The sequence below is a fragment of the Nasonia vitripennis genome, chromosome 1 (assembly GCF_009193385.2).
Source record: "Nasonia vitripennis strain AsymCx chromosome 1, Nvit_psr_1.1, whole genome shotgun sequence".
Classification (NCBI taxonomy): Eukaryota; Metazoa; Arthropoda; class Insecta; order Hymenoptera; family Pteromalidae; genus Nasonia; species Nasonia vitripennis.
This window is the reverse complement of record NC_045757.1, coordinates 12,357,270-12,642,057: the sequence shown is the minus strand read 5'-3', so window position 1 is coordinate 12,642,057 and position 284,788 is coordinate 12,357,270. Positions and strand designations below refer to the sequence as shown.

General features: G+C 43.7%; 15 protein-coding genes across 40 annotated transcripts in view; 7 read left to right on the top strand and 8 right to left on the bottom strand.

Moving 5' to 3' along the window:
* The window catches only part of LOC100114225 (40S ribosomal protein S3), a 2,211-nt gene extending 219 nt beyond the window's left edge, over window positions 1-1,992 (top strand). Inside the window, exons 1-4 of the mRNA XM_001599601.6 lie at window positions 1-24; window positions 784-1,103; window positions 1,474-1,661; window positions 1,750-1,992. The exon at window positions 1-24 is cut by the window's left edge and continues 219 nt beyond it. Coding sequence (XP_001599651.1) covers window positions 1-24; window positions 784-1,103; window positions 1,474-1,661; window positions 1,750-1,937 — 720 coding nt within the window. The 3' untranslated portion in view covers window positions 1,938-1,992. The remainder of the gene's footprint in view (window positions 25-783; window positions 1,104-1,473; window positions 1,662-1,749) is intronic.
* Window positions 1,993-2,262: 270 nt separating this feature from the next.
* LOC100114880 (cathepsin O) lies at window positions 2,263-5,076 on the top strand. The gene is made up of 6 exons (XM_016986410.3): window positions 2,263-2,668; window positions 3,037-3,405; window positions 3,479-3,627; window positions 3,716-3,769; window positions 4,237-4,505; window positions 4,582-5,076. Exons 1-6 carry the CDS (start codon window positions 2,483-2,485, stop codon window positions 4,620-4,622), a joined length of 1,068 nt encoding a protein of 355 aa, XP_016841899.1. The 5' UTR covers window positions 2,263-2,482; the 3' UTR covers window positions 4,623-5,076.
* On the bottom strand, window positions 4,545-11,276 carry LOC100114839 (tryptophan 2,3-dioxygenase). Its single transcript, XM_001599685.6, has 7 exons — window positions 10,193-11,276; window positions 9,127-9,287; window positions 8,864-9,054; window positions 5,970-6,329; window positions 5,622-5,871; window positions 5,444-5,537; window positions 4,545-5,366 (listed from the first exon to the last, which is right to left on the bottom strand). Exons 1-7 carry the CDS (start codon window positions 10,216-10,218, stop codon window positions 5,114-5,116), a joined length of 1,335 nt encoding a protein of 444 aa, XP_001599735.2. The 5' UTR covers window positions 10,219-11,276; the 3' UTR covers window positions 4,545-5,113.
* Window positions 11,277-14,352: 3,076 nt separating this feature from the next.
* On the top strand, window positions 14,353-21,577 carry LOC100114798 (serine/threonine-protein kinase prp4). Of its 6 annotated transcripts, none has more exons than XR_004345334.1 (15): window positions 14,569-14,772; window positions 15,081-15,251; window positions 15,323-15,575; window positions 15,661-16,133; window positions 16,225-16,494; window positions 16,602-16,824; window positions 16,957-17,265; window positions 17,382-17,473; window positions 17,556-17,702; window positions 17,790-17,943; window positions 18,025-18,277; window positions 18,465-18,703; window positions 18,866-19,066; window positions 20,673-20,749; window positions 21,133-21,577. XR_004345334.1 is itself a non-coding variant. In XM_008208804.4 (14 exons), the coding sequence occupies exons 1-13, from the start codon at window positions 14,557-14,559 to the stop codon at window positions 19,064-19,066; spliced, it is 2,790 nt and encodes a 929-aa protein (XP_008207026.2). In that variant the 5' UTR covers window positions 14,353-14,556; the 3' UTR covers window positions 20,673-20,692. The 6 variants fall into 6 exon arrangements, 3 of the variants coding, with proteins under 3 accessions (XP_008207026.2, XP_032458183.1, XP_032458184.1); XR_004345335.1 differs by having other exon boundaries at window positions 20,673-20,789; XM_008208804.4 differs by lacking the exons at window positions 14,569-14,772; window positions 21,133-21,577 and adding an exon at window positions 14,353-14,561 and having other exon boundaries at window positions 20,673-20,692.
* Window positions 21,578-21,663: 86 nt separating this feature from the next.
* On the bottom strand, window positions 21,664-25,319 carry LOC100114763 (inositol monophosphatase 1). Its single transcript, XM_001599376.6, has 6 exons — window positions 25,053-25,319; window positions 23,375-23,508; window positions 22,624-22,883; window positions 22,419-22,524; window positions 22,148-22,299; window positions 21,664-22,056 (listed from the first exon to the last, which is right to left on the bottom strand). The coding sequence occupies exons 1-6, from the start codon at window positions 25,110-25,112 to the stop codon at window positions 21,950-21,952; spliced, it is 819 nt and encodes a 272-aa protein (XP_001599426.1). The 5' UTR covers window positions 25,113-25,319; the 3' UTR covers window positions 21,664-21,949.
* Window positions 25,320-27,735: 2,416 nt separating this feature from the next.
* On the bottom strand, window positions 27,736-41,624 carry LOC100114726 (acetyl-coenzyme A synthetase). The gene is made up of 11 exons (XM_001599602.5): window positions 41,041-41,624; window positions 39,238-39,453; window positions 33,959-34,154; window positions 33,649-33,874; window positions 33,377-33,542; window positions 33,121-33,313; window positions 32,888-33,043; window positions 32,633-32,800; window positions 32,297-32,486; window positions 29,124-29,369; window positions 27,736-29,050 (listed from the first exon to the last, which is right to left on the bottom strand). Exons 1-11 carry the CDS (start codon window positions 41,127-41,129, stop codon window positions 28,851-28,853), a joined length of 2,046 nt encoding a protein of 681 aa, XP_001599652.1. The 5' UTR covers window positions 41,130-41,624; the 3' UTR covers window positions 27,736-28,850.
* On the top strand, window positions 29,495-32,884 carry LOC103316202 (enolase-like). Of its 3 annotated transcripts, none has more exons than XM_008208780.4 (8): window positions 29,497-29,840; window positions 30,039-30,240; window positions 30,540-30,670; window positions 31,041-31,286; window positions 31,564-31,923; window positions 32,043-32,241; window positions 32,311-32,523; window positions 32,616-32,884. In XM_008208780.4, exons 1-6 carry the CDS (start codon window positions 29,645-29,647, stop codon window positions 32,231-32,233), a joined length of 1,326 nt encoding a protein of 441 aa, XP_008207002.1. In that variant the 5' UTR covers window positions 29,497-29,644; the 3' UTR covers window positions 32,234-32,241; window positions 32,311-32,523; window positions 32,616-32,884. The 3 variants fall into 3 exon arrangements, with proteins under 3 accessions (XP_032458185.1, XP_008207002.1, XP_008207010.1); XM_008208788.4 differs by having other exon boundaries at window positions 29,539-29,840; window positions 32,314-32,523; window positions 32,616-32,878; XM_032602294.1 differs by having other exon boundaries at window positions 29,495-29,840; window positions 32,043-32,523.
* Window positions 41,625-43,703: 2,079 nt separating the features above from the next.
* Window positions 43,704-93,677, bottom strand: LOC100114687 (SCY1-like protein 2). Of its 4 annotated transcripts, none has more exons than XM_032602290.1 (16): window positions 93,154-93,639; window positions 64,365-64,679; window positions 60,724-60,858; window positions 58,913-59,297; window positions 58,443-58,538; window positions 58,207-58,352; window positions 57,343-57,473; window positions 56,225-56,339; window positions 55,548-55,847; window positions 55,027-55,267; window positions 54,744-54,912; window positions 54,478-54,659; window positions 54,306-54,365; window positions 53,834-54,084; window positions 53,311-53,570; window positions 49,180-50,025 (listed from the first exon to the last, which is right to left on the bottom strand). In XM_032602290.1, exons 2-15 carry the CDS (start codon window positions 64,548-64,550, stop codon window positions 53,325-53,327), a joined length of 2,643 nt encoding a protein of 880 aa, XP_032458181.1. In that variant the 5' UTR covers window positions 64,551-64,679; window positions 93,154-93,639; the 3' UTR covers window positions 49,180-50,025; window positions 53,311-53,324. The 4 variants fall into 4 exon arrangements, with proteins under 4 accessions (XP_016841900.1, XP_032458181.1, XP_032458182.1 ...); XM_032602291.1 differs by having other exon boundaries at window positions 53,424-53,570; XM_016986411.1 differs by lacking the exon at window positions 93,154-93,639 and having other exon boundaries at window positions 43,704-50,025; window positions 64,365-64,550.
* A 23,653-nt stretch (window positions 93,678-117,330) lies between these two features.
* Window positions 117,331-121,224, top strand: LOC100114651 (DDB1- and CUL4-associated factor 11). 2 transcript variants are annotated; one of them, XM_008208716.4, is made up of 10 exons: window positions 117,331-117,562; window positions 118,101-118,188; window positions 118,486-118,732; window positions 118,816-118,962; window positions 119,038-119,216; window positions 119,274-119,366; window positions 119,430-119,682; window positions 119,765-119,920; window positions 119,990-120,096; window positions 120,178-121,224. In XM_008208716.4, exons 1-10 carry the CDS (start codon window positions 117,447-117,449, stop codon window positions 120,337-120,339), a joined length of 1,548 nt encoding a protein of 515 aa, XP_008206938.1. In that variant the 5' UTR covers window positions 117,331-117,446; the 3' UTR covers window positions 120,340-121,224. The 2 variants fall into 2 exon arrangements, with proteins under 2 accessions (XP_008206938.1, XP_032457364.1); XM_032601473.1 differs by lacking the exon at window positions 117,331-117,562 and adding an exon at window positions 117,741-117,998.
* A 3,980-nt stretch (window positions 121,225-125,204) lies between these two features.
* On the top strand, window positions 125,205-131,075 carry LOC100114612. The gene is made up of 8 exons (XM_001599519.5): window positions 125,205-125,502; window positions 126,057-126,193; window positions 128,645-128,842; window positions 129,245-129,355; window positions 129,775-129,991; window positions 130,127-130,367; window positions 130,449-130,645; window positions 130,723-131,075. Exons 2-8 carry the CDS (start codon window positions 126,077-126,079, stop codon window positions 130,854-130,856), a joined length of 1,215 nt encoding a protein of 404 aa, XP_001599569.1. The 5' UTR covers window positions 125,205-125,502; window positions 126,057-126,076; the 3' UTR covers window positions 130,857-131,075.
* LOC100114577 (putative E3 ubiquitin-protein ligase UBR7) lies at window positions 131,063-133,844 on the bottom strand. The gene is made up of 6 exons (XM_001599492.6): window positions 133,342-133,844; window positions 132,538-132,726; window positions 132,320-132,469; window positions 132,124-132,235; window positions 131,869-132,044; window positions 131,063-131,793 (listed from the first exon to the last, which is right to left on the bottom strand). The coding sequence occupies exons 1-6, from the start codon at window positions 133,495-133,497 to the stop codon at window positions 131,482-131,484; spliced, it is 1,095 nt and encodes a 364-aa protein (XP_001599542.2). The 5' UTR covers window positions 133,498-133,844; the 3' UTR covers window positions 131,063-131,481.
* Window positions 133,845-134,434: 590 nt separating this feature from the next.
* Window positions 134,435-203,723, bottom strand: LOC100114504 (triple functional domain protein). Of its 8 annotated transcripts, XR_004345177.1 has the most exons (38): window positions 200,399-201,193; window positions 192,877-193,195; window positions 192,126-192,239; window positions 190,846-191,125; window positions 190,444-190,773; window positions 189,997-190,367; window positions 188,538-188,633; window positions 186,919-187,094; window positions 186,080-186,419; window positions 185,365-185,568; window positions 184,705-184,989; window positions 183,797-184,147; window positions 183,103-183,270; window positions 182,360-182,603; window positions 182,047-182,285; window positions 180,937-181,238; window positions 180,623-180,869; window positions 180,347-180,538; window positions 179,911-180,174; window positions 179,256-179,612; window positions 166,681-167,041; window positions 149,572-149,644; window positions 145,879-146,386; window positions 144,909-144,992; window positions 144,203-144,609; window positions 143,896-144,055; window positions 143,320-143,547; window positions 142,917-143,105; window positions 142,402-142,688; window positions 139,501-139,768; window positions 137,464-138,400; window positions 136,715-137,074; window positions 136,399-136,600; window positions 136,044-136,335; window positions 135,658-135,894; window positions 135,245-135,580; window positions 134,910-135,102; window positions 134,643-134,829 (listed from the first exon to the last, which is right to left on the bottom strand). XR_004345177.1 is itself a non-coding variant. In XM_032601454.1 (37 exons), the coding sequence occupies exons 2-37, from the start codon at window positions 193,165-193,167 to the stop codon at window positions 134,722-134,724; spliced, it is 9,144 nt and encodes a 3,047-aa protein (XP_032457345.1). In that variant the 5' UTR covers window positions 193,168-193,195; window positions 203,518-203,723; the 3' UTR covers window positions 134,435-134,721. The 8 variants fall into 8 exon arrangements, 7 of the variants coding, with proteins under 7 accessions (XP_032457345.1, XP_031784276.1, XP_031784273.1 ...); XM_032601454.1 differs by lacking the exons at window positions 137,464-138,400; window positions 200,399-201,193 and adding an exon at window positions 203,518-203,723 and having other exon boundaries at window positions 134,435-134,829; XM_031928416.2 differs by lacking the exons at window positions 137,464-138,400; window positions 188,538-188,633 and adding an exon at window positions 189,405-189,497 and having other exon boundaries at window positions 134,435-134,829; window positions 200,399-201,171.
* LOC100114427 (probable serine/threonine-protein kinase DDB_G0281745) lies at window positions 203,714-239,350 on the top strand. The gene is made up of 5 exons (XM_008208683.4): window positions 203,714-205,472; window positions 228,481-228,602; window positions 233,193-233,739; window positions 234,039-234,584; window positions 234,668-239,350. Exons 1-5 carry the CDS (start codon window positions 204,558-204,560, stop codon window positions 235,190-235,192), a joined length of 2,655 nt encoding a protein of 884 aa, XP_008206905.1. The 5' UTR covers window positions 203,714-204,557; the 3' UTR covers window positions 235,193-239,350.
* Window positions 239,351-239,460: 110 nt separating this feature from the next.
* On the bottom strand, window positions 239,461-264,799 carry LOC100114392. The gene is made up of 12 exons (XM_001599377.6): window positions 264,125-264,799; window positions 247,099-247,345; window positions 246,598-246,797; window positions 245,853-246,056; window positions 244,436-244,663; window positions 243,541-243,806; window positions 243,266-243,460; window positions 242,876-243,179; window positions 242,642-242,790; window positions 241,558-242,155; window positions 241,213-241,473; window positions 239,461-241,137 (listed from the first exon to the last, which is right to left on the bottom strand). The coding sequence occupies exons 1-12, from the start codon at window positions 264,186-264,188 to the stop codon at window positions 240,740-240,742; spliced, it is 3,114 nt and encodes a 1,037-aa protein (XP_001599427.2). The 5' UTR covers window positions 264,189-264,799; the 3' UTR covers window positions 239,461-240,739.
* A 5,042-nt stretch (window positions 264,800-269,841) lies between these two features.
* Window positions 269,842-283,361, bottom strand: LOC100114180 (cystinosin homolog). Of its 8 annotated transcripts, XR_004345171.1 has the most exons (11): window positions 282,894-283,361; window positions 282,035-282,335; window positions 277,448-277,503; window positions 277,275-277,365; window positions 276,262-276,444; window positions 274,125-274,365; window positions 273,927-274,046; window positions 273,551-273,839; window positions 273,313-273,415; window positions 271,065-271,419; window positions 269,848-270,432 (listed from the first exon to the last, which is right to left on the bottom strand). XR_004345171.1 is itself a non-coding variant. In XM_032601450.1 (10 exons), exons 3-10 carry the CDS (start codon window positions 277,488-277,490, stop codon window positions 270,093-270,095), a joined length of 1,410 nt encoding a protein of 469 aa, XP_032457341.1. In that variant the 5' UTR covers window positions 277,491-277,503; window positions 282,035-282,335; window positions 282,894-283,361; the 3' UTR covers window positions 269,842-270,092. The 8 variants fall into 8 exon arrangements, 4 of the variants coding, with proteins under 4 accessions (XP_032457341.1, XP_003424835.1, XP_032457337.1 ...); XM_032601450.1 differs by lacking the exon at window positions 271,065-271,419 and having other exon boundaries at window positions 269,842-270,432; XR_004345173.1 differs by lacking the exons at window positions 282,035-282,335; window positions 282,894-283,361 and adding an exon at window positions 281,888-282,008.
* Between the last annotated feature and the right edge of the window lie 1,427 nt (window positions 283,362-284,788).

Genomic DNA, 284,788 nt, shown 5'->3' with positions numbered 1-284,788 from the left:
ACGACGATCTCGAAGAAGCGGAAGGTTTGTGCAAAAATAGCAAGATTTACGACGAATTTGCAAAAAAATATGTCGAGCGACGGAGGCAGTAAAACATTGTTGACGATATTTTTGCAAGACGAGACCGACTCCTGTGAGAATAATCGTTGGATTCCGCGGATTCGTTGGCTGATGACGTAGAGACGGTTTCATGCCGCCTTACGGCTTTTACTGTTTTTCAAGACTGTTATTTGAGTTTCTGTTGTTTTAAAGCATCAAAGTGGCTAGTTTTTAAGTGCACTGCGTTTCATTGTTCATTGCAAGTTGTGGGAGTGTCAGTGCAACTGTGTTTTTAAAGTGGAGTTGTTATAACCTTACTTTTTCAAGAACGGCCAGCTGATGTTTTTCTTCGATTCACAACATTTAAAATAAATTCCAAATGCTTATTCTACTGTTGGGATAATTTGCTAATAGTTTTTACGTAAAGATTTTAAATTTGCATCAAATGTGTTGATGAATAACGAAAAGACCTGTGTATTCAAGTTTGTTGTTGACTCCATAAACTATTTCAATTAAAAAAGTTTATTTGACTAACAGCCGCGATAGCCTCCGTTGCTTAACTTTTTTTTTACAACTTTGGCAAAGATTAACGTATCTATCCTGGCGTTAGTGCATTTTTTTTTTAATATAGTCATTTTTTAGTAGTCAAACCAAATTCTAAGTTCAAATATACTTGCATTACATATTTCTATCTTAGCAGCTTTGATTAATATTTTTATAATTAATTGCATAACTTATTTACAGTTCGTTGGAGACGGAGTCTTCAAGGCTGAGCTCAACGAGTTCCTGACTCGTGAACTGGCCGAAGATGGCTACTCTGGTGTGGAGGTTCGTGTCACACCACAAAGAACAGAAATCATCCTTATGGCCACTCACACCCAGAGTGTCCTGGGGGAGAAGGGAAGGAGAATCAGGGAGTTGACCTCTGTTGTACAGAAACGTTTCAACTTCAAAGATCACAGTGTGGAGTTGTATGCTGAGAAAGTAGCCACCCGAGGACTCTGTGCCATCGCTCAGGCTGAGTCCCTCAGATACAAATTAATTGGAGGACTTGCTGTCCGTAGGTGAGTGTCTTCACGTATTCTATGTTACTTATGCTTAAAGTTTCAAATAGGAGTAATTATAATTATAAATTAATATGAAAGTTGATTATTTTAAAGAAACGTGTGTTTTTTAATTTGTAAATACATTTTTATGTAGATTTGATTATTTTGTAATATACGAAGGGAAAAAGGTGTAAACAAATTTTACATTATTTTTTGTTAGTAAAATAAGAGTCTTGAACCCTTTTAAGCTTTTCATTTGATATACATTGACTGTATCTATTGGAACTATTTAATAATATGAACTACTTAAGCTGTGTGTTGGAAAATTAAATTTTAGTTGATTTTACTATGCAAAACAATTTTTTAATTATTTATTTACTTTTTCTAGGGCATGCTATGGTGTATTGAGGTTCATCATGGAATCTGGAGCTAAGGGTTGTGAGGTCGTTGTCAGTGGCAAGCTCCGTGGTCAGAGAGCAAAGTCCATGAAGTTCGTCGATGGACTCATGATCCACTCTGGTGAACCCACCAATGACTACGTAAACACTGCTACCCGTCACGTTCTCCTTAGGCAAGGTAACGTGTCACAAAGCATTAAATACTTAAAAAAAATAAATTTTACATTTCAAGTTTTATATATTAATATTAATTTGTTTCCTTATAGGAGTGTTGGGTATCAAGGTCAAGATTATGTTGCCATGGGATCCCAATGGCAAGAATGGACCCAAGAAGCCTCTTCCTGACAACGTCATTGTTCAGGAACCCAAAGAAGAGACTTTGTACTCTGCCCCAGCATCCGAAGCTAAGGTTGTTAAGGACTTACCAGCACCACCACCGGTCAATGTGGCATAAGCGTTTAATGAACCATTAAATTTTCAATAAAACTTCAAAAAAAATCTAAAAAATACTCTTGTGTTTCTTTTGTGCACACAATAGTCCTTAGATGTATCGTATTCACAGAACAACAAAAAGTCCATTTATTATTAAGTAAAAGTCTTGAAAAATATTACTTCAGATTTGACTGATTGTTAATTATTTGAATCAAATTTATATAATGTTACATAGTTGCTTTCTTAAAAGCAAAATAATGCTCTCATAAGCATGCATAAAAATTATTAAAAAATCTGTCACAAGGGGCCCTGCACTTTTTTAACACGTCCCTGCATTTAGCCAGTTTATCTAATCACGTGTGTGTGAGGTGTGCGTTTTTTTCTGCATTGGATTCCCATTTCCCGTGCAGACTGTGTTTCTTTTCCTTCTACACGTTATAGGCCTGCAACAGCAGAATACTACTGTACCTATGCATGTTATATGCACTATAAGTGACTGTCAGCATCAAGTGCGCGACGTTAGCTGAATCAGTCGGCGCCAATGTAAGATGCGATCGGATCGCCATAATGGAGTGGAAGACGATTGCGCTGACAATTTTTCTAATAAGTTTGTGTTTTGTGGCGATTCCTATAAAAGTAGAACCGGACACGAGCCTCGAAGATGCGAAATTATTCGAGGCGTATGTGCAAGATTACAAGAAGCCGTATAAAAATGATCCCGACGAGTACGAGAGGAGATTCGGGAGATTTCAAGTGAGATATTTACAATGCTTTTAAGGTTAGCGGGTGAACTACAATCGACGGCAGGTAGTTTTGTTTTGGATTGCCGCGCGGATAGCTGAGTAGTGAGTTGTCAACAAACACGAACTATAAATAGATAATAGAATAACATTTTTTACTAATTAAGTATAATTAAAGTGAAAAAATAAATAAATTAACTTCTGTAATACGAGTCTTTTCTGTTAGTTAAATAATTTTTGAAATTGAAATAATTTCATGCGTCAATATGTGTGTTTGTTGTTTACTCAAAGTTTTATAGATAATATTTGATAAGACACAAATACAAGTAAAAGCAATCTAATGCAAATTCTTTATACTTATGATTGAATGTGTATTTTTAGCAATCTCTTCGCAAAATTGAAAGTCTAAACAGGCTGAGAAGTTCAGCAGATAGTGCTCGCTATGGCTTGACAGATTACTCAGATATGACAGAGCAGGAGTTTCTTGCACTGAATCTTCGCCCAGACCTTTCCAATCGTAGTGAAAAACATCATCAGTGCCATTATCATCACAACCATTCAGATAATAAGCGATATGAAAGAGCAGTAACAGTATTGCCTGACAAATTTGACTGGAGGACAAAGGGAGCTGTGACAGCAGTGAAGAGTCAAGGATCCTGTGGAGCCTGTTGGGCCTTTAGTGCTGTTGAAACAGCAGAGTCAATGTTTGCCATATCCAATAAAACTTTACGGGCATTTAGTGTGCAAGAGGTATTATACAAGCCTTAAAATCTTCATTGTGATAATCTATGCATACAAGTCAATAATATTTTTATATTTGCAGATGATTGATTGTGCGGGAAATAGTAATTTTGGTTGTGAAGGTGGAGATATTTGTAGTTTATTAGATTGGCTACTAGTTTCAAAAACCGAAATCTTGCCAGAGATAAACTATCCTCTGACCAGAACCACTGATGCTTGCAAATTACAAAAGTAAATCAAACAAAATTGAAACTTTCTCTTGATTTTTACAAAAAATCTTGTTGCGTTACAAATTCAATAACTAATATTTCCTTGCCAGGACAGCTACCAAGATACAAGAGGGCATTCGTATATCAGACTTCACTTGTGATAAGTAAGTAATTGACCAAAAGATGAATTGCAGTAATTTTATTTATTTAAAGTTTTCAAATTCGATTGATGAAACTTCTTGCAACATGGTGCGTGGAAAGCATTGTAAATGCTAATGTTCGCTGCAGATGGTTTGTTATATAATGTCTACGTGGTTGTTATTTAATGCTAGTATAGCTGCTGGCCTTCAAACTGGAGGACATTTTGCATTTACTCTAGAATAAATTAAATGATTTCCAACAAGTTTTTGTAAAATATATTTTACAAAAACTTGCTAATCAAACATTTTGATTATTTATTTTTAATGAAAGATCGTCATATCAAACTCACGAGTTAACAAAATAAAATTGAATGTGCAAGACATTAATAAAGAAGAACACATAATGGTGTTTTGCTATTCTTATTAAAATACATTCACGAATGTTTGTATAAATAAAAAATATGCAGACAAATTAACGCTATTGGTTTTAGTTATGTCGGTGCCGAAGATAAGCTGTTAAAAGTACTTGCAACAAAAGGACCAGTAGCAGCAGCAGTGAACGCACTTTCGTGGCAGAATTATCTCGGTGGCGTAATTCAATTCCATTGCGACGGATCGTTCAAGAGTTTAAATCATGCTGTGCAAATCGTAGGATACGACAAAACGGCCACTACTCCTTATTACATTGTTAGAAATTCCTGGGGTCCATCGTTTGGAGACAAAGGCTACTTATATATAGCGATTGGCAGTAATCTGTGTGGTCCGTACCTACTTTATGGTATACTTTATAAAAATTAAATACTGTTTTCACTATAGCTTTATTTTTCCGTTTGCAGGTATAGCAAATCAAGTATCTTCGGTCGACGTAGTTTATTGATGGGACCGAAAAACCGGACTTGGTAACAATGCAAATTTATGATTGAACAAAGAAATTCTAAATTGTGATTGCATAATTTATACTTAAACTTATTGTTTTTAAAGTTTTACGAGTTAGTCTATACAGCAATATGATTGTTTTGATTGAGGAAAGAACTACTGAACAAAAATTTATTTGACTTGAGTTTTTATATTTATAGTTTATAAAATTTTGTTAGCTTATAGTTCTGAAGTCAAGTAATTTTCGTAAAAAACAAACGAACGAACAAATCAAAAGTACTCTTACTGGAGTATAAACGGGATAGTATTTTCACGTTTTTATAAAGGGAAACAAAGTTTCGCATTAACTTGTTACACACTGCGTTATTATAAAGCAATAACTTTTCCATGTTATGTATATATTTTTACAAACGTAGGCAGAAAAGTGGTCTACAATAAATCATAAAAAATATTAATTCGAGCGTGTGAAATTTATGTATAATTCAGATCCCATTAATCGCTAGAATTATTTTTTCCATTATGATGACTTTTGCCATTTTCACATCTGCCACCGTTTTGACAATTATCTTTGTCATTCTTCTTTTCCGCTGAAGAGGAAGTGTCGTCTTCTTCATCCTCGAGACCCCAGTAACCCCAAGCCATAGACAGCTTTGTCTTCATGCCTTTGGTGAGCGGAGGAATCAGTTGACGAGGTATCAAGAAGGTTGATAGATTGAACAGGTCCACGAAGACTTTGTAACGGTCGCTAAATCGAAAGTAATTTTATTATTATTTTTTTTTCTTTCTCGTTATGTTTCAACGCCTTTTAATTTTGCAACTTACCTTAAAGTAGTCTTCAGGTATTGGTAACCAGAAGAGCCGCCAGTACCAAGCTGTTGAGAACCAATCATTCTCTGGACCATCAGTACGTGATTATCTGCATAGGAGTAAAGAATGATAAAAAACGAAAATTCAGCTTATCAGAAAGGGATGAAAAATAAAATCAAATTCGCATCCTTACACCTCCATTTGGTGATAAGCGAGTCGATGTCCATAAGTGCAGTGAGAATCTGATGTGGCTGACTGAATCGCGGTTCATCGCGGTACAGCGTTATCATTACAGCGCCTTGTAAAGCCGCATGTGAAAAACGCCGCTCGCCCCTTGAGACCAGGGCACTGTGCATACTCTCCTTAAAAATCGAGTCGAAGACGGCCTCGCGAGCCGCTACGTTACTTAGGAGGTGCTTGCGGAACTCTTCCTTTTTCTGAGTCTACGGATATCGACAAAATATGTTCCACAATTTTAAATTTAATTACTAAATTTATTGTGTTTTCTTTCAGCAATCGATCACCGCACATGTACACATACCTTAGCCTGATCGCGTTGCTCCTCGAGCATCTTCTCAACGGCCCGTTTGTACTTTCCCCAGAAATCGAAATCTTCTTTTGCCAATCCTGGTGTCCTTGCCAACCACTTCTGGACCAGATGACTGAGACTGGGCTCCTCTTCGCTGCGTTTGATCGCCTCAATGGCCTGAGGGTCGCGACCGAAGACGCGCGTGTAGCTCTGGCTGTACTTGACACGGTGTTCCTGTTTCACGCCTAGTTTGTTCTCCAGGAGCCGGAACTGCAGGGACTGGAAGCCCGAGGCTGGGCAGAGGTAGTCGCGGAACGCCATGAAGTCAAGGGGCGTCATCGTTTCCAATATCGAGACTTGGTCCACCAGGAGCTGGATGAATCAAAATTTTTCATGATTGAGGTAACTCGACATGGTTTTTTATCGGTATGCAATTTCTAATCATCTGGTACTATAATCAATGAAAATATTTTTCCTTTTGATAGTACATTTAACAGTAAAATAAAAAGAAAAAAGTATGAATATTAGTAATTAGGTCATCAATCGTCTTCAAGTGTATTCCACTTAAGATTTATCTGGTTCTATGCGCAACTTTATCACATTACATCGCATTATAAAATTTTTACTTTATTTTCGACTCAGGGCCTCATATGCTAATAAATACAAGTAAACCCAAGTGTCAGCTTGCGGTGACGTGTACTATATCGAACCTGTCGAGCGGTGCATTTGTATTTCTATGGTTGCTCTCAGCAAGTCCCGCTGCGCACCTGCACCGAATGCAATCCCTCATTGAATCGTGTTTTCATCTACTCGCGGTATCTGGGCTATAGACCGACCCTATTCTCCATAGGGGGATGTCGTCGCTAAAAACACTGTTTTTCTATTACATACATAATCTCATACTCTCCTGGCGATAAATAAATCGGTGCAAAGACTCGAGTAAACACATTTTTTTTACAGTTAAATTTCAGCTCATATTGAGATAAATCAAGCTCGATGGGGAAAAAACTTCAGCAGCGATAAATTAATATTCATTTTGCGCGCTAAAAGTCGCGTATTTCATAAGTCGCCTTATCGAGAAACGCTCTCACGTGATGTACGACGTGAAATCCTGATTCTGCAAATTATGAAAGAGTTTTTCGTCTCAACTTCTATAATGTGTGACACGTGTACCGATAGCTGCGCGTTCAAATAACAAAACAGCATATAATAATATGATAATCATACACGTGCGTATGAAATATCTAGAACGAAGCTTTAAGTATAGTATCTACGGTAGGCACATATATATGTGTTCAAATCAGTTAGGGCGCAGGTGTTGACAGGTGCGATCTTCCCGCGTAAAACTGCCCGTGGAAAGCGATCGAGACCGCAGAGTTACAGCTGATTAAATAACACGGGCCAGATCGAATATATGTTACATCTAATGTTTAACCTCGTTTATTATATCTACACAAACGTATTGTCGGTTTACGCGATCGACCTTGCGCACGCACATAACGATACCGATGTCAGCCTTCGCTCGCAAAAATTCGACGTTTCTTCAAGTTGATTAATCGCTGCGGCCACCACATGTACTTCCAGTTATTTATACGCTGCAACAAATTGCGTAAATCGCGCAAGGACTGCAATATACTCTGTACGTCTAATTCGAGCTGCCGGTGTCGCGTGTCGCGCGCGATCGGTAGCGCGCAGTATCGGTTTACTACTCTATACACCGTTTCTTCCCACAATCCCCGTGGGCCGATCACCGGCGCCGGTTCCGATACTCGCGCTCTCTCTCGAGCATGTATATGTATACTTTATTGCCGTACTCGAGATGGATAGGTAATATATATATATGAGGCAATTTTTTCAAATCCGTCAGTTTTGGGGGTTGAAAATTGACAAATTTTTAAAATAGCAGCGCACTTTTTTCAAGCCGATTTTCATCGAATTTTTCAGACAGTCAATGTTTTGTTTTCTCGACTGCTTGATATCATCGGAGTTTGGCATTTTTGGAGCCCCAAAAACTGCAAAAAATTTCCTCGTACAGCTACGCCTGAGTTCAAAGGCGAGTGCAATGTACACGTAAGCCTTGACTGCTTTTTTTTGCTTTACAATAGAATTGAATGGACTAATGTTTACAGTTTCAGAGGGTGGTTCCAAGTGTTCGAGTTTTTGGAGGGATCAGGTGACCGGCGATTGACGTATTGGGTTGTCTGCAGAGCGGAATATACAGAAGCTGGCGATTTTAGTGTTTGTTGACTTTATCTTGGGCGATATTCTAACGATCTCTCCTTATATATTCTAAAGAGGCAATTCAAATATTTGTATAACTATATATTGAATATATCACATGCCATGACGCTTTTATCGTTATATTATAAGTTTGATAAGATAAAACATTCGAAATTTTCCTCTAATTTTCGTGTACAGTATAATTACGCAAACGCGCCACACACCCCTTATTCTTGACACATTGCATAGCCGACATACTTATAATCAATGAATAACGCAAAAATTACCCTATAAGCTGCATCGCGTGCATCCGACAGCAGTGTGGATTAACCGGGGGAACGATAAGAAAAACAAAGCTACTGCACTAAAATGTACAAGATGAAGAAAAGGCTAGCGCGAGTAGTGTATATGGATACTCGGTCTCGGAAATTCAATTAGCAACCCCCAGCTAAGGTGTAATTGGCTTGTCGCCAGGGGTTGTTCACCTGCTACATATGCGCCGACGATTTTGCACTGATATATGCATATATATACAGTATCGCGTTTCACGCAGGAGTTGTATTATAGGCACGCTTATGCGTTTGTTCTAAAGTGCGCTAATTAGGATTTTACCGCAACAAGATATCCATGCGTTTATTTGTTGTTGCTCTCATACCGGGGGCTGTAGGTATATTTCTATAGCTTACTTTGAGGATGAGGACGATGCGGTTCAGCCGTTTGAGGATCTCGAGGGTCCTGGACTCGTCGATTGCCTCGGAGCTGTGCGAGTTTTTGTTGCTGTGGATCGCATTCTTCTCGTGGTGCTTCTCGTCGTTGCTGAACAACGCCCGCACCGAGTCCAGCTCGTAAATGATCTGCTTGAACCAGAGCTCGTAGGCTTGGGAGGAGGACAAAATTCGTTAAACTTATATTTGAAAAATATGCCATCTCTCGACGTATAACGTTATACCTTGATGCGTGACGATGAAGAGATGCTCATCGTGAACCTCCTTGTCGCACTCGCTGCTGAGCAGCCTTTGAGCGGAGAGGATTTTGTCGAGGCGCAAGTACTCGCCGTAGAGAAGACCAGGACCTTCCGTCAGACACGTGCCGACTTGGCTCGCGTCGTCTCTGTTCGAAAAATAAACTTTTTGAACCACATGCAAAGTAGATTCATCTCTTATGTATTTTCTGAACTAAGTATGCTTTGACGATAAATATGATGATGTATACGTTTAGTGGTGGGCTTTTTTAGAGAGCCTGCGATAACGGCGTATATTGAGATAAAAGAATACAGCTGACAAGGTCGTGGATAATAAATGTACGATTTTAGCTTCAATGTCTTCAACTATGTAGTTCGATCTACGATGCGCTCGCCGACGCACAACAGAACTTGTTGACAATTTTGACAATTTCAACGCGTAGCTGCTGGTTAAACTCGAGCTTTTGCGAAATAGCCGAGAGACTATATACAATCTCGTGAAAATAATGAGCATACGAGAGGAAAGAAAAACATCTTCCGGGTCATCTCAAACATGCGATATGACAAAAGTTAATTGCGCAAATGAGCTCCCAACTCCTGCAGAGATAAAGGAGCTATGTGCGCGAGTTTTAACAACAGTTTTATCGGAGAGAGGCTCGCGCGTTTGCTTTTGACTTTACTTTGCTTGCATCGAACGAAGCTTATCGAAGAGCTTTTAAGCGAATGTTACGTATTTTTACTTATGAATTTGCTGACTGAGCATTTCATGTTTTTGCGAGCGATTAATTCGTCGTATGCATAAGAGACGTTAGTGAGATTGGATTCTGTGAAGAAGTAAAAAATAGTCGATGAATCTACTGATAGTTTAGATTTAAAAAATGTTTATTTAAGGTTTCTGAATCCAGGACAGCTTGTTACAGAACAACCAGAATAATCAGCTTTAAGAAAAAAAGTCAAACGAGTAATTTCAAATGACACAGTCTGTCGTTTTACCATCTAGAAACTCTTTCAGTTTTTTATTGCTAAAATATACAAAACTGTATCAAAGACTTACGTTCCATTTCCTACTGGACATGCCATGTTGTACGAGTATTTGTGCGAAAACTACCCCGCGTGTTTTTTCTCTCAGCTTTCACGAAAATCGTCTTCACTATGCCGTTAAATACGAATAAGTCTTCCAAGCTGCAGCTGATTTTTCACTACTACCAATTGTCGGTCATCGATATTGTCAATTAAAAACGATTCGTAAACTACTGCGCGCGGAAAAATCAAAAAGTCTAGGCGATTCGCTTATAGTAACTTTGTCGAGCTCCTTGTGTCTCTGCGGCGAGTCGGCTTTCAAAGTGAGAAAATTACGCACAGACCGCGAGGCGGTCGGCGGCTGACTGAACTTTTAAAATCGAACGCGCTGCCCTTTTAATGTGTACAACGTCGCCAGTCTCGTATCGTCGCATGTGTGTGTGTCCTCGATAGAGAAACTGTTGTCTCGTCGAAAACCACGATAAATTGCACTAATCTTCGGATCAGTGGATATCCGGTGTGTATATACGTACTTATGTGATCCAAGAATTATCGAAAAAAAAAAATTGTCCCCGAGTGCGCTGATGTGAAAAAGATTGTTAGTTTTAATTAAGTAAATCGATAGTATTGCATCATTACTTTGATCCATTCATTATATTATGAACCTTGAATTTCTACTCATTCAAAGTTAAGTTAAGCTAATGATAAAAATTATAAAAATTGTATGGTTTATTTTTATTTCTCTCATGTGATCACGAAGTCACAGTAAAAAAACTTTTGACTTTACTTTTATCAGACTTGCGCAACGAAGATAAGTTAAAAATACTTTCTCTAAAATGACTGAAGTTTTAAAAATTTGCTTTTATAGAACACGATGAAATAGTGCGTCTATATTTTGCATACGATGATTATCGAAATAATAATATAAATTAGATTTGTTACAAATTCGCCTTGATCGTAATCACGCGTGCACACGTGATGCCAAGTTATTCACGAAAAAAAAATTAGAATAAAGCTCAATTATAACCAATAATAATAATATTTTTACCATCTTCACATGAAAAATTTCATTTTTAATAAGTATATGTATATAGTACAAAATAAATTCGTAAACTTTAGTTAACCGAATAATGAATAAAATTTTTACACTGTTTATTTACTTTTTCGGGTCTGAAATCTAAACCATGCACATATTAAAACAATCAACACGTTACGCAACTTGTTGAAAAAACAAATTATGTATGTACGATTATATCGTCTCTTCGTAAATTCTACTCGTGCGAAAATATTGTTTTTTGCATGTTTTATGCATAGTTGCATACTATTTTCAACTTTCGAACATACGTTTTCTTGTTTTTGGAAATATTTTTGGGATTTTTTAAAGGAATGGACCGCATATTTATAATTACGATTAAATTAAACTGAAGTAATTTGATCCACATGTTCTTCATTTACTGTTCGTTTACATTTGTGTCGTGTATAATAAATAAATAAATAAATAAATATATATATATATATATATAGGGTGGGCCATTTTAATCAAACCAGTCTAATAACTCCTAAATTACGCCATGAACAGAAAAATTGTTCAGATGAAAGTTGTCCAGAATCAAGGGGGACATCTTTTTGTGCAATTAGTTTTGACCTTGAACTCAAATTTCAAGGTCAGTTGAAGGTCAAATTTTTAAAAAAATAGGAATCCCTATTTTTGATAGCAGATTCGGAAAGAACAGGAAATTTTACGTCCGAAAGTCAACATCCTCTAAAAGCTCTGGCAGTCGATCTCTGAGCAATGCCAAATAGCTATTCTGGTTAACATTTTGACCGAAAAAATATGGCCCAATCAGGTAACCATTAATGATCCCACACCACACCATTAAACTCCATCGGTTTTGATGGTCAATAGCCCTGTACCAGTGGGGATTTACAGGTGACCAGTAGTGACTATTGTGCCTATTTAATTGACCGTCACTGCGAAATATAGCCTCGTCAGAAAACATAACAAATCTGAAAAAATCTGGATCATTTTGTAAAACTCCTAAAGCCCACTGGCAAAAGTTAATACGCATTAGAAAATGGCGTGGCCTCAGCTCATGAACTAATCTTATGTGGTAATCGTGATAGTGGAGATTATTGAGAATTCTCAATGCTGTTCTTCGTGGATTTCTCTTTCAATTTGTCGACCTACTAATTTGTGGATTGAGATGAACAGCTGCTAAGGCGGCTATAACATTAGGATCATTTTCGTTGTATTCGTGGTGTCTGCGTTGACGACGAAGATGTCCATCACGAGCTCTTCGAAGTAATCTGAGTAATGTGTCGTGAGTAGGACGCCTTCTGAGAGGAAAGCGTTCAGCTTAGAGTCGCACCGCGGCTCTGGCATTGTTTTGGGTTTCGTCTAAGATCATTATCATATCAACAATTTCATTGGATTGATAATCGTCCATGTTGAAAATTTTGTTTATAATAAGAAAAACTATTTTATTTACATTCACTCTTTATTGAAATTGAAACTAAACCAAAATAAGAAAGTGACAACAAAAAAGGAGGAATTTTCAAACTGTATAATTTTTAAATCAAATTTGTAACATCTTATTTTCTTACGTTAAGACATTGTGATTTAAATTGAAGACAGCGTGAGAACAATCGTTACAATTCATATTAGATTAATGAAATTCAACTTAAAAAAAACATCTAAACTGGAAATGATGCACTTTGGCAAATACAATTATTAAAAATTTTTTTTAATATTACAAAAGCAAAATGCTGTTTAATATTTTATCTTAAATAATGTATTTTTTAACATCCTACCTTTATTGTTTAACCATTTTTTACGCTTTTGAAACGTTAAACTTTTACTTGACTCTGCTTCGACCGTGAGTGAATTGACAACATTGATTTTTAACGTTCCATTTCCCACACCCATTAAGAACTCAGATATGTAAAATTATCATGTTTACTTCAAAATTTACTTTTGACCACTAAAAATTTGTTAACGAATGTTAAACAAGCATCCTAGTGAGAGGCAAGGGGACTCACGTTAAAAAAGCACCCCAAAGGGAACATAATCCTAATACGTCCACGTCGTTGTTCCTGGGTAGCGCTGAAATTAGGGAATTATTTTGTTTTCAAGGTAAATATTTTCATGGTCATTGTCACATTGGGTTTGAATATTCATCATAAAAGTACATTAACTACGATTATTCTATCAGGAAATGCGATTAAATAGCAATTACAGTATTTCTTAACATTTGACTTTGAAATGACCTTGTGAAGGTCATGAAAAAAATTTTGAAATACCGTTTCGGACGTAAATAAAATTTCCTGTCAAAAATAGGGGTTCCTATTTAAAAAAAAAATTGACCTTCAAATGACCTTGAAATTTGAGTTCAAGGTCAAAACTAATTGCACAAAAAGATGTCCCCCTTGATTCTGGACAACTTTCATCTGAACAATTTTTCTGTTCATGGCTTAATCTAGGAGTTAATAGAGACTGGTTTGTTTAAAACGGCCCACCCTGTATATATATATATATATATATATATATATATATATATATATATATATATATATATATATATATAGGCTGGGAACCAAGACTGAGCTTGCATTATGTCAACATTCCTATTATATAATTATTAATTAAGAATGACAGATTAAAAAGACCGCGAAATTTAAATCAAATCTATAAAGCATAAAAAAATTCATTATTATGAATATTGTAATCCACTTTATAGATAGGTATTGCAATGTTTGCATAAATAATCATTTTTTAACACAGCGAAACATTTTTTTCGAAAATATACTAGTAAATTTCATGTATTCCTTAAAATAGAGGATGTCGTGGGATATTCGAATCATATTAACTCTTCACTTTGGATTCATATTTTACTTACACATGTGGCAAAGCTCGCAAGCTGAGGCTGAGCCGGCTGAGGCCTGAGGCCTGCGAGGAGTTGAGGACGGATGTCGTCTTAGATATATTATATATATAGATATACTAATACACGGGTACTCGATCACTGTACATCAGCTTCTAAATTAATCCGGCAGGATCGTGACGGTATCACGTACCGCTGCCGTACCTATACCTTATCTCTCATCAACGGCCAATAAGAGCGGCGGATTATTGTCTTTACCTCCCACTCTTGACACCTACTTCTAGCAGTGCCGTTGGCGGCGCTACGTCACTAGTCTACATCGCGTACCTTGCGAGCGAACGAAGCCGTTAGTCTATAATCTATATAGTGTTGTACGAGCTCGATGCTCGCGCGTCTCACACACGCTTATCGTATATTCGTGTAGCCGATACTCGTATCGTACGCGTACTCTATAGTTATACCGTCGTGTGTTGCGTGGGTGATCCGAATAAGTTTTCCGCCAGAGTTTACCAAAAACATGGGGTAAGTCGCCATTTATTAACTTGGAGGAATAATAAGAAGTATCGGACGCGAATGCCTAGGTGCTCCGAATGCTTTGCAACCTTTGCTATGCTCTCTACCCGAGGTTCTCCCGCTTTTCCGCCGTCCTGACTTAAGTATTCGCATGCAGCCGGATGCCCTCATCGCCAGTGCTAAAGATGCGGGTCTGCGCCGAGGAGGAAGCTCTTTTTTTGTGTGTGAAAATGCTTCTCGTGCTTTAGTTTAGAAAAAAAAAAACTGATCGATCTCTGCGTGTGTGGTTTCTGGGTCCGATAATTTGTTTGTTTACCGTGGCGATCTTCACTCGACTGCAGCTGCAGCCGCTGCATCTCGCACGGAGCTTTGAATGCAATTGGAACTTTCGTCTAATTCGAGAGTGAGAACTGAGAAGAGTCACGTCGTTCAAGCTCGTTTGTTTATCAGTGTCCCGTCGAGTTCGAGCAAGTCAACGTATAAGGATTTTCGAGAAATGAGTGAGCTGAAGAGGTACGTTTTTTGCAGGAGCTCCGATTTGGAGTGTGACGACAAGAAGGATCCGGGCGAGATCTCTGACTCCGATGTGCCCATGGAGCAGCGGAGCAGCAGCAAAAAGAAGAAGAGGAAACACAAGCATCACAAGCACAAGAAGGACAAGCTTGCGGATAAACTGGATGGCAAGTCTGATAAGGACAGGTATGGCTCATTTTGCTTATGCTGTATTAGGTTATTGTTTGAGTGTGTTACTGAATATGTGCCTATTTCAGGAAGAAGCATAAGAAGCACAAAAAGTCCAAGAAAAGTAAGAGCGAAGAGAACGGTAATGGAGCTGTCATCGACAAGATTGTTACTCAGATTGTCCATGAAAAGGAGATTAATGGCAAACTCAACAATTCGGTATTGGAAATCGGAGAGACTGAAGAGAGCGAGGAGGAGAAAATGGTTGATTTGGACTCTGATGAAGTCGACTGTACCATTATCGAGGACGACATTGATTTAGAAGAGTTAATGAAACAGAAGGTACATATTGTGTTGCTCTACTTTTTCATTCTTGAGTAATTTAATTTCTAAGAGTTTGATTTTATAAGTAACATGTGTTTTTAAGGAACGTCTTCAAGCATGTTTAGTGCAATATTTATCCGATGACTCTGAAAAGGATGAAAGAAATGCAGGCAAGAACAAACAAGGATTGCCAGATGTTATTGTTGTTGAAGACAGTGGAGATGAGGATCAGCCTCTGAAGAAACGACGTATAAGCGCTTTGGAAAGCAGAGATCACAGAAAAGTGCTTAAAAGTGATAGACGTGTTGTTGTAGATATGAGCAGAGGTGAGAGAAGAAGTCGGGATGAGCCAGACAGACGAAGGGATTTGGAAAGAAAACGTGATGAAAAAACAAGGACTAGTAGAGATGAGCTGAAGAGAGATGATAGGTTATCTAGTCGTAATGATCGGAAAGTTTATGAAAAAACTAAAGAAGACATGAGAAAAGAGGAACTTCTTAGGAAAAAATTGGAAGACGATCGGCGTAAAGAAGCTTTAAAAAAAGAAGAATCACGAAGAAGAGAACACGAGAAAAGGTATGTTGTTATATCGTACATAAATTCGATTTGGACATTTAGCACTGACTTAACCATTTATGACGAAATCATTAAATTTTTTTTAATACAGTAAAGAGGAAGAAAGGAAACGCGACGCGGAGAGAAGCAGCGCAAGTGCTGTGCGATCAAGTCACGACTCAAAGTCAAAGGACTTGCGACCGTCGAGGCGTGACAGTAGCCGAGACCGGCATCTTAACCACGATCCTCGAAGTCGCGATCGCAGAGACAGTAGGGACCGACATCGAGAAAGGAGCCGAGACCGCCTGGATACACGTAGAAATCACGACAGAAGAGACAGATCCAGAAGCGGAAGACGGTCTAGAAGTTTAGGAAGGAGCAGGTTAGTTAATTATGGAAATATTTAATGTTAATGTTGCAAAACATGTTATCCATCTAACTTTTGATTTCAAATTTTTCACGTGTCAATGTAAATAATTTTGAGTTTAGAAGGTCGAGGTCACGCAACCGTAGGGATCGTGATAGGCATGGCCGGGAAACTGACCGAGAACGGAAAACCGGGGATAAATTCAAGGACTCGTTGTCTGAAGGACTAAAGATAGACAACTTGGAGAGCTCCAGTGAAAGCGAGATCGATATTGACATTAAGGAAGATGAGGACGAAGAAGCAATCATCGAACGTCGTCGAAAACAAAGAGAGGAGCTCCTAAAGGTAAATATTAATTTTTCATAACACGTACATCGAAAACGTAAAGCAAAAGGCCTTTTTATAACGTACAGACTATTCTTTGATATATTCCTTGATTGTGTTTCTGTAATTGATTGAGTTTTTTCCCATTTATAGAGGCTAGGAGCTCCAAATGAAGACTCAAACTTTTCGTCAGACGTAAACGCCACAAGATCCCCGCCATCCGAGAGGCAGGAGTACTTGTCTAACAAGATGCACTCGAACAGCAATAACAACAACGAGTCGAATTCGGAGAGTCATACGCCACCGCTGCCTGAAAGAAGGAGAAGATCTAAGGGTGACGAGAAAAGCGGTACCGACAAGCAGGACGATAAGAATAACGACAAGAAAGAAGACAAGGCGAATTCAAAAAAATCCAACGAGTGGGACATGTTTGCAGAGGTCGATACTGTTGGCGATTTTAACGTAAGTTTTCACTGATATAATAAATAAGATTTATGAGGAAAATTCTAACAGGTTGAATAATTTGTTGACTCTCAAAAATATGAAATTATTTATTTATATATTTTTTATTTTTTTAGAGCCCCACAGTAGATGGAGTCAAGCGTCAAGGCGGGCCCGACAACAACCCTAGTTTAACCGATAACTGGGATGACGCTGAAGGCTATTACAGGTAAGGATGTTTTTTTGATCATTAATAATTTATAAAATGGTGCTAGCTATTATGTTTATTATAATGATATTTTCGATTGCAGAGTTCGTGTTGGTGAGACTCTAGATTCAAGATACCTTGTTTACGGGTATACAGGACAAGGTGTCTTTAGCAACGTTGTGCGGGCTAGGGACACTGTTCGCGGTAACATGGATGTAGCTGTTAAAATTATTAGGAACAATGAAATAATGTAAGTTTTTTGTTTCATATTATAACTATTTAATTAATTTCTTTTTTTTTAACCAATAACTAAATCAAACTAAATCTTGTATTACAGGCACAGAACAGGTCTTAAAGAATTAGAAATTTTGAGAAAACTAAATGACGCAGATGCCGACGATCGTTTTCATTGTTTACGATTATATAGGCATTTCTTTCACAAAAATCACTTGTGTATGGTTTTCGAATCTTTGTCAATGAATTTGAGAGAAGTAAGTATCTTATGGAAAATAAAAAAATATTTTATGTATAAGTGCTAAAAACAATTATTGATTAAAAATTTTATTTTAAAGGTGTTGAAGAAATATGGAAAAGATGTTGGCTTGCATGTAAAAGCTGTTAGGTCGTACACGCAACAGCTTTTCTTAGCTCTCAAGCTTCTTAAGAGAGCAAACATCCTGCATGCAGATATCAAACCTGACAACATTCTAGTCAGTGAGTCTAAATTGGTACTAAAATTGTGCGATTTTGGCTCTGCATCTTTCGCTCATGAAAATGAGATTACGCCCTATCTCGTCTCCAGATTTTATCGAGCGCCTGAAATAAGTAAGTATTAGATTTCATAATTTTCTCAAATGTCTTATATCTCAATGTTTGTTAGAGAATCGATAGTAATGTTAATATTGATGACATGACTGATCATGACAACACATTCACGAGTAAATTTTAATAATTTTAATTGGAACTTTTTATGATTAATTAAGAACCTCTACTAATCATCTTTATTTTTTAGTTCTTGGTATACCTTATGATTTTGGAATCGACATGTGGTCTGTCGGCTGTACTATTTATGAACTTTACACTGGTAAAATCATGTTTTCGGGAAAAACTAATAACCAAATGTTAAAGTTTTTCATGGATTTAAAAGGCAAGATGCCGAATAAACTTATTAGGAAGGGCCAATTCAAAGATCGACATTTTGATACCAATTGTAATTTCCTGTACCACGAAGTTGATAGAGTTACTGAAAGGGTAAGTGTTTCTAAATTTACGTAAGTCAGTAACAACTATAGCGATAATAACATTCAATTTTCAATATCCAATTAGGACCATACAGGATCATCAAAACACTCCTAATGCTATTTGTTTATTAATTTGATAAATTTTCTAATATTGATAAATTTCTTTATCCAGGAAAAAGTGGTCCAAATGTCGACGCTCCCTGCAACTCGCGACCTGGGTGCTGAATTAGGAGGCCATGGTTTGCCTGCAGAGCAGGCTCGCAAAGTTGCCCAGCTTAAGGACCTTCTTGAGCGCACGCTCATGCTGGATGCCGGAAAGAGGATAACTGTCAATCACGCGCTGGCCCACCCTTTTATACAAGAAAAGATCTAGGTAACCCATCGCGTGGCCAAAATCTGAGAACGTCCTCGTCCGTTCTTGTCAACTCAGAGACAGACAGAATTTATGAGAAAAAGAGATAGAAAAAGAAATGCATCATCGAGTTTGTACATTTTTATCGACGTTGCCACTTTCACGTTAGATACGAAATCTGCTTTCGTTTTTCTTTGATAAAGAAGGGACTTTGAGAATATATACTGCCACTTTTGACAGCTTATTTAAGGAGACAAACACGCGCTATGAAATTGCGAGGGCGTTTATGTTTATTGTTATTGATTTTTTTTCGTGGTACTTGACTGTAAGTCACGCTATTTTCTATTTGTACATATAGTTTCAGTGACGTATAAAGTAGATTTCTTGATACTGTAAAATTATTGTTGAAGTTTTATGTAAGTATTTGCATTTAGATTAATAGTCCGGATTATATTCTATTTGGATTAAACTGCATTTTCAATATTTTTGGTTGATGTCAGATGTGCTTATATTTATGTTGTTACCAAATACCAACTTATGCAATGCTAAATTTAGCTGTTTTGCATAGTCATGTATTACTACAATATTTACTTATGCAAACTTGCATGCTATACATTACAAATTATTCATCAATCAGATTTCGCCCTCGTAACTTCAAAACTGTCTTAGTAAGATCTGACAGTGGTATACTATTATTTTTTTTGCTCCATATTGTTGAAGAATGTCTTTTGAGACCATATTCCTAAACTTTATAAAACGTTTCTTATAAAATTGTACAATATATTTACGAATTAAACGACGTATAGAATTAATAAACGTTGTAGATTTCTACAAACGTTGTAATCAAAACAACGTAAAAGTATCGACAACGCGATCGAGACAACTTGTAAGATATTTTACGATAAATAACTTTTATGTTGCTTGAATTCGCGATTCACTCAAAACACGAATTAAATTGACGGCAAGGTTTTTAAGTTTGCAAAATATAAAATTGAGCGACACAGGTTTTTGATGTACTAAATGAATGAGATTGTATAGCGATTAGAAGTGCAAAATGAACGATAGAATATAAAGTCATATGCTTATTATTATTATTATAATTAGAAACAAAATGGGAAATACAATGAACATATTAAGTGAAGAATGAATCGCTCTGTTACTTCATGTTAATTTTAAGAAATAAAAAAGTGTTTGGATTGAATACGTCGGCCTCAAAAGTTTATCTATGACTCTGTATACTTCACGACTTTTGACGCCGATGACACGGAGCAGATTTATTTCTTTTTTTTTACACACGCCTTTTGACTTGCGCGTATTTTTTTCAATGTTTTTTTTTTCAATTTCAATTATGTGGTAATTTTCTCAATATCGTCACTTTTTTGTGTTGAATTTTAAGAACTCATACATACGCAAACGAATGTCACTATAGAAGAGATTGTCTCTATTAATTTATTTTTATGTAATAAAGTTAAGGTTATTGACGCACAATGGTTGACTGTTTTCTTAAAAATTTATAGTAATCTTTATGCTATAAATTAAGACATTTTTTATTTATAATATATATTGCTTTGGATTCATTACTTATAATTAGTTATGATTGGATTGTACGAAGCTGCTTATGTTTCAGATCGGTCTTCACGAATTGAATCATTGGTTAAACGCAACTGGACCTATACATGGGCCTTTAGCTGCTCCCGTTGCAAGGTATTCATGGGAACTGCCTTTTGGGAGATATTTATTACTCGTAATTACTCAATAATTGGCAAATTTTGATATTTGATAAATAATTCATAATTTGAGCATTATTGTTGACATTCGATATTTAACAAATATATACATACATATCGGTCGTTTCAACTAAATTATAAAAAATACTTTTAAAATTTGAACTATCGTTTTTACTTTTCTTGCATGATAAATTTCGTGAAAGCCCATGAATTTCCTTTTTAAATTTACCGTTTATCATTAGAAAAAGCAGTAAAGTAAATAAACATACGAATGTCTGTTAAATATTAAAAAAGAAAACTCATAATTGGTAGTAACTGAATAACTTTCTAATTAGCAATTTGGTAATGTTTCACTTGTAGCCCTCCCTGAGCGGAGGGGGAACAATGGAAGAAAGAGAGAGATTCAGATGAGGTGAGATGGAATGAGAGTAATAAACTGCATTGGACACTACTTGCCTGAAAAAGACAACTGCTCCTCTTGGTTAATAATTTGCTCTTATCGTCGAGTATAAAAAGTATTAGTAAGTATATGATGGAGACAAGGTAAGGTGTGACTAACTAGATCAATGAGTTGTAGGCTTCAATGATTTTTACTTTTACTTAACGAACCTATTTGTGAGTTTTCAGATACTCTGAACGAACAATGGGACAAGTATTTTAATCAGAGTTATGCTATAACATCCTCATGAATAATAAAATTTCAATCGAATAGAAATCACATGTCCTTTGTAAGTTTTTAATTGGAAGATGTAGTTTTTCTACAGTTATAGATAAAAGGTAATAAAATGTGTTATTGTATAAATAAGTTTGACTACATTTTCTTAATCCAAGCCATACTTTCAATCCTATCAGTCCAAAAGTATGACCAACCAAATAAAGTATAAGCATACATTTTTTTTTCAAATTAAATTTATTTACTTACATTAAATTTTCAGACAAAAAAATAAATTCATTTCACTGAAATAGTATCGACATTGAAGTTATGTTTTTGTTCATGCTGAGGGCAACGTTAGGTTCGATATATATATAAGTTTCTCTTTTGCTTCTCTGCGACTAACATCCATCAATTTTTCACAATAAAATCTCATCCAGCTCCGCGGATGAAATATTCTTATGGAATGCTTAAAGTTTCCCTCTTTAGATATTGTACTCTTTGCACCTATACGTAAATTCGAATCTAATCCCTCTCGGGATAATACTGTACAAGGGTTCCTGATACTTTTTGAGCGAGTTCGGGTGAGGAAGCGCAGAGCGCCCTTCGGCTTAGGGGATCAAAGTCACCACCTAAAAATTCATTTCATTTGATATTAATTTCATTTGTTTCATGTCAATTTGAAGAAACATTTATAATATGGATAATTTATGACAAATGTACCTGCTGGATCGATGCAGGTACCGCCAGCTTCTCTGACAATGAGATCACCGGCAGCGATGTCCCACACGTGAATACCGAACTCGTACATGACGTCTGCTGCGCCCATTGCCACCATGCACATGTTCAGCGCACATGAGCCTAACGCTCGCGTTCTATTAAAAAAAGAAATCGAAGATAGGAAATTATACTGTGTCATAAAGGGTCTAGCTGACGTAAGGTATAAGAGATAATTTTTTCATTTGAGATAGAGTTTAGCTTAAGAACAATTTACCCGTGCACTAGAGGTGTCATTGTTTTGAGATTTTCCATGACGATTCTCATCTTCTCCGGGTCTCTGCTTGTGCCCAGCTCCATCATTACCAAAGCTTTGTTCAGTTCTGCAATCATTCATAGACACGCATGTTTATCTTAGTTAAACTATGTAACCAAACAATACGTTTCTCTTCAAAACTTTATTGCTAATTACAACTGTATACCTGTCTCTCCGGAAACGTGGATTAATGCTCCATTAAGAAAGGCTCCTTGGCCTCTCCTCGCCGAGAAGAACTGCTCGATCACGGGGTTGTATACGATGCCAATTTCCGCGACTTTGTTGACGTAAAGTGCTATGGAGATGCAAGTGTGGGGCATCGAGTGCACGAAATTCATGGTACCATCCACGGGGTCGATGATCCACGTAGGAGCATCCGTCAGCTCGACTTTGTGACCTTGTGCCGTGGTCTCCTCGCCGATGAATCTTCAAACAGAAACATTCTACTGTCAGTTTTTTCACTTGATAAAGTGATTTTTTCGGGATGTAAATTCTCATATAAAAGGAGTACACTCCATTGAAGTAAAGCAGAAGACCATCAACGAAGTAAAACAACACCGTTTATTCATCGAATTGGAATTTTCCGTAAGACTCGACGCGCTGACGGTCTTGTACATGCAAGCTTTCATTTGACTTATTAAACTAATTTACGGGTAATGACTTCCAGTCAAATAATCGGCTCTTTATTCCTTGCGTTCGCGCTGTCAGTTGAATTTTGGTGATACTACTACTCAATCAGAGGCTTTGTGCGCTGAACTGTACAATCAAAAGGATTCATGACGAGATACTCTTCTGGAATATTAGCTTAGGCGCTACTCATTCGTTAAATAATTTACACCTAATTTTGTTTCATAGGACTATATGGCTTTAAAAAAATACTCCAAGCTGTTACGCTTTAAATTTAAATGCAGTCGTACTTGTGATCCGGAAATTTGGCGGAAATTCCATCCATGAGCAGCTTCTCCACCATTTGGTCTGTTTCTGTGACGAGGTCAACATCGCAAGATTTTACTTGGATGTTTTTTTGCCTCGAAATATTTTCTCTGATCAGCTGAAAATTACGGAAAGGCACATTTTTCATTTTTCGATCAATCATTAAATTGTCGCAAAATTGTTCCAACTAAAATGAATATCAGTTTTCAATAATTATGATTCAACTTTAACACAACGAAAGCACAATCTCAATCAAATCAATTCAAGTTAAAATTCAACTCTCATTAAAGTAATTGCGGTTTCTAGTCTCTCCGCGAATTCAAACTTAAAATCAATAAAAGCTCAGCCGATATAAAACTCATTTTCTCAACGACCCACTCTCCTTTGTTCTCTGTCATTCTCATCAACCGTCGAATCAAAAAATTCCAATTCGAACCACACAGACCCCTCAAAACTCAGCCAATAGACATTCCACGCATACGCACACGTGCGCCTGTACCGCTACAGGCGCACATATACAAACGCCCAAAGAGACACGCGTACACGAGGCTGCAAAATCGATAGCCCGCGCTAATAATCCGGCCGCGCGCTGCACTGTCTACTTTTTCTTTCTGCCAGAGCCGTCGTCGAGGCCACGTTACATAAATATATCAGCCTCATTTGCGCTTCTCAAAGCCGTGATATACGAGCACGCGGATGATGTCTGTATACGATTGTGCGGGGGTGGACGCGATTATTATATTGACGCAGAGACGATCGATGGGGTGTCGTTGGCGACGACAGTTGCTTCGCGAGTATTTACGTTGTGCAGTTGTGGAGTGCGGAGATATAGGTGCGTTTATTATGACAAGAGAGATAGCGATTAATTTGTTGAGGGACTTTGCAAAGTCTGGATGAATTTATGAGGGTGTCTTCGAGGTATACAGGTGGAATTATCGCTGAACGACTGTCGACGAGTGAATCGGTGTTTTGTTACAGGGAAAACAGATACTTCGCGGGTGAAGGTTATATACTTTTGTTTGCGGTCGCGAAAATAGGAACGACGTGTAAATACCATTAGAACAAGCGCTATAAACGAGTAAAGTTTATGACTAGGAACTAAAGTTATCTACAGCCTCGATTATTTCCTGCATCTTTTATAGTCATGAAATGAATAATTCACGCAGCGTATATAACTAATATTTGTTTCGACGCGCGTTAACATTTTTTCCATTAGAAATTCAAACTGAAACTCGCGACTTTGGGTTTCCGTCAAAGCACATCAGCGAGGCGGAAGCGCGTGGTACGAGCCGAAATTTCAAAGCACCTGTCTTTTTTTAGAAATTGGCCTTCGGCGCTGTAGTTTGCAAAGCTTCGTCGATTACTCGGATATTTCCCTCGAAATATCTAAACGCACGAAGATGGATCGAATTCGCGGGAGAACGCTTTGCGAAATGTGAGGATTCGATTGTTATCAATGTTTCCAATATACGCAATCGTAAATATACTTGTATCGTGATACTTTGGTTTTAGTTTGATAAAATGAATGTCTCCCCATTCGAGACTCGTCGATTTTCGCTAAATTCAAAATTCTATTTCTATTAAAAACAAAAGGAAAAAAAATTCAAACACCCACTTCACGCTCACCGGACCTGCCAAAAATTAACCAAAAAAGGAACTCACGCTGCCGCCTTGCTTGACGAGTTCGAGCACCACCTCGTAGAACTGGTCGAGCTCCGACATCCTGGCTCGAGAGACGGAAAAAAAACACAAGCTTCTCTGCGAGAGCAACTGCACTAGCACGTGTGCGACGTCTTCGTCAACTGCGGGCGCCTCGCCAAAACGAGCAACGGCTAAAGGGGAGGGAAGAGTAGGAGAGCCCGATAACGATAAGCTATATACTTACGCGCATACGCGATGAGCGACGGGTACACTTCGACTAAACCGCGCCAGAGAAGAGCCGACTATAGGTATAACATTGCGAGGAGAGAGGGAAGGAGAGAGAGTATAATATGAGAGCGCATATGGCGCGCGCGCAGTCAGCTGACCGACTACCCCCTTCTCTTTTTCTTTTGAATGATTATTTTACGCGCGCTTTGTTATAATTAATAGTGCAGGTTTTCATTGTAATTCTTTGAGACCGATGTAAGAGGATTTATGTCTGGCGTGATTACAAGAATGACTGAGACTTGCGGATTTGGTTATTGTTTTTATTAGAGTAAAACGGTATTTTAAATTATCATTTTATTTATCTAATGTTTCGCATTTGAAGCCAATGAAAACGAAATATTGGGAAGGTTGCAAAAATGACAAACACGGATTATATTTTAACATAACGATAAATGTATGTTTCAACGTATATATATTTATATATATATAATAGATATAATTTTTTGTATTTTTTCTTTAAATATATATATCACACCTAGAGTTAGTTTGTTCCACGTAGAATGATATGTATGCAACGTAGCCTCGAGGCTGTTGAGGCTTCGTGGGATAGGAGTTTTTTTTTCTTCCAACGCAGTTATAGCTTTATTTATCCTGCTATATGGTAGAACACACGCGTTTCTCTACACTTGAACACGGCACATAGTTCTTTTTTTTTGTTTGTTTTTTTCTTTCTTTTAAATTTACGCTCGAAACCGCGTCACCGCAGAAAACTGCAGGGGGCGACGCGATTCCCTCACAATATTTTAGGTATATTAGTTATGCATTTTACAGGTTTTGGTGCGTTCGTACGTTAATGTGCGCCTGCGCTTTATACTTTGTAGTTTATATGTAGTTTCCTTACAATTTAGGGTACATTGGTTTATGCATCACACCGAAGCGAATTTCTTTAAATATATTAAATTTAGTTTCAAAACACTTAATGCAGTTACGTGATTCGGCGAGAAACAGTGTTGTTTGTCCAAATAAAACTGCTTTAAGCATTTTTAAAGCACATTTAATACAATTATCGGCGGACTTCAGTTGTATAAGGTATATTCCCTGTTAGTTTACACCTTTTTTTGGTTTCAAAGTGGATCGAAAAAGCAGTACATTTTATATTTACGATCACGCATGACACTTTCATTGTATTATAGGCTCTTCCCTTCGGTTTTTCTTAAACAGAGATAGAATGAGCAGTCCTTAATTACATTCTTTTGTTATTATTTTTTATAATAATCTGACACTTTTTGAATAAATAAAAACATTTTATACTTTCAACGACCTATACAACTTACACAGACAAATTTCAAATACGATCCCAACAATATTATTTCAAATTCATATACCTGTAGCGAAACTCTGTTTTTGAAAAAATATGATTGTTTTCGCGGCTATACTTTCATAAATCGTGTACATGTTTATCGTCGTTCGCTCGCACAGAATATATATATATATATATATATATATATATATATATATATATATATATATATATATATATATATATATATATCAACAGGAAAGTTCAGATCTCGACTTGTCTCTTGCCTAAGTAAATGTGTATGCGTACACAGTGGTACGTTAGCAAATAGTGCATCAAGATGCACTACGTGTGTATATTGAGAATATAAGTGAGAAACCTAACCAGTAGGTTGTTCTCATGCGCAGTTTCGTTTTTTGTAGCTTGTCTCTGGTAAATTCTGATATGTTAGATCCAGCCGCGAAGTGAGTGAAAGCAAAGGTATAAACAGTAGAATGCGAAACAAGACCCAACTCGACAAAATCAAGTAAAAAAAGTATATAATATGACATTTGCACAAAAATGTTATTATAAATAAAATTGAACGAATTGTCGCTCACTCGCGGCCACAAAGTCGCACAATGCATATAATAATAAAATCGCGAGTTTCGTTGTACCCGTCGATCTCAAAAAACATACATACTTTTGTATAATATATCTTCATAATGTATAATCTATACTTTCAAGTTCGACGCTTCTCGAACATTGTCTTTATGTATATCATATATTATGCTTAAGTATCTCGACTATACGTATTATAGTGCGGCCATTGTGTGCGCTGAGGTGTGTGTGTATATATATATATATATATATATATATATATATATATATATATATATATATATATATATATATATATATATATATATATATATATATATGTAGCCGTGCAGCGGTTCCATAACAATAATAACAGTGCTGTGGACTTATGCCTCTTTTTCCCTCCTCCATTTCTGCCTTGATTTCCTCCTGTGTTTCGCGACGTCGCTCTGCTTTATCGAATTTCCATGAGAAGACGTTGCGCAACGCGACAAATTTGTATTCCATTCCGCAAGAGCGATACACAGGTATATACTGCCCTCGGCAAAAGTTTCCGGTCAATGTACACACATCTACTTACTCTTTCGTTCGATATCGATAGAAAAATTTTTTTCTCGACAAAGCAGCGCGTCGCCGTGAGCTTTAACAATGTGTGCTTTTTTCAAAACGTCCGCAGCACCACGGAAGACCCCTATAATAAAGAAGGAACTGACGACTCTTTTGTGGGCAAACCCTCTTTTGTATCTAGCGGAGATGAACTAACGATTAAAACAGGAAACTAATATGGTCTAGCGACAAGCGAGAAAAAAAAAAGAAGAAAAAAAAAACGAGGACACCGAATCGAGCAGCGAGATTATCCGCGCGGATATGACAAATCGTATTTCTTGAGATCACGAGCTTTGCATTTTTTCAAGGCAACACACTGCGCATAAATTCCCTCGAGAAATGCAATGAAAGAATAATTACACGCTTCGGAGAGCAAAACCTACCGTCGCTACTCAATTCCGAGCTTTCCCCAGTTTCTCTAAAATAATCATTACACGGCTACTCTAAAATCGTCGGCTCTGCACGTACAACGTATACTTCTTTTCTTTGTACTCCCTATAATATACGTCGCGCTGTCTCTCTCTCTCTCTCTCTCTCTCTCTCTCACTCACTCACTCACTCGCGCGCATGCAAGCGAAAATGTGTGCACTTTAATATCTAGCTAGATTTCTCGCGCTGTAGAAAACGTCGACGCTATTTTCCACTCGCGCAGCAACAATAATTTTACTTTCGTCGACTCGTCTCGATCGCTATCTCTCTCTCTCTCTCTCTCTCTCTCTCTCTCTCTCTCTCTCTCTCTCTCTCTCTCTCTCTCTCTCTGTGTATTCTCTGGGCTCCTTTGCTTCCTCGAACTTGGGAATTGATTCGATGGCAACGAAATTCTGCTTTCGTTTTCTCTTTAAATCGCTTTTTCCATTCTGGTCTCAGCGACAATCTGGCAAGGAATTGCTTTGAATTTTTTCATAAATAAATTTAGCGCCTATTGTAGTCATTTCTAATCGCTCCACTCGAAAACGCGTACGACACTTCCTCACTCCGCGTCGTTTTTAAAAAAATACATTACAGCTATACGAGGAAACCGGATCGTGACAACAATACATGTCCGAAGGTCGACAGAAACCGTCGTGGCGATCGATTATCTGTGGAGTGTTGTGCAGGATGTCTCCTTAGACTTGTTGCGGCCTCAGAGAGAAGAGAAGGTCGACGACACCTTCGTCAGCCAGCGTCGAGACGTCGCCGACGTTCTTGTCGCCGATCGCGATCTTTCGCAACACCCGTCGCATTATCTTGCCGGACCGAGTTTTCGGCAGACCTGGAGCGTGCTGGATCACGTCCGGCTGGGCGAACGGACCGATTCTTTCGCGAACTGTTGGAAAACGAAAGTCAATGAGGTTTTTTTTTATCGAAAATATATAAATATATTACGATAATAGACATACCCTTTTTCTTGAGCTCATCCTGGAGTTTCTTATCGAAGGGCTTGCCCTCGTTGGGTGTAACAAAGCAGTAGAGACACTGGCCCTTGACCGGGTGAGGTTTACTGACGACGGCGGCTTCGGCGACGGAAGAGTGTTCCGCCAGCACACTCTCGACCTCGGCGGTGGACATGAGGTGACCGGACACGTTCAACATGTCGTCGATACGGCCGGTGACCCAGAGATAGCCGTCTTTATCCCTTCGAGCGCCTGTCAACGAATTATATGCATTTTTATTATGTTTATCTTTTTAATTTTACCATGCTGCTTCTCATCTAGAGCAAACAGATATAAACTAGAACGAACAAGAAGTCGATTGGGATTTTTTTACAACAATTAACGTAAAACAACTCCCGAATCCGTCTACATCGCCAACTTCAGAGCAACAAACACTCCCTAACCAAAAGCTCAACCTCCGGTCAATCCATTAAAAATTAACTGTCCAAATATACGAAAACCGCAGAAATCCTCCTCTCCCCTTCGCAATGCCAATCCGCAAGGTCAAAGCCAGGCAGATATTCGACTCGCTGGGTCAGCCGACGGTCGAGGTCGACTTAATAACGGATATTGGTTTGCTGCGCAGCTCCGTGCCGTGCAGTTCGCTTTTTCCCGGTGACAACGAGGCTAAAGAAATTCGGGACGACGACGAGGCGGCTTACAATGGTCGATCGGTTCTTAAAGGTGTGCAATTTTTGTATGGACTTTTTAATATACTTATAGATACTCCTATATAAATTTTCATGACCTTTCGCGATACAATCTATATACTCTATAAATCATACTGGACAGCTTAGAGCTTTATTGTTTGTTGCAAAATTGGCTTTTAAAACGAAACGAGGAATCGCGATATATTAATACCAAGCTCACATACTCTCGCAGTCGTGGAAAGCATCAACAACGTCATAGCTCCGGAAATTCTGAAGTCTAAGCTCGAGGTGAACCAGCAGCGCGAGATCGATCTCCTGATGCAGAGCCTCGATGGAACGCCGGACAAGTCTAAGCTCGGCGCGAACGCGATGCTCGGCGTCTCGGTTGCCTGCTGCAAGGCCGCAGCCGCTAAAAGAGGCTTGCCACTTTACAGGTAGTCGTTTGGCTGTATACTGCAGTATTGTACCTTATGAATTTATGATTCTCTGTGCCGAGGGACGAGGATCGATCGATTACAGGGTGCAGCGGAGCTTTCCCGACGCGCCGTCTATTATTCTTCTCGCTTGCATCTGATAAAATTGTTCTCACTGAATAATGATTCATTCATCGCGCACTTCTTCTGCGAATGCGCAAACAACGAGCGTCTATATCATAGCTACTAATCTCGATCGCGAAGTAACAAAAGAACGCGCGTAGATCGATTAATCCAACGCCACGTCGGCCTTGATGCAGGTACATAGCGATCCTCAGCGACAGCGGAGCGAACGTTCGCCGACTGCCCGTTCCAGTTTTCAGCCTCATGAGCGGAGGACGCGCAGCGGGAAACGGCCTCGTCTATCAGGAATTTCTCATTCTGCCAACTGGTACGGGAAAAAAGTTGCCGAGCTTCTTTGAATCGCGAACTTCTTCGTCTATATACTCGCTGTCCGTCGCTGCCGGCTTCTCCGTATAAAGTTTAATTGGACTGGGCTTTATTTATTTTTTTTTAAGATGAAATTTATGCGCGAGGCCAGCGAGAGAGAGAGAGAGAGAGAGAGAGAGAGAGAGAGAAATTTTATCTTTGACGTATGACTAGTGCGCGGGAGAAAAATTAATTAGACGTGGGCGTGATTATATTCGCTCGAGTGATATACACCCGGCTCGGAAAATAAAAAATGTTTATTTTCACGCGAGTAATAACTTTTTTATAGTGACAGTTTTATGGGATAAATTTAAATTTCTCAAACGAAACAGGCGCGGAAACGTTCGCCGAAGCGATGCGAATGGGCACGGAAATCTACCGCGACCTCGAGCGCAAGCTCGCCGAGCTGCAAGAACTTAAGCCGCCCCTAACAGTAGCAGACGACGGCGCCTTCGCACCGGGGCTCGAGGACGACAACGAGGCTCTGACGACCCTCGACGAGGCCATCAAGAGCGCCGGCTATGATGGAAAGGTCAAGATCGCCCTGGACGTCGATGCCAGTGCTTTCTTTCGCGAGGGTTTGTGTCCCGAGTGTTTTTTTGCAAATATTCGCGTGGGCGGCTTTCCGGCATACAGATATATGACGCTATCGCGATAAGTGAGGCGTTTAGTGCGGCAATGCTCGATGCTTAACAAAGTGGAACGTGTATAATGCAGCTGTCGAAGGGGAAAATCGATAACATATAAAATACGAGCTTTTTGCTGCGGACTGAGGACTCGAGCGTTTGTCGAATCTTGACACACTTGATTGTGTTTTTTCGCTGAAATGTATACTCCGATGATCGATCGTTGCAGGCATGTACGATCTCGAGTTCAAAACCGACGAATCTGACCCGGAAAACTACCTAGAGCCGGAAGCTCTGAGAGAACAGTACACCGATCTTTTCACCGAATTTCCTGCTATCGTCTCGGTGGAAGATCCCTTTGATCAAGATGATTGGGACAGCTGGTCGGCTCTGGTCAGTCAAGCGCCGACTGTGCAGGTAGTCGCCTCGTTGCTGACGGCAACGAATCCCGAGCGCATCGAGGAAGCCAAGGAGAAACAAGCGGCAAATTGTCTGTCGATCAAATTGGGACAGATTGGGACGGTCACCGAAGCGATCGAGTGTGTCAAGGCGGCCAGAGCCGCCGGTTGGAGCTATCTTGTCAGCGCAGGTGATTATATCGAGATACATCGACGAACGATTGAGAATATCATTAGGAGAGAACCATTTGGCAAAACAAAAACCAAACGAACACAGCATAGTATCGCTCGCTGCAATACGGCTTTCCAGGTCACGGTGAAACCGAAGACACTTTTATCGCGGATTTTGCGGTCGGCGTTTCGGCGGGTCAATTCAAAGCCGGGGCGCCCTGTCGTGGCGAGCGGCTCGCCAAGTACAATCAGATTCTGAGAATCGAGGAGGAACTCGGCCAGGAAGCCAGATACGCCGGAGAGAAGTTCCGGGAGCCGATCGATGATTGAAGAGCTAGGTATAACCCGATCCGCCTCTCTATTTCGTTCGCGAATACGAAACACTGAACTCACCGTCGCCCGTGCAGTAGAATCCGTGAAACCTGTCGAAGTACGTGCTCTGGAATCGCTCGTGGTTGCCGTAGAGCGTGCGCATCATGCCGGGCCAGGGCCTGCGGAACACGAGATATCCCTCGCCTTCGCCCTCGATCACGTGGCCGTCCTCGTCCAGCAGCTCGGGTTGTACGCCGAAGAACGGAAAGCTCTGCGAAACAACACCGGAGAGGCTATAATTACCTGTGGTAAGGTCGCTTGCGTGCATCATTGGGCTATTGAAATAGCAGCGTCTCGACGCACACGGCTGTTTCTACTTGTGAGCAATTTTGAATTTTAGATGAAAAGCTAACTCACGGCTGAGCCAGGCTTCATGGGCGTCGCGCCGGGCAGCGGTGTGATGACGTGACCGCCGGTCTCGGTCTGCCAGAACGTGTCGGCTATGCTGCACTTACCGTGACCCACGAGGTTGTAGAACCAGAGCCAAGCTTCCGAGTTGATCGGCTCGCCCACCGAGCCGAGAACCTAGAGGAGAGGAGAAAAAAAATTGTGCAATGGCAAAATTTTACGAGACAAAAAAAAAGTAAAACACAACTTGCGAAATGAGTATACCTTGAGCGTGCTCAGATCGTGCTTCTTCACGTGGTCGTCGCCGAATTTCATGAGTGACCGAATTGCGGTTGGCGCCGTGTAGAACTGATTGACTTTGTACTTGTCGACGACAGACCAGTACCTGTCGTTCGTCGGATAGAACGGTGTGCCCTCGAACTGAAATCGATACGATCGATTGCTCTTCGAACCCCGACTCTCGAGGAGCTTTTTTATATAAATTCTACAAGACTCACCAAGACGGACGTGGCTCCATTGGCGAGGGGTCCGTAAACGACGTAGGTGTGCCCGGTGATCCAGCCGATGTCAGCAGTGCACCAGTACACGTCCCCGGGATGATAGTCGAAGACGTATTTGAAAGTCGTCGCGGCGTATATCAAGTAGCCGGCCGTCGTGTGCTGGACACCCTTGGGCTTTCCCGTTGAGCCGCTGCAAACCGATTAGATTTGAGTCTTATACGCCCGCGCTTATGCGCCGATCGATGCAACATACCTCGTGTACAGAATAAAGAGCGGATCTTCGGCGTTCATCCAGACGGGATAGCAACTCGCCTCGGCGTCCTCCATCTCGTCGTGCCACCAAGCGTCCCTGTCGTCGTCCCAGGGCACCTGCTGCGAGTCGCCGTTCGAATTTCCGTTCGTCGCGCCATTCGCGTGAGCTGCAGCATATCGAATATTCGTTACACGAATGCTCCTGTTATAACGATCGAAGAAGCTCTCCCGGCCAATTTGAATAGCAAAGGAAAATTATTCACGAATACGTACGGGTTTCGTTCTTGCCCTGGGGAGCGCTGAGCCGCCTGAGATGCGACACGACGATGCAGCTCTCGACCTGGTGTCCGTGCTTCTTAACCTTGTCGAGGGCGTCGTCGCAGATGGTCTTGAGCAGCAGAAGCTTCTCCCCGCGCCAGACCCCGTCAGCCGTGACCAGGACCTTGGCCTTCGAGTCCAGCATGCGCTCGGCCAGCGAGTCCGCCGAGTAACCTGCGAACTGAACGTTTTCGATGTTTCATGCCAATGTAAAACATCTTTGATGCGGAAAATTTCGTAAAATATATAAGTATGCGACACTCACCACGACGCTGTGAACTGCGCCGATCCTCGTGCAGGCGAGCATCGCTATGGGCAGCTCGAGGATCATGGGCATGTAGATGGCCACGCGGTCGCCCTTCTGCACGCCTTTCGACTTGAGCACGTTGGCGAAACGACAGGTCTCCTCCAGGAGCTTCCGGTAAGTGAGACGAGAGTAGTCGTCCGGGTCATTGCCCTCCCTATGTAACACACATAGACGATTTTGTTTGTTTTTATTCAGGCTTCGATTTGTACCGTTCACGCGTGTGTACTGAAATTTCAGCAAAGTCAAGCTCGATACTATTCTCGCACGTGTCGATCGCAGGCGCGTGTCTACTTGATAATATCATGTGCATAAAACTACAATAATGTAGGGGTACTATTGAAATCGCGTAATTGCATACGGACATTGTTGTCTTGGCGTTTGAATATGCGATTTACATCGCAGAGTATATGCACTCGATATTTTCAAGGATTGAACGTGGAGGAGGAGAGTGTTTTATTTCACTATCAGGATATTACATCATTTTGGTCGATTGTATGTATAGAACTGAGATAAGCGGACGTCTCCACGTGTTCGCATATCCAACGCTCCTGGAATCCCCTGACGCGATTAGCTTAAGTGAACTCCCTGTCTCCCAGTTGCCAAATTTTCTGTTAAACGAAACTCTACCTTTTACATAACTCCGAGCTAATATAGTCGCTAACAAAAGTATAAAGGGGGAACAAACAAAAACTGGTTTTAAAATTCTAGATGCTCGCGCAAGTTTTAAAAGCCGACAAGGCGTAAGTGTCAAAAGTCAAAGTTGTTCCGCGTGCGGCCAATTTTCATAATGTTTGTTCGCGCGCGACGGGATATATCCACGTGTGTGAGAAGGACAAGCGTATTTCGCGCGAGTATATTATGCATTCGACATTCCCTACTGCTTTTCTCGCGCCCAGCCAGACGCGAAATTTGCGTTAGGAGTGTATTTTTTCTCTGGAAAAAAAATCGGCGTCTGCTATAACTGATGCGCTGCGTTGAATATTCCTTACGCAAGTATTATGAGCGGCAGCTTTGTTGTATAAGAGGAAAACCTACGGGATGACGTTAGAATAATATCAATATACCAGTGTGCGTACAGAAGAAAGTTCGCGTATATATTTGTGTTTATAAATGGGACAGGGATCGTGCGAATATCCACAACTAATACACGTCGCGCATCTTTGGTGTACGAATGTATAAACAATTTTATGCAAAGTCACAGATACGAGCGAGTCGGCTAATTTCTCTCCGATAAGTCCAGCGGCTATCTGCGGATGTACGAAAAAAGAATCATCATCGCGCGACGGTGAACTTGAGACGTTCGGCGATACACAATCGGAGAAGAGACGTCGCGTGAGAATTACATGTGCGAGACACGATCGACCGGAGTCAATACCGCGTGAGCGGAAAAATCGATGCATTATCTTCACCCACCGAAGAGATAGATTCTTTTATTCCGGCGCGTGTATAATACTCATCATACTATCGTCGTCGTGGTACGATGTCCGCATTACGTAATAATTGTTGACGAGTGGCCGCGTGTTGCGGTGCGATAAACTCTCGAGAGTATATAGCAGACGACTTTTTCCGAGCGAACTTGAACTTCATCAGATAATATAGAGTAGCGGACGATGATTTTTCCAGCATGTAAATATGTTGAATGGGTACAAGAAGATAATATGTTATGTGTGCGCGGACGTCAATAGCTTTGGCGTATGCGAGTTATACAATGTTTTCATTTCGTTCGAGTAGACGGGAGCTGGTAAATAAAACATTCGTTGACGTAGTGTGTATAAGGTTTGTATTTGTATAGTGAATTGGAAATATCAGCGCTCGCGCGTTTGTGGAAAAATTCGCGTTCGATCAATCGAGCTTTTTTGCGTAAATATTTTTGTATGTGCACATAACTATTCGACTTCGCCGGGAGATTACAGCGAGCAGTTTGCACGAGTAGATCAAGCTGTACAGGTGCGCAGAAAATAGTTCAGGAGTTGTTAAGAGTCCTTCGAAACTACGAAATAACAATTCGGAGCAAGCAGGTTTGAAGTTTGGAAGATTGTCGCAAGCTCGAAAATCGCTGCAGTTTTGGCTTTCTTGCAAAAGTTCATGTGCAGCCCGAATGAGAAAAATTAATGTGTGATGTAAGCACGCAGAGAATAAAAGTTATCTGGAAAAAATTTCTCTGAATAAAATTATTGAACATTACGACATTGGCATTTCAAACTAAGTGTTAGCATTATGAATGTACAAACACTCGATCAGCTGACGCCTGCCATCAGTATATCTCCGAGAGATAACACTGCACACGCACCGACGTATCATTCTCTCTCCCCATGCCATATTGGCAAGCGTGGTTCAATACGACGACGGCGGCGAGCCTTGAAAAGTCGCCGCCTTTATATTATATCCTCGACCTTTATTCGAGACTCGTTCGTAAAAGGGATTCGCGTCGCGGAATAAACAGACAAGGAGGTTATTAAGGATTTTGTTCTCCGCGAATTTCAGAGCAAGTCGCGATGAAACTGTGAGCGCGCGGTCATTTGCGATTTAAAACGATAAAAAAAACAGTATACAGCTTACAGCTATGCGCGACATTATAATACCTGCGAGGCATATATTCTGTTGTTGTATAGGTATAGTTATATGGGCAACGCGTTATCGTGCGCGCGGGGAAGCGAAGCCAGTGCCGACGAGGCTTGTATTTTTAGCCGCGCTCGTATAGTGCCTCCGCCTTTTTAATTAAGCGCGGAAGTCAACTATATACTATTCCGCAAATGGATTTCGTTGTGCTTTTTATTGTGACACCTCATTAGCCTACTTTGTATACGTATTCCGAAGCAATATACCAGCGGGTTAAAAGGCTTCTTCTTATCTCGGCACTATCGAGTGGACAATAATCGTTTAACCGTATACACGGCTCCTTATCGATTAGTACACTAAAATTATATTTACGCGCAAACATTCCGCATCGTGAAAACGCACGAGATAAGCCTTTAAAAATGATTCACGAGCTGACGCGACCATAGAACAGCGCAGCAGCTAAGTAACACGCTAAGCATCACGATTATAATTACAGATAAAAATAGATCATCATCATCCGTGCGCAATATTTTCCTATAAACGCGTATAACGTACACGATCCGCGTATCAGCAGAAATTCAAAAAGACCGCCAGACGTGTATACAGACGCACGTGCGCGCATGTAAGTATACGTATATAGAGTTTTCCTCGTCGGGCTAATCGCGACGGTTTCGCAGAAGTGGGGGAGTATGGCGAGTCCGTTATATACTCCGAGCTGTGCGCTGAGGAAATCCCACGTGCGATCCGCTTGCGGCGCGTCGCACGAAATATCGCGCCACGAGGTGCCGGCCAATCGTGAAGCAGTATATATATATACGCACGCCAAGCGTCATAATACAAAAATTCGCGTTATTATATATTATGCTCGTAATTTTTGTTCATGCGAGCTTTGGTTTCTGTTTTGACTGGAGGTTTGTCGCCCGCGTCGTTTCGCGTTGCAAAACGCGGTAGCTTTGATGGATGTAGACATTGCGGAGTAATTGATTTGCGGGTAGATAGAAGAAGATGCAGTATACAGAAGGGATGATTGGGGTTGCGTGCGAGAGGGACGATGACCGTTAGAAGCATGTGCTAATTGCTTTTACTCGCATCGCGGTACTGTAAATCCACACGCAACAACTGTCTGCTATTATACGTGTAGGCGTTAATTAAGCGCACGAGAGCGACTCGTGCATTGTTTTCTTTCGAATCGGCGCAGTACATTGCAGCGGGTTGATTTAATCATCGATGAATCGAGGTCGACTAGGATTGTGGCTATAAACTTATTCTTTTGACTTTGCCTGAAAAAATTCAACAAACTTGAAATTCAAAAGAAATTACGTCAGTCCGAAGACAATAGGCATTTAAAACTCTATAACGGACTATACGATGATAACTCTTTAAATATGACGTCGAGAGTGATGGCCCCCGCGAAGCCCCCAAAAAGTCTTCCATTCGCGGGAGGTCCGAGAGAATAAGCAATACCGCGATGTATGTGTATATAACGCCCACAAACCGTAGAATCGGCCACACGTGCATGTATGAATGACTTGCGTCTACGCGCTTCTCTGACATTTGCATCGGCAATGAACGTGGGTCAGTGGCACTCGACGAAAATAATTACGCGTGTGTGAATCGGTTGGTTTTGTTGCTGCTGACAATTTTGGAATTTTGTTGTTGTTGTTATAATAACTAACTAACAGCTTGAAGCGTTCTTAGTTGACGTTATAAAATTCGCGTTCCTATAAATTCTAGTACCAGGCGTCCATAAATGCTTCACAACGAAGCTCATCACTCTTTTGAGAGAGGATAATACATCATGCAATTTATGCTTTAAAATTTGAAGTTGTCGGCATACTGCTCCGCTGATAATAATCGATCCCTAAAATCCACTGTATTATTTTAAAAAATTTTAAATCAACCATATAGTTGCGTGCAGGCCGCGAATGCGATGTTGATAAGCTACATTTTTCGCCGTCTACGATTTCCAGTACCCGCAACAACGTTGTACATACGCAGTACATAGTTTATCGAATATCATTATAATATATCGTATACATTTCGATGTATTTATGTCAAGGTACGCGTCTCCGCGCTTGATTATCAATATCCACTCGACGGTCTTCCCTACTTCAGGAAACTCCAGGCAGCATCTGATTAGCCTACATCGCGGAGTCAAAAACAATACAACCCAACTATATCGGCAACTGATAAATTCGAAGAAAATCTCTGTACAAGCGTCAAACGACTACCATACCAGACAAATCGTCCCTGAACCGCGTCGCCTATAATTACGTTTGGCTTATACCTGCGCCGCGTACGTCCGAATTGCGGTATTTACCAAATTGGACACGTGCTCCGCGCACTATTTCTTTGCAGCGTCACGCTTTTCGAGCATCGATAGCGTCGCGTCGATATTTTGCATCGACGCATCAGCTGACCTTTTCGATGAAGCAGGTTTATTTTTTCACCGAACGAGCTAGCAGACGAGTCTAGGCGCCCGCTCAGAGGAAAACGCGACTGGGTCAGCTGATTTCGAGTAGAGTAAAGCGGCGTTTGTGAAAGACGATTTCGTTTGTTGTCGTCGACGATGGCAATCGTTGTATTGAGTTGTTTGTCGGATACATTTTTTGAAATTAATCATTCACTTGAAAATTACGATCAGAATTGTAGAGTGTACAACTGAAAAAATCAATTACCAGTAAAAGGCCACTTGATCGCCCTTTCCGTTCTTGACGTTCTTGTCGAGCAGATTGAAGCTCAAATTCGTAGAGGCTCCTTCCATCCACTTGATGTAGATGTCACCCGCATTCAGGTCAAAATTGTAAGAGAAGAATTTGTCCTCAGTCGTGTGCGTCTCCCAGTAGAATTCCTTGGCTATTTCGCCCCAAAATTGTGCCGGATGCTTTATCGACCTGCGAACAAAACATTCGATATAGCCCGCAATTCAATTCCCTTTCTTTTATTATGGACCAACAAGTACACTCGTTTAGCATAACACTCTAAAGAAGAAATAAAGCGCGTCTTTACACTCGTCTGTATCATAATAGAATACGCAATAATCTCGTTAACTAAAACTTTTTTCTCTTCCACCGGAAACTTCGCAGAAAAGCGCGAGTATTTGCGTTACACTCGACTATACAGCATCGTTGAACTTTTATGTAAAAATACACTTCGCGCTCGTTAAGCGTTAAATAGAAGCAATAATGCAGTGCAGCGTCGAAGATAAGTATAAATACAAGTTGGGAAAAACGTCGAAGAGATCGATATCAGCTTTGAAAGGACGTTTTCGCGCGCTAATTAATAATTGATTCGAGCGCGCACGAGCGTTTGCATGATTTATAGCCGTTAATATTAACCGCGACATTAGCGCTGCGCGAACCGATGGAATGATTGCCTCGTACACAATCAAATGGACGATTAGAAGATCAGCGCTAAATCTCGACATTTTCCCAACGTCATCCCCCTTATATAAGTACATGAAAAAACTCCAGCCCGCCTTAACGAGTAAAGAAATAAGAAAAGAAACCGTCATCGCGATTCATTCAGCGCCCGCGCGAGTGTATAAATAACTCCGCGCTTGGGACCTTAGGCGCGTGGGCAGGTGCCGCACACACAAGGGTGGCGCATATCTATATAGAGGGTCGCGGCCGATCGATCGGGCGCACGCTGCCGACGACTTTCTATTTTCATCTATATGTATGCAACCGAGAGAATCGGCTGTGCATTCGTTGCGAGTACGTAACTACACACACGAATCATAACGCGTGTAGGAGAATTTGCTCGGAGTTTGAATTTTATTTTTTTCGATAGTCACGCCGTCCGATGTTTATTCGAAGCGGCTGCATTTGCTATTGTAAAATTTTTCGGTGAAAACGCGCGCGTCGCGGGGCACGGCTATATAGTATATTGTTCGCCGCGTTGCGTCACGGCAGACTTCCTTTCTCACGGCACGTATTAGCGTATTTTCTCTTGGCATGAACCGCGTGCGGTCATATAAACAAATCAGGCTCTGCTTTGGAAATTCATCGGTTCTCACTACTGCTATAGATGTAGCGAGAGACGCGGTGTTGTCTTTTGCGCTTGTGCCGAGTATTATATGAGAAGTATATACGTACGGCAATTTCGCGCGATTCAGATAAGATAGAATTGTCAAAGTAGGTAACATCGGTAATTTTTTCTTTAGCTCGCCACGATTAAAGTTAATCGCGTTCTGTGCAGCAATGAACGAATGTGTGTCTTATATTCGTATCCAGGACACGCGGGTTCGTTTTACAATAAGAACGGTGTCCTTATACGTACATACACAAGCAGATATGATCGCGAAGGGCTGAAATTAATATTTCAACGCGTCGCATGCTACACAGGGCACACAACCCCGAAAAAAAAATCAGCCCTCGAAATGGAGCCAACCCCTCGCGGCGACTCGAGAAGAGAGAATCTCTAAAAACTCGCTCGCCATCATCAGCCATAGAGAGAGCGCGAAAGAAAATAATCGTTACCTCTCGTGCATTCGCTTGTACTGCTCCATGCTCTTGCAGTGAGCCGCCCTGGCGAGCTCAGGATTCGGCTGGTATATCCTGTCGGCCATGATGAGACTCTCCCTCGTCTATATCGCGTCTCGGATTCCTTGCCAACTGTCCGTCTTCTGCAGCTCGGGCTCGCGCACGCACCTTCCCTCCCGAGTCGAAAGTAGAAAATGACCGAGCCGACGATACTCGCCACCCAGGAAGCCGACTGGCGCGAGTCTGCTTGTTAAATTACGTCAGGAGCGAGAAGAGACGTGAACGAGTTAGCGCGGCTCTCTCTCTCTCTCTCTCTCTCTCTCTCTCTGCGAAAATCGAAAGCGCGGGGTGGAAAACTGCGTCAGTGCGAGCGAGCGAGCGCGAGAGAGTAAAGAGCGCAAGCCAGTGGCGGGGAGCGAGTGCGCGCGCGCCGCTCTCGGAGACTATAGTCGCGTATATACCGCGTAAATATAAGGTGTGTGTGCGCGTATGTACAGTGGGCTCTGCTGGATGTATGCGTGTGGAATGGAGTTTGCGCGCGGCGAGCGATGCGGGTCGGCCGATAAACCGACTGCGACTGAGAGCCGTGACGGCGCGGACTCGTGCACGCCGGCGCGCCAGATTGGGCTACTATCGGGGTGGGGGATGATGACTGCGTGCGGCTGATGTGTTATACACATGCACGATTGTGTGTAATACCGGTGGTTGGTCAAAGAGGTCTACGCACGCATGGGGTGGTTATTTTTTTCAAATTTTTCAGATTAAACTTTGGCACTGCAACGAGTTGATGAACATTCATTTTTTACAAATACTTTTATTCCTACTGGGAGATATATATTTTTTCCGCAAGAATGAAATATACCGCCTCACATATATAAGCCTGTACAATTTTTCACGGAGAATAAGCGGCGGCTATGATCCGATAAAACTCAGCCATTCGTTCAAGAGTGATCAATTTCAATGTTTTGATAAATATACCCGGACTGGGAATATACGTCGTGTATAGAGCCGCGATGGCGTAGGATATGAAGAATTAAATCCAGAGATTGGGAAACTCATCGATCTCCCAGAGCTGTATAGGGATGATGCTTTGAATCTAAAGCGCCTTCATTCGTATACACATAGTTGTCGCAACGATGAGTAGCCCCCTTTTTGTGTACAAGAAACGAAAAACTTTGAGATTTTCGTTACTTTGTGCTAATATTAAATCGATGAGCTTCGTTATACTCTGCATGTATTCCACGTTTGGCCTTGTGCCATACATGCGCGTCATTCGGTGCTCTCGCGCCTTTTGATAAAATAATCATTTTTGGGATAGAAGAGATGAGTTGGAGCTTCCACGGATAGCTGCATATTTGAACTTCTGGGTAGCTCATTCATTCATGCTTCTGAAAGTTCTAATGCGAGAAATATCTGTACCAGGCGTCTGCAAGGTGAAACCTGACGACAAGTATAACTCACGTTGCGAAAGATACTTTTTTTTATACCGATGTATATTTGAAAGCATGACGCATAATCAAAGTCCAGAAGCGCAAAGAATTCCTCGTAATCGAGCGAATGCATCTAGAAATGACAACGAGGTGTACGAAAACATAGTATAATAAGTGGGCTGAAGTGCCCGCGGAAGACGGGGACACTAGAAAAAGAAACCGATCGATATGCGTCCGTGACATCTGAACTGTAGACGTGCGCGCACCTTGAAGGACCGAAATTCTTCCTATCCGCGACGACTCCGCGGACAACAATGCAAATTATAGTCATCTACGTATTTACATTTAGAGTCAAGATTGCTCGTTCTAAAAACGTCTCTTTCAATAAAAAAAAGAGCCATTAGAATGGATAAAAAATTTATTGATTTTTATGCTCTTTATTGATCGATTCAGTATTGAATGCTGTTGTTTCAAGTTCGAGCTTCATTAGTATAGGTAAAAAGAAACAATGGATTATAAGATAAGTTTAGATGGACTTTAGTTTCAAGTGCGGCTCGTAAACGACGAATAAGAATAATAGCTTTATCACCGATGATCGATGCAACGATTAGCCTCTACAACAGGTAGTATGCATTCGAATTATGCATATGAGGAGGTCGAACAGCACTGGGTGTCGTATTGTTCAAGGATCACGATCGATTTGTGAAAGTGAAGGGATCTACTGTACTCGCTGATTGCACATGTAGGGCATTGTTGTTAACCGCATGATCAGAATTCGATAATCGTTTGTGCGATCGTGAATAGATACTCAAGGTTCGCTTGTATAAGTTATATACATGACGAGTGCGTGATTATTTAACTAGGAAAATACAGTCTGCCTTTTCGAACTTTCCATTAAATTAGTAAAACAAGATGAAAACGATTAAAAATATATACCCATAACTTGATCATATCGTTCAATAATACAATCTCACATTTCGATTATAGAAATTTCAAATCTTCCCGCTAAATTCTTAGTCTAGCAACTTGCGTCCTCTTTTGGCAAAAACCACCAGCAAAAAATATCTGGCGCCAAACTTGAAGCTACCTGTTTTACCTATACGCGGTATGCATCGTAAAACATTAAATTAAGGGGGTAAATAATAATGCTTGAATTGGTACACAAAAATTGAAACAAAAATGTTAAATGAACTTTACAACAAACACCTCGGGAGGAAGAACGAAGACTAATTGGTGCAGAACACATTTATTAGATATCGTACATTCATTGCATTATTTATCCTAAATATGTGTACAATATAGTCAAGTGACTTTTTTTTTTATTTTGGGGACATAATATTTATGCAATCTCTGTTAAAGTCATTCACATGTCGTGCCTTTGCTTTTTATAATGTCGGAATTGCACAGCAGAATAAAATTTATAATTAATCCCTCTTTATATAGCATTTCCGTGCCGCAATTAACTTTTCTTTTAGGCGTTTCATTTGCATTTTACAAAATATATCCGTATATATGCTATACGTCTGGGGAGTCGTCTGCTTATATTCCGTTTATCTTATATCCCGCGTTATAAGGCAATGCGAAACGTAAAATTAGGTCGTTTATTTTATTCTCTTCGCCATCTCCCAATTATACGCTTTCTCACAAACCTTGGGTCGTAGATTTTTTTTTGCTCTCAGTATACTTTGTTCACATAAGATCGACGGGAAAAATCCTCAGTAGAACATTTTACATTATAGTAACATTTACTTCAAAATAATCGTTTCTCTCTCTCTTTCATGTTTCTTACAGTTAGATATGCGGTATTTGATTTTATATTCCAAAATTCGCTGCTCGTTTACCTTATATACGTAGTATAGCAATGAGTCAAGCAAACACAGGATACCGAAGTGCCGATGTTTCGGTATATTGCAGAGGTGTAAATGTTTCTTCGGACAATTTATTTACTCTGGAAGTGGTAAACGATTAGCAAACCTTATTCTGTTCGTCGCAGTACTCTGACAAAGTTTCTCAGCGTCAATAGAAAGAGAATCGAATGGAATTCCTATTGAAATCCACTTGTCCACCTTTTTCAAACGGGAAACTTTGTCATTGTGGATTAATACGCTTGATTTAACGATTGTCAATGTTTCGTTTCATCAGCTTCATTCGTCATATTACATTTTTTCACTTGCCTGGATCAGTTACACACTTTTTAAGGCTCTTTAAACGCATCTAGAAATGGAAAAAAATTCTTCTGTGCGCAAATGTTATCTTATCTTCGCCCTTTGTTTATTATTACACATCTTGCTCTGCATAATCTTTTTTCAATTTACTTTTAATTAATTTTAATTTTCTTCTCTTTTGTTTCATTATACATATATAATATATTTTACGTAATACAAAAAGTGTCGAGAGTCGAAGTTGATATATCTCTAATAATTGTTTCTTTTTTTGTTTCATCTAATTTAAGACTTTCGTCGGCGTTCGTAAACGCGTCTTCAGCTATGTATACAATTTAATGATAATTTTTTATTTCTTCTGCTTATTTTTTTCCCCTATACAATGTTAAAGGTTTATAATTATACACGTTACATACAGTACAATGTTTAATTCAAATCATAAACAGAATTGTGAGAAACGGACTTTCAAGTAGGTTTGGTCCTATTTGCTTACACTGTAATGGCTATAAAGTTTTTATAAAAAAAATCTATAGTACACCATTGTTTGCATACAAACTAATCGCAGCAAATTGAAAATTATAAAATTAGACTGCTGCATTATATTTCTTGCACTCAATACTTTGGAGATCTATTAGGCTCTGATTGACTAATGTTTTGAAAAAATTTAAGGAAATAATTTTTTAAACACTTCTCCTACACTGATTGTACTTAGATTTCCGTGCATAAAAGACTGATTGTCGGTTTCTACATGGCTTTAGATCTACATTTTTACAACAATTATCAAATAACGACCAGACCTACTAGCTTTGCTTTGTTTAGAATCTGCATAAACTATACACGTGTATAATGCAGGAAAGACTTTGCATCTTAATGTTAATCACGCTATTCTACAATCGCACATTCATATATTTAAGTCTTTGAAATTTCAGCCTAAAGTTTGTATTCGACTAATTATATTAAAAGTATAATAAAAAATTCTATTACTTTCTTAAAATCGGAGAAGACGACCCTAATTTCTTAGGACATTTGAAATTTTTTTATTTACGAAGACCACAGAGTTGTTAAAAGATTTTATTAGTTTTTTGTTTAGTTCGAAAACTATGAAGCAATCAATAATTCAAAGGACTGTCTTCCTTTTGTAAAAGAGCATGATTCTTTGAGGAAAGTCAAAGCGCGCGTTAAAGCTTTCAAAGAAGTTTTGAAATTGTCACTCATATACAAGAATGAATCACTCACATGCAACGGATAAGTCATAATATAAAAAATTGAGAATTATTAAAAAATTTAATGGAGTACCACTTAATTTAAATAATGCTCTTCCAATTTTACTTGTTTGTTCTTGGACGAAATTGCATTTGCCGCGAACAAAATATACCCATTATATTTTATCCTTATTTCAGTGTGCAGCTTTTTTCATATTCGGAAAGCTTTCCAAATTTTAATAGCGTAGAGACAAATTTTTCCGAACAATCTCATCGATTGTCAATTGCTTAGACAGTGAATCTTAATCATTACTTATTTTCTTAATCATTTCATTTCAGACAAAACAGTAATTTTTCTGGCGCTCTTGGAATGACGCGCACAGACGTTTTTCTTTGATTTGCAATCGTATCATCGACAAATGGTTTGTTAACTTATTAGTGCTATGAAAAAATAGAAGTTACTTTTTGCAATGGATGAATATAAAATATTATGAAAATCCTATTTGCATGAAATTGGACAATAAAAACTCTTATCTCTGTTTGCTATTGATGAAGGGTAGCTACTGTAAAAGTGTTTAACGAGAGAGAATAATGAATACTAAAATGATCGTCTTTTGATTGCTTGAACGTTCCAAGGGCGTCAGTCATTCTTAACATTAAGGACACTTAACTTTTTAGTCGCCTTTTTTTAAAACCAATAGTCACATCAATCAATCTACTGTTTCATAATCTTTCGTATATCCGTAATAATTGCAGATTATTACCTTATTAATGATAGCAATGAAAAGTAATGATACTAATAAAATTCTTAACGTTAATGATTGTATACGTTAATCACATTAATTATTAATGATTGTGTTCTTACACCTCGACTCTTCTCTATATATACGTATTTTAACGCATTGTAGTAGCGATTGTCCCATTTTATATATTTTGTCATATTTATTTAGAGTACACAGGTGAAACGAGATTTTTTGAATGAGTTTCGTGTAAGCAAGTCAAAGAAAAAAATGACAAATGTCGTTTTCTCGTTCATAATACTGACAACATTATAGCTGTTTATTGCTTTAATTGTAACACTCGAAATTTAATACTGAAAACCTCACGCGATTTGGCAGTAAAACTATAAATCATTTTTAACAAAATTAAAATGAAGAAAATGAGTTTTGAATGAATTTTCTTCGCTTTCTCTCTTTAAATTGTATCGTCACAATGCAAAATCTCGTTCCACATTTGGATCACTCATGCACACACGTACACACTTATATAATTACAATAAAGAATATGACTAATGCTTATTTTTTAATCGAAGAAGTTCGCGTATATCATGTGAGCTTGGGACTATGACGATTTAAATTTACTGTACACGTAACTTGTTTCTAAAGGTTTAGCCACTGTCTTCACTTTTAAATTTGCACTATACTTCCTCGTTTATATGTATAATATAATATATGCTTTTTCGTTCTTTGTAACTTGCGATCGAGAAAAATATCTTCACTTCATAAATTCTGAGATTGCCTTTATTATTTCGTTCGGAGCTATACAACGAAAAATAGATTGCTATCTGTTCACAATCTTTGCCAACAATTTATATCGTCTTGTTTTTTGAGACACTTTATTTTTACAGTTCACGATATAGATGTACGAACAATCAATTTAGCAGTGAATTTTAAAGTTGTTTTAAAATTTGTGACGAGTTTATAACGCTTATAAATGATTTGCTCATGATTGAACTTGTAGTAGATGATACGTTGAAATATTTTTAAATATTCTACGCCTGCGTAGAGTATTAAATAATCTCACGACTTCCAAACGTGTGTTGCAACAACGGGGTATATATAAGTAACATCTGTTGAAAATAGCGCTGCTTTAAGCTTCAAATGTATCTCAATTTTGCCAATAAAAAATCATGACCGAAGCCAAATTAATCCATATATTTTTATCACTGTAGGAGAAACAATATTTAGCAAATATTTGTTCACCTTGTCATGGTACTTCGGCATAAGTGCGCGCTGCATATACCCGATATAGCTATACACTGTGTAAATATCTAGTAGATAAATAAATATCTCTATATTGTGTTGCAGGTACAAAAGATGTTTATCTTAAATCAGTATCGTGTGTTTATTTAGACAAAAAACTGTCATTCTCTCGTCGCTTTGCCTCGATTCTTGTGGAAATCGTCCTGGAATATTTTTTGTTTTCAAATGTGATACTGATGGTCTTTGCACTTTATTACTTGCTCGATATCGTCTTTAAAAATGTATAGTTATTGATTGTTTTATAGTTCGCCGCAAGATTATCATCGCTTATCCGACGCTTAGTTGCGGAGACTCAATTTTCGCTTCATTGACCGCATCCGCCTCTTCTTGGGCTGCCTATCGTGTTGCTTGTATAGGACACACAGTACCTTAGGACGGGGCGAAGGAAACAAGATTATCATCGAAGTTCATCGTCTTAGCTTTTTTTTATCACAGAAAGAGAAAGTATACAGAAGTTTAGAGACTTGTGTTTTTCTTTTCTATACGAGCGCGTAATGCTACTCTCGTTTTCAGGGAGGCAAACATCTCTGAAGGTATTTCCAGTTTTTTATATATTCGTTTTTGATATATTCTTCTGCGATATGTTTCGATTTCCCAAAAGAAAAACGATTAAAATCGTTTAGAGATCGATTCAGGCTTCTTTACAAAATATATATTTGATGCTGAATATAATATGTTTCGAAGAGCGAGACGCTTGCCTACTTCAGGGGTTCGTTGTTTCGTGTCAGAGCGCGATAACTTTTCCAGGAAACCCCCGAAAGCTCATAATTTTCCATTGGATTGCACAGCGTAATATACAGCAGATTCATAAGGAAAGAACAGACAAAGATTGACTTTCGCATATTAGCATGCTCTCTCTTGCACACACACGCTTGCTCTCTTTCCCTCGTCACGCAACATATCATATTGACACGCCCACGCCGCACTTATCATATATAAAAGCTACCCTTAAAAATTAATGATTGTTGAATGCAGTGATTAGAATTGAGCAATTGACGGGAGAAATATATATAGCCACTCCTTTGCACTAGATACAACATCCTCTTCCTTCTTTTTCTTTTTTTTTTTTGTAACGTTTCACCTGCACGTTCACGTCAGCCAGACACACAGCACGACGCGTCCTCGTTTACACTTAAGTTTTCACTAATAAAATTACAGTTAGAATTAGAATCTAGAATAGTTGTCTCTAAGTTGACAAGGTGTACAATTTAACGATTGCCACGCAATAATTTTTTTTCCTTCTCTTCATCATTTGCTTTTGAATTTCCTCTGCTACTGCTGCTGCTTATACTTCATCTTCTTTTTTTGGTTTTTGATTCGCTTGGTATAATATGAGAGTTCAAGGGCTGTTCGAGCGATGACTTGTATGTCGCTCGACTGCGATCGATTGTCTTGACAAAACTTATTACAAACAATACAAAAAATTAAGAGCTCACTCTTGATTAGGCTTTCGTAATCCATTTTTCACGCGTTCGCGCCGAACTCCTATACATAATATATAATCTCTCCTGCACGTTGTATTACGTTATATTCGCGCCTCCCACCTATCTACCAACCCACACACATACAGACACAAATTATCGTCAAATAAAAATTCTTATCCAAGTATTACGTATGTATAATATAACGGATAATTAATTAATCATACGCATTTTCAAAGAGTTGTAAAAAAAGTACTCGACAATATAACGCTATACCGATTAATGTGCGATAACAAATGCTTAATTATTACAAAAGGTTTTCTTATTTAAAAAACACACCTACGATTACTCATTATACAGAACAGTATTACATAGTAGATATGAAAAGTTTCAAAGACCAAGTATATACTTAATAAGCCAACCTTCATTTACAATAACACACGCGGCGTACCAACTAAAAATTAAATAACGATGTACAATACAATATCTCCCCTTGCTTCCAACAAACTCATAACGTTCGGCGCTCGCAATCATCCCGGCCGCCAGCGGCGAGTCCTCATCGCTCGGCGCGATGTGTCTATCGTGGTGGGTTATTGTTATACCTCGATCACGAGCCGTTTTAGACCCAATTTCCTGGCCGTGATCCTTCTCACAGGATGACCGAGGAGGACTCGTGCTCGATCTGTATCTCCACGGGCTTATGACCGTCCAGAGAACAGTTGGTACTGCAACAGAAATTGAAAGGGATGGGGGTGACAGAGGCGCGGGTATTAGTCAAGTCGCGAGGCTCTGTTTTTTATTATTTTTTAGCTTACTTTTCTTACTTATTTCAATCGTCAAGTATACTTTATTATTTAGCAGTTCGATTCAATGATGTCAATTTGCATATGCGCGCTTCGCAATTGCCAGTAGGATTCTCATTTACAGAGACACATAGATTGCTTTTTTCTCTCTAAGAAAATAAAAGAAAGCTGATATGAATTTGCGAGTTTAATAAACTGCGAATCGTGAAAAAAAAAATTAACGAATGAATTGTAGCTAACAGCGTTTATGAGCTCTTGCATAAGAACGCACCTAGATTCAAAAATTCATTACACCGTCCTGCCTCACGCAACGCAGCCGTTGTGCTGCTCAAAGACTCTATGAATTTTCATTTCGCTTATTCGGAAATTCTCTGCAACTAATAAGATTTTATGCGAAAAAGAGCGCAGAGAGAGGGAACACGCGCTCGCGAAATTAACTTTACAACTTTTTCCTGCTAAATTGAATGAAACAGCCGGAACGGCGCGCGTTTATTTTCCGCTCTTCACTTTTTTTATGTTAAACAAGGCCGCGAGGTGATTCAATTTTTCTCGATAAAAATATACCCGTTCGGTATACGCGGAAACGTTCAGACGACTCGCGAACTTTAACTTGGCTCGTCCGTCTCGATAAATATGTGTAACTATATTGACGAAGTTCGAAGGGAAGTTTGATATTTATGCATAAAATTATCATCCGTGCGCGCGCAACTTGCGCTCACTTCGTTTGGATATAACGCTCTTGATTTATGCGACGAGTTCGGTTCGCCGTTTAGCATATTTATACATTTTTTTTTTAAATACATACCGCGGGTGAAAAAGAAAGACTGTGAACGATGGGAAAGAAACAAAGAAAAAAACGACAAAAGAACGTATAGGCACCTCTCAAAAAGGAAGCGAGCGAGAACAAAGAGTTCATTTGATATTTAAAATTGCGAAGCGCGCACACACACGTGCAGGTTATATATAATTATTCTTTTAGCGGTATATACACCCTTTGACGTCGAAGAGCAGAGCTTGTATGTCATAATCAAGGCAGAGATCAGCGGGCGACAATGCACTTCGAAAAATGCAACGTTCCAACCACGTGCAATAACGAGGGAAATATATACATGTATCATATGTATACAGAGACAGATATAGAATATATATATATATATATATATATATATATATATAAAGAGAGAGACACAAGGATAGATAGGCAGAGAGTATAGATAGAGCAAATTTTATATTAGGCAGAGAGACAAAGAGGCAGAGGAGCTCGCGACTTAAATATAGGTATATATACAGTGTGCAAGGAGAGCGTAAACGAGGAGAGCATAACGCAAGGTGTACGTGTTACTAAACTTGATATATATATCTATACAAATCAACGGTGTTTTGTTCCGCTGAGGAGTTTCAAAAAAAGCATCTGTATAATGGTTTTGCTTTAGTTCATTTACTTTTTGCAAGCGTGTTTCTCGGGAGTCAGTTCTACTGTTTTTTTCTTCGCCACGAGTATGTACAGCGGAGAAAAATAATAATAATAGGGGAGGGAGAAAAAAGTTCACTCAGATTTTAATGAGTAGTTTTACGACTAGAGCTCTATACGCTCTTTTTTCTACTTTTAATGGGGTAGTGGACATTTTCTTTTTTCTCCTCTTTCTTTAATAGTGGAAAAATGCGGCGACCGCTTTATTGGTTTCTGTTGTCTATTCGTTTGTATTCAACGTTTTGCACTTTCATATCTCTTATTGTAAAATTCGTAAAGTAAAAAACGAAGTAAATAAAAGTACATACGCGTGTCGACACTTTTTCGACAGAAAATAAAAAACAAACACTGACTCAAAAATATGAATGAATTGTAAAACTTTTAACACATAATTCATGAAATTGTACTATATCAAAAATGCTTTAATTGAGTATCAATAATTAAGCGGTAATGAACAACTTATACTTAAAAAATTTCAAGCTGCATTTTGTAAAAAAATCTCAAATGATAAACTCAACAGCTGGGAAAAATCTTACGCAAATAATATTCAAACACGATATGTTCACAAACCACAAAAATTTAACTCATCGAACTCAGGACAGAACAAAACAGAGCACAAGAGGCATTAGAACAATATATCTTTGCAAATAACTAGCGAAAAGTCTGTACCGAAAATTCAACTGATTCGTGTATTCTTTACTGATAACAATGCCCTGGAAAAGAAGGTATTGCGCAAATTTTCAATTGTTCCTGGTGCGATAGAGGTCAACCCAATCCTCCCATTAATAGGGGGTTTGCTCGCTTAATCAATTTTAGTAAACAAAGGCAAATAATTAGTTCCGAAAAATTCGAGCGCGTGTTTTCATTCATAATTTTGTTTGAAAACAAAATACACTGCAGCTTTGGCTCACGTTTAGAATAATCATCTGATTTCATTGTAACGTATTAAAGGTATATATATCTTCGTATCCATTAAATTGAATCAAATATTGAATACGACTCCGGTATCTCGTAATTTTGCACTGAAAATTTGGTCGCATACTTCTTTTGTTAACTCCACGGCACAAAAACTGCGAATTTATGCAGCCTCACTCGATAATCCAAGCGGGAGTAACAGCGAGTAGCCCAGGTTTTTCTCGTGATGTATCGGCCAAACGTTCGAAAATGACATGATTCTACAACTGATCCACATTTCCAAGGGTAAGAACAGTATGGATATCGTATACTTGCGTGACTATTAACTCTTATGGTTTTCCATTAATGCGTAACAAACTATGCAATTGTAGGTCATGCAATGTGTTTACAATCATACATGACCAACATTTTTGCGATAATGCTGGACACGTAGATCCTTTTCAGGATTAATCGTGCAGCACAATTGCAGCGAAACTCTTTATCAACGAGTTTTTTATAGCGCTGGTTTTTATTCGTGTTATTTATGCTTCTTATATCGACTTAATATTACCAGAACAAAGCTGCCTCATGCAATGAACTCGCAACGATTACTGCAGCTAAATGAATAATCAACAAATCCTACAGAACGGCTGACAGCCCTCACGAGAAAGCCCTGGGGTATCATGTGAGTAAATCATCTCTGGCGCTTGGGACTAGAGAACGAGGCAGCGCATGACTCTCGACAATACAAACGTGTATAAAATCTATACGTGAATGATATGTTTGAATTGAAACTTTGGTAATCTTGCGTTCGTTTGGCAGAGGAACATTGAGATCCTTACACTGTAACCATGGGTCAGTGGGAAGGTTGTCCCGATGGCTGCAGGAGTGATGGAGAGAGTGTTGGTGGTGGTGGTCCATTCAGGTTGAGGCAGATGGGGGGTAGTTGTCTTACCATGCCGGAGCCAAATTGCTGGAGTAGTCCGGCGCCCTGCTGGGACGAGGTCGAGGAGACCGAGGGCCTGCGCGAACCGCGTATGCTGGTCATGCTCGAGGACAGAAGGTACGGGACGCTGCTGCTCGTTATCGGCATACCGCCACCCTGTTAGAACAGAAATCACCATACTTTTCCTACTCCCTTCATCCCAACATTACAGCTTACGACTTGATGCTTGAAAAATGATACTTCAATAATTTTTGTTCATTACAAGCGATGGCGAAAATGATTTAACCAATCGGTCAATCAGCCATACTGCCAACATTCTGTTTTACTTCTGTTCTACTATATTTTTCACGGGAAGCAGCATCGGCAATCATCAATCGACCGCCCTAACGCGTCTCAAGATAAAAACAATGCTATCGTACCGTGGGAGGTGAGAGATTGATATTGGATCCACGTCGCTCCTGGGGTCCGGTACTCGAGTGCCTACGTATGGGCAAACCGCTCCCGGGCGTGCCACCAGGCGAGCTCGCACACGACGGGGCGATTCTAATCTTTGGCGTCATTAGGGTGTTGTCGGAGAGCCGACGGTTCGTGAACGTGTTGGCCACGCGCAGGAAGTTGTTGTCGGCATTCGCCGACGACGTCGAGCCGAACCACCAAGTGCCCAGCATGCCTGCAACGAGAGAGAATATTCGGGATTAGTTACACGGCGTTAACGATAAGCACGCGATAGTGATGATCGAAAGTGGGAGGTGATGTTATCGTGGATCTTTTGAGGATGGGCGATTTGCTTTATTTTGCAAAAGGGTTTCAAGGTGGAGAAATAAAAGGACTTTGTTAACAAAGCGTTATTCATAAATAACTTTCAAAGAACTTTTAAAAAATGAAGCTCACAAGCCATGGAATTTTTCCTTGACGTCATGTTCTCCGCAGAGGCCGTCATGGACATGGAACCTTGAGCAACAAAAGAACGATTACATAATACAACTTGCTTGAATTTTTTTGTTATTAAAAGGTTGTTTCCGCAAAATAATTAGCAGAAATATTGCTTGAAATTAAAACGCACCAATTGAATTTTTCCGGGCCATATCCTCGGCGGAAGACGTCTTTCTTTGATCGATACGCAGGTTCGGAATATTGAAGGGCGGTACGTGCATGTTGTCGGTGCTGTATTGATGACGTAACGGACGGTGTCTTTCGGGGCTCGGCAGCGAGAGATTGTCGAGTTTTAGCTTGTTCCTCTGGTTTCTGTAATTTTTAAAATGCGCACCAATTCACCAAATTACAGTGAGTTTAAATTTACCGAGCGAGAAATTTATCAAGCTCGCTTACCTTTCTATGTGGTTCAGCATTTCTTGCAGAACCTCCAGCAGATTTGTAAAGTGCTCGAGAGTCAAGCCGGGATTAACAGTCTGCGGAAGAAGCGACGGCATTACGCGCGTCGCCATTATGTTGACCGACAATCCATATTTCTTGTCACTCAGCATTAACCTATATATGCCTGCAAAGCCAAGCAATTTCACATTGTATCGAGGACGCGTTTTACTTTCTGTAGAGTTTCTTTCTTTAAACGAACGTTCTTACACGTAAATTAATTAAGGGAAGAGCCACTTACTCACAACCCTGACGATAATTTCGGGCTCCTGCAGCTTTACCTCGTAGAGCAGCGGCAACACCTCATCGATGATCTGCTGCTTTTCCAGTCTGTCAAGAATACAGGAGAGCGCATTCATGAGAATGCGCTGATCCGTCGTGCTCTTCTCAAAGGCGAGCTTCAGCTTTGGAAGAACCGTCCTGCGTATCGCCATGTCATCCAAGTAATCCGTTACGTTCGCTACCGCCACAAATGCAGCCGTCTGGAGGATATCAATATTTGCGTTTTCATCAGTATACGCAGTATAAATAAAAGATAATTTATTCATATAACAGTAATAGCTCGAAAAATTATACACTTTTATTAAAAAATGGAAAATCGAGTCAAAAGCTTTGTCGAAGAAGTAATCTCTTATAAGAGGTCAGCAGCGGAAGTAGTAGGTAATATCGCGGTACCGTAAGACGCTCAACCACTTCAAGCTTCTGACGCATTAAAGAAGAGATTATAGAACTAAATTGAAATTTTTCTAAAATATATCTCACCTGAATCTGAATGGTGTTGCTCTCGAAAGAGTTGTACAGCATGGGCAGCACTTCCCTCTGCACGTCTTCGAGCGGCGTCTTCTCCAGGATAATGTGGAGATTCTCGAGCAGCACAACTGAGCCTTGGATTGACCTCGGCGCCGAGAACAACGGCCTAAAGTTCGGAAGGATTATGTTCTCGTACTCCTCGATTGTACTGTGCTGAATTATGTGAAGCATCGGCTGCAGCACCGCTGCAAACACCTCTTGGGAGCGAGCCTCGTGTTGCAAGTATGGCCAGATGTGCTGGTACCAGAGTTTCTGAAAAGTAAAAATTTTATTTTGAATTGATTTCTGTATTCACGTAACTGTTTTTTATGATGTACGAAAGTAATTTGTCGGACATCAAAGGGTTTGAAATTCTTACTCAGAAATTCCTTGAGAAATTCGAAATTCGTTATTTATATTACAATCGGCTGGTATTTAATCGTTCATCTCAACAATCAAAGAAACGATTATTAATTAACGCGAACTCCTACGTATGCAAGCTCTTTATGATCAAATATATATTTAAAAACTTTCCGTTGTATCAAAGTTGCTGCCTGCTACTTCTAAAGGGTTTATTTTATAATTGCGAACACAACGCTCGCTTTCATGGTGTTAAAAAAGGAGGGAAAATTAATTAGTTTTATTCTTACTCGTGGGATGTAGGGCAGTACTTCTTTGAGCGTGTTTTTGTAAAAGTGCGCCTTTTGTGCTGGATCTTTCATGTTAATGACGTCCAGAAACTGCAGAGCATGTACCGATGGATCGCTGCAAAATAAACCAGTTTGTGAAGTTTCATTCATGCATCTCGCTCGGGATAACTAACAGCAACCAATCCTTACGACTCTTAAAAGTCATTGTTAAACGCATCCGCATCGCATCAGACGAGTAGCCGCGACATCATTAAATATATATTTCCAGTACGTATCAATCCCCGTTTTAACGAGACCATCGTAGCAAAGTTCATCCTCATACTTTGCCTCTGACGCCACATGTTTTGCGCGATAAATAAGCCATACCGATCATGACGACGATAAATCGGTATAACACTCGTATACAGCGCTCTCGGCTACTTTATACGACGAAGACCTCGCGTCTTTGGGATTTTCAAAAGTGCCTTTTTAGCGGTTTTAAAAATTTTACAAGTTATTGGCAGAACTGCCGAGAGATGCTTTTTACGCGTCGAGATGTGTACGCGGGGAAAAATTGTTTTTTTATTAGGGCCGTTCGAACGGACCGTAAATTCGAAGGGCGTTCGGCCGGTGTAAGTGAATCTTGTACGTGGTAAAGCTCTTTTATTTTACAGCCCCGGGACTTTTTCACTCGCCTCCGCATACGGGCTTGTTGATATTATTTTCCCGCTATATTAGGTTTCTTTGAGAATAAACATTCGACTTACGCAGAGAGATTCGTTTTCTTTTTGAAAAAAATGTAATCGTCGGTGAAAAAGGTAAATCCACTCGTGCTCCACGAATACTGTACCAAGCTGTACACGCAACGCCCGAAAAAATCCACCACAGCCACCTCAACCGAGGCGAAATCTACAATTTAAAGCCCGTCTCAGTCGGCTATGCATTAGCGAGTCAAATGAGGAGTCCAGTCCAACACCCCGGGTGTTCGCCCGCTCGAGTGTAAGAATGACCCGCTTCACGCGTATAAATGTATATACACACGGATAAACCAGCAGCGTGTAACTCGAGTCTTTCTCTCTCGCTCGCTGGGAGACGATGTTGTATGGCACAGTAGGGTACAAAGTTTATGCAGCACGTACCTGAAGTACTTGATCAGAGAGAGGAGCTGGGCGGTTGGTCTCTGCCTCGGCTCCTTGTGCAGCAACCTCGACACGGCCTCCTGTAGCGGCACCGGTACTCGCGGCAGCAGTTTGTGAACTTGATCCTCTAGCTACGCACGTGAAGGGCTTGCGTGATTATTACAGGAGGATTATACGAGGGATGGAGGTATGGAGTTTATTTTCAGGTGAATTGCGCGCTTTAATTGCGCACTTTTTTGGTAAGCGAGAATCTAACTTTTTATTCGTAAAAATTTATTATGAAACGAGACGAATTACACTGGAACGGATCAAACCGAGGTAAAAAATTTCGCACTAAAATTATTCTGAGAGTTACTTATCCACGTGTACATTAAAATCCACGCGCAGCTCTGTAATTACGCGGAGAGAGACTCTTTGCACGAGCATTATTCAACGCGCATACTAAAACCGAAAAGTTGGAGAATTTCCGAAGCTTTTCGACTGTAGCTCTGCCTCTACTATCTCCGAGATATTCACGCTAGAATGGCTTTTTAAGGACTGACAAAGGCCCGCATGAACTGTAAGTATAAACGTCGCAGCAAGTGCCTCTGTAACTATTCAAGTAGAACTAAGGCGTCTGGCAAACAGGCGCAACGATCGACTCGCACCCTATAAAGTTTGAAGCCCTCGAGCAAGTTTCTCTCAGCCGCGCGCGGTAGACTAAATTCTCAAAGGTGGCGTAACTTTTTGAAATCCTTTATCGCTCTCGCATGTCGACTTTCATTTCCACAGAGTATTTCGAGAGTCACTTTTTGCCTCTATTTCCTCGAAAGAGCGATGGACAAAAGTGGCTCAAATGAATACTTCGCACATCATGCGGCTCACCGTTTCAAGCTGTTTGAGGTAATCGTTGACATTGTGATTCGCTTGGATGAGAGGCCGGCCGTGATTGAAGACTGAACAAATAACCATTCCAAGGCTGTACATGTCGCTGAGGATGCTGCCGATCTTCTTCTGCTGCACTTCGGGAGCTAGGCGAATGGAATTTTCATTGTCGCGTGAAATTTATTATTTACAAGCCTGTTACTCTTCCGGAACAATGATAAGTGTATTTGGCTTACCCATATAGTCGAGATTCGGCTGAGTCATTTTAGGTACTCGATTGGTCCACTGAGGGAGAGGGACTGGGTCCATCGCGTCTCTCTCGTTTACCCTTTCTAAAATACAGTGACAAGTAGGTCGTGCTGTTCTTTTGAAAACGTTCGTTTTGTTTTATAAAATAATGATCGATTAAGGGTACAATGGTCGAATCAATAAAGTACACGTATACGAGTGAAAATGTTCACACGAGCCTGAGAAATAACGAAGCGTATTACGCGTTATGCAACGGTCTTGTTGTTTTTACATAACTGCATCATAATTAATTGATTTGAATTATGACCCAGTTTCTGTTCAACATTCTATACGATATTGGTCGAATAATGAACCTATGATGTTGGCCGAGATCTAATTATTCCAATTAATTTAATCGCTTGTGATTTAGAAAAAAAATGACAACCATAAAAGTAAAACCATCAAGTTCCATACTCACCTATGAACTCAAATCCGAAGAGCTTCCACGTGCCCTTCTTGGTGATCATGATGCTGCTGGGGCAGACGTTCCTGTGCATGACCTGGCAGCTGTAGTGTAAAAAGGAGAGGGCCTCAGTGCACTGGAGCAGCCCGTACTTGATCTCGATGTCGAGCATGTCGTACTCCTTGGCGAACGTGGGTCTGCCCGAGGCGTTTTGCTGGTTGGCTGTGTGCTGATGGTGGCCGTGATGATGGTTCATGGTCGACGAGGCCGCCGCTGCCTGGGCTGCCATCGCAGCGGCCTGCTTTTGCTCGTCGGCTGCCAAGACGTTCGCCAGACTTGCCAAAACTGGCTCCGAGGCGAAGGCTAGGGTCTCCGGGCATTCCTCTACTGCGTGAATCACCTGCGACGATGAGTTTATCGAGCGAAGAGAAACGTTATTGTTAGTTTACTATAGTTTTGACTTGACAGAATGGAGTATACAGTCGAAACAAGCATTTTAACAAGTACTGAATGGAGAGCGAGAGAAAAAAGGGGGACAAAACGTAACGCATTGAAGGGAAAACTTGGTCCGAATGAGCGTAAAAATCAGCGACAAACTTTTAAGAACCCGCCGAGGAAATAAGAAAATGTTTCTCGCTACATAGAATTTCACTCTCAGACTTACGTTCACCGCTATGCACCTCCTTCCCTCTCTAGCTTTATCTCACTTACTCACTCTCTCCGCCTGTTGTAAAGTAAATTATCCTTCTAAGGCGTTCGACGTTCTACAGAAACGAATTACTGCTTCCACAACTACAATTGAAATGGGGTTGAGGTTTCGCGCGAGTTTGAAATAGACGTGAGCCGAGAGGCAAGCAGTGCAGTTCGATAAACTATAAATTGGTAACTAAGAAATTCAACCGAATTCGTAAGTAGAAAGTTTATAGACGCGCAAGTGTAGAGGAATTTCCGGCGCACGCCGTGCAAGAATAGCCCTGTGAAGTTTCACATGTTTAAGGAGTTTAAGTTGTTGATAAACTGAGATGGCGATATGCACTGGAAAATCTGAGTTGTACAGTAGTTGAATAAATTATCGAGGAATTGACGAACGTCGACGAGCAGTTATTAGTTTTCAACAAATTTGTATGAGTAGGCTGTATAGAGTGTTCTCATTATCGAGAGAAAGCGGCAAAGACTCGTTTGATTGACTTATTCAGTGTCGTAATAGCATTTTGTGATATTATTGGGTAAGTCCTGAAATACGTGCACTTATCTGAGCAAATTGCAAACGCGATTCGCATCTGTAAATCTCTGGACAATCAAATCGTGATTTTTTTTAATTCACATTGATTTTTGTATTATGCAGCTTTGCAATTCGCAGTCGACGATAATTATTGATATAGGATTGACCTACATTGAACGTCGCGATGAATAGGTTTTAAAATCGATCGGACATTCCATCAAATAGTATTTATAATTACGATCAAAACTGCTGCTCAGTACAAAAATTCGATTGGCGCTTACGTCGCAACACTTTATGTTATGACATGATTTTGTTAATCAACGCGAGAACAGAAAAAATAGCATTGTTACGTCTATTACGATGCGATAAATACGATTACATAAGTTTGATATAACTTCTCGGTTTACTCATTCAGCGCCTTCTTCAACTTGCTGCCAAATAGGAAAGATTTTCTCGAGATTATCTAAATGTCTCAGTACAGAGTTTGCTTCTCGATAAAGTTTTTGTTTTGATATAGCACTAGGCAGGAAAATAGCTTTACCACACACGTATTTCCTTCGGATGCAAAACATCGTTTGAAGAGACAACAACATCATCGAAATACCTGTAAGATTTTCGGATGCCGAAAACGCTCCAAGTGACGAACCCCGACACGCAGCGTCTCCGTTACGGTTTCTTTTCTCTTAGGCTTTGTGATCTTCTCCACCGAACGCTTCTCGAATAAAAATATTGACACCTCCTAGAACAGAAACAGTTATTATTTTTCACAAATGTACGTAAAAACAGCATAGTTCGATCGACCTGTCCGTATGGCAAATTGCATCAGCGACTAATGATGCCTCGAAGATAAATCAATTTTTGGTGATTTCCCATTAGTATGATACTATCATTAACCACGGCGCTGTCTCGTTAGTATTTTTCTACGAGAGTTGGCTTTGAGATATAAATTAAGCAATATTGATGAATACACGAATTCCTGACCTACTTCGCTGTTATTACATCAAAGAGCAATATCCTTCAACTCTTCTTAAATAAAGAAAAATTCAATTAAAATTACAGCTCCCGCGCAGCGAAAATAAAAATAGCTAGTGCACTTTTTAAAACTAAAAAACGAGGCTACACACACACATACAGATGCACAACTAATATCCCAGCCGTAATACACTTTAATTAAAACGCGCGCAAGAAGCTATAAAGTCGTGCAAAAAAGCCAACCGCACGTCGCAAGCGCAGCAATAATATAGAAAAGATCGAAGCCTAGGATGAGGGAACATTCTTTATAATATATACCAACGTCGATAATCGGGGACAATCGAAATATCGCCGGTCGAGCGTGTAACAATGGGGAACTCTGTGTCTGTGTGTACATCAGGGGAGACACTCGAGGGAAAAAAAGGAGAAAGAAAATAACGCGGAAAAGATCGAGGGGCGCATTCCGCAGCGAGCGATATTGATTAATTGCGCAAACGAAAAGATAAGCGGACTCCGTACCTGCCCCGGCGCTGCCACGCTCAAGACGGCGAAAGAACTAGGTGAAGGTGAAGTGAATCATACCAGACGTTTAATTTACGTTTTTATGAAATCTTCGTGCTTTTGCGGGATAACGGCACGCATTCCTCTCGCTGTTTTACTACAACATTTTATTATACGCATATAATAGTGACGAAAAAAGCGCAGAACAATTTATGCCACGGTAATAGCTCCGGGACTACATTGAATAATAATCCGCCGCCAAGTTATTTTTGTACTTATGAATGCAAAATCTCGCAAAGCTCTCCACGCAGTACAGAGCAGGCTGCCTCACGGCGAGACTTTATTCATCAAGGCTATTAATAAGAAAAAAGACTGCACAGAAAATGGAAAAGAAAGATGTGGGCGATAAGTCTTTTAATTAGGGCCTAAAAGGAGCGGCGAAGAAATTTATAACCCACTCAATTATCCCGGCTAATGCGAGGGCGCGTAAAAATTTGCATGAAAAAAAAAAAGTTGCCCGAGACATCAGACGAGGTTTACGCCAACTTATTCGTGAGACGCGCGCGGGCGAACGGTTAACTTTGGCCTTTAGCAAAAGCGCTATAAGTGCTGCGCTGCTGTTTTTTTTGTCGACGCGCGCGAAGCTGACGAGATTGCGTTTTGTTTGGAACGTTTTATGATTCGTTGCGCGTGGCCGGGCGCAGTTGAATTAGTGCGGCGTGTTCGCGCATACGGAAAAGACGCCACGGTTAATAAACAAGAGGCGAAAAACATATTTCTATGTTTTGCTCTCAAACTTTTACTTTTACTCTACAAGGAAACAATTCACAACGAGCGCGTTATTGCTCCGACGAAATTCAAATCCGATATCGAAAATATTCGTACACGCGACGTTTTCGCGAGCTTCGCCTCCGCGAAACTCCATCCCTGCAGCGCGTTTGCAAATAAAATAATTTAACGCTCGTTAACTTTATATCTCCCATCTCGTCTGCTCTCCCCCTATACAGCGAGGCTTTAAAAACCTCACCGCTCGATATAATCCTTCCCTTCGTTCTGTGTGTGTATGTGTGTGTGTGTGGGTACATAACAGTAGCCGACATCGGTATGGAGAGTACGTAACGTGTAAACCCTCGACCAAAAACTCTACTCGCGTGAACCTGAATTTTCCATTTCAACCGCCCCTGCTCTGGTTGCGCTCTCGCGCTGTGTATATAACGCGAAGGGGGAGAACGCGAATTATTCAAGCAAATTAGAGGAGACGAAGGAGGAACGACTGCTGCTGCTGCTCGGCTTCTAAATCTTCTGAGCTTAATTCCGAGCTCCGTGCGGCTCTGAAATATACGTGACTGGTGGCGGCGGCAGGTCACGACGACGACGCAGGAATAATCGAGGCGCGGTGAAGAACGGCGCATCTGGAGTCGCGGCTGGGGAGCGAAGAGAAATGGAAAGAGAGAAACGACGCGGAGGAAAAGAATAATGGCTCGTTTTGATTGATTGCGAGGCTGATAGTGGCAAGCGACGCCGTCACAGCTATAAAAGGGAGAGCACGAGTATAAGTGCTGCGCGTGTATTTATGTATAGCATATAGAGGTCTAGAAATGATTTGTCCGCGTGTGCGCCGGTGAATTTTTCATTGGACGCGTACGCGGAATGTGGGAACTACTTTGTGTGTGTGTGTGTGTGTGGGGGGGGGGGGAGCTTGGTTATTTTTAGACTTGATTTTGGGGAAGCTTTTTTCATCGGCGGCAGCTCGACTAAATAACTGATTCTGATAGGGTGGAATTCAGCGCGGGAAAATTATTTACCGGAAAAATTGTCGGGATAGTGCTGCGGGTGTTTCGACGTTTGTGTTGAAATGCGCGGCTAGTTGTACGACAATCTTAATGGAATTTCGAAGGATAAGTTACATGCTCTCATATAGATATATCTATAATTGTACTGTACTGGTGTAACCGTCAATTTCGTCGATGTCAATAAGTGACACTTCGTATTAACAAAGTTTTTCAATTACGAAGACTCCGGGTTGAATCAGGCTCGAAAATCGAATAAGGGCAAGCATTTCCGTGACCGACAGACGCAATTTAGCGCAGCATGTTGAATCTAACGTCTAACACGTATTATACTATAATTTTAACGTCATATTTAATCCTTTGAGGCGGATGCAATTATCCTGTTCGAGCCATTTGCATACGACTTCCAAGACTAATGATTTCAGCAGTGTGTCTATTAGGATCTGTTAGCATGATTCGCATTTGAATCTTACGTACAAATTTGTTAGTACAAAAACAAATAAATTAGTTTCATTCGTACAACTTGTTTACAATGATGCAGAGCCATGCTGATGACACATCGTGAGTAAATAAAACAATCTCTCATCTTCGTTATACGAAACCTCACAAATCATTCAAGCTCAGCTTACTCCTACAAACGACTCTCGCAAAAAACTTTTCAAATTCGAGCACGCCAAGGAGATAAGCAAAACAAAGCATATCCGTCGGAGAACAAAAATAAAAACTGAGCCACATCGCCACGAAGTCAAAATTTTTAACGACCGTAACTCTCGCTCTGACAACAAAAAAGTAGCTGCTGCCAATCCTGGAAAAGACCGGCTCGCGTTAGAGATAAGATAACCAGGCAAAAAGCGCCAGCCAATTACGCAAGAGTACAGCCCGGGACAAAAAGTCGAAATAAGCCCGGCGGCGGCTGGCGGCGTGTTTTCAACTTCGATAGATACGTTATAAAAGAACCGCTTGCGGAGAATATAAACTATACCTTGCCGTCGCTCTTGCGGTATCCCTCGAGGATGCGCCAGACGTTCTCGGGCCCGGCTGTGGCTGACTGTTTGCCCACTTCGAAGTGGTTCCAGATGGGGTTGGACTCGAGGGCGTTGGGCGCCACTGGGGTCGAGGCGGCCCCGCCGCCGCTCTTGAACTTGGAGAACATCGTGCGCGCACCCATCCGCCGTAGAGTCTATACCCCTGCCGGCCAGGGCGAGCTGCTGATGCTCACGCCCCCGTTATATTGCTGCAGCTGCTGCGCTACTGCTACTGGCCTAGATCGCGTTGCTGCTACTGCTGTAATCTTGTCCTGTAACCCAAGAATGTTGGCGTTAGTTAATTTGAGCATGGCGGGCGTAATTAAGTGAGCGCGGAGGTACGATGTTTCTGCGTGGGCGTTTAAGGGCTGGAATTGTTCGGGCGTCGTTTCAATGGTCATTTCAACTCATTTATAGTAAAAAAGCTAACTTTCCGATTTTATACTGTATGAAGTTTGCGCTTGAACGATGGTTTAGGTTACCCGCTAAGACAGTTTAGCTGACTGGCAAAGTTCTTAATTAGACCTCGTCCTACCTACTTCCCTCTCGAAAAATGTTCCCTCATTAAACCCGATGCGACTCGTCTCGGACACCGAAAACCCCCTTGAAAAAAGTAAAGCGAAAAATGATTGGGCACCTTTGTTATACACAGCGCAATTACTCCTGGCGGAACATGCACACGTCTGACCCCGCAGGAACGTTTCTACTTATCACCGAGCTTTGCTAACGTCAGCGAGAAAGACAAAGTTTCTCAAAGGAACTACGGTTGCTGCAGCTTCCTGCTTAAAATGTCAGACGGCTCGCTTCGAGAAAATCCCGAGACTTACACTCGTTGACGGAATAATTTCTCTCCTGTCCTTTTTCCCTCGCCTATATAACTATACATCAATAATAATAGCCGCGCACAGAATAAATTCGCGCAGCATAGGTGCGAGCCGAAAGTTCGGCCGACCTCTTTTTAGCCTGAGGGCTGCGCGCACACGACACGGAGCGAGTTTTATAATAAACCAAACTTCCTGCATAACCCTAAGTCATAAGGCAACAACGGCAGCTCTTTTTTCGATAATCCTTTTTTCTCTCGCGCGAGGATGGCCATATATCGACCGGGTCGAAAGTAGGGCTCCATACAGCGGCAGCACTGAAAACTCTCGATGTATTTTCCAAGGTAGTTTTTTGATACTTTGACAGCTTCCCCGGACGAAGTTTATTTACGGCCTCGGCGCTTGCATAGGTAATTTTTCTTAAGAGCGTCGACCGGTGAAATTCTCTCCAACTTTACGAGTTTTAAAAATAATTTATCGTCGCAAGAGCCCGAGACGAGCTGAGGTATTATCCGTGTGCGCGCGGCGTATCTCGCAATTCAGCGAACAAAGTTTTACCTGCGCGCGCACTAATAAAGAATATATGTCATAAGGTGAATTAAAGCGAGAACTTTTCGAAAGGAACGACTCCATGCTCCAGCGAACGAAAATCGTAATATTTTCCAAAACGGCGAGCGGTCAGTGTTGGAGCGCATGCGCGGAACGCGTGTTTTTTTTTCACGTCGCCCTCCTGAATGATGCATCTCGCCATTCCGATTTAATAATGTATCGCTATAGACACACCGAGTCCACTAGTTAATTCAGTCCCTCTCTTTCTTTTTCTGCTCTCTTTCGCTACAAAAACCAGCGGGAATACATCCGGCGTGTATGTAGCGAATATTTGCTTAAGCGGAATAACGTTTCCCATACGAGTAAAGAGAGCGAATGTACACGGAAAAAATGGTTGATAATAGTAACAAAGCGCTTGGCAAAATACGCACCAACTATATTTTTGGTTAATCTTACTAGGTACTTGGTAAGTATAATAAAAAAAATTGGTAAGTTATACCTACTTTTTTCATCAAGTTCTTGGTAAGATTAACCAAAATTAAGCTCTTTGTTACTGTTACCAACCGTTTTTTTTCCGTGTATACGAGTATACGATCTATATTTGCGTTCGAAGAGCTCGGATTCGGAAAGTTATATACTTGTTGATATACAGGCGTGGGAAAGAAGTGGCAGAGAGAGAGAGAGAGAGAGAGAGAGAGAGAGAGAGAGAGAGAGAGAGAGAGAGCTAGAGAGAGAGTCTTAACGAGCTCGATTTTATATCTGCCGAGAGACGCGTGCGGAGGGGAATGATTCGAGTTATCTCTCTGGGCGCGCTGTGGGAGATGTATCTAGATGGGAAATTCGATGTATATATATTATACGGTAGGTGGAATATATAAGGAAAGTTTTCGAGATTGCGTCGATCGATCTTATAAACATTGGATGGATTTTTTAATGGCTTTGTGTGGGAGGGATGAATTCGTTTCTTCTTTTGCGCGCATTAAGCTAGTTCAAAGCGTTACACGCGGGCACGTGCGTGATAAGCTGTGAATACAGGCGTGGGTGATCTAATTATACTGTATTTTAGATACACGCATATAAGAGCATCAAAGGCGAACGAATGAAGATTTTTCGTATATGCGCGTTTTTATACTCCGAGAATTTTATATTACACGTGTGTAGCTTCGGCTTTAAACTAGATTTCTAAATTTCCTCACGGCGAATTAATTCGGCCCGATTGTGTCCGCGCGAGAAAGATATACTTGCCTTTGTAAAGCAGATACTCGATCTCTACTTTAGCGAAGTGAATGTTTCTACTTCATCCGATAATAGTACAAATTCTGTACAAAGCTTTCGCTCAACTCAACAATGGTCACAATTCCACAGAAAAAATCATCAGCGACTATATCGATCTCCAATAATCACCTGCATCCCCTCGAAGAAAAAAAAACAATCATTTCTTCGCTAAGCGGCAACAGCAACCCTTAAGTCCGATCCGTCTTGTACATTAACTACAACTCTCGCCTCTCCTTCGCCTCGGTTTCTCCCCCATCAAAATTGAGTCCTCGATCATCCATCGTATCATAACGTCGACATGCCATCGCCACACTCGCTCCTTTCCGAAATCCAGGCGCACAGCAGTAGCTCGGCTTCATCCGCAGAATATCGCAATCCGAGAGCCGAGCCGGAAGCTCATATAAGCCAGGCGTACAACACGGCACGTTACAGCTGTCAATCAACGCGCGTTATGTGCGGCTGATTGACGGCTGCGTGCGTATATAGGTCTATATACGCAGTGAGCGAGAGGGGAAGGATATTTAATTTTCTCTCTCTCTCAGTTCCGAGCGTACGTGTGGCAATCTGACAGTGCGAGAAAAAAAGGGAAGCGCCCGGGTGTGATTATCCGCGATCATTCATCTGGCGTCGCTTCCCTTTTTTACGCGCGCGAGTATAGGATGAGGTGAATTATGAATAATGTTAGGTGTTTTGAGAGTAGACGGATGAGCGATGCGCGAGCTAAGGTTGCGTTTATTTTTCCTCGGCCGTGTGTGTCTGTCTGTGCGATGTGTATGTGTGTGTGTGTGTGTGTGCGCGTGTGTGTGTGACTGTGCGCCTATTTCTTCAATCCCGCACTTCGCCGAGTCGTTAAATCTTAGTTTCAGCCACAACTCTGGGCAGGGCATCAAAGTGAAACTAATGCTCCTCTCTTGGCGCGGGGACTATGTATACGCGGCCATTATCGAGGCAAACTTTGGAAGCGGGAGAAAAAGAAGACTACTCAATAAGCAAAGTAGGTCAGCTATAGCGTTCGAGAAGAAAACTGTTTCACCCACAAGCTCTCTACTATGCTCATTCTTTGCCAGGGTAGAAAGAAATAAAAGAAGGAACGAATCCAACATTTTATTTCCAAATTTATCGTCGATTCCAGGACCGACGCGCGAATATAAATTCCCCTCCCGGGCCAACCTCTGCCTCTATACGAAATAATTAAAGTCTTCACTATAGCCCCCGCCGCAGTGTTTATTACGCCCCGCTTTCCCCCGTATAGATATAGGTGTGCGTGCTCGTGTACGTGTGTGTGTATAGGAACCGAGTATAGGGTCGGGAGAACAATTGGTCGATAACGCGAACGGAACGAAGGAGAGAGCTGGAGAGAGAGAGAGAGAGAGAGAGAGAGAGAGAGAGAGAGAGAGAGAGAGAGAGAGAGAGAGAGAGAGACAATAGACAGCTTTCGCGTCGGGCGTCTGGTTCGAGATAAAGAATATTATCGAGACGTGCGTCGCTGTTGTCTATTGTAGCCTCTCTGTAGGTAGATGTGGCACTGAGTTTACGTCCCTGACGCTTTTATGCTACACATTGTTTGGAGGCTGATGCGCGTATCGACGTGTGAATTAGGAGGTTAGGTCCTGCTGCGTGTATATATAGGAGCGTTTCGCCTTTATGGACTGCAGCTTTCGCTTTTACGATATTCGGGGAAGTTCTTGTATATATATATATCTGATGTGCGTACGTCGATGTATACGGACAGGGCCGATTCGACTTTGTCTCCGGCTGGGACAGACATAGCTCTCTCTCTCTCTCTCTCTCTCTCTCTCTCTCTCTCTCTCTCTCTCTCCCGGTAGTATATTTATCTGCCTTTTTTAAGGCTCCGTTTTAAAGGGAAAAACAATTTCATTATACGCTCTTCGATTGCGCCCAAGTGCTCGTATACGTGCGCGAAATAGTTAGTCGAGAGAAGAAGCTCTTTGTTATCTGCAGAACCCTCCATCAGCGAACTCGATAAAAAACAATCCAACGTCTATGCATCAGCCGTTGTTCCAATCACAGCCCGACGAGTACACTCGGAAGAGAGATAAACTCTCTGTCTCGATGCTAATGTATAACTCCGAAAGCAGTAACTCGAAAAAGATGAAACCCGAGAGATAAAAGGCTGTGAGCGCGCGCGTGTGTGTGTGCCTGTGCTCCTATATAACGACGCGAGCGATAAAACGATCCTCCGATATATCAAAGAGCTCCGCTTCCGAAGGCGAAATCCGCGTCGATAAATAACGAGCCCCTCGACCCTTTCTTCTTCTTCTTCGTAGTCTTCCTCTTCTTCTTCTTCGCGTGCGCGCGCGCAAGGTCCAAACGAAGAAACATCGCGGTCGCGCCTTAAGAATTAGCCTACATGTATACTACTGGGTGTGTGAAGAGCGACGATTGATGGGGTCGCTCATGTGGGTATCCAGGGTACTTGTGTACGCTTTGACTTTTGACAATTGGGTCGCGCTCGAATTAAAACGGAATCTAATTCGGCCACGAAGAAATTAGCTAGACGTGGAAATGAAAAATTTGCAGGTTATTCCGAATGCGCGCAATTATATAATATCCCGCAGCGGAATAATCGCTGACCTCGACGTCATTAACATCGCGAGTTGGAAGTGTTTGCATCGTTAAGCTGTTGCGGGAATTAATTATTAAAAGCGCATTATAATCAGCAAACTACTACACGCGCTTGAAAACGCCGTATTATTATTATGTGTGAATAAAGATTGCGGCTTACATCATCAGAGAGAACGAATTAAGAGTACTTTTATAGCACAGTGTGGCTAAAATACGCTGTTAAGTCACGCCTATCTGTGACTAAAGTAGTCCGTTTTTGCACCGTGTTTATCACACTCGCTACGCTCGTGCGCTAACCTCACGGTGCAAATAAGGACTACTTTAGTCACGAATAGGCGAGACTTGCGGACTTTAACAGTCTGTGCTATAAAATTTTATATGATACTCTTGACTTAAATGGTTCAGTTTTATACGGCGCTTAGCGCCCTCGTTATGCTCGGGTGCTAACTGCGCCGTGTAAGAAAGAACCATTTAAGTCACACGTATCGTAATGTATTATTTTTGATTTCGAGATATTCAAGTTTTATTTCTATTTCTTCCGAGTCAGGTTATTACGCAATAAGTATACTTATGAAAATCTTGACATAGTTACGCGAAAAAAAATGTTTGATTAGCTGCAACCTAATGCGCTGACATAATATTCATAAAAATCAAACTTAAGTCAAATTGCCTACGAACGTAAAGGTCTTTCTTTTACAAGACAGCCTGTCTCTAAATTTCTAAACGTAGGACTTGTTGCGCGGGAATCTCCTCAGCCTGTTGCCGAGTTCACAAACTCTCTTTCTCTCGCTTTCCGTTGATTTAATTTAAGGCGGGAGGAATAGTCTAAAGAAAATTCAGCAACGCCGGATGATTAAATTTGTCAATTCTTCATCGTTGACGACTTTCGTCGCGTACACGGACTATCGCATGACTGCAGGTATATATCGATTCGACGCGCGGCTGAAAAGTAATCCAATTTATGCCTCAAACGGGAAGTCTCAAACGACTTCGACCAAAGCGGAACGGAAAAAACTTCAGTCACCAGCCAAGTCCTCAAAAGAACTGTGTAGATTTCCTGAGACAAAATCCCTCAAAAGACTAGTTCGAGCTAAAAAAAATCCTCTGTACTTATATATCTCGTTTTCCTTGGAGTAGACATATAGTACAGGAGAGTGGGGGGGGGGGCGAGATTCAGCGTCCGTGTGACGTCAGATCGAGGGGAAGGGTAGAATCGAGCGAGACTCGGACTTGGAATATTCTATGGCTGCTTTTAACGCCGAGGCCGTGAGCTTCAGGCGGGATAAGGCGTATAGAGCGAGAAGAAAACTGCTGAGGCGGGAAAGTCTGATGAGGCTGAGTGGTCTTGTTCCGGAGAGTATGGGGGAGAATGTTTATGCGGTTTTCAGTAGGGGCCTGATAGATTTTGAAGACGATATTTGAACTACGCCATAGCTTCGTACTTGAAATTCTGCAGAGGAAATATGTTCACCTTTGACTGGGCTGCTGTAAAGAGTTGGTCGTCCTTTGAAATGTGAAAAATGATGGAAAATATTTCACGAGGTAAAGAGAATTTTCGACTTTGCTCGATTTTAAAACTGCATCGTTCTATGCTCACGTTTCACTTTATGAAAAGACAACAATTAAAAGGATATTTATTACGATAAAAAAACTAGTTGAGACTTTGACATTAAAACGTCGTCAAAGACTTTGACGTTATACACGTGCCGTTTACAAACTTGCCGTAAACACAGCATGCACGTTCATGCAATTAAACAAGCGTTCCGACCCATTTTCCTCGAGTGCTCCCGCAGAAGTTTCTTTGAAAACATCCTAGTGAATTTTTAAAATCCTCATCAAAAACCTCGTTCAACTGACATTCAAATGTCATTTCATCCCTTTGAAAGTCGATGAAATAATCATCACGAGTTTGCGACAACGGTAAAAAAAATAACGGGAAGTAAGAAATACATTATGGACTGATTTGAATTGCTCAATCGCAAACAATCAAAGCAAACAAAATTCCAACGATTTTTTTGTCTCTCCAGCCGTATAATTAAATTCTCCCTTATATCTTTGCTTTCTCCTACTCTTCGTTTTTCGACTCGTGCTCTAACTCAATTATCTCGCTTTTGCCGGACGCGAGAGAGCGTGTATATATAAGAGCGCGCTACCGAGTTCATTCAATTGTGTATTCATACGTATACCTTTGCCCTCTAATGCTGCTCGAATTTCCCGCGTTTTTGGCTCTCAGCGGCTCGCTGCGGGATAATGGAATCGTTATTTTTACAAGAAGATTCCATATAACGATTATATATGAGATTTAATTCACTTTCTCTCTCTCTCTCTCTCTCTCTCTCTCTCTCTCTCTCTCTCTCTCTATCTCATATATTCTACTCTTGGTAAAATGAATTATACCGCGGATGAATTCATTTACAGCGCAAATAGCGCGTTGAAAAAAGGTAGTTCCGAGTATCCAAGCGAAGTATCTTATTAAGTATCCTCCCGCTAGTGGTAGTCTATTTCTGTAACATAATGAGCGCGCGCGCGCGGGAGAGAGAGAGAGAGAGAGAGAGAAAGAGAGAGAGAGAGAGAGAGAGAGAGAGAGAGACTCTGCGTCACCGCATATGCGCCGGAGAATCGGATTTTTCCTCGTGGCGGTGAGGCCGTCGACGAGATAAGAATTATAATTAAATGCAGCATTTACGTGCTTGTATATATCGTAGAAAGAAGCGCGGTTGCATTTTTGTGTTGAGCTTTACAAAGTATAACGACTATGCTATTTTCGTGGATCGCGATTAAAAGTACCCCTTTGTGCGATTTATAATCATACTTAAGCTTCTAATTGCGAGAGCGATTGTTGTACGTGGGAACAAGAGGTTAGGGAATATATACTTTCCTCATAGTGACTCGTTTGGCGCGTTGTACATACGTGGGCCGAGTGTAGCTTTAGGCGCTAAAAATAGATAAAGACGAGCGCAGTGTCGAGAGGGAGAGAGAGCTATAGCGTAATTAAATTTGCTGAATTTGTGGATAATCGACGGGGCAAGAGAGAAAGAGGCGTTTCCGGGAAATGACAGAACGCCGAAAGAAAAAAGTACTGCGTCATGCGGTAAAGCTACAAAGATTGATATCACGTTGTATGTGTACGCTGTCGAGTATCTGGGAGTGATTGAGATAATGCGTGCGTCGTTTGTTTATCTATATCCGTTCCGATACACACAGTATGATAGGTATTTAATGAAGTTGCGTGAAACTTGGTTATCCGATATTTATTATATTGTCGGCGATTCAAACAAAAATCGATACGCATTGTTCGGGGCTTTGAGAAATAAAATTTCCCCAATAAAAAGAGCCGCAAAATTAAAATTCCTACGCGATACTTCGGCCGATACTTTTTGCTCGCATATATAAGAATTATTCATGCAACCGCGAATTCTAAACATAGATACACGTTCCATATACTCTTCTCAAACTCTCCGACCACGACGTGTTTTTCCCCGCGCGCGCAAAAAAAAACGAAAAAAAATTCGTCGAAAACGGTGTGTGTAATTCTGGTTTGCTCGCGAAAAACGTGACCACAGATAAGACAAAAGCCGGACGTGACAAGCGAAACTTCACTCGCCAAAGGTACACAGAGAAAGAAGATACGTCGCGGAAACTTTCTCGCTCGAACAATAAGTCCTTTTCTCTCTGCCCTCAGCGACACACACACATACGCACACATATGCACGTATACGTACAACGTGAACTAGCGCCCACCAACAAGAGTTTACATCCATGCGCAGATATATATATATATATATATATATATATGTACGCGTTGAAAGGCATAAAGACGGCTCGTCCGATCATACTCGGTCGTTACTACTTGACCGCGTGCACAGCTAGCGTTCTATATTAATAGCGCGTAAATTCGCTCGGTTTCTCTCTCTCTCTCTCTCTCTCTCTCTTCGTTCCAAAGTGCAGCTGTTTCAGCAACGCTTGCATGTACCGTGTACGTCAAAAGGGCGTCAAATTTTCGGTGGCTTTGAGTTTGTTCAATCGATGAGAGTGATGGTGGTGGACATTTTAATTAGTTTTTCGTTTACAACAGGTTCAGCTGTTTAGAAATTTACATACACCTCTGATCGATTATTGCGGGCTATCGGAGCTTTACGAATGGACTGTAAAGCGTACCCGCGGGATATTGTACAACGGTTTCAAGTTATATGCAAAGTGGATTATGCCGCGCGCACTCGTGTGCCGAACGGGTAAAAAATACAAACACGAGGGCAGAATCAAAAAGCTGGTGTTGCTTACGCGGGATCGAATAATTTAACGTCGAGTGGAGAAGAGTGTCCAAATGTTGTTAATATGCAAGTTCCTGATACCTGTTGTGAGAATTAAATAAACGCGTTGATCGCGATGCGTGAGCGCAATTGTTCCAAATGGTTTCGACTTTGCAAAACAAGCAGAAGCAATTTTTGCGATCACTGTAAATAATGTAGTAATCTAGACTATTGCTTTTATTACTCGAATTTCGTCCACGAACGCGCACGTATTACAATGTAAAAATCGCGTCTGCCATTCATCCATAAAGAAAGAAACCTTAAAAAACCCTCTCGTTCTAAGCCTCCCTCATTCCATCAATCTCTCAGGTCTCGTGTGAAAACCACAAAAAATTCGAGACCTCTCGTAAAAAAATTAAATTACTCCACACCGACACCTCAACTTGGCAGTCTAATCGCGTGTGTTCCGAGCCTTCGACTCTTCTCACAGAAAAAAACTCGCCCCAACGTCGAGCAGCTCAAAAAATTTCCCATGCAAACAGGCATCACATCCAGCGCGTCAAAGGCACCTGTCAGATCTGAGAGGGAAACCTGAGCAAGCAACTCTCCCGAGGCGAAGAAACTTCAACTCCTTGGCGGCGTAAACTCCCTCGGAATTTATTAGCTCGCGCTCGCACAGCCAGAGTATCAAAGCCAACGATGACGCTTCTGTGTGCACGTATGTGTGTGTGTAAATACATCAGGGATGCGATGGAGAAGTCAGAGTTAACGAGCGTGAGAAATTCCACAATCGATTAATTAATCGAGTTTGCGCGAATTGCAGTCCTTATATAGTTCTCAGCGGCAAAGGGATACCCGGCGCTGCTGCTGTTTCAATTTCGATGCGCGCAGCTCTCGACCGAACGAGCTCAGGATAGTCGTAAATAGACGCAGACACACACACACACACGCACACACATACACAGCATTGTCGAGTAGTTGCGTGGGCGGTGTTGCCGTTGCTCTGGAATTCGATGCGGACAATCCGATCGACGTCGCAATAAGCTAAATCGGGAGAAGCCTTTGAGAAAAGCTAGAGCTTCTCTGGCGCACGCACGAGCGTCATTTCGAGACTTCGCATGTGTGCAGGACGCGCGTGCATGTGAAGCTACTCATACGAAATAAATCGTATGCTAATTAAGAGCACTCGATCCGGATCGCTTTCAAAGTCGTAGGTGTGAACGCTTGCGGATCGCGTGCTCTCGCGTTTCACAGCTAAATACAAGGGGGGGAGAAAGGGAGAAAGAGCTCGAGGTCGAATTGAAAATATTCTCTAATCAAGGCAGACTGCAGTGATTGTGCTGAAACGGGAGAGTATAGTTGTAAACGAGCCGTGTAAAAGAATACCCGATCGTCGGCTTTAATTTCAAAGCTGCTATGTTGTAGGATACCATAGCACTGGTGCACAGCGAATTTTACGCTATATACATCTAGAATAATGCAGCGATACGGCGTAAAACACTTGATCTCTGAGGGCTTCGAATTACGATTAAAATACTAGCTGGCTCTTCATCTGTGCGAATGTCCGTGTGCGAATCGGCTTTCGATGAGCGACGATAACGAATTCATAATACTCGTTGCTGTATACACAAATACTCTCGAATGCGCGCTACAAAAATCGAACTTTCCGCATTGCTGATGTATACGTGTATACGCGATAATTACCCCCGAGAGAGAGAGAGAGAGAGAGAGAGAGAGAGAGAAAAGAGAGAGAGTTCGCGCAACTTTCCTCATTTCGCATGAAAGCGAAAAAAAGAGAAATACCGCATAGCTTGAAAACATTTTGAATGCATATAATTCCTCCCTCAAAGTTACGCACCACTTCGGAATTAAACTTTGAATTGGATGAGCCACTTGGACCCTTTACATCTTTCAGCGGTGCTTCGAGCGACAGTCGCCGTTTTGAATTAAAATTAAAGGCCGCTGTTGCTGCTGCTGCTTCGCGCAACGAGAGGGGAAATGTCTTCTGTATGCGTGTGTGTGTGTGTGTGTGTGTATAAGTACGGGCGAGCTTTCGAGCGCTAAAAGCTCTCGGTGGAAAAATTTGAATATTTTTTAGACTATACATGTACACGCGCGCATATAGCGCGATTATATTCGAGGATTATTCTTTATGGTATATTTAGGAACCTCGTATTTTTCCTTTCGTTCAATTAGCTAACGAGCCGCATAAAAAACAGCCGAGCGAAATTGCCGTTATCAAGCATCCGCAAACTTATCACTCAGCGGAGCGGAGGGAACCCTCCGCGTATATTATACGCGCTATATACATGCAATATTAGTATAGGCGAGGGGGGGTGGGGGGGGGGGAGGCGCCTCGGCATTATCATCCTAGGGCACCGGCGGTACGGAGGGTCATTTTTACGCTCCATGAATGGCTATACTTTAATGTTAATTACAAAGTTCCTAATGGGCCGCGGGCGCTCATTTGTTTTATACGCCGGTGCGGCTCTCTGCATGAGCGCCGCGCTCTAAACGTTTGATGCGGTGCGCCGAGCATTAATTGAAAGGTATACCTTCCTCTTGCTCGTGTACGTATACAGAGCGAATATATAGCGAGACGAGCGAAAAATCAAAACGCACACCGTGTGCAAACGCGTGGATTTCGATTTGGGCTAATTTGCTGCTTTGAACTCGCTGCGATGTGGGTATATAATGCATAGCGAATTCTCTTGGGGGGACGTTTTCAAACGATGCGCGGCGTTTTGTTGCACGACGAAGATCAAAAGCTCCTTTGTTTAGCGCGCGATAACAGGGAGAAATTATATTCGTTCCGCTATTAGATCGTCATATTTTGACACGAACAGTATACGTAAGAAACTATAGGTATTGTATTTTTACACATAGGCTTTTCAGCTGAAAATCAAATAAAACGCGTAGTGACACAAGTAGGTCATCGGCCATATTTATAGAACAAATCCGCCAACTCCGGACACGTATATACACACAACACGACGTGTGTATCCGCGTTTCGCCTAATCACACGACGCCGTCGACACGTCGTCGCGAACAAACGAATATCCCCGCAAAAAGCCCTATACTCGAACAAAAACACGTCCGCGCGAAAAAAAACGCAAAAAGGATCTGTGCGCGCGAAAAGCTCTCGCAAAAAATGGTAGTTCAACGGAGAGAAATGGTTATAAGAGGGGTAAAAAAAGGACTGTTGGAAAATGGAAAGGACAAGTGAAGGTAGGGGGCGTCGGAGAAGGTCAGGGTAGTTTCCTGGAGGAAATACGATTCTTGATGGAGACGTTTCCGCTCTCACGTTCGCGGCCGCGTTCCTCTCGATCCGTATCCTTCCTTCCTCTCTCTCTCTAGTCTACCTTCCTTCCGGACCTCTACTCCTTGTTCGCTCGCGAGTGGTTTGTGCAGAGCCGCCCTCACGATCCGTGATTAGAATTTGGGAGGAAAATATGTGGGATTTCTCTATTATGCGGTAATACGTCGCGAAATTCCGCTTGGATTTTAATCGAAACTGGACCAAGTTATAGCGCAGGTAATTCGTTACTTCTACAGCGTGCGGCTATTTTCAGTTATTTCTTTCAGAAACTCCGCGAACATACGCCGAGTTATTTGTGAGCGTGTGAGAGGATTCGAATATCTCAAGGATTTTATTCGAGGATTTTCTACTCTCAGCTCGCTCGACGTACGTTATACAAGATTTTAAATGTATAATGGAATATCGATTAGCTTGTGACGACGACGACGACGTCGAGTATTTTTGGTCGGTCCGAAAAATTCGGCTGTGAATAAATTTCAGGCGACGTACTGCGAATAATTCATTCAGCATATGCGCCAAAATCAATTTTCGTATTATATACGAGCCTCGTAAAAATAAGCTTCGACGAATAACTCGAGCATCGGATTTAATGCAGCCTTATATTCCAGACCCATATAATAAAAGAAAAAAAATACTGAATCCTCTACTGCAGATTTCTTCGTGTATACGTTACCTAATCCATTGAACCACAGATTAATTCCACGCATCGGATTACACACCGATCGACCGCGTTTTCCAACTTATCGAACCTCTTTTTCTCCACTTCCACTATACAGAATTCATCAGACGATCCGGTGCAATTACACGCGAGTCCGTTTCGCTCGTTTCAATCGAATAAATCATAAGAAGCTTGGCCGGGTATCTCGGGAATTCAATTAATCGCCAGAGCGCTCTCTCGCGTTTAGCGGGCTGTAACAGGTAAACAGACGCAAACCACCGGAACGACGACTCGCGAGGCATGTCTACATGCATGTGGAACGCGACGTGGTTTCGCCTCAAAGTCTCCGCGGATTCGGGCACGTGTAGTGGGTACGAAGTGTATTGTGTGGCGTGTAAGCGGGGATTATTCGTAGTTTCGGCTGTTCGTGTAGTTTTTCAAGAAATTACGTTTGGTCGCAATGAGTTGTATAAGATAGCATTGGAAGCGAAGATTTCAATCATCGAGGCAACTTGGATAAGAGCAAAAAGTTCAACCAATGGGGGAAAGCTGGCCGTTTCAGAGCTCTTTTTCGACTCTTGATTCCGCATCACCGCATCAACCGCTTGCGCGTATTTTCTCTAGGTGCATCCAATAAAAACGTCGCGTCAAATAACGAGTTGCGTTGCACATCGCATCGCTGCAATGATTAAACAGCATAAAAACATACACAACCAGCTCGCATTCACAATTGCACGGTCAAGTACAGCGTAAGCGTGCGTCAATGCGATTTGAAAAAAAGGTTGACTGATCTCCTCGCAATAAAATTAATTAACCTCGCTCGCGTACAGGAGTGATAATAATCGACGTCCCTCGTCTTTTTTCCACACCATAGGGCGTAATTAAAAAAAAAGAAGGAAGCACCACAGATCAACGTGCATCCCTGTCCCGAATTTTTCTTTCATGCACACATACGCACTCATACGTATGGAACTAGGGAAAAAGGAGAGAAGCCGATCGCGATACGGCGACGCAGCGGGCGCGCCGATAACGCATTGAAAAAGAGTCTCCAGTCCGAGGGATTCGCGCGGATTGAATGCGATGAAATTTTCTCCCCCGGGAGCGAAATGACGTAACTGTATTTATTCCCTCTCTCACTCACTCGCTGCTCCCTCGCCCGGAAAAAGCGCCCCTGCTCGAATCGAAAATCGAAATTCCGGCCGTGCGTGCGCGTTTCTCTCTCTCTCCCTATAAATATACGTGTGTGTGTATATCACAGAGCAGGGGAGCGAGAGCGCGCGTGGCCGCAGAGAGAAATTTTCGAGAAGTTTCCGAATAGCCTGTCGGGAAAATGTCTGGCGGTAGAAGGTTCAATAAATACAAACGACTAGACAGAAGCAAAAAAAAAATTTTTACAAAGAAGCGGAAGGAAACGGAAAAAGGATTTTTCGCGCGATGAAATATTCACGATCAGCTCGACAAGAGAGAGAGAGAGAGAGAGAGAGAGAGAGAGAGAGAGAGAGAGAGAGAGAGAGAGAGAGAGAGAGAGAGAGCAACCTCTATGCTGCATAGGTTATATACAGAATACACGTATGTATACACCTAAAGCTGCGGGACCGAAAAAGCCCGCGTTCTGTATACTCTGATGTTCACGACTGCGCACGACGAGCCATTCACGTATCCATTCTCGCGGATACCTCTCGTCGAAGATTGATTTTCAACGCGCTGCGCGTCTGCAGTGGGTGTACTTTTTGCTACTGTCTGCCGCTCTCGTGTATAAGAGAGTTTTATTGCGCGTATAAGGTGTTGGCGCGAGCATATAATGCGACGACGAATTTCGGGGAAATATGTAGGATGTGTCGTTTTTTTTCTCCCACCGTAATAACGTTTCGAGCACGAAGGTATAAGGTATTAAAAGTTGAGAACCGAGCTGGGGGCATTTTTCTTTGACGCTTCGGAACTTTCGCTCGAAGGCGGAACTTTGCGGTGGAAAGTCGTACATCTTTGGACATGGCGTGAAATAAGCGATGAATATTTCCAACTTGCGCTCGTTCGATTTTGCACCGCACGACCACTGCATGAGCTCTTTTTATTTTCGATGTCCGACCATCAGCACTTTTCGAGAGAGAGAGAGAGAGAGAGAGAGAGAGAGAGAGAGAGAGAGAGAGAGAGAGAGAGAGAGAGAGAGAGAGTACAGCGTGAGAGGGCCACGTGTGAAAAAGTCGTAAAGCTCTTGTGTATAAAAAAAGAGAGAGAGAGAAAGAAGGAAGAAGCCGTAAGACCTCCGGCTGCGGTATACAGTCGTAAAAAGCCAGTATAGGCATGCAGCTCACGTAACTTGCCTTTTACCGCTGGATAAATTTCTGCAGGCTTCATCGTACATAGCGGGCGAAATTATTTTTGAAAAAGCTAAATTCCCCGAGTTGTGGAAATGCTTATACTTTATTAAGCCGAATCGCCGACGCTGCGGGATTTCAGCTCTGACCTTGAAAGTCTGACTGTACTCGCTCTTTTTCACTCTCGAGCGGATATTGCGTTTTCTCCCGCGAGCGAATAAGGAGAGCTCGAGGATTTCATTACTAATCATATCGAATATGAGTTTTGTCCTCGTTGCGCACAAGCTCGAGTGCTCGGCATCATAATTTCCTCTATCAAATAACAATATAGTTCAGCACTCTGTCCCGCAGTATATAAGGATATAACGATCGCGCTCGACATCCGGGCTATTTCTCAGAGCACGAAACGAGCCATCAGTCTTCGTGGCGCGCGCTTATCAAAATCCCCTCTCGACAAACAACGCGATTCGCACCCGAAATTCCCTGCGTTTTGTCAAACTGCAGTAGAAGCACTGGCTACGCGTAATCCGATGATTAATCCTCGCGCAATCAATAACAGAGAGGGAGAGAGAGAGAGCGAGGAGCGTCAGCGGCGAAAGTCTCCCGGCAAACAGACGCGAGCGCGGTGGCGGGTCTCCAAACAAATAGTACACTGGCAGCTCGCTCTGCGGATTCGTCGATTCATCACGAGGGCTAATCGGCTCTCTTGCCTCTTTTTTTTCCCTCGTCGGCGGGCTCAAATTGAATGGAAAATTCAAGACAAGCCGCGGACGACTACATTCGTCCGCGTGGGCGGATGACGCAGAGAATAGTAGTGTGTGTTGTGTCTGCGTCGGCATCAGATGGCGGAATAATTGGGAGGGAATCTTGGGGGCTTGATTCCATTGCGCGTCATGAATACTAGATAGCCCCTAAAAAATGTGCCTGTGTGTGTGTGTGTGTGTGTGTATGTGTGTGTTGAAGGGGGCGGAGTGGACTGCGTTATCGGCACGTTAACATGTGTCGCCGGATGAGATGTTTATTGACACGTAGGAGTTATAGAAAGACGCCTGCCTCTGCGAGAACGACTGAATTAAGGCGCTTTTCGGGTCATGGTTTCGTATTTATGTGGCGAGAGGCGATGAGAATTTTTGACGAGGGAGAGATTTAGATTAAGACGTTGGCTTTTCTGGTGTGGAGACAAAAATCGGAGGTTATATAGGATGAGACTTTTATCGATATCGCGATACAACTCGACAGAACTTGATTACGGTGCAGCGTTGATTGGCTCGGAAAGTTTCGACTCGAGTTTTAATTCCCGAAGAAGAAACACGAACAAGACCATCTGCCTAATAACGAACCTCCTCTACTATTCCGTAAAAACAAAAGCCTTTTCCGCTGAGCCTTCATCCGCAGACTCGCCTCTCTCGCTCCCTCGGTATTCAAACGCACTAAAATCTGGTTTAATTAAAGGAGTCGGAACGAGAGAGAGGCTATTTGGCGAAAGGTCGCTTGAGGCGACTTTATTCTCTCATCGTGCTCGCTTGATTTGTCAATTAGCATAGGGCATTGTTGCATCTCTGGCGAAATGCGCGATTCGTCGAGAGGCGTGCGTGTCACTGATTTAACCCTTTAAAAGCCATCGAGCGAGAGAGCTGCAGCTCTATGCTTTACTGTCAGCGCAGCTGATGCCGCGGGGAGTATCGGGAACACGGAGCTGCACGGCTGAAACCCTATTATACAGTCGGGGTACGTAATAAGTGTAAAGTCACCGAACAAAGGCCCTGCGCGAAAATTAATGATAAACATTTTCCACCTTGATTGTTCGACTTGACAGCTACGTGGTTGCTATACGATGTTCTCGCTCGCTCTTATTATCGAGTATACTATTTGTTTGAAATTACGACCACGCACGGCGCAGCTCTATGTATATATACGCGTCCTCATAGCCGAGCACGATCGAAACGTCAATCTATATCGCAAACGAAGCGCGCATTCGCGAATATTTCACGGGAGTTATACAGCGGAGACTGCCGCGGGAATATTTCGGCGTACGACGACGATAAAACAAAGGGATTTGGAAAAACACGCAAAAGTGCGCGCGAGCGAGGGTAAAAGAGAGAAAGGGATCAGCGACGGGGAAGAAATCTGAAAGTTTAAAAGGCAGAAAATCCGCCGGCGAGCAGGCAAAAGGGCGCGCACGTGCAAAAGTTATATTCACGGCGAAGCGAGCGAGAGAGAGAGAGAGAGAGAGAGAGAGAGAGAGAGAGAGAGAGAGAGAGAGAGAGAGAGAGAAAGAGATAAAAAACGAATCCAGGAATTTAGATTTTAATTCAGATTCATTCACTGCTCTTGCCACCAGCAGGATGAAATTCCCCCCAGCGGAGAGAGTGCCTCGGCGTATAATTTCAAAAGTTTCACACGAATTTTTAATTTCTCGACGATTTATAATTAACTTCTCCGCCGCGTCGCAGCTCTTTTCTGTCTCGCGCCGCGCGCATATAATCCAAGCCTCGAGGATATACGAATTGGCGGCTGATCGCGTTCGACATTTATCCTTTAGCGCGGATTATATACTTTCGTTCGCTAGTGCGCAAAACTTCAACACCGCAATCTCGGAGTACACGCGGGAAATTCAATCCAATCCTAATGCTTCCATACACGGTAGGTACATAGCCGCGCATTTACGGCGGGAGCGCGCAATCAGTCGAAGTAAAACCATTGTCTGGGCGAACCGCCCACGCCGGGCAGTTCGGACCGAAATGAGAGAGCGTCTCGATGCAGGCAACGACACGTGACTAGAGGAAACACACAAGTTAGACGGCTGCGGGAGGGAAAGCTCCGAGCGATACATTTAACACGATTGTTATACTTGGCGCGCAACAGCTGCCCCCTATACGCACGTCTATATACAGTCGTTCCGAGGGGGGCGATATTATCGTCACTATACTGCGCGCTCTCTCTCTACTCTACCCTCCCTGGGTGCGGGGAGGTAGGAGAAGTGTTGCGAACGATCAATTGACCGCGAGGCGATTGGATTTGGGGCGGGGAAAGCGTAATGGCGCGGCTTTTCCGCTCTATGCCTTAGACACACACACACACACACACACACACACACCGAACGGTTTTTCCTTTACGAGCCGCGAATCTTTTGTGTTTCTCTCGTATCTTTCGTAATTGAAGCTGCCGACTTTCGTCTCTTAAGGGTAGTATTGGGGAGGGTATAATAAATGCTCGACTCGAGGTCGGTAACGTATATATACGCCCCGGCGGCAACAGGTGAGTTCGCGCGAGTAAAATTTCATCTTACGCCAGACAGCCCAGGGTGTATATCGCGATCGATCATCCCTCGCCGGGAAAATGGAGCTATATTGCAAGACAAGCTGTTGCAATAAGGCTGAATAGCGTGCGCCGCGCGATTAATTGTGAGTTTCTATTGAAAAGCCTCCGCCACTCCGTGGCGTTTGTTTGGCTCTATATATATTTTTTTTTTCATGCACGACACGGCGCAGCGAGCACATGAATAAACATTCGCTTTTCCCGCGATGGTATTTATATTTGCGCGCTTTCTCTCTCTGTTATGCATAATATAAACTATTGTGGGAAATATCGGCGATGAATTATTCATCGTTATTTACAGTGTAAACATGCTAAGCACTGTAGTGTCGACGCGAATCGAGTCGCGTTTTCCGGAATGAATAGCGACCGATCGAAAAGCAGAGCGCGTTTATTGCATAACTGAATGAAGGGCTTAAACGCCGTCTGCAAAAAATGGGAGGAACAAAAGGGTAAAGTTTAGCGAAGCGCGCTGATCGTACACGCGTCATTGTGCATTCCTGCGCAACAAGAGGCTTTTTTTGCACTCTCTGACTCAAGGGACAGACCTCAAGATAATAGGTACAGCTGTTTCGTCGCTGCTCGACATCCCTCTCTAATGACTTTATTAATACCGGCTCTACAGGCTACTACAGTTCCTTAAGCTTTTTACGAGGGCTCGCGCAATTGGCTGAGCGGCGATTATTACACGCCGTACATAATATAATAATGAAGTTGCAGCGCGCTCGGGACCGTAAAACTCGCTCTCGTATACTTCTATATCGACGCATTTTGACTTTTATTACGACCGCGCGCGCGCATAGTCGTCCATGGAATAAATGAGTTTTATTCGTTACGCAGCCTCTGTCGTGATTGATCTCGATCCGATACGAATTACAAAAGTTTGATATTCAATTTGCGCGCGCGCGCGCGCGGCATCCCTTTCCAGCTGTGATACCTATACGTCGATTTTCGCAAGTTTGAAAAAAAAATTCAGAGGCGTATAAGGGCTTTTTGAAAAGGCAATTTAAGTTATTCGGGCGGGGATATATGCGGCGCGCCGAAAAAAATCCGAAAATTTTTGACAAAGCTCCCAATTTGAATACGTAATATAATGCGTCCCTCGGCTCGCGCGCGCGCGGCAGATTCGAGGTATAAAATCTGAATAAACTTAATGGCCGTACATAGTATATCCCTCTCTCGGGGTGATATCAGATTTTATCGGGGTTCCTCGGAGATTGCCCGTGTGTAATAAAACAATATATGTATATCTATATGCTGCATTAATCCCAGCGCGGAATCATCGTCGAAGAGCTCTAAAGTTCGCCCACACGCGCGGCGCGGCGCTTGGCGATATTTTAAGCCGATTAAGGCCGTCGGCGACAGCGTCGTTCTCTCGTGCGCCGCCCACGCGCGTTCCGGCGAAGCAAACGAAAAGCGCTCGCCATTTAATTCCCGCATACACTCTCCGAAAGATCTCAATTACAGGCGTCATCTCAATCAACGCGAGATATACGAGCAGATCGCGACCCTCTCGATATCCATCACGTCGTTTCCTACTAAAAAGACAGCAGCATATTTCTGTCTCTCTCGGCCGTCGACCCACTACGTATACGTGTGTGCAGAGGTACACCCTCCTAATCGTTTCTTTATTCAAAACATGGGATATCCCGCGCGGGAAATTGAACAAGAGACGCGCATAACCCGCGTCAATTTCGCGCTCCACTCGACGCCCTCCGCTTTATGCCGGAGCGAAAGAGAGATGTGCCCTCCTACGTCTCGTTTGCTACGCCGCAGCACTTTATCTCTCGATGACGCGCGTTGCTGCGCGAGTCTCTGCCTTAATTTTCAGGGCTGCTTCTGCGATGATATTTTGCAAGAGTGCCGCGCGGTTTGCGGGAATACAGAGACTAGAGAGAGAGAGAGAGGAAGCTAGTTTTATGCGGTTCGCAGGAAAACTGCGTTCGGCGGGTTCAAAAACGAGCAAGACCTATTGTACAGGAGCATCGGTCTTTCTTAGCGAAATTTGACCAAAAACAATTACGCATAGGTACTCTATATACGAGAAGCCGTATGAACGTAAGAAATACCCTCTTGACACATAGCCCGCAGACAGAGTGCGAACTTCCCTCTAAAATATTTAAGATCGTATAGCCCGCTAGTAAAAAAAAAAAAAAAAAGGAGAAAGAATCTCGTCCCCGGCTTTATTTAGCCTCTGGACTCGAGTCTTCCGGAGAGAGGTCGTAAAAAAGGAAGAATTTCCAGTGCTTATAATATAATCACTGAAATTTCCTTCCCTTTCATGCCCCACGGGATATCTTTCAAGGCTAAATAAAGCTCCGTCTCTCTTTCACTTTCTTTTGAGAGCGCCGTGCGCGCACACGTGAGCTCGTTTTTTCCCCTTTGAGACGCGCGCGTAGCCGCTGGCTCCGCTATACACACCGATGCTTATAATACAAGTCTCGTGTCCCTTTGAATCGTCGCTGCTCTATATCTATGCTATATCTACGCGGGGACGACGAATATCTTTCCGATCCGTGTAAAGAATCGGTTTTATATCCTTTAAATTTCAAATTACCCGCGGGGGTGTGCTCTGCATTATTCATTCGCATAATTATCGAGGCTCTTTGTAGATCGGCTCTCCTTTACGAATTATATTGTTTTTTCTCGTTTGTTTGCTACTCTCGATGAATACCTGCGCTATACACCCTCGTATATAGTAGTAGGTCTAAAGCGTGCGCGCTTCAGCGAACTAGTCGAGATACGCGCACGCAGTTTAATTAAATTTCGATCTTCCGCGCGACACGCCGATAACAGCTGCGCTGCGCTGCTAATATAAAACCGCTCGTTATTAATAGCCCTGGCGCATGCGTATACGCGAGCTATATTAAAAAAATCAGCGGCGCGACGAGACCGCAAATCCAGCAGTCTAAACAAGCCCGACCGCAAACGCTGCGAGGCCAAAACAATAGGCTTGTGCGCGAAATTCCGCGCGCGTGTCGCATCTGGACGTGCGGGGAATATCATCCGGCCGTGGAAATGCAAACGAGCAATCGCGCGCGTCGTCTTCCTACCCTCCCGACGCGTAATTGCGAAACCGCTGGCTTAAATCTCCGGCGCGACGGATGTATGGAGATTTAGAGCGAAGGCTGTTGCTGTTATTATAATCATCCGCGCGCGCTTTCGCCGCGACGAATTACATTAAGTAGTAACGCTCGGGAAATGGCCAGACGATGGCTCTGTATAGATGCGACGTCGAGGGAGGACTGATTTATAGCCGAATTGCGCTTATGAGAAATGTTATCGATGCGCGTTAATCGGAAACGAATTGCACATCAGCCAAACCTAATAAACGAGAGGCGGAATCTCATTCTATTATCGGCGAAATCGAGCTTCGACGAGACAACGAGATGGAAAGAGAGGGGGAGCGTTCGAAAAGGGAAAAAAATCAATGCGCATCTGTGTAGCCGGATAAATTGAACGGGAACAATTTAGCCGATACCCAGTTAACCTTTTAGAGGAATTAACGATTCGATTAGTGTCGGTCTCGCAGCGTAAGTCGCTGCCGCGCGCAGAGAAGAGCTGAATGGAATCAGCGTCCGATCGTATAAGCGGCTTTCGCGAAAAATCTCGTTACGCGCGCTCGCGTACTGCGCTGCGAATTAATCATTCCGCGCGCGGAGGCGTCTTTATCGAAAAAAAAGCCAGCGAAACTGACCCTTTCGGCGCGGTGCCGTGGCCGTCGGGCGCTGAATGAAAAGGAAAAAAGTTGCGAATTCACCGAGAACGAGTATGTAATAGTCTCGTAAGTCGTGCGGTCCGCCGCGAAATTTCATTGTTGCTCCGGTGAGAGCTGCTCTTTATTTGCCGTTTTCCGCATGTATACAGGGGGCGAAATTGCTCGACTACAAACTTCTCACTCAAAATTGTTTCGTTTACACAAAACGACGTACGCGCGCATTGAAAAATCAGCCGCATCGCATTATTTACGATTTCTCTCGGCTCCGCCGCGCTGCAGCAGGTGAGCGCGCGGGAAAAAGTGCACGAGGTGAACTTTTTCATCGAGCATACGATCCTCTCTTATTTCCTCCGGCAGAAATAGACAAAAAACACGAACGCGTGGGTAAAAAGCGAAATCAATGCTCTCATACGTGTGTATATATACGACGAAATTGAAGGGGCAGCCGAGAAAAAGCCAGAAGCGTAACTCGGTTATGCTGCGCGCGCGAAATCACGCGGCTTTCACCCCTAATCCCGAAAAAATTGCTCACGTATACGTACGTGGTGCAGCTTGGCCTCGACTGGTCTTTTAATTTCCCCGAGAGCCATACCGCGCGCCTCCGAAGGTACTCGTACTCCGCGGTGGTATCTAATTTATAATGAAACCGCGCGATATACATATAGCGTCGCGTATGTTCCTTTTTTTCGCTTATTAATGCGGATTCGCGGTTTGGCAGCTGGGAATATAACGAGTCTCGCTTTTGCTAGTTATTAAAAGCGCTTGAATTATTTGCGAGTCTGAAAGCGAGAGAGAATTCGCTCGGATACCGAGATATATAAAAGAGAGATGTAATCTCCATCGCTCGGTGTAATGTTCTCGGATAGATGAAAGGGGCTTTTAGCGATCAACTTTGGCCTCTCTCGAACTCTCAATTTCATTAGTATATAAATCAGCGCATATACACATGCGATAACGCTGCGATTCATCCAATTTAAATTTTGTGTATCCATTTGGACGATTAAAAACTGCGCGATACGGAGCTATTACTTAAATCGCGCAGTGAGAGTTCCGAATAACGAGACGTCGGAGCGAGAACAATCGGCCGTTGTAATCGCACCGGTCCCACCTGCAGCGTTTCATTAGCTGCGACTGCGGCTATTGTTTCCTCGGAAAGCTCGCGCGTATGCTTTCGGTTTATCGCGCTTTTATCGTTTGCGGATCATGGCGAAGTTTTCTTCTACTGTCTGCTCTTTACGATCAGAGGGGATGATGCGTTTTCCTTTTCCGATCGAATTTTCATTGCTTTGGGTTTTGTATTGCGCTTTAAAAAAAAAAAAAAAGAATAAGAAAGAAGGAGTAATCGCTTTGGTGGTAGAACTCATCGCGGGAATTGTATGATTAATTAACATCGGAGATCGCTCTACGGCTTTTTTGATTAACTAAATGAAATTATATAGTTTTCCCTCAATAATACATATAATGAAAATATATGGTACTTTAATTAATTCCGTATACACGCAGCAGCCGAGGTTTCATAAAGACCGAAATTAATTAGAGCGAGAGTTCGGCGAAAAAAAGGAGGGAAATCCACACAGCTCTTGCCCGTGATCTCGGTTCGAAATTAATCCGAAAATTCATTTCCCCTCTCCTCTCGCTCCGTCTCACATATATCGCTTGGCGGCCAGTCATCAAAACGTCGATAGTACTTTTTCAAAGACGAAATTCCCGGCATATATATCCGCTCGCACACTCCCGCATCGTGCGATACGTCTATTAAGTGGTATAGCATCTCCCGCGGGCTCGACTCGTGTGTCGGATGATCGCGTTTATATACAGTAGAAGCAGCCGCAGAGTCCTATCCCGAAGAATTCGATGCATTAACATAAACTATTGTTGGCCCTCTCTCTTCCGGGACGCCTAGAGAGAAAAAGAGAGAGTAAATCGTCCATCAGACACATAATAGAGGGCGACCCTTTTTCTTGCCCACGCGCGTAGGAAAGCGAGAACATATGTAGACAGTCACGCACACGTGAAATCGCTATCCATCCTCTTTGCACGTCTATGTGTCTGTGTGTGCGTATGGGGAGAGAAGGAGAGTTCCCTTTCATCCGTTTTCTTTGTATCGGAGTTTTTGATCTTCCTCGAGTACACCGCTCTAACGATTTTCCCGGAGAGCGCTTTGTACTATCTACGTCTTCTCTTGAGCGTTGAGTCTTTTCTGACGTGAGGGTGAGGTTGTTTCTTTTTCGGAGCTCTACACGCGGCGAGCGTGATTTTAAAAAGCGAGTGTGCGCTGCTCGATGCTTTGGAAGAGGCTGAGAGGTGAAGGTTTCGCTCGACGTGCGTACATGCTTTATTCACTTGTTGAGCCACAAGTCGGGGATTTTTTGAATTTGTTGTAAAGTATACGAGGACGCATGAGTCGTAGTCCAAGGCTATATACTTATATTCATTATGCGCGAGACTCGACGCTCGTTATACATCGGCGTCCAAGTGTGCTTCCGAAGATTACTAACCGTACTTTGAAACCTTGGGCGTTATTATTGTGGTGTGTATATAACGCCTTGCGCGTGAATGCGATATATACTCGACGAAAATGTACGCAAAATCAATTTCCCAAGTTATAAGCAACTTTGATGTCGTTATTTGGCGAAATCTTTATTCAACCCTTCTCGCGGCCGCGTGTACGGAATCTTGCCAAAGTCTCTGCGCCGAGTATGATAATGATAAACTTTCCATAGTCTCACACACACACACACACACCGCCATCTCTCTATGCTCCCGACTTCTACGTAATTATAAGTTTGACTATAAATTGCAAAGCATACATGAACTATAATATTGTTATCGGGTGCAAAGTTAGATTTACTGATACCCGCTTTAAATATTAATCAGCGCTTTGCGACGCGGTATTTGCGCTTGGAATTATAGCTTCAATTTTTAATGACTCTTTCTCTCTCTCTCTCTCTCTCTCTCTCTCTCTCTCTCTCTCGAGTTATGTGCTATAGTCGCGCGAGTTTGTCAAACGCTGCGAGAATATTTCGTTGAAAAAATGTTTCCACCGCCATAAATAAATACATTTCTCTCGCGCACACGAGCAGCATTCGATTTTTTCACCCGGTACCGTCCCCTAATCTCTCATTTTTCCCCTTCATTTCTCACGCTCGCTGGCCTCGCCGTCCGCATTGTCACGTCCTCTCTTGTCGCGAGAGCCACTTCAATTTTTCGCCACGCGCGCGCGCTCGCAATCTCTAATTTTCAATCGACCCGAACATTTTTCTTTGGACTCCCATTTTTTTTTCGTCTTCCAGCCTCCCGGGATTCGCTTTTCCGGGCGACGGTGCCGCACATGTGCGGGGCACAGTGTATACTGTCCCGTGTCAAGGCTGCTAAAAAGGGAAATGTGTATAGATACATATATGTAGTGAGCGAGAGAGAGAGAGAGAGAGAGAGAGAGAGAGAGAGAGAGAGAGAGAGGGAGGGAGGACAACGACAATTATGGGAAATTTCGGTATCAAAGTCTCCCGCGTGGCGAGTTTGGAAAGTTTACGATTTCCCGTATAGTAGTTGAACGTCAAGAGCGAGCGAGCGCGCACGTAATCCATTATGCATGTCCGACTATATCCGGACGAGTTCTACTTACGCATGTACGATTTCGTCGCTTGAATGGAGTTGCGAGGTGTCGTGATACTTCAAATGCATTTGAATACAGGTATATATCGTCGGTCCCTACGATGAGTAGTGCATTTCAGAGTTTGTACCGAAGACAAGTATACATTCGATTATTCGCCGCGAAGACTAATGCTCTTTGTAGTATGAGAAAAACGTATGATAATTTAATAATTTTTGTACTAGCCGTCTCTTTGCATGTGAGTGTTACTATGTACCACTTTGGCGCTCATAAATATCATCAATTTTTTGAGCATAAAGCCCCGAAACCGCAAGTGTTTTCGTGAAAAGTGCTAGTCTTCGTCGCGAAAAATGAAAAGTACTACTCGTCAAGAGGGATTTGAAACGTGCTAGTCTTCGTAGGGACCGACGATATATACGTTGCCTGCACTGACGAGAAATGCTGCGATGAAAATTTTTAAAAGCTCGGGAAAAAAAGATGTTATTGGATTATGAAAATAACTTAATTTTCCACAAAAGGTTTCAAATCAAATTTTGGATGCTTTAGAAGATTATCCAACATTTCTCTCGATGTGCATAAACGGCCATTGTTAAAATTTTAAGAGAATAAATGATTGGCGTAAGAGTTTCGGTTCGAACGAATAATTCTGAAAAATAGAATTGATTAGAACAGTAAACCCATCCAGTCCCTATAATTTATCACATCGTCACGCGTAGCGTGAAATTCCGACTTATTCATGACCGGTGTGAAAATTTCATTAGGATCATTCGGCCCTATGATACAGTAGAAAAGCTCCACCTACGAAGAATTCGACGCACGGAACACATGCTCGTGCGTGTGTGCACGTGTATATCGGAACACTTGAAGAGCTGCTCGCTCTAATTAAAAAAAGAACCCTTAATCATGCTTGCGTGACCATATAAGATTTAACGCTCGCCGCGTTTTTGAGCAGCGCTTGCGGGCGAGCGTTGCCTTTATTACAGCTGAGAGGCCGTGTCTTGTGTATCTATTCGTCGAAAAATCGAAGTGGATTGTCGAGGATTTCGACAGAGCTCGCATCTCCTGATTCAGCTGTATGCATGCTTTCTCTCCGTTCATGCATTTCTAAAATTTAAGCTCCAATTAGTCTAGGCCTCGGTGACAGCAGGACTTCGATATTTTAGCAGCGAGAGAGTTCGCGCGCGAAATTTGTTTGTACGTACATAATCCGATCAGCGTCGGCGTATATCAAACTTCAAATTTTCATTAACGCAAACTGACGCGCGATGTAGAGTTTGAAAAGCTGCAACTTTGATAGACACGCATACTCTTTCTCTACCATAGACTAGAACAAAGAGATCAGAAATTTCCATTACGAAAAAAAAAGTTCGGCCACCTGCGCTCGCGCGCGCAATAGCATTTTTCAAAGCTGCGCGTGTCGTTCCGTGTTATTGGACTGAAAGTTCCACTGTCTTTTTTTCGCGACAGAAGCGAGAGGGAGAGAGGTTTTTTTAATAGGGACAAACTCGTCTAATTTTTCTCGTCGTTCCCGAAAGCAGCATAGGATTCATATTTCACAAACGCATACGCCGACTCTTTTTTTATCCGCTGAAGCAACTATGTATAACACAACGCGCGCAACAATGCAGTAGGTTCTCACAATAGCCGTATTCTCCGAAGGAAAGTATAAAGTACCGTCGCTGTATCCTCTGGAAAGAGGAAAACTTCGGAGAAAACATACGGGGTCGTATCATCTTTCCTGATATTTCCTACTGGATGTAAGTAGCTTCGGTGACTATAATCATCTCCCGAGACGACTTTCTAGCGCGTCGTTCGTTCCGATAACGCTCTCGCGAAACTTTGCGATGCTGAAACGTCGGATCGTGAACGCATTTTCCTTGAAATATTAATCGGCGCGTCGGGATGTGAGTATATTTAGCGCAGCATTGTTTTTCACGGGGCGCGCGCTCGCGGGAGATAGAATTTTCATGCATCTCGCGTTCCAATATTCAAAAGCTGCGCAGGTTAAAAAGTCGGTCAAACTTGGCAGCTATGCACGAGAGAGAGAGAGAGAGAGAGAGAGAGAGAGACGCGAGTTATATAGATGTTCGCGGCGAGTGTGTGTCAAGTCAGTGCAGTGAACGAGAACTCATAATCGTGCGGCACCGAAATTTTCCGAAAAGCCACGTCGGGGGCTTGAAGCAACAAGCGTCGCGCTACAAGCCTATATATCTATACATGGAAGCCAAAATCCTAGTCGGCGGAGGCGGCAGCCAGTTGTTGCTCGGCCTACATATACCCTATACAAGTCGCACTCGCACACACACACAGCCAGACTCGCTCCTCACCTGTTGCCCGCCTCGCTCGTGCTCTGCTCCTCTTCTGTCTCGTCGCCTCCTCTCCTCGAGATATACAATAGCTACGTCTGTCCCCGAACCAACTTTCTCTCTCTCTCTCTCTCTCTCTCTCTCTCTCTCTCTCTATCAGGCTTATTGCTGCTCACTCGACGACATATCCTCTCGCGCACTGTTATTGTACTATGCGTGTGCCATATTACGTGCCATACAGTATGCTATACTACAATCCGCTCGGGAAACGATCGCGAGACTGACTGACTGAGAGAGCACACGGGCTGCTGCGGCTAACGGCGATGCCAGTGTACAGTAGGCGTAGGTGCGCGAGGCCTGCGTACGTCGGGTGCTGAACGCGCAGACACACGTATAACCGAGTCGACGTGTGCGCGGCTGTATATACGTGTGTGTATGGAAGAATTCCGCGTATATCGAGGGACGACGACGAGACAGAGCAAACGCGGCGGCGGCGCGACACAGACTGAAGCGCGCCTGCCAGGATCGCGCCGTGTTATCCTGTAAACAGGACGAGCGAGTGAGAGAGAGAGAGAGAGAGAGAGAGAGAGAGAGAGAGAGAGAGAGAGAGAGAGAGTGAGGGCGAGGGGGAGGGGTGGAGCGACACAGAGAGGGCAAGGCGACTCACCCCTTCAACCGGCGAGGCTGCGCAGCCCAAGCCCTCTCCCGCCGCGTCTCGCGTTCACCTGGAGCGAGGGAGAGGGAGAGAGCGGCGTCTCTCCCCCTTTTTCCGTCTATCAATTCTACTTTTTCCCGTTTATTACACTCGTTCCCTTTCTCGTTCTCTCTCTCTCTCTCTCTCTCTCTCTCTCTCTCTCTCTCTCTCTCTCTCCACCTTCGCGCATACGCGTACACACACACACACACAGGCAGACGTACACGCGCGCAAGGTGTACGCGCGGTAGAAGAGGAGCCCGTGCGCAGGGGGTAGCGGAGCCTCGGCGCATGCGCCGATTTTGGCCAGGGTGTGTAAACCCTCTCCCGCTCTCGCACAGCGCCTGCGAGAATCGGCGGAGGTGAAAGCAGGGGGACGCCGGAGACGGAAATAGAGTGCGCGCGGCGACAAGGGTGGCTTTCCGTCTCTCTCTCCCTCTCTCTCTCTCTCTCTCTCACTCCCTCTATACACGTACACGCGCGCACACTGGCAGAGAAACTGGTCTGGGCTGCAGGTGGAGCTCCGGGCGAGCTCTCTCTCTCTCTCTCTCTCTCTCTCTCTCTCTCTCTCTCTCTCTGTCAACCGGCAGGCCACACTGCATCGATACACGCGTACACAGGGGAGGAGCTCACTCCCTTTTCTCCCGTCGCCTCTATATCCACTGAGACGCCCTTGAAGAGATGAGACGGAGCTTCTCTCGCCTTTCTCTTTTTCAAAGGAAATAGGCGAAAGCTTTTTCTCTTATACGCGCCACGTCTACTGATCCTCGGCGACGGAAGCGCGCCGCGAGAGTGTACCTGGTGCGCGGGGGCGGCTATAGAGCTAAAGAGAGAGGAGAGGCTGATGTACTATTTTTAGAGAGGCCGAAAATATACTTGTTGAATGGATCGTCGACGGGCGAGGGCGGCTATATAACTACCTATACGTGTAGGGGCGAGGAGGAAAGGGATCGGCCTGAGAGCGAGGACGTATTGCGTATACACACGGGAAAGAGAGAGAGAGAGAGAGAGAGAGCGTGCTTAGACTGAGAGCTGAGAGTATATATAGCTTTGAGAGTGGGTGCGCGCTGATTTGCGGCTTTTCCATAAGCTTATGTTCGGAAAAATTTCGGGAGCTTGCATGCGATCACACGATGTACATCGATTCATTCCGCGTTGCGCATCAGCATAAAGCGATTAAGAAGAATTACAATCCTTTTTACGCTTCATCCTCTGTACGCTTGATACAGCCATCCGCGCAATTTCATCAAACGCGCCCTAAATTTTTCATAATGACTCCGGTACGTACGCACACAGCCCCGGGGATTATCATACTTAATTCATAGCCCACTAAAGATCCCAGCCTCAAACGTACGCCGAGATTAATCAACTTACGGTGCGGCTTATGCAAAAAGCCGCGCGTCTACGTCTGCTGTACGCGATCCTCCTCGTTGTATGAGATTAAAGGTGTATATAACGTATGTGCATGTCTGGAAAGCAAATCAAGAAGATAGTCTCTGTCAACCCAGCAGGAAAATTCGTCTCATATTTCTCGCGACGCGGTGTATGTATAGGTACGCGTATGTAGATATCAAGTCACGGAGACGTCACCTCGCGCTCATGCAGATTTGACCAACTTTCGTCATTACTGTTGCTTTCCGAAGGGATGGAGAGTGAGAGAAAGGGAGAGTCAAAGAGCGCGGGAATGCAATAAAAGCGGGGTGTATGTTTAACGCCGCGAGATAGAGAAAGAGAGACCCGATACCTTTACGCTCGCGCGCGGTAATGAAAAACGCTTTTAACGGATACGGCTGCGCGCGCACGGCTAATAGTGTTTTTCCAACTTTAATCGCAGCCTTTTAAAGTTGCCCTTCCTGCGGCGAGCCAAATGAAGTCGGCTCACGCTCGCTTTTTTCTATACTGCACAGGATATACGCATATATATTTCGCCACACCGAGAACAAGGAGAAATCCGATCGGGAAAAAAGCTTCTATCGACGACGAGCCCGTTGCATCTTTTCGGCTATAGTGTGTGTATCGTCGAGCGAAAATCGAGATTCGCTAATATTGACTCGACGCCGCGCGACAGGCACTGTAGCGGCTTGATTTTCTCCGCTCGCTTGCTCACCTTTATTAGCTTAGTCTAGTTTCACCGACGGATTCACGCTCAACACATAAACACGCGCTGTTATGGCTGTGTCCATGATACACGTATAGGTATATGTACCTTAATGGTCAAGGACGCGACACGAGCTTTTCGACGACTTTTTAGAGGCAGAGCAGGGAGAGGGCGCTCGCGAGGGACCATGGCGCTAAAGGGACAAGGTTGGATTTTTAGTCGCGCGCCCGAGGATCAGCACACGGGTATTTGAGGGGATTACGCGATTAGCGATACAAGACTGCGATGTTTGCGGTCGGCATTAAATGGCTCGATACAGTGTGCGCATACCTCGTTTAAGGGACCAGTTTTGATGTCATACAGGGAATGAGAATAAATAAATCCTTAAATCGTATAAAGAGGAAAAAAATCAGGTTTATGAACACCTCGGCAGCGCGTAATTCGATATTTCCCCAGCCATTTGCTCGATTGCGCAAAAAAAAACGTAGAAGAAGAAGAAGGAAGATAAAAGCCGCGAAACAAAACGGCGCGGCCAGCGGCGATGGGCTATGCATTGTTTATCGTCGATGTTCTTGCGGGTACGCTTACGAAATTACATTCCCCGCAGGATACGGCCCGCTGCGAGCGAGCGAGCGAGCGTTATAATGGATCGGGAATATATAGCGAATTCCCGCGAGCACTTCGTGATGAAATTTTCAAATTAATACACGAAGCTCGGAAAGTATGCGCGCTCGCTTCTCGTATACATACTTCCTCGAGAGCTGAGAGAGAAAAAAGGAAAAGTTTTTCCAATCCTATCTCTCGCTTCGTAGCCAATCAGTTTTCATTCGCTGTGCAATTATAAGGATATAGCGGTTAAGTGAAATCGGTCTTGTACGAACAGAAAAAGTTTTCGTTTTCTCGTTTTACGCGAATCTCGTGGGATCTCTTTCCCAAAAAGTCTGATGGGATTTCATCATTCGCGGATATGTTTGGTTGATGGCTACACATGACGTATACAACGCGAGCGGAACATTTCATACCCGATGTAAATTAATAACACAAGTAATGCAACAGTCGACACAATTCATGCTCGCAAAAATAAACGCTGACGTCAAAATCGTTAATTCGACCATTGTTATAATACAGATCGAGACTCAAGCCCGAAATTAACCCGATATACAGCTATATATCTATATAGCAAGCCAGTCCGGCCCACACGCGCGCTATAATCTGATGAACGATAAAATAATCGCGCGCTCGGCACGGCGTTGTGTATACCTACATATACTTGAATATAACTCGCGTAATTTAGTTAGTCGCTCGCGCGCGCACCCTCCGGCTTTAATAAGCTCTCACAGCGTTGCAGCGGCATATATATATATATATATATATATATATATATATATATATATATATATATATATATATATATATATACACACGCGCGCGCGCGATGGTTAACGCATGTATACGGCGCGTGCAGTACACAGAATTCGCCGTCATCCTGTTATTCCTACTTTTGCCGCTTCTCTCTCTTTTGGCCCTTTCGCGTAACCTGGTGCGCTAGCCTGACGCATCAGAGCCTGTTTAGTTTTACGATGTATGCAAGACCCGCGCGCTGATAAACGCCGGGTGAATTTGCCGTGCGAATACAGCGGCGAGGATAATTAACGGGAGTTAATTTCTAAAATGTGTGCACGTTGGCGAGAAACGCGTTTATCAATGGTTTCGAAAGCTTTTGTACTTTTGCGGATATAAAAGGGTGACGAGAATGAAAGTTTGTTGTTGAACTTGTTGTTGAACTGAGGAGTTTTTTATTTATTATGCGATGAAAAATCCTTTGTTACTGCGAATTCGACAGCTGTTATCGCTAAGCCCGTTTGAGTGTAAAAATAGACGCATCGGCAAGTGAATTTCCACGTCTTTCTAATGTAAACATATTTTCACGCTGTTAAACAATATCGCACGATTTGTTTGCACTCGAGAATCAATAGTTTTAGGTAAGCGCGCACTCTTGGGCGAGAACGTCGTAACACGAGTGCAAAACGATTGATCGCTCTAACGAAGACTTATGAAAAACGTCCTTTGATAATACACTTGTTTATAAGCTTAAACAAGGTCCAAACTTATCTTATTTGCGGAGCAATGAATACAGCGAATCAATATAAATAAAAAAAAAACTTGCAATGATTGCTGATTCTCTTACAGAGTAATAATGTAGACGCAGGTGCAGCTATAGCGTAGACGGCTTAGGTAGGCCAACCCAAGACCGTTTTGGCGCATACCACTGTATATTATGTTTGGATGAGAGAAATGTAGACTACCTATGCGCCACCTATCTTCGCTAGCCATGCGATACATCAGGCACATCCGCGCATCTGTGCGTGTTAATGTAACTTGTTATATAGCTCGACCAAAAAGCAAAGAAATATTAATAAAAACGAGTTTATTAATAACGAGTCGATATACACACAGCCTTACATAATTAATGTCCCACTCAGTCTAAATCAATCATGTTCCACACACGGTGAATTATTCAATCGATTAATCGCTTTTGCACCGGCGCCACATTGACGTTTTCACACCCACTCGTCCCTTTGCATCCACTGAACCCACGTGTGTGTATATATATATATATATATATATATATATATATATATATATATATATAGAGAGAGAGAGAGAGAGAGAAATGACCAGTGAAATTCGCCTATTTTCGGGACATCGATACATCGATCGTATATAGCAGCGTCTTCAATAAGCCGCATATATCCTTGACTCGCATACACGACGACTCTCGTACCTGCCGAAGCATCAGCATCGTGCGTATATGTATCGCAATCGAAGGTCGATCGTTACATCTTTTCTACGAGCAAACTTCACTTATAGAGCTGCTGCGCGCGAGATACTTTATAGACGCGAGAAAAGGAGCCCTTTTAAAAATTGTCCCCCGATAATTCAACGTCGAGTTACACGTACACCACCTACTCAACTGCACACGAGAGAGCAGGGAAAGTTGTCGCATTTTTTCACCTCCCACGCACGCGTGCGCGAAAGCAGCGGGAAAATTGACAAACTGTTGCAACTAACGCGCTTTCGGCTTCGTAAGTTCCGCGCTACTATCTGACCTATATAACACCCGACGCAAGAGAAAGGGAGACGGAGTTGGGTGCAGTGTGCACGCGTTTACGAAAAAACAAACACGACGACTAGAGCGGCAAATTGCGCGCGATAAAACGTTCGTGTGTCGATGCAATTTGCGATTTGCGCCGTCAAAGGAGAATCAACGTCAAGTGTGCGTGTCTGTGTGTGTTTAGAGATTCCCCGATGCGGCACCTCATTTAAGTTTAGAGTGAGTATCTACTATATAGAGGGCGAATTACTTTGAAGAGCCACATCTGAGAACTAGAGACCGCAAGCCATCTAATTTTCGTTTTGATCGGCGCCGGTTCCGAGGCAAGTGGACTTTCAGCAGTATTTGGATATGGAGATGGGCAAAGTATTTAGACGTCGAGTGCGTCGAATCCATGGCAACTGTTTTTATCTTTTAAGCAGCATCGCTTTCGTGAATCGCTCATATACTTTAAAGCGGGAAAATCGTCCCATGAAATGACGTCGCTGATACAGAGAAGCGCACAACAATCAATAACCGGTACGTAGACGCGCGTGATATAACACGTGCGGACGCGAACGAGTTTAGGACGAAGAAAAATATTTGCGCTCCTTTAAGTAAAAACACACGCGTCTATTATGAATCCGGCTATTCTTACGATCGAGTCTCGATGCGCACGCGGCTTCTTCGCTCTGACGCATGTCATAAGACATCGAAGAAATTTATTTATAGATAAAAATGCGCAGAGGAGCATCGATGTTCAGTCAGTGTTTCTTTCAGTCTCTCCGATTCGTGGGTGAAAATTAAGAAACACGCGTGCCGGAGAAAAACAATCAGCGCCGACTGCGTATACGATCCCCGAACAAACGAATCGCGAGAGCGTCACCTCTCGAAATCTCCCGGCGACACAGTTTACCTTGACATTAATAAACTATTTTTCTTGCGCATGCAGCTCCACCTGCGCTCGCTCGCTATCCCGCCTTCTCCCGCGCCTCTCTCTCTCTCTCTCTCTCTCTCTCTCTACTCTCAATCGACGCGCGTAATTCAACGGACCCCCCCGCGCGCGCTGCAACCGTCATCCGCTCTCGATTTCCCTACTGCATCTGCGCCTGCGGTTATAGCTCCAAAGAGATAGAGCGAGAGAGAGCGAGAGAAAGAGAGAGAGAGAGAGAGAGAGAGAGAGAGAGAGAGAGTATGCACACCTGCGCGACAGCAGCGAGCTACTCGAGCGGCGCAGGCTTGGCTCTCTTCCCCCGATTTCCCTAATTCCCTGTTAACTATCCGGGTCAAGGTCGACAGGCAGGCAGGAAATCCTGGCCGCTGTCCCGCTCTCTCGCGCGCAAGCGTGTACACGCCGAGAGTCGACGCAGGCGCTGTGCTCCTAATTTGTCCATAGAGCCGCCGTCGCTACTGCTGGTTGGATGGTAGCTGCGTGTGTGCGTGTTTTGATCTCACGTACGCACCTGGGGGCTGCGTGTGCGGGAAGAGACATGGCATGGCTGTGCGCGCAGTGATGCGGAGAGGGTATAATTGTCGCGATCGATCGGGACCTATGCCGTGGGCGATAGGCGCGCGATTTGGATTTCGGGGGTGAGCCGAGATGCATCCCACGGGCTGTATTGGTTTTCTAACCTCTGGGAGATTGCTGCCGAGAGACTGCGCGCGGCTGATCGCAGGGGTTGGCTCTGCGAGGGACTGTAATGCGGATATGGCAGTAGATGTGCCCCTGTTATATGAGAGCTCGTTCTCCTACAATGTATACTTCAACGGACTGGATAATCACGTACCTTGGTTTCGAATCGTCGACTGCAAGGCCGCTGTTGTAGATACTGTCAGTAGAACGTTCCGAGCGTGGTCAGGCGACGCAGGTTCGCCGGCGATTTCACCCCATTGGAGGCTGGAAAAAAGAATTAGTGTTGAAAGATACTCTCAATATGAACTGATAATGAACTGAAAAATATCTCCCACGCACTCGACGCAGACGACCAGTCAGCTGAGCAAAGAATTACTTTCCGCGCAGTTGAGCATCGCGCGAGTGCGTTCCAGGGCGTACACACACCATCTATCTGCCTCTCGCTCTGCCGACTCCCGCGTGCGTTTGCCCGACTGCAGTGGACGGCTGTCATCTCTCTCCTGTGTCCTACGGTCACGGACGGTTATTGTCAGGTGGCGAGCGAGCGCCGCTGCCGCCGCACAGCCAGTTATGCACAGCGAGCAGTCAAACGTACTTTTTCGCTGCGCGAGCAAAGGAGAGAACGCGAGTGAAATGCCGTAATATCGAATATCGAGAGCGCTTCACTCGCGAATTGAATTCCGATCGCCGTGTGTATCGAGTGCGGCTGAATGTATTTCCCTCTCCCTCTCTCACACAGTCACTGTCTATGTTTCTTGAATTAAGGATACGACTATACGCGTTCATTCGCAAACGCCGCCGAGAGATCCTTTCGAGAAGGATAAATCACGAGGCCGGAGAGACAGGCTGATTCTTTTACTGCGGCTCCGTGTGCAAAAAGCGTAGCGCGCAGCGAGACGGCAGCTTTTATTTCTTCTTCCTCGCGTATTTTTTTACGCGGCTCTAAAGCAGTCGTATCGTATACGTACGCGCGTGTACGTGCTGGCGACGAGGGAATTTTTTTGCCGCGTTTGCGTTAATTTTCGAAGGAAAAATACACAGGCTGCAGAAGCGCAGAGACGAGCCCGAAACGATGATTATAACGACGCGCTTGAATACGACGAGGCTTCAAAGTGGCGCGGGATTGTTGATGAAATTGTGACATTCTCGCTTTAATTAGGTTAAAGTTAAACCGAAATTATTAACGTTCGCGTCATTAACTATCATTCATCGCATGCGGAGCGGTTGCACGAATGAACATGGAAGCGTGGCTGATACGTAGGACAAGGACTAGGGAGGGAACCGATCTTCCCATACGGGAATGAAATAATCTAAAGTTTATTATATTTATAACTTATTATCTTACCTTATTATTTGGGTGTGGACTCGAACAATTAATTACACGCTGGTAGTTTGTAGTTCACTCTTTATTCTAGTAGTTCTCTTTACAATGTATTGGCTTCACAAAAAATATGACAATCGCGTAGTTTATAATAACAATAATAATGAATTAGAGATATTTAATAATAAAACGCTTTTCGCGGCGCGTCAAGGAGGTAACTTAAACGGACAGAGTTTCGTTCTCTATTGCCGATAACAGACTGCCCGATGGTAGGGCTATCGGCGCTTATATATTGAATGCTAGGTCCATATTTGGAGCCTAGACAAATTTTCGATAACTAATTAGGATTCACAGCGTCGCTGGGCATAATCATCAAACCGAGCGGTATCGCCCTTTGTCGGTCTCGACACCAACGATGCCGTGAGGCCTAGTCAGTTGCGGTGACAGAATATTAAAGAGTATCGTTTCAAAAATAATAAATTTTGCTATAGTAATTAATCGGGGTATATTACAAAATTAATGCACTCGAATCTCCGCACGCGCGCAGCTCTTTTCATTAATAAACGTCCTTTTGATCAGGCCCGTCGGAACGCGTCTGCGCATTCGCAATTAAATATAATTAAAACGCTTACTTAGTTTTAATTAGTATGAAAACTCCAAACGCTCGCTCGCGCAAGAGAGAGAGAGAGGGGGGGGGGGGTGAGAAGAAATGGGAGAGATATCCAATCCCCGGGAGGCCGCTCTTTGTGTCGAGAGTCAGCTGAACTTTCGCCTGAACTTACAATGACAGCGCGGAACTTTGGAAGAGGGTGTCCATACGGCCGCGCGATTATTACCTTCTAATTTCAACGTTCGTTAATGTTTTAATGACGCGTCAAGCGACTAGGAAGTTTGTACACAGAATTTCGAATCGATCACAGCTCGACTCGCGCGTAATTGCTTTTTCAAACTTTCCGGGAGACCTCTAAGCACACTATAACGTCCCTCGCGATATATGCTTGCCAAGGAATCACTCTATGCGTTAAGAGCATTTTTATTATATCGCCGAGTGAAATCCGACGGTACACACTTCGCTATTTTACGTCGCGCGTACATGGGTAATTGCACGCGACGTGCGTGTGCTCGTGCGGCGTTTGCGCGTAAAAAACAGGCAAAGCTCGAGCTTCGGAATTCGATTTGCGAAATCGATTCGCGCGTAATTGCGTTTTATATTTCGGAAACACGCTCTTAACTCCGAAATGGAATTCCGGAGTATAAACCGAAATTACGGCCCTCGCGCAGCGCACGCGTAGCGTTTCGAGAGGGAGAGCGCGAGCGAGTGCGAGTAAGGGAAGACATTTTTCTCCGACGCTATACTTGTTCGCCAAAATAAAATGGACACTTTTTCGAGAGAGTGCTTTATTCCTTCTTCCGTCATCGTAATTTTGTCGTTTCGCACAGGCCTTCGTTGCTCTGTTTGCTCTCCTTCGGCATTACGACAAAGGGAAAGAGGGAAGTTTAAACGATATATATGTGCAGAGTTGGGAGAAAAAAAAGGAAACGTTTTTATTTCTAGCGAGAGGTGAAATTGCGTTTCGAGGCATTATCCACACCCACGCGGAAAAGGGCGACGTTTAAAGTCGCAACGTTCGCGCATGGCTTAGCGGCTGGGAATTGCCAATTTTTCTTATACGCCGCCCAAAAAAATCTACAAAAAGTGAGCCCACACATGCGCTTAGATTCGAAATCCCGTTGAAGGTTTGCGCGATAAATCATACCGAAATCGCGGACAAATCGTCGTCCTACCGAAAAAGCCACGCGCACATCTCCCTGCACAGCAGACACACTCGCGCGAGATAATCCCCGGCTCATCCCGTGCCGCGCGCGGCCACTCGATATTATTCCGAAAATCCGAGTGTATGTATATATACACCTACAAACGCAATCCTCTTATACACCTTACATATACAAGCCCATATACGTACGGCCACGCGACGCAGAAGAAACATACGCGCACAAAGGACCAAGGGCTCCGAGAGGCGCAGTCGAACGCGCGCACTTAATTTCCACTCTCCCTCCGCATACACGTATCACGTATACCTACGTAGTAAGAGAGAGAGAAAGCAAGACGGAAATATATTCAAAGCCGGCAGCGGTAGCTCTTATCCGTTCTTCTTCCTTATCTGCTCGGCGAGCAAAGCAAAAAAAATCTTTCTCGCGGCGCTTCCATTCATTGTGCTATTGAAAGTAAATCGGAGAAAAGGGCTCTCTGCTCCATTCTGTATACGTATGTGTGTGCACTACTCTCTCTCTCTCTCTCTCTCTCTCTCTCTCTCTCTCTCTCTCTCTCTCTCTCTCTCTCTCTCAGGAGGATCTCGAGAATTGAGCAACGTCTTAGCCCGCTGGAGAAGCGCCTAAAGGCCCTCGATGAGCTGCCTGCACTCAAGACTCGCATACTTAATGCTGAGTCCACCATCACCGAGTTGCAGGCACAAGTCCAAGATCTCTCATCGAGGAGCCCAGCATTGCAGCAGGACAACAACAACAACAGCAACAACAGCAGCAGCGCTGCAGAAATTAGCAGCCTCCGCAATGAGCTGGCTGAGGTCAAACGACGGCAGGAGCAGACCTCAAATAGTGTTGTTGTTATCACGGGCTTGCACTACACCCGTGAGACCTCGCTGCATCTTCTCGCGTTTGCAGTCATAAACGCACTTGACCCAACGGTCCTGCGGAGAGATATTGCATCCGTCAGGGTCATGGGTAGGCTCGATGCACCCCGGAACACCGCCAGGAGTGACGGCAGATTGCCACCACTGGCCGTCACCCTCTCGTCGAGTGCACTAGCACGAGCTATCGTCATTGCCAAAGCTCGTAAACGCAAGCTCCACACCAACGAGCTGGACGCAACCGTGATGGAGGAGGCCAAAGCTCTGAGCCCTGACCACCAAGGGCTCATAAACATCAATGAGCTACTCCCCACCGACGTCCACAAGCTGCGTTCACGGGCTAGGCTGGAAGCCAAGAGGAGGCAGGGCTGCCGAACGTTCGTCAGGGACGGGAGACTGTTCGTCCGCTGCAACGATGACAACGAGCGTGCCACCGTCATTACCACCGACGCCGAGCTGGATAATTTTTTAGCTCGGATCCCGCTCGCCGTAAACATCACTCCACAATGAAGCTGCCACACATACATTTCATCCCACCACGTCCGCCATCAAGCTCATCCGCCGTGTCTTCATCGGGTTCTAAGGTATCTCTGTCTGAAGGTCTAAGGGTCTGTCATTTTAATGCGAACTCTCTCACGGGTCACATTGAGATGATCAGGCTCTTTTTATCCACTCGCTCTTTATTCCACGTAATAGCTGTTACTGAGACCTGGCTAAGCGAGAAGGTGACATCCAGCCCTTCGCTGGATGATTACCTGCTCTACAGACGAGACAGAAACAGAAACGGTGGAGGTGTGGCCCTCTATATACACAAATCTCTGACGGTTAGTGTTATTTCAACATCCGACGGTGAATGGTCCGGCAAGCCAGGCAAGCCTGAATACCTCTTTTGTGAGATATCGGCCAAGGGAGTTTCTCCCATCTCCGTGGGGGTTGTGTATCGTCCACCTCATGCTCCTTTTTTCCAAGGCTCTAACTTTATTAACGAACTAACAACTCACATGCACAACTACTCCACGAAGGTTATAATGGGGGACTTTAACTCTGACCAACTATCCTCATCTGAAGATGCCAATTTCATCAGGGCCTTCATTGATGAGAACTCCCTTTCGTCCGTTCCCTATGGTGCCACACACCATAAACAGGATTCTGACACCTGGCTTGATCTGTGCCTAATCGACGAGCAGGATCGCCTGCAGTCATACTGGAAGACAGACGCACCTTTCATCAACGGACACGACCTTATCACGGCCACTCTCGACGTACAGATTCCACGCTACGTACCAAATACATACTCATACAGAAACTTTAAAGGAATCAGCGCTGAGAAGCTGAGAGACTTTCTTAGCGAATGTGACTGGTCATCTCTCACCACCTCATCACTTGACGACTGCATATCTGTACTCAACGCTAACCTCACTAACGCCATCAACCACCTCGCTCCATTGCGGACTGTGACTCCAGGACGACAACGTCACCCGTGGTACACTGCGGCTCTTCGTGGCCTTGTATCCGAGAGCAATAGACTTTACAGGCGTTTCAGGGACTCCAGGCTCGAATCAGATCGACGCGTTTACAGATTAGCTAGAGACTATGTTCACAAACAAGTCGAGGAGGCCAGGCTGAATTATTACTATTCACGCCTGTCCACCTTGACCGATATTGCTGAGATCTGGAAAGAACTGGAGAAACTTGGAATTTCTGCCACCAAGGCCCCCTTACCATCTAGATTGGCCACAGATGAACTCAACACGCATTTCAGCGCGATCTCAAATGATCCGCTGGCTCCTGCTGTTGAGGATTATCTTGTTACCCTGGAAAGTCTTGACCTCCCGGAACATTTCGAATTCAAACCTATAACGGAATCGGACGTGTTGGCTGCGGTGTCGCACTTTGACACTCAGGCCAGGGGGAGCGACGGCATCCCACAGGTTGTCATCTCAAAAGCTTTGCCGGTTCTTGCTCCCTTACTAAGTCATATTTTCAACCTGTTCCTTAGCGAACCCTGCTTCCCATCTGCCTGGAAAATGTCACTTGTGCGCGCACTCAACAAAGTCAGCTCACCAACAGCCCTGACTGATTACCGTCCGATTTCACTTCTCTGCTTTCTTTCCAAGGCTCTGGAGTGGCTAGTGCACAGGCAAGTCTCAGAATACCTTGAATCAAGGCTATTACTAGATAACCTTCAAACAGGCTTCCGCACTGGTCACAGCACTCAGTCTGGCCTAATTAAGCTAACTGATGATGCCAGAGCTGGGATAAACAAAAAGAAAGTAACACTACTCCTTCTCTTTGACTTTAGCAAGGCGTTTGACACTGTGTGTCACGTCAGGCTCCTGAGAAAGCTATCCACCTTCGGCTTCTCAAAGCAAGTCATCCGCTGGTTTGCCTCCTACCTCTCTGGTAGAGAGCAGGCCGTCGTTGGTGACAATAACGAACGTTCTTCTCCTCGGCGTCTCAACATCGGCGTCCCGCAGGGGTCCGTTCTGGGTCCACTGCTGTTTGCATTGTACATCAATGACATCGGTTTCTGCCTTGATACCGATGTTTTCCATCTCATCTACGCGGATGACTTGCAAATTTACAGTCAATGCCACCTCGAAGAGCTCGATTCTTTATCAAACAAGATGAGTGCCAATGCTGAGAGGATTACTGGTTGGGCTGCACAGAATAAGCTAAAACTTAATGTTACTAAAACTAAAGCAATTGTCCTGGGCTCTCCCTACTACATAAACGCATTACCCTCAACAGCTAACACCTTCATTAACATAGGGGGTGCCCAGGTCAGCTTTGAATCTTCCGTGCGTAATCTGGGATTGGTGCTCGACTCTAAGCTTACGTGGAGGGAGCATATTTCACAAGTGTGTAAGCGTGCTCACACGCTAATGTACAGGCTTTACTTTTTCAGGAAAAGCACCGATCTCAGGTTGCCTAAGCACTTAGTGCAGGCCCTCCTGTTTCCTCTTATAGACTATTGTTCTCTCGTATACTGTGACCTGACGCAAGAACTCGACCTAAAACTTCAGAGGCTCGTGAATACAGGAATTCGGTACATCTATGGTGTAAGAAGAGACGAGCACATCTCCCCATACAGGCGGGAGTTGCAGTGGCTAACCACTGCCAGACGCAGGAAGTATTTCACTGCTTGTTTCTTAAGAAAAATGTTTAACACAGCCGTACCATCATATGTACTGGCATACTTCGACTTCCGCGTGACACTCCGGCCTGTTAGGGGGGAGGTGATACCTCTGGATATTCCGATAGTCGCGGCGGAGACGCTGAGGAACTCGTTTCATATCAGCGCCTCATACCTATGGAACAACCTACCATCTCACATTCGTAACACTACATCTATCTCAGGTTTCAAGAGACTAGCTAAAGAACACTTTTTCGAACTTGAAAATACAAACACTTGAATTTCTTGTACACATTCACGCACACACACACACTCTCGCATAACCCATTTTCACATTATCATACTATCACAATACACATTTTTGCTATACTACTACTCCTGCTGTATACAATTTATCGTACAACATATTGTACGTAAAATAAAACTAATTAATCTAATCTAATATAATCTCTCTCTCTCTCTCTCGCTCTCTCTCTCTCTCTCTCTCTCTCTCTCTCTCTCTCTCTCTCTCTCTCTTTCTCGGCCTCTTTGATAAGGGAGATCCACGCGAGCCACTTCCGTCGCTCCTCGGCGTTTTTCATTTGTTGCGCTCGTTATCTCGCCGCTGACGGGCGTCCCTTCCTTCCTCTTCCTCTGCGGATTACTCCTTTCTTTTTGATTAATGCGCGCTTTTTTATCTCTGCGCTGAAGCACGATGAATCTAATTACGCGTTCGGCAGGGATTGCTTTGACGGCGCGCTATCAAGCATCAGAGCAAAGTGTTTGCGTTATTTGCCCTTCTTTTGTCGAGCGGCGGGCGATATTATGAGATTTCGGGAATTTCGAAAAATGCGAACTGCACCTCTGCGAGGAGGGATACACTACGCGAGAGGTGCAGGTCGCCGTCGTAATAAATTATTTGCCCTGCGCACTGTAAATAAACGGATCTCTCGAGTTGCGCGTGTTTACAGTTGACGTGTACACACGCGCGCGTATCCGCTCGTGTGCGGTTTTATTTGAAGGAAGAAAAAAAACTTTGTTTGTGGAGGCAGCTGTGTGTGCGCGAGGATTACCTTATGGCTGGAAAAAGGGATTTTCGAGAAACGAAAGGGAGAAAATTAGTATCGGCTGCGTCGTGTTGCGCAGTATAGCGTATGCGCTGCGAGCGAAATTCTGATGAGTGAGTCGCAAACGTTTGCCGATGCATTAAAGAAGGTATACTATATCATTTATAATTGATGATTCTAATTAAAAAATGTTGTTTAACGTCGCAAGTTCGTACACGATGTTCGTATGTGTGTGTTTTTATATTTTGTAAAAATTGTAGTTGATTCAACGAAACATAAAGTAGTCACAGCACGAGCGGCCCAAGCAGTAGGTTCAGCCAAAGGACCACCCAAGTCGCTATATAATGTACTATAGGCTCGCACGTAGCGCATGAGGGAAATAGGAAAGCACCTACGCGTCACCTATCTTCGTTGGCCAGAATATAGGAATGACAATGACAAGAGGAAAGAAAAATTAATGCTGTAAAATCGTAGATTTATAAAAATATCAATAATCTATTTAGGAAGAAGTTAATAAGAGCCTTTATACGAGCTGACGTTTCATAACAAAAATTAAACAAGAACAATACGTATCAGTTGAGAAAACAAAATTCAACACACTGTACATAAACTTACATTGTACGCGAGACTCGCACACATTAAAAAGGTTACTCCGAAAGTATACTCGCCCATGTTTACACTTGTTCTGCATCTGGAGCCGGAATAATTTCCGATTACGGCCGTAGTTCGACCGCATAAATTCAAATTCACCTTCGGTCGTCGACGAATGAATAAAAGATCGGCGCGAGCGCAAGATATGAAAAAGTAAACTTCCGCGACTATATATTCTCTTTTGCGCATGAGACACAATGCGAATACTCGGTGTGTTTTCGCACTAAAGAAAGTTCCACGCGAGTTTATAACTAGAGAATTTGGTTTACAAGCGGAAGGAGATATGTGCAATATGCAGATGCGTATATTCGATGAATCAACTTTGATCCCTTTCGGCTAATTCAAATACGAGGGAGAGTATAATTGAAGGTTCGGGAAAGTGGTCTATTATATTCGAATTACGGCGATCCATCATTTCATTAAACGACGTAATGAGTCGTGCTATCATAGCAAACTACATTATATATTATGTACACGTCCTTTTGAGTATCATATCATACGTTGAGGTATTAATTTTCCTAGAAACCTGCATGTAAAGGCTGCCTTTTGAGCAACAAGCCAACAAAGTATAATCTTCGAAATCAATATTCGATGTGCTGATGCACCTGAACTCAAAGCTTCGAATCTCGATACAGCACGTCGCAATTAATACACGAGCCTTGATGCTCAAAGCCGGATATATCTCATTGCATCTTTGTGATATATAGAGGCCACCCCCTCGCGCGAGAAGCAGCTTGAGCTTCTGTGTATATCAACCTGTTGTGTGTTATCTGAGCATCGAGCGACTTACGGCAGTTACGGGCCGCGATAAGAGCCGATCCAGCCGACAATAAAGAATATCCCCGAGGATCCATCTGCACGCGCGAGCAACACGTCCGCTCTTATCCGCGAGCCGATCGATTTTCGCTAAGTGGAGAGAGATATAGATAGAGGGCACTGTGTCTGCGTGTATAGGTACGGCTGATAACGAGCTTTCAGTCCTTTGACGGAGGTGAGCGGCTCCCGAGGGGCGGGATTTTTAAATGGATTTTTAAAATAGCTGCAAGGGATGAAGAGGAATATATATTTCTCTGGAGGTTGATTGGGAAGTCGAAAGCTGGAGTCGGGCTCGTTGAAGGCGTTAGTTTTCGAAAATCGGGTATTCCGGCGACTCATATAGGATATAGAAACTATCCACATCCATCAGAGAAAGATCCTCACATTCCAAGAAACCTCGAACGTCATAATCCGCATCAGCCGATTGTGTCCGCACACAGCTTGACTTTCTCCGCTGTGTCCGCGATGTCATTTGAAATTGCTCCACTTCCTCAAGTTCTCGGCGCGTGTAAGCCGATCGATAAATGTTTCCCGCGATCCTAACGTTTTTCCTCTAGCTCTCTTTTTAGATTACCGCCACCAGTGGCATCGTATCGCGGCAGTTCCGCGTAGAAAATCGTTCCGCACGCAGCGCAGAATCCCGATATCGCGGTCTATAAATTTTTTAAAATTAAATTTCGCGCGCCCGGAGATCGTCGTATACAGAAAATTCCCACCGCGCAATTGAGGGGAAATTCTGCGCAAGGCTGCGCTCCGCAGTCGAGGATATCGGATTTGCTATATAATGTTTCTCCGATCATTATTGCGCGTTGTATCTCGAGAAATTTGATTAAAAAAGTATACAAAAGGACGCTACACGCACAATCGTCGTCATTATCGCGTCAAATGGATCTAGGCGCTTCGTTCGTATACCAAACGATAGACCGCGTGACCTCCGCGTCATTAAGCGTTTCATAAAGAAATAATTGGCGCCATGCAACGGGTCCCATTCGAGCGCGTTTTATCTATTCACATACCGACGAGAGCCGTGCGTTGTTCGAGAGAATTCGGTTTAATCGGATTCTGAACTATTCAGCTATCAGCGCGTCCCTATATTACGCGCGTGTAAAGAGAAAATCGCGCGTAAGCCATTAACGCCTGATAATAAACCTCGAGCGTCGAAAAGTATAGCGCGCGTCCGCCCACAAAGGTAAACCTCAGAGGCTTTACAAGCTCGACCTTCCCCCGTTTTACAAATCCGCAGACTCGAAGATCTCTCTCCTACGCTTCCCACCCTGTGCGCTCTCGACAGAGAGCAGATAGCAGCAATATAGCGGAGAGCCATCCTCTCGATCGCACGCGCGCGTCGTTCCTCTCCTTCATCGAAGCTGCGGCGGCAACGTAGTCGACCTACTGGCCGATGAGGGAATTCTGGTCAAGGGTGCAGTGCGCAGTGTGTGTGCGGGGAGGGGGAGAGGAGACACGCGTTTCCGCCGCCCCTCTGATGCGCATTCGCCATCGCAGGCGCTACTGCATCCATCCTTCCTTCCTTCCTTCCTTCCTTCCTTCCGGATATGGTGGCAGCGCGAGGCTCCACCGACCTTCGCCGATTTACAACTGATCACCATAGTCGAAAGCTCCGCAGCTCGACTGAACTGCGGGAATAAACTGGTTTTCGAGGAGTGCATGCGATTCATTCTTGTTTTCCCCAGCGAGCGTTTCAGGGTTGAAATGGAAGTCTAACGATGCTCTCGCTGTTTCAACCGCAATCGTGGATCGGATTAGGTTTTCTTCGCGCGCTTCAAGCCACGCGAGGAAAAATTAGACGCGATCCATTAGAGTACGATCTCTTTTCTCTCGCCTGTTTAAGCTCGATAATCTTCGTGCACACGGCGATAGGCTCGCTCTTGTACGCAGCCAATTTCATCATGCCATTATTTCCGCCGCTTTTTACAACACCGATGAAAACGCGCGCGCGCAAAGTCAAAGCGATCGTAAAGTAATTAGCTGCCTCTAGCGTTTAATGAGCGCGCTGAAAATTTTCCCACCCCGGCGCGTCGGAGCCTTCAAACTCCGCAGCGGAGCACCGCGAAAATATAATTCAAAAAGTTTATACACACCACCGCAACTATACAGCGCGATCGGGTAAATCGGTTTCAACGTTATTATAACAACCTGACCTTTCAATTAGAAGCATAATAATCCACTCAAACGCACCGCCGACCATGCATATAGCGTAGAATATCGCGACAACTCAATTAGCGGCTCGTCGGCTGTATATGGATCAGCGCGAAATTACAAATCGCGAAACGAGATCAGAACTATAGCCCTTTACACTCGAAGTCTTGAAGAGCGCACGAAAGTAGCGAGCGACCGCGACCGCAGCCGCCGCTCGTTAACGTCAATAGCGCTGTAATGAATCCTGAAGGACCTTTACCTTGCTGCGGTCGCTATAATACTCGTATAGACTCCCGCTCGTTGACTTTTCTCGGAAGACTCCTCATGTGGCTCTCGGACAATATTCTGCGACAATTTTACCGGTATTTCAAAGAGAAAACGACGAATCAGCCGACACCGTCATTTAACCGCGGCAAACATTTTAGCCTCGACTCGGCGTATCCGCAACATCATTGCTTCGAAAAGCTTAATGACGTATCTGCTTGGAAGCTCGCAGCACCGAATCTCATCTCTCGCTTTTATCCCGAAGCCAGAGAGTTGCTCGCACACGGCGCTGGCGCCTGCAGGATTTATGAAATTCGAGCGATATTAATTAGCGCGCCTCGCGACGCTCCGCCGCGCAGCTGATGCGTTTAGAGTCGGCTGGTCGGCCCGCGGTGCTTTATATAGAGTGTGCACACGTATATGATATATGTATGTGTATACTAATTATGCGCGCGATGCTAGATCGCGTTTCGCGAGACTCGCTACGTTACTCGTGTAACGGGGAATTGGATTTGAGTTGTGTAAAAGGGTTAGCGAATGAAGGGGCTTTGGGTAAACTGGCAAAATTTCAGAGTTTTCGTCAGGATGTATAGGTATATTATTATTAATCGATGGTAGTTGCGTTTTTTTTTTCAAATTATTGTATAGTTTCGAAAAGCAATATAGCGAACGAAAGTCATTTCAAGGGTTGTACTTATTTTGAATTGAATGAAGTTCGAGCATTCAGCTGTTTTTGAAAAAATATACTTCACAGTTATACGTTCAAGCAACGTTATTATTCACGATTCATGTACATCGCTTGCGCTGCGTACTGCAACAATTTCACCGAGAGCGAGTATTTCATGATCCAGTTTTTAAACCGTGAAATAAATTGCGAGCACTTACAGAACGAATAATTCATTCGCGCAGCGTTCATTAACATCACAGGGGAGCGTAGGCGTATGCTTTCCATTTACATTTTTCTACCACGACAGGCGTATGTAAAGGCACGCTCTTCAAAAAAAAAGCACAAACAAAGCGAGACATTTATCCTTTTTAAATAAAATTGCGCTTACATATGCCGTTCTGTAAAATGTTTCGAGTATGTATACACGAACGCAATAAATTCCAAAATTCGCAAACGCTTATGCGCAGAGCTAGGACCTAGCGCGATGCGTTTTTCGCTCTGGATCATCCTCGGAGCTGAAGAAAGTCCATAATGTAGACCGCGGTAACAAGCGCTCCTCCTCTCGACTATACGTTACACACATACGCGGCAGTCAATTATCCAGCCCGTTCACGCACAGCTCGCTCTTTTGTCTCGAAAGCCCAGCCGCGCGTGCGCATTATCTCGCGGAGTAAAGCTCTAACAAAGCTCTTCCGAATCGGCACAGGCTAGCTATGTGCATGTATTGTATTCGAAGCTCCTCATTTTCGAGCCAGCGAGTCGCGACAAAGCTAATAAACTCTGGCCGCGCTATAGATGCACGCGTGTCTGTGGCGTTGGGATAAGTCTGGTGAAAAATACATGTGCGCAGACGTAATAATTCTTTGGGAGCTGCTGCTGCAGAAGCCAGGGCCGCGAGCCACTCGATCACTGTCACGACCTCGTGCAGTATTCATGCCGGCGACTGATCCCGAGTATGCGTGTGTGTGTTAGAGAGAGTCAAGAGAGAGAGATGGAGGTGCTGGAAGTAAGTATGCGTCGACGGGCAGTTCTTTGGGGCTTCTTGTTGCGCTCCGCGAATGCGTTTCTCTCTCCGCGCGAGAGGGACGAACGCGAACGGTTTCCTCACAAGCTCGTCTACGCGGAGTCTTCCTTTGTTTTATTTCTCGGGGATTTGTTTTGTACTGTACTTTGAGAATAGTCTCTTCGTTCTGTTTTCATCCAAACGCGACGTCATACGCGTGCCGAAATGTTGATTTGTTGAACTATTCCTCGACTACATCGAACACGACTAAGCCGATCAGAGCAGCCCTCGCTTGATTCCTCTCTCCGCCCCTCGATGTGTACACATAATAAAACTTGCAGAGAGTAATTACGTTACGCTCGCCTCGTAAGCCACACGTCGCGATGGATGAATTCAATCAATCAGACGCTCGAAAGCACGTATATATATATTCTATATATATGACAGCGTGTCTGCTCAGAGGCGCTTTCGTATATTTTCGATCGCGAACGTGTCTTTATTCGTTTCTATATCGTTCACGAGATCGATCGTTATGAATTTTGCATATTCAGTTTACGATTTTTTTTTTTTTTTGTTTTAATTATGAGCGATACGCGATGGTACATAAGTAGTAAAAAAAGCGTAGAAAGCTTCTTATCGATCTTACATAATCGTCGCTTCGCAGAGAACGCGTGAAAGCGCGTTGAACAATATTGCGTAATCTCCGGAATCTCGGCAGCTCTTCGCGAGTGATGGATTGTGTCTTTGAAAACGCAAATGCTCGAATAAGATGCCGATGCGCGGCGTGTTCCGAAATGTAACAAATGATACGAACCGCAATCGTGACGGATCGTAGATAGCGCACTGACTGCTATTTCCTTGCTTTAACGCGCGCACATCATCCGCTTTTCGATATTTTCAATTTTCATCTCAAATAATAATCCGCGCGCACAGATCAGGAGCGGCAGTCTTTGAAAATTTTCAGCGGGAAAGCCGCTTTTTCCGAATTCCCGTACATAGCGGGGATTTTGCAGCGTTGGAAATTCCGAGGCTTCATATTTTTTCGAACTTATATTCGGATGCGCTATTGTGAGTTTCCCACGCGAACATAATTCCGAATAGTAACGAATCTTCTCCCATGGAGTAATCATCAACGGCGAAATTATTCCGCCACGTATCATAACAACGCCACGAGTACCTCTTTAAACCGGACGAAAAGCTCCAAATTCCGCACATCACACATTCCACGCGCACAGCGCAGTATCCGTCAAAGAGATATCGCATTCTTTTACGAGTCCTCGGCAGGAGCACATCCGCATCTAAAAAGCCTCGCGCAAACATAATATACAGACGTGGACTCCCGAGCGATTTGCCAGCGCTCGTCTTTGTTTTCCAACAACTGCGAGAAATTGAAACGTCCGAGAGCGAGCGAGAGAAGCAAAAGGAGCATAAGAAGAGAATAGGAATAACATATAACAACAACGAGAGCACATCAGAGATATCCAACGAACACGGGACGGCCCCACATGTGCAACTCGGGGAAGGAAAGTGAATTCAAAAAGAAGAATGGAAAAGCTGCCGTTCGCAGAGACGCGCGCGAATTTATGCACATGGAAGAAGTGCCTCGCAGTGCGCGCAGGTAAATAGCTTTTTTTCGAGGGAAATGAAGAAAGGAATACATATGCCGATTGTCTTCGCGAAATGGTCGGGATTGGAATTTTGCTGCTGATATGGTATTGTGTATACGTATATATGCAGCGTGTGCTGAATCAGGAATTGATTGATTGTTCGACCTTGCGGGTGATACGCTTGCTGTGCGCGCGACACACGGAGTTTATACGAAGAATACGGGCCGGGAGGAGGTGAGGCTTTCTGCATCGGAGATTTGACTTTCAAGAATGTTTTTTAGCGATGTCGCGCTTTAATTCAAAATTTCACCAAAGAAGTTTTATGACTTTTGTCACAGTTTGAGCTTTTTTACATCGTGCTTGATGAATTTGCATTTTTATTGTGTGACTTGTATGAATCAGTAGAGCGAGATAATAAGCACTCGAACTTTTCAAAGTTGTTTTACAATGTCATATTCGATGATAACTCTTATAAGGCACACGAATAATTGAGATTTTTTGGAATATCCTCGTACTTTGTTAAATCGTCGCTTACTTACAAGCGCAATTGTCCTGAAAAATTGTCAAATGCAACTTCTGCTCCTTAATATACATTTCAGGGGAAAAAGTCAAAAACGTTGAAAACATCGAAATAATGTTGCGCACTAGAGGGATGTTAATTAATTCTTGTTAATTATCCTGGATAAAGCAGCTTTGTTTCGAGATATAATAATTTAAATGGGAAAGCGCGAATTAGCATTTGTGCCATAGTTAAACTTAAACGTAGAAGGTAAAAAGTCAATTATAACGAACGTTGGCGTTTCTTCGTCTGAATGTTTAATGTTTGAATAATCTTCACTATATACAAACACATTTTTTATAAAAATACTCATGGTTTAATGCTCGCCGATTTTTTCTCCAATACAACACGTGAAATAATTGTACTCTTATCAGTTACAAAGGCGCCAATAAGATGTAATTTTTTGCATAAAAACAAAACGTTTATGCAAAATGACATTTTATTGGCGCCTTTGTGTACCTGTTGTCTTATATGCCACAAATTTCCGAGCGAAACTTCACGCATGAATGTCAATAACGAGCAACGCAGAGCCCGCGAGCATATATTACGGTACCGAGTTATATCAGTAGTTACATCCGAGTTGGCAAGACCTGCATCAGCTGCATTTCATTTCGCCCCGCAGACGCATATACCGTATATACTTCACCAATTTCGCAACGTGCACCTGCAGCGCCCGCGTATAAACATTCCATCCTTTTCCCTCTCCCAATGTGTCCTAACCGCGCGCGCGTAAACCTCTTTACTTCTCTCTGCTATACCTATACATACGAAACATATCTTCCGCTACAGCCGTCGCCGACACAGTGTATCGCCCGACTGCGGCGCAGAGGCTTTGCATTTTCACGAGCTAACTTCTTACATTTGTTATGTACACACAGGGATGCGCGAATAAAAAGTGTCCTTATCCGATGTATCGTGGTCATGGTCGCCTGCACGATCGCGCTGGTGGTGACCATGGCACATCAGCTGGGTCTCGACGAAGCCCGGGACGCCCAGCTCATCCAGGTTCTCCTTTCCGGGATGCAGTCGGACGATAGGTTTGTATGTATACGAGTATCGTATATCATCTTCGAATGAATGCCTATCTTTCTCGTCGTCGGTAAATACGTAACATAAACCTAACCTGCCATATCGCGTGCCTTCTTTCCGTGTCGCAGAAGTACATATTCAGATTTTTTCGCTCTCCAGCCCCCGCGCGAGCGCGACCGATTACTTACCTACGGCGCAGTTCGATAACTCCACTGGCAGCAGCAGTACCGAGCGACCTAACCTCTACAAACCCGAGAGATCCGCGCGATTCTGCAGGACCAGTGTTTGCGCTCGAGATATGATATCACCTGGCGTCGTCGACGAGCTTTGCAAGCTCTAGCCCCGCGATAGTTTCAAGCTGGAAGTGCTACGTTCGCTCAACTCCCTGGTCTTCAGATTTCTGGCGCTGCTCAGGCCGATCGCCATGTTTTCTGCTGTCATCGTGTTTGTGTTTTGCTTACGCTCTGTCGCCTGTGTACCCCGAGGAGGGGGGGAGAGATTTTCAAGCGTGGGAGTCTAATTGGGATATGTTTCGGTTTGTTTCAGTAATGACGATGATATTGGTGAGGACTTCATTGCAATGCATCAGGGACCCAAGAGCGTGTCGTCTGTTGCAAGCACAGCTGTACTTGATGTATGTCAACTCAGGGCTCACTTTAAAATATTCATGGTTCTAGGGAAAGTCATCGAATCAAACTCTAGCTTGCTTTGCTCTATTGATTCCATTGAGGATAATATTCAGCCTATTTCTCAGCAAACTCCTATTGCAGACACTTTTATGCATTATGTAAACAAAGATACAAACAAATATGTCATAATATACTGTAACGATATCTGCAATATTCTATTTTCTCCCAGTAGTGCAAGTCATTTTCACTTTACTTGTTTACTTTCCTTATCGAAATGCCAAGTCAGTTTGTTGCCGTTTCAGAAAAGTGACATAAGTTTATCCATCCGACAAGCGTGCGGAATAGGCTTGAATGAGGATTTGACCGTGCCATCCGTGGCCCACATGATTGAAAGCAGGGAGAGAGGACCTAATTTCTCGTGTGGCCAGAAATCAAAGATTACCAACACTTTTCTGCCAAATCAAATGAAGAGGATCGCAAAGTACAACAACAAACCATTTTGTGGCACCTTTTCAAAAGATGGAAATTTTTTGCTCACAACCACGCATCGTATAAATTAATTTGTGAATTACGTACTATTACAATATGTAATGCAACTCTTATCTAATACTGACTTTTTGATAACTTTGCAGACAGAGTTTTAAGATTGTATCGCACAGATCATGGAGAATACAATGAATTCAAGAAATTTTCTGTCTCTGCAGTGGGATGGAGTATACTGGACACTGCCTTTAGTCCTGATGCTAGGTATTTTGTTTATTCCAGCTGGTCAGATTACTGTAAGTTATTGAGATGAATTATAAATTGCTGTAATTAATAATAGCTTTGAACAATAATCATAATCTATGTTTCAGTGTACATGAATTCAATTTATGGAGATCCCAATGTTCGGGAACCTTTACTACTGAGTGCTGAACATCCAATGTTCTGCGTTTTTTCAGTTGTATTTTCAAGTGATGGAAGAGAACTATTTTGTGGTGGGAATGATGGCTGTTTATACATCTATGATCTAGGATCCCAAAATTGTTCAAAAGTGAGCATGATAGTTAATCATCCTATTTGAATGAAAATAATTCAATCTTTTTTTCAGGTTCGAGGACATGGTTATGATATAAATAGCGTCGCCTTTGCCGATGATTCATCTCAAATTCTGTACAGTGCTGGAGATGATGGACTTTGTAAAGTAAGTTCAACTATTTGCTTCAAAGTTAATTAAAAATAAACTAATTTAATTATTTTCAAAAAGGTATGGGACAGAAGGGAATTACGAGAAGACGACCCCCAACCAGTTGGTGTCCTGGCAGGGCATATGGGTGGTATAACCTTTGTTGATCCCCGAGGAGATGGACGACATTTAATAACAAATAGCAAAGATCAAACTATCAAATTGTGGGATGCTCGTAAATTTTCGAGCAAGGAAGCTCAAGAAGAGGCCCAAGTAGCTGTATCAGTTGCTAATAATTCATGGGATTACAGGTGGCAACATGTACCAAAGAAATGTGAGTTTTTTCTCAGCTTTTGTAGGACACTTTTATTTTTCTAGACAACGTTAATTTAATTATTTTCGAATTGTAATTACAGTTTTGTATCCAAGAAAGCCATTGGAAGGCGATACAAGCCTTATGACGTATCGTGGACACATTGTAGTACAAACTCTGATTCGGTGTCACTTCTCACCTGCTGCAACGACAGGCCAGAGATATATTTACACAGGTTGTGGGTCAGGACGAATCATAAGTAAGGAACGGAATGATTACAATGGAATTTACGAAAGAATAAAAAATAAATCTCCTGAATATTTTTCAGTTTACGACATCCTTACTGGTGAGATTGTAAAGACCCTGAAGGGCCACAAAACAGTAGTACGAGATGTAAGCTGGCATCCAACTCACCAAGATATCGTTTCAACTTCGGTAATTACTTTTTTCCCGACTCTCGCAAAATCTTGCATCTACTCTGTATAAACAACATGCAAAAATCTAATTACATTTCAGTGGGACGGTGAGATCGCTAGTTGGCGCTACCACAACGGTAGCGAGGATGGGATATCGAACGCCTCGGCAGATACATCAGACTCGGACAGCGAGTCACCAAAGCCTGCTCGTCGAACACGCAGCCGAAAGACACGGCGCTCGAAACGGATGGCGAGCGCATAGCTACCGTTTCGGAACTTCCGCTAAGAAGGAAGTTCGTCCCTGTTCATTGTTTTTCTACGCTGAGAAGTCCATTCAAGTCTCTTATTCGCCCTAAAAAAGGCAACCAGATGAATCACAAAAAGAACACCAGTGCGCGCTTTATGCAAGTTTAATGTAACAAAGAAATTGTGATAAGGTACACATGCGAGCGCAACGTTGTACCGTTTGTAACGCGTGACGGAAATTAATTTATTTAATTGTTGTTACAACTTGCTTAGAGTTCATTTTTAAGCGTTTATTTAATATTATCGCTATAACTATTATTAGATTTTTATTCATTGGCTATTATCAATTTGATACCTGGCTGAGAAATTTTTTAAAAGAACAAATGTATTATACGACTAATAAGAAACTATATTTTTCTAAGTCCGACGAAATGTGATATAAATTGGTAGACGATTGTCGTTACGGTTTTTACTCAAATCTCTAACTTGCAAGTTTGACACTACTGTTTAAATTATGGCCGCCACCGGCGATGCACTTTTCTAACCGTTCTCTCACTCTCTTATTGCAATGAGCCACATGTGACGTCCCGCATGTAACCACCATATAAATTTAAAATTATATTAAGATTTTTATACGCTTGGCGTAGTGGATCTACTTATTAGACTGAAACGTTTTCTGAACCAGGGATTGTAGTTCAGACTGTGTATGTATATTTGTTAGACATTTGTGAGACATTACTATCAAACATGTTTTACAGATTGCGTATCAAAATATTCCATTCTTAGGGGTTCAGAGGGGATTATTTATTCACGTACATCACATTTAAATATGTAATAAGATTGAAAACTTGAGGTGATATATAATATAAATAAAAGGAAAAAAAAATAGTTACGCATAAAACTTGCGATCCTTTAATTGCGTATCTTATCAAAATAATACGTTTCGTCCAATCTCGTTTGATATCTTTTGTAATTTTCCTCTCTAGAACATAGTCATGCGATCATAGATAGCGCGGATAAAAATTGAAGAAACGCAAAGTGCACAGATAAAAATACACCTGTTGATCGTCGCGATCAGCGCGTTGCAAACGACACACGATCCAATGCCACGCGTAAGATAGCTCGTTCAAAAAATATAAACGACGAAGCGATTGCACGACAAAAGTCCAACTTGGCCGAAGAAACTTTCAACGTTAACAGAATTTCCATGAACAAGTCCTCTCAAATTTTGATGCGCATATAGCCCACGCACGACCTCACATCCCAACGTCAATTACAGTTACGCGTACAGGCTAATGTAATAGTAGCTTCGTACCGTAATTCGGTTAATTTCGCCTCGTAGACTCGAGAGCTCCTCTGTAGGGCTTCCCGAAGCCCCTTTTCACCCCGGCACATTGTAAGCCACGGTGGCCTTGGGACACTTTTGCCACGCTGGCCTTTTTTCGCTGATCCCGCGTTGATATTTCGTTGATATTTATATATAACGTAAGGTTTCAATTACGCGGACATCCGTTTTTGCTTTTCTATTTCATTATACGCGCTAATGCGGCGATCGTTTAGTTATACAGTAAAACGTATTAGTCGGCAAACGGCATAATTATGCAAAATCAGCTCGTAAAATTGCGCATTCTCACGATGGGCAGTAAAACCGCTGCACCCTTTATAACGATGACGACGACGATCTCATCATAGCTCTCAAGCAGAAATAGGAGCGAAACTACATACCATTGATAAATCCCTGCGGTTTTCGCGCGCTAATTAACGGCTTTCGCAATTATTATGGCGCGCGCTTCTCAATCTTCATCTGTCACACTCGTCTAAAACGGGCCAATGTCGTGCTCTTCGATCTTGCGACGCGTGCGACCTTTTTCCGCGTAAACGTGGAATTACGACGTCTGTCATTGCGCCGGCGGTTGCGAGATATAACGCGCGTATAGGTGTTGTGTGCACTTTAGATCTACACGACTGCAGCTATATAGACATTGCATAAGGGAAGAGAGAGAGGTGCGCGGTTATGCGAGACACTTTCGCTAATAGCGATTTTTCTTCTATCCGGCTTCTTTTTACTTCCTGGCAGGCAGGTATATATACAGGCTTGGTCGGGGCTTTCGGGTTTGATTTTAACACTGGAACAACCTTCGTGCGTATAAGCGCATGATGGATTCTTTTATATTTCGTATTAATATTTATAATGGTTTTACGATCGAACGATGCTACTCGCGGCGATTATAATCAGCCAGTTTTATGGCTTTAGCTCGAAATAGGTTAAAGCATGTCATTTGTGCTTTCGCCTTCGCGACCTTATTATAGTAATTCTCAAAAAAAAAAAAAAGAAAAAGACTAACGCGCGTACTTGGATCGTAAAAAGAGCTCTCTGGAATAGAAAAGCCAACGGAATCGATCGCCTCGTTAAATTCTCGCACGGGACGAAATCTTCCCTTCTACAAGTCTCCCGCAAATTGTTAATCGATCATTAACAACCGTGAGCACACGAGGGCACACTCTCGACCTTGGCGCGTGTTTTTCGCGGTAGCGCGATCGTCCTCTCGATTTTCCCATAAACTTCTATCTCTCGACGTCGCTCTATCACTTCGCACGGGGCGCTGAACGACACGTGCTTCTATAAGGAAAGTTCAGGGCGACGAAACGACAACTTCTTCGTCGATAATTGATATAATGCCGCTTACGGGCTTTGTTATAAAGTTAATTGGCGAAATTGAGAGCGAGTTTTTTGCGCGGCTAACGCGACTGTTACATGCTATATGTCTATATAGGTTTGGTTCGCTGCAGGTGTGAGAAGGACGTCGCTTTCTTGTTGTATATAGGTAAGACGTGTGATAATTGTGCGATCAATTGATGCGAGAGGGAAGACATAGAGGTGACATGGTGAGAAAATTTGTGCGCCGGCGGTGTATTCATAATTGGATTGTCGCACGATATGCCTCTGGCGCTTTTCTCACATTATTCCGCTTCCCGCGCGGACTCACATTTTTCAAGTTGATTAACGGCTACTTTGTATTTTAATCACGCGATTGATTCGTTCAAAATTCACATCTGTTCTGCGTTTATTATCCAACGTAAAACAAATGTGCGTATAACGATGCGGGCAGTTAAGGAAGCATTTTACGAAGATATTCAAGAATCGTTATCGCCGCAGTTTAAATAAATCAACAATGAAATAAATAAAATTAAAAAAAAAAACATTCTTCGATAATAAGCGATAAAGAATAAGATGAACGAGTATCGGAACAGTAACCGATGCGCATCCGGCGCTCGCGAGGTTCGCCGTCGTATGTATGCACATTCAATTATAATATTATTATACGTTATAAACCTATATTCAGCAGTCGGGCGAATATATAATACACACCTAGACACACGCGGTATTGACTTTTGCTCCGCATCGGCATGCATACTCATTTACGAAACGAGCCTGCAAAAAACGCACGGCTGCATTAACGAAGTAAGCGATGCGGCAGACTTTGGACTTTTTATGCGATACAAATCGCTGTTGTTTTGCGTGTATAAAATTGAGGCGCATGAATTTTAAAATATCGACCCTGTCCAAGTCTCCGGGGAAATTCGGCCGAGACGCGGTGCTTAAAAGTATCGATTGAATAATTGAGGGAGCCTTCGGTGAATATGGGCGACGCGCCTTGCCGTGCTCGACTCATTCTACTTGGGCGCTGCAGCATATGCTACTGGACACGTATTTACATGGCACAGGTAGTGGTGATTACGAAATTTTTACAGTAAATATGTGGCAACATTTTTTGGTCCATTTAACTTGATATAAGTAAAACGATCAACAAGATTGATTTAATCTATAAAAATCATTTTAATAAAAAAATTATATGGATTTCAAAAGAATTTTTCGACTTACAACGAAAAATTTGTAAAAAAGGATGGTGGTTTTCCTATTCCGCTAATCAAGTATATATTTTCACCTTTGCTCTGTGGCTATGTTGTCATGCAGTGCAATAAATTGAATTGTAACATTTCGCAACGAATGAAAACTCGAATCTTTTTCTTCTACTTTCCAGACGCAAAATTTGAAAAATAGATTAAAAGCAACACGTGCGCGCTGACTCGATTATAAGAAGCGGCTTGTATACTTGCGAAAAGTAAACTTGTCTCGGTTTCGAAGGTCGTTATACTTCTTACCAATGAACTTTATCTTGAAATAAAGGAGAACGTTTCATTAGTCATGCATATATGTATTTACACTGTTTCGACCGGCGTTCCGCGGCATGTAAATATATAAGAGCATTTGCAAAAAAGATTTATTTAATATTAATCGCAATGCAGTCGATTAGCCATTGGAATCGAACGCAGCTGTAGAAAGGCTCTTGCGCGTGTGCACCATATGAATGCAAATTAACGATCATATATTCAATGAGCTTGTTAATGCACACAACATGGAACACTTCATGGAGAAAATGGCAATGCTGATTTTCATGGAAAGCGTATGGTGCAACGGTTCGAGAATTTCAGCACATCCTATGATTCGCGCGCAAGCATCGTCACCGCGCGTAATAAATGCTTCACAAGAATAAACTGTAACATAAAAAACCTATCAAGCTGTCAGTACGTTCGCATCATCGCGCGTAGGAAAAAATTTCTATTTATACATCATAACTTTACGCATCCGGTCTCCAAAATTCCTAAAACAACCCGAGGTACCACCTGACGACTATAATAATTTTCCCTCGTCATTATTAACGTACAGCGAGCGTAATTACGGCGGGTTTTCTTCTAAACGCACGGTACAGGTGCGCACATGTATATATCATATATATATATCATATATATATATATATCATATATATATATATATATATATATATATATATATAGGGGAAATTCCTCGCTCTAGGCGCGCTCGGCGCTACTACTGCTCGCTCCTACATACGTACAGGTATACATACGTACATGTGCGATTCAGTCGCGGGGCTGCGTGTATATGCATGCATCGAGAGCCGCGAGTCGATAAGACACTTAGAGGCTCGCGATCGGTCTTCCGCGCGCAGTTCGAGACTCGTCGCGTTTAGGCTCGCTCGTCGCTCTGCTGCTGCGTCTCGGAGCTTTTGAATTTTCCGCCGCCAATTCGAATCAGCTGAAGAGTATTACTGCGCTGGTGTGCAGTGTTCTGTCGCGGTTGAGATTGAGGCTTTGCAAAGTAAGTGGAGATTATTTTCTTTAAGGGTTTGGTGATTGGATTTTGGATTATGCAGAGAAAACTTAGCTCCCTATACGAAGACCAGCGCAATAACTGAACTTTGGCGCTCTTGTTTTTTCTTTTTGTTGAATTGCGCTAGTCTCCGTAGAAAGGGACGATATATTCTACTATTATCCGCGACACAATGCACCCAGTTCTCTGCAACAATTCCACCAGGCTGTATATCATCGGTTGCATAAAAATTATTCAATGTCACACCTTTGTTCTTTACTGAGACAGCAAGCGATCATGTAAGATGATAACGCGTCTATATTTGCAACTCCGATAATGCGAAGATCTATTCAAAGCCATTATATATCTGCGCAGAGAATGCGCATAATTGCCAACTTGATAACCTAATACGTTAAACGCTCTTTAATTAACAATTCGTGCTTCTATTTTAACGTTCAACCCATACCGTAATTGCACGCCGCATTAGCATAATCCAAAACCAGGTCACCTCATATATTCCAGAGTATACATAATTAAGAAACAAATTCTCTTTCACCAATTAGGTTATCGTACCTCCTTCGCAATGACCACGATAGTGGAGGTGCCGCGCGAGAACCTGGCCCCGCAAGACCTGGGCAGGCGAAATGCCGTGCCGATCATTTACACGAGGGGTACGCACTACGACATTGGATTCGACATCGTGAGTATATATCGTAGGAAAAGGTGCGACAAGTGGAGCTTTTATCGAAACGCCGTTATACCGCCTCACTTGTCTCTTTGTTATAGAGCAATGTTGTCATTAAAAAGATCATTAGCGATAGACACGCATTAATATTAATGCGGCTTTTGTAGAGAAAAAAAGTATACAGCTGGTGTATAAGTGATCATTGTTATTATTTTGTAGAACCAAGAACACCATTTGTCCGATTTTCGCAATCGCACATTCGCACGTAATTATCGTTTATAATTATAATAACAGATTGCAGGATACAATGTCGCGCCATACAGTGTATTTCACATATCATTTTGGTTTAATAAGATTTCAGAAAAATCATGCAAAATTATATAAATTATATACGTCCGTAACGCAAGAAAAAAGCTTCTCTCGGCAAAAAGTGTCTGCGCTACGGAAGGCTAGTCTCGTTCGTCTGCGTATCACACGTCTCGTTTGTAAAGCCGCATACAGATATACATATACAAATCGTTCAAAATATTCTCGCTTATGCAATGACACTTGCAACGCGATGCTCGTGCACGCAAGTTTACCAATTCCCAAGGGCGTAGACGAATGTACGTACACACAGAGATCATCATCATCGCGAGAGATTCTTTAATCGTTGTCATTAGCACTGCACGCGCCGTATTCATAAGTGGAAAAACATCGAGCTTGTGCGTTTCCGGTTCTGTAGATTCATTTACGACAATTCGTCTCTTTCGTAACGAGTTTTGATAACACGAGCCAAACGTAGTGCTTTTGAGAAAAGCGAAAAAAAGCTATGTTAATTTCGCGCAAGGCCGCGTGGTGGAAAAGTATGCGCTATCCCGATGAGTATATTGTTAAATTTACGCACATCGTCTCTCTCTCTCTCTCTCTCTCTCTCTCTCTCTCTCTCTCTCTCTCTCTCTCTCTCTCTCTCTCTCTCTCTCTCTCCGACTATGCACTCGACGAGCGCACAGCACAATATAACCAAAACGAGAAAAAATCATTATATGTATAGGACGGCTATTGCACGCGCCAACACGCGACATATGTATATCGTGAAATCTAGCATTACATAATTGCATTTACCGCGACGATGTAAGTCCACAATATCTGGTGTCTGCTTAGCAAGTCAGATTCATTGGGTATTTCGTTCGATCAATTAAAATTCGTGAATCAGAGCCGACGAGCAGCGAGCGCGCGAAATGCCATGCGAGTTGTGACCGGGAATGAATTCTCCGCGGAATCGATTATTTCGCATTCTGATGTGTGTGTCATTACTGTGTACACCGCGTACATAGGATTATGTCATATAATATGATTTATAGGATTGAATTTTTGATTGCGACAGGCCACAAACCGCTGACGTCCCCCGCGTAAAAAAATGGTCTTTCTCGTTGCGGGATCGAATTTTCATCGGTGTACTTTGGTTTCACTTGTTCATTTCAAATTCGTTTTTTTTTTCAAACACAAAGCGACTTTTGATATGTCTCGTTGTACTACAGTTCGAACATCGTTATATAGTCGATCACGATGTACTCTTTTTTCTTAAAGCCACTCCTTATGCAGCGCAACTCACGAAACGGACCTGCGCTTAAGAGTAGTCCTTTCGCAATTTTTTCCGAACGTATAGAGATAACAGGCTGTTTGTTGTGCCGATGCAAAAGTGCGGCTTTGTAAAAGGACAAACAAAGTAAAAAGTCACGTGTGATAATTTCGGTGTGTATTATTTGTTAAATTCGCAAATAAAACTCCAAATTCATTTTCAAACAAAAAGCAAGTCGAATTCAACTTCAAAGAGTCGAATATTCCCCTCGATTTAAAATCAAAAACAAAAACCATTGATCACAGGCCGCCTCAAAGTTTTACTCTCACAGCTTCGAATCACAGACAATAAAGCATACAAGCGACAAAATCTCAGGTATATGTGTCTGTTACGAAGTAACAGCCTGCAATTGTCCTCGATTGATTAAATCTGAACGCTCGCTCTCGAGTATCTTTGTCGAATCGGACGTATAAGAAAAAAATGTATAGCCATTACTGCATTATGCTAATTCCCTCGCCGAATTGACATATAAGCGCGGCGGCTCGTTAAAGAAAACCGTGGGTAGATTGCATATACACACAGTCGATGCAGGACTTCGATAGGCGAGCGAGAGAAACTTTTTTTCAGCCGTCGCCGCACGCGCGCGACACTGGCATTTTTCGCATCAGATATGGTACGGAACTTTTCATTACCTTTCTAACGTGTGCGCCTTGTATTTTGAAAACACCACGCTTAGCTGCAGTTATAGTCGCTGATATCGTTGTTAATTTTTATGCACACGCCGAGGCATCGTCTTGATCCGATAACAATAATTCATTCTACCGACTCGCGTATCCGTTTTGCATACGGCAAGAGTGCGAGGAAATTTCATCGATGAAAAGTAACGATTCGGTGATTATTCATAGGGAAGGACATTCGGGAAGCTGATCCGCGATTATGTGGAACGTTACAAGCCTCTGAATGAGGCGTATCTGTCGCTTTACGAGACGATCGAGGGACGACGAGTCTATGACGAGACGCTTGCCTGCGTCAAGGAACAGTACCCGCAGTACGTAAGGGAGATCGAAGGCACGGCTGATGGATCTGGTGTGCCCTTTTACAAGGTGAGTTTCGAGCGCGAAGTAAGAATAGTTCTGACTTTTTTCCGCGAAAACGTCGACGGTGTATAACAACTGATATACTCTGACGTACGTGTACTAAGTAATCTCCAATCGAACAATTTACAAGTACCGCGTAATCTCAAAAGCAATCGAGCAATTTGTGTATTTATCGTGGAACTCTTCTACACAAAGCTATCCTAAACCCAGATTTGCATACAAACTTCGTAATTGCAACCTCAAAAAAATAAGAGTCGATTCACTTCGGAGTCCGAGAAAAACCCGCGTATTATTATACAACAAACGAGTGGAAAAAGCGTTGCTTTATAACCGAGCGATTATACACACGCGCGCGCTTTCAAACGAGATGAGAAAAAATCCGCTCATCAACGTGATTCAATCCCACAGCTATTCCTGATGCACTTGGACGATATCGTGCCTAATGCGGCGGCAGACGGTGCGCAAGGAAACACACAGCCCGTCGGCTGCTCTTCCATTATCTGCAATCATCCGGGACAGGTATGCATGTGACTCGACAAGACGCTCTACGGTTCTGCGCTTATATTAAGCAATTATATATTTCAACAAAGGAAATGACATAGTCGCATAGGGGGCTTACAAATTATACGCTGCCAGACTGGAGAAATTGGGTTTCGGCATTGGCTCGGAGAATCTCTCTTTGTTGCGCTTTTCGCGGAAATTTATATTGCGCGTTTCTCGATTCCCGTCGCCTTTTGCTTTTAATGAGATTAAAACGCGCTCATCGCTGTTATAGAAGAAAAACACCTCTGTTGCAAACTTCTATGACGCTCGTACAAAGTGTACTCTATCTTATACCTATATTTTTCTCATAGCGAGATAGAGTATTTTGTGCGAGGAACAGATGTTTATTAAATTATAAACATTTTCATGATAATATATACGTTTTGATTACTCAGGAAATTTTGGGTCACAATGAAGACGCCCTCACCGAAACCATGAACCACTGGTACCTAGTAGACGCTCACGTCGTCGAACCTGGACTACAGGAGGAAAAATTCTGTTCCCTGAGCTACGCAGGATTTTTACCGGGTTACACAATGGGCTACAATCATCACGGACTCGTCTACAGTATTAACACCCTCAGCGCGAGAACTCTACGCTCTGGGAAAACGCGTAAGTTGAATTATTATATTTTTATCGTTCTTTCTTATAAAAAAGAAAACAATCTAGATGGCTGTCATCTAATTCAAATTTTAATTATACTTATCGGTCGAATTAAAATTTTAATAAAAAAAATAAATTGCACAGCAAGGTACTTCATAACCCGAGCTCTGCTGGGTGTTGAAAACTTCGTAAAAGCGCAAGAGACGTTGCGCAACGAAGGTTACGGCGCTGCGGAAGGTTTCTCTGTCAACATGACCTTTTTGAAACAAGAGGGCGACAGGATGTTCCACAACGCAGAAGTCGGACCTGTAGAGACTGGGGATACTCGGTCCCAGTTGTGTATCATGACTGCCAGTCCTGGCGAGAATCTATTTCACTGTAACAAGTACGTGTGAATGATAATGCTACAAAATATTGTTATTTCTTTTTGGAAGATTACTGACTCGAGTGAATACCCTTATTCGAGATACATGCGATTGAAGGTTCCGGAGGTCGAAGGTCTTATTATTGACAGCAGTATTCACAGGATGGCAGCGATAAACAGGCATCCGCCACCTAAGACTCGACAAGAGGTGATAGACATCCTCAGTGATCAGACTGATGACGACTTCAGAGTTTATCAGGACATTCGCCCTGAGGATTTTGTAAAAACCATTGCCACTGGTAAATCTTCAAACAAACTCGTATCAATAGATTATGAGAAAATAATTTGTTCGTTAACGGCATGGAATTATTTTTAGGAATTTTCGACTGCGTAGCGAGAACTTGGTCGATTTATACAGACAAACCGAACTGCAACGAGCCTATAGTCGTTCTACCACTTCGGTTCAAAGATAACGAACCTCAATGCTGCAGAATGAAGAGTGCATCGTGAAAGACTTGGCATTTTCTCTACTCACAATATTTAATGTTAGGCTACCTTCATACTTTGATGAGAAGTATTTTTCAAATATCACTTGCGAAATTTCGAAGAGACAAGTGCCTTAGATTTCATGACTATATTCGTAGTTAATACCTTAACAAGAGATTATTTAAATCTAAAGAATATATTTTGTTTTCTAAAAAAAGAAATTAAAAAAATTTATTACGAAAAGTGGGCCGCATTTATTTATCACATAACTGAAGAATACATTATGCCTTACATACCCTAATTTATATTAAAAAAGCCGATCATATAGTTTACAGAAAAATTATCTATAGAGGATCGTAAAAAAAATTAACTAAACTTTTTTTAAAATCTATTATAAATTGTCAGGATTTTGCTGTAAACTGCAAAATCGGAACGGTGACTTCGCAGCTTGACGCAAGTGATGCTTCCACGAACCATTATAATGAAAAAAATATATCTAAATATAATACTGCCATCGATCAGACAGGCTGCCAAAATATAGTTTATAAATTTTAGCTTTTTTAAAATTTAAATAGATTCCTTACAAAAGTTAAAATCTAATTTTAAATTGTTAAAATTCAATTTTTCGTGTTTAACACGCGGATCTCGCTTAACGACAGAAAGACGGAACGATGACTTTCTGGCGCTTTTGCGATTTCATTCCAGTGAAGAACTCTTTGATGTCCTCTTCGCGTACGACCTTCTTATTTTCAACAAACTTCTGAAGGTACTGTTTGAGACTGTCCTTCATGTTGTTATACTCTACGATAGCGTTCAGCTGCTCCACATGGCCCAGAGAAGCGAGTGCCTTCATTCCCTTTTCATACTGCGTTTCATTTTTATTCGCCTTACCCGCTTCCTCGTACGCTTGTACACTATCTAACGGGTCAAGAAGATATGATACTGAATTCTCCTCGTAAATCTATCAATAAAAAATTTCGTTAGCATTCCTTCAAACAAATATGTCGAATAAGCACTCTTTTAATAGCACACATACCTTTTTGCATTTATCACAGGTACATAAAGAAGATCGCCATCCTTCAATCCAGAAGCAACTTCCTTCCTTCTTAGGAAAATCAGCTTCTGGTAGAGTACACTCTTTCTTCTGTTCTTTACTTTCTTCGACCTCAACTTTCTCTTCTGTATTTGTTGGAGGCTTTTTGACTTTTGAAACTGTGAAAATATTTGTGATTATTCTGTACATATATTTAAATGTTATGATTTGAATGTATATTTCAAATTCTAGACTCACCAGAATACTTAGTAGCATATCGCCATAAAAATTCATGAGCTTTCATGCAGCCAGCGCATATCATTTCACTATAATCATTATCACCTGGCAAATTGTCACTATTGCCTAAATGCTATAAAATATATATATATATATATATTAGAATCAGACTTCTAACTTTTCATATGTTGAAAAGTACAGTTATAGTTTATTTCACCTTTGAATGATACCAATCTTCGCAGACAACACATTGAATCATTTCATCACTTTCAGTTTCATCGGGATCTGGATACGGCCTAGCACATGTACAATAGACACCATCGTAATTCTGGTTATATTTGTTTTCAGAATTTTCAGAAGTTTTTGACTATAAAAATAAAAAATGTTAAAATATTTACTAAAAACTCAAACTTTGAATAATTTGATTGCACTCACTGTATCAAGACTGCATGCTTTGTCTCCAAATTTTGAGTTTCCACAATCACATCTGACGTGCCTCTTTGTATAAAGTTCGACAAGCTCATGTCCTTCATGACAGTGAAGGGAACAGGCAAAACAAATAGCAGCTCTTGTACCACTGCTACAGCATGTTTTACATGCATACAAGGCTTGTCGAATGTATCCCTAAAAACCAAAACAATAATATTTTGACTTTTTTTTCATTCAAATTAATATAGTGTGTATCAGTGTTATCTGTTAGTGACTTATCTTTAAATCCATGACAGTTAAAAAAATCGTGCTTGAAAAGTGCATGAAAAAAAGCAACGCAAGAAGGGCTTACTTAGCACATCATGACATCCACAATGTTTCTACTTTGAAAACAAACACTCAAGCTTTATGATTAGTATAAGTAAGTAACACTACAAACACAAATGCTTCGCGTAAAAGGCCAGGCTTGAATAAAAAGGGCCATTCAATAAAAACAAACAGAATCAAATGCAACTTCCATTATTGTAGAATCCAAACATCAACATGACCCTGCCTCCCCTGATTTTTCGCAAAACAAGGACGAGCCCAAAAATAAAACGAACAACGTAACAACCAACAAACCAAAAATCCAGAGATCCATTCACCCACACAATCAACTCCTCCGCAACCTTCATCGAGATTCCGAGTCAAAATCGTCAAATATCTCGGAAACGATTACAAAAAACTTCCCTCTTCGCCGCGGTGAGCAAACAAAGGGATCACAACAAAAGCGCATAGAATTTTAGGTTATGTAAAAAAGCCAGCACTGACCTTGCTGTAGGTGCAATTCTGGTCGTCTGAAGCACCTAGAACGGCGATAGCATCCTCCTCAAGGGCATTTTCCTCCTGGAGCACGTCCAGCATCGTCACCGAGTTCTCCTCATCCTCCAGCATACTACCCGTTGGCTTCTCGCTATTGCTCATCATGGACCACTGATCCGACACACGATTCTTTTAACTGTTGAGAATTTACTTTTACCGAGGATGACTTTGGTAGCGGAGTTACGTCGAGTCGAGGATTTCGTCGAACGGAATACTGAAAATTTGGGGTCGCCCGGCGATGCAGAGAAGTCGTTCAAGTCGAATGGTCGATTTTTCGGCCTCTCTGTACTCTGTAGTTCCCGCGAATTTTCACCGCGTTGCCGTTTCTCCGAGCAACGGCAACGTCGGCAACTGCGCTAGCGCTGTCATACGACACTAGCCAAAACCGGCTCACTTTTTATACTATTTGTTTGTTTTCATAATTGAGCAATTTGAAGAAACTGTACTAGCACGGACCTACAATAAAAGCTAGTCTAATTCTAAGTCCGGGAGCTGTATGTATGTGAACATTTGCCGTTAAAAATAAGTTTGAATATTTGGAACGTATTTAAGCAACGACATTTCTCATGTCATATATAATACGGCTGACCGTCCAAATACCTATTCAAAGTTAATTTTAATTAACTATGCAGGATATAATAATTGATAAGTAGCATTATTAATAAATATATTAATAAATTAAAAGTAGCAACAAATGGAACTGTGATAATGACATTAAAGAATAATTATATAGTATATTATCATTCATAATGACTAAAATACGATAATTGATTTTATTGGCAATGTCGCGAATATATCAAAAATTGACTGCTCAAATTAAACTCTTGTATTCAGAAATATCACGCTATGGAAGGTCTGTGGTGAGTTACTTTGGAGAAATCCTATTATGTTCATAGCCGACACACAATGTTATTAATTATTAATTAAATTCAGAAGAATGCAGTTTTGGATGAAATCGAAGTAAAATTGTTTGAAAATTAGTTTTATATTAGGTTTAGCATACTTATTGGAGACATTCAGGTAATAAATAATAGGAACTAAATAAATAAAAAATATCTGTTTTTATTTCTTCAAGCTTATACCACTATTCGACACAAAATATATTGAAAGTAGTTTGAAAAATTTACAAATATTTAAACAGTTGACATAAATTAGTATGAAAAGCAAAAAAAAAAATATTAAAACTCTTACTTTCTCAATTACAGTTGGTTTGTGTGACATGGAATGGAATAAAATAAGTAACAGGTCGATTTACAAAATTTAAATACGTCTTGTATTTACACATAAAATAATCCGTAATATCGCATTTGATAATTAGCTAAGAGTGACTTAAGTATAGAAACTATTGCGATGATCTCGATGTGATTTTGAACAGTGCGCTCGTCGCTCCGTGAACGCTGCCATTCTCGTCGAGGGTATTGTAGCACCTTTAGAAACCTATAATAGATGCATTTTTATTAAGATTTATTTGACTATAGATAACATTACGCCACTTTGAATTTGTATAAGCAACCCACCTTAAACCACGGCGAAGCCAAGGAAACTTCGGCGGTGGCTCGGTCTTCGCTCCTCAAGCAAAGTAACCTACCAAGCAAGTCCTTGGCTTCGTTTGATATCATCACAAAGTATTCATCAGGAAAACAGAAATCACATTTTAAAATATTTGTCGTCGTCTCTTCGACCGAATCGTCCAAGAAAGGAGAAAGACCACTGAAAACATAGAAATCATAAGTACATTTGGAGATGAAACTTTCGCCGTAATAAAAATAGACCCAGGCGGTTCTAGAATAAGCAGTTTAAGCCGTTCAATCAGTTAAAAAGGTTCGTAGAAAAAATCTTGTATTTATCTTACCTAAGTAATACATAAATGAAAACACCAGCAGCCCACATGTCTGTGTAAGTTCCGACGGGCCTACCGAGCACTGATTCAGGTGCAGCGAACTCGAGGTCCGCAGGAGGCACGACCTCTTCGACAGGTCCACGCACCGCCTCGCCAAGATCTATCAGCTTCACGATTCCCGTATCTTGATCGACCAGCACGTTCTCGGGCTTCAGATCCAAATGGGCTTTGTCTCTGTGGTGCAACCACTGTAACGCAGAGAGCAGCTGGTTTGCGAACTTGCTGGCCATACTTTCCGTGTACTCGCTCTTTTTGCTTAGGTAACAGAATAGTGTGGGACCACGAACACTGAAATTTTAACATTAACTTATAATTTCAAATCTTCAAATAGTGGAGCATTCGAAAACGAGGTTGCCGGGACTTACAGCTCGAGTATGATGGTATCGACCCCGAGTTGGGGCGCATTCTCAAAGAGAGCGAAAGCCCTGACGATGTTGCCATGATGCGTTGACGCCAGCAGGTCGTACTCAGCGCGCGTTAGAGATCTAGATTGCTTTTGACGAGGTGTTTGTTTGAGAGCTACCTCCTGACCTGTGCCGCGATCTCTCGCGCGTCGTACTATCGCGAATCTTCCTTTGCCTATTTCATCGAGTTCCAGGTACCTGAGATAAGTTTGAAAATTCGTGATTAGCGACTCAGTAAAATACGCTAGTTTAACTGTACACTACATTGAGTCCATTAAAATAATTGCAAATATTGGGACATTCTTTTACAATAAAGTGAAAAATTAGAATGAACAAAAAATATTCACCTAGCAACGAATTGTTCGGCTTCCCAAGCGGTTCCATCTCCCAGAGGTAGATTAACGATAGGCGAAGCGGAGGTGTGGCTTCCGTTCTTGCCTACTACGCGAAAACTGTAGCTTGCGCCTGGCAGTAGATCCAGCACCACAGGTGGATTCTCAATGTCCTCGAGGGCTGTTGTCCAGTTGGTCGACGGCATCGAGCGGTACTCAACATCGCACTTGCCGATCTCTTGTCCTTCCCAATCCACCTCGATGCGCGTCGAGTCGAGAACTCGCGCCCACGTCGTTCCCGTGCCACCTAATATTACAATCATTCGAAATCATTTCTACGTCCATGAGTAATTCTAATATTCAAACGTACCGCTGACAGTTAAGTAAATTCTGGCCGAACAGGAGCCGTTGTCGCATTGGATCCTGCAGCAGTAAGCCCCGGAATCCTCGGGCCTGCATCTCGTTATTTCTAAATAGAAGAATCCAGCGCTCTGGCGCAGTCTGTACCTATCACTTTCCTGGATATCTTTGTCCTGACCTTCTCGTCGCCAAGCGACTACCGCACCATCGGCCTGCAATTACAAACAATCCACATTAATATTGAAACACACCGTCTGGATGTCGGATCTTCTTTCTCCGTCGACTGTTTAAAAAAAATTTCAGAATAATCTTCTTAAATATATTACCTGTGACACCTGAACGGCAAGCCTGGCTATCTCTCCGCTGTTTGCCTTGATCGGCGTCGGTGCACTGGATACACACGGCGGCAACGGACACTTTGATCCACTGCCCAGAATTCCTGGACTCGCACTTGATCCGGCCTCGGGAACGATCCTATCGGCGTTGAGTTTTCTGGGCCTAAAGGACCAGGCACGACTGACAGAGGAGTTCGGGATGAGACTAGCCGGGATCCAGTGCTCCTGTTTGGCGTTGTCTGCTTGCGTCACCACCAGACCGTTTCCCTCGAGTCTCCGGACCACCACGTCGTCGCCGGCCCGAAGCGCGCCCCAGTCGGCTGAGAGACGTACTCGTGCACCTGGGGCTACCTGTATTTTTCGAAAGCATAAACAGGGTGAGAGGAGGTTAACATGGAAAACAGCGTTGCAGCTTCGAGTATAACGAAAAATGCAAATTTAAGTTGTAATAACAAAAATAATAAATAATATTATCTATTACACCGTAATCAATCAAATGTTAATTTTTTTGTCAATGTTCAATGAAACTTATACCAAAAGGTTATTAAAAACAGTATAGTAGATAACTACTCAGATGTACAAGGCGGAACATTGAAAATATTAGTTTTTGTTCAAGATTAAAAGTATGATTACTTGAAAAAATTAGAAAGAGAAAGTTAATTTATAACTTTTGGAACAAGAAGATAGAGTTTCAAGCAAAAATATTTTTCTTCTACTGATTTTACGAATCACACTCTCACCGGTCAGTTAGTTGCGTGAAATTCTTCCTGTGGACCGTAGATAGTAGTAGTAGAAGAAGTAGTAGTAGAAGTAAACATGCTTCGGCTCATGCTGCGCAACGACATGCTTCGTATCCATAATATCTCCAGCACCAGTTACTTTTTGTTTTGAGATCATTTATGCACGCATATTATACTTGCGAGAAATTAATATTATCCGCTATTTTACTTTTCAGTAAACTCTTTTTAGATTAACAGAAACTAATAATACTATATGTACAGTATACAGATTAAATAGCCAGAGACAGATTAGTTACAGTAATTATAGTATAGTAGTAATTGTATAATCATGAACAGTATAAACGAAGACAAAGGATAATGGTTTAGGGCAATTTTTCTAATTAGAAAATGTTATTGAACATTATTATTTGAAGTTTAGGTAAATCAATTCGTAATTTGAGAGAGAAGTTACCTCAACGCCACCTTAAAATCACGCTCAATTCCGTTCGCTAACCAGAGAAAAGACCACCACCATAGATCGACAACGATATAAATCAGTTGATCGTACAGAACCCGTTTTCGGTAGCATACATCTTGCTATTGCTTCGTATGCAGAAAAAAGCTAAATTGGCTTCTATATGCGTATCTATACTATTTCATCGGCATTGTCGCCGCTCCTATTGAATATTTTCTCCTTGCGCTTTTTGTATAATTTTGCTTCTAAGCTGCGTGTGTACTTTTTGTTTGTAGTCTATACTTCGTCTAAATCGTGTAAATGCGAGCGAGTGACAGAGTAGGATTTTGTTAAGGTCCAATACCACTCGCTATTCTCTCCGACGATTGTTTAGCAGTAAAAGTACGCAGGCTTGTCGTCACCGCGACAGAAGGCAAGGCAATAGAGAGCGGTTATAGACAGACATCAAGAGAAAAACGAAGAAGCGGAAGTCGGGTCCCTCTGCTGCAATTAAGAATTTCCACAGTCAGGGGAGAGGTTGCTTTTGCGCATGAGTTGTTCATAATTTCTCAGATTGTCGAAGTGAAATTTCTCTGAAAACTGTGCATGTCGGCTTTGTTTTCACACGGGATTTAGTTAATTATACGACGTAAAAGAGAGAAGAGAGAAAAGAAAGAGGGCGAGTTTTACTTTGCATACTTTTTCTCTCTTTTTGAGTTTTATTGCTGTACTCGAGGGTTTATGGCGGCTCTTTATCAGGAGCTCACGTGTCAGCTACTGCCTTTATTATCGTTTCAAACTTTTGAATATTCCGGCAGAAAGTACAGCGGATAAAGTCATGGAAAATTTGAGTTTTTCTTTAAAAAATACAAATCACTGAGTGTATAAATTTGCATTGAAAATTTTCAAAATAAATTAGCTCGTATATAATACAAGAATCATAAAAATTAGTAAATGCTGAATAATTTCATAATAATATGTTACGATACAGAAATATTGTAGAACAAACAGCTGTAGTAATTAAAAAGTGTTAAACATTCCAATACAACGGTATTTGCTCTGAGCAGAAATTCTTTCTCGAAATCCTTTTTTACAAAGCAATCTAGTTTTACGTTATTACTTAGGGGAATTCCTGCTTAAAGCAAACTGTGAAACTATGATTAAATACCTTAGTAACTTTTTTAACTACTGAGAAATGAAAAAACTAAACTAATAGAAGCCCAAAAACCGATAGGATAGAAAAGAAAGGGGATGAGCAAAATACCTCAAACCAATTCATAGTGTAAATACGTGTAATTTGTAAAGTTATTGAGAAAGCTCGTTTGTATACTTTTCAGAGAAATTCGAGACATCTCACGTTGAAACTGTCATGGGTAAATGATCAATACAATTCAATTGATTTCAATACTATTTCAAGGATCTTCCATTTTACCCAGGACAATTGATAAAAAAAAATAACGTTGCGAAAGTTGAATTTCTTAATTACAAGTGAAAAATAGCGGTTAACAAATATTAGAGCTAATCGTGCTACGTTATTTTTTCTCGATTTCCAATACCAAGTAAATGAAAGTGTCTCAGCGCGTATGTTTGGCATGTGTGCTCACCGGTACAGTGCCAATGCGCACTGGCGATCTCGCGCGTAGCGTGTTTCGGAATCCTTCGAGGAAGTTGAGTTTGCTCTTCGTGGGACTAGGCGTCCTTGGAGAATCTGATCCACCTCCGTCTAACGGTCCTCCGGTGCGCGATCGATGCATAGGCTGGGCCTTTCTGGATGGGCTGTTGCTCGCACTGCTGGTAGTCGAGTCCTTGCTGCCGCCGCCGGCCAGGAGCGAGCGGGTAGATGATGACGAAGGTTCCGGCGTCGAACCGCGACTGCATGCCAGCAAATTATAAATGAATGGTCATAAAAACACAGTACCCTTCGCGCTAGTTTTTACATCAGTCTTTACAAAGAGACGTCGATCTTGGTTGGCGTCGACTGCTCATCAAGTGATTCTGTCTTGCTTGATTTTTTTTAAATTTTCATTAGAACGCTAGATGTATTTTAAATAGTTTAATACAATTAAAGGATCGCTTTTAACGTTGATCTGAAATAATGAAATGTAATCGTGTATTTACAAAAATATTTACAAAAAACGAAAATAAAAGTAAATTTATTCGTGTATTTACAAACAATAAGAATTGAACAAAATGGAAGCAAGACAGAATTACGTGATATTTTTTAGATCCAAAACCATGTTAGTAGTTAAGAATTACAAGACCTCGTCGATGAGTTGAATGAATTTCATCGTACAACTGTCCAATTTATGTCATGAACACATCGTATGTCTGGTACTGCGTTTTTATATAAAATAAAAAATAACAAGCAGTTAATAAAATAGGTGCTCAAGTTGGTAGAGTGCACGGAGAGTCACAATGTGAGTTAAAAACAGACTGAGTGCGATCAACGAAGACGAAACGTGAGACGTATAGAGAGCTGTTAGTAGCTCGGGTGCAATTTGTACTTGTCTGGTGAGAAAAAAAACACAACAACACACTGGTGGTGACAGAAGAGGTAAGTGTAAGGTGATATGGTAGCTGGGATTGTTTGAGGAACAAATCAAGGAATCAGATACTACGCGACAGAGATTCTTGGTCAATTTAAGATTTATTCTAAACAAAGTGTTACGCTTACGAGTCCATTATAAGATAATGTTTTTTTTTTCACTTTTTTGGTTTCCGTTGCTGTATCATCTTTTCTCTTTCGAGTAATACGTATTCCTTCCTCATCTCATTATTTTTCATCGTTTGCAATATTTACAATGTAATAAACAGCATCTCGCTGAGCTCAGCGACGCGCAAAAAGCGCAACTGCGTGTTTTTGCTTTGTCTGTTGTTTTTGTTGGTTTATAAACGTTATTAAAATTATTATAAATATATCGTACATTTTTCATTGCCACACTGTTCTTTGTGGCGCACACGCACATCCCTTAGGAGACATGATCCTTCAATTCTGTCTTGTTTTTTTTTTTTTTTGTTAGCTTTGTTTTCACTCGCTGGCTGGGAAAGCGTGCTGCACCACTTTTTTATTATTATTATTTATGGTTTCTCACTTTTCTTCTCAGTGTTTATTTATAATTGTATTTATATTTATATATACGATCATAGCAATACGTACGTAATATAACGTCATACATACACGTATGTATAATTTATGCACATTGGAACGGATTATTACGCGTTCAAAGGCTCCGTTGAAGAAAGAGACAGAAATAGACTGTGAGTGAATGAGTGAGAGCTAGTTAAGTTTTTAATTCGTCTTCTCCTCGTCTTAAAGGGATAGAGAACAATATTATTTTTTTAATCATTTTCTGCTTACACTTTGCTTTCAAATTTATAATTGATAGAAAGATATAGACTTGAGCATTAGAAGATATATTTCTTTCGGAAGAAGCCAAAGATTACGCGCATAGGCAATCCTGGCGTGAAGAGATGCCTGAAAATCTTTGAAACTATTGCAGCAATACAAAAATTAAAGTATACTCCTCGTTATTCAAAAAATAAGAATCTGCTGTCATACCTAGGCTAAGCGCAAAGTCTTGCAAAAAATGCACGTATCTGTTTCTAAGGTTTTTCAGATGCATCTTTCCGCCAGGGGATATCTGAGTGAGCAGAGGATTTTTGTTTCTTTTGTCTTTCTAGAACAGGAGATGGACGGGTTGAGGGAGGAGAAAATAGATATAGAGATCAAAAAGGGGTAGTGAAGAGAGTTGTTTTGGATCTCTTAAAATATATAGTGGAAAAGTGAGTTGTGTGTGTTATCTATATAGAGATGATTAAATTTCCGGGGTTTGCAGGGGGTCAGGGGCACAAGGCGACTACACTTGCCATCGCTTACAGCGGTATCATATATATCGTTATCTTTATATAAAATATACAAAAATATGTCGGAACGACGACTATTCACAGATCGAGCGTTAGAGACTAGAATGTAGTCGAGTAGTATGAGAGCTGTCTATTATTATTTTTTGCTTGTTCTGTAGTGTTAACCCTTAATTATTAATCATTATTAATTATTAATAATTATTATTATTATTTTGTCCTCAAGCAATAGCGTGACACCTGTGAAATTTCTGTTTCATCGATATCATATCCTTAATAAATAGAAAATGAAGAAACTTTAAAATATATTCTCGCAGTGTAGCATACCTTTTCAATACATTTCGTATCTAAATACAAAATATCTTTTCACTTCATGCAAAAGTACTTTTTTTTTTAAAATACTGAATTTGCCTATATGATGCCTACATGATTATGCATACCGATTGGCTCAGCGCAACGACAAAACAGAAATCCCCGTTGGTGCACGAGCAACCCTCAATCCATCTGTTTGGTTCTGTCGTAAGTGTGTACGTGTGAGTTAGATAATACTATTGTTAGTAGAGGTCGGGGTGTATGTCGGGGTCCTGTTAACCGTCTCGAGTTAATCGAAGGGGAGTTTTGTGGGAGGTGTTTAGCCAGCTTACAGTGGGTCTTTGGTAAGTTCCTTTTGGTAGGCGATCGGCGACTGTATCGCCTTGAGGAAGTCGCGTTGCGTTTGCAGTATCGAAGTGATGGTGTCTACCCACTCCTGACGTCTGAGCGGATTGCCCGAAGTACTGCCAGAGCCACCAACGCTGCCTGTAATGCTTTCGTCGGTCGATGCGGGACAGCAGCCACACACAAAGCCCAATCCGGGCTTGCGCGGATCCGTCGAACGGATAACGAACTTCTCTGGATCGTCCGGCGAGTCTTCCAGGATCATTTTGTTTACCTGTGGGAGGCGAATTATGCCGGTTAGCCGGTAACGCGAAACATTCACATTTGATTGCTTTTTTTGCACTGATTGATAATGTTGCATTGCAACAATGAGCTTGGCACCAGCTCAAGTGCTGAAATAATGAGGATAATTTTTCGCACGCTACGGTGGTTTTTTTTTTAACCAATAGTGTCAAGCTCTTGTTAGTTCTGATCAGATTCTAAGTATATCCAAAATATTTACCTGAATGTGAGCTTTGTATATGTAGGCGGGGTTTGTGAATTGTGTCTTTTTACCGACAGCCTCACTGAAGATAATGTTTTGCTCGAAGAGAAAAACTTGCCATTCTCTTCCTCGACTTGGCAGCGACGAAAGCTCGGCAACCATCAGCGGTCCATGAAGTAAGAGTTTACCTTGCGCAGTTATTTTACCCTACAATCATATTTCATTCAGTCAAGCATTAAATGTGAGAAATCGCTCTTTTGAACATTTTGAATACTCTTCGAAATCTACTTAAAAGATCAACGCTAATATCATTGCGTGTATAAATAGTCTCTATATTTTTTAATGTAATACTCAAATTTTCATAAAATATTATTAACCCAATAAACAAACTGCTGATAAAAATTTGTAAAAGAAAACGTACGTCGAAGCCTTGTAGCCTTCCAACATCCATCATGTCATTGGCTGCCTTGGGTATCACGTGCATGACATGCGCGGCTGCTGTCAGGCCCTCGATCTCCGACTGTCGGTGCGTGCGCTGGGTCAGTCTTAGCGCCTCACGCAGCAGCAACTGATACTTCGTGATCCTCTGCACTGGCTTTATGAGGAGGTCGCACAGCTGCAGCCGATGACCCAATTTCTGCCTGAGTTCCTGTATCACGGCAAAGGACGTTACAACGCTGCACTGGGCTTTCTGACATAAAGTTTTTAATGCCAACGCGCACGGCGGTTTATCCCCCTCAAGGCTTTTTCTTGTTTACTTTACGAGCGCTCGGCGTTAAATCGCACGAAGCGACAAATGAGATGAGAAATTCTCTGCAAAGCTCTACCGCATTCTAGTAAATACGGATTACCGTTAAAAAAAAATTGGTAATAAATGTTACTTTGCTTTTCATCTCTTGATTTTTTTAGGTAAAGAGTTGATGAGGTCAAGCAAGAGAGCTTAGGATTCGGCCATTAACACGTAGCTTTTACGGCAACGCTACTATAGTGGACTCACCTCAAAGTAAGTGTCGATATACTCTGATACGATGTACTCCGAGACAGGTTTGTTCTGACAGTAAACAACGTACATGTGCAGCTTCCTCTCGTAACGTTTGAACAGCGGGCCGAGTTCTTCTGGTCGCTCGAGACAGTGCTCCAGCGATTTCAGGAAGCAACTTCAATGAAGTATTTTATCATTAAAACTTTGAATCTATTTTCATCTTTGCAAACTTTCTCAATAATGTATAATGCGAAGTGACTTAATGTAATATGAGCGATTAACGTCTCAGAAAATAAAAAATCTTTAAGAGAATTTGACTTACTCCCGGTGCCACTCGTACATAGCCTCGATATTGCCAAAGACCATTTTGTCCTTGCCGCCCTTAAGATCGTCCGGTAGAGGTATATCGGTGTTAGGATCTCGCATGAGAGCCATGTAGCCCTCGACGATCTGGCGCAGGTCGTTCACGTAGTCGCGCTCGGTTTCGACGAGTTCGCGGATAACGAATTGCCGCTTGGTGAGAGCCGACGCCACGGGGTCGTCGCTACCTGTCGTCGGCGGTTCCTCGCTCTCCGTCGAGGCATTTTGCGTTGACAGCGAGCCCGTCAATGTCGGCGAGTCCGACGAACCACCGGCCGTTGCAGAGCTCGACTTGACGGGGGTGCGAGCCTGCGTGCCAACGCTGCTGCTCGTGCTGCTGTTGCGCTCACGGTTTTCCGTGTGTTGCTCCTGTTGGTCAGATTGAGTTTTTATTATTAATTTCGAGGTAGAGTCTTCTTACTTATTGTGACGCAATCGACGTTACTTTGATACACAAAACCATCTCTGATAGAAATAGATTATTTAGCATTAGAGTAAAGTTGGCATTCCAAATTCATAAATTTGACTAAAGAATCAACGTTATTCTGAGTTTTTAAATTTGACACATTCGCGAAGCCGCTCCCATTTCTCCTGTCGTTATCGGAGTCGCGAGGCAGTTTGATAAGTCACGTCTAAAATAAAAAGCAGCCGTGAAGCAGCACACTCACCATTCGCTCCTTGACGATCTGCTCAATCTCGGCGATGTCGGCGCTGGTGGCCCCGTCGAGTGGCTTGATCGAGCCCTCCGTCGTCTGCGAACAGAAAATCCAGAAGCACCTCAGTGTGACTGCGTCCTCGGACACTTCCTCCCAATATCATTCCACACGTACACGCAACGAGCGCACGTACAAGACTGCGCGATTACGCGAGTTGTCGCCGACGTCGTATAGAGGCGGCTTATCGTTTCGCGACTTATCGCTCGCACGCTCCGACGAAGGCGACGGCCAAGACTCACATACAAAGTCGTTATGCTTTTTCGGAGATTAGCCAATACTGACTGTGTTTTACGGACGCGAGTCTTATCTGACGTGCAAACAAGTAGGTATATTATGCGACGTAAGTCGAGCGCGAAGGATTCTCTCGGCGCGATTTTTTTTCGGGGACGACAGGTTTTCGATATCGAGTGAAAGGTGACGTCATGCTATGAGTGAAAGTTCCGGTTTACAGGTTCTCCTCGAAGAAATTCGATATTTCTGTGTTACTTGGAATTTCGAATGGAGAGTTCGTTGGCATTGTTATAGTCGCCGGGGACAGTAAAGACTTTGCAATAATCTTAATTGCATGATTCTCTTTAGTTGGAGGTGACTGCACACGAAGAAGAAAGAATTATGAGATGATTGCATCCTTATCAATGCAGTTTTTCCGCATGGAATGTCTCCGAAATAGCGAACTCTTCAAAGCATTGTTTCTCCGTAAGACGCATTAAACTTCAATCAACTTCGGCCTCTTTTGTATAACTGGGTCGATTACAATTACCGCAAAGGTTAATTTTTATTTAAAACTGACGATTCTTTGAATCCTTTTGCTCTATCGACTGTTCGGCGCGCTGATTAATTAAAACGCGATTGGATTTTCCCCGCAGCTTGTTCCCAGCACACCGGATTCCCGGAATCCCAGAAAATGCAAAAAGCGACGTACCAGTTTGCCGGGCAGCTCGTCGCTGCTGGCTGGAGCAGCCGCAGCTCCGGCCACGAGGATCGGCTCAGTGATGGGTTTCATGGGCGGCGGCAGCTCGGGCTGCTCGTCCTCGGCGTCCTCGGCGCCGTTCTGCTCGGAGTGCGAGGCTCCCGTGCCTACGCTCCTCGCGTCCTCGTTGTCCTCCGCGCCGGAGGCTCCCACGACTTCCTCTTCGCCGCTGCTCTGCCTCGAGGCCGTCGTCGTGGTCGCGTTGGGGGTGGTCGTCGAGGCGACACTGGAGGAGGAGGCTGCTGCAGCTGCTGCTGCGGCGGCCGCGGCCGCAGCCGCCTGAGACTTGTCGCTCGACCCCGAGCTCGGCAACTTGAACAGCTTGTCGAGACCGCTGCTCTTTTTCGTCGACGAGGGCAGAGGCGGCGGCGGTGGAGGAGGCGGTCGGTCCGAGGTGGCTGCTGACTTGTCCACCTTAGACTGGCTCAGCTTGCGCAGCGGTGGTGGCAGCCACTTTCGCCTGAAAGATGCCAATTATAATTAGTCGATCTATTTAATGCCTTAATTGACATTTGAATGATTATATATTTTTGCATGATGAAAGCTCCCTTTTCAAATTTCCTGTTGAACTCGTAAACGATGCTTATTTTATAAATAACCTCGCATCGTACTGTGCCATTAGCGCGAATTAAACCCGAGAACTTTGTTCCCCGTAACTCGAATTTCGCGCAATTACGCGCAGCCACGTGTATACAACTATGCATTGCGAATTCAAGCCTCCATCTCGCGACATATACGTACACACCCAAAAATAATGACCCTCAAACGAGCAAACGAGAATTTAAAAAAACATACGCAGTACACTTTTATTTCCTGTAACGAAAAAAGCTCGTCGAGTTCGAAAACTCGAGTTCAATCGGCTTTTCAGCAAAGCGAGAGAGAGAGAGAGAGAGAGAGCCGAGAGGACAAACGAGCGTGGCTGCAGAGGGGGAGCGAGCCGACGTCAGCGCGCCGGGAGAGAAACTTCCCGACGCGCAGAAACTTTTCTAAAACGCGCGCCAATACTTTAACGCCCGGCCAACTCGTAAAATTCGTCGACTCTATTAAAGCCCTGCCATATTTCAAGTCCCGCGTAAAGTCGCGGCTACTCGCCCGCGAAGAAAGCGAGTATCGCCACCTAACACGCTCCAAATGAACTCGTTCCTTCCGCGCGCTTTATACACACACGCACGCACACTCGTGCTCACAAGCCTTTACAAACTTCGCATACACTCGCCTCTTTACAACGTGAGAATCCCACTCCGAGTTTTTATATGCATTCCATTACACAGATTCATCGCGCTGCATTTAGAGCCTCTCATCGGACAGCATTGTGCTCGCCTCCTCATCCATCGCACTCGAGCAAATGAACAAACTTTCGGCCCGTCGCGATAGCGCATTTTTAACAAGCCGAACAATATTATCGACGCACACACTCACGTGAACGGCTATATACTCCCCGCCTCCTCTTTCGCGTCTTCGGCCAAGTTTCCGCCTGACGGGACTGCCAAGTGCGCAGAGAGAGAGAGAGAGAGAGAGAGAGAGAGAGAGAGAGAGAGAGAGAGAGAGAGAGAGAGAGAGAGCGACGACGTCGTCGTCGTCAGAGCGTCTAAAATGGTCCGATACCCGCGCCGAGAGACTGTACATCGACGCTTCGCGTGTTATTCTGCGCGCGCGTCGATCTTCCTCCGCACTATTTGAACCGAAGCGGGAGCACACTGGGGACTTTTGGAAGAAGAGAGGAGGAGGGCTCGATAATTGGCTGGCTCAGATTCTTCGGAGAGTAGGCAATTCGCGTGTGGGGAATTTCGTCTGATGCCATGGGTATTTCTGTTTCTCGGACCATGTGTGAGAGCGTCGTGGCGTTGTGAGTCGAACGCATTATCTTGCACGGAATATTCGAGCCTCTATAATTGCGCGAAATTGAACATCACAATCGGAGAGAGTTTGCCGCTGTATGAACAACAACAAAAAAGGCGAGAATAAGCGGCGCATATCGATCGAGCCACGTCGCCTTAGCTACTCTGGAGATGCGACTCTCTGTTCTTTTTTCTAAGCCGTCGTTCCTCCCACTTGGAGATGAAGATTCGCGCGGAAAACAGCCGTTTTGTTTCTCTTCTGATGAGAAAGCTGGAAAGACACGGCTCCATCTCGCGTGCGAGAATGTAAGCGACCAACTTCAACAATTGAGCTTAATTTGATGAGCTGGATATTTCGTGCACTGTGCATATACAGGCCAGTTTGCTCGGTAAACTTTGCACTATACGTATAGTGTATATGAAAACTCGCACGAGGGGCAACTATCCACTCTCCCGCGGCGAATAATAAATTCCCGCTGTATATTAATAGAGCCGCGTATAAGAGTGTGCAGGGAGTGGACTTCTTGGACGCAACTTTTAATCTCGGAAATTGAAAAAGGCACGAAAAGCTCGTCGCATAATCTCTTTGAAAGTGACGGAAAAGAAAAGAAGAGAACAGAGCTGCACGCCGACCGACGAGTTTCCTCTATTAATATCATCGTCCCGCTCGCTTAAGTTCTCGCGAAGATGATAAATAATTTCAGCGCGGGAAAAGTTTTTCACTCGCGCGCCGAATAGTTTCCTTATACTGCTCTCTCTCTCTCTCTCTCTCTCTCTCTCTCTCTCTCTCTCTCTCTCTCTCTCTCTCTCTCTCTCTCTCTCTCTCTCTCTCTCTCTCTCTCTCTCTCTCTCTCTCCTATAAATAAGCGCGGACTTTAATTGCCGAGCAGCCGCGTGTAATTTGGCATATATAGCGACCTTTGTGCACTGCGCAGGAAAGAGGGTGGGAAGAGAGTCTTTCCAGACTCTTTTTTCGCCTCGGCTCCCCGCCGTCGTCGTTGGCAGTGTTTCATTTTAAAGTCAAAGCAGCCTTTTTCATTTCTCGCCGCGTGCGGAATCGAGGTCGTCGTCGTCGCGAGCGGTTTAAGGGAATCCCATTTTTATCGCCGATTATGTGCGTGAATTTGAATTATTAATCCGCACCGAGGAGGAGAGCGCGCGAGCTTCTTCGGCCGAGATTGGAGCAGAAGCGGCTTATATCGCATGAAATTAGCTCGCTTCGTATCGATTCGTGTCCTCTCCTATCCTGGTAGAGTAGTGCGCTTTCGAATATTTAAATCGCGCATTTGCATACAAAGGTCGGTAAAGTATCGGCTAATCGGACGATTGTGTTTTTCTTTTTCACGCCCGATGCGATATGGTATAATTCCGCGTGTCTTTATACATTTCGAAATCATTTTTACTCTCGGAACTTCCCCACTTTGGCATTTATACGCGAATAACGCGGTCTCTCTCATGCAAATTGGAAACCTCGACGGGCGTTTTCAGATCTCGAAAGCGTGTCTGCAACGGCTGACTCTAGCCGAATAAAAATGCGCACACGTGTACGGCCCTTCTCGAAACGCGCGCGCGCTGCACCTTCAAAAATAAAATACCGCGCGCAGGACCCGAGCGCGGGAAAAGAGGTCAAACCCGCCCGTCCAATTTTACCTTTTCCAGCGATATATCGTATACGTCCACGTCGGCAAAAGGGTCCGCCGCGTGCGTGCGCGTTTTTCCCGGCGAAAAATTCAATATAAGAAGCTCTTTAAAAATAGCGTATCCGGGCTTTTGTGACCCAAAACGCGCATACACATAAGAATCTTACCCGCTGAAGCCGCGTCTCTTGTTGCCCGGCGAGCTTGTGTTCGCGGATCCGCATCCGTCACTTCCAATGATTTCTGAAACAGAGAAGAATAAAAGGCGCCTTTAGTCTATAGATACACAGTATAGAGGGATGAAAATGTACAAGTCGCGTATGAACTCGGTGAGGTAGTGGGGGCGAAGGGGGGGATAAGACGATGAAAATACATCGCCTGGAAAAAGTCAGCGACGGTCCGAGCACGAGACACCTGCATTATTTCGCACTGGCGGATGAATGCTTTGTTGACCCATAAACCGATTAAATAATTGGAGCAACGGCAGCTACAGCTGTGTCGCAGCGAATTTGTGGCTATTGTTGGAAGAGGGAGATAATCTTCCTTGACCCCTCGGAGTGTAAAATTGGAAGCACGTCTTCCTCTCGTTCTTTGTCACACGCTCGAATTGAGGGAGAATCGCGATATCGAGACTTCTCTGGCGATTCTAGTTTTGTACACCGTTGGACATATAACTTCATTTTATTTCTCATATCTACTGCACCGGAATAAACGAATCAGATTCGACTCTTGTACCGATGCATCTCTATTTACGAGTACAACATCAAGTGTTGGCAAACTAGGGCGCGTGTAAACGCGTCGTTCTGTCGTATTTACATGAAAATTGGGGGGAGGGGGCGATTCGCGAATCGTCAAATGCAGATGTAATGCTAAAATGATAAGATCGTGTGAAGAGGGACACTCATGCAGTCGAGAGATAGCGCGCGAACGCGAGGGTGCTTGAATTTGCATGAAAATCACTCACGGCCCCGGTTTACACCAATCGCTTCCAACGCAGACGTATTTAATTGCGGACGTCCTTTGTGTCTCTATCATTTTCGTAAAAGAATTTTCCGAATAAAGATTTTTGAAAAGATATATTATTCCGGGATAAATGAACCATTCTTCGCTCGTTTCTATAGCTCTTCGACTTCAATTTCGAGAGTGAAAATTCATACGATCGCCGTGTTTGCATATATCGTGCTCCTAGTAAACAAAACCCCCGCACGCTAAGAAGGTGAATAAATTTACATGGACGCATGTTTGTCATGGTTTCCCTCTTTCTCGTCGAGTTGATTGTTTTTATATTTGAGTTGCGGAGGAGAAGAGCGAAACGGAAAAATTTAATTATTGGCTCAATACTTAAGCGGCGATACAAAAGCGCATGCCCGAATGCCTTCGAGCGAAATTAAAAATAGTTCCGAAGAGGCAGAGGAGTACGAAAATAAGATATCGCGCAATACAAAGGAGATGGGGGAAAAGAAACAGGAACAATGCAGCCTGTCGTTAGAAAATTTCCAATTGGTTCACCTGCTTATGTATACTATATATACACAGCGCGTATGTAAGCTCGAGGACAGCAGGGTGACTTTGAAGGAGGCGAATTAATCTCCCCAACTAGGCTAATTCGATATATAAAAGACGAGATGTACAATGCCGAGAATAGCGCGCGTCTTTTCTTATTCCGCTAGCCGTACTACGCTTCTTCTATTTTTCCGCGCTGGCTCTCGGCGAGTAACTTTATTATTTTCCCTCTCGCCACCCCTGGTAGAAACGGTATCCAAGTTATATGTTGCATGTTCTGAGGTATGTTTGCAAGTTCTGAGGTTGTCAATCACAGAACTTGGTAGTTTTCTTTTTCAGTTTTTGTTACAACATGTAACGCTTTTTATCCTAGTTCTTTGGCAGTTTTTAGATTGAGTATTCTTAACTATTTTTTTCCGAAGATAGTTGGTGAAATAATACGACACAGGTGCACGTGGTTAATGGCGATTCGAGATTAGAATTGGAAAATCATTACTAGCAGGCTTGTATTCGAGTTTTTTTTTTTAATGAAAGTATATAGAATAATGATTTGCATGCGAAAAATCATCCGAAAAATTTCGAGCGACCGGGGACTCGAACCCAAGCCCTGCACAAGGATAGCCGCGCGCCTTAGCCAACCGAGTCAAGTAAACGTTCTCATTTGACCAACTATCTTGGGCATTACTTTTCAAAAACAGCTCGATCTAAGAACTGCCAAAGAACTAGGATAAAAAGCACTACATCTTGTAACAAGAACAAGGAAAACTACCAAGTTCTTAGCTTTTTCACCATTTTAAATCGGACAATTTCTACCAGGGACCTGTTCTGTATCCGTTATCCTTCTCTCTTTGGCGAATTTCGTTATCTCCTCCGGCCGTTATAACTTCTCTTTCCCTCTCGAGTCTTCTTCTTCTCTCTCACTCTCAAGGTTCTCGATCGACGAGTAGACGAATAAATTATCGGGATTTTGAGGATTATCGAGTCGAGCTATTTTCGGGTTGTTTTTGTTCCACCAGATTTTCCGGTGGAGATTCAAGGTTTTTCAGTTTGTCGCCGAGAGCAAGAGGCCAATAAGGCATTACGTAATCAGACGCAGATCCGTTTTTTTGCGGACTCGTTCGAAATCGTGCATGAGAGAGAGAGAGAGAGGCGTACTTAATTGAAATAATTCTTTTGAGTGGCTGGAAAATACGGGTTGGGGAAAAAATTATAAGCTCGCGTCGTCACTGCAAAGTGGGACAGACTTTCATTATGAAAGAGCTTTTTCTGTCCTGGCTGAAAACGTGACGGGCTGAACCAGAGACAATGAAAATGTGGATCGCTTGAGGACACATTTAAGTTTGGGTTCTGCCTTTTTTCTGATGGTTTGTGGATAATTTCGTATACAAAACAAGAGGCGCGTACCGTAAGCATGTTTTCTCGTTAAAGGATTTTTCTCGGCATAAAATAAAATATCGTGAAATACAGCGTTGGAGCTTTGCGAAGAAAATTAAAAAGAAAATTGATTCCGTTACGCTCTATAAAAAGCAATTACCTCTTTTACGATGATTAAAAAGCCACACAACGATTGCTCGACCAGTATACATCACAGGCAAACAATGGAACGTCGTCGGACACGACCGAAGAATCATAATTTTTCATCGCAAACGTAGGCAAAGCAAACCCGCCTCTCTCACTCATCTAAATCCTGCGCATGTCCAAAGGTGCACTGCTCGCGACTCTTTCTCTCTACCTGTGTATACTAGGGAGATTAAAATGAGCAAAAAGGGCGAAGAGGTAGAGTCAAAGACCGCCTCGACTCGTTTCCTCCGTGTAGAGGCAATTCGATCGTCGACGACGAGCCTCGTTTTGCCGGGCCGTCTTTTCCCCGGAGAATCGCGCTCTGCCTTTTCAATCGGGCTCGATTAAGAGCGCGGACTACTGCGCGAACGGGGAATAATATCGGCGAAGTTTATTATCAGAAAACTAATCGAATTCCCTGTAGTTTGGTCGTAGTGTCACGTGCAGCGCGACTACTGGAATACGCTGTGGAACAATTTGTATACGGTTTGCAGATAAAAACCGGCAGTAGACTAGATTTATTTAAAAACGTCACCTTGAGGCGCGCGTCGTACAAGTACGCAGAACATATAAATAATTCAGAGGCCGAGAGGAGAAGAAAAAAAATCCAGCGATTTGTTTCTATAACACACACCGGGCAGTGTGTGTACACACACGAATTAGCGTTGAGCGATCGAGTCGCGGAGAAACTTGCAAGAAAAAAGTTATAACGGAGCGTCAAAGTTCACTGCGACTCGTACGTGCCACGCGTCACAATGTTGCACTTATGGCTAAGCACTATTTTCATAATCTGACGTCATTATGTTATAATTATAAACTAACCATTCTTCTTTAACATTCAAGGTTATGGCAAGGAAAAAAATTCTCCGAAGTGGAGATGCGTGTTATTATGGTTAAAATAAAAATTTCTCTCTGCGAAAAAGTGCGTACGGAACAACATGACGCACTTTTTTTCACTTTCGTGCGTTATTATCGATTACCGTAAGGTTCACTAGACAATTCAGCTGAGTAGTGTATATAAATAAAGTAAAAAAGAGTTTCGCGCGACTCGGAGATTTCCCGTGGTAATAAACGGAAAACAATAGTGGATCGGATATTGAGGGGTTTTTAATAATACACAGAGGACGTTTTTGAACAGCTAGATCGAACGCCCATTGTCTTAATAAGTTCATCGATTTCCGCAAAACCACCGCTGGGATTCTGCCTTTACTTCAGCCGTTACACATCAGATAACGGCGGCGTATTACATCGATTACGACGACGCTTGTGTGATTATAAAGTTGTATCGTTTACAACGTATCAAGCCTGGCTATTTATTCCATAAACGGCTTCTATTATCTCCTTATACGTTCTATAAGTATTCAGAAAATGAAGCGGAGCAGCGTTAAAGAATGCAGATTAGAAAACTCTCGAGATGATAGCACTTTCCTTACGGTACGCGCCAGAGTTAAGTAGTGAAATGAAAAATAAAAAAACGTTAATATGCGCGCGTATGATAAGTTTTCCCGCGCCTGGCCGCGGAATAATTGAGCCGACTAATATCATTTGAGCCGCTCGGATCGCTGCTCTATTAAAATTTTTAATTTTCGAGTATATTAATCGCTGTAACGGTTGATTACACAATTTAATTTTCATACCCGTGACACGTATCGGCTGATGGTTTTTTGGAGTTGATTAACGATGTAGCCGTAAATCAATCAACGGATTAATTGACTCGAACTTAAAAGGTTTGGTCCTTCGTATATTCCAACGTGTATACTCGCGCGAACGAACGATATTTGTCCCTCCGTGAATTCAGCTCTCGATATTATCCGTAAAAACGGCGAAACGAGACGAGAGAGAAAAAACCCAACAACAACCCAGTCAATCTGAAGCGCTGGCGCGCGCACAAATTTCATAATGTAAAAACGTCAGCGGCGCATCAGGCCGATGGAGCATTAGCTAGCTTCTTCTTATTTTTAGATAAAGACCGAGCGATGCGGCTCGCGCAAAGGCTTAAAAAAAAGAAGCTCGAAGGTGAGAGGTCGCTCCTTTTTCCAGCTCTCGCGTCGCCGGCACTCTCTGCGCTCAGCTTTTTTCCCGCGGCTAATAGCCCTTTTGCTCCAATTCTCTTTTCAGCGTAATTTCACGCGAGCTGTATAGCAGTGGGCGATGAAAAATTTCGCGTGCATCGGCGCAAAGAGTCCCGATCGAGATTCGCGCGCTGGAGTTAAAGGCCTAATTCGCGTCGTGAAACTCCGGCGTCGCAACTGGTGCAGAACGATGGAGTAGGCAAGTCCACTTGAAGCGGCGGCATCCGGGCACACATTTCTCTCAGCTCTTTCTCTCTCTCTCTCTCTCTCTCTCTCTCTCTCTCTCTCTCTCTCTCTCTCTCTCTCTCTCTCCGACAAGTCATCATACCTGCGCCAGCATCGGCTAAAGTAATAGAGCGCGAGGGTAAGAAAGCTCGCGCCGTTAATTTAGCCGCTTAATTGCTCGGCGAGTGGCTGTGCAGTGCGAGCCGAGGGTCTTTTATCATTCGACCCTCTTTCGCTCTTGCGTTTCGCTGCGGTGTTCTCGATGCTCGCGCGCGCGACATTTTCTCATTCTATTTTTTCGCGCTTGTTTATAGGCGACTGTGTTTTTGTTGACTTGATTGTACAGGAAATTTATACGGAGAGAGAGAGAGAGAGAGAGAGAGAGAGAGGGAGGGAGAGAGAGAGAGAGAGAGAGACTATTTAGAATCGTAATGGATTATCGTGGAATGTTGCCTTTGGAAATCTTGCTTTTTACTGACGCAGCTGCAGTATTTGCGCTCGAGAGGTTAACGGAGAGTTTGTCGCTGCAGTGATGCTCGTGAAGTAGTATCGAGCGCATGACGAATAAGCTATTGAATATTTTCATGCACAACAGCTATAGTCATTACTCGCGATAAGTATTAGGTCATCGGCGATAGCGGGAACCCACTGAAAAGCCCTTCGCAGTCAGCATTAATACACCAGCAAAAAATGAAGCGTTTAGTTCCTCGGCACACAACTCCATTACGTGCATATGCGTGTCAAAGTGCGGCGCAGTATAATTTCCCCTGTTGCGCGCCCTTATCTCGATTCAGACAACCACTCGACGAGGCTCCTCTTTGCATACATTACACAGCTCGCTCCATAGTTTCGGTAAATTGGATTGAGCGATACGAAGCGTCTGAGATCTGCCAGTTGAAGAGTTCAGGCGCCTCGATTCGACGCGTATTACAATCGTAAATCGATCGAGAGAGAAGCCGCTGGGTGCAAGTAAAAATATACCGAATTGGAAACATTTCAATTCCTATATCTCGCGAAGTTTTAATTAAGTTAATTTATTTTTCGATTTACTACATAGTGCAGTAGCCACAGAGGCCGGCATCGATTGCCAGCTCTGAATTCCCCTTTTCGCAGTGTATAGTTATCTACTCGTACAGCAGCAGTAGCAGTAGAGAACCCCATGGGCCGAATAAATATCTTGCGCTAATCCGCCTCTCAGTCTCGTATACACACTCGCATTGAGCAGATTATAATTTTAATTGAATTTAAGGATAGGTCTAGCCCCGCCTCCGGCATCACGCAAGGGAGACGTGTGCACGTAATTAAAAAAATAAACGCACAGCTATGAAAATACTGTATACAGAGTTGACGTTGCGCGTGTGCGAGTTTGTATAAATAAAGGACGAGTCTCTCGCTGCAGAGAAAGGTTATTGTTGCAGATATCCGTTTTTGTCGCACATGTACACACGCACACACACTTACACACACACGAGCTTTCTGATCATATTTGCAAGATAGAGCGGCTATCGGAATCGTCGCATCCCCCGAAGCTCCTACGATAATTAACGCGCGCGAATATTAATAGGACACGACTGCGAGTACACGCACGCGTCGATAAATTCATCAGGGGCCGCGAGAGCGCGTTATACATTTTTATGGCAAAATCGATGCGAACAAGCGTTGTTTTAAAAAGTGCTTCTCGATCGCCCTGGATTTTTTCGCCCGCGAAATCGTAAAGCGTATTGCTGATTTTTCTTTCTGCTAGTTACACTAAAGAATTATTAATTAAAGCACGCAATTTATAACTGAAGACTAGTTTTAGCATATAACGTGGCATGCCGCTCTGAGTTTTAGCAGTGTGGGACAGTCCAAAGCTAAACTTATATCCACGATTTAGATTTTCAATGAAAATTTCTCAGTGACACGAGCTTAAACTTTTTATTCGAAAAACTCGAGAGTCCCGCGACGATATAACGGAGGAATACACTCAAGAGAAGAGCGATGTTCGCGCAACGAGACGGCAGCGCGAGTATATACGCGCGATAGCCGCATTCGCGCGAGGTCGTCGTAAGTAATGCGTGCGGCGGGGGAATTGAAATTTTACAGTTGCTTTTTCGAGCTCCGGAGAAATGATTTGCCCCGCTCACAGGCGTGTAAACTCGTTTTATGAAATAATCGATCGGACGCTTTACGTTTGCATAGAGCGCGCAGCGAGGTATAAGTTCATATATGCGCGTGGAATATTCAGAAATATACAGCCAGTGCACTCAACTATTTATTCAGCTCTAACGCGTTTGTTTACGCGAGTTTTGTAGACTATGTATGTGTATATAAAGAAGCGAGCGTTTGTCGTCGATAAGAGAGTCCCTACTCGTCGTTCTAAGAAGCTGACTAATTCATCATATTTTTATAACAAATAACAAGATCCGTATCGCTTGGTATATGGACTGTTTATTAGTCACACCTTCGATACAGAGGCGCGTAAAAGCCCGCGTGATCTCCACAACGAATCGACGCGAGATAACGCCTCTCTCTCTCTCTCTCTCTCTCTCTCTCTCTCTCTCTCTCTCTCTCTCTCTCTCTCTCTATCAGCAGTGAAGTACATTTCTTTTCCGCAAAGCAAAAAATATATCCATTAGCCGCTTTACATACAATACCGAAACCGCAACTCTCACCAGCGGGGTATGCTACATACATTATATGAAACTTCCTCTTCCCCAGAATAAACAAAATACAGAGCCGTACAGTCGCGCAAGTAAGTAAGCTCGTGTCGGACTCTCTCTCTCTCTCTCTCTCTCTCTCTCTCTCTCTCTCTCTCTCTCTCTCTCTTACACACACACAAGGCGCGCGCGTGTATCCGGTCTCCGAGCGAGATAAGACTCTTAAGTCATCCCCCCTCCGGGCGGTATACACACTTCAATTTTTATTTGCGGCACGCGTGCCCGGACTTTAAATATCCAAGCTCTTCCTGTTCCTATGCACATACACGCGCGCGCGCGCACACACATAGCAGCTGCTACTGCATGCATGTATATACTATACATGTGCAGCGCGAGCGTTTCACTTTTGCGTTTTTACAACGCGTTGCAGTAGTGTTTTAACGGGCCATACACGAGGCTATACTCTTGTGTGCCTGGGTATACGTGCCGCTGAGGGAAATCGATACGGACCGTTGTGCAGCGTAGTGTGTACACTCGAGAGGAAGAGTTTTGGATTTTCTCGAAGCACAGAAGGTGCAGCTCCCTCTCGAGAGATGTTTCGCGTGGGAACGAGTTTGTATATACGTTGTATATTATCGATGCGCGATAGTAGATCAGATTCTTACGTAAGCTTCTGCTCGTCTTCTTCCTAATTGAGACACATATCCCGCGCGGCCGACTTCAAAGAACGCCTGCTCATTGATTGCCCGGAGACGTGAAGGCCGTTCCGCTGGATTAGCTTCGTCCTCAAATTTAAAAAGATCTCTCTCTCTCTCTCTTCCACGCGCTCATCTTTATTCCGGAAGAAACGATCTTCTCACGCTGCGCGGCTCTCTCGCAGGAAAAATAATAAAGCCGGCATTCGGAAAGAATTAGCATGTAATTACAAGCGGAATACATTAGAGCTGAAAGAGAGCGATGCGGACAGATTACGGAATGTGTCAGCGGATGCTTTCTTCGTTTCAAACTTATCGAGTTGGTTCTCTGTCTCTTGCTCCCTCCGACGACTTCTCTCTCTCTCTCTCTCTCTCTCTCTCTCTCTCTCTCTCTCTCTCTCTCCCTCTCTCTGTCTCTCTACGGTATAAGAAAAGTTGTTCTTATGAATCTAGTTACTATCTCTCCCTCTCTGTGTTTCTCCCTCGAGTCGTACTTCCTCGTCCGCTGCAGTCCAAACTTTGCCTCATTACGTTTCCACGCGAGTTCGTTTCACCTTTTAATGCTGTGCTTGCGCAAGTCGGACTTGCGCGCGAGAGCTGTTTAATTATTCGCTCGTGCCTCCGAGAGCGACGTTTTACGCGCTCGGTGTACACATGTGCGCATGCTTTTTCTTAAGGGTCGCGGACGACTACAACTGCGAGTTCAACGGTGCGTATAGCCTCGTAAAACCTTCGAGGTTGCACGAATCGTATACAGTTTCGAGGACATATTTTCAATAGCGTCGTTTTGCACACGAAAAAGAGCGAGTTTAGCGTTGTATAGTGGCTCAACCTTGTAATAACCCAATTTGTTGTTCGAGAAAGAAAGTTACAAGTAGCAAAAGCTGCACGGTTACGCATCGTTAATTGCAGTGGAGCTTATTTCGAATCACAATAACGAGCTTTCTTTACAACGCCGAACGCGTAACCGCTCGAAAAAGCCCGAAAATCCTCCTCCTCTCTCTCTCTCTCTCTCTCTCTCTCTCTCTCTCTCTCTCTCTCTCTCCGCGTCTATAATTAACCGGCATCGATGCTTGCGCTTGCGCGAATTTATCATTTATCCCTATTATTAGGCTCGTTATTATTCGGCTGTTTTCGGCCGGCGCAGTCTATTTCCGTAGCGATTATCTTCGGTCCGCGGCACTTGGGCGCCTTCGCGGCTTTTATTTTATTCATCGCCTCTCATCCCCTTCCCCCCCCCCCTGAGATTCTGCTCTAGATGGAGTGCGTATGCACTTACCTCATCTCCATCGTATGCTCTCGAAAAGTTCGAGCGTGACGGCATCGAGAGACTCGCCGCCGTTTAATTCCGACACACACACACACGCGCGCGCAAACCTATATACGCACTATTCGAGGCAGATCATCCCGACTCTGTTTACCAAGCGATATCGTCCATTTTTTTCGAATTAATCAAGCACCACTTATAAGCCGATGCCTATTATTCGCGCACGAAAATACACGCGGGATGAGATGCGTATTATAAATACCCGTATGTATACCGCACGACGTTGAAAAAGCCAGAGAGAGATTATAGTCAAGGTCGATTAGTCACAGCGCTGCGCCGAGAGCTTTTAATCTCGATTTCGTGTAAAAATCGTGGCGTGTATAATATGCTTTTTTTCTTACGTTATTACACCCACACGCTCGCGGAGCGAGAGGTAAATTAGTCTAAAACGCGCGGCATAATCAATCTTCGTCGACGAGCTACGCGTTCTATTCCTTTTTTTTCGCAAGCTCGTCCGTTAATAGCCGTTATACGATTCACGCGCGGGGCTGACAACGCGAATTAACGTCGCATAACAAACCGCTTCGCGTTGATTATTCAGCTCGGCCTGGATGAGGATTAATCAAGAGTAGAATATAATATACAGAAGCAGCGGTAGCAGCAGCATAGCATGGCAACGAAGGAGTAGATGGTTCATTCAGAGCGACGAGGCTGTCGCGTGCCAACAATTCGGGGCTGACGCAGTCGCGTAGACACAATGTTTAGAGTTTAATGGTGGATTTCGAGCGAGTTTTGTGGCCTGTATCGCGGCATCACGAGGTGCGCGCGATAAAAACGAAGCGAGCACCGGATCTTTATTTTTAATTTTTGTTATTTTATTCTTTTCATCGTCGCGAAAATAGGTCGTGCGAGTTTGTTTACATACTCATTCCTAAGATCAAAACTGCCCAGTACACAGGCCTCTCGCTACTGAAAATTATATCAGTAGATATGCGTCAGCAGAAGTTGAGGTGAAAAATCTAATTAAAAAAAATTATTCGCCGTAATGTAGTCGCGTGTGCTATACTTAACAACCTTGTTATTGAAAATTCGCTCCAGCGGCGCTCGACGTACCAGCACGTATACACCTTTTCCTTTGCCTACATATTATGCCCTCCCCCCTCTCTCTTCTCCTCCTCGTGCAGTGGGTAACGTTATTCCAGCGAGAGCTACTCGTCGACGTCGGCGTCGTTTTATTACGCGAACCGCCTTTTCGAGCTAACGCCCCGGAACTGCAGCGGCTTGAGAGACATTTCCTATGCGCGCTTGTATATATGCTCTTCCGTCGGTTGCGGGCTCCCGTGTACCTTTGCTTTTTCCGGAGGCAATTCGCCGCTGAGCTGTGCGGGGAAAAATGGATCGCGCTGACGTTGACCGAGTGCGACGTACATCAACTGAGATAGGCGGCTGCGGTTTTGAGACATTCTTGATAGGGCGTATGCACCAGGGAATATACTTTTTTTTCGTTTTATCTTTATATAGTGTACACTGCTATAGCGGGAGCTCGTGTGATTAATGGGAGTAGGTTTGGAGATTCGGTATACTCGATTAGGCTCGAGTGCTTAAACATTCACTTTGATGTGGAATCGATATTTTTCAGATATACCGCGCGCTCATAATGTTTTATTCGGCTAATTCGTAGAGCCGCGAGAGACAGCATTGTGTGTTAATTCTGCGCAGTTAGTTCCCTGACTCGAACTATGGGGAGGCTTAACGACTTTTTAATAACCTCTCTCGCGGCGGCATAAATCTCTTTAAAAGCCGTCCCGTCGACTCGACGCTGTTCATTTGTACTCTAGCGTTATATACGGCTTTCTTAACGGCGCGAAATTAAAATGCGCATTTTCGCGAGGGATCGAGCACACACGCGATCGCTGCTCAATTTCCTCGAGAGTTGACGATTATACCGATAGGGCAATTAGGATAATTAAAAGGTGTACATGCGCGCACACGATCTCTTGCATTAGTCCAAATGTAACTGGATCACGAACGCTGTACTGTACAAGGATGCCCTTTTTTAAGTAAACAATTTGTTGATAAGGCGCCGCACGAAGGAGGCGTGTAGCGAAACTCGAAAATAAGCGCGCGCATTGCGGCAATCTTTCAAGAGAGAAAGAGAGAGAGATAGAGACAGCCCGCAGCGCAGCTGAAAATTCATGTTTCCTGGTGCAGTAAAGCGCGCGAGTGTATAGTAGCGAGAGAATGAGAAAAATGTCGCGAATTTCCGACACTTTCAATAATGAATATGTTAACCTCGGGACACAATTATACGCGTTTTGGCACAAATACACTCGAGCTCTTCGCGCGCGTTTCGTATCGTCACCTCCTGTTACATTACATGCGCGTATAGAAAAAGCTGCGCGCATGAAAGGAACACTGCACGCTCAGTATGCGACGGCCGATAAACGTTCCCCATTCACATACGGATCTGCCCTCTGTACACACATTAAAAGGCGAGGAATAGCTCGACCGTTTCCTTTTCCTCTCGCACAATAAGCGCACGGTTTACTCGAAAGTAGCGCTCCCCCGACTATTTTCGGGCTTGTTAATAACGAACAAGAGTTATTTTTCGCCCCGGCGTGTGTAGTTTAAAGACAACAATAACGCTTGCAATACATGGCGGTCGACCGTGAATTTGCGAGAACGACGATACTTTAGGAGCGGAAGCTATTACGACCGGTCTGCGTTCGTCGTCGCTAATGAAGAAAATTGCTCGCGACGATGCGCTCGTTGTTGTAGTAGGTATAGTCGCTATACCATATATACACTGATGTCATCGCGCTGCGATTTTCGCCGAATCGATCGAAATTCATCTCGACGCGGGATTTCCATTGTTCATCGTGATGATCGGAAATAACTCCGTAGCACTATGAAATATAATACAAGACAGCGTGCAGCTCATGAAACATTCATGTCGCACGGCGCATCGCCGTATACTAATTATAAAATATTGAATACCGACACATTCCCCCGCGAGCTTCGTGTGTGTATCGTATAATTCGCGAGCGCGAAATTCGCTCGGAATAGAAAGCTTCGTTACGATGTATACGTATATATAAATACACGTATTGTTTCACCGAGTGAAACTTTTGTCGCCCAGACAGTTTCGCGAAAGCGTTGGCTTACCGACGAGAAAAAATGATAATAAAGATACCGCATTGCAGCCGATAAAGCGCACTTGAAACAACAGTCGCTTGTTATAAGTATACGGCGACGAAACAAAGCGCCGCCTGACGATTCACGGCTGCTTCTGCAGTGCGCGAAAGAAAAATAGAAGATAGAGAGAGAAAGCGGATAATCAGTTGAACGTCGAGGTGATTTACCTGATGCGTCTCGAGGCAACGAGCGAGTTCTCCTAGAGGTGCTCGCTTGCTTTTTGCATGCCTTGGACATGTCTTGTTCGCGGTTACGACGCAGCTGCACTTTTGGTACGTATACGAGGTGTATGGTGCAATACGTGTATTCGATCACAGCCGAGAGAACAACGGCGGCGGTTATCACTCGCTGACTTTACGCACTGGTCTTTGTCACGTTATAGTCCTCGGCTCGATCGTCTCCGGCCATGTTTTGACACATGTCAGATCAGGTGTAAGCGCGCGCGTGTGTGTGTGCACTGGAATTACTCAATACCTCCCTTGTCACGAAGCACATCACTCGAAAGGGTGTATCGGTCAGTACTTTTTTCGCACCATGTCGCACTCGAGAAACTTGCGGGTGAAAATTCACGCCTCGTTTTGTACTATATACGCATAGCCAGAGAACGCGTGTGTGCGCGTGACACTCGGAGCTCTTTATTTTTTCTTTTTTTAATCGGAGCCGGAGCTTGCACTTCGAAAGAATTTTTTGTTGCGAGAGTAGAGAGGACTTTTCACCCGCGTGGAAGACAAAAAGAGTCTATTTCCGCCGTTGCGCCGGTCTCGGAGAAATATTAATCGTGTAAATAATCTTATGGGCTCGGGCTACTGCGTATCATACCGTTGCAGATATTATGCTATAATTATAATGCTCGATTATGCAGTGAACAATGAATTTCAAATGCGGCTCGAAATAGACCATTGCTGCTGTTACTACAACAACGATGCATATAAAAAAAGCACCAAGTCGATCGCGACACAAATCGAAATATATACTCTCGAAAGAAAAAGGGAAAGCAGAGAGCCCTCTTACTTCGAAGGACTTGCAGTAGCGACGGAATCCTGACCAGTCGAGCCTCCCGCCCTCGATGCGCAATGTATACACAACGCGAAAACTGCACGACTAGCCGCAAGAAACACTCGCGAAGGCGCTTCGGCCACTACTGTAGCGCTTGTCCGCGGCACCGCGCGACAATAGCCAACTAACTGGCCGAGCGCTCGCTCGCTCGCTCTAAGCATATGCGTTATACACCGCAGCGCTGGCCTTCGAACGGTGAAAAGGCGACGTGCCACGCGTGTGAGACGCCGCTCGGAGAGAGAGAGAGAGAGAGAGAGAGAGAGAGAGAGAGAGAATACGCGGCGTGCGTTTATAAATATTGTTAAATAACGAACGTCGAGAGGAAGAGGGAGAGGAAGAGAGGAGGGGCAGAAGTGTGATCTTGTCGGAAGAGGCCGCCACCTTATGGCTTGTACACACATGCACACGGAGAAGTAGGAGCTTTCCGATTTATGCCGCTTGGCAAGCGAGCCGAGGTTTCTCTGTGTCTATCTCTCGTGTGCGTGTGTGTGTATGTGTGTATGTATACACCGCGAGAGTTAACGTTTACAACACGAGAGAGCTTTTGACGGTCAAGTGTGCACTTAAGAGCTGTATACAGCCGAGCTTTCGGCGCTCGCCCGTGCGCTTAATCAGGTATTCGGTTGATCGTCCGCGAGCGCAGTAGAACAAGACCGGATGCCGTTAGACTTGATTCTCCCGTGCTATTATGAAAAAATATTCATGGTACATGTTTTCGATGTCGAGGTTCTAAAATTATTGAGGCGTATCGAAAACTCGCTCGGGCAAACAGTCTGCGAACTCCGAGAAACACTCGGACACATTGTCTCTCTCAGGGCTTTCCCATCGCATATCGCCGTGTACACATACGTACAGCGTATCGATCATCGCGTTTCCCCGAAACATCGCAAACGATAACCCTCCTCTCTCTCTCTCTCTCTCTCTCTCTCTCTCTCTCTCTCTCTCTCTCTCTCTCTCTCTTCGCAAACAGTCGCGCGCAAGCTCTCCGTGCGAAATGGCCGCACCTATTATGAGCCAAATAAATATTTAAGAAGCTCACGCGAGGCGTTCGACAATAAGAGAGAGACTTGGATTCTTTCCGAATTTTCATATAAAAAATATTTTTAACGCTCGCTCGCTTACGCGCGCGAGCTCACCGTTGAGACGTCACACGCACAGAGAGAGAGTGGCTATATTAAGCCGAGCGCGGAAATAAAAATAAGCCGCCACTGCGAGAATCCGTGGCGCGCAAGTGAAAGAGAGAGAGAGAGAGAGAGAGAGAGAGAGAGAGAGAGAGAGAGAGAGAGAGAGAGAGAGAGAGCGGATATTGAAGATCGAGCCCTGCAGCGGAGGCGAGGCGATATAACGTAAGAGCGAGCTGGGTATACATATTTTCTTTATATGGCCTGTATAGGTATATCTTTCCCGGGGTTTTACAAAAATTCGTTCCTCCGCGTTTGCGCCACTGACTCAGCGACTCAGCCTGTGCCTCTCTTTATCTCAAATCTTTGTACAACCGCGTGTAAACGCAGATTATAAGTCACGTTGCCTTTCGCCGAATATATGTATGCACATGCGTATATAGTCCCGGTGAAAAAAGAGCAACCCTCGAACTTTGAAACTCGGGAAAATTAATTTCGCGCGCGCCTGGAGTACAATATCCGAGAAACATCTGCAGCGCCGACTATTACTGCCACAGGTCGACGACGACGACAACGACTCCTTCAGTGATTATAGAAGAAGAAGAGATATCGCACTCGAAGACGACGATGAACTGGTCAAGGACAGGCGTCGTCGCAGGCACCGCCGCCGTCATGCGTATTGATCGAGTGTGCGCGCGTACACACACACACACATGCCGGATGTGTGTCTGCGCGAGAGAGAGAGAGATGAGAGTATACAGCTGTGGGAGAGAGAGAAACCAGTCTCAGTTTCGCGTGTGTTGCCGTTTCTCCCTTTTTCGTGAGAAGCGTGGGAAAGTCGATGTGTTACGCGTATTTTTCGCCGTTATAGAAGGCTCGAATTCGAGCGAATGAAATTCAAATGCAAAACGCGCAAACACACATACACGGATGCTGCGCGCGCGTGTGTATACAAGATTAATCGCAAATTTCGCAAATAACTGCAAAGCGCGCCTTCCTGCCAAAGAAAACGTTTACTCTGCATATAAACTCAGGCTACGCACAATATAAAGTAACACCCGCTGCGGATTAACAAACTCGTTGCAGTATAGCTCTCGATCCCTCTCGTACTCTCTCGCGAGTTCTGCGCAAATCGCGAGCGCGCGCCTTTGAGTTTTAACGGATCGCGGACAAAGGGGCTAAAAAAAGCGGTCAGAAAATTCAAAGAGAGAAAAAGCGCGCGCGAGAAAGAGAGAGAGAGAGAGAGAGAGCGAGAGATAGGGAGAGAGGAACAAAAGATAAGAAAAACGAGCGAGCTGAAAGATCGAAGACGGATTCCTTTTCTCGGGGTGCAAAAAGGAGAGGGAGAATCAAGAGAGGAAGGCTGCTGCTTTCTCTCTCTTCCTCGGAGGGAGATGGAATTCCGACTGTGACGCACGACTACGTGACTCAATTTTTCAATTGACCGCGCGCTCTCTCCCGAGTAGGATGCGATGCTTCGAGAAATTACGATCGAGCACACCGACGGCCCGATATCGCATAATTCGCGCGACCTCTTCTTTATCGAAATCCCGCGAGAGAACCCGCGAGAGAGAGAGAGAGAGAGAGAGAGAGTTTTACAGAGGAATGTAATTGTGTGATTCTGACGGCCGGATCGACTTTCGGTGAGATTCCCTTGGGCAAACGCTGCATACGCGCGTGTCAACGCATGTAATCGCATCGCCGACCGATTTTTCACGACGATTATTATTATTAGGAAATATTGCGACGCTCCGCCAGCAGCTATCTCCGGGGATTCCGCGGCTATATCGCTGGGCAAATACATTAATCTCCGAGTAAACTCACGATTGCTGATGGACAAGAAATTTGGATTATAAGCGCTCTGCTGGATTCGATAAATCCCTCTCGATAATGGCCTCTTGTAGGCTGTATAGCAAAGCGAAATAAAATTCTGGATCGAAACTCACCATCGTCGGCGTTGAGGGAGGCCTGCTGTAGGGGCGTCTGCGCCTGTGCAGCCGCGAGCGGTGGTTTGCGCGAGGGCGAGGTCTTGCAGGTGGCGGTGGGTGGCTGCTTGAGCGCGCTCGTCGGCACGAGACCCTCGGCCGGCGGCTCCGACTGACCGGGAGTCGAGGCCAGCCTGACCAATGTCCACTCGCCGTTACCACTGCCTCCGTTGCTGCCCAAACCGCTGCCGCTGCCGTTTTCCAACACCTCGACCTGCTGGCCCTTTGTAACGCTGAGCTCCCGAGTACCCGGGGCTGCCGAGTGATCTGCTACCACCCACGTCATCTCCGCTACGCCGGTCTGCAAAGAGAAAAGGATCATCTTTTAGTTTATACATTTTTGCGGCGCACCACTGCTTATTTGAAAATGATTGATTGAGAATCCTTATTTCGTTTCTGAAATTTGAATGATGGGGTTTTCAAATTAAAAAAAGTTACACAAAAGTCCACAAAGGAAATAAATGACACAGATTCAAAGCTGTGCGCACGCACGACGAAAATCCGTTCCGACAGTCTATACACACGAGGGTTATAATTGGTCGGGATAAATGCGCGACTCTGCGCGTATACGCGAAATGGGAAAAAGAGCGCAGCCGACGATTAATCTAAATTAATCCGTCGAGAAAAAGACGGGAGGGTTTGAGGGGCTTGTGTGTGTGTGTTGTATTACATTCCGAAAGAGACGGGGAAGGAGAGAAAGATAGAAACGGCCGAATGAGAAGATAATCGATGCGGTCTACGAGCTTTAAATCTCGTGATTATCAGTTTTTTTTTTTCACGAGCTACCGCGGGAGCAGATCCGTTCTTTTTGGTGGGAAAACTTTTTTTCTCTATTTCGCGTAAAGATAAACCGAGTGTACACCAAAGGTCACTATTAAAAATCAGACTCGTTGCAAACTGCTGCCGCTGGTTTTTATAGAAACTCGCGGACCGCGCACAACAGCGCATCAAAGCGGAATTCAGAGAATTTTCTTGAACATTGAAATTCGCCTTTGCCTGGAGCAAGTTCGCTTTCTTTCGTGGAAACAGCACCTTATTCAAAGGATTTGAGTCGGAAGTATCCCAAACATCCTCTTGAAGTACCGAATGCGAAAAAAAAAACGAAATAATATCAACGTTCGAGACAGATGGGAAAAAACTCTCGACAGTCCCGTGGACAGGCGCGTATCGCACCAAAAACCGCGTCAAACTGGCAGCGACTCACGGGCCGCAATATCCGCTGGCAGAGAAGTAACATCCCTTCCAACGAACCAGCAGACGAAAGAGAGAATAAGCGAGAGTGAGAGAGACAGAGCAACACACCGCGAGCGAGCAACGCACAAAGCCACAAAAAGCAGCCCCGGAATCGACATCTCACGCGGCACTTTCAATTATAACGACGGAAGGAGAGTATTGGATTCCGATTTGCCATTGTCTTCCGGCGCTCTGAGTGGTACCTACGCGATAAGGCCAGTCGCTTTCAGTGTATATATACAGTACGCATCCGAGTATGCCATAACGATCCGTCCACGTGTACAAACTAAATTGTTATTGTATCGATTGCTATGGATGAGGCACACACGTGCCTTTGAGAAAACGACAGGTTGACTAATTAATAATTCAATTAGCGCCGCGAGAGAACGGCCTGTTTGTCCGAAAATATTGATTCCTCTCGAGCGCGCGTATATGCAAAGCGAGCTATGGGCAAACGTTGCACAGACCTAAGTCAATCTTGGCCGACGAGAGGGGAGGGGCCGGAGACAAGTACAACAGAACTCGTTTACAACTTTGCTGTCGATCATTAGCGCAGTGGCGATTTGTTTGTGTGTGTATCATCTGCGACAGCTGGTGCATTCAATTTTGGTATATGCGGGTGTAACGGCCAGAAAAAAGTGCTTCGATCACGGCGACATAGTATCCCGTTTGATTAACCCGAGAGGGATTCAACTAATCAACGAACACCACCTGCAGGAGGCGTATTCGGAATTACTCGCGGCAACGCTGCCGACTTATCGACGATTTTACGATTATATCGACTGGCAGTGTAGGTACACCGTCGCTGGTCAATTATGCCACGATCAATCGCGATAATTGCGCGGCGAGAGTGCGAGCGAGATGGAGGGAGAGAGAGAGAGAGAGAGAGAGAGAGAGAGAGAGAGAGAGAGAGAGAGAGAGAGAGAGAGAGAGAGAATGATCGACTACTCGATGAATTGGGAACGCTCGAATTAATTATTGACGCGAAATTCACGGGCCGGCTCGTTAATAATTTGTACTTCGGTTGAATTTGAGTTGAATGTGTAACTGATGTACACTTTTCCTGCACGCCGTCGTACCCTATTATACACGTGGAGACGTCACTTGAAAAAACGAAAAGCTTCGCGGTTATCAATCAATTATCGAATTCGTCCTCGTCAGCCGCACATACTTAATCCCTCCAAACTGTTTCTCACTCAACCAGCTCCGAGAGCGAAAAAAAACACCGACGAGCGGATAGCTCGCGCTCTGACACAATACTCGAGCTTCCGTCACTCATCGTCGCGCAAAGGAACGAACGAGCGCGCGGAAAAAAGCGGCATCACAACTTTGCTGACCGGGAGAAATAAACACTATATACACACACGCGACGTGTCGCGGTCCGGTAAAAATAACGGCGCAAGAGCGAAGTCAGTGATTGGAAAGTTCGAACGAAAAAGGGCGAAAAGTATAGTATAGAGAGAGAAGGTGAGGCGGAGGAGAAGAAGGACAAATCGAATTGTGCTCGGGCATCCATCCGAATACGGCTCTTTTTGTGAGCGCGTGCGGACGGCCACGAATGTATATTTATATGCGGGGCTCGCTGCTATATAGATGTGGGTTATGGGGTGCGCGCACGTGTGTATTTCTGTGTCAATGTTGCGCCGGCTCTCTCTCCCTCTCTCTCTCTCTCTCTCTCTCTCTCTCTCTCTCTCTCTCTCTCTCTCTCTGCGGTGTACTTGCTCGGCCGGAATAGGGTCGATAAGCTGGCCAAGAGGGAGGTGCCCCGAAAGAGAAAGAGAGACGATGAGAGGTGCAAAAAAAGAGAGAGAGACACGAGTGTGTGCGGTCGCTTTGTAGGACAATGGAGAGTTGAGTCGAGCTGAACTGATGTATTAGTGTCCTGAGGCCGTTATGTGGGGCTAATTGTTCGGAAATCGGAAAATGTAGCTCACTACGAGTTGCTCTCGATTTTTAACGGGGCTTCGCATTTTAAATTTCAGTGACACCGCTATACACTACTCGTTGGGCGCAGGCAAGAGCTTTCGCGTGACTCGCTTCGTGCATGATTAAAGTCGTGAAAAATTAGCGCGATAGATTATGTGCCTCCCTCCCCGACTACGACTAACCTCGTTCGAATATAAGAGCCCGGAAAATTGCAAATTCGACTGTACGTCGAGAACGAGATGAAAGTTACAAAAAGAAAGAGAGTAAAATAGTCAAATATGCATACACAAAAAAAGTCGAGCAAAAGAGAGAGACGAAGTGTACACATACACACACACACACATACATACACACACACGTATATACAGCGATCGAGAGTGTAGGGAAGGCTGTCTTTGAATTCTCGGCCCAACGGAGCGAGGCTGATGCATTACTTATGCCCGGATAAGCTTCGGACACGCCGTGTGTCAAAACCGGGGCAGGCGCTTAAATAAGAGACTCTCCTAGGCCGGAAAATCCGGCCAAGATTGGCAGCGACGATCTCTGCGCCGCGTTAAAGGGTACAAAAAAAACCTTTTTTCGAACGTTGCGTATACACGCGATTATTCATTAATTATCCGCGAGCGTTGAAAAGGCCGAGATAAGCGCACCTTCATAGCCGTCGTAATTATTCAGGATGAAAATCATAGAAAGCAGCTTTAATTTTTCCAGCGCCGACGGTCCAGTGGCCGCATTGTATTACGTCTCTCTAAAGGATATGCAGCCATCCTCGTGCGTTACACGCTCTCCTCGTCACTGCGTCGGTATTACATAGTAAAAAAATACAACGCTTTTTCCCGCGGCCGCCTGTAAAGCACATACGAGCGCGCACTTTTGTGCATCGGAATAAAAGGACGCGCGTATACGCTTTTAGCTTAGTTTTACGCTCGCCGAGATCCGAAAAAAAGAAAGAGGGAGGGGGAAGCAAAACGACGCGCGGCCAGCTGGTTTTATAACTTTTCGAGCGCGGGGGCGTTCTTACAAGGTCGTCAAACACATCGAGTTGACTTTACGCCGGCAGATTATGCGCGAGAGTTTGATGGTATTCGCGCAACGGGCGACAAACGCCGTGTTTGGATTTTCAAACGCTCGTCTCTTCGCGCCGAGAATTTTTCTGTATCTTTCTACCTCTCTCTATATACCGCCGCAGTGGATTTTATTTCCCGGAATTCATGAAAATTCAAGCACGTGAGATGCTCCTTTGCGCGAAAAACGAAGCGCGAACCACGTGTAAGCGAGTATGCCGGTCTATATAAATGCCAAAACTATAAGCACAGCCGATATAGCAGTACAAATCGTTCAATTTTTCATCGACGAGCGTAGTCCCCCGCATTATTATCAATTATTCAGGACACATCTGCTTCGTGACTGCGAGAGCGAATAATAGCTTTGAATAACCGATGAGTAATTATAGGTCGCAGAAGAGCGAGGGAGAGAGGAAACAAGTCGATTAGGGGAAAGACGTCGAAGAGTTAGAGAGAGAGAGAGAGAGAGAGAGAGAGAGAGAGAGAGAGAGAGAGAGAGAGAGAGAGAGAGAGAGAGAGAGAGAGAGGAAGTGCACGACTGCGGTCACAGTATATAGTGTCGGGACGATAAATCGAAGCAAGAGGCAACCGCGGATTTTTCGACTTTTGTGGAAACGCCGGCAGAGAGAGAGAGAGAGAGAGAGAGAGAGAGAGAGAGAGAGAGAGAGATAGCGGCGGCGATTTCGCGGTACTGTATGTGCCATGTTTCTTTGCCGAGTATAGTTTCTCTTGCAAGCGTATCGGACTACAAGGAGACGTCGAATACAGTGAGACCTGTATGTCATTCGATCTACCAAGAAAAAACCACACGTGTGCACGAAGTAGTAGTGTATTTCTAAAATGTGCATCAGTATAACGCGCGCACGAAGCTCATTACAGCGAAGCTCGCGCGCGTCTTAATAAATAATGCGATTTGCTTTTAGCATCTCCCGACAATATAGGTCGCCGATAATTTGCATGCGCCGCTCGCGCTCGCACACCTCCTCCGAGTGCCAGACGAGTAGAGAGCAGCCCTCCCTCGCCTACTCTCTCTCTCTCTCTCTCTCTCTCTCTCTCTCTCTCTCTCTCTCTCTCTCTCTCTCCTGGTACTCGCGCGAAATTTAAAATCCAATAATGCCCGAAGTAACGCTCTCCAGAAACACTTCATCTAACATACGCCAGCGCAGCATCGGGAGTGGCGCAGTTGTGCCGAACAAAAGGCTGATGCAGTCGGTATATTTTGGCAAAATTATACACGCTTATACACGGACTAGAATAGGACTAGAATGGGAGTTAAATAATCGCCGGTTTGCAGTTGTGGGTTAAGTATATAAAGGTATACGTACGTTATACACGCGATTGCAGCGCGGGATTCGATTAGTTCTCTTATTCGCTCGAGTCTCAATGCTGAAAAATTCATGGCGCGAAGATTCGTGCACGGTTCGATGCGCGCCCTGATGTGCTGCGGGCGAGTATTAAATATAGAAGCGAGCTATACAGCGCTACAGTATTCTTCGCGGGAAATTGCGGTTCCGCCGCGCGAGCTAAGTATTTACGAAAGTCAGCTAGATCGACATTCAATTATTATTTCACCTCACTGATGTGTATCCATGCGACTTCCAACTCATCAAGCTACTAGCTTGCGTATATGTTTTCCTAATTTTTTTTTCACGTCGATTAGAGAATCGCGCAGTGAATCAGACTCCGTCGTCTCTTGCAGCATACTGATTCATCCCGGAAGCGGTTAAAAATAATTATACAACAGCACGCATCGCAATACAGTTCTCTCGCTCTGCAGCGACAAGCTCGAAAGAAAGAAAAAAAGAGGAAAGAACGACGGAATCGCGTGTCCTTCGCCATCGCGATTCCGATACGACGTTCGATTTACGCGGTATGTACACGGGGCTGTGAGCGATAACGCTCGGCCGACAAATCGTTTCTCACCGTCGTAGTCGTCGCCGCCGCCGCCGCCGTCGTCGTGTCCCTTATTGCGATCTATGTATGGCGCTCGTAAACCAGATATGACGCGCTATACACACTGCGCCTTTATGTCCGCATATCGACGTGCGGTCATTTTCCGACACTTTTGTCTTTCCTCTTGAAATTTCAGCCCAGAAAAATAGAGGAAGGATATATAATAGGAACGGATTTTTATCTCGCGCGCACAGTCGCGGCTTGACGGAGTATAGCCGAGCCGTCTCGATCCGCGGGGGGGTTTCATCGAATAAGCGTCGACTCTATAACGGCCGAAAAAGCGAAGCGACGAAAGAGAGAAAGAAAACACGCTGCAGGAGCTTCCCACCTTTGTCAGCGATATATACTCGCTCGCAATATATTTGCCCAGCACTGGCTTCCATGGACCTGTATGTGTATAACCCCCTCGATGCGGAGGGAGACGCGCGCGCGCGCTCGGCCATCAAAGACAGCTTTCATGTGTCTGACGCGCCCGCGTATGTGTTGGGATGTATATATAGTGAAATCGATTAGGAGACGGTTATTTTCACTTCGTCGCGCGATAGGAAGAGAGAGAGAGAGAGAGAGACGCAGCTGCTGATTCGCACCTATAAATGAATTTTCGTGATCGGATATCGAGAGTAGGGTGAACAGCTGCGCGCTGCGGATATTTATAAATGTATATGAGAGATTCCTCGTCCGCTGCCTTATTTTCTTCCATTCCAGTGTTTTTCCACGCTTCCGCAATCTCGCGTCGATTTTCAATGGCCACTATTTGCTCTATATATCTCTCTTTTCTCGCGAGCCACGTTCGAGTCGTCACGTCCTCTCGGCGGCTTTACGAGCTGCGGAGGGAAAAATTCCCTCTAGGCGTAGCTGCGCGCGGAGAGTCGCGCTTTCGTTATAATAAAATTATTTACGACCCGCGTGCTCGGGAAGAATGAGGCTACTGGCCCAAAAATAACGCCGATAATAATTTGGCCCCGAGCTCGCGCAGCGTTATTTTTTTCTCTCGTCCCGCCGCAGTTCTCATATACCGACGCGAGAGCATACGCAGTAGCTATGGCGACGAACGTCTCTCTCTCTCTCTCTCTCTCTCTCTCTCTCTCTCTCTCTCTCTCACCTCTTTTCCATATAAAAAAGCGTCCGATATTAATCATTGCCTCTCGCGAAGATGTATAATAAACTTATTAAATTCGCCCCGTGACGCGCGCGCGCGCAGCAGCTTCGTCGAATGATGTGCAGTATAAAAATAGGCTGCTCCGAAAATAGCGCGAATAATTCTCCTTTTCTTCATTCATAAAGCATCAACGTGTTTATACCGCACATGTGTGCGTGTGCATACCCAGAAGCTTTGATCAGACGACGCTGTGTAGCTATTTTCGCCATGTGTACCGCAATTTTTATACTGCAGTGCGACATGTGGGTCAGAGAGGCGCTTTTCTTTCTCTTCTTCAGTGAAACGCGAAAACGACACACAGCGTGCGTGTATAGCGTATAATTGCGCGCGAGTAGTTCGAACGACGTCGAAAAAGTCTCGGATTTCCCATCGAAGGATTTCAAACTTTTAATTCGTTCCGGCGATTTGCCTTACACAACTACACTCTCGAACTAATTGCTATCGCTAAAGTGCTTCCCCTCGTTAAGGAAACTCTTCTCACACACGCACACTCGAATCAGTATTGGAGTAGCGCGCGACGCCGAGTCCGACCGTTCCTTGACGGTTACTACTGATGCACAGTAGTAGGTACACACACACTATGTGTACGCGCGAATCGTTATTGTTTTTCGTTTTCACGTTCATCCGTAATATTATAACAAAAGCTGTACATCGGAGAGTTTAAACGGCCCTAATGCGGATCTCGCGTGTTCGCAATCTCGGCGTGTACATCTCGGCGGCTGATAGAATAATCAATCCCCTGCAGAGGTACACCTTCGAAACACAAGTGTGCGCGTTCTCCTCCTTCTCCTCGTGGGAATTCGGCAGTTTTCGAGCCGCGTCCACTTGGATAGGCGCGGAGACGTATAGCCGAGTACGCGGGGGAGCGAGAGATAAAGCCGAGGCGGAAAACTTTGACATTACACGGTAATAAATTCGTCTTTTCTTTATCTCCCCGCCTCTCGCGAGGCAGACGCAGATGATAAAGCGGCGGAATTCTCCCGTCGCGCGGTTGTGATTCTCGCGTGTGCACGTGTGTATAGGTATAAGAAGCGCCTTGTGCCCGTATTTGCCTCCATTTCCGATCAATATTGGCTTATCAATCGGCCGCGCGATAAGAGATGCGGGAGATGGTGTACTTGTACGTGTAGCCGCAAGCACGTGCTCCGTTGGCTCAAAATCAACGCGTCCGATCTTCCTCGCGACTCTTCTGATGCTTGATACAGACACGCGGAACATGCGTAACATTATACGCACGGCCTAAATAATATCGAACGCGGCAATGCGCCGCGCGCTATTATTATACCTTCATCGTAATATTGCGGATGCAGCGTGCAGCGGATCATTGCCGAGTCTTAATTCGCGCCGCGCGTAATTGGGCCGTTCTTAACGAATTGACAATGCCGGGACAATTGGGTCGGCGCTCGGGAAGTGCTTTTGTTCGTGCATATATTGTACTCTCCGCGCTCTCTCTGCTCTAATTTTTCGAAGACGCTGATGGTCGAAATTCTTTTACAAACCTTACTTCTTCTCTTGAAAATTCTCTTTTTATCTCGCGTACGAGGGGGGGGGGGGCAAGTGGAGCGAGAAGTTATATTTTCTTTCCCTCTCTCTTTCTCGCGACCCGTCAGCCTATATCAATGGCAGAAAAATTTCGCTCTCGAGAGCATCGAGCCGGTATCAAGGGAGCTCTATCGCGCGTGATAACGAAAACGAGACAGAGCCATCGGGAGAGATAAGTATACATCGAGATAGCAGAGCTTACGATTTTTTTTTCTTGCAAAGATTGGGTCGTCCAAAAATAACCTCGTCCTTTGAGCGCCGTGTATGTGAGAGAGAGAATCGAATCAGCGCCTAAAATCGTCCTGGAATCTCGCTCACCGCGACCGTAACCGAGAGCGTCGAGATACATTCGGCATTCCTCACTCAGTCTCCCTCTCTCTGCAGTCGGTGGTGGAAGTTGCCCTAAAGGGACGGGCGGAAGCATGCATTCCAGCGTATATAGCCGAGAGCTTATATACGAGACGCAGATTCGGGCAATGATATCGTGCGCTCTCCCGGGGAGGGCGAAGACGTGGCGGGGGTAGTTTCCAAGCTCCTTGTGCTGTAATCGCGCCAGCTCGCGAGGCTCGAACGAATAAGCGTCGGAGGCTGGAGGAAAAATTAAGCTCCTTTCGAACATCAACATCATCATCGTCACCCCCGCAGCAGCCTCTCTCTCTCTCTCTCTCTCTCTCTCTCTCTCTCTCTCTCTCTCTCTCTCTCTCTCTCTCTCCTCCGGGTTCCCGCATAGGGAGTCGAGGTAGGGGATAACGTATCAGAGAGAGAGAGAGAGAGAGAGAGAGAGAGAGAGAGAGAGTGCGAGGGAGGGCACCCGACCGCGAGAGAAAGAGCGGGGACGCCCGCCCAGCCATCCCCGGCCGCTCGATAACGCGCGCGCGCGCTCTTCTCTCTCTTGCGCGCGCGAGAGGGAATGAACGATCCACCTATACACGCGCGCAGGTGCGTGTGTGCGTATACGTATATACCTGGGAGAGGGAGGGCTGTAGCCGCAGGAGCCGCGCGTGGAAGGAGCTCGGCGTGTCGATGGTGTGCTGGCGGGCGAGGGCCGGATGCGGAGGCGTCACCGAGCTCTGCCGAAACCACGGCAGCGAGATCTTCCTCTTGGCCTTCTGGGCGATCGAGGCCGGTTTACCGGCCGGCGACGTCATGATCGTACGTCGGGGCTTCTACGATGAGCTTGATGACGACGACAAGCTGTTTCAGAGATTCGAGAGGAGCCGCCGAAAACGACGATGCTGCTGCTGCTGGGACGAGAAGGCGCTCGTCCTGGTGCGCTTCGACTTTGGCTGCATGGTTCTGTACGCGAAGCTGCTTCTCCTCGTGGTTACGGAGTCGGGGGCCTCATGGCTCGGAGGGTCCCGCAGTTACGTTGCACTGCTGCTGCTGTGCACTAGCTTCATGCGCAGCTGCAGATATACAACCGGTAAACTCGCGAGCGGAAAGAGCTTCCTGTGACACGTCCGTCCTTCCTGCTCTCCTACTGCCACCGACACATCATCACACCTGCAGCGCGTACACGGAACTCGCGGATGGATGGCAATCGCATCTGCGTGTGTGTATAGACGGACGGCACTGTTTTCAATTCCACGCTTTCTCTCTCGCTCTCTCTCTCTCTCTCTCTCTCTCTCTCTCTCTCTCTCTCTCTCTCTCTCTCTCTCTCTCTCTGCTTTCCTCTATCCTTCTACCTCGTGCGCTCGCGTGTGTATAAACACGACTTGACTTGCGTGTAGGGAGGCTGACGACTGCTGCGATAGCCCCGAAGACGACACAGAGGGCGGAGATACACCGGGAGGAGAGAGCGTGTCCAGGACGAAATCGAGCAAGAGAAGAGAGTGCGAGATCGAGTCGAGAAGAGCAGTCTATGTAAGAGAAGACGAGGCGAGACAGAGAGGCTGGAGAGTCCGGCCGCGAGACCCGTCGAGAGTCGCGTCCGTACTGCTGGCGGCGGCAACCGTGGACAGCTAGCTACTCGACGCGCGCGCGCTATGCCTGGCAGCAGCTGCTCCCCACCACAGCCAGCCCGGCTTTTGCCTGTGTGGGTTATATGCGCGACGCGCTATACACTCCGGCGGAAAACGCATGCTCGAGCCAAGGAGCACCGCGCGGGACGCCAGTTCCCTGCACATGTATTGGTATTTTCGACACCGCATATAACGCGCAGCCTGCTGATTATACCGTCCGTGTGCGTAACCGCGTGTAACTGTGTGCGCGCCGGACTCAACGAGCGGGAGCAGGATGAATGTGAATTGCGTACATAAAGGGAGCACTGTTTTATGGATACACGTGGTTCGAATTTATTCGGCTTTTAATTATGCCTGGCGTTATGAGTGGGTGGACACTGGCGCACGTGTATCACACAGTCGTCATGTAGATGAGTCTGAAAATTTGAGCGAGACAAACGATACTTGTTTCATATGATTTAAACTCTTTTAATATCTGCGGTGATCGCGGCAGCATCGATTCGCAATTTTTGCAATGCCTGACACACACGCCTCCGCTGCACATATAAACAAAAACAAAGTCGCCAGCGAGCTCAGTGTATTAAGCGCAGTCCGCAAATATCCGAATGGCAAACAGCGGACAGAGCCAGGCGAGGCGTTTTGAATTTCATATGACACGCGCCCCGTGGATCATCGAAGAGCAGCAGCACATCAGCCTCTCTCTCTCGCGGTCGTTCCTCGGCGACGCATGCGCGAGCACCTGCGCCCGCCCCACCATACAGCGCCGTACAGAGAGAGGGTGTACTGACGCAAAAGCAGGCGGCTCGCGCGAATTCCAGGGGTGGGTGGCGTCAGATTGATTGAGGCGGGCGAACTGGCCAGGTAAACGGCCTGGGAGAATGCGAGTGAGCCAACCCCGGTATTCGTCCTCCGGTATTCCAAATTAAGGAATCCTCGATATATCTTCAGTCTTCCCCATTGTCGCCTCCTTCATTTCGCCCTCCATATCGATTTCGTTCACTGCAGGCATTGTCTCTTCGTCCGGAGGATGTCATTTGGAGATCCTCGATATTGATGTTCTCTCGAGTCTCGTTGTTCGTGCTCATGGATTTTTAATAGAGGCCTCGAAATTGGAGAAGCTTTCCTGGCTCGTTAATTGCGAACTTGATAGTTCGCAATTTGTAAAGCCCCTCGTTGTGGCGGCCGAATGGCTTTAGAAATTTGAGTCACGAGAGCGATAATTGTTTTCGTTTATTTGAATAATTGAGCGAGCGCCGATTATCTCGATTTGCACGTTGGGCGCGCACCGAATCAGTTAATGCTGCTGGTAATTGAGGTTTTTCATATTTTATTCACTAATAGTGTTTGTAAACAAACGTTGATCTATCGACTGTGTTTTTTTCTTCTGTACTATTAGTCTCGTGGTAGATCAATATAGTTCAAGCATCGTAGATGTACAAATTTGCTCAATGTTGGTTGCAAGTATTAATCAAAATTTAAAATGCACTTCGGAAATATTATGTCTTTAAGGTTTTTGATGATATGTATTGTTCATAGTCGCAAAAATGTTGATAAGATTTATCAGTGCTATTTTAGCAATTCCTACTTTATCGACATCTGTGTTTCATATATCATCGTCAGTAGAAAATGTTGAGTATGGTAAGACCGTAATTTTGAATTCTCAATCAATCAATTTTCAAAATTCTAGAGTCCACTTACCTTATCGGAGTCTGTGGTATTGGTGGATCCGAATGAAGCAAGGGAGTTTCTATCGAGATTTTCGACACTGTCATCCAGAGAAGCGCACTCTTCAAGATCCCTGCTGGACCTCTGGCTCGAGCTCTTCTTTGCCGGACTCTTCGGCATACTAAGACTAAAGTATGTCTCCTGGATGACCTCGCGAAGTCGCTTCACCCATAGTTGCTTCGACTCTAGGGAGTTGGAGCGCAAAACAACGCGGGTGTCACTTGTCGGCGCACGACCTGTCCACACCGCAAACTTGCACTCGTCGCCCTCGATGTGCTCCGTCACGCCCAATTCAGAGGTCATCAGCCGGCTTTTGTAGATGTACTTTACCTAAGATAAAATAGAATTTTGCATTATGATTATGTGAAAAAATATATTTATTATCTCACCGAGCTAGAAGTAAACGTTATTAAATAAATATTCATTGCTTCTCTAAAATACGTTACTTATTTTTTCTGCTTTACACAAGACAGTACCATACAAGTAGATATGATGTATTTACTGAAGTTAAAAATCAAAGACGCGACAAGGAAACTCAGTTTAATAACGGATAAGGAAACTCGCGCGAATCTGGGAAAAATTCCGCGAGAAATATAAATGTATTAATGGTAAATAAAAAATAACAAACCTTGCCAGCAGAATCCTTTACTTCTTTGCTGAAGAGTAAGTACAGCTCGAAAAGGAAAATGTGTCTTTCTCTACCTTTTCTGATTAATTGCTTAGGATCCCAAACTGTAAAGGGATCCTGTAAAACTACATCGCCGAGTGTATCTATCCTGACATCGCAGCCTTCTAAAAGACTCAAGTGTAAGGCATCGTTTGCTTTTTTAGGCACATTCAGCATAACTTCGAGACCATCTTTGATTTCGCCTTGACCTTCCTGGCAACATGCCTAAATAGATAAATGCCATTTGTCAGAAAGCTTATAGGAGGAATGCAAATGAAACTTTGATCGCCCAAGTAGTTTCAGAAATATTATTTTGATCATGAACGATATGCACGCAATTTGAAAAAAAAATGAAAACAAAGTATTATCGTTGCTTGCCAAATTGAATTTTACACACCTGGAGATCTTTGAGTAGAAGCTGATATTTTGTGATTCTCTGCACGGGTTTGATTAAGTAAGCAGCAATCGGATGTTCCACTCTGTGCTTTCTTTGCAAATCCTCGAACCATGTGCCACCATGCGTAACTAATAACTGATTGCTTTCTGGCTTATTCTTGCAGTAAGTCACATACATATCAAATTTGGCAGCCTGAAATAATGATTATTGAAATTTAACAAATATGACTCATAAAAATACCATTTACAAGCAAAAGAATAAATGTTTGGTATTTACCCAAGTAACAAAACAATGTCCGACATCTTCAGGCATTGTCTCGTATTTTTCCAATTCACGGAGGAAAATATCGCAATGAAACCGGTGTATTTCCTCCATATTGCTAAAAATTATTGATTCACGACCTTGAAGACCCTGAGGTACGTTACTTTTATTGGCTCTTGTTTCTTCAAGGAAACATCTAATGCAAGTTTCTAAATCCTTAACATAAGTTCTTTCAGTTTGTAAAAGCTCAGCCATTATAAACCTGTAAATAATTAATTGCATTAATAAAATAAGCATACATTTTCTCGCCAGAGAACATTAAAACTTACTCTTTTCGTCTAGCAGATCTACGTTTCTCTTCATTTAACTCCTTCAAATCTTTTCCTTTAATTTTCTCTTCTAAAAGAGGGTCTGAATTTCTATCTATGGTTATCTCTTTCGGACCCTCATCAGACTGTATTTCTAAATCATCTTCTATTGTCGTCTTATAGCAATCTAATCGCATGCTGAAGTCCTTGTATCGCTGATCCACCTCGGCGACTGACTGTTTAATTGCAGCTGCATGGGCATGACCTTTTTCGACAAGGTTGTCAGCTAATTGTATAAGCAGTTTCACTCTTTCGCGAGTTTCCTAAAATATTAAATAGAAATGAATATTCGATTTCATTAATAATAACTAATATAATGGTTAATTTTATATTAATAAGTTGAAGCGAGTAAAAAAATGTAATACATGTACTATAAGAAATGCCTATATCTCACTTTGATGAAGAACTTCAAAGCAGGCAAGTTCACTACATTAGAATTGACTATTTTACGAAATGAGTTGTATAATTTTATCTCATTTCAGAGTTTCCAAAAGATACGACATAGGAATATGTTAATTTACGAGAGTTCTTTAGAAGCATGATAGTCATTCCAAGAAAAAAATTGGTCATGTCCGTTTTGACCTGCAGTATTGGTTGCAGTTATTCGCTAGAATATCGACAATCCGTGAACACGTTAAGAATAGAGTTCGGTACGGTAGCCTAGTGTGTCGCATCGTAAGGTAGAGCGTACAAGCCGCGTTTCTGGTAAAAATGCTGAACCGTTTCCGACGATTTGGCAGAGTTTTCGCTTCGATTCGAGTATCTGTGCCAGCTGCCGCTCTTGCAAAGATGCGGCACACAAATAAAACAACGAATCTTCTTTGCCCGGCAATCAGTTTTTAAAGACATTTGATTCAAACTACTACGGTGAATCGATGTTATATTTTGCATGACGAGTTAAACGTAATAAATGATGATTATGAAAGTTAGTGCAGATCAATTATACATTTCACTTTGACACTCATTCAGCCACACATGTAAAAATCGCAATGATAATATAAAGCAAAAATTGCATAAAATAAAGCAAAAGAAAAATCATTCATTCTCCCATAGTCTTTGTTTATAAGTCACCTTGGCTGCCCCCTTGAATTCGTTGTGCTCGTGCAGGAGCTGCTCGTTCTCAGCGCGATTGCGCCCGGCGCTGGCGTGCGTCGCAAGATACAGTTCGCCGGTCTCGCTGATCCACTCGAGGGCCTGCTTGGCGCTGCGCTCGAACAGTACGAATTGGTGGCATTGGTCCAGCCGCTTTTTGCGCTGCGTCCAGTATTCAAGGACTTTGTTCTCCTTACTCAGAAGTTCCTCCAAAATGCCTAGAGTTGTGAACGGCATGTTAGAGCCTGCATAAAATTAGATAAATTAGTACCGAATGTTGGTTCTTGCTTACTTTTGACTTTGTTTTCTGAAGCAACACCCGTGGTTTGATAGCTGTAAAATTGCAGGCTGCGGTTCGTATACTTGAGGAATGTCTCTGCCGTCCGCCTGACTAAAGTGCACGCTTTCAAAAAAGCTTCCTTCTGTTCTTGGTGTTTGGTAATGTAATTCGGTACTTGATTGGCCTTTTCTCCACCTACACACCAGTCTTCGTCACGTTTGTACTCGCGCTCCAAACTGTCAAGGACTGACCGTACCTGTGGAATGTAATAGGAATTAGTTAGCGAAACGCACCATTTTGGGATAGTTCAGCGATAATATGTTATCATACTTGGAATTATTATTGTTATCGGTAACCGGTATTGCTTGCGGAAGTGAACAAAGCTTAGTTTTACGTTATTTTTTTAAAAGATGATTTAGTTGTCGCTTTCAAAATTTGCGGATTTAAAAAAGTATTTTACCTCGGCGTTGTTCCAAATTGCATAACAGTATATGTACAGCATCATTGGTGATAAATATATCATATGTCAAAAATATAGTTAAAATATCATTTTCTCGTATCTGTCACACGTCACTTTATTTCTTACAACTATGAAAGAAGCTTATTAGAATTGCACAACAACAAACAAACACGTCTACCGATTCAAGATTTCTGACTACTAATAAAATACCGACGGTGATGTCACATTTTGTCAATTGTCTTTGCAAGAGCCGTCTCGCGACTGATGAAGAACAATAATAAAAGAGAGGTCTCACCTGTTCCGCGGTTTTGTAGAAGTTGATGCTCGCAGTTACGAGTTTGTGTCGCTCTTCCGCGCACGTCACCAGCTGCTGCCACCTCTTCGTCACGTCTTCGGCTACGTCGCGTATGCTCTTTGGATCGTAGTGGTTGGCGCTAACCAGTGCGTCCGCCCGATGTTTCACCTGGAAATTCGGAGAAAAGTCGTTTTATACTTTGTTTTAATAAATATTTTACACTACAGTAGCGAACCAAGAGAACATCTCAATTGAAGCGCTTCGCGCAGTCAAAGAACTCCACGAATGTAAATATTATGACTGGAGTAACAAAACAAGCACATTTATTTCCGGTTTTTATCACGCAATATTCGAGCTATATAAGTGCGCAATTCTTGAATTTGTCTTGCTTAATGCGTAAGTTTAGCACTATTCGAATTATGTTCTATATTTCTACATAATTAGAATCCTTTAAAAAAATGTAGACTCAATCGGGTCGAAAAATAAATTTATAAAAGTTATATTAAACTTCGAAATTCAACTAAAAAAATTGAGTTTACGCCCACCTTCATCGCCCAACGAAATCATCCAATTCCATTGCTATAGAAGATAAATAACTCTATTCACAGTTCGTAATCAAATGTAAAAATCGAATTCATCACCCGGTAAATAAGCTCATCAGCTCTCTACAAACTAATCAAAAAGCTATCCATACCTGCACAGCTGATGTATGTGTTTTCTCGATAGCGACCTGGAACTGCTCGTGCTCGTGTCTGAGCTGTTCAGCATCCTGTAGGTTCTCCGGTATTCTGAGCGTTGTTAGTAGCATCGCCTCGCCGTTCCTGATCCAATTGGCGACATGGCCTGCATCTTGCTGCAATTGCACCAACTGAGCCGTCTGTTCGAGTATGACACGGCGATTTTCTGCCATTTCTTCGGCATCCATTTCACGCTCGTTTAGAAATTCGAGTAAAACTTGGACGCGGTTAGCAGCCGTGTGTTGACCGTCAGCCATGATGCAGACGCCAGATTGATCGAGGACCTGCGTTTGGTAAAGGAAATTCCTCTTCAGCACGCGAAGGCGGATACAGTTTTTTTAGTGAGAAGCTTGAGTTTTTAGTGTGTGTATGGTTCACAAATGAAGACGACGACGGTTTTCAAAAATTACTCAACATACGTTACAAGGTATAAATTCACAAGACAATATCAATTTAATAATAGGTACATTTTGAAAGATAATTCGAACAGTTTTGCATCGTAATATTCATGCAATCCTGCGTAAACAAAGTCAACAAAAAATAAATTTGAAAAAACTTAACGAATATAATCAGTACTAGTAATCTCGTTACTTTTCAATACTCATAAGTATTTAATACAATAAAAATAATGAATAAATAAATTACCAGTACAGCAATGGTACACGTACAAGTATAATTAACATCGATATTCAAGTTTTGAAATATCACAAGGAAATTTTCCGTAACTACCAAAAGAGTCGTAATTAACAGGGTATTCTCGAGGAATACACATAAAAGATCGCACACGACAAAACTCAAACTCATAATCCAGGCAAAGAGATAGAATGAAAGAGAAATGCTTGAGAAACTCAGAGACGCAACAAACCTGGGCTAGTTCTTGGCCCTGTTGTAGCACCTGGAACGCAGTGTTCTGCATATGCACGACACCATCGTTATGAGCTCGTAATAGCTGTTCAGGCGAACCTTCACGAGGTGGATTCTGCATCTCCTGGGCCCACATTTCGAGTTGGCCACTAGCCTCGAGGGCATCACGCTCGAAAACTCGCAACCTTAGACAAAGCTCAAGACGAAGCTTCCGAGTCGCCCACAGATCTTCGAGTTCTTGACGGAGACCTGCCAGTCTATCCAGCGCTGCTTCCACTGCTGCGATCTGTTAAGGATGAATTTTAATGAAATTAATCAGGCTAAGTGGTAAATAAAAATAGTACTTATATTTACATGATTTGCGATATCCTGTAATTAAAAACTGAGCGAACCCCAAAACAAAAACAGGTACACGCGACTGCAAAGCTATACGCAAAAAGTAGAGTAAAACAGGGTTCTATTGTTTCGAAAAATCCCCGTTCAAAATTCAAAATAGTATGGCGCAGGCGAAACAAGGCCAAAGCTTCCAGAGTACAAAAGAACGGCAGGAAAACTCCTAGCGGCTCCGTCTTTCATCAGACTTTTACAGCAAGTTTTGCCGAGAGCGAAATCGTGTTGTCTATGCACCTACACTATCTACATAGATATACAATATACTCACAGATCCGGTGGTATCGGGCATCTCGGTAGAGTCCCTGAGCTCCTGAAGCAGCGCCTCGCCCTGCACTATGGTGGATGCACAAGCTTCCAAACAAGAGGTCCTGTGCTGGGCGCATTGCTCTAATAAACGCTCGGCCGTCTCGAGATTCTCGGCAACTTCGTCCTGTTGCAGCTCCTGCCGCAGCTCGTCAACCCAACCGGATAGCTATTGCGGCGCGGACAAGCAAGCGAAATATGGAGTTTATGAGGGGCGAGTGAAGGTGGTGTCGAAGATTGAACTAACGCGAAAGTTTTTGGCCTTTGGTGCTCGATATATCGATTGTTAAGAATTCGACTTCCGTTAAACAATGTCGTGGAAATCATGTGAATTTATGCAAATGCTAAATTAAAAGCGTGAATTTATATTGATATGCCGTGTGAAATGTTTGATTTCAAAGTAATGCATTATTAATATAGCTATTGTAAGCTTCTGAAAAAATTCTTAAATTGTAAGTTAATGAAACGAACGATGCTTTGAATTGCAAATCATGAAACTAAAGTAATAATAATTATAGTAAGATTTATCATTGATAGGCTAATGACATGTAAACGAAGCAAAACGAAACTTAAAATCTACCGTGGTGTAACTAAACTAAATACACAAAATCAGTCTTATACAATTTGACTCGACATCACCGGTCGATGCTGATCAAATCACATGGTCAATATGAGTATACCTCTTTCTCGTGCGTATAAAAGACAACGGCAAGGTCGAGCCTACGTCGACGCTGCTCCACACGCGCGGCGAAGCTACTGACGTGGGCCTCGAGCTCTTGGGCGACCGCATAGATCTCGTCCGGGGCGCATTCACCCGTGTGGGCAAGCTCCTCGGCCGCGGTCAGCAGCTTCGAGGCGTTCGTGTAGGTGTTCTGCGCGACGTTCTCGAAGTGCTCGTGGCTCTTTTGATACACGCGCGCTTTCTGCAGGTTCCTGCCCACGCCTGTGTTTTTGCGGATGAAGACCTCGCCGTGGTTCGTCAGCCAGTCCAGCACCTGCTTCACGTCCTCTTGGAATAGTCTGAAAAAAATGAGCATTCACAAGAAATTACTGTTTGTTTGGAAAAATGCTTTAATTGTGTGATACGAAGCAATAGCGATGTATTTGCGTATAGGAAGTTAGGTTTGAAAAATACGAGGGACACGAAGGAGATTAAATAATGGATCGAGAGCGAAGAGGTCGCCCAAGCGGAGATTCAAAATAAATAGAATAAACGTATCTGTGACAACAATTGAATATTTACAAGAGCCGCGTAAAAAGTCCATACGCTCGGTGTACATTAGTTTCTAGCGTGACTTTCAAAAAAACTGATGAATATTTGAAGGAAAGTACAAAAGAACGTTTGACTACAAGAAGACTAATCTTTCTTCTTGCTCGACAGCTCTAAATTGAATCCAATACTGGCGAAACAAGTGGCATCTATTGAAAGGATCTTTAAATTTCTAAACTAAGACTCTAACGATAGTATCCACGCACAGAAAGTTTTATTATTCAAAAGTGAAATTTCAAAGCAACTCACCTCAGCGCCAGTCTCTGGTGCAGCTTGATCTTCCTAGCGTGCCAGCGAGCTTCGAGCGCCCGATGATGTCCCAGTATCTGGTGTATGACCGCGAGCACGTGCGACGCGCCTTCGCTGTAGTCGGCTGCCGGATTCCCACTCATTCCACCACGGCCGTCCATGTGGCCGTCCTGACTCTGTATCGCGTGCGAAAGCAACTGTCAGAATGCGTATCGATTGGACCATGGGTTTTCGTACACCGTCGTATGGGGAATTGTTTATTATTGATCTGTGAGCTATTCATATAGTTGTTGGTTTAAAATTTTCTATTTCGATGGTCTAGAATCAAGTTTGAAAGTTATGAGGGTGCATGAGAGGAAACTCTATTTCAGGCGAAGAACACATTTCGCGAACTAGAAGCGTTCAAACTTTTATCGATTCAGACAAAGACAGGCCGGTTTGAAAATTCGCTCAAGGACCAATATTACCCCAGTTCACGTTGTACTTTCTTAATAAACACGCAGCGTGCCAAGTATCTTCTACTACTACTACTGCTACCACTACCACTACTACTTTTCTACTGTGCTTTTGTGCTGCTGGAGTGGGTATTGTTTTAAAAATAGAGGAGGGACGGGCGAGAAAAGGGATATTAATTAAAGTCGAACGGAAAAAGTTTTAATGAAATTATAGTTATTGCCCCGGAGTTTTCCAATTAGAGAGTTTATATTCCACTACTCCTCTAAAGCATTGAGTTTCCGCGATGTGGATTCTTTGCGGGAGTGGAAGAAGGAAAGGTTGAATGAAAAAAAAAAAAACGGAAAGGACGGTGCAATGGGCTTGCAATTCTAATTTGGCCGTGATTGCGACGCCACGAGTTCTGGCTTTGCAGAGCACTCCGAAAAGCGTAGAACTTGAATTTGAATTCGTCAAAGTTAAATTAAGCCCCGGCAATCAAAACTTGGCTAGAATTTAGATTTACAAAATAGAGTTTCAATTTCTACAAGATCAGCACATTTTTATTTAGCTATAATACGTAATACAATGTTAGTTCGAGTGACTCAACGCTGTGTTAGACACAATATTCCCAACTTCAATAAACCAAGCAAGAGCTTCTGCTTTCATCTCGTCAACCACAGTAGCAGCTCTACCACCACAAAAGCTAACGCGCGACTCCGGAGAAGCCTCCGTCAATAAGTCGTCTATATCCTCGCGCGGCACTCTAAGCCGCGTCAAGGTGCAAAAGGCCCCACAGCATGCAATAAAACCCCGGCGTATGTACAACGAGTGTGTACACATACACTTGTGTGTGAGTCTGTGTGTGTGCGTGTATAGGTATACAGAGTGAACGAGGTGCGTTTACACACAGGTGGAGGAGAACGTATACATTACAACATATATATATATATATATATATATATATATATATATATATATATATATATATATATATATATATACACACATATAGGTGCGATGTGTGGTGACACAGTGAGCGAGCGCCGAGCAATCTGGCGCGGCAGCGGCGCGTAAAGATAAACAAACGACACATAAGGAGACAACACAGCTATGAGAGACAAGACAACAACGACAAAACACACACATAAAGGGAGAACAAGTGGCAGGCATGCATGAGGACGTACGTGTTTTCTCGTCGTGTGGTCTATCCCCTGGGGTTGGTTACAGACTTGCACGAGATGGTCCAGCTGGTAAAGAAGCTTCTTACTGGTACTATGGACCTGGACAAGCCGCGCGACCGAAATGCCGCATTTTGTTAGACAATCCGGGACAGCGCGCGGGTGTGAGTGAAAGAGAGTCTGTGATTTCTGTGTGTGGGATATATAATTGTGTGCCCCCTCGCGCTACTTTCTGTGAGTATTGTATGCATATACGTTGCAGCTTCGCTTTGCTTTTATGTAATACAAGAAACACGTCACCAGCACCCCTCAAGACGGTATAGGTATATGTACGACACAGGCCCGGCCGACCGCCCGCCACCAGCGCGCGGGCAATCGACTTACACAATTAAGCGGGAGTATTTGCCCAGGCTCTCTTTTCTCCTTAACTCAGTTTTTTGCTTTTTTTTTAATTAGCGTCTTACGCAACTGGGGATTCGAACAAATTTTTTCTCAAGCAAGTTTGACACGTTTTCATTTTTTACTTCTTAGAAAATGCTCCCTCGAATCCTCATTTGCTGTGTATATTTCACGTATTCGAATATTCATTCCTCATGCGTCTTGCGCTTGATTGTGTTTTTAGAGGGCGTAGAACGCAACTTTGAAAATGAATATTCGCATACTCCGAATTTCGCTAAAGCTACCAAGACTCTCTAGATTATCCTGAAACAAGATGGTTTAGTTAAGATTGCCGCAAGTAGTTATTGCCACCTCCTATAATGTTCGAGCAAAGTACATTTCCGTCATTGCGCCCAGGCACCATGTTAGCGTATTATTCCATTCTTTAATTTAATTGCTTGCTAAATCCTATAAAATTCAAAAAATGCCTCGTACGTATTCGTCTGAGCCAATGGTTGCGCTCGCGCTGTGACAAACTTGCAACATCTTGCCTAGTCCACTCAATAGAGCCTGATATGCATTATATACCTGTAGGAAGGTAAGTCATCGATTATTACTGCCTTTGGCTTGATAATTGGATATTTTCATGAATCCGAGAGCTTTAACAAAATTGATATTCTGAAGACTGAAGTTTCACAGAAATATCCAATTAGGAACTGGTATTTCAAGCAGGCCAAAATATCCCAAGGCGAAACGTTTTATTAACGATACACTTGTTTATGGCAGAGACATGTTTTCATACGAACGTATTCAAAAGCATTAACATAAAATGTGTACGTGAATTGAAAAAATAAAGCTTTGAAAATCAGTGCCTTAATAAAATTATTGATTAATTAAAAATGTAAGTATAGTCCTTTATAGTAAAAATAAAGTTATATTTTCTATAAGTACTAAAACTATTAGGTGCCCTTATTGCTAATAAAAATCTGTTTCTATATTTTGTTAAAATTAATAAGTTGGAATATTGTCCTAAAATTGTCTTCTGAAACAATGTATTATGTATGAAAACAATGCGTCATGTATGTACCTCCGTGTAAGCCTGACACATGGCCTCGTAGAGCGTCTGATGTTGTCTGATGAGCGTCTCGAGCACCGCAATTTCGCCTGGCAGATTCGTGGCATCGCAAGCTTGACTCCAACCCGCCACGCTGTCTACATACTGTTCAGCCTTGTGATGGAAAACGACGCTGAGGCCGAGAACCGCCGTTCGTTCATCAAGCCCGGCGGCAAACTCCTTCCAGGCGCGATCAAGTCGGCCAGCCACAGCTCGTACGTGGCCGGCTGCGTAGTGCTGCGTCTCCAGAAACCTACCGGCCATTGTCAAGATTTTGTTGATGTTGACGTACATGTTCATCGAGTTCATGGCAAAGTGCTTGTGATCTTCTTGTAGATTTTTTGCTGTTGACAGAAGAGCAAGGGTGTTATTTACTTATCCAGCAAGAACACTTGGATTTCCGTTCGAGGCAATATTTACCCAGCTGATAAGATCTTCCGATTTCTACGTAGTTGGCCAAAAAGTTCTCGCGATTGTGGCAGATCCACTCGAACATTTTCTCGCAGTCCTGCTCGAACATTCTGAGCTGGAAGCACTGGTCGAGCTTCTTTTTCTTGATGTGCCAGAGCTGCAGTAAGTGCTGCTGGGCAGCGTTCACCGAGTCGAGGTGTTGAATGACGATATTAGCTATGTCACGGCTGTCGGACTCGGAACCTCCTGTCGCTCCAGACTCGATGCTGCCACCCTCACCGCTACCGTTTACATTTATGTTGAAGCGCTGTAGGAGTCGATTACCGACGACTCCAATTTCTACGAGTGATCAACGAGTTTTAGCACAAACTTACACCATAATCTTCAAGTCATACGCGTGAACGTGCTCACCTTCAACTGGAACTTTCATGATTTTCTTCTTCATTTCGTTGTGGAGATCGATACCATGTTTCGCTCCCCCGACATCGTCAGCAAAATCATTACGACTGAGATCCTCCTGTAAGTCGTCTAGTCTATCGAGTAGGTCAGTAGCCTGCCAAGTGAAATCTTCTACTGCTAAACGAACGTCGATCCACTGGGCATGGTCGTACTGAAGAGAGCCATCTAAGTCTGCAGTGAGCTGCGAAGGGTCTATGTTTCTAGCTAGCGCTTCTAAACTAACTGTATTTATCTGCAAGAAAAAGACAAAAAAGAAATTATTCGCATGCGAATATGTCCTCGACTGTGCGCGGCGTTCTTTTCCGCAAACACGCGCGCGCAGCCAAGACAAACTTGAAGATCCCTCATTGTTTCGGGAAAAACCGATAAGGAACTTCCTATCGCAGACTTTCCATTGTTTACTCGCGATCGATGCGCGCCCCGGGTAAGTACCGCGCACTTCAACACACGGCCTGCTGCAAGGGCCCGACTAACATTTATTCAGAAACAGCCGACAAGAAAAAAGCCCTCCGACGAATAAAACTTATAAAAAGCATGCGCATCTCTATACAAGCGTCAAGAGCTCGAGAAAAATATCTCGCGCACTCGAATTATTCAGCGCTCCTCGCTCTTTAAAAATTCTTGAAAAGCCGTCCTAGCGCGCGCTGACGTCGGCTCCAAAAGAAAGGGCAGACAAAAATCAATGCATGCACCGGCTGCGACGCCGCAGCTGCTATGTATGCACATCGATAAAATTTTCCGATTTTCGAATATCCGTATACAGGCAGCGAAGCGTGATGTAGCAGCGGCAGCAGCAGCCGGGAATTGATTTCACAAAGATAGCTTGGCTTTACACCCCTTCGAGGGGTTACCCTCTTGGCTCTTTTTTGTGTTTGTTCCCCGACGACGACAAACGGCTATACGTGCGCTTGCGAGAGATAGATGTGTGTCGACACTCTCGTGTCTTGATGCTCCAGTGAGTGCGACGACGGCAGAGAGCGGCCAGTACGTGCACACAGATATGTAATTTCGCCGGCGCTCGCCGCGGTCTCGAAAACTAGGCCAGGCTTATTCACTGAGACTGCACTATTAGCGACGACGCGGACTGCGCTGTGCATAGGTATATACCTATACATGTGTACTATGCCTCTATATACACATATAGAGGCGAACAAGCATCTACATTCCGGTAAGCAGTATGTGCAAGTCCGGCCGGTTCTATCTGTTAAGAGAGATCGATTGTTCCCGTTTACCTCAAAGTTGTACTTCTTCTGCTTGGCCAGCGAAGTCCTTTGTTTCTGCCAAAAGTTCTCCGGCTTTATCAGGAAGGCCACGTAGACCGAGTGGTGGAAGTGGTCGTGCAGTACCTGCATGAGAGACGCGGAACGGAAAGAAAATTCATTACCATTGCTGTCCGTTGCGAATGTATCTCTAACGCTTTCGAGAGAGAGAGAGAGAGAGAGAGAGAGAGAGAGAGAGAGAGAGAGAGAGAGAGCGAGAAATACCGGATAATACAGCAGCGCGGGGGGAGGAGGGAGTTGTTTATGTGCAGGCTATTTTTTGCCGTGACAAATCACGTGGATACTGATAAAGTCTTCTGCTTTATGTACGCGCGTGCACTACTTTACGATGTGCTTTGAAAAATCGAATTCTATATCTGCTGGAGCGAATCCATCAAGCGCCGAGTCAAAAAAAGAGGAATAAAGCTCCGCCAAAGAGCGAGAGTCATAAATCTACTTTATTTTTCTCTTATAGATTTTACATCTCTGCTGCTCGACGGATTTGCCCATCAGAAGTACGCATCTCGCGCGCGCTATTTTCAGCTGTTGTTTTACAATTAGCGCCCTCGACAGCGCGTGTGTATCGGCAAAACCCCATCGCATTTTCTCTCTCTCTCTCTCTCTCTCTCTCTCTCTCTCTCTCTCTCTCTCTCTATCCTCGTCTCTAAAAATAATCCCAAAGTCGCTATAGTCTCTGTGCAACATAAACAAGCTCGCTAACAACCTTGAGTATGGGCTTGACGGAGTCCCAAGTGGCGCCGCGCATGTCGACGACAATGGTGAATCGTAATCCCCGATCGTCGTCGTTGGGTATGGCCATGAGGTACTGGAGCAGTCGGCGATAGTCCTCGGGCTTGGCGCGTTCGCGTCGCGGTGTCGTTGGGAAGAGCAGCAAGAGGCCACCTCTGCGGTCCCGACCGCCCGGCATTATAGCCAGCCGCTCCTGCAGCAACGGTAGCACCTCGGCGGCCCGGATTATGTCCATCTTCGTTATCAGCGGCCGCAGGTTATCCATATTTATTGTCACTTGCTATCACTCTGATCTGGAAAAAAGAAGAGAGAATTAACTCGATATACACCATCAGCCTTGTATTTATCAAACGTCTATTTTTGGCCTCGTTTGTCAGAGCTTTTTTTCCTTTTTATCAATCTATTTATTGTATCGCTGTATTAAATACTAGTAGAAATGCGTATATCCGCGAGAAATTAGCAATTAAACGCCTCGCGCGTGTAATGAGGGATAATTGATATGGCAAAATCGCGGCAATAAATATCAATCGACGGTAGTTCGCTGCTGTTGCCGTTGTTACCATATCATTTTTATACTCTGCAAACTCCGACGCGTATAACAGCAGCGGCTAATTTGACTTGTCACTTGCGAGCACGGGCTATCAATAATTAATATCATGCACGCGAGCCAACGCCGCCGCCGTCGCCGCTGTGCGCACAACAGTACTGATTACTGTTCAATTAACTGTTATTATCTTATGAATATAAAACGCTTTTAAAACATGATTTATACCCGCGCGCGCTTGCCGCCGTGGCCTTTATCGCACTCGGCCGAATCGAACATCATCACAGTGGGAGTAAACGTTGTTGCGCGATGGACTGATGTACGCTGCTACATCGATGTTTATACACGTAAAAAGGAGAAAGAGCTACGTTTTGTATTGTACGATGTAAGGACGAAATGTGCAAAGTCTAGGGGAAAAAGCGATGTTTGCACGCGTGCACAGTTTTATAATCCGCGCGGGCGCGCTCATAAACGAGCAAAGCTGCATGCGCGCGCGCGGCGAAGAGCCATTTAATCTCTTCAAAGATCAGATTACATTCATACTCTCGTTGGCAAAAACAGTCGTCCCATACGAAATTCCCGTATATAAGTATATGTAATACAAGCTTGACTCTTTACGACGTATACCCCCCGCCGGTTGTCTGCTGGACACACACACACACACGCACACACACACACACACACGCGCGCGCGCGCGCGCGCGTATTCAGATACGGACAAGCGTAGACAAAGTCGAGAATTTCCTCTCATTAATTGGCGATAAACTGGCAACTTTTCGCAAAGGCATCACGCGCGCGGATGAAATACGGCGGCGGTGCAACACACGGCGCGAAGTACTTTTAAACTCCCCGTGAAAAGCACTTAACTCCCGCACGCAGCGCTCGAGAGAGAAAGAGCAATTCCCCAGCTGTAATCGAACGGCGGCTCCAACAAAGCAAACTCTATTACTCTCCCATATAGAAACTCTATTTCTCCACATTCACTTAAACTTTCAGCCCCGACGCACACGACGACCCAAATGGCTATGCTCTGCTGTATTGCTGCGGCGCGCGTCTTCTCCTCTCTTATTTTTTTTTGCTTTTTTTGCGCGAGCGCCTAGAATTCATTGAATGTAATGGAAAAAAAGGATGTGGCCCGGCCGACGTATCATATACACAGAGAAACGACGACACGCCGGATGAGAGCAGCTGACATTCGATAAATTCTTCTTCCCTCTCGCGGCGGCGCACACGTCCATTCAGGAGAGAATCCTCCCATTGTTGCTCTCTTTCGACGCGACTCTCTCGGCCGAGTTTTTCGCGCGCGGGAGCTGGAAAGAAAATTTTCAATGCGGCGTACTATGTAATATTATCCGTACAAGTGAGTCGTCGCGAGAGAAGAGGATCGTTACCTTGGAATGACGACGATGCTTTTATTGTCGTGCGAGCAGAATTTTTTAAATGTTTCATGGCTCAATTAAAGCGAAGGCTGCGCGACGTGCGTATAATCCGCGGGAGTATGAGGGAATTAGTTTTAAGGAGGAAGTTTACGTGCTCGTCGTCGTTACAATCTGCGCGGGATATACACGCACGCGCATGAAACTTCTTCTCGAGAGCGAACACGCGCCTGTATATACACACGCGTTGATTTCTGGGCAATTCTGCTCTAATGACACGAAATTGTGCATCGGGAAGCTACTTGAGGCTGGATTGATATGTAAGAACTCGCGAGGAGAGTATACGTATGTCCTCGATTTTCTAACTGAGCACGCGCGCGAATCTCGTATGTGTTTTTCTGGCATCCTAGAATTATTTTTCTGCGGGATTGAAAGCTCGCATCGATTCCCGAAGCGAATAAGGATAGTATAGAGGTATGTAAATTAAAAAGATACATTGATATAGTATGGAAACAGAAAGGGGCGCACGAGCTGGAGTATCTGCTATCTCCAAGCGCGAATATTTTTTCGATGATAACTAAATTCCCCGATCCAATCACAAGGATATATAACGCGATATTTCCGAGGATAAAAAAAGCTATCGCGAGACAATAACAAAACGAGACTTCGTTATCGCCTCTTTCAACCCCTAACATTTTTCCTGCAAGATTCTCATATACTAAAAGTAAGAGTATTATACCGCGTCGATTACAACTTTCAAAACGCCCGCCTAAAAAGCACAGCCTTATCGCGCGACAAAGCTCCTCCAATTCCCTCGTGAAAAGAAGCGAAGAGAGAAAAAAGGGGTCACCACGCTCGGCATTACATTTTCACGATAATGACTCGCGGCTGCAAAAGAAGAAGATAAAGAAGAAGCCGAATCCTTTCTCTCTCCGAGAATATCCGTCCCTCTTTTCATTCACACACACACATAGGCCATTCTCGCCGGCGCCGCCGCTGCTCCGACTTACGCGTCAGAAAGAGAGAAGAAGAATAAGAAGAAGAAGAAGAAGAAGAAGAAGAAGAAAGAGGCAGAAGCACTACTCATCGGGATCTCCGAATCTCGAGAGCGAGTGCGCTTCTGCGAAAAATCGCGAGCAAGAGAGCTTCAACGAAAGGCGGAAAATCAACACGGAATGGAGGGAGGATCGTTATATATAGTTGGTTAGTCTGCGTGAAGCTGGATTGTGAGCGCAGGCACGTAGGCACACACTCGTTGGTTAACTTTCCGCACGCTCGCGATGATGATGAAGCTTTTGTTTATTCACGGCCTGCAGGCATATATTGATAGAATGGCTCGCTTCAGTTTGTTTACGCGTACAGGTACTCTCTCGTGGTCTGGCGAGGCTGTTTGGGAAGTAATTTGCGCTCGATGCTTTTCATGCCAGAGTACGCTTTTCCGATTGATTTATCCAGCGGACGGAAAAGTTTGGTGCCATTAGGAACGCACGCAAAAAAAAAGGAGAACAACATTTCCAGAGTAGCGGAGTTATCGTGAAATTTATGTTTTTCCGATAATCAATTTACAGCAGAGCGGCAGGAGTCAGCTTTACGAACTCCCAAAACAATTTTCCCTTCATACGAAAAATCGAAAGGCTATACGACTTACACGAATCCCTGTTATTGAATAGCGATAAACTGTAGCCTGCGCAGCAGATAGAGCGAAAAGCTTGCGCTGCGAAACTTCGAATTCGAAATCCGAGGGAGAGAGGGCCAACTTCCGCATAATTTTTAATTACAATTGAAGCGTTGCAGAGAGAGAGAGAGAGAGAGAGAGAGAGAGAGAGAGAGAGAGAGAGAGAGAGAGCGAAACTGTGTGTGCGAGTTGCTGATAGGAGCCTGGAAGCCCGCTCGCGGTATACCACGTATACCTATGCGTGCTTTATATGTACTTCGCGCGCGAAACTCCAATTCTGTCACGGCGATAAATGTCCATTGTCGCGCGCATTATTGTCCGCATATAGATGTAGCATTTCCGACGTTGCATCGGAATTCTGGCTTCTGACAGTATCTCGCGTATGTGCGAGCACGCCACTGCGAGAGAACTAAAGGATTTATTTCCAAAATAAATTGAATTTATCGTGAACTATATGCGCTGCTGCTCTCACATATGCGAGAGTTAATTAATTCACATGGTATACATGTATAGCTATATGTGCGTGTAAGTACATCGGACATCGATTAACGCACAGGGAAATGAGCTTCTCTCTCGCGCATATCTGCTGCAGCGGCGCATACAAGTTTCGAAGAAAGGGGCCAGCTCGAAGAGCGATTCGTCAAACAGCAGAGCGGATCGCTTCAACAACATAAGACGCATCAGCTGTCCCTCGCGGAGACTAAAAAAGCTCCACTTCCGTCGCTTCGAGACACACATCGGAGGGAGCTATACACTTCTCGGAAAAAGAATCCCGATTGTTTACACTACCCACTCTGACAATGTAACCAGCCACATATACATATATCGACAGCCAGAGCACGCGCAAAAATGATTCACCGCACTGCCAGACCCTCGTAGAGATTATACCGTAGGCTGCATCACCTCTCTCTCTCTCTCTCTCTCTCTCTCTCTCTCTCTCTCTCTCTCTCTCTCTCTCTCTCTCTCTCTCTCTCTTCTCGTCGCATACAAAGCTCGTGTCTCATCGTCGCTCGCGGCGGCGTGAGACCGGCTTCTTCTTATTCACGCGTGCGTATTAACTTATACACACACGCAGTCGAGTCGTCGGCTGCATCTGCGACTGGTGCGCGCGCAGGGGACGAATCAATCGGAGGAAGCCGAATGTACGCGAGAGAAAGAGCCTTATCGCTGTTATACGCACCGGTGTGCCAACACGCAGAGAGATAGCATTGTAATAGCGATTGTTCGAATATCCCCGTGAGAGAAACTCGAGAGAGATGTTTGTTCACAGACCACGTTTTATTAATTCGATACGGCCATGGAGCTGAGGACTGTGTGTGATTGGGGCATTGGAGGTTTTTGATTGTGGGTAATTTTTTCGGACGAGACATACTCGTAACGTATGCGCGCGATGAAAGAAAGCGAGAGTCCGCCGAATCAATGTGGATGATTTTAATGACGGCGAGAGTTTAGTGCGATTGGATTGAGATGAGTAGTATGCTTGTGAATGGATCATCTTTAAGACGAGAGAGAGAGAGAGAGAGAGAGAGAGAGAGAGAGAGAGAGAGAGAGAGAAATTTCTTTGTGGGTACATCCGAAGGGGCTCATGGGCTGAATGGATTTTAACGCGGGCAAACATGTCGATTTGTATGGGTCGCGAGTGCATACTCTGTCTGTTCACAGTTTCATTTGTGTTGTGTATGCTATACTTGTATATAGGTATACAGTAAAGGTAGAAAGTGAAAATGTGCACTGGGGAAGTTTTGATTTCTAAATTGAGTTTTCCAATCATTGCAAATCATCGCTACTGCCGCCTGAAACCAGGTGTTCAACTATGTTATTACTGCTTGATACAAGTGCTCGATGAGAGAAAGAAACTTCACATTAATGTATTTGCTTGTATTTCAATAAATCAATATTTGCATGATACCGTTTGATGTCATAGAAATATGTAGTGTGTAGAAGTACTTATATAGAAATTAAATCACTAAAGATTAGCTGTGGAATAAAATTTCAGATAAAATCATTAACTCAATTTTATATTTAATGAGGAAATATATATACAGTTTGCAGGAATCATAATATAAACACGAATGGTTCAGTTCCCACTTTCTATGAAGTCTGTTTTCTAAGAAATCTGTATCACTTTTTGCTCTGTCCATGCATTGATTGTAGTTGAATGAAATCCATGCAAAAAAACTTTTCTTGATTCATAAAATAAGTGCAATACTCGGTTGTTACTGATACTGTTTGTATAAAACTGAAGTAAGATAGAACAATTCAAAATATTTTTTAGCCATTATTGATAAATAATTATAATAAGAAAGCCCGGATTATATAAATATCTCCACACACTTTTTAGATTTTCAAGGAAAAGAGAACTATTTCTTTTTAATCTGTGATCTTTGGAATATAATGTTCAAGGAAAAGGAATTTAATCAGATTCACTTATAACAATGTAAGAGTTGAATTACATAAAAACACTGCCTTTCTATTTTCCAACGATCGAATCAAGGATTACATACAGCAAATACTGATTTTCATACCACTATCATAAGAGTGATTTATGGATCCAACAGTAAAACTGATCCTGTTCATGTTTATATGGCAAAAAAATTACAATCCTTTGTCAGTTTTCATTTCAACCATATAAAAACCAACAATAATTATATTGTATTTTTCTATGGCATAACTATTATTACGCTCAAGCTTTCGCTTTTGTAAAAATAAGGATCCTTTCTATGTGCCTGCACAAACTGTACATAATAACACATGACTCACGCACAATTCCCCATAACTTTAATACTATTCCTCTGTAAGTAATAATTAGTAGATCTAATTCTAATAATCAGCAGCATAAAAATCCAATAAAATCCTTTTACGGACTCATGCAATGGCTACGATTAAAGAGAAAAACTTACAGCCTAGCTAAATACGCACAATTAGAAAAGCTCTTAAACCTGTTTGCCTTTCAGCAAGCGCAAACAAGCATGAACCCCAAAAACTTCATTGACTGAACTACAATATTCTTATCAGTGTGATCATTTATTCTTATACTTGCTTCAATAGAAGCTCTAAACACACACACACACACCCACACACACATGCACACATAGTGTTCCAGCGCCTCTTCAAATATTAAGAAGCTTGGAGCACAGTGTGTACACATTAGGCTCATAAAAAATTCATCAACCTTGGCTGTCACAAAATATGAAAGCAGGGCCTTCCTTATCAATGCGAACAGGAGCGACTTTCCCAAAATTGGCTCACAGTCACCATCAGAACGCAAACCAGACATACACACACAGATCCATCCAAGTATCAATACACAGAGATGAGAGTGAGCATACTTATAATACTCTATAGAGAAGAGACGGCGCGGCGGCGCGCGTGTAAGAGTCCCGTTACATTATTACACGCATTTCACATGATGGAAAAACGGTGAACCCACAAAACACCAGCGCACGGTCTTCGTACTTATTGTACTCAGGCTTCATCGTACACACTTAGACATAAGAGAGAGAAGGAGAGTATAGCCGAGCAATAGCCGCCTCGCACTATATACATATACAGTCACGGCGAGCGAGAGACACCATACGACGCGTGTAGGTGTGTGCGTATGGAGTGAAGAAACGGCACCGCTCGAAGGAGGCCGTCGAGGATCGCTGCCGTGCGCTCGCGATGTTGGATTGCATTACGAAACCCTGGAATCCTCGAGGCTCTCGCACGGACGTTAGTGCAGGGCGAGCGACGTCAAGAAGACGCCTAAGTCGGCTTTATCGAGCTTCCACCCTCTCTCTCTCTCTCTCTCTCTCTCTCTCTCTCTCTCTCTCTCTCTCTCTCTCGCTCCGATGTCTCTAAATATACAGAAAGACGGCGGCGGCGATGCAGCGTATACATATAGTACGCACGACAAAGCATACCTCGTTCGCTACTGCAGCGGCCGTAGGAACGTCCCTGTGGCAGCGGCCTCGGCATGATCGTCTCGGCGTCGTCGCTTCCTCGTTGTCCTGCAGCAGCACGCCGCGGCAGCGGCTTCTCTTCTCTCTTCTCGCACTCGCGCACGCACTGGAGTATCAATCCACACACATAATCTGCTCTTGGGAAAAGAGTCGTGTACTGCGCAGAGTAGTGCAAAGGTCCGGCTCTCAGGAAAGCCTAGCGATGGTGTAGACGTCTCCGTCGCAGCTCCGCCAGCTCCTCCAGCTCCTCCCCATATCACACTGCGGGCTCGCAGTCACAGTCGCGAGTCCCTGCGTTTACTAAGTACTAGCCAGCAGTTGCAGTCTCGTCGCTGCTGCTGCCCCGAGCTACCGTCACCAACACACAGGGGCTATGCACAGCGCAGCACACACACTGTCCCGTGCGGGGGGGTTTATACGGCGTATACGCAATATACGAGAGAGCCCGAGAGAGTAGACACGACACGACGTCCGCGGGTGAGGCGGCGGGCTCCGGGGGGCGCGGGCGCGCGCGCATCCGCAATATGGGCGAGAGAGACGCGGGGGGTCGGTCGAGACGCCGCCGAGGATTTTCCCGTTCCGCCATGCGCGTACGCTGGCCTGGAACTATACACGCACTCTCCGATGCGCGGCTGCAACTCGCGTTGGCGTGTGCGAGAGTGAGCGAGCGAGAGAGACGCAGGCCGCAGCACTCGCTCGCGCGTATAGCGGAAGACTTCCGAGACCGAACCGAACTGACGGGATGCCTGTGTGTGGGTTTTCGCTCCGTCTCGCTCTAACTCATGCGTATATATGTATACAACCGCCCGCGAGATGTGCCAGTGCACTCGCGGCCAGTCGCGCGACGGGAGACTGGAGAGTCACCTTTCGGCGAAATCGCGAGGCCTCGCGGGGGAGAGGGAGAGGCAGAGGCAGTTCACTGTTCAGCACCGTTTTTCCGATATCCGGCCGACTTACACTTGGATGCGTCGTCGCCGGGGGATAACGGATCAGCCTTCGACGCGATGACGAGCGACTCGATTAGAATTCCGTCCGCGATGTTGATATGGATTGATATCATCGACGAGTGAAACAATCGATCGGTCGTATCGTCGAACTGTTGCCGCGGAGACGATTGAACGGCGGAAAGAGTCAACCGCGAGCGATGGTTGGCGGAAGCGTAAAAGGGGTGAGAGCTACCGGTCTCTAGGGGATTTACGACGGGTCAGTTGGTACTGCGGGGACTGCGAGAGCGGCGGATAGGCGCGCGATGGATTTTTGCTTCGCTTTTGATGGATTCGAATTCGACGAAGCCAACATTCTTGAGGGGCTGGTAGCCCGTGATGGGCGTATCTGATTTATTTGGCCCTTTTGAGAGCCGAGCGAACCTCTTTAGATGGATGCTGGGGAGAATCGTGGAATTTGATAGCACACTGTGCGGCAGCTAGATGATTGATTTTTTACACGCTTATTTTTAATTTCAAACAAGTTCCATGAATTTTGCGATAACGAACGCGTGAAAGTTGGCCACGCCGAAATTATTCACAAATTCGTCTATATTCAGGGCTTGTAGGTATATTTCATAACATAAATATTTCAAACAGCAATATGAAAATACTTTCAATGGATAAAGTATGGATTTTCTTTAATAAACTGATAGATTCTGCATATCACAACATAAAAGGAAATTAATTATTTTAGTTTTAAAAATATAGCTACAAGCTCATTGTAAATTAAATGGACACAATTTTATGATTAATTATATGGTGATGGGTTTCAAAACCTACATAATATATTTAGGTATTGGAATAGTTGTGTATTTTACGATGATGTACTATATCAATTATCAATTGATGATTAACCGTACAGATATTTATCACTATATAAGCCACTTGCAAATCTAGGGATATTTCACTCATTCAACGTTTTTGCAATGACCGACAACGCGGTTGTCTTGAATATTTGCAACCCTTGCTTTGCAAAATACAATAGTCTTGAAAATAAAGACAGTTCGCTCGCAAACTCCACCCTTTCAGTAAAAGTAGGTATTTAAATATGTGTTGTAACTATTAAAAATAGTTAATATTAACTATTGTGTGTTTCGATATCTCATAGTAAAAACACTAGTATTAAATGCTAAATTTTTCAAGTATAACAAGCATATTACAAATTGCATAATTGTGAAAGAAATGCAATCTGTTACTGCACGGTGTGTATAATATAGTGTATGGTATTCTGCCCATTTAAAGGGCAAAGACATTTAATTTTGCAGCTGATAACAACACCACCTTTAGTCCTTATGCTCAATAGTCAGTTCTAGATAACCAAGTAAACATAATTTGCGATAAGACTCTTAGCCCAATGTGTGTTCAGATTATGCGTATCAATTTATCATCATAAAGATAACATCTAACTTAAACTAAACTGCAAATGCAAAGTTTTTCACATCAAAAAGCTATATGTATACAATCTCGTTATGATATTATGCGCATATAGTGGGGAGAAGTAAGCAACTACGCGCTGGGTAAACTCGGATTCTTAAGCTTTCTCCACAATGTATTTTTGAAGCTGATGATACATTATTCTACCTTATCGATTCCTTTTTGCGGCAATTTTAAACGATTATTGAATGCCGATAACCTATAAAGAATGAACAATTATCAATTTATACAGCACTGTTTTTCGTTTTCATAGTTACATATTTTATGTACTAACTTAAAGTGTACCTGTGTATTAATTTCAATCTTCAAAAATACAAAAGAGATGCTTTGCCATTAAATTTCTGTTGTCATCATAAAAAATGCGCTCATACTGCACGTTTAAAGTTGACTAATGTAAAAAAATTAAAAGCAGATATGTTTATAAGCATATAACTTGTATACGAGTATTACGATTCAACTTATCGTTATATCCATCGCGTCATTTCTATTATTGGATCGCAGTTATCTCGTGAGAAATGTTAATATTTTCATGACTTTCGTGTATACTCTCGAATAATAAAGTCGAAAACTTAAAATTATTAAATTTTCGGTATCTGCAGGTAAGTCGCAGTATATACTACACACACTTGCAGTCGATAAGATAGAAATCCCTGAAACTACCTTATCAACCTCAACCAGTCGCGTTCGTCTCTCATCGCATCAGCGGCTCTTCTGGCGCTCAGCGATTGCGAAACGGGCCTGAGGAGTGGGTGCAGGAGAGTCAGCGCCATGTTACTTACTCGCCACACGCGCCATGGGTGGCCGCTTGTGTCAAGTATAGTAGCAGCAGAGCAGCAGCCGAGCCGAGCAGCATCTCACTTCTGTAATGACTGCCGTCTGGCGTTGTCGCGGTGAACGTGCATCATACAGCCCAACGGAGCCCGAGATATAACACACTCTGTACCGTATACGCTCTCTCGGGCGGCTAGTGTCTGTCTCTCTCCGGGGACTGGTGAAACGGCATTCCGTCGAAGAAACTTCCGCGCGCGCTCTCTCTCGCACTCATGTCTGTAGACTTCTCCTCGTCGTGCATCACTAGTGCTGTACCCGTCGTCGCTGCTGCAGAAAAACAAAAGCGTTCGTGTGCGCGAGTTCGCGTTTTGTAAACAGCCATCAGAGCCTTATATTTATCGGGCGGCGACGGCGGCGTCGTCGTCGTCATTGCGAGTGCGTGAACCTTCTGCAGCTCGTTGTTGTTTACCAAAAGTGACAGCGACGAGCCTCGATTTCGCTGGTCATGCCACTCTAGCTTACATTCTGCGGTAGCGAGAGTGTATTTTCGGGCTTGCGGGGACGATGCTCCGCCGGAGCTGCAGTATCTGAGAAGCTCGTTGTCGCACGAATTTCATCCCAAGTGTTTTCTATAAGCGCGCACGGAGTCGCTGGCTCTTCTCCCTCTGTCGCTCCGTCTCTCTGTGCTCCGTTAAGTTTAGGAAATTCTCGTGGTGAGAGGTGCCAAAGGAGCGAGAAGATATTTAAACTCGCTTGGCTCTCAGGTTCTTCCATCGTGCACTTATAATATCAGCACTGCCAAATGTTGGAGCAACAGCAGAACTTGCGAGCAGACTTTTTCTAAACAGCTATTCATCAGCGAGATGCAGGACCTGCCAGTCCTGCACAGAAGTACATTTCGTACAAACAAGTAAGACATTACAGTTAAGATGTTCGGAAAAGTGCCACCAACCAACACGCCTGGACCACCCAAGGCTTGCTTGAAACCACCCGGATCGTGTCTGCCCTGCTTCAATGTCGAGGACGGCACACCAGATAATATGGATGACAAAGCTAAGCCATGGAGAGCCAAGGACAATAGTACTTCCATCATTTCAGAGATGCCCTGCAACGTGCAGCCACCTGAGGTCGTGAGGCCTTGCAGGACAGTGGCTGCCAATGCTTCCAAAGACAAACAACAAATCAAGAGTTCCTTGAACTTTGTGGCAGGCTCGGTTAACAAGTGTTTCTCTAACCCCAGTTGCCCCGGTGCCTCAAGGACTTCCAGCAATAGTGCTTCCAAATCCCCCAAAAGCCCTCCATCTTGCGCTTCCAGTGCAGAATGTGCGAACAATCATCCCAGGGAGGCGATAAAATCTGCCAAAAAGTCACTGTCGTCTATTAGAGACACACAAGTGGTCAATGTAAACAAAGTAATCGGTAGGGAACAGAGCAGGAGAATGAACAATGCAGATGTAGACGAAGTGGATGCATCTCCGCTTCCAGACTCCAGAATGGAGCCACCCAGGAAGAACCAGAAGTCAGAGATGAGTCCTCCTAAGGACTTTACCACGTCTACGCCGTCCAAAGATAACAAATACGATGACAAGGAGAATATGCCAACGGAACTTGAGTCGTTGCCTAGGAGTTATAAGGACAGAGAAAAGTGCAAGGATACTTGGAGACCCACAGAGCTTGACAATGCTTTTCCGGTGCTGAATCCTTACGCTGGAGAGTGTATGCAGGATAAGAGGCGTACCGGTGCCTCGTGTCAAGCTCTGAGACATGCGGTGGCATCCTTGAATCGGCTCGATGACTTCTACCTCGAAAAAATTGGTGCTGGCTTCTTCTCCGAGGTCTTTAAGGTATGTGCACAGAATTCTTAATTGATTTCCTGCGCTACACTTGACCAATCCTATACACTGCATTAGTCATTTCTTCAATTGACTCATTTGTAATGCAGGGCAGCGTTCTCAAAAAATACAATTATTATTCGTTCAATATCGTTAAATTGTTCGCAAAAGTTAACAGCTTTTATTCGATTTTATAGTCTCGAACTGCTCCAAAATAAAAAATGAGCATAACAATGTTGTACATTGCCTTTCCCGACTCTCGTTCACACACACAAATCTGAAGTCCTCTCTCTTATATAAGGTTCAAAAACCTTCCCACCCGGCTTTTATGAATCGTAAAATCTTTATTTCAATTTTTGTAAAAAATGTGTACCCATACCTACTCTCTATACTCTCACACTCCCGCGCAGGTATATAAGTTCCCAAGATCATCGACGCCGCCGGCGAGTACAAAAGGCGCGCGCCGAAATTCTTCGGAAAAATTTACCTATATTACACGCAAGAGTTTACGGCCCTTCCTACACATCTCACGGGGCCTCATCGTCACGTTCTTTCTCGGCTATTTTTACGTGAACAGAGACGGAAGGCCCCGGCGCTTTGCGCATTCGCGGCACGTCTTCTTCGGGATCTCCGTAGATTTATTGTCGCTTTGGGAGGACGCGAGTTATATATATATACACACTTTTTTGTTGACGACGAGTCGGTCGTGCGCATGTGATGCGACTTGTTTTGTGTGCGTATTATGTGGAAGGGTAGAAGAAGGTCCTTTTTTGTTTTCGTCTGTGGCTGAATCATACTTGCGCGGCCACAAGCGTGCGGTTTTGAGAGACGACGCTTTTTTCTCTGTCTCTTTGATGTCTATTGTCTTTTTCTTCTGTGCAGTGAGATGTCCTTTTTTGCCTGTTCGATTGTGATGTTTTGCATTTGATTTCGTTAACGAAACTTTCCACGACAACATTTTATCGCTCGGATAATGAGCGGTTCGCAGGAAGAAAGTGTTATTGTTAATAAAGTGCGTCTGCGTGAGTAATATTACGGTAGATATGCTTGAAAGGTCTTTTTTGAACTTCCTGCTTGAATCTGACGCGTTTTGCCTTTATATGATTTTTTACGACGAAATGCAATACTGTGCCGTCGTTTTCCTGTAACGTTTGTTTTCTTTCCACGACCTCCACTCGTAGTTGATTCCGTATTAATATTTAATATTTACCCAATGCCGTCCACTAAATCAATTCGCGCAATTTACTTAATATATTTCAGATTTTAAATTATATAACTTATTGAAAGTAGCATATCAGATAGATTTTTCTCCAATCAAGAGGAAGTTTAGTGAACCGTACATAATTTTAATATGGAAACGCGAGCGTACAAACTTGATCAGCCAGTGCTAATTAAGTTTGTATACTCAATAGCTATACTTGCGCAAACCATATCGCGCTAAATTTAACCTTCAACTTTTAACCAAAAACTTTGAAGCGCGTCAGCTCAGTCGACGCGCGGACTCGTGATTTCTCCCGGCGAAAGGGGAAGTCTATAACGTATACTTTCCTTTTGATTGATAATGATAAATTTATGACACAAACTCGTTTTCCAGGAAACGCGATGATTTTAAAATCCGAAATTTTCTAAATTGCATTATACACGACGTCAGCGACGAGTCTCCTGATGCATAAGTGCAAAAAAAAAGTCAACTCGTATCGATTAATTTTCCTCGCACGCTACTCACGTGACGTCTTTCTACACAAGCGCGTCGCATCTTATTCCATTTATCTCGCTCCGGCGGGCTTCGATTAATGGCCGAGCAGATTAGATAAAGTCGGCGAATATTTCAGGTGTCGTAAAAAAAAGAATGTTGATCCACACAGCGTCGTCGCGCGTCTCGGGACTTTCCGACTCGGAGAGTTTTCTCCCGCGCCTTGGCCTTAATCCACGCACACGCGAGCGAGACATCTCGAATATGACAGACGAGAGCTAAAGAGCGAATGAGCGTGCAAAAATCGCTACCTGTATCTCCAACATGCCTCTTCCCCGCAACTGTGTCAAAACAAAGTTTGAAAAGCGCCACTTGTCGCGCTAATCACTATGCAAATTCGACCCTGCAAATTTGCACGCGGGAAATTCAAACTCGGCAATTTGCTTCCTCTCCCTCTCTAATCAGCGTCAAATTTTCAGACGGCGCGCGCGCGCGTGCGCCTCCGAAATTTCGCAAGCGCCAAACCCCCTCGACCTCGAGAGAGGAAAAACCTCCGACAAAATTGTCAGTATGAATCTCCTCCAAACGACTGTACTATATAGGGGGTCGATTTGATTTTTCCTCTTCCTATTCTCTTTACCTTCTCCTCTCTCTCTCCTTCGCGTCGCATTACGAGACGTTACGCGACGGCTACACGCTCGTCCATTACGTAAATCACGTTCTTTCGACGGCAGAATCTCGTTATGCGCACCTGATTCCCGGGGAAAATCTTTCGCCGTGCGCGAAACGAGATTGTCAAATCGATGTGGTAGTAGTATGTAGCGAGACACAGCCGTCGAAGAGCTGCACCAGACACGCGGCACGTTCGAAAAAGAGTGGGTTTTCGTGTTGGACGTGCGGCCGGGCTGATTTTTAAGATCTGGACGCGGTCGAGTGCGCTACGGTAGTTTCCGTTACAGAGACTTGCCAGATGTTCGATGGAGTTTTTTTGAAAAATCATCGAGCTCTCTGATGGCTGCGCTTTTGTTCGCGCAAGGAAGAGGATGATGCTGGCTTTTGGCTTGATTGAAAGATTTGATACGCGTGCGGGTTTATGAGAATTCTTTAAATATCTGGCTCTACTCACTCGAATGGTACACTCTTTCCGAGAACGCGGTATACAATTACGATTCACTAGAATAACCCGACAACACATAATTAAAGCGTCCACTTATTTTACTCGTACCTCGTGTTATATTCAGCTCGATTTAATACGGTTAAAAAAAGTCTCGCTCGCGTATGTTGCTCTACCACCAATTTAGCCGCGCATAATAAGACGCTCCTTTCCTGAATTTTTCAGCGAGCGAAACGAGGAAACTGTCCGCAATATTTTTAGGGCGCGCTCTCGAAAAAAAAAGAGTCTCTCGTCGTCGCTGTCTCTTAAATTTCAAAATACATCTGCGTTCGCGGATTATAAAGAGGCCTGTGTCGAAACGCCGCGTTCGCGAATAACTGCGGTGTGTGAGTACCTGGAAGCCTGATGATAAAAGTTGTACGAGAGGCACATTTTTGCGTCGAGGAAGTGCAGTGGAAAATATTCGCTTGCGCATAAGGACGAGTTTTTCGCTGAATGCGAAGTAGGCTATATAGGCTCTCGATCAATCTTTTTTTTACGCGATAGCTTGCGTAACTCGAAAAATAACACAGCCGATGCAGTGTAGGTAGGAATCGATCGCGAACTATACTGTTAATTCGCGGTATTAAAATCCAGGCTTACCTATATACACTGGATGTAATCGGAGAGTAAATTATACATATAGCGTTCGTATGAATGAACGAAGAACGAACGTTACGTGTCGAGAGGGTCCAATTTTAACTATCCTTTAAATTTGGCACAAATACACTCTCCCTGTCGGTGCTCGTGCATTATATTCGTCCTAGCGGCGAAAATAACCTCGTGTCTGAAATACGCCAATGACTAAGTGTGATAACTCCTCCTGCAAAAAGGTATAATAATTCTCAAAAACGTACGGTAAGCATCGTCGAATTCTTGAACAAAAATAAGTAAAAGCCGCATGCACACACATCATCGTTACAAAGTTGGATCGCGAAGCGCAACACGATGCGCTGCTGCGGTCGGGGTTATTGTCGCCGCTATCTCCCGGCGCAGGGAGATCAAGTTCCGCTGTCCGCGGCTGTTTCCTGAACGCGCGAATGCGCTTCGAAAAGTCGCGAGAGAGTCACGGCGCGGGAAGGGGCTGGCTGCGTTAAAAATAGGTCAAAAGGAAGTCGCCGTCGCGGGTTTGAACGACCGATCGGGAATCTGTACTTTTTCCGAGGTATTTTTAGAGAGCTCTGCGTGTGAGAAGACGACAGTTTTCTGAGAGAGCGAAAGGATTTTTCAGTTTGATTAATTGTTGCGGGCGAATACATAACCAGATTGAATATGAAACAAGTTTTTACTGAAAATTCTCAAAGTTCTATGCTATCTTTTGTATCGTCAGCGGCTAATCGAACGACATTTTAGTCTATAGCCTCAGATTTATCTCCTAATGCCGCTAAACCGATCAAGCGAATTAAGGAAAAAATTCGATATAAAAAAAAACATCTTACGCAACGAAGACGCTACAACGTTTTCGAACGTCAACACGAGCGCACATCACACATTTAACCTAAACAATTCTTTTTCACAACAAAACGAGCGACCGGCGCGGTGGCAACGTCGCGCCGGTGGGCTTTTCCTCCCTCGCGCTAAACATAGACCCGGCGCCGATCTTGGAAAATTTCGCGCGACTGCAATCCGATCTGGGTCGAGGCCCTTTTTCCATGTGTGCTGCACGCAAGTCTCGTTTCTTCGCGCGCTTTTGCCTCATATACACTTCAGCCGCGACAGCTGAGATAACAAAGGCTCGCGTTTTACCGGCGTTGGTCTTATTAAACTTTCATGGATGTATTACACGTGAAAAGAAGAAAAAGATTTTTAACTTGGGAAGAAAAGTCTTTGATTGGATTAGGCGCGTGTGTGTATAGGTATGGATTACAATATCCTGAGGATCGCTTGGAAATGCGCGCTTAGGTATGCCCACGCACGGGAGCTATATGTACGTCTATATATTCTTCCGAAATTCCAGGCCGCAAGTTTTTTTCTATAAGCACGCGTGCGCCTCGTCGTCGCGTTCGTGTTTAACCGCTAATCCAGCATCCGACAAAAGTGTCACGATCAACACCGTCGCCGTCGTCTCTTCTCTCTCTCTCTCTCTCTCTCTCTCTCTCTCTCTCTCTCTCTCTCTCTCTCTCTCTCTCTCTCTCTCTCTCTCTCTCTCTCTCTCGTTTGCCTTCCTCCATTTCCATATCTCAGTCTTGAGATCTCTCGCCGGTATACGAGCGCGCGCACGTGATACATTGTCATAATTTGATCGTTTAAAAACTCGAGGAGGAAAGAATTTAAATTCTTTTGTAGAAAATTGCAGTGCGAGAAAAAAGGAAATTATTTATCGAACGAACAAACGTTCTTTACACACGTGCATTATATACATATCAGATGTAATAATGCGCATTTAACAATTATTGACGATGTTTACTCTGCTGTTCTTCGAAGTATAGCACATACTTGACATATTTGAATTGCAACCGCAGCTCAACGAAAACAAAATTTTAACTTCAGACGCTTTTCCCATCCCTCGTCGCTTTTGAGTCACCTCTAGTCGCTTCTCTTTCCCGTTGGCTCCTGCATAGCTCGTCAAAATTTTCGAACATTCCCGAGACGGAGGAAGTGCCCGCGAACGTTTGCCAGAAGCCGCCCTCAGCAGAGACAATCGCCATCAGACGACTACGGCAGAAATTGGCCGCGCAGAGCGAGACCTGCGCGAATTCCGCGAGTCGCGTAATCCGTGTAATTTGTGCGACGTCGCAAATTGCCCGTTGGCTGATACACGCAACACACACATACTGCACTCATGCTGTATGTACATAGGATCTCTTTAATTTTGTTTGTAACAAACTGCTGTTAAAAAATGCGATGTATCATCCTTGCGGACAAAACACCTTTGAAATTCGAATATTAAGAACCCAAACAGAGTCATTCCAGCCACTCTATTTTTAGAGCTCGGGTGCAAATTTTCCTTTCGCATCCAATAAGCCGTCGAATAATATCACACACACACACGCACACACACACCGGCGATAAACATCGTCGGAAACAGGTTCGCTCGCAAGCGCCGCGGTATAAATCAACCGGGCCGCGAAAAAATTTTCGCCAACTGAGACAGACTCGTTATACATACTCCGAGAGAGGAGAGAAAAATCTCGGACGCTTGTTTACAACCGCCTACGCGACACTTTTGGCATCGCGTATAAATACACGTGCGCTCGAAATCCGATCGGTCGAGACGCGCGCAAGGAGAGAAAAAAATCGCCGTCAGCTGAGAGAGCACATGATAATGTGTACAGTCAGTCGGCCGTTCAAAAACCGGCCGACGACGACGCGTCCTTGGCTAAGCCTTGAGTCGCCGCCGTCTTATAGCACCTCTGAAATCGAGAATTCACGAGGCGCACCTACACCTGACGTTTCGATTATTGTATTTCGCGCGGAAGACCGTGCGCGTGAGCGCTTACATTTTTTATTGTTGTGGGTATATAGTACACTTGTATATTGCTCAATTCGATTCGCGCAGCAGTTTCACGCTTTTCTCCTCTGCACCGTGGTCGACAGACTAGATTATGTACACTCGAGGTAGATTAGATACGAGAGAGCGAGTCTGTGTGTATACGGTGTAGTCGCTGATGCGCGAATAAGGACAAATTAATAAATGCGATTTAGCCTCGTTTTTTGAGCCGCAGGATATGCGTGTATGCAGTCTCGGGACAAACATCGTCGTAGTAAAAATATAAGCTGCTGCATCGTACGCTGACCCGATTCGCGATATTCGTTATCTGTATACACCAATAGCTAGTTTGATTTCCTTTTTATCAATCAAATCGACGAGGCGATAACTATCAGCTTCGAGCAGTTGTCCTATCGAGCGTCGAGGAGAAAATAAACACACCCGCGGACACGTGAGTCCGTTATATATAGCTCTTTATCGGTCTCTGAAAATTAGGCTCACACGCTCGATTCGAAGAACGTGAATTGCGAAAACGGCGGCATTAATAATTCCGCCGAACAGCAATATCGCACACATACACAGTAGTCTAGACTCTCCGCAGAAGAAAGCGGAAAGCTAATAATCCAGTACAAAGAGATACGAGCGAATGCACTCGGCGGTGTAGTAGTCGTCGAGCCGCACTATATTTACCCGATAAATAAATTAATGCAACGAGGAGAACGCCGCGGCGGCGAGGTATAAAGAGAAAGAGTATTAGCGGAGAAATGGTGCGCCGGGAGCTTCTCTCTCTATCTCTCTCTCTTTCTCTCTTCGTCGTAACCCACGCGTTCTATTTTCGATACTCTCCGAGGGGAGAGTGAGAAGGAGAGAGAGAGAGAGAGAGAGAGAGAGAGAGAGAGAGAGAGAGAGAGAGAGAGAGAGAGAGAGAGAGAGAGGAGCGAGCCGGGATATACCTCTCGTGTTTTCACTCGTCCGTGATCGGGGAAAAGAAAAACAAAGGTCGCGAGTGTGAAGATTCCCGCGGAGAAAGATGAGAATTCATTGAGGACGTAATATGATCGCCGAGACGCTCTCATTCTTTTGGCTCTGCTAACTGCGGTGCTGCTCGGGGTACTCGGAATCCGAAGGAATAACGTTCGAGATTTTCCCTGGCGATCAGTCTGAACAAATATTTGTGAAATGCTTCGTGTCTGTAATGCCGCTTATATGCGTGTAAAGTGATCAGAATTTGCGTTTTGAATTTTTCCAAGGAGAAATGAAAATTTTCCTTGCGAAATAAACGCTTTCTTGACTGCAATCGTATAGACTCTGTTGCTAAGCGGGAATGGTAAAGTTATTTTAAGAGAAAAGCGATAAATCAATTTTCTAATTGAGAATTAATCAATTCCTCTCTTCGGATATCAATTATCCCGTCGCGCGGATTCGCCGCGTAACCCCAGCATAAAAACATACATGCACATCAGACACGCAGCCTTCTCTCCTAACCCTCAATTATACTAAAATTTTCAATACGTCCCAAGCGGCACGTATACGTGTGCTGCCGAGTGAAATCCAGCCTCTCTCTCTCTCTCTCGATACCCATAAAGCGAAATGAAAAGGTCCTCCTCGACGCACACAACAACAAGAGCCAAAAGGAAACATGTAAACTCGCATTCCTGCGAGTGAAAATGTAAATGACGAGAGTTATTCAATAACCCTACTGGCTCTCTCGGAAGATCTCATGCGAACGTTGCCGAGGATTATGATTTTCTCTAGAGCTGCTCTGCAGCAGCGTTGAGCGGTTTTGGCAGAAAGTCTGTCTCTCTGACGCAATAACAGCGCCGTTGCGCAATATCATCATTTTCCTCGACTAGGCGCTATACAGAGAGAGAGAGAGAGAGAGAGAGAGAGAGAGAGAGAGAGAGAGAGAGAGAGAGAGAGAGAGAGAGAGCGAGAGAGAGAGAGCGAGAGAGAGAGAGAGAGAGAGAGAGAGAGAGAGAGAGAGAGAGATGCTCATGATGAGTCATTTAGCCGAGATGAGAGACTTTTACTCGCCGGATCTCATTGTGTACGTGTGTAGGTATATAGGTGGATGTGCTACTCAAATTGCACGTGTGCGCCGCTTTTCTCAAGAGGTGTATATACAGCGCGAGTGTAGAAACTTGATTTCTCGCTTCATTTTTAACGCGCTTGGCCAAGAGGTTTTCTAAGTTTGGATAAAGACGTAGAGCTGACAAATGGCGCTTTTTCGTTCTTACCTCTGGAGATTCATGCCTGGACGGTGTTGACACACGCTTTCGGCTTTATGTAATTTGGTTTAATTGAGCGAGTTTTATCCGAGAGTATAATAGCGAAGATTTTCCGGATTAATCGTTGTTTATGACTTGGGTACTTTTTTGGCAGTTGCGTTTGTTACAAAATTACGAGTGATAAAATTAATTGTGTGTTATGCGGTGGACGACTTTTCGCTTAATTCCTCCGAAGAGTACTCGTGCAGTTTAAAAAAAACAGGCTATAAACCACTGTAAAAAAATAATTATTATTTCTAACGATCATTCAAATTTAGATGATTAGTTTTACACTTACAACAGCATATCTGAAAATATATACAATGTATTACATCCGTTTCAATGTTGAGGATTTGCCAATTCTCGAGGTCGGCCAATCCACCCGAGATAAATAACAGCGAAGGAAAAAAAACACAAACACTTTCCGCGTTACATAAATCCGCAATAAAATAAATCATTTTTAATCTTCCTGCAAAGTTTCTCCCCTACTCTCGACTGGAACAAACGGCCAAGGCATTCCTCTGTGTAATGATTTATTTCCATCGTCAACAAAACAAAGGTTAATTGAATGTTAAGTACTGTATGCAGAGGCGATTTTTAAGCGGTTGTATAGGCAGCGCTCCATCGATTTATTGATTTACAGAGAAGCTTAGACGGCGGAAGCCGTTACTATTCATTGTATAGCTCCATCGACTGTGCGGAGTCTTGAAAAACTCTGTTTCGCGGGCTTTTAACGAGTGAGTAATAGAATCTGACGAGCGAGATGCGTATACATATCGAGCTCTCACGCGAAAGAACCGATGGGTTTCAATTTTTCTGCTTTCTGAACAAGTGAGTCACATAAAAAGATGAAACATCGAGAGCTCGTGCGGTGCAGTATTTATTTTAATTATTTCGCGATGAACATCGAAAGTGAAATTGGTTCATCAAAATTCCAGTCGGTTAACCGGTATACATCTCACAATTAGTTCAACGTTACATAGAAAAACAAAATTAAAACTGCACTATAGAGACTACTATTGTTCAAAATTAAGTTAACGATTTACGTGGCCAGTTGAGCGCGACATCATCGAGCTACCGTCGAATTACCATATTACTGCGAGAGCGCAGTTTTTCATTGTGTAACCTCGTGAGGCTTTCGATTGGAAAATAGTCGCGGGGAAAAAGCGGCGAGCGCTTAAACAATAAAATTACAGCTTGTAAAAGTCGGAGCTGCAATCGAGCGGGAGAAACAAGTATAACGAAACGCGTATGTATAGAAAAGCCTCTAGCTCATCGTCGAGATTGTATTTTTCAAGCGCCGGGGAGTGAAAGGATGACTCTTTCTACATAAATCGGCGTTTCCTGTAATCTCCGGATTGCATCTCTATTCTCGTGCGAACCGATTTTTTTCTTCACTCGACCTATACAAGGCTCTCTCGATAAGTCTCTTCGAATTTTTTTTCCAAGCCGGATCAAAAGTTCAGGCTTTCTTTCGCCTTTCCTCTCCAGTGCTTTGATTATCAAAAGAGAAAGACAGCGACGAATATATGCTGGAATCCCTCTCCGGTGACAACTTTAATTACGTACAAAAGCTACGCGGCGCTTTGTTTTATTTATTATAAACGCACGCTTGAAAACTTTCTTGTCGCGGCGTCGGCATTGTATGTGTGAAATACCTGGCGTTCTCCTAAAAGAGGCAGATGAGTTTCTCTCTAACGAATTTCTCTCGTTTTCCCATGAATATGAAATTCCATTCAATTAGTTTAATAATCGTGCTCAGGCGTCAAAGGTGTCTCTCTCTTTCTCTCTAAGTAAGAAAATATACGCGCGAGCAAGCGAGCGATGTTTGAAATGTAAAAAAAGACTCAGCGCATTCCTTGAGCGATGCGTCACTTTTCCTCAGGTGTAAGAAAAGTCGACGCGCGGAAAATCTCTTTGGCAGCAGCTGCACCGCGCTATATGATGCCAACGAAATTTCACGCGTGCCGCTATATTTTTCAGCGACAAGCGAGTTTATTTTTTAAACACGCCGACCCAACCGATTTGCCATAGGATCTATATACATTCTGGCTGTACAGCGATGTGTTCCGCGAAGGTTATGTAATGTGATTTAAATCCGCGCGTTGCATAAAAACAATATATAATTGCGTAATAATTATGTGCAAACTAATAATAGTGCAGGTTGTAAATACGAAGTAGGATGGTTAGCGATGGACAAACACATTATATCCCTCGTTTTGTTGCTTCATTAGAAACATCAAACAATGTTTTGCAAAGCGATGAAAATATATTCTCCAATTTATAATATTTGACTCTCTCCTCGGATGGTTAAGTAATTTGATTACGCCCAGGTAGTTGGAGACATCCTTACGGTGCAGGAAAATGAAAAACTTGCCGTGTAGCAATATCACGCGTTGACTTTTTTTACAACGCAGCTTTATTCGTTCCATAGTAGTCGCAATCGCTTCTATTATGAGTAATATCTAGGTCAGAATTTTGAAGCTATCTGAGGGATTAAAAATTGATTAAAATCCTTTTCAATAAAGGCTCGTATAAAGTCCCTGAACAGTATAAAGCGAGAGTATGTATACAGCCCTTTTCTTTACACTCAATTCATTCGGAAGCATGCTATACACGCGGGGAGTTTTCAGGTCACCGCTTCTGAAGCCGAAATTGTCTAATTAAAACTAAAACAAGACGTAACCCGTGATTAAATAAATACAGTTATATGATACCCATAGCCATTAAGGCATAACGTCCAAATCGAGGTTGTACACAACATCCCAAATTTCCCGTATAACGATCCCAACATCGCCCAATCGATCGATCGATCGCGGTTTACGCGATCGGCATCATCGTCGAAACTCGGTTCCTCAGTACAGCAACGATGATGATGATGCTCCGAACGACCTTGCCAGCGCATTTCCTCGTAAAAACCTCGGCGTAGAAAGCCGGTCACGCAGCGCTAGCCATGGAGTGCGCGGACACTCTCTAATGAGCCTCCTCCTGTCCATCCGTGTGCACGTGTGGGCATCTCTTTTCTCTCTATTCTATGTACGCAGAGCACAGCTGATAAGACGCTGCACGAGATAGTTCGATGTAGTTTTTCTGGATTTATGGAACTTTCACTCGCGGAGATCGTTGCGGGTGTCCGACTATGTGTGTATGTGTGATTCGAGTGCGGGAATGCGGCTGATGGGAGCAGCGAGATTACGTGGGTATAGGAGCTTGCGTTGTTGCGCGAGAGGTGTTCTTATGAAAGTCGACTGCGCCGCCGAGAAATTGGGAGTTTGGAAAATTTATCGTCGAGATTCGCCGGGAGAGAATGGCCAGTTTTATGCTATGTTTGGTTATACATTGACGCTTTTCGTATGTAACACACACGCGCGCGTTTTTCATTTTCACGCGCTTTTCAAGTGCTGGCGGGGCTCAGTCAAGACACGTCGTCGCTGTTGCGTGACATCTTTCTTTACGTTTGTTTGGAGAGTTAATTAACGCCTTTTTTGCGCCGAGGCTCGTGTTAAAAAAGAATTCACGATTACTGCCTGCGCAAAGTTCATCATTTATCCGCGCGCATCTTATCAAACTTATGCGCGCGCGATAATTAAAAAAGATAAATGTTTCGCGCTTAAATCACCACTCCACGATTAACTGGCTCCGCGAGACTGAGTATCATAATCACGCGGCCGGCCTGCGCGTCCATATAACTATATGCTTCTATGTGGCTAGCTTTTTAATGAGGCTGCACACCGCTGTTATAAAAATAAATGCCGGTATGGATTCATACGAGGAAAAAAAATTTAATTTTCCCAATAGTTCCTCAATCATTCGCTTTACGACAATTCGCTCGAAAAACACTCCCGCAAAGTACATACCCGTACGGCGTTTAATACAATAAGACGCACATGACGACGAAATAATCGTTCTTGGCCAAAGTCGTAGTTTGATAATAATCATCGACATCCTCGCGTCCTTGTGTCGCCGATCCGCTTCCGGCGTCGCCTTTTTTCGCGCTCGCGTCACCGGTCACTCGGCGAGTTCAAGGGCTCTCTCAGCCATTGTCTTCTGCTAATGACTCGATTTTCGGGCGCGTTGCGCTGTTATATTTTATCGCACAGCGGAAACGCGATATTAGCGTCGATTTTTCTATAAGGACGATGTATATACCTGTGCGCTGCAACTCGCTGCACACATAGTCTAACGGATATGGAAAACGGAGACGAGATTGATTGTTGCATAGTCGAGGGATCTTTGAGGCGCGAGTTGCATCGTGTGTCAGCTAACGGGATAGCTCTCTTGTGCTCCGGCTACTCCTGCTGCCGCTACCGCCACTGGTTTATATATACTCTTCGTTGGCGAAAAAATATTTAGCGCGTGATATCTCGTATGGCAGAAGATATCGTGTTACGGCTTCTTTTATAGTTTTTCATTATTACTCTCGATCTAGCAGCGCCGCAGTGCATGAAAAAGTAAGCAGCTGCGGCAGCGGCGGAAGACGGGAATCGCATTAGATGCGGATGTATGGGATTTTTTATTTCCTTTTGGGTTGATCGCTGTCGTGGGCTAATTGGGTTGGCGCCGTTTCGTCGTAATTTAGTTGTGGTAATTCCGTAGCAAAAAGTTTAGAGGCATTTATTGGGTGTAATGGTGGTCTCTCCTTCCCGACGACGTTTACTGAATTAGCTGCGACTTCTTTGATTATATAGGTGTTTGTCTAGACAAGAAAAAATCGATGACGGAACTACTACCGAGTAAATTAAAGGGAAACAATAATCGAGTCAAAATCTCACTCGCGCAAAACAGCGAAAGGAACAAAAGTAAAACTTTTCGACTCATTTGCATGTACGCGATGTCTCGGAAGAGAAAAACTTCTCTCCTCGCGGCGCAGCTAACAATCATTCGCTCTCTCGCGCGCTCGAGTTTTACACCCGCGAGGCACAACTACAATTATTATCAGCGCTCATCGTGTCTGCTGTTCCGTTAAAATCGGCCTCGAATCTAAGAAAATGAGTGCATACACACAAGCGGCGCTGCACTGTTCTCTCTCTCTCTCTCTCTCTCTCTCTCTCTCTCTCTCTCTATCTATCTATCTCTCTCTTGCCGAGAGAGCTATGTCTGCATACATTGGTGCACCTGCGCAGTCAAATGTGTTTTCTCCATTTCCTATTTTCACTTTTCACTCGGCGAGCAGCGCGCGCTCCTTCGCTGCCTCGCAGATCGTTTTCCTTGATATCCTGATTGAGATTTTGCCGGAGCAACACTTGCCATTCGCGCTTTTGACGCGATTTGTGTGACTCGCTTTCCTGAAGCAATATTTCGCGTTCGAACGACATATTATAAAAATAGCAACTTTCAAAACAATTAAAGAGAATTAACCATCGCCGTACGGTTTTAGCACGCTCTTTCATTACGAGCTGGAGAGCTCCCTCCCCCTTTGTAAATTGTTCCCATCCGCGCGGCATACACCACACAAACCCGCAATTCAGTTCAACAATCTGTACCGAAATTTATCTCCCGTCTCGATCTCTCTATCCAACGTACACCATACACGATCTCGCGTGCAAAAACACACGCAGCGCGTTTCAAAACGCTGCACACACGCGCACTAGCTGTTGGCTGTTTGCGCAAGAGACCACCTAACCATAGACCAACAGCGGCGTCGTCGCAAGCGAGAACAACACCTATGGCCGATAAATCATGCGGCGAACAATTAGACGATCTCCTCGGAGAAAGAAAGAGAGAGAGAGAGGGGGGGGGGACTTCCGGTATGTAAACGCTCGGAGGCGCCGTTTTACGCGTTTATCCGCGACGCGTGCGAGAAGCGCGCGTGTATTATACGCTGTTCCGCGTTCTCCCCGTGAGTGAGATCGCGCGTATATAGACGCGCAAAGCTGAATTTTAATGCGAGTAATGGTGGTTGCGTTTACGGCTAACGGTGAGGTGTAGTGCAGCCTCGGGATTGCGTTTACGTCGGATTTCATTGCCGGGGAAATTGGTTCATTGTTTTATCGTCTCGCTGCGTTTTAATGAGCCGATCTCCCTGTGGGAATTGCGAGATCGGTTCGTCCCGCTAAAAAGAATCGGCTCACGATTATTTAGATAAAAATCGATCTGTCGCCCATAAGAACAGCGAGAGATAGGAAATTAGTTCTTAGTCAAAGTCGGCTTTGGGTGGTCATCGCCTCTTTCTCTCTCTCTCTCTCTCTCTCTCTCTCTTTCTCACTCTCTCGACCCCGACTAAAAATGCCAACGCTAAAACCCTCGGTGGCATATCCGCTTATCGCCTCTGACGCTCGCTGCACACACAGCAGCAGCAGCAGCAGCAGCGCTTCTATCCTCGGGACCGTTAACCCTGCACCGGCGATTCACTCACCGGTATGCCAAGGTTATCTCTCTCCCTCCATAGCTTCCCGCTCTTTCTTGTCTCTCTCATATGTACGTGTGTCTTTATACCCCGTCTTTTCCCTCTAATCTCAAATTAAAAGCCCTGACGCGCTGTTTAATCGATATGCTTATCGACGCACGTCGATCCCGATTGATCGAACGCTGCTCTGCTGCCGTTGTTGCGCACCGGTCAGTCTGGGAATTCATTATCTTGACACTTGTATAATTGACGGCTGGCGCTATCGATTCGAGAGAGTCGCGCACTGTTCTGGGACGAATTCGCATTGAGCGAGAACGAGAATAGATCGCGATGAGCTCGATCGTAATCGAGGCAGCGATAGGCTTCTGAAAAATTCGCGGACATACATGCAGCAGAGACGCCGGGGTGTGTGAGTGAGTCAGCGCTGACTCACGTGTCACGATCCCACGGAGTCGAGTTATATTAATATAACAATGCGTTATTTATCACTAGAGCTGATACGCGGGCTATCCGGCGGAGAAAACAAATTCATGCTCGTGCAACGAACAAATTGTCCGAACAACCAATTATTTTCCATCGTAGTTCGCCCGGCTCTATGTAATTTCGCGGTAAATTCAGAAGAATCCTTCCAAGATCTCAATTAACAATCCTCTCATGCTCTCTCGCGAATAAATCTTCCCAATCAAGAGTGAGCAAATAAAAGCAAACAATTCTTCCACCTGCTCCGATTCAGTAGCCAAGCCCCGCTCTCCGCTATATTCGTTCGTTCCCCCGAGAGAGGTACCCGAACCGCTTCATCATCTCTCCCTAGTCGTGCTGTTCCTTCTCTCTTCTCAGCTTGAGTCTCCGGTCAAGCAAGAAAGCCGTAGCGGAAAAATCCTCGTGTGCGGCACTTCCGCGGGGAGCAGCAGGTCCCTTGGAAACAATAGAGCTCTCCGGTTAACCACGAGGGTGAGCATTTCTCTCTCTCTCTCTCTCTCTCTCTCTCTCTCTCTCTCTCTCTCTTTCAGGGCATCGGTTTGTTATCGTCTCCAGATAAAGCCGAAGGTTCGTTTTCTCAAAGTTTTCGAGGACTTTGAGAAAATGGAATGTCACGGTTGTTTTGTTTTTTTTTCTTTCGTTTGCGGGAGAGGCGAGGAATGGAATGTTCCTTATCTGAAAAATGCGAGTAGTCGCGCAGGTAGATGCGAAAATACCAAAGTTGTTACGTGTGTGTCGGTTCGCGCGACTTACCTGCTCGTGTAGAGACGGACGCTGGTTCAATTTCGAGTTTTGTTTACTTTAAGCTTATGTAAGCTCGCATAGTTTCAGAAACCAAAGCTATTCGGCTCATTATTTTCTGCTGGCGCGTGAGTCATCGGCGATAGCGAAACGATTTATTGTTTTTTTCTTTGTAAGTTTGCTCTCTTGATTATACGGTGTATATAAGAATGTATGACTAATTGCCGCTAATCAGTTCGTTAAAAAGTCGTCGAATTTCATAAAGAAGAAAATCACGCGACACACTTTTGCTCGATGGGTCTGCACTTAAATTACGATAGCTCCAAGGACGTCAGTCAGCCATAGACTTTGAAGCATCTTTTTTTACAACGCTCTACCATAAAAAAAAAACAGCGAGCGTTTCGGTCGTAGTTTTGCACGAGCCATTAATTTCATTACCTTAAATGCCCACTTCAATTCTCCAAGTGTAATAACCATCATCCGCAGTTAAGTTAATTACTCTATAGGGTATTAGGGAATCAATCGTCTTTTATTTTCACTTTTCGCGTTAATTGGAACTGCCAACAGCCATAAATCTGCATTTGGCGCCGCTTCATCTTTCGAAAGTTCATATATAAACATCTTTTTAAGCGAACTTTCGAAAAAAAACCAGACAAATTGCACTCGATTCACAACACTCGATGGCAGCTCGAATGACTCTGCGTATACAAATGTACCATATATCTTGTGAGCAGTATGTGCCACTGCTCAGGCCTTCAATTGCAGATTTTCTTTCACTCTTGCGAGCGCGCGATTTTTCCCATGAGCTGCAGAGGAAAATCGGGCGCTATACCGCAATCATTAGCACAGATGTTCGCGTATACGCACATACGTACACATCGAAATGGAAACGCTTATAAGGATTCGATTAAACGTTGAATGTGCGCGGCAGCATATCGGCGGATTTCAATTTGTCAAACCTGCAGCCGGGAAAAGATTAATCGTTTGCGCGTACACGGAGGATTTAGTGGATTTTTACTGTCGCGGAGGCATGGATGTTGTTCATTCAAATCGCGATAAAATGTGTCCGATGCTACTCCACGACGCACATATGCGCGTATTCAAAATAGGCCGGAGAAAATTCGCTTTATGATGAATAATCGCTCGGTAATAACGCGCACTAGCAGTTTCATGTTTCTCCTCTTCTCAGCGGGGACGTAAGGACTGATTTATTTTTACGTCTCTCGAGTTTCGAAAAAAGCCATGCGCCGAGAGAAAACTTGATTTTCGAAACTCCCGTGTGTGACATGTGCGCGCTCTGCGCTAAAACTCTTATGAAAATCAGCCTACGAGTGCACCTGGTGTCCATAGCGCGTTGCTTTAGAAACTTGAGACATTATACAGGCGCCGAGAGTGGGAAAAAAGCACGTGTCTTCATTTTCTATCCGCGCAGACTTTAAACGCTCGCCTCACGGTGAAACCGTCCGCGCATGTACGGCTTTCACAATCTATAACTCCATCGCGCGCGCGAGTAATAAAGTGTCCGCGGATTCGAATGGATAATGGGGGCCGGACATACAAAAGGTTAATATCCTCTCGCACTCTGACGAAAAAGCAGCGGTTATTATACTTCCTTGAGAATGTGACCGTTAGCCTTGAGATTTTGCTTTCGTCAGTAACCGCGGCGATACGGTCGTTTAGTGCGATATTTACTTTTTTTTACAAATGTCATGCATATTCGATATCGCGCGTCATAACGCGCTCTCTCGTACGTTAGCATTAATTGAAGGTTGCAGTAGAGCGCGCGGCGTTCTTATGAATGCACTTGCTTGCTCGCTCGCTGTTATTGTTTATTTCCTGCTTTTTAGCTGGAGAGAGAGAGAGAGAGAGAGAGAGAGAGAGAGAGAGAAAGAGAGAGAGAGAGAGAGAGAGAGAGAGAGAGAGAAAGAGAGAGAGAGAGAGAGAGAGAGAGAGAGAGAGAGAGAAAATTGAATACGTAATGCCCTCGCGCGAGAGATAGCCGATGAAACGAGAGCCGCTGCTGCAGCTCTTTCGATTTTTTATTTCCGCGCAATGTGCAGCGCTGTGCGTATATTATATCCTTTCTCCCTGTATGTATACCTCGCGCGATTTCGCATTTTTTTCCCTCCGCGATTCCGTATCGTGTTTCGCTTTGCTTTCGGTTTCGATATAGGCACCGGTTCTTATTATATTTTTGCGGAAAATTTGCATACGACGCTTAGAATTGCTCGTTAACGAGTTAATCGCGGAAAGCGGGATTATTGACCGAGTCGTAAAGGCTTTTTGCAAAAAAATTGTCAAAACTTTCAATATCCCAAATCCACGTCAGCTCTCGATAAAAGCACTATAACGCCGTTCAATCTTCGCGCGGTCGGTGTAATTAGCGAGACGCTTTCTCCCACCTCTAGTCCCCCAATCAAGCTCGTTTATTACGCGTAAAACCCTTCGAAAGAGAGAACACACAGTTCCAGCTCAGCTTTTAAAAGTCCTCCTCCAATTATGTCACACACACACACACACATACATGTATACGCTTCGGCTGCAGACTTTTCATTCCCCCGTATACGTATGCAATTACGATCCTCCGATCCACTTGTACGCCGCGTCTCTCTCTTTCTTTGCATTTGATTTGACGATCTTGGACTTCCTTTTTCGCGCGGCGGCGCGCTTGCTTTCTCTCCCGAGCCCGAGTTTGCGCGTACGAGTATACGCACGAGATGCGTATCGGGCCGCACGCGAGTGTTTCGCGACCGTGAAAACGCGCGAGAGCGAGATTCGCTTGTTTGCCGTGATAGGAACTTCTGGGAGATGATCTCGCTGATGGTTTATAAGGGGCCGCAGCGCGACGGGGGCTTTTATCCTAAAGCGGATTCAGATTAGCCGCGGACGGACGATGACTGTTTGTGTCTCTGGCGAAAACTCGCGCGGCGTCTTTTTATCTCTTGTCGGGCCTTCGCGGAGAGTGCGTAGAAAGTTTCCGCAAGCGAGGTGTGAAGAAAAGAGCGCGCACATTTTCCAACCGATAAATAATGAATCGCTCGCGCGCGAGTTAGGAGGAGAAATACTTTTCAACTCGATTCTTTAGCGTAAGTCCAAGTCGACGAAAATATAAGGTGAATTTTCACACCGTTGTTCGGCACTATCCAATTACTCAGAAATCGTTGCGCGCCGGCGTTGTCCGATTTTTTTTTCTTCTCTCAAACTGCAGAGTGTACAACCGCTGGCTGCTCACCTCGCGCTAATCGCCAAGTAAGGCCGACAGCGGTTCGATCGGGGACACAAAGGAGCCTATAAAAGCGCAGCGTCTCTCTCTCTCTCTCTCTCTCTCTCTCTCTCTCTACTATGAAAATCGCGGAAAAACAGCGTCGAAAAACAAAACAAAACGGAATCGCATCCTGATTGGGAAGCCTGATGCCGCTGCAGCTCGCAGGCACCCCTCAGGGGGTGTTCTCTAATGCAAAAAGATCGGCGGTAGTCTCTTTTGCTCTTCCCTCGTCAGCCGGCGGCAGCTCGGTCGATCGTTAGCCTGTGTGTGTCGCAATTAAAAGCGACACGTAGTTAGCCAATTAGTCGACTGCTGCCGCGGGAGTGCGGAAAAATTCGATTCTCGCTCTCCGCGGGAGGAGCAGAGGATAGTTGTTCTCGCGCGCGGCGCTGGCTATATATAGGGGTCCGATGGTCGCGGACCCCTTTTAGGGGGATCTTGCCGAAGGATGCGTGCGCTGCTTTGCGGATTTCTCTTTTGTTTTTTGTTTTCGCCGTGCAGAACAGCTCGTGCGAATTCGCGCAAACATGGAGCCTGAATATTCATTTTCGCCGTGATTTTACGAGCGTAACGATACGGCATTCGCCTAAATACCCTTTGCAATAACTGTTCTCTTTCTCGAATGATGAAGATACCTTTCTACGCCGAACGTACTAAAATCAACATTAGCCTACTTAATACGCGCCGACGAGCCATCTATTATACGTGTTATCGCGTAACCCATAAAAACAAAAAGTATGTACGCTCTGCGCATCCTGCAAATCGTGTTGGTATGCATCCTGCTCTCCCCCGCAAAATGCATCGATCGATCGATCAATCGTGCGTATCAACACCTGTTTATCTCTAAGAACTCTCGGCACACTCTCTCGCGCGCGTTCTTCGCTGCACAACATGAGCCGCACGCGGAAAACGCCGTAGCATCGTATAGGTACACGCGTCGGAAAACGAGCTCAAGGAATTCGCTTGCCAGCGGTAGTGCACCTATCTCCTCTATCCGTCGTGTTTATGCGGCGAGCCTCGCCATCGCGGCCGCTTCTGGCCTCAGCCCAGAAGCTTCTGCCAAAAGGAACGTTCAGCCCCTCGTGTGTGTGCGAGTGATATGTATATATCGCGTGATTTAGTTTTTTCGGATTTGTCGCGCAAGTGGACTTTTTTCGAGGCTTTTTTAAAGAGGGCCGACACGTGCGGCTCGATTTTTGTTTGCGTTCATTTCTGGAGGCTGATTTTGTTTATCTGCGAGAGCTGATGAGCATCGTATTAATAGTCGACAATGGATGTATTTTGGTACAGGTGAGAGGTGTGCATAGCTGAATTATCAAAGAGTTTGGATGGGATGGTTACGCTCTTTTCTATTTTCATATGCTTAATTGGAGATTACAAAAACGATTTTTGAGCGATCATTGTCGAGGGATTTATAATTGCTATCCGTTGTTTCCTCTCACATATATTCATATATTACACACGAATAATTTCCTCGCCACAATCAAAGTGATTATAACTGTTGAAACGGATGATTCAAGATATTTTCGGTTAGTCAGGCCGATTATAATCGAATGTTTGCATACACAACAACGCGTCTCAGCCAATCTCGCATTATCTTCTAAGACAAGTTATTATGAATTTCGAAACAAAGCACAATAGTCGCTGATAATGCGACTCTATTTTTGTATTTTCTTTTCCAAAGACGAAGTTTCTATGAAAAATCCATTCGCTATCTTATCTGCGCGAGAGAAAAACACGAAAATTCACTAGCGATCGTACATCGCTGCTAATAGAGTTAGATAAGACTCTGAAAATTCCAGATACTTTGAAATTGGCTATTAATTACCAAACGCGCTTGATAATAGGCTATTAACCGTCGAATCGTTTTTTCTCACTGCATAATACGCGTTACATTATTCATGCGAAAATGTGTAAGACCAGTAATTTACAAATGCCCGCATTTCCTGCAACTTTCACGCAGAGCTCAAAATTTCAATTAAGATAGTTTCCCATGATGACACAATAGTGGATTTCTCTTTTTTTTTCACCGCGTTTATTTATCTCCACGCCATAAAAATGAAGTGAAATACGCGATTTTATTGTAATTCAGAAATAAACGAACTTAAAAAAAAACTACTCGCTCGACGATAACGATCTATATTCGCTGTATATAAAAGCAAAAGTACAGCCTCATTTAACGAGAGGAGAAATTAAGCATTCGCTCGCTTAAATTCTTCCACGTATCGCAATTTTCCACAGAAACGACAATAGCCCGATGAAAAAACGGTTGACAACCGCTCGCATAGCGTAAGACTCTGCGTGTACACCCGCGAGACAAATAAGCATCTAATTTCCGATAATACACACAACCCGCGCCGACAATGAAACTCGCATTTTCTCTCCGCATTCCTCGCATAATCCTCTTTCTCTCTATACCTGATGGCGAACTTTCGCGCGGTTCAAAAATCCCAATATAAACCGCCTCCCCCACCCTCCCCCTGAGAGCAGACTCGATCACAATGGTAAAAGTCAGCTGCGCTTCCCCTCTCTCCCTCCCGCGTAAAAAGGGTTCCCTCGCACGCTCGGTAACAGCACTTTCATCGCTCCAACGTAACGTCGTCGTCGTCCTCCTCCTCGACGCTCCGCGATTTCCCTCTTAATTATATTCGCGAGCACATGCGGAGAGAGATTTCTATGGAGCCGCGCGTCAACCAGATGCCGCGCGCGAGTGTGTATACAGTGCGCTACACATTGCTTCGTTTCTCCCTCTCCCTCTCTCTCTCTCTACACTTTTCTCGCGGCTGTGAGAATATATGGCTTTTGCATTCTCACGTATGTGATGCGTTAGAGATGGATGTGTGTGTGTGTGTGTGTGTCTGGATATACGCGATTAGGAGTTTACGCGAACGCTTGATGAGGAGTTTTTACACGTGTGTACCTGTCGCTGCACCGCAGCTACTGCTGCAGGTGATTAAAAAACTCCGACGATCGGCAAGCTCCGACGACGTATCCTTGAATACATATGATGTGCGCGGAAGCGTTTCTCGGTCTTTTATTTTTCCGTATACGAGACTCTACGAGGCTATAAATACGTGATCGATCGACCGGTTTAACAGTGCACGATTATATACTTCTGTATAGTGTAACACGTTATACTCGAACGAAGGCGCGAACGTAATTTTGGGTTATAATAAAGCTTAATAAATGACATCCGCGAAATTGTTTGCGCAACGACGAGCCACAAAACGCCAGCTGCTGCCAACGAGAATCTGTCTGATTAGTAACGGGGATATTTTTACGTGTGTTTATTTACGCTTTGCGAAATATCGCAAAATACACACGCTTTATCAAGAAAACAAGTTCGAAACTATATTCGTTCTCCTATTATACTGCAGCAGCAACGACCTTCGTCTTATAATACGGTCGTCCGGAAATTGCCAAAAGATAATCAAAGGCCGATGAATCTGCGCTTCTCTCTCTCTCTCTCTCTCTCTCTCTCTCTCTCTCTCTCTCTCCGTATATCTATGCCAGTACCCACACACCTGCATATTTTCCACGACACATGCAAGGACGCGTTCCTGATGACTCCGCACATACATCAGACCCCCGTCAAATGCATCACACGTCTAAACTCTTTCTCTCTCTCTCTCTCTCTTTTTCCAGGTCACCCACAAAGTGACGGGACACGTGATGGTCCTGAAAATGAACCAGCTTCCGTCGAATCGTCCGAACATGCTCAAGGAGGTGCAACTGATGAACAAGCTCAACCATCCGAACATTCTCAGGTCAGTACACACACACGGCAAAATAGCGCGTCGCTACAGCATCGCGAAAGAAATCGCGACCAGGAAGAGATTTATTTACGAGCAGGAGTCCATCAGCGAGGACGTAACCTATATTTTGAAAAATTACGAGCATGACTTTGCTTTGCGCCGTTAGCCTCGTTGCGCCTACAAAGTATGATGCGCAAAGTTAACCCCTTGTAGGCCGCGTCAGGAAGTTAAGTGCATATCCGGATAGCAGACGGGGATGAACGGATCAGTGAGCGCGCGGTCAGCGTTGCGAGCTAAATTTCAAGTTCGCCCTCTCTCGCACGCTTAATGAGCTTTTGCGTATTATCAGCCTATTTTTAGAGCGATATTCATCGCGCGTCATAATTAAATAGTGGATGATGCGGGTGAAGTGTGTCGGCTATATATCTTGTCCTTTTTTTCGGTGATTAATTCGATTGACCCGAATTGATCGAGCTAAAATCGGCGAGGAATCTTCTCGGTGAACTGGTTGTGTAAGGAACGCTATAATCGGCTTTGACGCTCGTTTGGTTAATGCGGTGGAATATAATTATAAATTTCATTTCCGTTGGCAGTAGTACATAGCTTCGAATCCGTGCCTAAGTGAGTGATTTGTTGATACAATATTTTTACTCTGCGAGTGGAAGTGATTAATTAGTTTAATTTTCTCGATCCTTTGGGCATAATTTAAACTTCGCTCGTGTATACATAACAGTTTCGTTCTATTACAAAAGCGTCGCTGCTACATACGGAATAAATCGTACAGCTTCTTTTAGATATAAATCCCCGATTTACTCGGGTTTCGGCAACAGGTTTTTTTCACTCAAAACACCAGCTCGTAAACTCGAAAAGTCGTTTCGACACTCCGCTCCGTGCATACATTCCGGCCGAGAATAGAAGATCGCTCTCTAATTCCGTCGCATTCGTTCAAAATCCGTGCCGTTAAAATAGACCGATGAGTTGTCGCGCAAAAAATACGCTCGCAGTTTTCCGCCGGGAGAGAAAAATACGAGCTGCACGGAGAGAGAGAGAGAGAGAGAGAGAGAGAGAGAGAGAGAACGCGCACCTGAACAACAAACAGAGTTTGACTTGTTTTCGCGCGCTGACTGTTACGCATATCCGTGAAATATATTATACATTATTAATAACGACGGACGTTGATGCCAGGAGTTTTATTACGATTCGATTTCGAATAATCGTAGGAATAAAACGAAGCTTACATAACGAATTCTCAATAAACTTTTGTATCGATGCAGAAATAAAAACGTCAGAAACTCGGCTCCCCCTGGCGCCACCGCGCAGATATCTCACCTGTACGATCATCTGCCAGATAGACAAGGAGTCAAGTGTCGCCAACAAAGACGACTCCATGCGCAGTCCTTGAACGAAACCCATCAACGTTTTCGCGCGCGCTAGAGTTCGTGCCGTCTCGTAAAATTCGCAATCGGATCTTACTTCTACTCGTTGATTAGACTCCGCGCGACGACTCGAGGCTCTCTCGTGTTTTGTTTTACAATTCGACGAGCTGCTTTCGCAACATTTCTTTTGCTCCACGCTATAAATTGCGAGCTGTCGCCTGGCGATTAAGCCGAGATTGTATTATGCGCGAGATATACGCTGTACAAGGTTTCGTTTTTTTCCCTGCGCGCGAGTCTTTAAATATATAAATAAAAGCGTCTCTCTTTGTTCATCCATTGAATAATCGAGTTGTCAGACACGTACAGACTCGATACACTGTTTATTTTAGTGTTATGGATCGTCACAATCACATTATTTTTTATGTCCCGCGATTAATTGAATAACGCGCCTGTTTTGAAGCAATAATCACATGCATAATAAATCAAGCAGACAGCATATCGAGACCGAATTAATTTTCCGAGCACTCGAGTTGAAAAAAAAAAAATTACGTAATGGACGAAAATTACGAAAAGCGAGCTTTCTAAATTTCTTTACGCGAGCTCTCTCTCTCTATAAGCGCATGCGCGCGAAGCCCAATTAGTCAAAGTCGCGTTTAACGAAATTAAAGCGCGCTCGCCGCATCGGGAGAAAAAGAAACTAGATCCGACGATCGGACGCCGCCGCTAATTGTATACATTTCCATACGCGCAAAAACGAAACAATCGAAAGTGGTCCACTCCAGCGACTTTCGTATCCTCCGCGGGGAAATCGAGCAATCATCAGCGCGAGCCCAAACTAGACGTTCTCGATTTTTTTTTTTCAAAACAAAAAAAAGTGCACTCTACACTCGCGTAATTAAAAGCGATGAATTACAGGCGATCGCTGTTGCGCGCGTAGAAAAAAAAGAGAAAGAACGGCGGCTCGAGCGCGCGCACAAAGAAAAAAGCGCCGCGGATTAATTGTTTCACGCGATTGCGGCTTAACGCGCGCGCTTTTAATGTTTGCCGACAAGCGCGGAGAGAAGTCGATAAGGGTGCAATAAAGACAAGGAGAGAGAGGGAAAGCGCATGTTTACCCTTCGTCGCTCGTTCGCGCGATGACCTTTGATTTTTTCGCCTCGGAGGCGCGATATATAGGTAAGTCGCATTGACATCGAGCCAAAATGGGCGGTTTTGTTTTACACGGCTGATTATTGACTCCCTCGGTGATGCCTTCAGGCATGAGAGTGCACGACGACTTGTTTATATGCGCGAGAGTGTATTTTGGTAGGACGAGGGACATTTTCCGCGTTCGCAAAATTTACGGGATGAGTGGATCTTTTTGAGTTGATTATATAGTTTCAATAATTGAATTAAAGTTCCTCTTTGTTTATGGATCTTCTTTCTGCCTGCTGATGCGCGGTTTTGCAATCGAGTTTAATTAACTTTTTTCAACTTTTTTTTCGCTCTCTTTTCAATGCCAAAGAGCTGCAATCTTTTCATTAACTTTTTTTTTCGGTAATTCGAACCGCTGATTACCGACGTTCTCAAAGCTCCATTTTCCACGCTTCTCAATGTCGAAACAATTTTCCCATCGACAGTCAATTCACGCATCGTCGCAGTCGTAATTGTTTAATCACCATCTCTCAAAATACTGTTATCACCCAGAACAAACGCAGCAAACAAATCCTCCTCCTCCTCCGAGACTCAATATACACACACGAGACTGCAACAATTGAGTAACAGGATTACAGCCTCATTAAATTCCCTTCACGCCTTTTTTCCCATGAATAACGAACGCATACGCATACACGCACACACACATGCTGTACGGTCGATCGACCGGCGGCGCCTCCGCGTGAATCCGTAATCAGCGGCGTGAATCGTAACGCAACGACTTCTTTCTTTTTTCCGCGAGTCACCGGTCGTATTTATAAAACATCACGGAGAGACAGACGTGTCACCGTCGTGCTGATCTCCCTCGTGTGTGTTTTCTCTGCATAACAGAGAGACGTCTTCGCTCTTTTATCGTCGGGACGATCGAGTCTCTCTCCCTCTCTCCTCTCGTTATATGTGCGTGTGGGAGAGCAAAACGGTTGAGTCATTAGCGCGCAGGGAAGCGTTACTGCTTTGGGAGAAAATAAAGAACAGCCGCGCGCGGTGATAAGCATTCGAAAGTCGATTCGTGTGTGCGTGTGCGCGAGTTCTTCTTTCTAATTGTGTTTTTTTATCGCTCTCGACGAGATAAAAACAATAACCCAGTTAATTAGATACGACTTTTTGTTCTCATCCCAATGCTCAATCTGATTTCCAAACGCTCACTTTTTTTGTCATCCATAACGTATAATAACTCTCTCTTTGAAAACTCCTTCGAAAGAAAAAACAGTCATCAATCCCGATGCGAAAGCCTGTCCGCCAAGTGCAGGCAGACAAGACACTCGACAGGCCCGCGCTATGCAGCGTATACCTTGGCCACAAGTGGGTCGAGGACCTTCGGTTTCGACCATAACGGCACTCGAAGGTCGCAGACTTTATACGGAAGTGGATTACCACCAGTCGATCTCCGCGCCTTTGTGGCTTCGAGATATAGAATGTCGTCGTAGCGCACAATGCAGCTCTCTGTGTCGTCCCTCTATAATATATCATATGTGTACACAGGCTATAGTGCGTTTTTCGACGATGTTTATCTCTACGTAACGGTCGTCGCGCGCTGGTGTTGATCGATCGTGATTTAGATCCGTCGATTGATTTAAAATGGTAATTAAAAGGAGATCCGATATGGGTCGAGTGACTCGATGAGTAAGTCTATAGTGTGACACTCGAAAAGGACGAGGAAAGTCGTTAGAACGTGAGTCGAGAGTCTGATTTGACTCGTCGACGGCGCGAATAGGCCTACTTTGCCTTTTCCATTGCACACATGACCGCTCTTGATGGGGAGTAAACAACGCCAGGGCTGATGACTAATGTCCCTCCATTTTCTCTAAACGTGATTGCAGCGAGGTATACGCGGAAAAAATCTTACCGAGGGATATAGAGTTTCGCGCGCTGCATCTATATGAGCGGACTCATCGCGCATAAACGCGTTATTTTAACACACTTGGTCTGCCGCCAGTTTTGCACACTCATACGCGCGTATTTTTACTACCCAAGACACAATCGGGAAAAACAGTCGAGGCACGAATACTAAAATTCGTTTTTCCACTGGCAGGTTCATGGGCGTCTGCGTGCACGAGGGTCAGCTGCACGCGCTCACCGAGTATATCAACGGCGGCAGTCTGGAACAGCTGATAATGGCCCGTCACACACCCCTGCCCCACCTGATCCGGATGAAATTGGCTCGGGACACGGCTTGCGGTATGGCGTATCTGCACAGCAAGGGCTTCTTCCACCGGGATCTCACCTCGAAGAACGTCCTGGTGAAGCGCGACGAGGCGACGAACGAGCTCACGGCCGTTGTCGGCGACTTCGGACTCGCCGCCAAGATACCCGACCCCAGTACCGGATACAGGCTCAGCACCGTGGGCAGTCCCTACTGGATGTCGCCCGAGTGTCTCAAGGGTCAGTGGTACGATCATCGCTCGGACGTCTTTTCGTTCGGGATCGTCGTTTGCGAGCTGATCGGCAGGGTTCCTGCCGATCCAGACGTGCTGCCGAGGAGCGACAACTTCGGGCTGGATTACCTAGCGGTGGCGGAGATCTGCGCCGCCGCTGATCCGCCACCGGCATTTCTGCAGCTCGCTTTTCAGTGTTGCACGGTGAGTAGGAACATTTACTATTTGCTTTTCGTTATCAAGTGGCACTGGTCAGCGCAGTAGCTTTTAATTGCAGTCATTGAAAATACTCACTAGTTAATTAGTCATTGCAAACAAATGGTGCATGCTTGGGAAAACTTCCTGATTGTTCACTCTCTGCGCTGTTTCGTTTACTTAACGACTCGATAAAGAATCCTTGTGCTGGTTATCTTGTAAAAATGACTCGCTGTTAGGTCTTGTCGATGTACGAGCTTCTATTTATACAATGAGAGATTAATAATCAACCATTCGTTTTCCCACAGTACGAGCCACGTTCGCGACCGACCTTCCCGGACATAGTCCAGACTCTGGACAACTTGATCGCGACGCACGCGGACGATTCCAAGGCCAGCATGGACAAGCGCCAATCGGTCGACCAAGAGCTCATGTCAAGCATGCACGAGATCAGCCGTCAGTCCCGTTCTCTGGGCCGTAAATCTGCGAGGCTGCGCAGCCATTCGGCCGATGCCAGAGCCTGTGCAGCCAATTCCACACCTCCGTGCGACAAGGCTCGTTGTCACTCGGCGAGACGAGTTGCCGAGTTGGCCAGTCGCAGGGACCCACATTACAGGCCCATGACCGCCAATCCCTTTCATGCGCTCGGAGGCGTCAAGAAGATACTCGGGGACTTGTTCTCCAGTTGCTTGGAGCTGCCTTCGCTCGAGGATGTCAGGTCAGGAGGTGAAAGCTCGGGGACGACTGCAAAGTTCAAAGCTGCGACGAACGACTGTATTGCCAAGATTTTGGAGAGGAAAAAGCCAAGCTCGGAACCCAGCAGCCCTACAGCTCGAAAAAAGTGGGAGAAGAAGGTACGGATACATAGTTCCTTTTTCTTTTCATGATAAGACGTTAGTCGAGCAGGCTGCTGATTCAACTCCTTCGAAATTTCCAGGTGGCGACCAAAGTTGGAGCCGCGAGCCTTTTCGCGCACCCGCTCTTCCGTGACGGTTGGGAGCCTCGCCGGCGCGGCAGCTGCGAGTCGGGCTTTTGGAGCTGCGTAGGCGAGGATCTGAGCCCCGAACCACCCAACCGTCGCCATGCCTCAACGTTAAGCAGTTCCGCCGCATCGAGTCTCTTTCTTCTCGACGACCACAGAACCAGCTCGATCTACACGGATTCGAGCGAAGACATAGCTAGTTTAGGTGGTGGTGATTCCGCCTGCTGGGAGGACCGGCTCGACAGATTGGGCCCCTCCAGCAAAACCATAGCCAAGATCGTAGATTACTTTGAGCGTAAGCAGGCTGGTGCTGGGAAGCACGGTGAACAGGGATACGACGTCGCGGCACCCAGCAGGATAGCCCTGCTCAGGGCGAGACTCGAGGGCTCGATGCCCCTGTGCAGCATTAGCGCAGCTCAGAGGCTGGTCGTGTGCGACGGCGCAGTTCGCAGCAAGCTGCCACTATTTGATAAAAAGTGACGAGGAAGGGAGTGCGTTTACAGGAGTCTGGGGCGATGATTAGACGAGAACGTCGAGCAGGAGGCTGAAGAGCGTTTTTGAGTTTGTTATTTTTCGAAAATAATTGTACATATAAACTAAAATTTCGTTTCTCCGCGAGAAGAGTATCGGTATTTCATTTATTCGTCAAATTTTTGTATCATTGGAAGTATAGGAAAACGGATGGTAACGTTATTCAACGCTCTGATTCTCGACGTTCTCATAATGCACGCCTAAAGTCTTGGTAAAATGAGGAGACGAATACCGAATCTATTTATTTGAATTGTTCACACATCTTCTATTAGGCTTGTCGATCGAAACTCATGTTGCATCGCGTTAGATCGCTGTTCTTTTACCTGCTATACTTATGACGTCGATCCGAACTTCGAGCTCATAATTTTACAAGACTGTGATCTATTTTTATGATCTATTACGCATATGTGAAATGTGACGTGCTCCAAGTTTTGGATCGAAATGAAACTTCGATAAAGAGTCGAGAAAGTAACGATTTGCTCGCGCAACGAGGTTCTTTCGAAGGCAAACATCCATTTCCATTTCGAATGAACGCTTTGCTAATTATTCTACTAAATAATTTTATTATAATCGCAAACAAGGTAATGATCATATTAATTTTCCAAAACTTTTAAGCATTATTTAGAAATAAAGCTGTGACATGAATAAGAATAAGTCTTTATTCGAAAATATGAAATGTCGATGTTTGTACAAGATCATCTTATTGTTATGTGTTTCAAGCAGTTCCTAGTTAGGCAGCTCCGTCCTGTAGACATTGGAGGTACACTCAATTGTACTTTACACACCTTGTTAATACAATGAAAATATTACATTATATAACAAACTTGTAAGCTATAAAATGTTACCCTTTTGTTATTGATTTTTGCTTAGATCAATGGAATTTATCAAAAAGGCTCGTAGGCATTAGAAAACTAGACTGAATTTATTTTAAAGTGTGTAAATAGCAAATATTAAGACAAGGTATATACGATAATTTAGGATTATCCGAGTGAAAATTATCGGTAATATTTTAGTTGAATAACCGAAATGTTTACGGGCTAGAGTATTGGGAAATTATAAAGTCGATTAGTTCAGCAAAAGTCGTTACGGATTTTGAATCTTGTTGTTTTTTCTTCACGAAAAAATCTTATCGTAATAATTTAAAATAATCGTTTAGATTTGCCTAGGAAATGATTACTAATAAAAGCATGCATTTTCGTACTAACCATCATTGTAAACTAATCGATTTTTTTAAACCCTCCTAATTAGTCGAGTTAATTTACGGTTCGGTTTAAAGTATTATTTTGTCATCAAAAATCAATAACAAAACGTACAGCCGTAAAGTACACTAGGTTTCTTTTATCCCTTGCCTTCCTACATCTTCCTAAGAACGTCCGTCTGTGTCAATTCAGTGTCAAATCATCTACTGCGATGTTAAAGAGAAAAATAGAAAGTCTTCTACCGTTAAAATACAACTATAAGACCCTAGCAAGGCCTAACATACAAAAGTAAACAAATATATTTAAATGAAATGAACACAGATATGTGTATCCATAGTGAAAGTCACACATGAACATTTCTGGAATCTTAGAACAACGTGTTCGAGGGGTGCGTGTGATTAGGAAACGAAAGATGCAAATATAATATATTTTGTTCAGAGAGAAAGGGAGTTCGTATACCCACGTATTTTTGTTGCTAATGAAGAAGTACCGAATCGATCCTCGTTAAAGGAATTCAAAGCGAATGAGGATATTGCCAAGCTGAAGAAAAGTTATATATAAATAATTTAATATATCTATAAATGTATATGAAACTGATCTAGTCAGTGTATAAAACGAGGCGGCCTTATATTTTATATGTATACACACGGGAATATTAAAAATAAAGTTTAATATGAGATTTAACAAACAAGACAAACGAATATTGTATAATCTGAATCATCTGTTTGGTTGATGTACCGGCATGTTATATCTATCGCTATTATAGCGGCAGAATTGTCGATGAATCTTAAAAGTCTGATGTACATCGTTTATCTGAGCGTTGAGTTATGGGAAAGATAAGATTCTGTACAACCACGCTTCATGGTCATTTCAATGTTCACTGTTGGCATTAGAAAAGCATTCTGATATTTATTTACAAAAATCGAAAATTGGTTTCGTTTAATTCAGATTATCTGCAACAATAATTAATTCTACAATGCAAAGAACTGATACACGCAGAAGTTTGTTCTGTATAATTCAATTAAAATCATAGCAATAGAACTTTGCATTAACTTTGTATTGTACTAGAATCTTTGAAAAAAATGAAAATCACACAAAAAAATTATAACAGCAAATTGCTGTATGCATGTCTAAAAGTACGTAATCGATGTTCAATTACAGAAATAACGTAATTGTGACGATGTTGAATGGAGTTTAGATATGTTTACGTCCGTTTTGGATAATAGCACCGTATTGATCGAATCCGTCGCCTCGTCGTACTGTTATTCTTTTTTTTCTATACAAATTGTACCAAATTCGTATTTAAGATGATAGCGATTAAATTATCATTGTTTTATAATCGATCGCTGGAGTTGAACTGCATAGCTGTTTATCTTCCTCAAATAAGACTGTGCGTTTGTTGAATATAATAATATTTAAGTATATGTAAGTATGGCTTTAAATCGAACTCTTCTTTTCCAAACCAACAGATCAGATTCATAATAACTTTCTTGATAAAAAGAAAAATGCTAAAAGTTGGATAATAGCTGAAAAATTTCTATAATATTGAGACGATTAAAATATTTACACATTTTAAAAATAATACATTTTCAGCAGATTTATTTCTTACACACAAGTTTGCACATCTAAAGTTTTAATAATCTAATCGATATTTATAATAATGAGACAAGAGAACAAATCATTTATTGTAAAAATAATAGAATTTTTTACTAAAATTTGTGAATCATGTAGTTTTCATTATGAATATAACTAACTTCAAAATTATTTATAGCAACGTCGTATGAAATTCATTGTTTGTAATAATTACAGTTCGTCGTTTAAAATAGATTTTGAGACAAATGGAAATTATATGTGCGTATGAGAAAATTTTGATCCCAATAATTTATGGGAAAAAATTTGAATTTTCCGTGGATTTAGCAATTTGTATAATGAAAATCGTTAAAAGTCAATTTATTTTGTTCAGATTCAGAGATTTAATCCTTTCGAATTTGTAAATAGAACATGAATTTTTTCTTTGGAGCAAAAAAGTTATTTATAGAGTACTTTCGTTTTGTAACAGATAGAACGTCATCATAGTTTTTTGACACGCTTAAAGGTACCTGAACAACCAAGCGAACAAAAAATTGCTAGAGAAAAGGCAAATTAAGAACCTTTACAAAAGCTGGACATATCGTGAGCGGGGCATATCTAAAAAATTACTGAGCTGATTTTGAATGAATAGACTTGGATGTGTGTAGTTATTATGTGAGAATGTATGCGAATGAAAAGCAAGAAAAATATCTTAGTTGAAATAAGGTTTCGATAAAGCATGCGAAGAATGATAAAGAGTGTTTTGCAAATGAAAATCGTAGTACACAAGGTAAAGAACCTATTTATTTTAAGCAAACTAGAAAAAAGAGAAAATACAGAAAGCAACGATATTATAATATAAACGTCTATTACGATAAAAAGTGAAAACGGAAAGCGAACCATCTCTTCCATACCCTTTTTTTGTTTTTGACAATTGTCTGTGATCGCGATCGTAGCCAGACAGACATGTATGCTGTATGTACATATGAGAGTACGAGAGAAGCGAAGAATAACTAAATACCGTCTGAATCAAATTTACCGTGAGAATTCTTCTTACTATTATTATATACAAGTAGTTTTTAAAGATGATAATAAATATTGTAACTACAATTGAAAACAATGTCATCCTATAAGCGAATAAACACGTAAAATATCGCTCGATGACAATGACGACGAATAGTAGTAATAATGATAATAAACAAGTAATCAATAAAATAAATAAATGAGTGGATGCATTGAAGGGGGGATTTTGAGTAAAACTATACATAGATTATTATATATTGTAAATATTCCTATATATATACACAAAATTAATAAAGTTAAGGCAATTTTTACAAAATGTTGTATTCTATTTTATCCATCGCCAAAACTTCGTACTTCTTGATCCCTTGTCATTTCTATGTTCATATTATACTTTCGTGCATGGTAGAAGGATTTATTGAAACATTATTTTTGGTTATTCAATTGGATTTAGCCAAATTTATTGTTTTCCAAAAAAATACATATCGGTATTAGCTTCGATGCCAAATATATACTAAATCCAGTAAAAAAGTTTTATAGATTGTACGTTTAGAAAATTATAATTTACAAATTTACTTAAAAACTATTTTTTATTAATACAATATTTAATTTAAACTTATTTCCTATTCGCACATGACAAATTTTATTTTTAATTAATAATAAGCGACAGAAATAACAAGTAAATAAACACTAAAAGTATCGTAATACAGATGAATGCAATGAAGATAGAAGACTATGGTCGTAGCTATATAAATACATAGATGTGTATCGTAAAATATTTTATATACAAGTTTAGATATAATGTAAATGAGCTCACTCTTACGAAAACCAAAAGTCGAAGTTTTCATTAAAGCCTTAGTGTAAAGCCGCTGCGCCCAGGCTTTTATTTTTTATGAATTATTTACACATCGGTTTGTAGTAGGTCGATTATTATTCCAATGAGTTCTAATAAGTTTTTTTTTACAACATAAAAATTATCTCTCCTGCATGTCGTGATGAAGTATTTTTTTTTAATTTTTAATATTTCCTTTTCGAATGGCGTTTTTTTTTTATGAAATTGAGATCACGAGTAGAAATGAATGTTGAAATGAAACACTATTGTATAGGAACCACTATGCTTGATACGGAGACTATTGTATTTCTAAAATAGCCAAAAAAATTGTCGTATCGGCTAATAATCTGGTTATTTTCAATAGCCTCGAAATCAGCATCTAGTTCTAACGTATGCGCAAAATCAAGCAATTTTGATGCAACCATGAAATTGAAAACCCGATCTTTTCGTGCAAAGAGAGAAAGCAAAAGTTTTATCTCGACGAGAAGACATTGTAAGCGAATAATTCAAAAGCACATAAATAGTAAAAAACGAAAAATCGCTCGCATTCACATATGACATTTGCCGCCAAGACTCTTTTACTTTCGTTCAAGTACAAAAAGCGCCACCACTTCAGTCCGCAAACCAAATTCTCCTGTACAAGCAAAGTATTTTACCGATTTCTCCAGAAGAGCCTATCACACGCACAACAATCGTGGGATTTGCCTCGAAACAAAAAAAGCAAGTTAAATAAAGACAACGTAAAATAAATAACCAAGAGGCAATATCGCTCATACGACTAAAATAAAAAAACAGCTTATAAGAATATCTTAACAATTTTCACGAGGAATCAGATTGCTGTGTGTAATCGGTTAGTAACCACTGCGCACGTGCTCATCACCGTTCCTTCTCCTTGTGAGCAGCGTCGATGCCGAGATCCTCCTCGGGTATCAGAGGAATGTATCTAGTCCTGGGATCGTTTTTCCTCTCGTAGACGTAGGGGAACACGATGGATCTTGCCTTCTTCTCGGCGCCGCTATCCTCGGGTTTCGGCGATGAATCGGCAAAGTCTATCAGAGGGATGAACTTGCGATCCTGCTCCTGGCTCGGGGAGCTGCTGCTGTTGTTGGATATCGACGTGGAGTTGACGATGACGACGGACGAGGCCGACGACTCGGGGTTAGGGGAACCGGTCGGAGTGATCGGTACCCAGTCGTCGATCTTGGTCTCGGGTGCTGTGTCGCTCTCATTGCTACGGGGTGACCAGGTTGCTCCGTCCTCGTTCAGCCATACACCTATAAGAGAAGAGGAGAGATCGCGTTAGTTCGCTTCGACTTTAATTTTTAATCGAGGATTTCGACGAAGCTCACCTTCCATGGACTTTTCCTTCCGACTTTCTCCAACCTGCTGTTGCTGCACCTGAAGCGGTTGCACCGTCAGAGGCACCCAATCGTCCTTCTTCTCGACGCTGTTGACTGTCGAGGTTGAAACACTGGTGAACTTGGTGCGTAGCGTTGTGCTGCTGACGGGCTCCTCTTCGAACTCGAAGTAGTACTTGGTGCGAGCGTCGTTGACGTTCTTACGCTGGGACTCGCCAGACTCGTCGTCGTCCCGGGCGCCGAATAGGCTTCCTGCGAACACACAGTGTTAGCGATATAGTCTCAAGTCGATGTTTGGACTCGGATTAAACTTTCATCGCATCCATCAGAACTCACCTAAAGGCGGGAAGTACTTGGGCCTCTCAGCCCTGCCACCACCGATGAAGCTCGGCGTGTACTGGGAGATGAGCGGCAGCAGCGTCTGCCTGGCGTACCGCTCAGCCTGCGCCAGTATCCCAGCCAGTCTCTCCGGCAAGAACTGCACGGTGAAGCCTCTCGAGCTGGGCGACTCCTCCAGCATCTCCTGCTTGCTATTCCTATCCTCCATCTGCTGGTCGCCAGTTCCGCCGTTCCTCGAGCTGAAGTTCATCGTGGACGAGGAGTCCTGCCTGGTACCCCTGGGTCTGAGCACCGGCTCGGTGATCTCCGGCAGCTTCAGCGATCGGCCGGTTTCCTTTTTGCCTCCGCCGGGGTTTCCAAGACGGAGCACCGGTTCGTGGGTCTCGGCGTTGGGAGACGAGGGGTTGTCGGTGGTGGAGGTCGAGGTAATGGTGATCACCTGGAGGATGCCATTACGGTCGAGGCCCAAGGAAGCACTGCCCGAGGAGAAACCTCGACCGCGTTCGGCGAACTCGCCGACGTTGTTCTCCACCGAGTTCGAGTTGATGCTTCCGTCGTTCGCCAGCGCGGCTATCGCCCAAGGACTCGAGACGCTCTGCAAGATCATTACGCGGTGATTATTATTTTGCGGAAAGGTCGTTCGGTTCTTGCCGAAGTGCCTGGATTATCGTGAAGCAGTTTTTAACCGGCAAAAATAATCGTAAAATGTTTGTGAATTTTGGTAATTTTTGAAACAATTACAACAATTGCAATCGTTATCTAAATTACGCAGCCCACCATTACTGAACTGCGAGAGCGATTATTCTATCCGCATCGACAAGCATTATAATATGAAATATCAATCAAACGCTGAGAAGCGGAAGGAAGCTTCTAGCAGAAATTCATAAGCTCCGTGTTACTGAAGGCACGAGGCTCGTCGAGAAACCGCTCTCTCCTCCGCTACATCTACACGGCGCAGCGACTCGTGAAATAAAAACTCTGCTGCTGCTGAGATGGTCGTTGATTTATGCGCGCACGATGTACGTTTGTTCGATGACGGTTATTCGCGTATCGAAATCGCGTATTATCGGTGCTCACGAACCTGGTAACTGGTTTGTTTGCTCGAGTTGTCGCTGTACTCCTTCGCCGCTGCCAGCTTCTCCTGCTCGGCCTTAGCGATCTTGATGTTTTCCTCCTTCGTGAACGGACCCAGACCCTTTTGCGGGAGCTCGTTGGTGAAACCGTCCTTTCCTGAAGAGAAAAATCGATCCGTTATAGGTAAACGATCGGCAGTGCATCGGCACCGTCTCTAACTGTATAAAATCGAGATGGTCACCGCTGTTTCTGTCGTAGTTCTGGTCTCTCGTGAACGGTCCGATACTCGGTGGTTGCTTAGCATCGTCCTTGGAAGGCTGTGGCTGATGGTCCGGCAGCTCGTCATCCTCCTGATCGTCGTTGTCCGGTGGCACGGTGCAGTCGCCCTGGTACAACGGCAGGTACACCGATTTACCTGACTCGAGGGCTAGACCGCGTTTGCAGATGGAGAACATGGTTCCGTAGCTGTCCAGCACGGCGATCTTGTCCACCGACCAGGAAACCAGGCCCGAGGATATCCAGCCGCTGTACGCCGTGTACTTCACCTGTGCGGAAGTTAAGATCGGTATCGTGATGCGGGCCAGTTCACGGCGTGCACGATAAAAGTAGACGGATCTCTATAGGTACATACCTCTATGGCATCGAGTTTGGAGAGGGTCGGGTGCGGGACCACTATCTTCTGAAGTATGGCGCCAACGAGCAGCTCCTCGTCATCCTTCTTCGTCATGGTGAAGGTCTCGTTGATCGAGCCTCCGGCTATCAGTGTCACTTGGAGTTTACCGTAACTCTTCACGGGCCTCTCGTGCCTGCTGTTGTACACCTTCACCTGTGCGATCGAGAAAACAATCAGTCCGACCGTTATTACGATAAACCGTATAATAACCGCTTAGTCGATCATATAAATACCTGATACTGATGGGCACAGAACGGCTCCTCGTCTCGCGTCACCAGGTACAGCTGACCTCTGGCCGGCGATTGGTCGCTGTAGAAGCCCATGTGGCCGCAAGGAGCTCCCGGGTGGGTGCCGCAAGGGAAGCACTGGCCTTTGATCAGACCGTCGTAGCCAAGCTCGCAGGGGAACGCCGGGAAACGGCATTTCGGGCTTATCGAGTCCGTGAAGAGCTTGTAGGCGCGACGGTGGTTGCACAGCGATCGGCCTTCCACCGGGCTCGCTGAGGAGATTTTTTTCGAGATAAATCATACGCCGCAGTTCTTTCACAGAGGCGTCGTAAAATTGATCAACCGACTTATAGTTGCGCAATGTTTGCATGCTCGAGGAATGATGTCGCGTCTCAAGGGAGCAACAAACATATTGGCTTGGTATTATTAGAAATCGAAATCCCAGTCTAATCATCTTTCTCCGATAAAAAAAGCCGCAGCCGTTTCTCCGCATGCAAAGGAGCATGTCCACATACACACACACACACACACACACACACACACACACACACAAAAGTGCTTCGAGGAACTCCAGAGAGGAGAAAAATACAGCTGTATACACGTGTGCTGCCTCCTCCTTAAGCGAAGTACGACCCACTTTCGAGCCGGTGTCTCTGTAAGGAGGCGGCGAAAAGGAGCTGTGGGGGAGTATACACTGCGCGCGAGCGTGTGCGAGTGAAAAGGCGACACTCGCGTATACACACGCAGGAGCGCCGCAGCAGCTCGGCTTTCTAATCGACCTGCCAAGCGACCACATATCGATCTTTCGAGCGAGAAAGTGATATCCCGTCGCCGTCGCATGTAAAAGCTACCTGTTGCACTGCGTTTAAGAGCTGGGGTATATACACATCGAAAAACTTACACCAGATGATATCGCTGACGGCCCCGACGAACAGATTGGAACAGCCGCTCTGCATCTTGCCACCGTTGGGGTAAAAGTCGACGTCGCCCATGGGCTGCCAAGAGCCGAGCCCTCCGAGAATCAGCTGTTCTCCGTTGCTGTGGATCACGTCGACGAACTGGGCGTCCGTTTCGTCGAGACGAGCCCGAGGGTCCTGTGCCTCGAACAGCGGACCCGCTGGATCGAGACCTGCGAAAAATTTCATTTCATAATTTTCCGCGTAGAAAGCCTCGCAGCCCTACTTTTTACTTTTGTTCCATTTTGCCGCAGATGCAAAAGGCACTAATCAAGTGAAAACACTTAGCAGTGGAACTGGCTTTAATGCCACACGCAACAATAAAGCAGCAAGAGGAGAATTAGTGTCATTAGCGATCTGTACTTTCACTGCGCGCGGCGCTTCATTACGCCCCATTGTTATGATTCGTATGTTTTATTTTTGCGTCAAAAAAAAAAAAAAAAAAAAGAAAAATATACTCGTGAGTCATTCGCACGGAAATTATTATCCTCGTTATACACATTGTCTCGAAACCTGCTGGCTCACAGTCCGACCGATAGGCACAATCGCGGCTTCCATGAAAACTGCAGCGACCGGTTGACCTTGCGACCGTTTTCTCGCCCGCGCCGCGCGTGTATATAGTCTTTCACCTATCCGTTTGAGCAATATTACTCGCAAGAAAGAAAACTCGCCAACGGGCGGCGGTGTTTACGTTTCTCTTTTGTTTAGCTCCGCCCTCCATTGTGTCGCGCAATAAACGCTCGCGTATTTTCCGGCGAATCCGTTGGGAAATACAGATGCATCGATTCTCGCAGAGATCGACGAACCGTCGCTGTGTATTATGCGCTTGCAGGAATCATAATAAATTGCGCATTTCAATAACCGCGCGCGCGCGATGGCTATTAGCATTAACTTGATTACAGCCGAGATCGGAGTGTGTGTATACAACGGTTGAACGAACCGATGCCTATTAGCGAACGAAGATCGTTCGAGCAGCGGATACACTCCGCGCTCGAGCGATCGCGCGTGGCGTAACGATGCGTATACGGCTCTTGAGAAAAATCTCCTCCTGGTTTTCGAGAAAACGATATAAGCTCTTTGTTCTCTGCGTCGTTCGTGAGTGTAGAAAGTTTCGAAAACGCACGGATCTTCCGCTTCGAAAACTGCTGATAAGGAGCTGTTTATGCGTTATGGATCGTTATGATTCGGGCCACACGTGGAAGTCGAATTACTATAGATCTCTCTCGGCGAACCCTGATGCTATCTACTGTAAGGAGTTTCTCCCGAGACCGGCAAGACGCGGCCTGTGCCTATACAATCTCGATACTATCAGCAGTCCCGGAAAAGGCCCAATGTAATCTTCAAAGAAAAAAGAAAACTCACCAGTGATCCTGGAAACATTTCCGAGCTCGGCTCCGGCGAATCCAGCCACGTGAGCGCCGAGACTGAAGCCGATCATGTGGATGTTCTCGAGAGGAACATTGAGGCTCCTCACGAGTTTGGCCAACTGTCTTCCGACCAGCCTAGTGTTGGCAGCGGCTCTAACGTAGTTCGGTACCGCGCTACCAGGACCCCAGTCGACGCAAACTGCGCAATGCGAAGAAGCGTGCGGATCTCATCAGTGCTTGTATGTTGTACGTTATATTATACGCTGATGTTATAGCAGCGCGGGATTTGCATGTTTATGGCCGCTAAGTGGCTCGGATGCCATGGGAATATTTTGTAAAGTGTGCTTAGGTTAACGAGCGTGGAAAGGTGGCTTTTTTCGCTGTGTACTGGAATCGAGGCTGTAAGGCGCGCACACACTCTGTATCAAGAGGAATTTTACGAGTCGTGTGCGTGTGTTTACGTCGCCGGAGGGGAGGGAACAGAAGAAGAAAAAAATGCTCACGATTGCGACCGGGTTAACGAGAAAATTAGTCAGGAGAGCCATGCACTGTAATATCACGACGCTCGTTCTTTCGGCGCTGGCCATTGTGCGCCTCCGGAATTAGCATTTGTATGGCCGTTAATTGGCTGTGAATCGGGTGTTGGCGCGACTACAACTAGAGCGCGTCCGAATAAAACGCGCGTGAGACATGCATTATTTATCGCGGGTGATGCGTCGTAAACTATATACACAACTCACCTATGTTGCACTCGATCACGGCCATGAGAGCCGAGCGCATCTCGTAGACCCAGACGTGGTCGCAGCTCGAGCCGAATCCGTGGACCAGGACTTTGGTGGGCAGGTCCGGATCTATCGCGTTGTTCGCCTTCTCGCTGATGCTCTCCGCCGGCACCTCCATCGGGATGGAGCGCGCCTTGCGACTGCCGTACACGAAGAATCTGGAAAAATGTTTCGTTTTGTTTATTCGAAGCGCAGAGAGCGGTTGCGTAACGGGCGTATTTGAAAAACAGATTTTCTCCCATTCGAGATGTATTCGTAAGTTCCTCGCGGCGTCGTGCGATGCGACGTCGATCGTAAACTGCGATTTTCACTGCGCGGTCAAGCTGTAAAGTCGGATTTTCTCGCGGTGCCTAATTAGCGAATTCAGGCGTTATACGGCCTTTCGAACCGCAATGTCAAAGTGCGCTTGAATAACGAGTCGGGGCTTCGGAATATTCATAATCGTAAAATGGCGCATACCTCGTGCCGACGTCTTTGGGCGGCGACGGGAGCATCTCGAGGTAGCTGAAGGGCCCGGTGTCCTCGAAACAGCCGACATCCTCGTAGCAGACTCGGGACACTTCGCGCTTGTGACGATGACTTCCACGGCGCTTCCTCTCCCACTCGTTCATAGACGTCACCACCGCCTGGAAGATCTCCGCGTCGTGGATCTCGTCCAGCGACTCGTCGATCGGTCTGAGCGCGCTTGCCACTCCGACATTATTTACTGCAACAAAAGAAATTTCATTCTTACAGGTATGCAACTTGGATGTGCCTGATAATAGTTTATGTTTTCCTATAGGGAGGGTATTCAGTCGGGGTTGGCTAAGCCGTCAATTATTTTATCAGAATAAATCAAAACACTCGCGTCTCATCGCGTGAACCTCGAGGAGATAACGAGATCGTGCGTGTACGAATCGCGATCTTCATCGGCTGGGATCTAATCGCAAAGCAGCCTCGTAAAGTCAATACGAAGCCGATCTCAGGCACGTACCGCGCGAGTAACGCGTCTCCCGGGATGATTAATCGGTCCTACTCTTTCTCTTCGATGAGTCGCGCGAGAGCTTCCGTAAGCGCACGATTCCCCGAGTAAAATTCAGGTCGAGCATTTGTGATTGAAATGACTCCTCTTAAAAACCTCTTCGAAAAGCAATCACGGCAGCTGGATGTAACGCGTTACGCAAAACGAGAGGAAATCCATTTGTCAGAGCAAACAATTTCTCCACGCTGATGCAGCGACGTACAAGACCCCATCAATATCGATCTCATTTGCCTCTCGGGACACGTGTATGTCTCTCTCGATTTTAGTTGACTCAGGCCAAGTGCTGTATACACGAACGTATGCGCGCGTGATTTGGGCGCTGCATATAACGGCACATAATCGAGGCCTCTACGAAGCCGTTATAAGCTCGTCGGCATTAGCATAACGCGCCTGAATGGAATATGGCCGGTCACTTACGACACGCCTTGTTTGAGTGTGTGTACGGTCGATAAAAACCCACTAGCCCACTGACTGACTGAACAAATCGAAGAGCCGCGGCGCGTGTGATTTGCAATCGCAGCTGATTCGACTCACGCGCGGCTGATACTTTAGGATCGACAGAGGCGAGAGATGGATTTACATTTTTTATTTTGAAATTTTGAAATTTTGAAATTTTATCTGGGTCGGTGCGAGGATTGACCTTCATATTTTTTCAAAAGAGCGGATTCGTTTTTTTGAGTTTTGAAAATAACAAAATCTGCGCAGTTTTCGTAATCCCGCGAGATTAATTATGTGGGTCGAAATCAGGCATACTTTTCCTGTTTTCTCGCGTTTCTCTGTTCACCGCTTTCAGGAAATCGTTGGCATCAACAGACGAAATTATACTGCAAAGCTTTGGAAAAAATCTTGCTCCGCGCCTCCCAAACGTGCGCTAACATGTAAATAGGAAGAGAAAGAGCTTACACGTCTTGCGTATACACTATACACACAAGAGCGCATACCAAAAGCGCCACAACACATCGACTCGGCGGCGTAATAATAAAAAGTGCCTCCACGTCGTGAATTTAAATCCCCGTCGACGATCGGCCACATCGGGGTATACGCGTTATACAATCCGGCGATTATCTACGCCCCCGAAAACGGACCACTACTCGGTTACGAAATTCGCACGAGCGTTTGGCGCACATGTCGGTATAAAGACGCCGAGGAGAAAATTTTGTTTTTCGCATAGACTTGTGTACACAGTGATTGGAAAGTACGCGGATTTGGGATGTGTACGCAGCTATGACAGTTAGGTAACGATCGGGTTAAATCGTCTCACAAAAAATTTGAGCGTATGAAACCTTGGCGAGAAGGTACGTAATGACACCAGAATTATATATAGTCGGCAATGCGGTATTAAAGCATAATTACATCGAAATAATGCCATGTCGCAAGGACAACCATGGTCCTCAATCTCTTGGTAATTTAAAGCGATGAAATGAGATATAAAGGAAAAAAAACGGACGACTCCCGCCGCTGTCTTAATTTCACATTTCGTGCGTTCCTGATACCTACATTTCGTCCACTGTATACGGAGAAAAAGACCTGCCAAGCTAGTAAGAGAATGATGGTTTTAGACTATCGAAATATTGTTATGTTTGAAAATTAATGAGAAGCGTATCATCACTCTGGTCTGAAAGTAGAATTTCAGATCAAGAATGTAATACAGCTCAACGACGCCAAAATCCGAAAGTAGGGAAAGGCCTTGGTACTGCTAACCCACGGCTTATCTGAAAATTTGCACGAATTAAAAGAAGAAAGCAAGAATTTTTTCGCGCGAGATCCCAATCTGTCGCGCGCGCCTCATCCTTTTTGCGCGACGCGCCGCGAACTTACGACCCAGTTCCGGCACGTAGACGATGCAGAAAAAAGGAGGCGCGGAATGCGACGCGCGACTTCTTATTCCTATTCTTTTCTCGCGAAGAATCCGGCAAAGGAATCGCCCGCGTGAGAGACGAGGGGATACTCCAGTTGCGATCGATGTCATCGCGTTATCGATTTTTTCGGAGGTTCGATGGATTTTGCGAGGTGAGGATTTTTTGGAATATACTTGGGTGTCCATCGGATGAGAGAGTTTTGTTTCCTGCACTGCGCATGAAAAAATGAGTAAAGTTTTTCATGATGTGAAAATTATACGGTTATATTTTAACAGATTTTTTTAAAGACCTGCCGAATGTAATCTACAGTTATAATATACTATACAGTGTGTTTCGATTTATAAACTCAATCGAGTACACTTATATAATCCAGGACATTCATTTGATTCTTTTTCCGCAAGGGTCTTTTAAATTAAGGAGAAGCGTAAAAGCGAGAGTTTAGAGATCGATACGAAATACGCTGAATTGCAGAAGCAGTTTTATTTGGTCGGGAAAAAGCTCGCTTTCCCAGAATGTCTGCTTCTCTCAGCCCTTTCCTCGAATGCTAATATACAACTCTTATTATATATCGGCAAAAAACAATGCAATCCTGTAACACCAATACAGCTACTTCAACCTACCATAATATCAAGCATGCAAAAAAGTCATCGGCAAAATGATCCCGTCGACGGTAAGAGTTACATACACTTTCTCCGATTTTCGCTATACACTCTCGAAACTGCGCGATTCGAGAATTAGAAAAATACCAAACCCGCGAGTCTTCGAAAAATGCCTGAAAACCTCTCGATTTGAATCCCGAGCCACTTCGTGATTCAAAGCCGAGCATAATTACGACTTTCTACGCGATCTGTACAATAAATCAAAGCCCCGTATACGCTATGCCGTCTTGACCTTTTCCTCGAAGTTGAAAAAAGGCGAAACTCCTCCAGATGTGTATATACGCGAGGTAGTGATATTGAGAGGAAAAAATCACGATTAAATTGGGAAAACATAACTCGCGTGGAGTGGAGATTTCGAAATCGCGCTGGTAAAAGTTTTCTCGCGCGCGTGTGTGTATGACGCACATACACACAAAGTGTCCGCGAGTGTGTGTGTGTGTGATACAGCCGAGTGTAGTGGCCTCGTAAATATCTCGCGCGCGAGCGACTGTTTCATAGGTGAAAATCGGAGAAAGGACAAACAAAAAGTGACGGTTTGTGTGCGTATGTGCTGACGGATCGAATTGCGGAAACTGAGGCTGCTACATTCTCCTGATATACGGTATGAAAATCAATGAGTTTCGAACGATAATAAAGCAAAATTGAAAGGAACGAAACCCGCTGAATTTGCATTCTCTCCCCGAGCATTACGAAAATCGCTATTAATTTGCCCATACAGATTAGCATGTGAAATTAGCGGTTGAAACGCCAACTTTTTACAGTCGAACTCGCGCGGCGAACGCTTAATTATTTCCAAGTGGAAAACACACCTCTATAATAAAGCGCGTGTGTACGTGTGCAGACAAAAAAGGAGCAGGTCGGGTACACGCGGCGAGCGATTTTTTGCCTGCGGAGTCTTTCTCTTTCTTGGCGAAGCGGCTAAGTAAATTGAGAAACTGCTTCGTGCGCTGGCGAACGGAATAGAAAGATGTACGACGGTATAAGGCGATGGTTCAAGACGTCGATTACATGTTAAAATCGATGGTGTTCACGTAACTGCTCATCTTTGTCATTTTTTTAGAAAGAAAGAAATCAGTCATTTGAAAAATTCGTGAACCCAATAACTATATTCACCACCACATACGGATTATTATGCATAGCACGAGCGGTTCAAGAAGCAGGCTAAACAAGGCAGTTTTGGCGCAGGTGGTCCACTTCTTATACATAGCCGAAAAGTTCGATCGGCAGAATACCAGGGAAGACCAGTCCAGAACTGTGATTATTTACGGCTTGGCGCTGTTGCGATCGACGATTACGCGTGCGTGGCGTATCTTTTTTCCGCGATTATCCTTGAAAAGCGCGTATTAGCTAACACCGGTCAGCGTTACTGCAGACTTGCTTTTTTTCTCCTATAACAGGCCGTTGCGCGCACGATATCGTTCATTCGCCCGCTTACACCTGCGATTAAGGTGTGACGAAACAGTCTCGATCCGCGATTATAGTACCTTTGCGCTGAGGCTACGGTTGTTTTTCTCATGTATACCCACGCGAGATGATATACCTTTAAATGTAAGTTCGAACGAGATGCATTATCATTATTATTATTTTTTTTTTCAAAAATTAATACTCTCGACTATCGAGTGCACATCGACGAGCCAGTCACGTCGATAGCATCGGCCGATTCACATTTTTAATGTCCTTTTAACGATTGTTTCTCAAGCTTCAAGAAGCCACAGCGACATCGGCGCAGTCATGTCTTTTAATCGCTGATTCGACCTAGCGATCAAAACCGAAGAACAATGGGTGATTAAGTTTTTCGTTCTGCTCTTCCGATTCTTATACTTTTGCATCATATATTACAGCGGTGTCGCGTTCCAGCGAGATGAACACACGTGTAGATATATCTTATAGAAATTTTTTCCTCCCGATACCGTAACTAAACACATACGTGTTCCGTAATGCGCGTCGACTCTCCTTCGTTTTCTACTCTGCTATATCTCGCGAGGAAACGAGCCTCGTTTCTGTTTCTCTCTCTCTCTCTCTCTCTCTCTCTCTCTCTCTCTCTCTCTCCAGCGCGGTGCTTTCAAATTTCTTTCGAGCATATAATATAAGATTTCATAAATGTATCGACTTCCCTCCGCCTTCTGTTATTTCCTCGTTGCTGCATTAGAAATTTAATGAATTTCGTTGGGACGATTCCGACGTCAAGTTACCGCGATCCTCGATAATTTATGGCGGATTATTTAACCGAGCCACTTTTCCGCAGCGGACGTCGTTTATCCAGGACTCGTCAGCGCGCGACAGGAGCATAATGATTCGGTTTTACATTTCTCATATACATAACCGAGTGACGTTCGAGTGGACGGCAGTAGTCCAAGCATTGGACCGTCATTGGAAAGTTCTCTGTTCTAGGAAGGATGATGGCCTGCTACTGTCGCGTCAAACTGGTTCTGCATAAAAAGCGCCTGCGCGAGTATTTCACCCGGAAAACGCTCATGCCCTTGCCGATGTTTTTTTTTTCAATTTACTTGTATTTACGCGCATTCGATAGTTCACCTTGAGTCTTCCGATCTCCGAGAAATAAGAGTCAACGCACATTCAAATCCACGACAAACCTGTAAAACAGCCTCGATCGAGCCGATCACCAAAGCACACTTTCCCACACTGTGTATACCGAAAAACGGTCAAAAGGTGCGCTTGATGCATCATCGTCGCACGCGTACATTCACGTGTAGAAGAAAGAAAGAAACGCTCGCCCGGATTGAACGCAGCGCGCGTGTAACGGTATATTTATCACCCGCGCTTACAAGCGCTGCAAAGAGCGAGGACAATGCGTGTACGTGCCGGCGACTATTCTATTCGCGTGCGCGAGTCCGTTTCTATAGTTGAATTAACGATTCTGAGCTCATTTGCGTTTTTGTCACTCTGCACAACACTGCGCGTAAAGTGGGCTAAGACGCGAGTATAATGAGAGTATAATGGGAGAAAGTGGTCCGAAATTTCTGCTGTCGAGTGCGGGCTTTTGAATTTCTGTGAAATCCACGATGGGTTTTTTTATATTCTACATCCGAGGCGGGACATCGCTGATCGCGAGAAAGTGAGTATAGTAGAAATCATCGATTGTTATACAGTCGTTTCGAATAAACTCATATCTTTACGACCCACTAAATAGCTACAAGTATATAACTAGACGACTCGACACATTTTTTTCGTCGAATATTCGCAACGAGGAAAAAAACTAGCAAATGTCAGTAGATCTGCATTTTGTCACGCGTGTCTAATTCGTAACGTATAATTATACCCTCCATTACAGTGCCTTATCAGCTAATTGATCGAGCACAGTTCGCAGCAACGACTTGCCAACAAAGAAAAGGAAACGTCACCCGATCGGTCATTCGCGACTTTGAATGGCACCTCGTTATGGCACAGTGTCTCGGCTGGAGAGCGAAGTACAAGCCGGAAGCAGGAAACCGAGGACTCGAGCGATTACTCGAGTTTACGTGAAGCCCCCGATGACGTCGCTCCGCAACGGGAGCCTCTTTTGTAATCGCGGGCTTCTTCGAATTTCAAATTTCTCCTTCTTCCGTTCTGCGCTCGTCTGTGCACGAGTGTATGTAGGTCACGAGGATATGCGGGAGGAACGGATGGCCGGACGAAGGTGAGGAGGGAAAGGAGGCGTGCAAAGGTGGTAGGATGGAACAAAGGACCGGCTGCGCGAGTGCATTTACGTGTAGGGTATAGGACGAGAAAACTTTGATTTTCGCTCGGAACTCAAAACACACAACGTGGGTAATGAGTGATGGCGTTTAATCATCCGAGCAGCTTTTGATTTGAAAGTCGAATTTCCGACCCACTTACACGCGCGAGTTTCTCCGACTTTATCGAAAAAAGTCTTATTCAATCTCTGTACGGGAATATGCATACTTGCATCTCAAATTCATTTAATGTCAAACTAAGCATCCATGAGCGTCTGATGTATTGACAGTGGAAAAATAAGGCGTGTACACGAGTGAAAGTTTCGCGTTATAAAAATTACTCTTTCGATGTGGACGCACGAATGCAGAATCAGTCGTTTCTGGTTAGCGACGATAGGTGGCGCAAAGGCACTTTCCTACAACCCTCGCAACGAAAATTCGCATCCGGAATGTATGAATAGAGATGACCCACCTATGCCAAAGCCGTGTTGTTGGACCTACTGCTGGGCCGCTTATGCTATAACTGCTTGAGACTTTCGAGTTTGAGTACGAAGTCAATATTTGTTTGGCCCTGAGCATTAGTTTTACAATAATACAACAGTGGAGCGGTCGTCTTATCCTCTGAAAGATGGAAAAGCGACCGGACAATCTCACCTCCAGGGGACATAACTGATAAGTCAACTGACACGAATATACTCACTGAAACAACCACATCCATCTTTTCTCGTATAGTATCAGAAAAGAAACGCGATGAAAAGATGTGAAGTAAATCCGAGCATGCTGAATCAATAAGATTCTCCGTAAAATATTGATTATTCAGCGGACCCGAATTAGAAATCCATTCGAGCCGCAATTTCTTCTCTCCACTTTCCGATGCAACTTTCATTGATTTCAATTAGAAAACTTATACATACACGGAGAATATTTGAAGAATATTTCTTCCGTAACGATAAAATAATCTACTCCCGATCGGTACGAATATACCAAGATCATGATTCATCGTCGGCGCAAAAGAAAGCCTGGCATCGCGCGATCGCCAACTAATCAAACACAAAATCGTTCCGATTTAACGACCCGACAGCAGCACCAACAAAACGCCCCCGAGGAAAAAAGCTTCTTTCTTCTCCCACAAAATGACACGCACGCAGCACGCTATCCCGGTTCGTCTTCGCAACCTCCAATTACATAGCTATACTCGACTCGAGGCTCTAATAAGATATTTTCATCGCAATTTCGACACTAATACATACCGATCATTGTCGCGTCCTTGGAAAGCGAAATGCGATTCGCGGTCCACTTAACTCGCCGCGGCTTCTGCAAAAGAGGCGCCGTCGATTTTCTATTTTTTTCTCTGTATACGCGTGTGTGGAGGAAAAAAAAGAAAGCGCGTGGCTACGCAGTTTTTGAATTGGCCATTGTCTGGGCGCCGAGAGTTTGCGGCGATTTCGAACTGGTTGCGCGTAATTTGTGTCACGTGCGATTTTGTTATACAGTTATGCGGGCTTCGATCCGTTTGAAACGACCGGCTTTTCGACTTCTCTCGCGCGCTAGCTGTGTCAGTGGGTGCTGGATAAAGTGGAAGTAGCTTGCATGGCCGATTAGGTTTCGTTACACTCACGCGCACTGATAAGAATTACTCCGGAAAGTTGCTTAATTGGACCAGCGAACGGTACACCTTCTTTCAAAATTCTCTCTCTCTCTCTCTCTCGGAGACGCCCCTTTTCGAGTGGGTTAATCACTAAATTTTCAGATCAAGCACCGCTATAATGCAGCAGAAGTCGTTGCTTTTAATTAAAAGAAAAAAGAGTAAACGCATCGTTTCAAGCGAATCGCTTTAGTCTTCTCCCGAAAAAAAGAAGAAAAATTTCCATCCTCGACTCGCGACTTCGAAACCCAGCCTCCAATTAACCCCGTCGGAAGAAGCACTCCTCGTTAGCCTTCCTAAACGCTTATGATCCTGTTTTCCAGCTGCAGCACAGCGGCAATCATCCTCGGTTTTCCGCGCTTACATCACTTTCGACCTCTCTTTTTCTCCTCTCTATTAATTTCACGGGAAAGAAGAAACGGGAAAAGCGCTCCTCGCGCCAGACGAAATCCCGGGATATGACACAGTTTCTACTAACCCATAGAGAGAGAGAGAGAGAGAGAGCGAGAGAGAGAGGGAGAGAGAGAGAGAGAGAGAGAGAGAGAGAGAGAGAGAGAGAGAGAGAGAGAGAGAACGAGGAGGAGTAGCGCGAGAAAGGTGAGTGAACTCGCTCGAGCCGAGTATAGTCGTGCGCCTCGCGCGCGCGTGTGGGGATCGAAACTGTGAACGGCTGATGATGGTCTGTGGATGTGCAGGTGTTCGCGGGAACGGATTCGAGCTTGAGCTAGAATGCAGTCTTGGAATCGGGCTCGAGTCGCTAATCGCTTCAAAAATCAACTCCGTGAATTGCGTTCCCTTTCCCTGCGCAGTTGCAAACCGATCCGCGAATTTTTACAGTCTCCAGATAACGCGGCTCCGTTTTATTATTATTTTTACTGCAACAATCGTACGCTCCAGTAAAGCGAGCGGAGTTACAAGTAATTCGAGTTGCGCGCACACCTTTCGTTCGATTTTTATGAAAGTCCCTCGCTACATCAGACCCAGCAGGTTGAGCGCGTGTACATGCGATCGGTTGACATTCAAAGCCCGCGCACTCGAATCGAGAACAAACAACGTCCGCAAATACAGCGAGTCTCGGAGCAACGTGTCAGGTTTCGCAACCTGTCATACTCTGCATCAGAGTTATTCAAACGCATCTCTCGTGGAACACGCGTATTTGGCCGTACCGCGAAAAGCGCGGTTGGATAACACCTGTGAAGTAATTGCACACCGACAACACATCGCGGCTGTATAACACTACATAAAAAAATCTGTTTCGCAAACTCCTCTCCCGCCGCACGACACTATAAACCTACTCTCGAACATTCCGCGCGAATAACTTTCTTGAGATAAGAGCTAATAAGAGGGAAACCGCGCAGCTACAGCCTTAGACAGAAGAACAATCTCGTATACACCGTCTCTGGCATAGCTTGCGTAATAGTGCGTCGATGTCACCGCGCGACAAATTGTCATCGCCTCTCTACGCGGGCTGCAAGTGATTTCAGGCAGCAGCGCTTCATCATCGGCCGGTCGTATCTCAGCGCGGATAAGGATCGTGCGACGCGCGCGTTCGTTAGCCAGGCATATGCGGGTTGCGGTTGCTCTGTGTTTTCGGATCGCGATGAGATGCGCTCATTGTGCCCGGGAATCCATTCGCGTGTTTATGTAATCGAGATGCACACGGCTGCGGGTAAATGAGCGCTAAGTGTGTGTCGAAACAACTGTATGATTTGTCTGTTTTTGTTTGGGAATCCGTGGATCGTTATATGTGCTCGTTGGACAATGGGCTTTGTGGCGTATTCTTCAACGAGATTCGCTGCATTCCAGAATCGTACTTTTCCATTACACCCGAGAGAGGCTCGACAGTCGTCGTCGTTGATTTTCGAAAAGAAGCTGAATTTGCATAACCAAATGTTTTTCAAAAGACTCGCCAGCTAAAACGATCCTTTCACGCGCGCCTTTTAAATTAACGCCTCGTACGAAATCATCAGTATAGGGAGCTATTGAACGGCGAGATTCCATCACTGGCTCAAAATTCCATTTCACGCACACACGCCCGATGTGTATGCCGGCAAAGTTCAAGCTCGGACTATAATCACGCGCGAGCGCACGCTTCAGTTGATATAAATCGACAGCGGCGACCGGCAGCGAAAGTTCCCCCGAGTGTGCGCTGCTACCGATCGCGAGTTTCTAATTGTCTGCGGCGCGACCGGATTCGAGCAGGCGACATGCATCGTTCTGGTTTCGCGGATTTTCAACTTTTTTTTCTTTTCTTTTTTTGTTCTCGTTGCTGATTGACGTCAGCGTGCGTACGCGCTGTGTCTTTCTACTGTGGCTTTTAGTGCCTTATGGAGAAAATCGGTTGGTATTGTTCTTTTCATGAAAGCATGCATTTAAATCGCAGATTTATTTATACTCGAACTCAGGTGTACTCGAAACTCTCACTCCTGTCAAATCGATCACGTGTTATATATAATTACGGGTATACTCGAGAAAGACGGCGTCGAATCTATATGATCTGCTAACGTCTCTGTCGGAGCAAGTGGCATAATATCGGTATTATCCGCCGAACACGAATCTCGGCTGCTAAAGGGGCGCGGTTCGAGAACTCGTAAGTAAGCGGTTGGCAATTTCAGGATCGATCGGCGCAGATTACCCGGCGACCGGCCTGCCTTAAGTTCCCTCATTTTCTTCAATTTGCTCGCGCGTAACTGCGGCCGTTGAGAAATTCGCGCTCTCTGCAGCGCCAGAACGGGATTTTATGCTCGAATTGTATTGTTGCGCGGATGACATAATGCTTGTAACACAGAGATCGTCTCTCTGTGTAAAGTGTACTTTACAGGTGGAGAAATGTTATGGCGAGAGAGAATTGATACTTTTCGCGCGATGGGATTTCGAGATGATTTACGCAGTCTTGATGGTTTCGGTGGTTTTACGGGAAGATTTGCGTTTAGAATTAACTAATTTATCTCATATATTATAGTATCGTAAGATTATACTTTTTGATAAAACATACAAAATACATTTCGTTGCCAACCAGAACCTAGAGGAAAGTGTTAGAGTAGAAAACTCTTCTATTTAGCGGCTCTTTACTATGGATCATTTCGCTCCGTGCAAGAGGGCAAATTTCAGAAGAGAAAACCAAAAGATCGCTGAGCACGGCGAGTGGCATTGAAAAAAAGGCGCAAACCACACAGCAGCAGATCATCCCGATAATTCGTTTTTAAGGTCAGGCCGCGAGCACGAGGGAGAGAGGCCGAGGTCAGGCTCTTTCTCTATCTCAATAACAGAGCTCGGATCGCGCGGAGACGTTCGCGAGACACACATACGCGATCCTCGCGCGATCGCGAGCAAGGACGCCGGGAATAGAATTTCCAGTCTGTGCGATGTCACGCGATCGCGCGCAGGGAGAGAGAATTTCTAGCCGGTCTTCTGCGGCTATAGCAGAGATCGACCACTCGAACTTTCTCCGTCGGCGCGAGTTTGTCGGATTCGTTGTACCCATATCCGTCTTATGCTACGCGAATCTCTGGATGAGAAGTGGAGCTGCGGAATATAATGTGGTACAGGCTGTAGATGTGTCGACGGATGATGGAGACCGACTCTTGAGCGACGTCGCGATCAAGGTTGGACAGGTGCGGTTTGAAGGCTCAGGGTCGGTAAACACGTGCCTCTGGATGAACATTTTTATTTTTGTCTCAAGATTCCTTTAAAAAATAAGACCCGCCGCAAGGCAAGGCAGCGCATAAACGCTTTTCTACCAGGTACGCTATTCGAAATAACAGCATAATACGACAACAATGAAGATCCCAAGATTAGGATGCAACTGGGCCGAAGCTTCGCGCATTGTCGACGATCGGTAATTGGCGACTCTCCTCAATTCCCACGGGATATAATTTTTGCGCCGCCGACGATCTGCCATCTCGCTTGCATACGTGCGCTTGTGGCCTCGAGGCTGTCGCTGCGAGACGCAGCTACACACTCTTCTCGACCCACTTTTGCACGCCTCCACTCGAGAGTTTTGGTTATACTCGCCCATTTTCTTTTCAGCCGATCGAGTATTCCACGGATGCATATTGGGCTTAATTAATTGGGGTAAGTCACGCTAATGAGAGTCGCGAATCGGATATCTCCTCCTTCTCGTTCAAACGGCCGATTGATAGATGTAAAAGTTAATTATCCGTCCTGTGGAGAGTGTGGTATATGTGCAATGGAGCAACGATGTTTACTCGCGACTGGACTTTCGTTCTCTTTTATTTACGAGAGCTTTGCAGATTTATCGATCCCGAATATACGTTACTTCGTTTTTTTTTTCGCCCGCATCGGACATTTTTTACCGGCAGTTCGATGCTGTATTCCTGCATGTAGCATTTTAATTCAGTCGTGATAATAAATGTTTATTTGCGCAGCCTCGAAAGCATTGCTTTTAGTGCTCCGGGGATCTTCTCGAGGCACTTATATTTGAGCTGTTAATCAAACTGAGTACCCCGATGAAAGGCAAACATTCGACTTTATGGTATGTAAAATGTTTGACACGAATTGCTGGATACCGGTTGTTAACCATTACTCTTGATACCCCACCCTGGCGTTCTCCAAAATTCCATTGTTCTAATATTACAATTCATTTTTAATTTCGAGTCGCGAGGTAATTTCAAAACATCCTAGAGCCAGCAATTTCATCGCTCTGTACACACGTGTGCTCTCGCGCACACGTCCTCTTCCACGGTGCTTTACAGCAAGCCCAGAGAGGAAGTAGTTTCACGATCAGCCAATACGTCGTCGCATCTGGCTTTGCAGACGAGCAGCACAATGGAATTGAGCAATATACCGCCAGCGTTGCTGCTTTGGCTCACGAAATCCACGACCTGATAATTTGGAGGTTTCGCTGTTTGCCGAGAGCTATTGTTTCTCCTACACTCTTTTCTTCTCGAACTTTTAGAGCCTCACTTGCGGTTGGAAATAACTTTCAGTTTGTTTTGAGAAAGCCTCCTCGCGAGATGAGGAGAATAAGAATACATATTTGCGCGTCTTTTTAATGCTCGCAGGTGGTAATCAAAGGTAATGAAGATTGAGTGTGACGAGACGCTGAGTGCTCAATAGGAGTGAAAAATTACGAAGCGATAATTGATTTTCGTCACGTTCATCGTTGCCAAAGATTACAAGGTGTTTTCTCCCGAGAAATTGCGATCGATCTCCGATCTTCTCAACAACGCATTCTCACCCTTTTTTTCATTCTCCCTGCACTAACAAACAGCCTACTTCCGGTCCCACCTCCTCTTTCTCGGCTTTTTTGCACCTTCGCCGATCGCTACCGATCTCCGCGCGATCGGCAGGCGAATACCAATAAGTGCCCCGCGTTCACCGCGTTCACGGTGCACGGAACAGCATCTATCTATAGTCTATACCGAGCACAAGGAACACCGGCGATTTCTCCGATCGATCGCAAGGTTCGTTGCACTCGGGCGCCGATTCCTCCGTAGCTTTGTAATCAGGCTAATGGCGCCCCCCGACCCGTTTTACATTTCACGCGAGACCTTCCACGGGATGACGATCCGATTTTGTGTACACTCGCTCTGTATACGTGTGTGTGTGTTTATTGTGCGGTGTACGAGCCATTGTTGCGCGAGGCGATTCTGTAGAGCGGAAAGATGCTCGGTTCGTCGATCGTCACGGTCGCTTCGTCGATTTTAGGCTGATGCGGTTTTTAGTGTCAGCGGGCCACCGGCTGCGTGATGCTGCGGCTTTTCAGGTCGGGACGGAATTTACATTTTCGAATTTCGAATGGTTTTTCCATGCTCTAGAAAGTACATGCATACTGCTTTCGAGAATATATCTACGCGCTTTTCACGATGTTTACGATTACTCGTACATTCGGAGGAAGTACGAGATGTTTTCACTTCTAAACACTGTACACAAACTTTTACTGAAAAAATCCGACGGAATCTTTTTCGAGAAACCGGATTAATCTCGAACGAGGAAGTGACGGAATTTACTTTCCACGCTCCGGATTTCGCATACGAAGGAGCCTAAATCTGCCTAGTCGTACGTCCAACTCGTCTAATCGCCCATTAAAATTCCAACAACATAACAATGCTCCTGCGACACAATCTTTTCCGACGAGTCGAGAAAAAATCCGGATCGACGATCGTCGCACGGGGCTCCCACATATATAACTGTAAAGACAGACGGACCTCTCGCCGAGCTCAAAATTACGAAATCTCATGCGATGCAGTCGTCCACCCGCCGCCGGGCGAATGACACAGAAAAAGACGAACGCGGAAGTGCGCGAAGCATCGGAGTACCGGTCAGAGACAGCAATGACCTGGCACATCAGCTGACGTAAGCAGATCCGCGAGAGCAGAGAAATCTCGAACGTACGTACGTGTCGCCATAGGGCCTTTTGGGCCAAATTACAGGCAATCCGTCAAGTTGATAGGTTGATTTTCGCGGAACCGATGAGCTGCGCGTCTGTATACGTATGGAGATTTCTTTTTCGGCATTTTTACGTGCGTATTTCTGTATTATAGCTGCCGGTTTCTGAAATGTAGCTCTCGCCATTTCAATGAGATGGTAATTTTTCACGGGACACACAAAGGCTCTTATTTGACGAGAGCTATATTCGAGGCACGTTTATTTGCATACTCGGCAATGAACCGAATCAGTGTAAAAGTCTCGCAACGGCTTGGTTAATCAGTGTAACACTACTGTGTACAGCCGAGAAAATGTTCGATACACGATTTGCATTTATAAATGACGCGTCAGTCAGCTTTTGACGTCGCGTACGTAACAGCATCAAACTTTATATTTGCTTTCTCGAGAGAAGAGAAAGCTCTTCGCGATTGTGAGAGAATAACCGTCGCAAAAGCGCGCCGATCGCACGCGAGTGTTCCGAAAATCCCTCGAGAATCGGTAAAAAATATACACCTGCAGCTAAGAATTGAAACCCTGTCAAAGCTCTCACGGATTATCGAGCGTTTCACCTCTATACTTACATGTGGGTATACGTTTATGTCTGGCGATAAAATCGTCAGCGAATATTTTATTAACACGACTGCTGCGATAAATTCAATCTCCGCGAAAAATCGCCATTAGGAAGTGCGATCTGCGAACGAGAGATAATGCAAGTCATTTTACTGCTATCTTCCGCTTAGATTTTTACGTAGATTCATCTCGTACGGGACTCAGTTACTCGTGCACACGCACACACGCACACACATGTTGATACGCCGAGTATGGGGATTCAATAATTATTATAACGATATACACGCGGCGCTCACGCTTTCACTGGTCCGGTCATCAACTCGGGCGTCACCGAGAGAGGATAAAAAGGCTGATGGTTATTTGCAATGCGCGGTGTCGGAAAAAAGTTGAGTGAACGAGTCTGTTGGGAAAACTGATCAAAGTTTCACGTCGAATTACTTGAGATTTTTAGTTTCACAAGATACGACTAAGTGCCTTGGATTATCGGCTCCAAATCTGCAAGCTGGTTCCGCCAAAGATAAAACGCGTCTGAAAAGAGGATTGCAGCGAGAAGATTTCCCAAGATTTTGAGAGAGGCAATGATTCAATCTCGAATCGGAAGATTTATGCCGAAGCGCAGGAACGCGCGATTCAGAGCGTGTAAATATGAAAATACCGATTCCCCGACGAGATATAACTGAAACCGCATCGTTCATTTGAAAGCCATCGTTTATGCTTCGTTCTTATAGGCTCGAGAGTATACGCAATTTTTTTTAACGAAATATCGAGCGAATCATTTTATTACATAAAAAAGGAGACGATGCGTTGTAGGAAGAAAAATATAGGAAGTCGCCAACAAACGGATGTAAGTTTTGTAACGATTGCACTTCGAGCGAGCCTTAAGCGGATACGCCAAATAATAACAGCCGCGCGACGTCGCTATCCTATCGCAACCCGCATCGGCTGTCGTTACGACCATTTTGCTAATTACTCTCAAAGATAGTTGGTCCGATTACACCTGGCAATTGCTCGCCCTTCAAGCTGTTATCCTTCGCTGTCGCGTCGACTGTCAGCTGTTGCGCAAAAAACTCAACTTATCGCGCCTATTATGTAGAATTCGAACAGAAAAAGAGCATATATCTAAAACTCCCGGTCTAAAAGGTCGGGCGAGTGCACCGCGAGTGCACCTGACATTTGGAGTCGTTATATTGTGAAAGTACTATTACGAGGAGGAAAGGCATCGACTGGCTCGGCTAAAAATGATCCGGCTCACGTGTATATAATGTTCAAGCTTACTGCAGTCGAGTGGGTTTTAAAGTTTAACGAGATATTTTGTTTTTATCCTGCAGCGCCATTGTTCCACCTCTTTCCACCGACACTAACTCTCTTACAACAGTTAAAACAGCGATTTACCTAATTTAGACGACTGATCTATCTCTAGCTTGTCCATTTCGTCGACGCTTTTCACGTGGATTACAAGCACACGCCTTATGCAAGCAATCATAGGCACGTGGGGGATTATTTATTAGTTTTAACGCACGCGCCCGCGAATTTCGTAACCGGCGTTCAGCTTTCGTGAGGCATAACCTTTTTGCAAAGAGACCGCCGACGCGATATTATATATCGGTCGCATTACATTCTCGCGCGCATGTAACTGCGTGTAAAGGAAAGAGCGTTCATTCACTCACCAATGAAACTCGACAAGTGTACGATCCAGAGGCCGAGCACGACTTTGCCGATCATCTCATGCATCTGCTCGGGCGTCGAAGTCTCTCAATTCTCCATCGTTTGGCGCACTACCAGCCGGCGAAATGTTTCCCTCCTCCTCTCACTGCGCGTAAACGAACCGACTTCTTCCTCTTCTTGTCCACTAGTCGCTCAGAGTTCTCGTACGGGAAGCACCGCGCACTGCAGAGAAAACTTCCAAATATACGATCCGAATCACTTTCGCAACGGGACAGCCTCGGGCGCGCAGCTCTGTCTATAGCGTACAGGTATGCCTATATCTTTCTCCACGCTGCGTGTAAAGACACTGTGTGTGTGTGTGTGTGCGCGTGCGTGTGTGTGCGATTCGCCACTATCCGCTCGTCTTGGTTTCTCTTCCGGCTTCCATGTCCGGCGCTGCCGATCTCCTCATCACAGCATCGACGCGCTCTTCCGATTCTCCTCCGCAGCTCTTTTTGTTTTTCCTTGGTAAAGAGCGAGTGTGCGTCCGCAGTAGAAAAGTCCCGCGGAAGATCAGACGCGCTGGCGAGACGAACGGGCACTGCTGGACTGCGAGCGCACTGGCCAGGTGTGTAGCTGCAAAGAGAGAGTCGCGCGCTTACTCGGCGAGAGACGACCGACCGACTGCGGCGGCTGCCTCGTGGCCTACTATAACAGAACCGACTCCCACCACACGAGCTGTGTACTGCGACGCTCTGCTCCGCGTGCAACGGGAGAGAGGTGTGCGGGCTTATGTGTATCGTTCTCTGATGTGAACTGGCCACTCGTTCTCTCGTATAGCTACAACGTTTATTTTCGGCTGTCGTTGTCGCGATCGTTATTATGGTCGAGCTTGCGCGAGTAAGCTATACTTATTATAGCGTTTGAGTATTAGCAACAAGTTCGAGCGCGGTGTAATTGCATGGCTGCAGCTCGATAATCACTACAAGCTTTTCCACAATAACTGTGCAGCGCCGGCTGCAGGCTGTAATAAGCGGCAACTCGTGTCGCGTGCGATCGAAAAATCGGTAGTTTCGAACTCGCCGAGACGCCGAGCTTTCTAGCTAATTAATTTGTCATTTTTCGCTTATACAGATATAATGAGAGGTATCGGCTGAAATCGCGAAGCCGATTTTCTACGGAGATCGTGACGCCAGGGCGTGCGAGAGACCGGAACCACGCGACGCGCCGAACAATGGGCGCCGATCTTAGGTGCCGATAAACGGATTTTTTGTTGTTGTTTTTTTTTCTAGTCTCTCGACGGCGATAACGACGGGCGTTAATTGAGGCTCTGATTTTCTCCGACCGTGAGTTCTATAGCGGATCGATATAATCCCGTGCGGTTGAAGAGGTCCGCGGAGTTTTCAGACAAGTTTTCGCTCCGACGATGGGAAAGAGAACTAACCTAACGAACTAAAAAAGCCGCGATCGCTTCTCAATCTGCGAGAAAGGATGGTCGATAAAGTTTAACGCCCATCTAAGAAGGTCAAGTGCGGCGCGAAAGCATTGCATAAATCCACTCCATACCGATTCTCCAAAGCACAACAAAAGAACTCACGGCTCCGCGGAGAGCTAGTCCCCGCGCAAGAAGCCAAGCCAGAAGAGCAAACACGAAGAGAGAAAGAGAGATGGAAAAAAAGATGAGCGTCGTGGAAGTTCCCGTAAACTCTGGCCATTATTGTAATTGGAGTTTTGCGGTATAACAATGCGCGGCGAGTACAGCGAGCCGACGAGAGGTTTTGCTGTTAGTCGACCCAAATGTTTAGGGAGGCTCTGGTGCGCCGCGTTGCTCGAAAAAAACAAATGAAGAGCTCCAGAGGCGCTGCCGGTAATTAGAGATGTTATTACACAAGACAGTTACACTTAATTAAGCTTCGTCGAGTTCTGTCGTGGTCGGTGGGCAAAAGTTATAATAATCGATATATACTGCAGTGCAAATGTTCAATTTTCCAATCGAATTTCGCGGTTATATAAGAGCGACATTACAGGCAGCGCGGGCTCGCTTTTCGAGCGCATTTTAACGCCGCGACTTTCACGCGGCGCGTGAAATCGGCAAAGAGTTGCAGCGGACGCGGGAAAAACTGCATCGGCGATGGCGCGTGTGTATGCAAACTACTCGTACTAATGACTGAATAGATTGAAATATTGCTCTATAATACTCGGAAGCGCGTGTAAGAAACCGACGAAAAGTTTCGCGCGGCTTGAAATCACTTTCGAAGTGCGAAACGAGCCGTTATTTCGCAATGCTTCCGCGCGACGTAGCGATTATACTCTTTCTCGAAGTTTCTTAAAAATTAAAAAGGCCGACTGCTCTGAAAAGCTTCAGAAAAAGTCCGGTGCAAAACATTCAAAGTGATTCGCCGCTTCCTTTCAAATTCAAATCAATTACGGCGATTCCTTTCAGCAGCGACCACACACGCACTATATAAGCAAAATCTTCGCTATTGCTATTCTACGCGTCTACGCGACGTGTAGAACGTTCGCCAAATGATTCACTGTCGCAGTCAAGATACGCGGAGATGCAGTTTTCCGTTGGCTTTTTTCGTCGAAAAAGAGCGCAGTAAGCTCGACAGTGTTCGCCAGTCGTAAATTCTCGTTCTACGTACAACACTCCCTAATCCCATAGGGGAATTCCTATCTCAGAATTTTCCCGAACGACGACCCCCTCTATGTGACTCTGTCGCAATAACGCGTAAGTGCTCGATCATAAAAGCACTGAATGTGGTATATAGACGAGTACGCGCAGCTCTCGCGGTTTCACCGAGATCGAAAGTGCGCGCGCGGAAGTCCATACCTGCGCCTCCGCGCGCGAGAGAGTATTAGAGTGTGCGCGCCGGCTTATTGAGCTTGTGGATTTCGACACGCGAGTGTGTTTATAAGTACAGCGCGAAAATCACACGGGTTTACCAGTCAGTTCACGAAGCCGCGGTAGGCTTTGAATGATGATTGGAACACCGCTCTGCCGCGATGCAGTATTATAGACAGCTAGCTATAGAGCTACGAAGAGAGTCGAGCGGTACATTCCGGATCTATGATTAGGCTTTTCGGGATTACTGCGGGTCTACGGCTGCGAGGGATTGATTGGACGTTTCATTTTTTTTTCTCCTGAGTATACCGTTTGATCTCGCGGCTTTGTGGCTCTCGCGCGTAATAACCCGGTGCGTTCACTTGGTGAAAGGTGGTAGCGTGGAGCGCGCGCCATTTCAGTCGGCGTTGCTCCCGGGAGATCTTGGGACAGGGGCCGCTATTGGCAGGTTTTAGTTGGGAGGAAATAGCGTAGCTTGGACTTCAACTGTGGGCACAACTTAGAACAAGCTCTAAGTTTGCGTTTATTTAGTCTCAGAGGATACAGAAAAACTGCCAAGTGTTCTGGAGCGCGGCTCGAACCAATCTGTCTCTGGGGTTCTCTTCTCTGCCACACGTAGCCTCTGTTCCCTCCTCCTGGTAGATCCGGGTGCTGGAGAGGGATGCTGACGGCCGTGGTGGTGGGAACTGTCTGGACATTCCCAGGCCCTCCTTGGCCGTCGTCTCGAGTTAGCCGTGGTTTTAATGGTGGCGCCCTATTCGGTATGTTACACGCGAGATTGAGGAAGGACTGGGCGCAAAATTTGAATTTAGGGTCAACGGGATCGCGAAAAAAGAAACGTTAAATCCTTATTTCAAAAAATCTGAAAAGTCACGTGCATGATATATTCGAAAAAGCTATATCAGCGCACATAATTATGGTATACAAGCATAAATCATCCGTCACGAGCGCGCAACCAATTCAGCGGATTAATTAGATTTCCAAACAGATGCAGCGCTCGTGAAATTTTTCCCTCGTTCGTATACCTCGCTTTTGCACAGAAAAAAACCCGTCGGTCTCTCTAATTCGCTAATTTCGCGCAGTCCCTTCCGCGTGTAATCCAGCGCGCTCTCCTCGTTAAAAAAACAATCCGAATATACATCGTAAAGCGCGCGCGCGACAGACAGACGGACGGACGGACGGACAGCAGCTTCCGTTTCCGCGACGATAAACAGCTCTCTCTCTCTCCTCTCTCGCGCGCGCGCGCGCGAGAGAGTGAAAAGCGCGATTCGGCTGCGGCGCCTCCTATTACGTTATTATAACCGGCATCGCAAACATACACACACGCGCGTGAGAGAGACTCTAAGTTATATTGTCACTTTCGCCGCGACGACTTTCGACGAGTGCGAAAGTTCATCCGGTGTGTGTGTGTGTATGTGTATACCTGTAGGTACATATATATGGTAGGGAGTGGAGCGATAATGGGCCGCGAATTACGACGAAAATCGCGCGGAGAAAGCGCCCAGGGGGAGGTCGAGTCCGATGCGCGTGATGTGGTCTTTTTTTGTTTGGGTTGTCGTAGCGCTTTCCGTGGTGTGCCGAGGAGAAAGGGGAATTATTAATTACACGCGGGCAGATCTTTTGTCAGGCAACACGGCCTTCTCAAGGTTGCTGTTTATGACAGCTTCATGGCGCGATGCCAGAACTTTCGTTTTGGTTTTTACGACGGGCGCGTTGAAACTTTATTATTATATACCGTTATTGATTTCGTAAAGGGCTCTTAGTATGGTACTCGAGAGCGACGACTGACTTGCATTGATGGCGATTCGTATTTTGTGTCGCGAGACGAGTAGAAGTTAAGATATGAAATATTTATAAACTCGAGCGAATTACCCGGTAACTTGCATCAGGCGCGAGAAAGTGATTTTTTTGGTGTACAGTCATGGATGCGAAAGCGATTTTTACACGTCGGATATGCTTCCTTTTCAGTTCTCAAAAGATGCTTGAGTCAGCTGGTATAGCGCATAAAAATGTTGTTTCCTCGCGGCTTTTGTAATTACATCGATGACGTTATCGGCAGTAATGGGCTCCGCTCTTTATCAGTTTTGTCGCATGGTCGAATTCGCAAAACCGAACTATAAATATGTCAGCGAGGAAATAACACAAGTTATTATGTCGAATGACTTTGCACCGCGATAACGAAAGCTGCCTATTTCCAAAATGCCATATTTTCCACCTGCTTGCTTTATAAAAAAAACTCAGAAATTGTTTTCTCATTTCCCGCGTCTACAATGTTGACGTAAACCACACGCTTTCCTCCGTCCAAACGATCTTTCCCCGCACGAGAAGCACTACGCGCATATGCAAATATCCAGCGGTTAGAGAGCGAGTATGCGGCGAGATACGCATCGTCGACAGATGGATCCTGTTTCCTCCTTCTCCTTCTCTCTCAGCGCGAAGAGAAAGAGGACGTCCTATACACGCGGATGCTGCGAGCTCCGAAATGTATATCATTCGAAAGTCGCTATATAAGAGCCGTAATTTTCGGATGGGCTTTCTTTCCGAGGACGCCGCAGGACAAGTTCAAGGCCGTTTGTTTTACAACGCCTAGGGACCCAGTGTTTTTATCGCGTGCGTTTTGTAAGTGGAGTGTGGGGAGAGATGCTGTGCGTCGAGGTGAAATCTACGGGAAAACGAGATGGTCGGATAACGTTACTCGGCGTTGAATTAGAGAGATGATTCTGAAAATCGGACTGCTTGGAAGTATTAGATTTGTCGTAACATTTTGTCGTGATATGCATTAGTTTCTGGCATTTATGAATCGGCTGTTTGGATTAACAAAACTCGCGCATAGCAAACTAATACGTTAGCCAGGTGGGAAAATAGATTCGAGAAACTTGAAAGACTCGCTTAGCCTTTGGACAATTTTGTCATTTAAACTATTTATTATTATTATATAATTATTATCACATTACATTGGCCAGAATAATTTGGCATTTAACTAAATATGGTTTGATGATTATTTTCAGTACTGTGCACTTATAAAACGATCTCGTTGTGTAAAAAAGTTATTTACAAAAATTGAACTGCGCTCGTGTGGCATCAAACAGTAACTAAGACATAACAAAGAACAAAGTGTCTGTGAAAAGTGGCTGACGTACTTAATTTTATTTCTTCTTGAACTTGAGGTAGCGATTTTCATCAAAGTCATCATCAATGTCGTCCTGAATCTTAATTTTGGTCTTGGGTTTACGTTTTTCCAGCCTCCTCTTTTTTTCTTCTTCTGTCAGTGTCGTCAGATCCAGTGGAAGCCTGATGACACCAACGGGTTCTTGGTATTGAATATTGATTGTACTACCATTTGAATGTTGGAGTAAAGTTGGATAGGTTTGTAGATAAACCTCTCTATGCTTTTTAGTAATTGCAGCAGTCCAACAATTGATGTTTCTCGAAGCAAATCCTGCCAGTTGGGCAGTTTTCAGAAGTGTTGATACTTTAGATGCCATTCTGAAAAGTTAATATATTATTATTATTATCCAGTCTTATTATTATCATTCTCATTACGTAATCACTAAGTCAAATGAAATCAATGTAACAATATCAAGAAAATGCAACAAAAACGATAAAACTCTTGGAGTAAACACGGTTGAGTAACCTACTTGAATACTGTTATAAAGTGCAAGATAACATAATCTTTTATGAATATTCGAGTCGATAATTGATAGAGTATTTGCAGAAATTGAATAAAAACTGTCATCAATGAAAAATAAACTAAAACGTTATAAAAGTTGAAGTTTATACAAAAAATTGGAGTAAGGTTATGTAAGCGTTCCAGACAAAAACTACACATTGACACGAATACGTTGAATGATTCTTCGAAAAATTTTTGGACGATAATTTTTAAATAGCCGATACTTTACACGAATTCATTGATAATTATTAAAAATACGGTTATCACTCACTTATTGGCACGGAAAATCGTGCGTGACAACGAACCAAAAGTAAAGTATTTTTTCTGCTCAGATACTACTGCGCACACCGCTCTGCGCACTTATCGAACTCGTGCGAGCGACGCGAGCCTCAACAATCGAAATTTCAAATTTTTACGCGCTTCTTGATAAATGGCAAAAAGTTCTTACCTCATTTTTGGATCTTCGTACTGATCCATGCATTTGAATTTTTTTTGTTTTTGAAAACGAGCGATATAAGTGCATCAAAGTGCAGATCGTTACTGATTAGAGAAAAAATCAGTTCTTCGTGTCGATGATGATGAATGATGAAGACGTAGAAAAATAGTTATATAAAAATACGTATAGCACTCTCAAAGTCGTGGAATGATTATAGGTAATGGAGATTCGATGGGTAACGTGAAGAATTTTTCTTTTTTTGGAACTTCAGTTGTGGCAGTCACGCTATTACGTGCTACAACTCGAGTCTTCGCCTTGATTGTTCTCGTGACAGACGCCGGGAATCTCGACGTACTCGTTTCGGTCCCTGCGAAAATCAAATTTCTTGTTCGACTTTGTTCTACTTGTTTCTTATTATAATTAGACTAACGGTAATATAATTATGGGCTATAAGTAAGCACGATAGCGGTGGGCTGTTTGATTTACTACTTAGTTTCTAATTAAGACTATATATATTCTACCCCTTATTGTATAGCCAAAGTTTCTTAAACTTACTTATAAGTTTGTAAGATTTTATTCGTAGTTTTAACTTTTGTTGAAATTTCATTGATTCGTGCCAAAAATGCTCCAATGAATGTTTGCTTTTAGAGAACGAGTAGAGTAATTCAGAAAACAAACATTCAGTCAAATGGAATGAATAATATCTTACCACTTGAGCATCTTAACTTAACTTATTCTATTCGTATAATAGTCTAGTCTAGTTTCAATGGTTTATTAATTATTTTTAACAAATAGGCACCTTCTCTATCATGCAAGTTAGAGAAGTTTCCTACAAGTTAAAAAGCAAAGGGTCTCCCACGATAAAATTACGACATTTTTCAAACAAACAACAAACAATTTTTCAATACATGCAACATGCAACTGCTGTAAAAAAATCCCATGGATCAATGAACTTTCCTGGATTTCTCAACGATGGTATCCCACGATGAAATCAAATGTTAAAATGAATCGTAATACAAGGAAGAAGATTTTGACGGTATTTATATTTGTATTCTTTATTAACTTAAAGGAATATTATCCAGGAAAGGAATGAAAAAGATCTTCTGAGATCATTTTATTTTACTTATTTGGATATATAAACTTATAGACTACTCTTGTTGATTCAATAATGAAATGGAATCGATCGTGTTTATACAATAATTCAATTATTTAATATCAAAATAGTGTAAATAAATTTCAAGACTCATTAATACCTATCTATAATAATATCTATCAACTTTTCAATAACTTAATAACTTCTCAATTTTTAACAACGTTAATTCTAGTTTCTTAAAAAAAACATTAAAAAAATAAAATATTCATATTAGAGGATTGTAATCAATATATTTTATTATATTTGAAACTATTGCATCCTCCTCTTTAAGTATATAAACTCTTGCTTCGACTTAGTCAACTGTAAACGTCAGACGACCGAGATTCGTTGACTTAGTTCCATTAAAGTAATACTTTGTCAATGAAGAGCCTTTCAGCATGTGTCAGCCATTGCGGTTCTCTTATCGTGTTAATAATACCTTAAAAAGAGAACACGCAATTTGTTCAAAGCTAATGATACTAAGGGACGCCCATGAATCATCGCTTAATGTTGAGGCAATTTAATAATTGCTTGTTTTCCTGGCTAGACTCGGCCCTTCAGGTCAATCTCCTTTTCATTAGTATGCCTGTAAATTGAAAACTCTAGCTCTACCTCACAATTTTAAGTGCAGGGATTGCTCGCGCGTAGCCTTCATGAAGAATGTTGGTTAAACTAAAGCCTTGGGTAAACAATGCATTTGATGTTACGCTATTTTGGATGTATTCAGCATGCTATGGACTTATGGACAATGAATTAAAAAGCATCCATCAACTTATTCAACACAGATCGCACTCACAGCCTTATATCTTAATAAAGGAATTATAGGTAGTCATGCTTCTGTTGCCCAACCATTTGTTTTAAGTATAAATTAATGCTGTTGCATAAAATTGAAAGGCAAGAAGCAACGTTTGTACCTTTAATCACAGATTATTTTCTGCTTTATGAAGTTGATAATCCTAATAATGGAAGCTGAGACATGCTTATTCAGATCAAACCTTATTCCAGCCTCATTCCTGCGTAAGCTCGCGCTACTTATATTAAAGCTAATGGAGATTTAATGTTGCAAAAAAGCCCAAACCACCTTTATCCTACATTAAAGCATCTTCATCAGATTTTATCTTGCCATACCTGTATAGTACGTAGTGCTGTACTAAGAAAAATATGTCGAAGGCGACGGAGAAAAATCCAAGGCCGAATTTCGTGGGATCGCCGAAAATACTTTCCCAGTCATCTAAAAAAAACAAAAACACGCAGAACAGACATTATTAATCTGATCAAAGCTATCGTTGCAATCGAGTCAGTTTTCCTCGTAGACAGAACGCGCATCTGTTTTAGAGCAAGGCTAGCAGTGTCATTGTCAAATTACCGTAATTGTACGCGTTCAAGATCATTTGCAGCATAGAGAGCACGCCACCGGTGAAGTCTAAAAATATATTGCCTATGCTCCAGCCGACGGTCGATTTTCTCTTGTAGTTATAGAAGGCCTGAGGTACGTATTTGATGAGAGTGATTGCGAGCTTGACGTAGCTGCAGTAGTAGAGGAAGTCCAACCACTGGATCACGTGCAGAATAGCGAGTATTACGGATATCAGGACGAAACTGGAGAAGATGCCGTGGATTATCCGCGCGGTCGTCGACACCCTTTGCGTCCCGGTCTGCAATGATATCCCATTTAGTAAAGACACACAGTTATAACGAGTTTTATAAAATCAAACTATTGTTCGCAACGTGTCATATAATACCTCGTAGATGAAGCACTGGACTATCGTCACCAGCGTCGCACAGACCGCGTGCAGTGCGAAGAATATGTCATTGACTTGAACCGGATTCAGACCTTTCGGGTAGCGGCTGAAGTATTCTTGCTGCAAAAATCACACACGAGGTTAACGTGCATTTCCAAGCGATATCGAGGCGCGCTCGTAATTGGATGAATGGGTTACCTCGATTTCCGGTATCCAGTATAGTCCGCAGTTGAAAAGCGCGTACATGATGAAGCCGACGAGGTTGAGCGAGAGGTAGTCGAAGTTCAGGCCCACGACACTCTTCCTCTTGTAATTGCTGTGGATCTGCGGGTAGAAACTTATGCTCCATGCCAAGAAGTAGATCCATCCTACGACGGCACTCACGTGGTAAAGAGTGTCAGATCTCTCCACTGTCACTCGCAAGAACGCGTCCGAAAAACTGGAAACAGATTTCGTCAATTTAGAATGTGGCCGCGATTATTGTAAATCTATTTTATTATTAATTCGCTATTTAGTGCTTAAAGCATATGTTTTAGGTGATAACATTGTTGAGCTACAGCTTACGTTGCTTTGTTTCAACGCTGTATATTCAAATACGAAATTCGATTTGAAACAAAAAAGCAGAGATATCGATGTCACGAGGTTGCGCTAGTTTTTATATTCACACGATAATTTTTTGCTGTCCCGTCGTTTTTCAACATCATATTTAAACAAGAAATTTTTAACGAAGCAAAAGGAAAATCAGAGAAAATCTTTCCATGACTCACTTTAAATTTTCCAACGCTTTCAACTGATCTCGAGGAATAATAAGAATTTTATAGGGCGACATGTCTCCAGGCAGAACTATACTGTCCACTATTTGCACAACACAACGCTTTTTTCTCGAAAAAAAAAACAAAATAAAAAGAAACTACTCTTCAGCCCTAGTCCACATCACTGATTCAACCGAACACCCGACGACTCGACCGGATCGACGACGCGCGCACTTGCGAGAAAAAAGAAACTACGGAAAATCCAGAACTAGCTCAGTCGAAATCCCGCCACGAACTGACAAGCCGACTTTCGCATCAGCCGCTCCTCAGACACGCAGAAGAAGAAAGAGCTTCCGAGCTGACCCGGGGTTATCTGGCCTTTAAACTATACAACACACGGCTTGGACTATTCTATAGCCCCTCTATCTCTCTCCCTCTCATACGTTCCAGCGACGAGTAATCCACCGATAAGACGCATCTCCGACATAGTTTTCCACTGGGGACACAATATACTTAGTTACCCCGGTAACTTTCCCAAGGGTAGACCGCGTCGCCGCGAAATTTTCCATGTGACAATCGGCTCGGAAAATTGTGTTTTTGATGTTCGTCTTCTATTTTGCTAGCGTAGTCTCGATTTTCTTTTACATTATAGTAGGCGGCGAGATAAGTGCTCATTGAACGGGAAGATACTTAGTATCGCGAGGCGGTGTTTACTAAATACACGCGCTTTCGTTTGTGATTGGAGAAAAAAAATTCGGTGGGTTCGTCAACTCGCCAACGACTCATGCTCCGATAAGGTTTTTTGCTTCTCTACAAGAATCTCGTGGGACACGTTTCTTCTTTTTTTCCGACGATTGCGTAAAAAGCGATTGTTTCGTTTGGGATGGACAAAAGTGCATAGAATTTTCGCCAGAGTCGAGTTTCATTATGATTTTAAATACTGATTTTTATCTTTAGATTCTACTGCAATTCAAGGCAGCGCTGCGCGAGTGCGAGTGAAAAAGTTTAATTAAAAACTTTAATGAGTCGGCCTCGCGCGTTGCTTCTCTTGTTATTTCTCAAATGGGCGGAAACTGGAGCATATTAGCGAGGATTAAAACGGTGAAATTATAATGTTGATACGCGTATTGTAAAAACACCGATAGCGCGCGTATCTGCAAGTGCAATTTAATGACTCTTTAATTAGGTGGAATGGCATCGCCTTGCACTCTAGGCTCACATGCAACAACTTTCGAATATCTTATCAACTCTGTCGTGATGTGTAGTGAAGACGTAAATTAATATACGAAATATTGTTTGAAAACGCAGCGAATGTTTTTTTCACTAATTATTCAGAAGTTTTGTCAACACCGTGTTTCGACATTTTTCGATCACGTAAATTACGTATCGGCAGCGAGCTAAACGAGCAACACCGATGATCGACGTTTTCATTTTTCTAATTTTTAAAAAGTGTAGTTTTAACAGCTCGCGTGAGTTTGGATAAGACACACTAGGAAATTATTTGGTGCGTGCAGATAAGATTGCAGAGGAAAAGTTATGATCCACCCATTGTATTATGAGCACTGTAATAGTGCAGTACTTACTCTGATGGGTCAGCTCCGGATACATTTGTACTGATCAATGCATTACCAGGGTTTAGTCCGAGAATTTCAATTGTCCAATTGTATTCATCTTTCTTTGCTATAAAATGAGCTGGCTCAGTTCTGACTAAATCCACATGCTGGGATTCGAAGAATATTTCAGTATCCGCTGTTCTATTTTTTTCTCTGAAATTAGATTATGAGAGACTTAACAGTTTGAATACATTTTAATGAGAATCATTGAAGACAATTGTCATCAGTCATAACTATGAGTAATCGTGTTTCATAAATTATTAGACAATCGTTTTGCAATAAAAGACAATTGAAGCTTACAAATTCAGTCAATTAATTAAAATAAAACGTACTTGTAAAAAAAAGATAGAAATAAATAAGAGAAAAGAGTAAAAGCAGTAAGAGTTATAAATAAATGAAAATATGTACAACTGAACATTTTCACAGTTTACATTCAACTGATGCATATAAGTTCATATAACTACAGCCAAGGCCAAACGTTTCAAGTAATTAAAATATACGAGCTTCGAAAACTATTAAACAAACTGAAAAAGTAGTCAGAACTATAATTTATGATGTACTGCACTTGTGTACTCTATGCATTATTAATAGAAGGTACAGCAATATTTCATACTAAATTGAACTTGCAAGCATTTTTTTTTAAATTAATATTTTCACTCTACTGAATTTTTTTGCTAGAGCCAATCATCAAGAAAAATAAAGAAAGAGATCAATATATAATAAGTACACGCAAGTAGCGAAACTATGATTATATTAATAATAGATAATAAGGCAACGTTTTATATTTAATTGAATTTACCAACATTTTATTTGAAAAATTAATATTTTTATTTTACTAATCATTCTTGCTTGAATAAATCGTTATCAAACAATCAATCAAGAACAAATAGATGAGGTCAAGATGTAAATAAGTGCATAAATGTTCTAAGTTGTCGTGTTGCAGTAATCTAAAATTCAATTAAAATGATGGTCTTTTTACTTACGTTGTATATAAAAAGAAATGATTTCGAGCCTTGTGAATAACCCTTATATCTTGTACTGATACTCGATACTCTGCTGTTGCACCACCCACTGCTAAAATACAATTCAACGATCTCATAAATTATCAATATTGTATTAATACAAGCACTTGAATGGATGGATGTTTTATTATTACCCAGCAACAGAAGCATCAAAAGAGAGCAAACGGAGATGTCCATTTTCTTGCTTGATCTGTGAATAAAAATAATACAATAGTAATAAGTTACAGTTTAAATGCTCGCATGAATAATGCAGTTATCGATTAAGCGCTTGAAAAAAAAAAACAGAATTGAATTATTGAAATTAGATGATTGAAATACAGATAAATATCTTATCAAATCAAAAACAAAACAATTACAACTCACTCCAATTTTACTGACTACACAGGGGCGTTTATGATAAGCCACTGTGCATTACAAAAGAACTTGGACTTGAGGCTACCAGACTATGTGTCTGTTTCAGAGATAAGGAGACAGTTCACATATGTAAATCTAGCTTAACGCTGAATTATGCAGTGTGAAAACGTGCTAACTGTACAAGCAGGAAAGTATAGGTATATTCGCGAGCTATGCATATACAAGTTAACCTCAAAACTAAACTCTAACTGAACTCGAGCGAGGCAAGAAATGTGAATAAATATAAAAATTCACATTCCTATGGGAAAGGTGTCGATGAATCATGAAGATTTTCCGGAGAGAGTAAACAGTGCAACGCCTCGAGAGTGACGTGAATCAGGAAAAGATAAGAAACGGGCTAACCTCAAAGCTATAACTTTTTGGAACCACCTTCTGCGTTACATTTCTAGGTGAATCTCAAACTCCCAACATTTCGCGAAATTTGGGAGTTGGAGAAATGCCTCACATCTTGAGCACAATCGGTCATTACGTTGTCGATTCACCACGAAATGAGGACCTTGTTTTTAAGCGCTTGTTATTGTTGTGATTCTGATGAAGATGCGCTCGCGCGCGCACATCAGCTATTATATATATAGATATATAGTACATATAGCAGACGACGCAAAACGTTCTCGCGCGCGTTTTCCGCATTCGCATTTGAATATAGCCATTACGCGAACGCTGAATTCTCAAAAACAATAATATTATAATATATACAAATAACGGTTTACTCGTATGTGAAATGATTCTCCGTACACAAAGGAAAGACAACTGAAGAATAGTATCAGCCGTCGCTGGAATTTATAGGTTTTTATAACAAATAGAGCAGCGGCACACATTCCAATAGTACAACATTGTTGCGCGTTATGTATCATTAATAGAGTGACCCACGCAACTATCGCGCATCCCTACTGCGATAACCCAACGACATAAATTCTCCTATAGGCGCGACGAAAAAATTCTGTGGCTTTATTATATGCATCTCTGTATTATTTATCAGGACGACTACCTTCCTGTGATGAGAGAGAGAGAGAGAGAGAGAGAGAGAGAGAGAGAGAGAGAGAGAGAGAGAGAGTACATTATTGCATCGGATAAGCATACTGAAGTGGGTAATAACGATGATGTATTTTTAATTTATTAACGATTAATTGCTCAGATGCAGGAGTTCGATAATTAATTATCCGCCGATCGAAGAGGAGTAAAATGCGTGTGATAAATATATACTTGAGGAATATTTCAATTAACTTATTTCGAGTCACTTCATCAATTCTGCAACTCTAGAAAAATTTAAACAAGTTACGGAATGCAAGATAGCTATCGAAATACAGTCTAATCTGATGTCTACTGTCATAATGCAAGATTCTTCCAGAGAATCGAACACCTCGTGTCCTATCCGCGAATTTACCGCGCAAAACAGATGCCTTCCGCCGTGGAATTTATCATCCCGATGCACGATCGGCCCTGAAAAAGAGGCCAAATCGCGGGGAAAAAATCAAAAATCACGCCGCTCTCGCGTACTTCTGCTCGACTCGACCGGATAACATCATCGCTGATTATACTCCGTGAAAGTTTTTTTTTTTTTATTTTCGTCGTAGGTTTTGGCGCTGATGGTGAAGTGAAGAGAGATTTATTATGGGTAATTTATGCCCCGCTGTGCTGTTGCCGGCAGCTTTTAATGTAGCTTGCTTTAATGCACTCCGTGCACGAGGGAGGTGGTGTATCGTGGGCAGCCGTATCGGAAATTAAGTTACGCGTTTTTGTTTTTCTGGAATATTACATCTTCAACAACAACGATGCGGTCGATTGCTTATATTTTATCGAATCTTCAGGCATATCAGTTTTTAATCAGGGGTTTCTGCACCTTTTCATATGGCACAAACAAAAATTCCAACAACACCGGTTGAATCAAAGGTAAATGAGCCCTCGGGTTGCCCAAAAATCCACACAACACAATGACTCATCAATCATCTCCTGAAAAATTCCCATCCCAATATATATATATATATATATATATATATATATATATATATAATCTCCCAAGCAACAAAATGATAACTCTCTCCCTCTCGCGCGAAATTCCGCGCCCGGCGTCATCATCAGCGTCTCCGCGCGCATTCCTCCGTATGGCTTCTCGTACGTATAGGTGTATGAAATACGACCTCGGCGCGAAATTCCCCCTTCGAATTTCGCGGGTCCTGTATATATACATCCTCTTAAAGACTCTACGCTTGCACACACACACACACCCACACACATATATATATATATAGCGGTGTAGCGGTGAGTTAATTCTTCGTCTGCAGATTTTTGCTCCTATACACACGCATCAAGCGCAGGAGGTGCTTCGTAATTATTACGACGCGAAGGGCTTTGATACCCACGTGCGTGTGCGCGTGTGTGTGTGTGTGTGGGTGTTTATACAGTGTATACATAGACTGCGCGCCTGCAATATCTTCACGGGGTGCGTATTATATACGAGGAAAGGCTCTCGCGCCTCGTTAGTGCATTAATAATGCCGCGCGGAAATTGCGAGCTCGGCCGTTCGGAAATTTCCCGTTTAAACGGATAATTTAATTATCGCGTCGTTCCGTAAGCGATCAAAAGTTGCCGCGCGCGCGCGCGCGCGCGTTTCTGGCCCTGACGTTGCGCGAATTTTCTTGGCTAAATTTACCGGTGCGCGGACGATTTTGTTCTCGTTACTGTTATGCAAACGTGTCACATGTAGTTAAACAAGTGACATATTCCTCGAACGATCCGCAAGACTCGTTCGTCGACATTCCGGATGCGAAAATCCACAAAAATACCGATAATCCACCGCGATAAGTATCGCTAATAATTCCAGCACAGCTCGAAGATCAATTAGATTAAACAACAAGTCAATAATAAGCGCGACTCGCTCGCTCCTATCTCTCATATTATACTCGAGTGAATCAAAAGCTCGCATATATGCGTGCAGTGGCCGCGTTATCTCGCGGGAGTACGTACTTTTTTTCGCGCAGCGAGACTAATCACGTGCGAGACCGAGGCAGATAAGCTTCGAGACACAAGTGGTATCGCGTGCAACTCTCTGCAGTGTCTCTCTCTCTCTCTCTCTCTCTCTCTCTCTCTCTCTCTTCGCGTTCGCCGTCATAAAGCGAAGAAGTATGGTGCAAGGAGATAAGGCGCGGTTAATTTAGACAGCGAGATCGCAGTAGAATGTATCGCGTTATACTCGTACAATACATTCTGCTCTCTTTGTATATTGGGAAAATCGGTTCGAGAAATCGTTAGGCGCGCGACGACTGGTTTTGTATGGGCTTGGGAGGCTGAATTCTAAATTAGGAGAAATGCATCGTCGCGCGGTTAGTGTCAAGGTGAGACGTGTGAAATTTCGCTTGTCCCCGATCCGATGTTTACAGATGGAATCTGCGCGTAAAACTCCTTCACATTTTACGAAGAAGATGCAAAATAGTCTCGCAGTCTACGATCGCGAGTTTGGTGAAATTTTGCGAAAACTCAAGGCGCACACAGTCTCGAGCCAACACAGCCGACTAGCAGCCGTTTGTTGCTCGTACTGCACTTGGCAGTTTAATTACATTTCGAGGGAGTAAATTCGAAAGCTTAAACTTGCCGTTACATCGCGTATAACTTCTGCTGACGGATTAATAACGCGCACTAGGAAACTCTATTATATATTGTGATATACACACGCACCGATATCAAAAATTCAGCCGCGTCAGGCTTCGAGGGTATTTAGAGAGAAGCGTGTATGCGCGTGCTATAATACTTATTATAATACTCTATATAAGCCTGCGCTAGAGAGTATGCGCGCGTATCGAGCCTCGCACCTTGGCACATATTATATCGTCGACAAGGTCGAGAGGTTCAGTCAGCTGGAGCGAAACTCTCGCGCGGTGTCTCTTTCTCCGCGACGCTCGCTGATGCAGTACCAGCTCGTTTTACACTGGGCGTGCGTTATAGTAGCGCGCAGGTACTAACGATATAAAGTGGCCGCGCGGCGATAGTGAAATTTATTAGGCTGTAATAGCGATTGCGATTCGAAAGGCGCGCGCGAGAGCATTGAGATTCTTACGGCGTGTAATACAAGCAGTCGACATCAGAGCCGTGTAACGAGCGATAGAGCACTGTTGCGTGTACGCGAAGCTATGATTTGTGCTTAATCTTGCAAGATTCGATTATACCTGTATCACACTTTATCCCTGAATGTTTGCCGAACGGTGACGTCAACGCCGAGAAATTTGTATTCGAAAAGTTGTATACGTACACACTCACACTTGGAACTCTCCCGAATATGTATGCTGTACTTTTTAAGCAGCGTAGGTACCCACCTGTTATCCTCTTGTTAATTCGTGCGCTCGCTGCCGGTAAAAATCGACAGATAACTCTTATCGCGCGGCGGGCAATAAAATTCTCCGTGAAAAACAAGGCAGTTGAGGAAGAAAAACACGCTGGACTGTGAAGCGTTGCTGATTTTCTGTCTCAATAGTATTCACGACTGGAAATCCGGGGTCTCCTGGATTCGAATTTTCCCGCCGGATACTGCTGCTGCAAAGAGGCCGCGGCCCCCTTCTTCGATCCTCCTCGGTCGTGCGGACGTCTCCACATTGAGGATGCAGGTTTTGCTGGCTTCTGGAGAGTAGAAAAAAAATTATTTTTCTTACTTTTTTTGCCGTTTTGTCAAAGAAAACGCGAGTGGAACGTTATTTTTTGAATATGTTGATTTGCACGCGCGTCACGGAAAATTTATCACCGGCAGTTAAACATTTGTAAGACCGAAGATTGACGTTCGAAACTATAGTAGTCTTCGACCGTTTTGCAAGTTTTGGGCTTGAGAGAAAACGAGCGTAAAAAGTTCTGAGAGCTGTTCGAAATTCTGAAATGTACGAGCTGCATTTTTCAAGAAACTTTTCACCAGAACAACGCGAGCAGGAAAAAGTTCGAATTATTTACACGAAAAGGTTACTTAAGATATTTTTCAATTAAAAACTGCACGATCGATTTCCTTGATAAAGTACGAAACTCTCGATAAAAATGTCGTATTCACACAGCCTATTTTTACACCACCGCAACTCCTCGCACAAAAAATAAAAAATAAAACAACGCAAAGAATAAAAAAAAACACACGACAGCATACAACCGCAGACAAAAACTCGCTATCCTTCCAAAGGACAAACCGATCTTCCGTACCGTGTATCCGCACAGTCGAGCCTTCGCCTTGTCCTCGAAACAACTCTATGGATCCACACTGTGCAACAACACTTGACTCCTCGAAAAAACGAACCGATCTCGATCGTCCCACCTCAGACAGCAGCCGCGACGATCGCAATAATGTCACGGCGGCTGCGTTGCTGCCTCCTTTATAAAATCGTCGACTCGCCGACGGTTCCCCCTCCACAGCGGCTCGGCTCCAACCGATCGCGAACTGATATAATCTGCGCTCCGTGAGTGTGTGTGACGATGACCGGCAAGTCCAGTTTTCTTTTTCGACAACTGACGACACTCGTCATTTCGGCGATCGGTGATTTCGATCCGGATGTTATCAGTCGGAAGGCAAGTGTGTGTGCAGACTTGAGAACGAGATATGAATGAATGAAGGAGTGGATTGATGAATGAACGAAATTACGTAAGGAAGCGCGGTATCGCGCGTCTTTGATCGTGTGTAATATGATACGGTCGTCGAGAATTTTGTAATCGGTCGAACTTTTAGTCGTTCGATTTAGAAGGAAAAATAATCGAGTTGTTGAGAAAATACTTGGTCCTCGTGCGATGCAGGATGACTATTTTCGTGTTACGAATTATCGCCTATATGAGGGAATTTATTGGGGCATGACTCGCTTGTTTTCTGTCTCATGTCGGGTGTTTATGCACACGACTCTGCTGATTCTATTATTATATAGTATCCCGCATACCTACATGACTTAGCATCATTGGATTATTATAGCCTCGGCAGCATCTGTAGTACGCACACGAAAAACGCAGTGTCATCTCTCGTACAGAAGTTATTACGAAGAAATTAAAACTTGTCAAGTTGAAGTAAAATGTGCAACAAATTAAAGTTTCATATTTTCCAGCAACTGCGTTCATTTTCCTTTAGAGTTAGCTTCAAAATATCTCGAGAATCAGCAAAAACTGCGCAGCGGCGTTGTACAAAACAATTAAACTTATTTGCACTCGACGGCACGAATACCCTCGATAATTTAACAAAATCAGGCCAAGCTTCGCCGTGTAATATATATATATATACCGATCCTTGCGCAAATCGCACGCTCCTATTATACAAAACGATGACGAGTGCACGTTTTTCACAAAGCTCCGGAGTATACGCGAGCTAACCTAATTGTTTAAACAAGCCGATCAATCGCGATTATTCCTACGCTATTATACTTTGCACCGCGCGCTCTGCTGTAAGTACACACGTATTTTTTATGAATGCGCGACGTCCGTGGGGCGGATTATCGGATTTTATCGATGGCTATTTTCTAGGCGATTGTGCCGCAAAGAAGTAATTTCACACACTTCTGCCTCGCTTGACTTTAATCGCGATCGCGCCAGCGCGTTCGTTATCGTATAATAATGTATAGGCTTGTATACTACAAGCCATCGTTTCTGCATGTCCAGAGCGATCGAATGAAAATTTAAAAAACGGATATATTATATTATCTCCCGCGACCTTATATCGAATTCCAAGGTGCAAGGATGAGTTTTTTTCACGAGGTGAAGGTGAGTGCATTGTTTTAATACAACGCGAGAAGAAGGTTTACTTTTTGAGGACTTGTCATAATGATTCTTAATTTTTTACAATCCGATCGATGCACTCGACGGTGGTATTATCGTCGATGACACCGACTGATTAAAATTTCAGCCGGGATGGCATATCGCTGAATTGACAGTTGAATCGTGAGTATTACAGCGACGCTGATTATGCGCGATCTTTCCGTAATTTTTGCCGACAAGTTCAAGTATAATTTTATTGATCACGTATCGACCTCGTGGCTCGTGACGTAAGCTTCGAGAGCAGGGGCAAACTTTCCTGTCGAAAATTGAGATTTATATATGGCAAAAATTAAAAACGGCTCTGTCTG

Bases quoted from the DNA above. Each gene is read 5' to 3' on its own strand.
- LOC100114880 (XM_016986410.3), top strand. From the start codon at position 2,483: ATGGAGTGGAAGACGATTGCGCTGACAATTTTTCTAATAAGTTTGTGT. The intron at 3,628-3,715 runs GTAAATCAAACA...TTTCCTTGCCAG, and splicing joins GATGCTTGCAAATTACAAAA to GACAGCTACCAAGATACAAG. The intron at 3,770-4,236 runs GTAAGTAATTGA...TATTGGTTTTAG, and splicing joins TCAGACTTCACTTGTGATAA to TTATGTCGGTGCCGAAGATA.
- LOC100114839 (XM_001599685.6), bottom strand. From the start codon at position 10,218: ATGGCATGTCCAGTAGGAAATGGAAC. The intron at 9,055-9,126 runs GTATAACGTTAT...CCTCCTCCCAAG, and splicing joins CTTCATCGTCACGCATCAAG to CCTACGAGCTCTGGTTCAAG. The intron at 5,538-5,621 runs GTAAGGATGCGA...ACTCCTATGCAG, and splicing joins GCTTATCACCAAATGGAGGT to ATAATCACGTACTGATGGTC.
- LOC100114798 (XM_032602292.1), top strand. From the start codon at position 14,714: ATGCCCTCATCGCCAGTGCTAAAGATGCGGGTCTGCGCCGAGGAGGAA. The intron at 17,474-17,555 runs GTAAGGATGTTT...TTTCGATTGCAG, and splicing joins GACGCTGAAGGCTATTACAG to AGTTCGTGTTGGTGAGACTC. The intron at 18,704-18,865 runs GTAAGTGTTTCT...TTCTTTATCCAG, and splicing joins TTGATAGAGTTACTGAAAGG to GAAAAAGTGGTCCAAATGTC.
- LOC100114763 (XM_001599376.6), bottom strand. From the start codon at position 25,112: ATGTCGGAGCTCGACCAGTTCTACGAGGTGGTGCTCGAACTCGTCAAG. The intron at 22,525-22,623 runs GTATACAGTTGT...GAATGATTGCAG, and splicing joins CCACGTTTCCGGAGAGACAG to AACTGAACAAAGCTTTGGTA. The intron at 22,300-22,418 runs GTAAATTGTTCT...TTTTTTTAATAG, and splicing joins ATGACACCTCTAGTGCACGG to AACGCGAGCGTTAGGCTCAT.
- LOC103316202 (XM_032602294.1), top strand. From the start codon at position 29,645: ATGCCAATCCGCAAGGTCAAAGCCAGGCAGATATTCGACTCGCTGGGT. The intron at 30,241-30,539 runs GTAGTCGTTTGG...GCCTTGATGCAG, and splicing joins AGAGGCTTGCCACTTTACAG to GTACATAGCGATCCTCAGCG. The intron at 30,671-31,040 runs GTACGGGAAAAA...CAAACGAAACAG, and splicing joins ATTTCTCATTCTGCCAACTG to GCGCGGAAACGTTCGCCGAA.
- LOC100114726 (XM_001599602.5), bottom strand. From the start codon at position 41,129: ATGGCCGACAGGATATACCAGCCGAATCCTGAGCTCGCCAGGGCGGCT. The intron at 39,454-41,040 runs GTAACGATTATT...TTTTGTTCGCAG, and splicing joins TACAAGCGAATGCACGAGAG to GTCGATAAAGCATCCGGCAC. The intron at 29,051-29,123 runs GTATGTCTATTA...GTTTTCCAACAG, and splicing joins GGATGAGCTCAAGAAAAAGG to TTCGCGAAAGAATCGGTCCG.
- LOC100114687 (XM_031923310.2), bottom strand. From the start codon at position 64,550: ATGGGTGCGCGCACGATGTTCTCCAAGTTCAAGAGCGGCGGCGGGGCC. The intron at 59,298-60,723 runs GTATTTCGATGA...TCATCGTCGCAG, and splicing joins GGCATCCGAAAATCTTACAG to GTGATTCACGCAGTAGAGGA. The intron at 53,571-53,833 runs GTACGATAGCAT...CTGTTCTAACAG, and splicing joins TCAATCTCTCACCTCCCACG to GGTGGCGGTATGCCGATAAC.
- LOC100114651 (XM_008208716.4), top strand. From the start codon at position 117,447: ATGGTCGCCTGCACGATCGCGCTGGTGGTGACCATGGCACATCAGCTG. The intron at 118,189-118,485 runs GTATGTCAACTC...TTGCCGTTTCAG, and splicing joins CAAGCACAGCTGTACTTGAT to AAAAGTGACATAAGTTTATC. The intron at 118,733-118,815 runs GTATAAATTAAT...ATAACTTTGCAG, and splicing joins TTTGCTCACAACCACGCATC to ACAGAGTTTTAAGATTGTAT.
- LOC100114612 (XM_001599519.5), top strand. From the start codon at position 126,077: ATGACCACGATAGTGGAGGTGCCGCGCGAGAACCTGGCCCCGCAAGAC. The intron at 126,194-128,644 runs GTGAGTATATAT...GATTATTCATAG, and splicing joins ACGACATTGGATTCGACATC to GGAAGGACATTCGGGAAGCT. The intron at 128,843-129,244 runs GTGAGTTTCGAG...TCAATCCCACAG, and splicing joins CTGGTGTGCCCTTTTACAAG to CTATTCCTGATGCACTTGGA.
- LOC100114577 (XM_001599492.6), bottom strand. From the start codon at position 133,497: ATGATGAGCAATAGCGAGAAGCCAACGGGTAGTATGCTGGAGGATGAG. The intron at 132,727-133,341 runs GTCAGTGCTGGC...TTTGGTTTTTAG, and splicing joins AGAATTGCACCTACAGCAAG to GGATACATTCGACAAGCCTT. The intron at 131,794-131,868 runs GTATGTGTGCTA...TTTTATTGATAG, and splicing joins CCTGTGATAAATGCAAAAAG to ATTTACGAGGAGAATTCAGT.
- LOC100114504 (XM_032601454.1), bottom strand. From the start codon at position 193,167: ATGGATAACCTGCGGCCGCTGATAACGAAGATGGACATAATCCGGGCC. The intron at 184,990-185,364 runs GTGAGTATATTG...CATCCTTAACAG, and splicing joins TGCCCGATACCACCGGATCT to ATCGCAGCAGTGGAAGCAGC. The intron at 135,895-136,043 runs GTGAATATTTTT...AACTTATCTCAG, and splicing joins GCCGAACAATTCGTTGCTAG to GTACCTGGAACTCGATGAAA.
- LOC100114427 (XM_008208683.4), top strand. From the start codon at position 204,558: ATGTTCGGAAAAGTGCCACCAACCAACACGCCTGGACCACCCAAGGCT. The intron at 228,603-233,192 runs GTCAGTACACAC...TTCCACTGGCAG, and splicing joins AACCATCCGAACATTCTCAG to GTTCATGGGCGTCTGCGTGC. The intron at 234,585-234,667 runs GTACGGATACAT...CGAAATTTCCAG, and splicing joins GAAAAAAGTGGGAGAAGAAG to GTGGCGACCAAAGTTGGAGC.
- LOC100114392 (XM_001599377.6), bottom strand. From the start codon at position 264,188: ATGCATGAGATGATCGGCAAAGTCGTGCTCGGCCTCTGGATCGTACAC. The intron at 243,807-244,435 runs GTAAGTTTTTCG...AAATCTCCTCAG, and splicing joins CGTCAGCGATATCATCTGGT to CGAGCCCGGTGGAAGGCCGA. The intron at 243,461-243,540 runs GTATTTATATGA...TCGATCGCACAG, and splicing joins TCTGTGCCCATCAGTATCAG to GTGAAGGTGTACAACAGCAG.
- LOC100114180 (XM_032601450.1), bottom strand. From the start codon at position 277,490: ATGGACATCTCCGTTTGCTCTCTTTTGATGCTTCTGTTGCTGG. The intron at 274,047-274,124 runs GTAACCCATTCA...TGATTTTTGCAG, and splicing joins ACTGGATACCGGAAATCGAG to CAAGAATACTTCAGCCGCTA. The intron at 273,416-273,550 runs GTAATTTGACAA...TGTTTTTTTTAG, and splicing joins CTTGAACGCGTACAATTACG to ATGACTGGGAAAGTATTTTC.